We start from the raw sequence: 288,358 nt of genomic DNA, 5'->3' as shown, positions 1-288,358 counted from the left end.
AGTGTCACTCACTCGCTCACACAACGCTGCATTGTTCATTTTCTTATTAAACACAGCATTACTAAGTTCTAACATAGTGTCACTCACTCACCCATCCACCCACCCACTCACTCACTCACTCAACACTGCATTGTTCACTTGCTTGTTCAGTACTCACTCACTCAAGACAATGGTTTGCTCAATTACTTAAAACATAGTATTACTCATTCACTTAAGACACAGGTTTGCTCACTTACTTAAATCACAGTATTACTCACTGACTCGAGACAATGGTTTGCTCAATTACTTAAAACATAGTATTACTCATTCACTTAAGACATAGGTTTGCTTTGCTCACTTACTTTAATCACAGTATTACTCACACACTCAAGACAATGGTTTGCTCACTTACTTAAATCACAGTATTACTCACTCACTTAAGATACAGGTTTGCTCACTTACTTAAGTACCCCAAACATTTACACACTCACTTAACACAGTACCTGCAAACATAAAGTAATCACTGATTTAAAAATCTACGTTTTCTACAGGAAATTCAGGTAGCAACGGAAAACACCAGACTGGGTGCTTCTAAAGCTTGTACTGTATACTGAGTTTAGCAACAGAATGTACATGGTGTCAAGGTCTGACGAGATAAATACGTACTGCGTTTCAACAACAACATGTTATTGCACACTCACGCTGTTTTTAAAGTCTGCATAATAGATAACAGGGGACAAGCGATACGTGCTAATATAATTGTGTTGGCAAATTGCCCGTTTCTCTACTTGAGCTTTGGAAGCCCCGCCTTCATGTGCTATTTAGAGTTGCGTCGCCTAGCCGTACCATGCTTGTTGTGTTCGGGTGGTCCGACTCAAAATTTACACTTATACAGACCGGTAATTAAAAATCTACGTTTTCTACAGGAAATTCAGGTAGCAACGGAAAACACCAGACTGGGTGCTTCTAAAGCTTGTACTGTATACTGAGTTTAGCAACAGAATGTACATGGTGTCAAGGTCTGACGAGATAAATATGTACTGCGTTTCAACATGTTATTGCACACTCACGCTGTTTTTATAATCTGCATAACAGATCAAATGCGCCAAGCTGCACGTGCTAATATAACTGTGTTGACAAATCGCACGTTTCTCTACTTCAGCTTTGGAAGCCCCGCCTTCATGTGCTATTTAGAGTTGCGTCGCCTAGCCGTACTATGCTTGTTGTGTTCGGGAGGTCCGACTCGAAATTTACACTTATTCAGACCGGTGATTTCGGTATGAGTTATATGACAAGTGTTTAGCACTAACAGTAAACGGTTAAAATATAAACTGTTAAGCAATAAACTGAGGTCTGACGTGCCAGTCATGAGGTTGAGATTGTGTTGAGCACTAACTATAACTGATATATCAGTCTTGTGGCTGAACTGTAAATTTGCTAACAATCACTGTGTATTGCGTATGAAATGGAGAATGAATGAGTGCGTGAGTATGGTTTTACGCCGCTTTTAGAAACATTTCAGCAATATCAGGGCGGAGGATACCAGAAATGAGCTTCACATATTGTGCTAATTGGGGAATCGAACCCGGGTCTTGGGCGTGATGAGCGAACACTTTAACCACTAGGCTACCCCACCGCCCCCAAGTGGAGAATGAAGTCAGTTCTGATGCCGTGACTTCCTATGGTATGAGAAATACTGTTATAAAATACATGAACGTCCTATACAATAACAAATGTTCTATCGTGACATTAATGCATACAACACCTTACAACCGTCCACGGCGTTAGTTGACTCTTGTCTAATACATGAACGTCCTATACAATAACAAATGTTCTATCTTGACATCAATGCATACAACACCATACAACCGTCCACCGCGTTAGTTGACTCTTGTCTAATACATGAACGTCCTATATAATAACAAATGTTCTATCGTGACATTAATGCATACAACACCTTACAACCGTCCACGGCGTTAGTTGACTCTTGTCTAATACATGAACGTCCTATACAATAACAAATGTTCTATCGTGACATTAATGCATACAACACCTTACAACCGTCCACCGCGTTAGTTGACTCTTGTCTAATACATGAACGTCCTATACAATAACAAATGTTCTATCGTGACATTAATGCATACAACACCTTACAACCGTCCACCGTGTTAGTTGACTCTTGTCTAATACATGAACGTCCTATACAATAACAAATGTTCTATCGTGACATTAATGCATACAACACCTTACAACCGTCCACGGCGTTAGTTGACTCTTGTCTAATACATGAACGTCCTATACAATAACAAATGTTCTATCGTGACATTCATGCATACAACACCTTACAACCGTCCACGGCGTTAGTTGACTCTTGTCTAATACATGAACGTCCTATACAATAACAAATGTTCTATCTTGACATCAATGCATACAACACCATACAACCGTCCACCGCGTTAGTTGACTCTTGTCTAATACATGAACGTCCTATACAATAACAAATGTTCTATCGTGACATTAATGCATACAACACCTTACAACCGTCCACCGTTTACTCTGTTGACTCTACAATGTCTAATACATGAACGTCCTATACAATAACAAATGTTCTATCGTGACATTAATGCATACAACACCTTACAACCGTCCACGGCGTTAGTTGACTCTTGTCTAATACATGAACGTCCTATACAATAACAAATGTTCTATCGTGACATTAATGCATACAACACCTTACAACCGTCCACCGTGTTAGTTGACTCTTGTCTAATACATTAATGCATACAACACCTTACAACCGTCCACCGTGTTAGTTGACTGCTCAGCTAAGGTTGTGTCTTTTATCTTTATTATGAAATATGGAAAACTGATTCCCTATTATTTCTGTACCGACAAACCTTGTAATACCTTGTTATGTGTGTTTGACAACTCTCTCTGAACTCAAATCCAAACCTGAAGAAACAATAAAATGTTCTCTTATTTCCGTTCACAAACTTTATGTAACATTATATTGTTTAGCTTTAAATTAATCGCGATATTTGGTGTTCAATGTGCACAGCATCTAAAAAGGTTTGAAATGACCCTTTCAACATGATGTAAATACAAATGTGTCTAATTGTGGCGTAGATGTGATAGTGTGTGTTGAATCACGCCATGGTAAAACTGGAACACTGTTGAAAGCTTCCGTCATCGCAACTTGCAACCTTAAAATAATGCGTTCTGAAACTAAAGAAAATTGAGTAAAACAGGCGTTTACTGATTGAATTGATGTCTTTTGCCTGTATTAGTCATAATGACGTCTTCAGCGCTATATTACTCACTTGAAACACAGTATCATTCATATTAACATTACTCACTCGATTTCTAAACGCTTCAATGCTCACTTTTTGAAAACTGTTTCACTTCTCCAAAGCTGTATTGCTCACTTACTTAAAACATGCATGTAGCGGAACCAGTATTTCTCACCTGAAGCTGTGTTACTCACTTACTTAAAACACAGCACAACTTATGTAGCAGAACCAGTATTTCTCACCTGAAGCTGTGTTACTCACTTACTTAAAACACAGCACAACTCATGTAGCGGAACCAGTATTTCTCACCTGAAGCTGTGTTACTCACTTACTTAAAACACAGCACAACTTATTTAGCAGAACCAGTATTTCTCACCTGAAGCTGTGTTACTCACTTACTTAAAACACAGCACAACTTATGTTGCAGAACCAGTATTTCTCACCTGAAGCTGTGTTACTCACTTACTTAAAACACAGCACAACTCATGTAGCGGAACCAGTATTTCTCACCTGAAGCTGTGTTACTCACTTACTTAAAACACAGCACAACTCATGTAGCGGAACCAGTATTTCTCACCTGAAGCTGTGTTACTCACTTACTTAAAACACAGCACAACTCATGTAGCGGAACCAGTATTTCTTACAGTGTCACTTACCTGCAGGCGTCACACTTTCTTAAACACAACATTGCTCAATTCTTAAACACTGCAGTACTCACTGACTCAAGACAATGGTTTGTTCACTTACGTAAAACACAGTATTACTCATTCACTTAAGACATAGGTTTGCTCACTTACTTAAATCACAGTATTACTCACTGACTCAAGACAATGGTTTGCTCAATTTCTTGAAACATAGTATTACTCATTCACTTAAGACACAGGTTTGCTCACTTACTTAAATCACAGTATTACTCACTCACTCAAGACACAGGTTTGCTCACTTACTTAAATCACAGTATTACTCACTCACTCAAGATACAGGTTTGCTCACTTACTTAAATCATGCATTACTCACTCTCTCAAGACAATGGTCTGCTCACTTACTTAAAACACAGTATTAATCACTCACTCAAGACACAGGTTTGCTCACTTACTTAAGTACTCACAACATTTACACACTCACTTAACACAGTACCCGCAAAGCGTCTACAACCAGCGAGTGACGTCATTCTACATGCCATCAAACTTGACATCACTTCCGGATCATTTGAGTTCGGGATTGGTGATGACGATTCTGTATAGGAGAATGCGCAACTAATGGAGAGTTTGAGGACATTCTCCTACTTAAAACAAAGTACCGTCCAATATCAGCTCTGAGCAAAATCTTACTGGTCGCAATCGTGCACTAATATTGGAGGTTATGATAGTCCACGCAATTACATGAGCAATGAATACAGATGTATGGCGATTGATACCTGTCATTATGTGCATATACTAAAATGCCGACATTTGATATTTTTTTAAAAACAATACTGTCTTTGATTTGGTCTGTATAACAGTTGTACTGTACTGACATCTTAGCGATGTCGCCCTAGCATCCCTATCTCCCTACTGTTCCCGGTAGCTGTTACAATCCGCTGAAACAGCACTTGCAAAATGGACGTGCACTTACATTGGAGGGCTATCGGTATAAAATGCTTGTATCGAGTCTGAGAATTTCTGGCACATGTTTCCTTGTTTAGCGAAGGATGTCCGGATATGAAGACGAACTGTATTTAACGCGAAATACATTTTCTAGTAAGCCTGAACTTGCTGACGAGGTTGTAGTAAAATTTGAAGCTCTTCTGTTTTCTGACGGCGCTGGCGAAAGTGCGGTCCCAAATTTTGATATCAAACAATGCCATTTGTTTTCAAGTAGCGATTCAGATAATGAACTTCATGACACCCACTTCCTCTCCGATCACAATTCCGATGAAGAGTTAATTTCAGCCAGTCAATTATTGGAGGAAAAGTGGGGAATCGGGGTATTGGAATCAAAACCTACATCTAGTTGTGTGTCAACATCAAGATGTTGTATCTCTTGCGTCAAACGAAATGGGAAATGGACAGCTCTACTGTATCTCATAGGGTTGAACTTGATATAAACCGGGCTGGAGACTCTACTGTATCTCATAGGGTTGAACTTCGATCCGGGCTGGACACTCTACTGTATCTCATAGGGTTGAACTTCGCACTCCGGGCTGGACACTCTACTGTATCTCATAGGGTTGAACTTCGCGCTCCCCTGAGGCTGGACACTCTACTGTATCTCATAGGGTTGAACTTCGCGCTCCGGGCTGGACACTCTACTGTATCTCATAGGGTTGAACTTCGCGCTCCGGGCTGGACACTCTACTGTATCTCATAGGGTTGAACTTCGCTCTACTGTATCTCATAGGGTTGGACTTCATGCTCCGGGCTGGACACTCTACTGTATCTCATAGGGTTGAACTTCGCGCTGGACACTCTACTGTATCTCATAGGGTTGAACTTCGCGCTCCGGGCTGGACACTCTACTGTATCTCATAGGGTTGAACTTCGCACTCCGGGCTGGACACTCTGTATCTCATAGGGTTGAACTTCGCACTCCGGGCTGGACACTCTACTGTATCTCATAGGGTTGAACTTCACACTCCGGGCTGGACACTCTACTGTATCTCATAGGGTTGAACTTCGTACTCCGGGCTGGACACTCTACTGTATCTCATAGGGTTGGACTCTACTGTATCTCATAGGGTTGAACTTCGGGCTGGACACTCTACTGTATCTCATAGGGTTGAACTTCGCACTCCGGGCTGGACACTCTACTGTATCTCATAGGGTTGAACTTCGCGCTCCGGGCTGGACACTCTACTGTATCTCATAGGGTTGAACTTCGCGCTCCGGGCTGGACACTCTACTGTATCTCATAGGGTTGAACTTCGCACCCCGGGCTGGACACTCTACTGTATCTCATAGGGTTGAACTTCGCGCTCCGGGCTGGACGCTCTACTGTATCTCATAGGGTTGAACTTCGCGCTCCGGGCTGGACACTCTACTGTATCTCATAGGGTTGAACTTCGCGCTCCGGGCTGGACACTCTACTGTATCTCATAGGGTTGAACTTCACACTCCGGGCTGGACACTCTACTGTATCTCATCTCATAGGGTTGAACTTCGCGCTCCGGGCTGGACACTCTACTGTATCTCATAGGGTTGAACTTCGCGCTCGGGCTGGAGACTCTACTGTATCTCATAGGGTTGAACTTCACACTCTACTGCTCATAGGGTTGAACTCGGGCTGGACACTCTACTGTATCTCATAGGGTTGAACTTCGCGCTCCGGGCTGGACACTCTACTGTATCTCATAGGGTTGAACTTCGCGCTCCGGGCTGGACACTCTACTGTATCTCATAGGGTTGAACTTCGCACTCCGGGCTGGACACTCTACTGTATCTCATAGGGTTGAACTTCGCTCCGGGCTGGACACTCTACTGTATCTCATAGGGTTGAACTTCGCGCTCCGGGCTGGACTCTCTACTGTATCTCATAGGGTTGAACTTCGCCCGGGCTGGACGCTCTCACTGTATCTCATCTCAGGGTTGAACTTCGCCCTCCGGGCTGGACACTCTACTGTATCTCATAGGGTTGAACTGCGCTCCGGGCTGGACTGTCTACTGTCTCTCATAGGGTTGAACTTCGCGCTCCGGGCTGGACACTCTACTGTATCTCATAGGGTTGAACTTCGCCTCCGGGCTGGACACTCTACTGTATCTCATAGGGTTGAACTTCGCGCTCCGGGCTGGACACTCTACTGTATCTCATAGGGTTGAACTTCCCACTCCGGGCTGGACACTCTACTGTATCTCATAGGGTTGAACTTCACGCTCCGGGCTGGAGACCAGCTCTACTGTATCTCATAGGGTTGAACCCCAAAATTCAACTCAAAGATTGTCTCCGGGTATTTCACAGGTATTGATACGGTTTATTCATGTTCTGTTACAAAACCTCTTAAAATCTCAAATATATATAATGACCACCAATTTATGATTTGTTGTATTTTCAGAACACCAAATGGTACGTGCAGTGCCTTCTACCAGAGACCGCTACGCTACGTTGTCGACAACGTGTGGTACTCTGACGCCCCTGTTGGTATTCACCCATTACGATCCACCATAAGTCGTCTCTGTAAACCCGCTGGGTTCCCCGGATTCTACACAAACCACTCACTCAGAGCCACCACATGTACAGACAGCTATATGACAAGGGGGTTGACGAGCAACTGAATCGGTCGGTATCAGAAATTACAAAGTAATTATTGGTACATATTCAATACATCTACGAATTCAATTACGGTAATAAAAATGACGCAAGCAACATTACATTATATTACGATTAGAGAAACCTACGAATAATAAAGACTCCAATATGTTCATTAAAAGGAAGTTTGAATAAGTATGTGCGTACGTACTAATACTTCCAAAATGGTATCAGTCCTGTAAGTCCCCATGATCCCAGCATGGTGATCCACCTTCAGTTGTGAGCAATATATATATAGCCTGTTTTTATATTGTATTGTCATCTATAGTTAAAATGTTTTAGTGTTAATTACTAGTTTTAAATTGAAATCTGTGATAAACTATTTGCTTTACTTATATTTACTTATACCTTGCTTGTAGTCACGATATGGTTGGAATATTGCCGATGTGACTTTAAATTTTAACTCACTAACTCCGAAATGCCATCAATAGTCGTACAATAGTGCCTTAATTCGATTTATCATTCTTAACCTCAACAATTTTGTAACTAAAAATTCTTGTGTTGAAAACACTTTTTCTCTTTGTCATACCCTTGTCCTAATGAAAAAAAATTAATATCATTGTCACTTTGACATGCATGTTTTTTTTCATTCATTTTCTTTACTAGAGGACATCAACAGAATTGGACGCTACAGTGGCATCTATTGTTCAGCGGAAACGAAGCAACACAAGTCAATTGCCAGTGCCACTGCCGCCAACCCCCGTGACGCTGTCACCGACACACACGATGTGACACTACCGCCAACACCCGTGACGCTGCCCCCGACACACACGATGTGACGCTGCCCCCGACACACACGATGTGACACTGCCCCCGACACACACGATGTGACACTGCCCCCGACACCCACGATGTGACAATTACACCAAGAAATCACTTCCTGTCTCAAATTGAAAGAGGGAACCCAGACACAGAGTTGCGTCCCTTGCGCAAACCAGAATCCTACGTTTTTTGGTTTCTAATCCTGCTTCCTACCGCTTATGGTTCCAGATATGTTCGGGCTCTACCTGTGGGTTATAACACAGTGGTAGACGTCTAAGATTTGCATCGCGCATCAGACTCACACACGCCAAACTGGAACACTGTTGACAGTGCCCTTGATCCCAGCATGCAACATTAAAATATTTACGTTCGAAGAATGAAGATAACTGAGTACAACTGGCGTAAGGTGAAACTGAAGGAATTGATATGTTTTGCCTGTACTGGACATTGACATTTACTGATATTTGTTTGTCTTGTAAAGGGAAGTTGGTTTCGTTGCTGACATCTACCCCACAACTCCAATCATGTCGACATATCTGGTGGCCTGCGTGGTGTCCTACTTTCAGTATCACACAGCGAGGAGAGAGCTGGAGGTGAGCGTTGTCAGGGCGTCCTGACACACCAAGGGCATCTAGAGGATAGTGGGAGTTAACCACGTCGGAACGAAGAGGGTCTGGAAGAGTGTTTGTGTGTCAGAGGAGGGAGGATGAGGGGTGGGGTGGGGTAAGGTGAGAGAAAAGGGGTGTTTTGTGTGTGAGGGGAGAGGGGAGTGGGGTGGACGGTGTTTGTGTGTGTGTGTGTGGGGCAGATTTAAAACTGCAACTAAAACCTGTCAGCTGTATTCACTTGAATGCCCGTTACGTGCGTGCTGTTGAATAACCTGTACGCGAAGAGATTTGGAATAACCGCATGGACCTGTCACGTGCATAGCTGACCTACATTGACGAACGTTGACTCTATACAAGACAGACATCTTAGACAAGTCCATTGGTTGTAGCTGGCCGGTGCAGCCAGCCGGAACAAACTTGAGGAATGCGCAGCGAAAACATCAAAGATGACAAGTGATTTCTGGCGTAGTGGCAGTTTGAGTTCTTTCTTGATTCCCTTTGTGTAAGGGACAAGCACATGATCAACGTAACCCAACATGTTGTTTTCATTACTCCAGTGATTGGGAGTGTGGGTCACATGCCATCCTGATGGAAATTTCTAGTGGGCGTGGCATTTGTCAGTCTGTCCTTGGTCAATTATTTGGGGGGGGTGTGTTTTGTAACATGTCTCCGCTGGCTGTAATGCCAAGCACTAATGTTATCTCTCTTTTGTCCTCTAATAGCCCAGCGGATTAGTGCAGTTCTTAAACTGAATTGTTCACTTTGAGTTACAAGCATGAAATTTGGCAAGATTGTAGATTATACCCTTCTTATTAGATAATTTTTTTAGGATTTTTTATATTTTTCATAACTGTGGGGGGAAAAGTGAAAAAAAATAATCATTTTTCTCTTATTTTTATCATAACTTCTTTTAAAATTCTCATAAGTCATATATCAAATTGTAATAAATTCATAGCTGATCATTTCCCATATATACAAAATCTGCAAGGCCTCTAGATTTTATTTAAAATGAAGGGTGTAAGCTCCAATGATGTCAAATTTCATGCTTGTAACACAATGTGCACAATTTGATCACTTATCCGCTGGGCTATAAGCTTACAATGCCGACCTGTTTAGATCCCTGAGAAGCTAAGGTCCAGTTGGAAACCGGTACAACTTTCACTCCAGTCTGATCCAGTTTATAACCAATTCCGGTGGACTTTTGTCCTTAGCTACTGATTCCCCCACATCAGAAATGAACTCTTCCTTTTGTTCATCAAAGTTGACTTGCAGTTTTCTGGCAGCTTTCGTCCCTTTCGGTTCACGAAACCAGTACGTTTCCAGTATGATTCTGCCCAAGATTTTGTGATTGAGATAGGGCCACCGTTTTCAGCCAGAAGTGATCGGTTTTCGTAAGTTACGATGCCTTTTGCTGTAGCCACAACAATGTTATTGGTGATGAATCCCCCGTTATCACCAATGAAATGTACGTGTTCTCTCACAAGTTCTGCTAACAAGAAAGGCCGGCCTCGTCGTTTGTCAACAAGTTTTTTCTGCTGACATTTTGGCCAAATAGGATTTTTTCATGAATCTAACCGTGCTTTCTCCAATTTGCTTCTCCAATACTGAACTAAAGTGTTTAGCTGCTCTTGTATTTCTATGGTCGATGGCATATTTAGCAATGATTGCTCTAGTCGTAGGGGAAAAGTTATTACTCTCACGCTTGCGTTTTGTACCTCGTTTGGTTGTGATGGTGTCTGGGGTATTATCCACACTGGCTTGAACGGTACTGTTTGCAGCCATGATGCGGCCACGTTTCTCGGGTGTTTTTGCCAAGGATGGGTCTGGTAATCTCCCATCTCCACGCTTTCGAACTGTCACCAACTTCACTTCCTTTGTGTACAGTCGCGCTGATAGCTCGACATTTAACCATGTTCTATAACAACATTATGACACTGAGTTTACCAATCTAGCTGAGTTCATCTCATTGAGACTTAAGTGGCTTAATTAGATATCGTTTTAATCTAGTCTCTTTGATCTGCTTTAATCCCCTTGTACGGCATAGCTGAACTGAACTGAACAATGTTATTTGTGCGCAGCTGTGTGCCTCTCGTAAAAATAAAACGTCGCAGATCAGGATGAGGTATCAAGGTCGCAAAATTTTAAAGGCGGGAAAATTTCTCGAATTACAGTACATCTCATCCTGAAACTGTTACCTCAGTCCTCAGGTATTATTAAACAGTTTACATTTCAACCATTCGACATGTCTGTCTCAGGTAGAGCTAAACACCAATGATACAACTCAAACTACAGTTGCAGATCTGAATCAGTGTAAATTTCGAATCTGGTCCCACGGAAAGAGAATCATTGAAAGAGGCTAAGCGACGCAGCTCTGTAGACGCCTACAGAAGCCGACTACAGTTGGGTCAGCTCCAAGTGGGAGAAACATGCGATTTGCCAACACAAATATGTTAGCTCGAGTAACTTGAAGCATATTATCTATTATACAGAACATGTTGTTGATTCAAGGAGGACGTATTTATCTCGTCTGACATTGGCAAGATGTAGTTTTTGTTGCCAAGATCAGAATACAGTACAAGTTTTGAGGTACCCAGTCTAGTGTTTTCCGTGGCTACCTGAATTTCTCGTAGAAAACGTACATTTTGTCATAGGTATTGTATTGTGTGTAGGTAAAGATGTGTGCTAAGTGAGTGTGTAAACGTTGTGTTTCTGATGTGTGAGTACAGCAGACGTGAGTCAGTGAGTGAGTGTCTTAAATAAGTGAGTAGTGCAGCGTTAACGAATAGAGTAAAGATGTGTTCAAGAAAGTGAGACGGCTGCTAATAAATGCGAGTGAGTAATGCAGTAATCATGGCATTCGTGAGTTATGTTGTATTTGGAGTACTGTATTTTTTAGTGAGAGAGTAAGTGAGTAACGCATCTTTAAGTGAGGATTTCTGGTTCAGGTACGTGAGTTATGTTGTATTTGGAGTACTGTAGCTTTTAGTGAGAGAGTAAGTGAGTAACGCATCTTTAAGTGAGGATTTCTGGTTCAGGTACGTGAGTTATGTTGTATTTGGAGTACTGTAGCTTTTAGTGAGAGAGTAAGTGAGTAACGCATCTTTGAGTGAGGATTTCTGGTTCAGGTACGTGAGTTATGCTGTATTTGGAGTACTGTAGCTTTTAGTGAAAGAGTAAGTGAGTAACGCATCTGTAAGTGGGGATTTCTGGTTCAGGTACGTGAGTTATGCTGTATTTTGAGTAATGTAGTTTTTAGTGAGAGAGTAAGTGAGTAACGCATCTTTAAGTGAGGATTTCTGGTTCAGGTACGTGAGTTATGTTGTATTTGGAGTACTGTAGTTTTTAATGAGAGAGTAAGTGAGTAACGCATCTTTAAGTGAGGATTTCTGGTTCAGGTACGTGAGTTATGTTGTATTTGGAGTACTGTAGTTTTTAATGAGAGAGTAAGTCAGTAACGCATCTTTAAGTGAGGATTTCTGGTTCAGGTACGTGAGTTATGTTGTATTTGGAGTAATGTAGCTTTTAGTGAGAGAGTAAGTGAGTAACGCATCTTTAAGTGAGGATTTCTGGTTCAGGTACGTGAGTTATGTTGTATTTGGAGTAATGTAGCTTTCAGTGAGAGAGTAAGTGAGTAACGCATCTTTAAGTGAGGGTTTCTGGTTCAGGTACGTGAGTTATGCTGTATTTGGAGTACTGTAGCTTTTAGTGAGAGAGTAAGTGAGTAACGCATCTGTAAGTGGGGATTTCTGGTTCAGGTACGTGAGTTATGCTGTATTTTAGGTAAGTGAGCAATGAAGTGTTTAGGACGTGAAAGTTTGGTGTGTTTTTAAACTGAGTAGGAATCGAGTCAGTGATGTTATGTTGGAGCAGAAGTGCATAAGTGAGTAGTCAAGCACTGACACCGTGTGTGACACTGTGTTGGAACTTAGAAACGCTGTGTTTAATACGTCTTGGAACAATGCAGCGTTGAGTGAGTGAGTGAGTGACACTGTGTTGGAACTTAGTAACGCTGTGTTTAGTAAGTAATGGAACAATGTAGCGTTGGGTGAGTGAGTGAGTGACTCTGTGTTGGAACTTAGAAACGCTGTGTTTAGTAAGTAATGGAACAATGCAGCGTTGGGTGAGTGAGTGAGTGACTCTGTGTTGGAACTTAGTAACGCTGTGTTTAGTAAGTAATGGAACAATGTAGCGTTGGGTGAGTGAGTGAGTGACTCTGTGTTGGAACTTAGAAACGCTGTGTTTAGTAAGTAATGGAACAATGCAGCGTTGGGTGAGTGACTGCTGTGTTGGAACGAAGCCAGCGCTGTGTTTAATAAGTCTTGGAACAATGTGAGTGACTCTGTGTTGGAACTTAGAAACGCTGTGTTTAGTAAGTAATGGAACAATGCAGCGTTGGGTGAGTGAGTGAGTGACTTAGTAACTGTGTTGGAACTTAGTAACGCTGTGTTTAGTAAGTAATGGAACAATGTAGCGTTGGGTGAGTGAGTGAGTGACTCTGTGTTGGAACTTAGAAACGCTGTGTTTAGTAAGTAATGGAACAATGTAGCGTTGGGTGAGTGAGTGAGTGACTCTGTGTTGGAACTTAGTAACGCTGTGTTTAGTAAGTAATGGAACAATGTAGCGTTGGGTGAGTGAGTGAGTGACTCTGTGTTGGAACTTAGTAATGCTGTGTTTAATAAGTCTTGGAACAATGCAGCGTTGGGTGAGTGAATGACACTGTGTTGGAACTTAGTAACGCTGTGTTTAGTAAGTTTCAAGAGTCGTTCTATTGAGTCGATACTCAAAACTTCTCGGACAGTTTATCATGGGGCCAATTTTCTTTGAAATGGTTTCGATATGACTATGCCAAAGGCTATCATGTTTAAATATTACTCCTATGTGTTTGTGTCCAGCCACAAAGCCACAGTTATTCATTAGCAATTCTGGCTTAGCGCTTTGAGCTAGTTTTCGGGAAAATTGTATAGATACAGTTTTACTTGGATTGAAATCAACTTGTCATTCCTTTGCCCAGTTGGATATTCTTGATAAATCCTCATTTAGACAAGCCATAGCTGTCTTGGGGTCAAGGGCTATATCATAAAGCGAGGTGTCGTCCGCGAAAAGTCTTATGTTTCTATTAAAGCCATCAACAATATCATTTATGTAAAGTATGAATAAAAGCGGTACGAAAACGGATCCTTGGGGGACACCTGCTGGAACTGGTCTGAGGTCGTTACTTTTAAACCATAGTAACAAGTTGCCGTTGAAACCATATGATTCAAGTTTACGAAGTATGCCTTTGTGCCACACCTCGTCAAAAGCCTTACTAATTTAGAAGCCTTTAGAAGCCTTTCCTGAAATGAGATTTCACCAAAAGAGTAGCGTTCGAGATTTAATTTCAATTTCCAGCTGATATCTTCCCGGTTCCCCATAAACCATGAAGGAGGGGGGTGCTTTTACTTAATGAGAGGAGTTCCTTTAGTATCATCAATAGTAATTTCATGAAAATCTGATATCAGTGATCATTAAGATGCCATTTTGGAAATTCAATACTCCGAGTAATTATCCGATTTTACGTTTCAAAACATATACCAAATAACACTTTGAATCTGGATGTCGTATTGTGTCAAAAATGGCGACATTTACGATGAAGCCTATTTTGAAAGGTCATTTTCAGCACTTTAGCTTTGTCTGAGATAATGGTGGATGGTATCCAGAAACAGGACATTTCCCCACAAACTTCGAAACTGTGAAGGGTGTTGTGTGCCTGATATATTTAGAATTGTATTGGACATCAATGTGAGGGTTGATGGGGAATGACATATATATAGTTGTTAATAGGCCAACGGCCAACATGACAAATACATCATACATACTTTCAAAAGCGATTGCCAACATTTGCCTCCCCCCTCCCCTCCCCCCACCCAACCCAACCCACTTGCAAAGACCTTTCGTGACAGAAAAAAGCGCTTGGAAGGAAATAAACATTCATGGATAATTCAGATTATGGTTTTGCTTTACCTGAAATATATGATAAACACATTTGGCTAAGTTGAAGGTTAATATACTACCCATCAAAAGTTTAGACTCACTAGTGTAAATGTAGCCACTTACTTGTCCACTGTTCTAAACTAGCTTTTTGCAAAATATTCCATACTGTTTAAAGGTACTGTTTAGTTATGAACTGGTGTATTGTAAAACATATTCGTAACATTGAAAAGATTATTGTCATGAGTTCAGTAAATGATTAAAATCTGTGAAAATTGGCGAATTCTTAACAAAACTTTACACCAAAACGAATCTGTTCACATGCACGACATTTGCTCATGCCTTTCGCAATTTGAAGCATCATCCTTGTGCAATTCATCTGCATAAGGTTTTCAGTTGGTTCCCCCAAGTTGGTGGAGAAATTCATCTTCGATGTAACCACATACATATACATAACATATAGTGAGTGCTTTAAGTGAGTCTAAACTTTTGATGGGTAGTATACTTCAACTTTAGTTTGTAGAAGACTTATAAACTTCATCATGTTTGGAGACTTGTATACATTCAGAGGTAGGTAGCGACGTCTAAATGTCAAGTACTTAGGACAAACCATGATAACATGATATTCATCCTCTATGTCATTTTTGCAAAAAGGACAATCGGTTTTCTAAAGCTAGTTTTGGTCGAGCCCATCTTCCTTTCTCAATCATAAGTGAATGAGAAGATCATCGTAGTCGTGTCAAGGCTACCATATAGTTTATAATATCAATATGAGATAAATACTTTTCCATGGTAAGTGATGATTTGATAAGCAAATATATTCTTGTTTCACTAAGTGAGCTTAGATTATATTTCCACATTTGAGAATGAATATCAATAACCCTTTGTCTAAAAGCAACTGATAAATGCTGTACAATTTAGAGTATATATATATGTCCCTCTGGCATCCCAGACACCCTTACTATCTCGGAAGACTTGGTGCTTCAGCAGAGCTACAGATAACGTTTTGGGTCATTGAGTTATGTACTCGCTTCTGTTCATCTCAATTGAGTATTCTAATTTTCCTTTGAGTAACCAAATAAATTGTACTCCCCTCACTCACGCCCAATTGGGTATTTTGCCATTTTCCATTAATTTTATAAATATAATAAAGTTTAAATGTTAGTGTTTGTTATTTATATTTGATCTGTAAAATGAGAAACGCGAGGACAGACTGCAAGTTGTCAAGTTCATGTCCTGAAGTAGAACCTCTCAATATACCTCAGTTATTTTATCTATCCACACGTACGCAAGCTAACATTTGACATTTTTGTGTGTACGCATGTAAGATCGCATTTATTGAGTATTTACAAAGATTCAAGTGTACTTGTACGCAACGGACGTAATAGGAATTCAGTTTTCACATAAATATTTGCGTAAGTTACGCAGATACGCAGCTTATCTGTACCTCTCCTTCAGTGTAGACAGAGTTAGTCATCGGGCATTCTCTCAACATGCTGGAATGTCCATCCACAATTATATAGCCTTGCCATAACAATGACCCTACAGCTAGAGGCAAGAGACGGTATATCAACTTACACCATCCTGTCGTGAACAAGCCACTTAATCTTCAATACTTTTGTGTGCCGTCCGAAATACAAGTGTTTGTATCACAGGGACTTGCCTCCTGTCTTCATACTCAGAGTTATACAGTGCCAAGTCGTATCCATCTGACAGTTTGGGTTTGTTGGTAATTGCCAGGTCTTGAGAGATTCTGTGCCAAATTCATAACTTGAATGTTTGTTTGCGCCGCACTCAGCAATACCCCAGCTATATGTATGGCGGCGGTCTGTAATTAATCGAGTCTAGATTTGGTAATCCAGTATCAACATCATGAGTAAGAGCATCGGGATACGATGACATGTGTCAACCAAGTCAGCGAGCCTGACCACCCAAACCTGTTACGATAAGCATGATTGCTGAAGGCTAATTCTATCCAGGATCGTCACGGGTAGGTAACGTGAAAGATTTGGTGACGTCACTTCCTGTGGTGACGTATGGGTCCAGGGTGTTCTTGACATTAGACTTGTGACGCAATACAACAGATGATGAAGGATGCTCCTCTTGATGCTCAACAGACACGTACCTGTTGCAGTGGTTCGGCGACCTGGTCACCATGAAGTGGTGGGATGACCTCTGGCTCAATGAAGACTTCGCCACATTTTTTTAATATTTTGGCGCTGACCACATAGAGCGAGCCTGACTGGGATATGGCGAGATAGATTCAGTCACATTGGACAAGACCCATAATAACACGTCTGTATGACATCTATAAGCAATAGGGCCACAGAGGACTTGATGACTACAATCCTAGGTTTGTCCTCACGTTATACATTACACCGACAGGTAGCGTCATGAAATACACAATGCCATTTAGAAAGTGGTCAAATGTAACATATGTTATACTTGGGTTTACACTTTCTTAGAGTCAGGCACCTAATCGCCAGGACATAACGTCAGACGCCTAGTCCACGGTCTAGGAGTCTGACGTTGTGCCTGACTCCGAGGGTGTGGGTTCGAATCCCGGATGGAACTCAACCCAACAAAAGTACTAGAATCTGTACTTTACTAAGAAAGTGTAATCCTAAATACAACATAAGGTAGCATTACATTAGATTGTCCAATTTGTAACTTCTTGTCATATAGATTTATTTCCGACATGATCACAAGACATAAAAGGATCACATTCACAGACGTATGTTGCATATCAGCTGAAATGCACCGGACTTTAAATATCTTTGATAATAAAGAAATACAAATGTTGGATTAACTGACTGTGAACATTGCGTTCTTTTAGTATAACCAGTTTGTGCTGAAGAAAATATTTCCTATGCTTGAAACTGACGGAATAGTGACGTCACATCCTGTTAACGTGGACGTGAAGAAACCGGAGGAGGTAGACATTTCCTACAGCAGGATGTTCGGCCCACATTTGCCTCAATGTATTTTTGCTGGATTTCATGATACGGTTCATAATTAAACTTACACCAACTCTTCTAGGTGAGACGGCTACATTGAACCGGGTGTTCAGGTTTGGTACGGAGCGTGTACGATCATTCTTCATCCCCATTTCAGTATGTAGTGGGAATGTTGTTCATCACGGCGTACAAGAACCAACCAACAGACAAACTCACTGGTTGCCGTATTATTGGTCTTAAATACACATGAGCCACTAGTCCCATATTGGCGAAAGGATGCTAGCCCTAGGATATCCTAACTTTGATCCTAGGCTCTAGGATAGATGTCCTGCCTTATTCTCGAAAAGTATTCTAGCGCTAGGATATCCTAACTTAGGACAAATACTAGGATAGGTTCTGACTTGTCCTAAGTCTATCGACCTGTGAAGATCCGGGGTAGAATAGGTCTTCAGCAACCCAGGCTGGCCACAAAAGGCGACTATGCTTGTCGTAAGAGGCGACTAACGGGATTGGGTGGTCAGGTTTGCTGACTTGGTTGACACATGTCATCGTATCCCAATTGCGCAGATCGATGCTCATGCTGTTGATCACTGGATTGTCTGGTCCAGACTCGATTATTTACAGACCGCCGCCAGATAGCTGGAATATTGCTGAGTGCGGTGTAAAACTCAACTCACTCACTCACTCCTAAGTCTATCTTAGCGGAAATCAACATAGTGTGGTTCTTGTTTGTTCACAAATTTTGATGTTGTCAAACAAGATAACTCGACAAAATTACTTTTGAATTTACAACAGCACACAGATTTGATGATTTACGAAGATTTTTTTGAGGTTATATTATCAATTTATCGGTAATGAATAGACACACTTGTTACAATGCACATATTCTTTAGATCTACAAAAGAGATTTGTTCAATTCGTACCTATTCTCGGCCTTTTTAATCACAAGATTGCTCTTTTCCAGTCACATTGTCGTGAAATGTCAATGTCTAGGCCAACTTGATAGGGGAAGTAATTCTTGTTTTTTCCTAGGTGAATTTTTCAGTTTGTGAGATGACGCATAATGAGAGTTCAAGTCATGATTTTCATAAAAAAAACAAATACAATGAAAATATTTTTTGCACATATCTTTAATATCCTTATAACATTTTTGGCAGACTTTCAAATTCTGAAGTAAAATTGTTATCGCCTTGTCAAAAGATGAATTTTCAAAAACTTCAAAACTACAATAATGTGATGAAAATATCGAATAATTTCTTATAGATCTACTAAACCGCTATGTCACAGATTGTGACGTCACTAATTACTTCTTTATACGACGTCATTAATCACTTCTTATGGCATCATTAACTGCTGTATGCGAATGGTTTTGTGCTCTCTCTAACGACGTGTATCATTCATTCCAGAGCTGGCATCAGGTTGGGGCGACAGTGAGAATCTAAACTAAACAACGAACGAGGTGAGGTGAAATGGCGTTTAACGTCGTACTTAAGAATATTTCACTCATATGACCACGTGCATGCGTGTGCATGTGTGGCTGCTTGTACTAGCCCAGACGTATGCTGCTTTTATTGTGCTAGCTCGTACGGAGCGCACAGACTGCTGATACCTCTCTGACAAACCTGTCAATTGCCATAGCTCAAAATCTCTGCTATATATTAGGATAAACATGCAGTGATAAGCGACAAGACAAGCCGATAGTTGAGTGTATACAGGTGACGGTGACCCAAGGTATAAATAACATAGCGACTGGCAATGCTCACGTGGAACACTCCACGCCCGCCAGATCGACCTGGAAAATGTCCAAGAAAAACACCAAAGAGCCAAGATGTAAACAAAGATGTAAATCATCCGTTTTTGTCAGCATACTAGCAAAAGTACAAGGATTTTTACTTTACTAAGAATATAATCCCAGATTGTCATTTGCTATTATTGTATTTTCTAAGATGCCTACCGGTTAGAACAATCGAAAAAAAATGCATTATCAGACAATAAAGGTACAGTTTTTGATGACGTAACAATTGAATGACGTTAACCGTCACTGCGCCATTCTAGTGTGCCCCCTCGTAATCGAAATATAATAACCTTGACCTTATAGTAACTTTTTTTAGGGTTTATATTTGGTCTAGGATAATTATAATACTTAGAATTTGTTGTCGGGGAATTAGCTTGGGACCTCAACACCTTCAAATAACCAAGAGAAGCATCGATTGGTGGCCAGTCTTTATTCGGTACTTTTCATGAGTGAAATTAGATAACACATCAGCATTATTTCAAACTTGGACAATTAATGCATAATATGAAAATCATGTGAATTAATAATTACATAAACCTTACTGACAATATACCTTACAATAAACAATTGCCAAGATTACACGGAAGTGAGGACACTTCATATTATATTGGAAACATAATACACATGATGTAGCGCAGCTGAGAAATATGCGTAGAGAATGATGAGGTAACTGTTCAGTAAGACACGTAGTACATGTGCTATCAATTGCTAAAATAATCTTCTATGGAAGTCGTAAATGATAGGCGTCACTTTGCTGCATCGCAACAGAATACAACCTAAGCAGAATAATAAGAATACACAAATAATATAAATGTTCAGTCTGCTAGTTGAATCATATGACCAGATCTGAATATCTAGACTGTCGCGAATTACTAAAGATCATATGCCGAACGGCATGTTATTGAATAAGTACACATATATATACTTAAAGCTTTACAGTACTGAGAACGTAGCAATATGTAAGCAACAGAATGAAACAACAAGGTTTATGTGCGCTCAGTAGTTTTGCGTGTACCGTATTGTAACCTCACATAATATATACATTGTTTAAACATTGGTTGATGAAAGGTAGCATGGAACATTTGAGTTAAACACATATAATTTAGAAATACATTCACTGACATTCACTTTAATTGCAAACACGCAATAAAATATACAACACGTGCGCAAGAATTGCTTTGCTTCCACGAGCCCGATCATATGTAATTGTGATTTACTGAACCTATATAATGTCTTAACGTTACTACATTATACTGTAAACTATTTTGATGTAAGATTGTTAGATTGGTTCTACATGGTCTGACACAACTATGATACAGATATTCCTTGTTGTACTTAATCAATACTGCATAGTTTAAATGATGATATTGGCATAAACTAACAGTATGGAACGTAATAGAAAACAGAGAAAATATGAACATAATTTAAGAACATACAATGAATGAATTGAACATGGCTTACCTTCAAATAATCAAAAGAAGCATCGATTAGTGGCCAGTCTTTATTCTGTGCATTTCATGAGTGAAATACCCCGAATAAAGGCCGTTATATATACCACCGATGCTCTCAGAGTTCGTGATATGGTCGCGCGTTCAATGGTCACTTCTTTAAACAATACTTACACTGCTGACTATCTAAATCTTAAGATTACCTCGTAGCTTTGAAAGACTTGAGAGTGCAGAAATGACCAAAATTATCTAACAGTTTTCTCGGAGAGCGTGTTATCATAGAGTCATAAGCCTTAAAGCTTAATACCTAATGCTAATTATCTTACAACTTGGAAAATGAAGATCAACACTGAGACAGCGTTTAGTATTCTCGTTATTGAATAATATACTACCCATCAAAAGTTTAGACTCACTAGTGTAAATGTAGCCACTTACTTGTCCACTGTTCTAAACTAGCTTTTTGCAAAATATTCCATACTGTTTAAAGGTACTGTTTAGTTATGAACTGGTGTATTGTAAAACATATTCGTAACATTGAAAAGATTATTGTCATGAGTTCAGTAAATGATTAAAATCTGTGAAAATTGGCGAATTCTTAACAAAACTTTACACCAAAACGAATCTGTTCACATGCACGACATTTGCTCATGCCTTTCGCAATTTGAAGCATCATCCTTGTGCAATTCATCTGCATAAGGTTTTCAGTTGGTTCCCCCAAGTTGGTGGAGAAATTCATCTTCGATGTAACCACATACATATATATAACATATAGTGAGTGCTTTAAGTGAGTCTAAACTTTTGATGGGTAGTATATATACAAAATGTGCTATTTAGTCCTATTTTATAAAGTCACAATTATTTATGTAAGATTGAGGAAAATATGACGTATTTAAGAACTATAATAGAACCAATTTACGTTACGTCACAATGTAAGCGACGTCACGATGCATCTCGGTTGTCATCGCCTCGTACGGCCTCCTACAGTAAACTACTCCGTTGCATCCCGTTTCTTGGTTTGCAGTTGCTTCACGAAGCTAACATCACGTCCTCGTACTTTAACTATAATAGTTCAGGGCGAAAGTGTGTTATATTACACAATGCATGGTGGTAGAGCGACCAGTATGTCTTAAATAACTTCCCTGATACCATAAATCGACAGCACTTTTTGTCCAGCTACAACACTTGTCACATGTACTTGAACAGTTATGAATGAGTTCTGACACCCTCCATATCCATCTAATATTAAACATTTTAGTAAAATTAAATATAACTGTGAAACACTTGTAATGTACTTGATCAGTTTAGCATGCAGTGATGATGGTTTGTAGTGATGATGGTATGTAGTGATGATGGTATGTAGTGATGATGGTATGTAGTGATGATGGTATGCAGTGATGATGGTATGTAGTGATGCTGGTATGTAGTGATGATGATATGTAGTGATGATGGTATGTAGTGTTGATTGATAGTCAAATGAATGCGAGTGAGTGAGTGAATGAGTTTGATTTTGTCGTATAGCAATATTCCAGAAAAGTCACAGGCGGGGGGACACCATAAATCGACTTCACACATTGTACCCAGCTAGGAAATTGAACCCAGGTCTTCGGCGTTACGAGGAAACGCTTTGACCACAAGGCTACCATATTGAGATATGTAGTGATCATTGTATGTAGTGATGGTGGAATGTGGTTGTGATAATACGTAGTGATGGTGGAATGTGGTTGTGATAATACGTAGTGATGATATTATGCCGTGATAATAGTGTTTAGTGGTGATGGTGTGCGGTAGTAATTTTATGTAGATGGTATGTGATGATGATGATGATATGAAGTGATGATGGTTTTGGCGGATGATGGCATTTAGTGATGATGCTGTGTAGGGATGATATGTGACATATATTTATGATATTGTGTACTGATGATGATATATAGTGATGATAGTATCTAGTGATGATGGTATGTAGTGATGATGGTATGTTCTGTGATGATATGTAGTTGTGATGATATGTAGTGATGATTGCAAGTAGTGACGATGATATGTAGTGATGATGGTATGTAGTGTTGATGATTTTTTAGTGATGATGGTGTAAAGTGATGATGGTATTTGGTGATAATGGTATGTAGTGATGATGGTGTGTACTGATTATGGCAATTCATGTTGATGACATGCAGTGATGCCGGTATGTAGTGATGGTGGTTTTTAGTGATAATGGTGTGTAGTGATGATGGTATTTAGAGATGATGGTATGTGGTGATGATGTGTATTGATGGTGGTATGTAGTGATGATGATATGTAGTTATGATGGAGAGTAGTGATGATGGTGTGTAGTGGTGATGGTATTTAGAGATGATGGTATGTGGTGATGAAAAAAATGTAGTTATGATGCTAATTCATGTTGATGACATGCAGTGATGCTGGTATGTAGTGATGATAGTTTTTAGTGATGATGGTGTGTAGTGATGATGGTATTTAGTGATGATGGTGTCTAGTGATGATGGTATTTTGTGATGATGGTGTGTAGTGATGATGGTATGTAGTTATGATGGTAATTCATGTTGCTGACATGCAATGATGCCAGTATGTGGTGATGCCGGTATGTGGTGATGATGGTGTGTAGTGATGATGGTGTGTAGTGATGATGGTGTTTAGTGACGATGGCATGTAGTGATGATCATATGTAGTGATGATTGTATGTAGTGATGCCGGTATGTGGTGATGATGGCATGCAGTGATGCTGGTATATAGTGATGATGGTGCATAGTGATGATTGTGTGTAGTGATGATGATATGTAGTGATGATGGTATATAGTGATGATGGTCTGCAGTGATACTGGTATCCGGTGATGATCACATGTAGACGTTTTGATAGACAGCCATGTCGAAGCAAATATTTTGAACACCAGTGTTGGAAATATGTGAATAGCACGACAATATCTGCCTCATTTACTTCGTATTAAATGGCTACTTTCACTATTGTGGTTTGAATGTTCAAGTACTTCCATGTTTACACAGATACGTACGCTTCCTGGCTACCTTCAAGATGGCGGTTTGAATGTTCAAGTGATTCCACTGTTTTTACCCAGATATATACACCTCCTGGCCTGCTTTACGCCGCTTAACCCGTCGCCAGCTTACATCCACCACTAGGAGCACGGGCTGTAAGGGGAGTCGGTGGTATAACTCTGGCCATATAGTGAAAATGACGAGTGTATGACACTGGCTATATCATGAGCATAACGAGTGTATGACTCTGGCTATATCATGAGCATGACGAGTGTATGACTCTGGCCATATCATGAGCATGATGAGTGTATGACTCTGGCTATATCATGAGCATGACGAGTGTATGACTCTGGCTATATCATGAGCATGACGAGTGTATGACTCTGGCCATATCATGAGCATGACGAGTGTATGACTCTGGCTATATCATGAGCATGACGAGTGTATGACTCTGGCCATATCATGAGCATGATGAGTGTATGACTCTGGCTATATCATGAGCATGACGAGTGTTTGACTAGGGCTATATCATGAGAATGACGAGTGTATGACTCTGGCTATATCATGAGCATGACGAGTGTATGACTCTGGCTATATCATGAGCATGATGAGTGTATGACTCTGGCTATATCATGAGAATGACGAGTGTATGACTGGCTATATCATGAGCATGACGGTGGTATGACACTGTCCATATCATGATGAATACGAGGGTATGACTGGCTATATCATGAGCATGACGAGAATATGACACTGGCTATATCATGAGCACGACGAGTGTATGACTCTGGCTATATCATGGGCCTGACGGTTGTATGACTGGCCATATCATGAGAATGACGAGAATATGACACTGGCTGTATCATGAGCATGACGAGTGTATGACTCTGTGAATACTCAACTGTAAAACTTTGAATGCTCAACTGTAAAACTGTGAATGCTGAACCGTAAACCGTGAATGCAAAACTGTGAATGCTCAACTGTGAAACTGTGAATGCTCAACTGTAAAACTGGAGTGTGAACGTTCTTTCGTCTCGTTCGTTTTCAGAGGATAACGGGAACTTACTTATAGCTGTGAATAGCTGTGGAACTGGTGTTATGGCGTTCAACAATATGCGCTCACTAAGTATTGTGACCGAGGTGCCCAGCTTCCTGTTGTAACATGTTGTTTACTGGATGCATAGTGTGATGCGAGGGTGTATATATAATGTTAGTACATTTAACATGCCTCCACTGTATCCACTTCAGATACAAGTGGAACATCCCGTTCACGCTCACAACCAGCTCACACATGCAGGAACGTCAGTGTAAGTGATACAGACATCGTGTGGGTGATGCGAGGTGCTGGATCAGGTGCGCGCTGTCCGCATATCCATGTTAGGAGTACACCGTAGTCACATGCTTCCCAGCTAAACCAGGTGGACATGTAGCGTGTAACTGTGGAACACTCTACACCGTCTGGCTACGACAACAAGCACTTCACACACGGACGATTACCTGGCTTTAACACTGAGTGATACACGTTGACTTATTTGTTTTTAGAACTTGATTGCATAACCCACTGATATTCCATGCCAGCTTTATTTTGTCATTATTTATTTGTCAAGTTGTTAAGTAGAATCACATGTATATTGTCTAGATGATTTTTCTACCAATGTAAACATATCGGATACAAGTGATGGCTTGAGCTCAATGACGTCTTCAGACTCCATGGCATACTAAAATGTTAAACATTCATCGAGGATGAGATAGCTCGTACAGGGATCGCATGTCGGTCTTGGGGTTTTACTTGTCTTCAGTGGTTCTGTTTCCCTCAGGAATCTGCTGGGTTTGCATATCACTGCTGTAGGAACCTGATCTATTTGCGAACTCATGGAAAACTCGTCCGACAGAATCGATCCCAGGTAGTGAGTGTACGGACTCACGGTGTATTTCGTTCGGTTCATTAACACAGGAGTCCGGTGTATTTGATTACGAATGTCACACTGTCAGTGCTCCATGGCCAGTAACGTCCTGTGTGGCATGTATAATATATAATGTAAAGTGTATGCTGTATAATGTATGTTGTATAATGTATTTTGTAGGTTGTATAACGTGTGCTATATAATGTATATATAAGGCGTGGTATAAAGTGGTCAAATATAACGTATGTTATATTTGGTGATTACAAATTCGAACCCACACCCTCATAGTCAGGCACCTAATCGCTTGGCCACTTTCTAAAATGGCATTGTGTATTTCATAGCTTTCGGCCGTGGTAGCCGTGCCAATTAACACTCATCAGAGGGGTACACAAAGCCCGCAGTCTAGACTACCAGTTGTCCGACTTCCATTTTTGTGGAAGCCACGGTGGCTGAGCGGTCTAGGCAGCTGACTTTGTGTGCTGGCGATAAGGTGCCTGACTCAAAGGGTGTGGGTTCGAATCCCGCATGGGACTCAACCCCAAAAATGTACTAGAATCTGTACTTTACTAAGAAAGTGTAATTCCAAATATAACATGTTGTATAACGTATTATGTATAATGTATGTTGCATGCTGTATAAAGTATATGTATAATCTATATATAATGTGTGTTATATAATGTATAATGCATGTATAATGTACAACGTATAATGTATAATGAATAATGTATACTGTTTATTCGTTGAGGATTTACAGGTAAGAATGTAACCATCGTAATCAATATTCAATACTTTTTGAAAGTGGTCAAGTGCAAACATGTTATATTTGTGATTATACTTTTTAAGTAAGGTACAGATTCTAGTACTCTTTTGACTCCCATCCGGGATTTGAACCCACACACATTTGGAATTGGTAGATTCCATGACACAAGGTTGTCGGAAGGTTGTAGATTAGTAACGTCATGACACAAGGTTGTGGGAAGGTTGTAGATTAGTAACGCCATGACACAGCGTTGTGGGAAGGTTGTAGAGTGGTAACGTCATGACACAGCGTTGTGGGAAGGTTGTAGAGTGGTAACGTCATGACACAGCGTTGTGGGAAGGTTGTAGAGTGGTAACGTCATGACACAACGTTGTGGGAAGGTTGTAGAGTGGTAACGTCATGACACAGCGTTGTGGGAAGGTTGTAGAGTGGTAACGTCATGACACAGCGTTGTGGGAAGGTTGTAGATTGGTAATGTCATGACGCAACGTTGTGGGAAGGTTGTAGATTTGTAACACCATGACACAACGTTATCACAACGTAAGCATTACGCCATTATATAACGTAATGTCACAACGTTATAACAACGTTTCAAATTTATGTTGAGGAAACGTTATGCATTGGGCTCCTCACAACGTTATAACAACGTTTCTTATAGCTTGGTGTCACGATTTTTTTGTAAAACGTTTCACTTTAAGATTCTTTTTACTATTTAGCTACAGCTTCAGAAAAAACACGTCCAAAACAACATGCAAATTGATGAATAAACATTTGAATGACTTTCTGCTTTTACTGACAGAACTATTAAACTATAAACGTTAAATAAAGGCAACGTAAAATACGTTAACATCGAATAACTTTATCCTTGTGGCAACGGACAAGTAACGAATCTCGACGTCAGGCCACAACGTTGTGACAACGTAAATGGGAGCCCACAGAACAACGTAACAACGAAAGTATAACGTTCTGACAGCGTTGTCACAACTTGAAAATGTTAGCTGAAATTGAATTCCACGTGGCCTAAAATGTGTTCACTCTCTCGACCACTTACAGTTTCTTTGATAACACACATTAGATGAAATCTTATTCCCTGTAGAGGGAGCGTCTTTGACGGATGAGCTGTATGTACGACAATGTCCCAGGCCCGGGAGGTAAAGTGCCCACGTACACGTGTAGGTATCGGCACGGAGACATAACTCCTTGCAGTGTCTTGCTGAAGTGGAGCTCTGGTTCTCCCGGTCACTATGGAGATGAGACACGCCCGAGAATGTCGTGAAGGTGTCTAAGAAATTCTTACAATCTGTAATACAAGAAGTGAGTAAAAGGTTCATTGTACATTGGCAGTACACAATGATATGCAATAACAATAATACTGTGCAACACTCAAGTGATAACAGCCTACAGATTCTCACTGTTGACCCCGGTATGTCGTACCCACCAGATAGCAGCCTACAGATTCTCACTGACCCTGCTTTGTCATACCCACAAGATAGCAGCCTACATATTCTCACTGACCCCGCTTTGTCATACCCACAAGATATCAGCCTACAGATTCACACTGACCCCGGTATGTTGTACTCACCAGATAGCAGCCTACTGATTCCTACTGACCCCAGTGTGTCGTACCCAGCAGATAGCAGCCTACAGATTCTCACTGACCCCAGTATGTCGTACCCACCAGATAGCAGCCTACAGATTCTCACTGACCCTGGTCTAATGTATTCACCAGACAGTAGCATGCAGATTCTCACTAACCCCTGTATGTCGTACCCACCAGATAGCAGCCTACAGATTCTCACTGACCCCTGTATGTCGTACCCATCAGATGGCAGCCTACAGATTCTCACTGACCCCTGTATGTCGTACCCACCACATAGCAGCCTACAGATTCTCACTGACCCCTGTATGTCGTACCCATCAGATGGCAGCCTACAGATTCTCACTGACCCCTGTATGTCGTACCCACCAGATAGCAGCCTACAGATTCTCACTGACCCCTGTATGTCGTACCCATCAGATGGCAGCCTACAGATTCTCACTGACCCCGGTGTATGTCGTACCAAGCAGATGACAGCCTGCAGATTCTCACTGACCACGGTATGTTGTACTCACCAGACAGCAGCCTACTGATTCCTACTGACCCCTGTATGTCGTACCAAGCAGATGACAGCCTGCAGATTCTCACTGACCCCTGTATGTTATACCAACCAGATAGAAGCCTACAGATTCTCACTGACGAATGTATGTTATACCAACCAGATAGAAGCCTACAGATTCTCACTGACGAATGTATGTTATACCAACCAGATAGAAGCCTACAGATTCTCACTGACGAATGTATGTTATACCAACCAGATAGAAGCCTACAGATTCTCACTGACGAATGTATGTTATACCAACCAGATAGAAGCCTACAGATTCTCACTGACCACTGCATGTTGTACCCACCAGATAGCAGCCTACAGATTCTCACTGACGAATGTATGTTATACCAACCAGATAGAAGCCTACAGATTCTCACTGACCACTGCATGTTGTACCCACCAGATAGCAGCCTACAGATTCTCACTGACCACTGTATGTCGTACCCACCAGATAGAAGCCTACAGATTCTCACTGACGAATGTATGTTATACCAACCAGATAGAAGCCTACAGATTCTCACTGACCACTGCATGTTGTACCCACCAGATAGCAGCCTACAGATTCTCACTGACGAATGTATGTTATACCAACCAGATAGAAGCCTACAGATTCTCACTGACCACTGCATGTTGTACCCACCAGATAGCAGCCTACAGATTCTCACTGACGAATGTATGTTATACCAACCAGATAGAAGCCTACAGATTCTCACTGACCCCTGTATGTCGTACCCATCAGATGGCAGCCTACAGATTCTCACTGACCCCTGTATGTCGTACCCACCAGATAGCAGCCTACAGATTCTCACTGACCCCTGTATGTCGTACCCATCAGATGGCAGCCTACAGATTCTCACTGACCCCTGTATGTCGTACCAAGCAGATGACAGCCTGCAGATTCTCACTGACCACGGTATGTTGTACTCACCAGACAGCAGCCTACTGATTCCTACTGACCCCTGTATGTCGTACCAAGCAGATGACAGCCTGCAGATTCTCACTGACCCCTGTATGTTATACCAACCAGATAGAAGCCTACAGATTCTCACTGACGAATGTATGTTATACCAACCAGATAGAAGCCTACAGATTCTCACTGACGAATGTATGTTATACCAACCAGATAGAAGCCTACAGATTCTCACTGACGAATGTATGTTATACCAACCAGATAGAAGCCTACAGATTCTCACTGACGAATGTATGTTATACCCACCAGATAGAAGCCTACAGATTCTCACTGACCACTGCATGTTGTACCCACCAGATAGCAGCCTACAGATTCTCACTGACCCCTGTATGTCGTACCCACCAGATAGCAGCCTACAGATTCTCACTGACGAATGTATGTTATACCAACCAGATAGAAGCCTACAGATTCTCACTGACCACTGCATGTTGTACCCACCAGATAGCAGCCTACAGATTCTCACTGACGAATGTATGTTATACCAACCAGATAGAAGCCTACAGATTCTCACTGACGAATGTATGTTATACCAACCAGATAGAAGCCTACAGATTCTCACTGACCACTGCATGTTGTACCCACCAGATAGCAGCCTACAGATTCTCACTGACGAATGTATGTTATACCAACCAGATAGCAGCCTACAGATTCTCACTGACCCTGGTCTAATGTATTCACCAGACAGTAGCATGCAGATTCTCACTAACCCCTGTATGTCGTACCCACCAGATAGCAGCCTACAGATTCTCACTGACCCCTGTATGTCGTACCCATCAGATGGCAGCCTACAGATTCTCACTGACCCCTGTATGTCGTACCCACCACATAGCAGCCTACAGATTCTCACTGACCCCTGTATGTCGTACCCATCAGATGGCAGCCTACAGATTCTCACTGACCCCTGTATGTCGTACCCACCAGATAGCAGCCTACAGATTCTCACTGACGAATGTATGTCGTACCCACCAGATAGAAGCCTACAGATTCTCACTGACGAATGTATGTTATACCAACCAGATAGAAGCCTACAGATTCTCACTGACCACTGCATGTTGTACCCACCAGATAGCAGCCTACAGATTCTCACTGACGAATGTATGTTATACCCACCAGATAGAAGCCTACAGATTCTCACTGACGAATGTATGTTATACCAACCAGATAGAAGCCTACAGATTCTCACTGACGAATGTATGTCGTACCCACCAGATAGAAGCCTACAGATTCTCACTGACGAATGTATGTTATACCAACCAGATAGAAGCCTACAGATTCTCACTGACCACTGCATGTTGTACCCACCAGATAGCAGCCTACATATTCTCACTGACCCCGGTGTGATGTATTCACCAGATAGCAGCCTACAGATTCTTACTGACCCTGCTATGTTGTACCCACCAGACAGGAGCGTACAGATTCTCACTGACGAATGTATGTTATACTCACCAGATAGCAGCCTACAGATTCTCACTGACCCCTGTATGTCGACGTCGTACTCACCAGATAGCAGCCTACAGATTCTCACTGACCCCTGTATGTCGTACCCACCAGATAGCAGCCTACAGATTCTCACTGACCCCTGTATGTCGTACCCACCAGATAGCAGCCTACAGATTCTCACTGACCCCTGTATGTCGTACCCATCAGATGGCAGCCTGCAGATTCTCACTGACCCCTGTATGACGTACCCAACAGATGGCAGCCTACTGATTCCTACTGACCCCTGTATGTCGTACCAAGCAGATGACAGCCTGCAGATTCTCACTGACCACGGTATGTTGTACTCACCAGACAGCAGCCTACTGATTCCTACTGACCCCGGCATATTGTACTCACCAGATAGCAGCCTACAGATTCTCACTGATTCGTCATATGCATATCCCAGGTCACACTGGCAGCGGTTGTTGATGCACGTGATGTGTGGAAGCTCTCTACACGGATACGTTAAATAACAAATAGATCCAATTTTGTACCCTGCAACAAGTGAAGGATATGAGGAGAGATAATGTTAATAACAATTTCCTGTAACGATATACAGAAGGAGATATACATAAGGAGATATACATGACATATACAGGACATACACAGGGGATATACAGGACATATTCAGGACATACACAGGGGATATACAGGGGATATACAGGCGATATACAGCAGGAGATATACAGGACATATACAGGACATACACAGGGGATATACAGGACATATACAGGACATATACAGGGTATATACAGGGGATATACAGCAGGAGATATACAGGACATACACAGGGGATATACAGGACATATTCAGGACAAATACATGGGATATACAGGGGATATACAGCAGGAGATATACAGGAGATATACAGGACATACACAGGAGATATACAGGGGATATACAGGACATATTCAGGACAAATACTGGAGATATACAGGGGATATACAGGACATATTCAGGACAAATACTGGAGATATACAGGGGATATACAGGACATATTCAGGACAAATACTGGAGATATACAGGGGATATACAGGACATATTCAGGACAAATACTGGAGATATACAGGGGATATACAGGACATATTCAGGACAAATACTGGAGATATACAGGGGATATACAGGGGATATACAGCAGGAGATATACAGGAGATATACAGGACATACACAGGAGATATACAGGGGATATACAGGCGATATACAGGACAAATACTGGAGATATACAGGGGATATAGAGGAGATATACAGAAGGACATGTACAGAAGGAGATATACAGAAGGAGATATACAGAAGGACATGTACAGAAGGAGATATACAGAAGGAGATATACAGAAGGAGATATACAGAAGGAGATATAGAGGAGATATACAGGAGATATAGAGGAGATATACAGAAGGACATGTACAGAAGGAGATATACAGAAGGAGATATACAGAAGGACATGTACAGAAGGAGATATACAGAAGGAGATATACAGAAGGAGATATACAGAAGGAGATATACAGAAGGACATATACAGAAGGAGATATAGAGGAGATATACAGAAGGAGATATAGAAGAGATATACAGAAGGAGATATAGAAGAGATATACAGAAGAAGGTATAGAAGAGATATACAGAAAGACATATACAGAAGACGATATAGATGAGATATACAGAAGGAGATATAGAGGAGATATACAGAAAGACATATACAGAAGGAGATATACAAAGGAGATATACAGGAGATATAGAGGAGATACACAGAAGAAGATATAGAAGAGATATACAGAAGAAGATATAGAAGAGATATACAGAAGAAGATATAGAAGAGATATACAGAAGAAGATATAGAAGAGATATACAGAAGAAGATATAGAGGAGATATACAGAAGGACATATACAGAAGACGATATAGATGAGATATACAGAAGGAGATATACATAAGGAGATATACATGACATATACAGGACATACACAGGGGATATGCAGGACATATTCAGGACATATACAGGGGATATACAGGCGATATACAGCAGGAGATATACAGGGGATATACAGGACATTCACAGGGGATAAACAGCAGGACATATACAGGAGATATACAGATTGAGATATACAGAATGATACACAGAAGTAGATATACAGGAGATATACAGAAACTGGTGTGATCACTGAGTGAGCGAGTGGGTGAGTGAGTATGGTTTTACGCAATATTCCAGCCATACTTCGACGGGAGGACACCAGAAATGGGCTTCACACGTTGTCCCCATGTGCTGAATCAAACCTGGATCTTCAGCGTTACGAGCGGAAGAATTAACCAATGGGCTACCCCACCGCCCCACTGGTCTCAGAGATCCATTCATATGAATGTCATTGCTGGTTGGCCTGTTGAATCTGATTCCGTAGACAGGAACTGCTGATTATTCGCTGGTTATTCGAATGGCAAGTATATGTCTTTCTGTATATCTCCTCTATATCTCCTGTATATCTCCTTTGTATATCTCCTTCTGTATATGTCTTTCTGTATATCTCCTCTATATATCCTTCTGTATATCTCATCTATATCGTCTTCTGTATATGTCTTTCTGTATATCTCTTCTATATCTTCTTCTGTATATCTCTTCTATATCTCCTTCTGTATATCTCCTTTGTATATCACTTTCTGTATATGTCTTTCTTCATATCTCCTCTATATCTCCTTCTGTATATCTCCTTTATATCTTCTTCTGTATATCTCCTCTATATCTCCTTCTGTATATGTCCTTCTGTATAGCCCCTCTATATCTCCTTCTGTATATCTCATCTATATCGTCTTCTGTATATGTCTTTCTGTATATCTCCTCTATATCTCCTTCTGTATATCTCATCTATATCGTCTTCTGTATATGTCTTTCTGTATATCTCTTCTATATCTTCTTCTGTATATCTCTTCTATATCTCCTTCTGTATATCTCCTTTGTATATCTCCTTCTGTATATGTCTTTCTTCATATCTCCTCTATATCTCCTTCTGTATATCTCCTTTATATCTTCTTCTGTATATCTCCTCTATATCTCCTTCTGTATATGTCTTTCTGTATATCTCCTCTATACCTTCTTCTGTATATCTCCTCTATATCTCCTTCTGCATATGTCCTTCTGTATATCTCTTCTATATCTTCTTCTGTATATCTCCTCTATATTTCCTTCCGTATATCTCATCTATATCGTCTTCTGTATATCTCCTTCTGTATATGTCCTGTATATCTCCTCTATATCTCCTTCTGTATATCTCTTCTATATCTTCTTCTGTATATCTCTTCTATATCTCCTTCTGTATATCTCCTTTGTATATCTCCTTCTGTACATGTCCTTCGTATATCTCCTCTATACCTTCTTCTGTATATCTCCTCTATATCTCCTTCTGCATATGTCCTTCTGTATATCTCTTCTATATCTTCTTCTGTATATCTCCTCTATATTTCCTTTCGTATATCTCATCTATATCGTCTTCTGTATATCTCCTTCTGTACATGTCCTTCTGTATATCTCCTCTATATCTTCTTCTGTATATCTCTTCTATATCTCTTCTGTATATCTCTTCTATATCTCCTTCTGTATATCTCATCTATATCGTCTTCTGTATATCTCATCTATATCTCCTTCTGTATATCTCCTCTATATCTCCTTCTGTATATCTCATCTATATCGTCTTCTGTATATGTCCTTCTGTATATCTCCTCTCCTCGAGATCTCTGTCCCATCCCCATCCCATCCACCCTGTCCCCCAGGAGACCCCATCTTCCATCCTCTCTCTCCATCCTCTCCATCCTCTGAGATCCTCTTCCCAGATCCTTCTTCTGTGATCTTCTATCCTGAGCATCCCCGAGATCCTCCTTCCCATGTCTCTAGAGACCCCTCCCCTTTCCCATATCCTGACCCCACTGTCTCTGTCTCCCAGGAGACCACCTCTTTCCCATCTCTTCTATCTCCTTCTAGGAGATTCTATCTCCCAGAGATCTCCTCTCTATCCCCAGGGAGATCCTCCTTCTGTCCTTCTGGACATCCCATCCTGAGAAACCTCCCAGGAGATCTCCTCCCATCTCCTCTGTCCTTCATCCTCCTCTATCCTCCCAGAGATCCTCTATCCTCCTTAGGAGATCCTCCTTCTGAGATCCTCCTAGGGAGGTCCTTCCACATTGTCCCCCATCCTTCTCATCTCCTGTCCTTCTGAGATCTCCCCGAGATCCTCCCAGGAGATCTCCCTTCTGATCTCCTTCTTAGGAGATCTCCTGAGACTCCTTCTGAGCTTGTCCTTCTTAGAGATCTCCTGAGACTTCTGGGAGGATGAAACCCCTAGGAGATCTCCTCTCCCCAGAGATTCTTCTGAGATCTCTTAGGAGATCTCCTAGGAGAGAAAACCTCCTTCTGTCCTGAGACCCTGAGATCTCCCACGGGAAACCCCAGGTCTCCTGAGATCTCCTTCTGTCCCCAGGGAGACACCTCCTCCCGAGATCTCCCCATCCTTTCCCCCAGGAGATCCTCCTCTGTCCCCAGGAGACCTCCTCCTCCCAGGGATCTCCTCCCATCTCCTCTGACCCTTCGAGATCTCCCTTCATCCCCTCTGAGATCCTCCTTCCCAGGAGATCCCCATCCATCGTCTCTCAGTTCTGTCTCTTCTATCTCTCTTAGATCCTCTTCTCCTTCAGGAGCATCCCTCCCCATGTCTTTTCTTCCACTCCCTTCTATATGTCCTTCCTGTATATCTCCTTCTGTACCACCTCTTTCTGTATATCTCTCTGTACACTCATTCTGTATATCTCCTCTATATCTCCTTCTGTATGTCTTTCTGTATATCTCTTCTGTATATCTCTACTGTATCTCCCTTCTGTATATCTCATTCTCCGTCTCTTGTATGTCTCCCTTCTGTATATCTCTTCTGTACTCTCCTTCTGTGTATCTCCTTCTGTATATCTCCTTCTGTGCATCTCTTCTAATACATCTCTCCTATATCTCTGTATATCTCCTTCTATATCTCCTTCTGTGTGTATGTCCTTCTGTATGTCCTCCTTCTGTACATCCCCATTCTGTATCATGTCCTTCTGTATATCTCATCTATACGTGTCCTTCTGTATATCTCTATCTCTCCTTGTATGAGACACTCTATGTCTCCTTCTGTGGTCTCCTCTATCTCCTCTCCTGTGTGTCATTCCTGTATCCTCCTGTATATGTCCTTCTGTATATCTCCTCTATATCTCTGTATGTCTCCTTCTGTATATCTCCTGTCTGATCCCTCTATGTCTCCTGTATATCTCCTCTATATCTCCTTCTGTATGTCTCCTCTATGTCTCCTTCTGTGCATGTCATTCTGTATATCTCCTTCTGTATATCTCCTTCTGTATCCTCTCCTTCTTTACATAGTCCTTCTGTGATCTCCTCTATCCTCATAGCCATGTCTCCTCCTATATCCTCCTCTGTATCTCCTCTATATCTCCTTCTGTGGCCTTCTTCTGTATATCTCCTCTCCTTCTGTATATGTCCTTCTGTATATCTCCTGTATATCTCCTTTCTGTATCTCCTTCTGTATATCTCCTCTATATATCTCCTTCTGTGTATATCTCCTTCTGTATATCTCCTTCTGTATATCTCCTTCTGTATATCTTCTGTATATCTCCTTCTCTATATCTCCTTCTGTATATCTCCTTCTGTATATCTCCTTCTGTACATGTCCTTCTGTATATCCTCCCTTCTGTGTCTCCTGTATATCTCCTTCTGTATATGTCCTTCTGTATATCTCCTTCTGTACATGTCCTTCTGTATATCTCCTCTATATCTCCTGTATATCTCCTCTATATCTCCTTCTGTATATCTCCTTCTGTATATCTCCTTCTGTACATGTCCTTCTGTATATGTCCTTCTGTATATCTCCTTCTGTACATGTCCTTCTGTATATCTCCTCTATATCTCCTGTATATCTCCTCTATATCTCCTTCTGTATATCTCCTCTGTACATGTCCTTCTGTATATCTCCTCTATATCTCCTGTATATCTCCTCTATATCTGCTCTATATCTCTTCTATATCTCCTTCTGTATATCTCCTCTATATCTCCTTCTGTATATCTCCTTCTGTATATGTCCTCCTCTATATCTCCTGTATATCTCCTTCTGTACATGTCCTTCTGTATATCTCCTTCTGTATATCTCCTTCTGTACATGTCCTTCTGTATATCTCCTCTATATCTCCTGTATATCTCCTTCTGTATATCTCCTGTATATCTCCTCTATATCTCCTTCTGTATATCTCCTTCTGTATATCTCCTTCTGTATATCTCATCTATATCTCCTTCTGTATATCTCCTGTATATCTCCTCTATATCTCCTTCTGTATATCTCCTCTATATCTTCTTCTGTATATCTCAACAACAACAATTTGGGTTATCCTATTAATACTAACAACAATTTGGGTAATCCTATTAATACTAACAACAATTTGGGTTATCCTATTAATACTAACAACAATTTGGGTTATCCTATTAATACTAGCAACAATTTGGGTTATCCTGTTAATACTAACAACAATTTGGGTTATCCTGTTAATACTAACAACAATTTGGGTTATCCTATTAATACTAACAACAATTTGGGTTATCCTATTAATACTAACAACAATTTGGATTATCCTATTAATACTAACAACAATTTGGGTTATCCTGTTAATACTAACAACAATTTGGGTTATCCTATTAATACTAACAACAACTTGGGTTATCCTATTAATACTAACAACAGTACTAACAACAATTTGGGTTATCCTATTAATACTAACAACAATTTGGGTTATCCTATTAATACTAACAACAATTTGGGTTATCCTATTAATGCTAACAACAGTACTAACAACAATTTGGGTTATCCTGTTAATACTAACAACAATTTGGGTTATCCTATTGATACTAACAACAATTTGGAGTATCCTATTAATACTAACAACAATTTGGGTTATCCTATTAATACTAACAACAATTTGGTTTATCCTATTAATACTATCAACAATTTGGGTTATCCTGTTAATACTAACAACAATTTGGGTTATCCTATTGATACTAACAACAATTTGGATTATCCTGTTAATACTAACAACAATTTGGGTTATCCTATTAATACTAACAACAATTTGGGTTATCCTATTAATACTAACAACAATTTGGAGTATCCTATTAATGCTAACAACAATTTGGGTTATCCTATTAATACTAACAACAATTTGGATTATCCTATTAATACTAGCAACAATTTGGGTTATCCTGTTAATACTAACAACAATTTGGGTTATCCTGTTAATACTAACAACAATTTGGGTTATCCTATTAATACTAACAACAATTTGGGTTATCCTATTAATACTAACAACAATTTGGATTATCCTATTAATACTAACAACAATTTGGGTTATCCTGTTAATACTAACAACAATTTGGGTTATCCTATTAATACTAACAACAACTTGGGTTATCCTATTAATACTAACAACAGTACTAACAACAATTTGGGTTATCCTATTAATACTAACAACAATTTGGGTTATCCTATTAATACTAACAACAATTTGGGTTATCCTATTAATGCTAACAACAGTACTAACAACAATTTGGGTTATCCTGTTAATACTAACAACAATTTGGGTTATCCTATTGATACTAACAACAATTTGGAGTATCCTATTAATACTAACAACAATTTGGGTTATCCTATTAATACTAACAACAATTTGGTTTATCCTATTAATACTATCAACAATTTGGGTTATCCTGTTAATACTAACAACAATTTGGGTTATCCTATTGATACTAACAACAATTTGGATTATCCTGTTAATACTAACAACAATTTGGGTTATCCTATTAATACTAACAACAATTTGGGTTATCCTATTAATACTAACAACAATTTGGAGTATCCTATTAATGCTAACAACAATTTGGGTTATCCTATTAATACTAACAACAATTTGGATTATCCTATTAATACTAACAACAATTTGGGTAATCCTGTTAATACTAACAACAATTTGGGTTATCCTATTAATACTAACAACAATTTGGGTAATCCTATTAATACTAACAACAATTTGGGTTATCCTGTTAATACTAACAACAATTTGGGTTATCCTATTGATCCTATTAATACTAACAACAATTTGGGTTATCCTATTAATACTAACAACAATTTGGGTTATCCTATTAATACTAACAACAATTTGGGTTATCCTATTAATACTAACAACAATTTGGAGTATCCTATTAATACTAACAACAATTTGGGTTATCCTATTAATACTAACAACAATTTGGATTATCCTATTAATACTAACAACAATTTGGGTAATCCTGTTAATACTAACAACAATTTGGGTTATCCTATTAATACTAACAACAATTTGGGTAATCCTATTAATACTAACAACAATTTGGGTTATCCTATTAATACTAACAACAATTTGGGTTATCCTATTAATACTAACAACAATTTGGGTTATCCTATTAATGCTAACAACAGTACTAACAACAATTGGGTTATCCTGTTAATACTAACAACAATTTGGGTTATCCTATTGATACTAACAACAATTTGGAGTATCCTATTAATACTAACAACAATTTGGGTTATCCTATTAATACTAACAACAATTTGGGTTATCCTATTAATACTAACAACAATTTGGGTTATCCTATTAATACTAACAACAATTTGGAGTATCCTATTAATACTAACAACAATTTGGGTTATCCTATTAATACTAACAACAATTTGGATTATCCTATTAATACTAACAACAATTTGGGTTATCCTGTTAATACTAACAACAATTTGGGTTATCCTATTAATACTAACAACAATTTGGGTTATCCTATTAATGCTAACAACAGTACTAACAGTACTAACAACAAGTCGTATGTTCCTTGTCGGTATTTGTGACACAATCATGCAGATACGTCTTGCTAAGTTATAGGGAATGCTTCTCTTTATATGACTCGGGTGGCAAGATGAAAAATGAAGGTATTGTTTAGTATCTGTAGGTTTATAATATATATCTGTTTCTAGATTACGTCCACATAGTTTTACCATGATGTCCAAAAATGGAATTTCAGAATAATTTGAGTCCATGGTAAAATGTAAATGTTTGTTCAATTTATTTAGGATGTTCATTGGTTTGCTAAAATTGACCCGACATGAGGACAGACTAGATATTTTTTTAACCCGTCCTCCACAAAATTCACCCGTCTCGGACGTCGGGACGGGCTATCTTTCCTACACTGTTAAATCATACACACAGTCACACTCGGAGACACATTCACATACGTACACACAGACAGTTACAGTTAGACACATTCACACAGTCACAAAGACGCAGTCACAGGCAAGAGACACGGTCACATGCATACACACAGTTACACACAGAGAAATAATCACACACAGAGACACAGTTACACACGGAGACACGTCCACACTCATACACAGACACACTCAGAATACACGTGCATCGGCGCGATATGTCACTTCATCTCGCCTACCTCTCGGGGCTTGTTCCCCATGCTGTAGTCTGTGTCGGTTGTTGTCGTCCGTGCTACAGCTGGATCCGTGACACCGGGCACTCTGGACACCTGCCGTGACAATGTCCGACCATTTACTGCTGACATAGCTCACTGAGCGAAAAAAACAAAAACAAAAGCGCTTTAAGCATGCATGTAGATGGGATGGACTATAGCGCTCTATTGTTTTTTATCCCTCGATCAATGAATGCTAATCTCAACGGCACATCGTATTCCATCTCGACTCCTTGGGGATCATACAAGTCGTGCAGCCACTAGGCGCACCAAGGTTCTGTGGCTTCCCCATTCTTACCCAGAAGAGTGAGTGATCGAGTTGAGTTTTACGCCGTACTCAGCAATATTCCAGCTATATGGCGGCGGTCTGTAAATAATCGAGTCTGGACCAGACAATTCAAGAATCAACAGCATGAACATCGATCTACGCAACTGGGAAGCGATGACATGTGTCAACCCAGTCAGCGAGACTGACCACCCGATCCCGTTAGTCGCCTCTTACAACAAGCATGGGTTACTGAAGGTTCATTCTAACCTGGACTTTCACGGGTCCATTCCAGAAGAGTGACTACGAGTACACAATGAGGTAAGGACACGTAAAGTGTAACCTGTCATATGGTTAGCATTACACTTTGTTAGTACGTTACTGGAACATCTTTAAAATGACTGGGACACGAAACAGAAACAACGAATGTACAAGTTTAACGTCGACGTCTGGCTGTAGCCAATGTCGCCGACGAGGTAGGTGGGAGCTAATATAAAAAGGTGTGTGTGTGTGCGTCTACTATGCGTCATTTTACTTTGTAATGATAAAAACAGTTTGGATGGCCCTATTCATTGTAACAACAATTTGGGTTATCCTGTTAATACTAACAACAATTTGGGTTATCCTATTGATACTAACAACAATTTGGAGTATCCTATTAATACTAACAACAATTTGGGTTATCCTATTAATACTAACAACAATTTGGGTTATCCTATTAATACTATCAACAATTTGGGTTATCCTATTAATACTAACAACAATTTGGGTTATCCTATTGATACTAACAACAATTTGGATTATCCTGTTAATACTAACAACAATTTGGGTTATCCTATTAATACTAACAACAATTTGGGTTATCCTAATACTAACAACAATTTGGGTTATCCCATTAATACTAACAACAATTTGGGTTATCCTATTAATACTAACAACAATTTGGGTTATCCTATTAATACCAACAACTAACAACAATTTGGGTTAACCCTATTAATACTAACAACAATTTGGGTTATCCTATTAATACTAACAACAATTTGGGTTATCCTATAATACTAACAACAATTTGGGTTATCCTATTAATACTAACAACAATTTGGGTTATTAATACTAACAACATTAATTAATACTAACAACAATTTGGGTTATCCTATTAACTAGCAACAATTTGGGTTATCCTATTAATACTAACAACAATTTGGGTTATCCTATTAATAATACTAACAACAATTTGGGTTATCCTATTAATACTAACAACAATTTGGGTTATCCTATTAATACTAACAACAATTTGGGTTATCCTATTAATACTTAACAACAATTTGGGTTATCCTATTAATACTAACAACAACTTTGGGTTAATTTATTATCCTATTAATACTAACAACAATTTGGGTTATCCTATTAATACTAACAACAATTTGGGTTATCCTATTAATGCTAACAACAGTACTAACAACAATTTGGGTTATCCTGTTAATACTAACAACAATTTGGGTTATCCTATTAATACTAACAACAATTTGGAGTATCCTATTAATACTAACAACAATTTGGGTTATCCTATTAATACTAACAACAATTTGGGTTATCCTATTAATACTAACAACAATTTGGGTTATCCTATTAATACTAACAACAATTTGGATTATCCTATTAATACTAACAACAATTTGGGTTATCCTGTTAATACTAACAACAATTTGGGTTATCCTATTAATACTAACAACAATTTGGGTTATCCTATTAATGCTAACAACAGTACTAACAACAATTTGGGTTAACCTATTAATACTAACAACAATTTGGGTTATCCTATTAATACTAACAACAATTTGGGTTATCCTATTAATACTAACAACAATTTGGGTTATCCTATTGATACTAACAACAATTTGGAGTATCCTATTAATACTCACAACAATTTGAGTTATCCTGTTAATACTAACAACAATTTGAGTTATCCTATTAATACTAACAACAATTTGGGTTATCCTATTAATACTAACAACAATTTGGGTTATCCTATTAATACTAACAACAATTTGGGTTATCCTATTAATACTAACAACAATTTGGGTTATCCTATTGATACTAACAACAGTTCGAGTTATCCTGTTAAAACGTGGCATGTAATCGGGAAAGTATAACTGGATTCTTAGTGAATATTATATATTATATATTATTCACTGATACTTTTTGTAGCACGACTAGAACACGTGGAACGACACGTGCATTGTAGACATGTGAGCGTTGTTCGCCTGGTGAGGAGTAGTATGGCACCCGCTGGACACGTCATGCTGATCACCTGGGACCTCCTCGTGACCTTCTGTAACACAGCATGAAAATATCTGTACATCATTTTGGTAAACATTATACTTGGTTTACGTGCTATTACGAAAACGACAAAATGATGATGAGTATTTTTTGTTCGACTGACATGAAATAAGTACAATGTACAATACTCCAAACTCGCTCCTCCCACTGTTGATATAGGTGCATAAGTGAGTGAGTGATTGAGTGAGTGAGTGAGTTTAGTTTTACGCCGTACTCAGCAATATTCCAGCTATATGGCGGCGGTCTGTAAATAATCGAGTCTGGACCAGATAATCCAGTGATCAACAGAATTAGCATCGTTCTGCGCAATTGGGAATCAATGACATGTGTCAACCAAGTCAGCGAGCCTGACCACCCAATCTCGTTAGTCGCCTGTTACGACAAGCATGGGTCACTGAAGATCAATATTCTAACCCGGGCCTTCACGGGTCAGGTGCATAAGTGAATATAGCTTCAAACCTCTTGAAAGCTGACACTGTCTGTCGACAAATAAAAGTCAGACATCTGTCATCTGTCAGATTTCTGCAGCTGTCTCGCTCGTCACCTCGAATACCCGGGTTCGATTCATATTAATTAACACTGAGTTTGGTTTTACGCCGCTTTTAGCAATATTCCAGCAACATCACGGCGGGGGACACCAGAAATGGGCTTCACACATTGTACCCATGTGGGGATTGGAACCCGGGTCTTCGGCGTGACGAGCCAACGCTTTAACCACTAGGCTACCCCACCGCCTCCCATTAATTAACAAGGATTACGTGTTTGAAGCCCATTTGTGGAGTCCTTTGCAACGTAATTGCTGCAATATTGCTCACTCACTCACTCACTCACACACTCACTCACTCACTCACTCACTCACCCACTCACTCAGTTCGCCTCATGCACCAATGCTCTACAGAGTAGACGACTCAGTATACTTACGATCATGTCAGAGATTTTGCTGATTGTCTTTTCACTCAACAAAGGGTGTTTGTAAAGCTTGATATACAATTACTGCTTATCACATCCCATATATGATCCTGTGCATTTCCAAATACTACTGTCCGGGAAAGTTGGCTGACCATAAGCCAAGGCGGAGAAGGTCGCGTGATCAAGGTCAGTCGCTTCGTCGACCACCAGGTTTTCTGGTGCAGACTCGATATTGATGGATCGTTATTATAAAGATAGACACTGAATGCGGCATTAAACAACAAAAAAAAAATTTTCTTGCCCTTGAGCGAGATATTTTAAAGCGATCTAAATTAGTCGAATTAGGTTAAAATCGGTTGAATTGTGTGTCCTTATACGTACTATATAAACTTATTTTCATTCATTTACAACTTCAAAAACATGAATTGTGTGCCATGATACTTATGTGTTTACATTCATTTATATACAAAATCCAAAAATGAATTTTGAGCAAATATTCATCTCTTGGGCCTGTCCATTGGCGAGGTAGAGTAGAATGTGAGTTTTCGAAAGATGTATTTTCCGTTTATTATCTGTTTGATTGGCATTTAGAAGTTGGTGACTAGTAACAACGTAAGAAAGCTAATGGATAACAACTTCTTTATTATATATGATGCGACGTTTCGGTATGGATTCTTATACCGTTGTCAAGCAAGAGTGAAGTACTACAGCACACAACAGACTTATATACATGAACAGGGATTAAGTAATAACAACATGTAGGACTGAATCAGGGGGATTAACAATAACAACAAGGCACGGTGGCAATAATGTAGTGACAAAGGGAAGCCAATGGTGGTGGAGGTAAAAACAAAATATACATGCTGATGAGATTAATTAACAATGATGGCTGAGGTGCTCTAATCAGCCATCATTTTATAAAAACAACAGATAAGAGCACCTCAGCCATCATTGTTAATTAATCTCATCAGCATGTATATTTTGTTTTTACCTCCGACACCATTATCCATAAACTTTCTTACGTTCTTATTTTCCGTTTAGTTTATCCTGAGCAAATATATATACTGATGTACAAAAGAAAGTACACACCTGGTGCTTTGTGACTGTTAAAACACCGTAAATATTTTGCTAGCAATGTTCCAATTGGGTACGATATCTATGGTGTTATTGCAACACGTACACAATGTTTGTGACTTGTGAGTCACAATCAAAACACTTTTCTAAATATTACGCTGTTTTTAGTAAAACATTTTACCAAAGCATCAGGCGTGTACTTTCTTTAGTACGTCAGCTTATGATAATAGCACGTTTTGTCAAATCTGGTCCCAGTGCGGAGAGGTTCTGGACTTTGGGGGTTTCCACAATTAAATTGTGACGTGTTCATATTAATCCTTCCATAGATAAAATAGGAGCATATATTACCGTTGTGCCTGTGTAGGTCGTTTCGGTAGATGTGCTGATGGAGTTCACGTCAGTGACGTAGCAGGCGAGAGACTCCATCAGGAGGACGTATGAAGTACACCCTACAATATGAACACACAGGTCTTCACACATCTGGCGCCCAAACGGACGTCTGTCGTAGCCCAGTGCTGGTCCTAGTGAACACACCACAGAATAGATCAACCATAAACTTGTAGTTTGAAAGTACCGGGAACACATTGTTTGAAGAACGCCCTATACAGGGGACCCTATACAGATACCATGTACCACTGTACGGGTGATTGTGTGATCAATATACAGTACACTTGACTCATTCAAACTATTTGTAATTCAGTATAACTCAGTTTCAAAAGGATTTTATCTTTATATTGTGTCAGATCAATATTTCATATTTTGTTCTGGAACACTTAAATTCCTTTCCTGTTTGAAATTGCTGAGGTACTTTGATACATAGAAAATATGTCCATCCACTTGCTGGTGAGTGAGTGAGTGAGTCCGCCAGTTAGTGAGTGACTGAGTGAGTGAGTGAGACAGAGAGTGAGTGAGTGAGGTCGTAAGTGAGTGAGGGTGGGTTGGTGAGCGAGTCAATGAATGAGTCAGTCTGTCAGTGAGTGAGTGAGACAGAGAGTGAGTGAGGTCGTCAGTGAGGGAGGGAGGGAGATAGCAGGCTATACTGTACCTACAAACCACCTGATGCTGACCACACCAAGCTATGCGTGCCTGACGGTTCGTCTTGGGTATCGGTAACTGCGATGCTTCGGACACTAATTTATCTCAACCCTGTTTACTATGGCAGTCTGGTACAAGTTCAACTTCACTAATTCAATATCAGTTGCTCCCTGAGCGAGTATCGTAAATAAACTTCAGTTCTGATGGAGGTATGTGGCAGCTGTGATTGGATGATATTACGAAAGATAATCATGTTTTTTAAATGTACATCCATCCAGTAAAGAGGTGACTAACGGGATCGGTTGGTCAGACTTGACACATGCCATCGTATCCAAATTGCGTACATGGATGCTCATGCTGTTGATCACTGGATTGACACGATTATTTACAGCTGGAATATTGCTGAGTACGAGATAAAACTAAACTCACTCACTCACTCACTCACTCACTCCAGTAATTAGAACTGACCACATTTATAAATATCTACTGCTGGCTTTTAAAACACGATGACATATGCTGAATGTGTGCACAGATATTGTAAGTAAATGACATATGCTGAATGTGTGCACAGATATTGTAAGTAGATGACATATGCTGAATGTGTGCACAGATATTTTAACACGAGGACATATGCTGAATGTGTGCACAGATATTTTAACACGAGGACATATGCTGAATGTGTGCACAGATATTTTAACACGAGGACATATGCTGAATGTGTGCACAGATATTTTAACACGAGGACATATGCTGAATGTGTGCACAGATATTTTAACACGAGGACATATGCTGAATGTGTGCACAGATATTTTAACACGAGGACATATGCTGAATGTGTGCACAGATATTTTAACACGAGGACATATGCTGAATGTGTGCACAGATATTTTAACACGAGGACATATGCTGAATGTGTGCACAGATATTTTAACACGAGGACCTATGCTGAATGTGTGCACAGATATTTCAACACGAGGACATATGTTGAATGTGTGCACAGATATTTTAACACGAGGACATATGCTGAATGTGTGCACAGATATTTTAACACGAGGACATATGCTGAATGTGTGCACAGATATTTTAACACGAGGACATATGCTGAATGTGTGCACAGATATTTTAACACGAGGACATATGCTGAATGTGTGCACAGATATTTTAACACGAGGACATATGCTGAATGTGTGCACAGATATTTTAACACGAGGACATATGCTGCGGAGCTGGAGTTGGTGTCTTCAGCTTCCGGTATTCGGAAAGGAATTGGTTTAACCTGGTCCAAATGTGTCTTTATTGCAGCTCTAAGACAATACTGTGTATGTATGGACATGTAATGGCTTGATACGCCCTGGTTATTTTTTAAGAACATATAACGTTACTATGAAGTATATGGGAAACCATTTGGCTTTGTGTATCTTGTAGCCCCCTACACGCATCAACCAACTCTGATCGTCTAGTTGTCGATGGAGGTTACGTGTGAGTGAGTGAGTTTGTTTTTACGCCATTTTTAGCAATATTCCAGCAATATCACGGCGGGGGACACCGGAAATTGGCTTCACACATTGTACCCATGTGAGGAATCGAACTCGAGTGTTCGGCGGGACGAGCGGACGCTTTAACCACTAGGCTACCCCACCACCCTTGTTTGAGCAGAGTCCTCTAATGTATGAATGATAGATGGGTGTAACGTTCTCCAGGATCTGTCATCTGGTCTCTATAGCAACGTACAGGACACAAACTTGTTGGCTTAATTCTATTCTTCATTTGCTAAGGATAATATTTAACACAACGATTTGTTTTTTTGTTGATTAACAAAGGGTATCATTATAGAATGTTAATCGCGTCTTGACCAGACCACATCAACCGGACCGTTGCAATACACTGACAAATCAACCAATTACCCTGACCACCCGATTCAATCAGTCAATTACACCGACCACCCGATTCAGTCAGTCAATTACCCCGACCACACGATTCATGCATTCAATTACCAGCACCACCCGATTCATGAAGTCAATGACCCCGACCACCCGATTCAATCAGTTAATTACCCTGACCACCCGATTCAATCAGTCAATTACCCTGACCACCCCATTCAATCAGTCAATTACCCAGACCACCTGATTCAATCAATTACCCTGACCACCCTATTCAATTAGTCAATTACCCTGACCACCCGATTCAATTAGTCAATTACAATGACCACCCGATTCATGCATTTACCCTGACTACCCGATTCAATTAGTCAATTACCCCGACCACCCGATTCAATCAGTCAATTACCCTGACCACCAGATTCAATTAGTCAATTGCTCTGACAATTCGATTCAATCATTTACCCTGACCACCCTATTCATGCAGGCAATTAACCTGACTACCCGATTCAATCAGTCAATTATTCTGACCACCCGATTCATGCAGTCAATTGCCCTGACCACCCGATTCATACAGTGAATTACCCTGACCACCCGATTCATGCAGTCGATTACCCTGACCAACCCATTCATGCTGTCAATTACCCCGACCACTCGGTTCATGCAGTCAATTATCCTGACTACCCGATTCATTCAGTCAATTACCATGACCACCCGATTCAATCATTTATCCTGACCACCCGATTCAATCAGCCAATTACCCTGACCACCCGAATCAATCAGTCAATTACAATGACCACCCGATTCAATTATTTATCCTGACTACCCGATTCAATTAGTCAATTACCCCGACCACCCGATTCAATCAGTCATTTACCCTGACCACCCTATTCATGCAGGCAATTAACCTGACTACCCGATTCAATCAGTCAATTATTCTGACCACCTGATTCATGCAGTCAATTGCCCTGATCACCCGATTCATACAGTGAATTACCCTGACCACCCGATTCATGCAGTCGATTACACCTACCAACCGATTCATGCTGTCAATTACCCCGACCACTCGGTTCATGCAGTCAATTATCCTGACTACCCGATTCATTCAGTCAATTACCATGAGCACCCGATTCAATCATTTACCCTGACCATCAGATTCAATCATTCCATTACCTAGACCACCCGATTCAATCAATTAACCTGACCATCCGATTCATGCAGTGATTTGACCTGACCACCCGATTCAATCAGTCAATTGCCCTGACCACCCGATTCAATCATTTACCCTGACCACTGGATTCAATCAGTGAATTATCCTGACTACCCGATTCATGCAGTCAATTGCCCTGACCACTCGATTCATGCAGTCAATTGCCCTGACCACTCGATCCAGTTAAATTGATCCTGACCACCCGATTCAGTTAGTTAATTATTTACTTCACCACCCGATTAATGTGTTTAATTTCCCAGACACACCACCCGATTCAATCATTTACCCTGACCACCCGATTCAATCAGTCCATTACCCTGACCACCCGATTCAATCAGTCAATTACCCTGACCACTCGATTCATGCAGTCAATTACCCTGACCACCCTATTCAATCATTTACACTGACCACCCAATTCAATCAGTCAATTGCCCTGACCACTCGATTCAATCAGTCAATTGCCCTGACCACTCGATCCAGTTAAATTGATCCTGACCACCCGATTCAATTAGTAAATTATTTCGACCACCCGATTCATGCAGTCAATTATCCTGACCAGCCAATTCATTCAGTCCCAGTATCTTCACCACCCGATTAATGTGTTTAATTTCCCAGACACTCCACCCGATTAATGTGTTTAATTTCCCAGACACTCCAATACATTGATCAACAACACGGGGACCTACTTTTCCTGACAATTTACATTGGGCTTTTTGTTCGAATGTCAAGGCGAATGTGTCTTTTTTCTCTCTTTTTTTTTGCATGCAGCGGGGTTTAGATGCGTTGGGAAAGGATTTTACTGAAAAAACCCCGAAAGCATATAGGACACAGCGAAAAGCACGTACCTTGTCATCAAATATGCAATGCACACAAAGAAAAGTAGTATGAAAAACTATTGTAACATTCCCACTGTTACCTGTTAAGATCAAGATAAATTAAGATTTAGCTCAGTACGAATCTTGGGATCGAGTTCGAACCCAGCTTGAGACAGCGACGGGTTTCCATGCACCACTACCCCCTCCCACGTGTGGATACAGGTGACACTGAGGGATCTACCCTGAACATTGTTTGGCGGAACCATTGCTTGCCCCCTGGTACCGCGCCATGTAGCCAGTATTTGGCTTAAGATAGAGTACAGGTTGCATATTAGACTAAGGCTTAGTCTCTGAATATATATAATTTTGATAGTAACAAACAAGCCAATTTATATTGAAAAGGAGCCCCAGGGAGACCAGATATTCAGAACCTGAACCTGAGGAAATCTAGACTTGCTTTATTTGGGGCTTTAATATTGCAGAGGGGGCTAGGCAGTAGGGAAAATAATGTGGTTCAGGGACTGTGAGACAGACTAGCTGTATATAGTCCGTGTGTAATCATTTAAGTAGATGTACTAAAATTACATGCCCCTAACCTGTGAAGCACGATATGAAAGTATGCGCTTTGTTTTTTTGCTTAAAAGAATAACTGTCATTAAAATGAACGTAAGCTGAAATCCCAGTTAATCTGTGCTGGTTATCAACTGGTTTATGATAGGGTATGATTGACCAACGTATGTAGCTTCTCGTTTGCGAATTTAATAACTTCGTGATAATTTACATTTTACTTCCGCTTCGACAGTTTTCAAAGGGAGGCTACTCTATTATTCAGCAAAGGAAAGGGACATAACCGCTACCCGGAAGCCAGGTTACAGCGACTTGTTTACACGCGCGTGTTCGTGTCCAGACCGATCTTTACCAAACTGGTGACATTTTTAGCTGACCGAAGTAACGTTTATGCCTTAGACTAGCGTGAGTGTAACCAACAGGCCGATAACAGTTGTCGATCATGGTCAGGCGATGGAAACTACCGACCAGGCGTGGGGATCAAGTCGCGCTGGGTGTGTTTACTTTCGGCGGAGTGTTTGCGTTGTGGTACGAGGTCTTCCACGTCCTGCCGACGTTCTACCCGGAATGGACGACTGCAGCTTACGTGCACTGTGTACTTGCGGCTGTGTTTTCTTCCAGTATATATGGAAACATGCTCATGCTTGCTACAACGGACATCAGCGGGTCGGGCCTCATCATGCCAACCGGCCCCGCCCCCAAAGGGTGGCGCTACTGTGACGTGTGCGTCTGTAACTACCCCCCGAGATCTCATCACTGCAAGTTGTGCAACGTCTGTGTCTTAAAACGCGACCACCACTGCTTTTTCTCTGGATACTGTATCGGTTACCATAACTACCGATACTACGTTGTCATGGTAACGTATATGATGATAGCAGGGATCTATGGAAATATTTTCAACCTGTCCTTCGTGCTCGAAGTGAAAGGAGGAATTTCATTTTGGCGACTCATTTCATTTTGTGCTCCACATGTCGGATTCATGTTTGGGTTTGAAAGCTTGTACGTGTCATTCATTACCTCCGTGACATCTGTCGGCTTCCTCGTCACGTATTGTTTCGCCTGGCTCTTCATTAACCAGGTGATACAGATATTCAAAGGACAAACGATGCACGAACGGAAGAAAAATATTTCCACTTATAATCTAGGACTAAAACATAATCTTGTCGAAGCCTTAGGCAAGAACTGGTATTTGGTGTGGTTTGCGCCATGGATACCGTCCAAGTTGCCTGGCGACGGGCTTTCATTTAGATCACGTGACACAAAGGAACTTTAGTGTGTTATACTATCTGTGTAGATTCGTTGTTTTGTGAAGTTATAAGGTTTTGTAAGATAGGGACAGACCACAATACATATGACGCCGGAAATTCAAATGGTCTGATCCGTAAGTTTTGAATATTGAACACCTACAACAATGATTCGTCGTTAGGTGGTAAGTGAGTATATATGTCTTGTCAGGTTATTATCACGGGTTGACACAAAAACGTTTTTAGTAAAACATTACTGGACGGCCCGATAGGTCAGTGCTCAGTACATCACGAGATGCCTTGGTTTATGTTTATGTTTTCATTTGCAAGACATGTAAAGTGTACCCATGTAGCCATGATTGTTAACCCAGCTTTGTAATATTACATCCCATAACAGTATCCGAGCCATACGGCGACTGTCTGTACATAATGAGCTCTAGACAATCGGATTGTCAGGGTAGATTATTCACAATCACCCATAAATATTACTGAGCGCGGTGTTAAAAATATCCAGCTTTAGAAATTATGCACATTACCTCAGTGTTGTCGTGGAATGTGTGTCATGTGTTATCAGTCATTACTTAGATGTGTTAGAGTTAGTGAGTTTCTGGCGAGACAAGCGAACGCTGTAACCACAATGCTAAACCACTGCCGTAATTTGAATAAAACTTCAGGGATTTTTTGCGAATTGTTTTCAAATGCTTTGCTTGTTGCCTATCAATGTTGTCCTTCTGGTAATCAGGGGTTGTCTAGTCTATTTAGTCTATATAGTGTACTAGGACCCGGTTCTGTAAAAGCAGGTTCCGTGGACCAATTCACAACAGCCTGAGCCCCATCATTCGTCCTTCAAGACCCGTGAAGGTCCTGGATGGAACTGGTCTTCAGCAACCCATGCTTGTCGTAAGAGGAGACGAACGCGATCCGTTGGTCAGGCTCACTGACGTGGTTGGCACATGTCATCGTATCCCATTTGCGTAGACCGATGCTCATGCTGTTGATCACTGGATTATCTGGTCAAGACTCTGTTGTTGATAGACCGCCGCCATATAGCTGAGACATTGCTGAGTGCGGCGTTAAAGAATACAACCAACTAACTTCCTGCAAAATACACTGGGAATCAATAAATATTATTTTAACTCTGGGGAAACTCTGTGCTCAGCAAGAGCCTGCAGCGACGAGGGTGTTAATTCCCAAAACGAAGCCAGTTCGCTTAGTCTCTGAACATATACAATTTTGGTATTGTTTCCCCAAATTGGTCCTTTTCACTACTTAACGGTCTTTGTAGAAGGAAATATGACTAGTTTATAAACCTATGGTTCAGGTACCGTGAGACAGATTAGGTCAATAGAGCCAAGGTGTTTATCCTTATGATATGGTTCAGGTACCGTGAGAAAGACTAGGTCAATAGAGCCAAGGTGTTTATCCTTATGATATGGTTCAGGTGCCGTGAGACAGGCTAGGTCAATAGAGCCAAGGTGTGTATCCTTATGATATGGTTCAGGTACCGTGAGACAGGCTAGGTCAATAGAGCCAAGGTATTTATCCTTATGATATACTTCAGGTACCGTGAGACAGACTAGGTCAATAGAGCCAAGGCGTTTATCCTTATGATATGGTTCAGGTACCGGGAGACAGGCTAGGTCAATAGGGCCAAGCTGTTTATCCTTATAATATGGTTCAGGTACCGTGAGACGAACTAGGTCAATAGAGCCAAGGCGTGTATCCTTATGATATGGTTCAGGTGCCGTGAGACAGGCTAGGTCACTAGAGTCCAAGCTGTTTATCCTTATGATATGGTTCAGGTACCGTGAGACGAACTAGGTCAATAGAGCCAAGGCGTTTATCCTTATGATATCGTTCAGGTACGGTGAAACAGACCAGGTCACTAGATCCAAGGTGTGTATCCTTATGATATGGTTAAGGTACCGTGAGACAGGCTAGGTCACTGGAACCAAGGTGTTTATCCTTATGATATGGTTCAGGTACCGTGAGACAGGCTAGGTCACTAGAGCCAAGGTATTTATCCTTATGATATGGTTCAGGTACCGTGAGACAGGCTAGGTCAATAGAGCCAAGGCGTTCATCCTTATGATATGGTTCTGGTTACCGTGAGACAGGCTAGGTCACTAGAGCCAAGTTGTTTATCCTTATGATATGGTTCAGGTACCATGACACAGGCTAGGTCACTAGAGCCAAGGTGTTTATCCTTATGATATGGTTCAGGTACCGTGAGACAGGCTAGGTCAATAGAGCCAAGGTGTTTATCCTTATGATATGGTTCAGGTACCGTGAGACAGGCTAGGTCAATAGAGCCAAGGCGTTTATCCTTATGATATGGTTCTGGTTACCGTGAGACAGGCTAGGTCACTAGAGCCAAGGTGTTTATCCTTATGATATAGTTCAGGTACCGTGAGACAGGCTAGGTCACTAGAGCGAAGGTGTTTATCCTTATGATATGGTTCAGGTATCGTGAGACATTACAGTGTACATGTCATACAACAATGACTGTTTTACATTGCAGTGTACACGTCATACAACAATGTATGTTTTACATTACAGTGTACACGTCATACAACAATGAATGTTTACATTACAGTGTACATGTCATACAACAATGAATGTTTAACATTACTGTGTACACGTCATACAACAATGAATGTTTAACATTACAGTGTACACGTCATACAACAATGAATGTTTAACATTACAGTGTACACGTTATACAACAATGAATGTTTACATTACAGTGTACACGTCATACAACAATGAATGTTTACATTACAGTGTACACGTCATACAACAATGAATGTTTTACATTACAGTGTACACGTCATACAACAATGAATGCTTACATTACAGTGTACACGTCATACAACAATGAATGTTTAACATTACTGTGTACACGCCATACAACAATGAATGTTTAACATTACTGTGTACACGTCATACAAGAATGAATGTTTAACATTACTGTGTACACGTCATACAAGAATGAATGTTTACATTACAGTGTACACGTCATACAACAATGAATGTTTAACATTACTGTGTACACGTCATACAAGAATGAATGTTTAACATTACTGTGTACACGTCATACAAGAATGAATGTTTACATTACAGTGTACACGTCATACAACAATGAATGTTTAACATTACTGTGTACACGTCATACAAGAATGAATGTTTAACATTACTGTGTACACGTCATACAAGAATGAATGTTTACATTACAGTGTACACGTCATACAACAATGAATGTTTAACATTACTGTGTACACGTCATACAAGAATGAATGTTTAACATTACTGTGTACACGTCATACAAGAATGAATGTTTACATTACAGTGTACACGTCATACAACAATGAATGTTTAACATTACTGTGTACACGTCATACAAGAATGAATGTTTAACATTACTGTGTACACGTCATACAAGAATGAATGTTTTACATTACTGTGTACACGTCATACAACAATGTATGTTTTACATTACAGTGTACAAGTCATACAACAATGAATGTTTACATTACAGTGTACACGTCATACAACAATGTATGTTTTACATTACAGTGTACACGTCATACAACAATGTATGTTTTACATTACAGTGTACACGTCATACAACAATGTATGTTTTACATTACAGTGTACACGTCATACAACAATGTATGTTTTACATTACAGTGTACACGTCATACAACAATGTATGTTTTACATTACAGTGTACACGTCATACAACAATGACTGTTTACATTACAGTGTACACGTCATACAACAATGTATGTTTTACATTACAGTGTACACGTCATACAACAATGTATGTTTTACATTACAGTGTACACGTCATACAACAATGAATGTTTACATTACAGTGTACAAGTCATACAACAATGAATGTGTACATTACAGTGTACACGTCATACAACAATGTATGTTTTACATTACAGTGTACACGTCATACAACAATGTATGTTTTACATTACAGAGTACACGTCATACAACAATGTATGTTTTACATTACAGTGTACACGTCATACAACAATGTATGTTTTACATTACAGTGTACACGTCATACAACAATGACTGTTTACATTACAGTGTACACGTCATACAACAATGTATGTTTTACATTACAGTGTACACGTCATACAACAATTACTGTTTACATTACAGTGTACACGTCATACAACAATGTATGTTTTACATTACAGTGTACACGTCATACAACAATGTATGTTTTACATTACAGTGTACACGTCATACAACAATGAATGTTTACATTACAGTGTACAAGTCATACAACAATGAATGTGTACATTACAGTGTACACGTCATACAACAATGTATGTTTTACATTACAGTGTACACGTCATACAACAATGTATGTTTTACATTACAGTGTACACGTCATACAACAATGTATGTTTTACATTACAGTGTACACGTCATACAACAATGACTGTTTACATTACAGTGTACACGTCATACAACAATGACTGTTTACATTACAGTGTACACGTCATACAACAATGTATGTTTTACATTACAGTGTACACGTCATACAACAATGACTGTTTCAGGAGATTGCGACCAGAGTAGCCATTGTTCTCATTGCAGATGGTAGTGATTTGTAATTTGTAATAAATATACTGTTATGAGCAGTGGTGATTATTTTTTCTTAGATTATAACTACCTCAATCGCCACAGTTAAGATAGGCATAGTACACGTGTGATCATTTTTATTTAGATTACAGATCAGTGTAGGTGGGCGTTCGTGAAAATGATGTTTTTGTCGGTTTGAAAAATATTTAGAACTTTCTTTCAAAGAAATTATTCTGACAGTATTCTGTCGCCAACCGAAATACAGGTGAGGTAAGGTGAGGTGAAGTGAAATGGGGTTTAACGTCGTACTTAATATTTCGCTCATATGACGACGTGCATGCGTGTGTACGTATGGCTGTATGTACTAGCCCAGACTTAAGCTGGTTTTATAGTGCTAGCTCATTGAGATACCATGCCCCAGTTAAGCATGAATACTCCACTCAGAAAACATTATACTGACTCCAAGACGACTGACTGAGTATGGTTTTACGCCGCTTTTAGCAATATTCCAGTAACATCACGGCGGGCGACTCCAAGACCACCAGTCCTTGTTGTACCCATTAACGCAGAGCGTCAGTAGGGACCAACAAGTACCATATTTTAACGTCTTTTTGTATGACGCGGCCGTGGATCGAACCCACGACTTTCCGCTTTCAGGGCGGACGCTCTAACCACTACACCACGGAGGCGGTACGCAAATACAGGCAGCTCATGGATACTTACACCGGTCGTTGTTTAATGCTGTACTCACCAATATTCCAACTACATGATGGCGCTCTGTTAATGTCCGTACTGCACAAAACAAACCAGTCACTGACGTCACACTGCACCGATCTACCCATATGATGAAATGCATCAACCTAGAACCCGTGAAGGTGTGGCTTAGAATGAACCTTCAGCAACCCATGCTTGTCGTAAGAGGCGACTAACGGGATCAGGTGGTCAGGCTCGCTGGCTTGGTTGACACATGTCATCGGTTCCCAATTGCGCAGATCGATGATCATGATGTTGATCACAAGATTGTCTGGTCCGGACTCCATTATTTACAAACCGCCATCATATAACTGAAATATTGCTGAGTGAAAAGAAATGAGTAAAACTAAATTCACTCACTCACTGCGAGCCTGGCCACAATTCGTTGCCTCTGACGGCAACCATATGATGCTGAAAAACAGTTCTAATCCGACATCTTCACTGAATACAAATACCAGTTACCATGGAAATTGAGACGTAGACACCAACTGAGGCGTGAACACTAGAGCTGACGTAGACACCAACGGGCACATGGAGACAAGAGCTGTCGTAGACACCAGCGTTGACGTGGACCCCAAGGCAAGGACACCAGCGACGTCCTGGTAAATTCCTTTTGCGTGGACACCAACACAACGGGGACACCAGCGACGTCCTGGTAAATTCCTTTTGCGTGGACACCAACACAACGGGGACACCAGCGACGTCCTGGTAAATTCCTTTTGCGTGGACACCAACACAACGGGGACACCAGCGACGTCCTGGTAAATTCCTTGAGCGTGGACACCGGCGCTGACCAGGACACCTACAATGACGTGGACACATGTGATGACGCGGACACCAACAGTAGCATTAACACTAGTCAGTCCCCGACAGTAGTATATTTAGTGACTTCAAAAGTCACACTTGGAAGAATGTTCAGCGTTTCAAGACTGATTCGAGTAGTTTCAGATCAGCTGAGTTGGGTACAACCTCCTTGCTTGCAACGTCATAGCCTCCACCTACGGCGGATGTTGACTGTTAGCAGTGCCTGTTGTCCGATGACCAGGTCAGATCATAAAAGAATTATGTCCGACGTGTCCGGAATGGCCAGGAGTTCGTTAAAACCGGTTCAGTTGTATATCACTCGAGTAGTTAATAATGAAACTATAGAGTGAGTTAAAACCGGTTCAGTTGTATATCACTCGAGTAGTTAATAATGAAACTATAGAGTGAGTTAAAACCGGTTCAGTTGTATATCACTCGAGTAGTTAATAATGAAACTATAGAGTGAGTTAAAACCGGTTCAGTTGTATATCACTCGAGTAGTTAATAATGAAACTATAGAGTGAGTTAAAACCGGTTCAGTTGTATATCACTCGAGTAGTTAATAATGAAACTATAGAGTGAGTTAAAACCGGTTCAGTTGTATATCACTCGAGTAGTTAATAATGAAACTATAGAGTGAGTTAAAACCGGTTCAGTTGTATATCACTCGAGTAGTTAATAATGAAACTATAGAGTGAGTTAAAACCGGTTCAGTTGTATATCACTCGAGTAGTTAATAATGAAACTATAGAGTGAGTTAAAACCGGTTCAGTTGTATATCACTCGAGTAGTTAATAATGAAACTATAGAGTGAGTTAAAACCGGTTCAGTTGTATATCACTCGAGTAGTTAATAATGAAACTATAGAGTGAGTTAGTTTAGTTTTACGCCGCACTCAGCAATATCCCAGCTTTAAGGCTGCGGTCTGTAAATAATCGTGTCTGGAACAGGCAGACCAGTGATCAACAGCATGAGCATCGATCTACGCAATTGGGAACCGATGACATGTGTCAACCAAGTCAGCGAGCCTGACCAACGGATCCCGTTAGTCGCCTTTTACGACAAGCATGGGTTAATGAAGTTCAATTCTAACCCGGGTCTTCACGGGTCATGAAACTAATGAGACAGACATGGACGTGCCACGTAATATGAGGTATCGCCACTTGCTTGACAAAGACATTGCAATCAATGTCGAAACGTCGCCTATACAGATGAAGAAGTTTTATATAATAATAATAACAATAGTCCATTTATCATGCACATTTCTCCGTGCACAGTGCATGCTCGAAGCGCACAAACAGTATCATTAGCATTAGTATATCCATAAAAATAGTTCCCAGTCCTCAACTTCTAGAATGCCAATCAAGGAAGACGAACCACAACGTCAACGACAGGTGCGCCAGTCTGTCCGTTATAACTACCTCTAGTACCCGACCCCACGGAATACGGGACAGGCGTCAGCTGTAGAATTATACAATCCTATGTAACACACACTTAACCCTGTGATATAATTCCCTGTTCTACTAATGTACGTTCATCACGCTGCCCCCTGATACAACACGTTACAGAGATCTACCGCTTCATTTCGCCATTGTCGTCCACCTAAAAGCCGAGCAGTCCCGTCAAACCGGATTAACCGGGCGGATCCGTGTAGTTAAATTAATGCAGGACACGATCACAGAAGTAGCTTGTCTTGTTCGGGGATGTTCAAAGACAGTGCCGACAAGACTTAAGTCGTTAGTACAAGATTAATTAATGATTATCTGGTCGTGATGTCCTAAGGCTGGGGTGTGATGGACTGGTGAACGAAGTACATCGTACAGGAGCATTTCATTTCTTCGTGAATGCTGGAACCTTTCGCTGTGGATATTCACTGAAGATGAAGAGAGGTAAATATAATCTATTTGAAAATTATTATGAAAAGTTGGTGTGGTGCTTGTTGAATACAGCAGCTTTTCGTGTTTATTATGCAACATGATTCCGTCTTAAGGACTTTAGTTCGCTCATCACGCGTTTGTATGGACGTTCACCTTTAAAAGGGTAAGTGAAAGTTTACGCCGCCCTAGCACTATTTCAGGTGAGTGAGTTTAGTTTTACGCCGTTTTTAGCAATGATCCAATAATATCACGGCGGGGGACACCAGAAATGGGTTTTACACATTGTACCCATGTGGGGAATTGAACCCGGGTCTTCGGCGTGACGAGCGAACGCTTTAACCCAGCCCATTGCCCACTATTTCAGGAACACCACGGCCGATGCTTTATAGCATGGTTTTAGTCTGGTAGTGAGGTTGATTTGTGACGGGACTCACTTTCAGCACTTAATCTCTGCGATATGAGTGAGTATAGGTCTAAGCCACTTATCTGTAGCAATATTCAAGCAGAAGGGGAGAGAGAGAGAGATTGTCAACAGTTTGGAAGCCATAATCTTGCACCAGCCGTGCCTACTGTAACAGTTACCCCTTAGCAAGGAATATTAGTTGGTCGGGTGGTCGGTGGCTGAGTGCCCCTCGTCGAGTATAGATGACGCTGGACGGTGTTTTGACCAAACCATTTGAATAAAGTACAAATCATTGTCATACAGCTGGAATATTAATGACTGCGAGAGTAAACAACTAATAAACACAGCTCGAGATAAACCCTACCTCCTTAACAATTTGCTGCAGGCTGATTTTACAATAGATATTTAGTTACTGATGTTTTAAGGGGCTGTAGGTGAATTCGTAACCAAAACCGGTTCGTAGACGTGGAAATCTGGTGGATTCGTAGACGGATTGAGCGGTGAATTCGTAGACGTTATTAAAATGGGAATAGTTCAACCTCAATGATGAAGAAAATCGACGAAAAGTGTTTGCATTTTGTGAAATAAATAAAATATATCAGGTAAGTATGATCGGCGGTGAAAATATCCTTAAATAATAAAATAACAAAATATGCTTCAAAGTGGTCCATGTCACAAATTCCGACAAATCATAGGCCGCTAATATATTAAATTCAGTTGTGTAAAATTAAAAGATATGTATTGGGTAAGTATCGTCATTCAACGTTTAACTATGCAGACCAGCAGAGAAGTATCACTGAAAACAAAGCATAACAACTTCGTTATAAACATTCTAAGTAACATGTAAGTAAAAATCAAACTTAATATACACTATATATTCAATTATTTATACACGTCTACGAAATCACCGTCTACGAACCGGTCTGGGTTACGAATTCACCGCGTCTACGAACTGGTTTTGTCTACGAAATCACCGTCTCCCGTTTTAAGGTGTTGTTTACTGACTATGTTCATCCTGTCTTCCTGCAGGCGAGTACTGGGTCACCAAGCCATACTGCTACTGTCATGGCGCGGCGTTATGTAAGTACCACACCTTCCTACACTCACACCCCGTAGTGCGGACAGTAGCCCTCTGGCTATATCGTCCAGATTAATAAGTGTCATGATTAAAAATCGTGGCTATTGAGTGATTTCACGATCAGCAGTAATGTCTGGATAAACGTGGTCCATGTATAAAGAGTCCGGATGAACGAGGTTCCGGCACTTTTCGTGCGGGTAACCGAAAACCCGACAAGCTAGAAGTTATGTAGAACTGATCTGATACCTTGTGGCATGTCTGTAAAACCGCCATGAAGAATCATCCTTTTGTAAGAGTGAGTGAGTGAGTATGTCTTTACGCCGCTTATAGCAATATTTCAACAATATCACTATGATGGAAACCAGAAATGGGCTTCACACGTACCCAAGAAGGGAATCGAACCTGGGTCTTCGGCATGACGAGCGAACGTTTTAATCACTAGGCAACCGTGTCCTTTTACATGAAAATGGATGTGATCGTCAGATTCGGTATTTTGTTGACTGTGTTTTGTCGAACAGTAACACGCTGGACATTACAGGTGGTTAATGCTGACCTGTCACCTCTCAAGTCGGTTACTTACGGGAGAAGGTTCTGGGAAGTATATTAGAACCAGGATGTAACTCGCTCATTATCATCAAGTGATATCCCTTATGAAGTCGCTTGGCGTATTAGAATCACGTTATATATTAATTAATGTTTGAGTTTTGTAAATGCGTCACATAATACAGTAATATATTCTTAGCTTGCTCCCCCCTGCTCAATTCTGAGAAAAATATAACAATTTTTTCAACGTAACTTTTTTTTTGTCTCGAGTTATACATGCTGCGTATTTAACCGGTATGACTAGTTTAATGTGTTACTCATTATTCAGTACACAAATGTTGTTCGAGTGGAGAGATAGTAAGATGTACGATTGGTTAAAGCATTAGCTGTGACGTCCTACAGGTGCGTGTCATGGGAGGCTCGCTGACACACCTCCACGTGATTGGCGGTGGGGTCTGATTCAGATGCACGTAGCCATCAATCACCGTCCCGTCCCATCACAAGCCTCTATGAAGCTCCAGGTTACAACTGGTTTAACGGAAGTGCGTGGCCAGACCCGTCGACTTGCTTCATGCCTGTCGTCATATCACAAATTGCGTAGATCGATGCTTATGACGACTATCACCGTTCTAGCCCTCTACTAGCTAGGATCGACACAAACGCCAAAGCTGTACTAGGGGTGCTAGCCTCTACTAGCTATTCTTCAAACTCAGTAACATGAACAATACTGTAAAGTCTTTCTGAACAGAGGGTGGCATACTTAATTAAATGCCCCCTGGTGCTGGAACAGGTGCTGGACTGGGGGTATGTAGAACAGGTGCTGGACTGGGGCATGCAGAACAGGGGTATGGACTGAGAACAGGTGCTGGACTGGGGGTATGTGTAGAACAGGTGCTGGACTGGGGTATGTAACAGGTGCTGCAGGGGCATGCAGGTGCTGGACTGGGGTATGTAGAACAGGTGTTGGACATGGGGCAGACTGGGGGTATGTAGAACAGGTGCTGATCAGGGGTATATGTAGAACAGGTGCTGGACTGGGGGTATGTAGAACAGGTGCTGGACTGGGGTATGTAGAATAGGTGCTGGACTGGGGTATGTAGAACAGGTGCTGGACTGGGGTATAGTAGAACAGGTGCTGGACTGGGGGTATGTAGAACAGGTGCTGGACTGGGGGGCCCATGTAGAACAGGTGCTGGACTGGGGGTATGTGTAGAACAGGTGCTGGACTGGGGGTATGTAGAACAGGTGCTGGACTGGGGGTATGTAGAACAGGTGTTGGACTGGGGGCATGTAGAACAGGTGCTGGACTGGGGGTATGTAGAACAGGTGCTGGACTGGGGGTATGTAGAACAGGTGCTGGACTGGGGTATGTAGAACAGGTGCTGGACTGGGGTATGTAGAACAGGTGTTGGACTGGGGGTATGTAGAACAGGTGCTGGACTGGGGGTATGTAGAACAGGTGCTGGACTGGGGGTATGTAGAACAGGTGCTGGACTGGGGGTATGTAGAACAGGTGCTGGACTGGGGGTATGTAGAACAGGTGCTGGACTGGGGTATGTAGAACAGGTGCTGGACTGGGGTATGTAGAACAGGTGCTGGACTGGGGGTATGTAGAGACAGGTGTTGGACTGGGGGGCATGTAGAACAGGTGCTGGACTGGGGTATGTAGAACAGGTGCTGGACTGGGGGAGTATGTAGAACAGGTGCTGGACTGGGGTATATGTAGAACAGGTGTTGCTGGACTGGGGTATGTAGAACAGGTGTTGGACTGGGGGGCATGTAGAACAGGTGCTGGACTGGGGGTATGTAGAACAGGTGCTGGACTGGGGCTATGTATGAGAACAGGTGCTGGACTGGGGGTATGTAGAACAGGTGCTGGACTGAGGTATGTAGAACAGGTGCTGGACTGGGGATATGTAGAACAGGTGTTGGACTGGGGTATGTAGACCAGGTGCTGGACTGGGGCTATAATAGAACAGATGCTGGACTGGGGGTATGTAGGGCAGCCTTCAGAGACATGTAGAACAGGTGCTGGACTGGGGGTATGTAGAACAAGGGTGTTGGACTGAGGGGCATGTAGAACAGGTGCTGGACTGGGGTATGTGAGAACAGGTGCTGGACTGGGGTATGTAGAACAGGTGCTGGACTGGGGGTACATGTAGAACAGGTGCTGGACTGGGGGTATGTAGAACAGGTGCTGGACTGGGGGTATGTAGGAACAGGTGCTGGGACTGGGGGGTATGTAGAACAGGTGCTGGACTGGGGGCTATATGTAGAACAGGTGCTGGACTGGGGTATATATAGAACAGGTGCTGGTCTGGGGCTATGTAGAACAGGTGCTGGACTGGGGCATGTAGAACAGGTGCTGGACTGGGGGTATGTAGAACAGGTGCTGGACTGGGGGTATGTAGAACAGGTGCTGGACTGGGGGCATGTGTAGAACAGGTGCTGCACTGGGGGTATGTAGAACAGGTGCTGGACTGGGGAGTATGTAGAACAGGTGCTGGACTGGGGGTATGTAGAACAGGTGCTGGACTGGGGGTATGTAGAACAGGTGCTGGACTGGGGGTATGTAGAACAGGTGCTGGACTGGGGGTATGTGTAGAACAGGTGCTGCACTGGGGGGTATGTAAGGGGTGCTAGCCTCTACTAGCTAGCCACTGTACTAGGGGTGCTAGCCTCTACTAGCTAGCCACTGTACTAGGGGTGCTAGCCTCTACTAGCTAGCCACTGTACTAGGGGTGCTAGCCTCTACTAGCTAGCCACTGTACTAGGGGTGCTAGCCTCTACTAGCTAGCCACTGTACTAGGGGTGCTAGCCTCTACTAGCTAGCCACTGTACTAGGGTGCTAGCCTCTAGGGGTGCTGGCCTCCTAGCTAGCTAGCTAGCCACTGTACTAGGGGTGCTAGGGTGCTAGCCTCTACTAGCTAGCCACTGTACTAGGGGTGCTCTAGCTGGCCCCACTAGCTAGCCACTAGCTGTGTACTAGGGGTGCTAGCCTCTACTAGCCCCCACTGTACTAGCTAGCCACTGTACTAGGGGTGCTAGCCTCTACTAGCTAGCCACTGTACTAGGGGTGCTAGCCTCTACTAGCTAGCCACTGTACTAGGGGTGCTAGCCTCTACTAGCTAGCCACTGTACTAGGGGTGCTAGCCTCTACTAGCTAGCCACTGTACTAGGGGTGCTAGCCTCTACTAGCTAGCCACTCTATGTATATTACCAATCAAAAGTTTAGACTCACTAGTGTAAATGTAGCCACTTACTTCAGTCAACGGTTCTAAAGTAGATTTTGCACAATGTTTCATACCGTTTAAATGTGTTGTTACACATGAACTGATGTATTGAAGACCCCAGGAGAACATAACCATAACCCACACTACTGTTATTTCGAGAAAAACGCATTTGATTTATTTAATTCAGTTGATAAATCCCTAAGTTATTATTATCGCACAAATTTGTATTTATTTGGTAGTTGATCCATGTCCTTTCCAAATGACAAATATTTGGCCATATATAACCACAGTAAGTTGTTTTGAAGACATTTGAAATTACACCACCTCTGACGACTGTGTGGATTATTACGTTTTTTCTGAAATAGTGTTGTCATTGTCTTTCTAAAATTATCAGATTTACTTGATCACGTGCCTACTAGAAACAACAAAACACGGTTGACAGAATTAAAAATATATTTATATTTGTTCAAAATTCATATAACAAATAAATTAAAACAATTTTCCCTTCAACGAAATGATGTATAGAAATGCCAGACTATCCAAGCTCATACCTTGAAGTGTTTGTGACCAAACTGATTCAGTTTCATCTCACACATACCATATGCACAGTGGAATCAGTGTACTGCCCAAAACACTAATCCTTTACTGTCAAGTTTGCTAGAGAATCAAACCTTCAAGATTAAAAGTCAACAATTTTGAAGACTTCAACATTCAAAACCCAGTAAACTTGTACTTAACATTGTGAAAATCAATCTTTGATTTGTAGTTGAAACTCTTCAAACTCAGTAACATGAACAATACTGTGAAGTCTTTCACAGACAGGGGTGGCATACTTAATTAAATCCCCAATTTCAAAATATCCCAAGATTGTAAGAATAGCTGAACTCTTCATTCTATGCATAGAGAACGTCCTCAGTGTCTTGACCCTTTGAGGCTTCCTTCAGAGACATGTAGAACAGGTGCTGGACTGGGGGTATGTAGGGCAGCATGTTTTGCTTTGTCAATTTTCCTTGGAGCCAAATATTTGTTTTTGAATTGAAATGCACTGATGTCCTTTTGTGCTCCACGTTTTTTAACGGATATGGCAGTCCACAGATCAGAGTTGAAGGAGGTGCTGGTCTCAATCATACCGACGTTCTCACCAGACTCCATTTTGAACCGAACTACATCCTTGAACCTCAAATGGGACCCGTCTGCTGCTTTTGTTCTCACAGTGAACATTTCTCTGAGGTCACTCAGTCTGTAGAACTCTTTTGATGACATCTCATTCACTTGAAGCTTTGGGGATGACTGTCTGATGACTTCTCTCCAGTGTTCAGAAGTGTAAACAAACTGGACATGATGAGGGACATGGTTTTCACACAACATATCTAGATGTGTCTAAATTGCTAACGGCTGAGGGGATGGTGTAAATCCAGCTAGGGCCCATGCAGGAAGCAAATGTACTGTAAGTCCCCATGGTCCCTAGTATGGTGATCTACCTTTAGTCGTTAGCAATCTCTAGCCTGTTTTTATATTGTATTGCCATGTATAGTTAAAATATTTTAGATTAAGTTACTAGTTTTATATTTATATCTGTGATAATCTAGTTGTTTTACTGTCCTTCGGTGACAGAATTTTATAATTTACCTTTAATTCTTACTATATTTATATCTTGATTTAGTCACGATACGGCTGAAATATTGCCGATGTGACTCTAAATCTTAACTCACTCACACTCACACAACATATCACTTGCACAGGTGGATGAAAACAGATCGTCAGCATATGGTACCTCAAAGTATCTAAAACATGCTGAATGACTCATAATGTTTTGTAGGTGGTTCATTTTGAATTGGAAAAAATCAACGGAAAATTCTTCTATCTTGCTCCAGAGAATACTGTTTCCATGGACAATATTGTAAAGTGTTTTGCAGACAAGGGTGATAGATGTGATTAAGTCCTCCACTTCAACATATTCCAAGATTCTGACTATTATTTCTTCAGGCAGATCTATCAGGGTTATCTATAAAAGAAAACAAATGTCAACATTAAAAACCTCATTCAGTACCTTTAATTTAAAATTTCCATTGATATTCCGATGCATCGTACCCCACAGCATGCCTTACTTTCATTTCACAAAGAATGTGATAACCCTATTGAGATCTTTTTCTATGGCCTTCTCTTTTGGAAAACAAACCATACACTTAAAATATGGATTATTATTTAGACCACTTACATTTCTCATTAAAATAGTCTGTCAGTATTAGACTGTTTCCACGTTATACAACATGAGGGTTGTGAGGGCTTGTGAAATAGGTGTTTGGGAAACAACATGATAACCAACAAAAGACATAAAAAATGTCACAATCACAAAGAAATTAAAACTCACCAAATCAGAAGTGCTGACATCATGTTCCCTATCAGATTCTACAAATGTTGGATCTGCAGTGCTGTCGTCATCCTCTGTGTTTGCTCACAATTGATCTAAAACTTCCTGATCCGTGAACATGTGCTCCGCCATGTTTTTGTGGGTTATTACTTTCTTTCTGAAATTGGTCTCTGGGAATGTGGATTGTGATATTTATTTAGGGAGATGATGCAATGAACAAACTGGTAGAGATAGGGGAGGTAACTAGATTTCAGATGATTCCTCATGGTCTGGCAACCCACTAAAATAGATATCTCAGAAAATCACAAAATGTGGGTTAAGATTCTGTTCCCCCTACGTCTTGTATTGTAAAACAGAATCGTAACGTTGAAAATATTATTGTCAAGAGTTCAATAAGCGATGAAACTCAGTGAAAATTGGCGAATTCTTAACAAAACCTTACACCAAAACCCAGCTGTTCACATGCACGATATCTGCACATGCTTTCAGTAATTTGATGCATGATCATCGTGCAATCTATCTGCAGTTTGCAGTTGTTTCCCCCAAATTAGTGGAGATATTCATGTTCAATGTAACATATATATGTTATATATATATGTCCGAATTTTGAACTTGATAAAAAGGAAATATTGTAAATTTAACATCGTTAAAAGGAAAAGATGTTAAATGCGAAAGGAAGCGATGTTTAATTTACAATATTTGCTTTTTATCAAATTCAAAATTCGGACAAAGTAAAACGAACTTTAAAAGAACACTACTTCATAAACAAGTTCAAACCAATGTTAAACCATTGCAAGCTGTGACCTTGTCGCTCTAGAATGTTGTCCCTATTGTGTCGTCACAATATATATATGTAATGACGTCATACTGTAACCGTTACAATCTCCCTGAAGAGTAAAGAACGAAACATGTTGGAGAAAAAGGCATTCTGTTTTTATTTATCTATGCAATATTTTTGACTGAACACCTGTACTATTTTGGACATTTTGTGCGTATATATATACATAACATAGTGGGTGCTTGAATTGAGTCTAAACGTTTGATTGGTCTAAACATTATTTATCAAATAGCAAAGAATAACAAATGCCATATGCCAATTTTGTTTTACTCGAAAAAACTTCAATCCAAAGGGCTAGTGAAGTGTCGGATATGTCTGTCCAAAGGGCTAGTGAAGTGTCGGATATGTCTGTCCAAAGGGCTAGTGAAGTGTCGGATATGTCTGTCCAAAGGGCTAGTGAAGTGTCGGATATGTCTGATCCGGATAAGTAGTTTGATCACTGTCCTTGAACCGCATTATTGTCCCTTCTGTCTAGACCTTTCTCCCATTGTAAAGCCATACATGCGGCAAGTCTAGATTTCATCATGTACTGATTCTCCCTTCTCAATGGGGCTCCTTTTTAATGTAGAAGGATTGCTTTTTATATACTGTATATTCAGAAACATTAGTTAGCTCGAGTACTTACACACGGACGTCTAACAGCAGGTATATTCATAACAAACAACCAAACAAAACACGTGTCACCATCGGGTCAATATGTACAAATGACCTTACAATAAATTGAATTTTGAGGGAGATTTTTGGTACATTAGCTCTATCACATTTACCTGCTACTTGCTGTACTTACTTTTTAAGGCGAACATCGGTATCAAAGATAACTTCAATATTTTGCATAACAACGAATATGACTGTCTCTTCTTGCAGTTGCAGTCAATGGACTTCGCCACGTGCCTCACGTCCACGGGATGGGTCTGGTACCTCTGGCTGGCCTGTCGCGTGACGAGACTGCCATCTTGGCCGCCATTCTCCTGGCTCTAGCCTTCTTCCTCTTCCTCATGTTCTTCATCTTCTGTCTCCTCTGCCCTTGGTGGAGGAAGGGCGTGTGTTGCGGGTAACATACATTACATTTCTTCAGCCGTGACTCGCACAGCAGATTCTATAGATCAACGCCAACTATCAGTTCAGTTATTCGGAAGGTGCACTCTTTGTGTGTTCAGATTAGCTGGTATTACTGAATGTTTGATGCCCGGATTCAGAGGTTTCAAATATAGAATATTCAGCACACAGATAAAAGTATCAATCGAATCTGAAAACGCAAAATGTTTATGCACATAATGCAAAATACACGTTGTTTTCCTTAGCGCTCTCGTTTTAAATCGTGAACTCTCGTGGTAAACAATAAACGAGGGTTGTTTGTCGTTGGTATACATGTCGGTAGAATCGTCTTGGCACCTATCCAGGTTCCAAGTTTGTTATACTTCTGTAGCTTCTGGCTTATACTTCTATATGTGAGTGAGTGAGTGAGTGGATGGGTGGGACGGTAAGTGAGTGAGTGAGTTAATAAGTGAGTGGATGGGTGAGTGGGTGAGTTTTATCACTCTGTAAGAAGTGTTTCACTGATATTACGGCAGATGAGGAAAGCCCCACCTCACTACCATCTGGTAAACAACGTGGCAGAGAAACCTGTAAACTTCATTAATACAAGCATAAGGTACAGTTACTGATTGACGACACGAACAGGGGAGGTAACTCTTCACAGACGTCTCATCCCCGTGCCCATGTGTGTATACTTGTGTTCTTCAGGTCAAAGCATGGCGCCAGCGGCCTGAAGAAATCGGAACATTTAACACAGGTGTAAGTAAACAACGTTATGTAATCAACAAACACTTCCTACCAATAAAGACAGGGCTCCAGGTGTATAGAATAATGGCGACGCCTGTTATCACCCACTCTCTGTTGCTGTATTCAAAACGTACTCAGAGACATTCGTCAAGCCTCGTGAACACCGGGGTTATAATTGGTCGGTAGAACACTTGTCATACCTGGCGACTAAGGCGGGGGTGTTAGCTAAGGCATGTGTAGCGGTCATAAGAGCTCCGTGATCCGTCCTGGGATTTAATCTTCTGACCTCCACTGCACTGCGCCACACTAAGCTACACTAATTCACACTACACTGCGCTACATTACACGAGACTGCGCAACACTACACTACACTGCGAAACACTACACTACACTGCGCTACACAACGCTGCGCGACACTACACTACACTACACTACACTGCACTACACTGCGCGACACTACACTACACTGCGCAACACTACACTACACTGCGTTACACAACGCTGCGCGACACTACACTACACTGCACTACACTACACTGCACTACACTGCGCGACACTACACTACACTACACTGCACTGCACTACACTACACTACACTACACTACACTGCTACACTACACTACACTACACTGCGCACTACAACACAACACTACACTACAATACAATGCGCAACACTACACTGTGCTACACTACACTACATTACATTACACTACACTACACTACACTACACTGCGCTACACTACTACACTACACGGCACTACACTGCGCTACACTACACTAAACTACACTACACTACACTGCGCACTACAACACTACAATACAATACATTACACTACACTGCGCTACACTACACTACATTACACTACATTACACTACACCACACTACGCTTCACTACACAGCACTACACTACACTGCACTACACTACACTACACTACACAGCACTACACTGCGCTACACTACACTAAACTACACTACACTACACTGCGCACTACGACACTACACCACAATACATTACACTACACTGCGCTACACTACACTACATTCCATTACACTACACTACATACACTACACTACACTACACTACACTGCACTGCCCTACACTACTACTACACTACACTACACTACACTACACTACACTACACTACACTACACTGCACTGCACTGCACTGCACTACACTACACTACACTACACTACACTACACTAAACTAAACTACACTACACTAAACTACACTACACTGCGCTACACTACACTACACTGCGCTACACTACACTACACTACCCTAAACTACACTACACTACACTGCGCACCCCAACTCTACAATACAATACATTACACTACACTGCGCTACACTACACTACACTACATTACACTACACTACACTGCGCTACACTACACTACACTACACTGCGCTACACTACACTACACTACACTACACTACACTACACTACACTACACTACACTACACTACACTAAGGCATGTGTAGCGGTCATAAGAGCTCCGTGATCCGTCCTGGGATTTAATCTTCTGACCTCCACTGCACTGCGCCACACTAAGCTACACTAAATCACACTACACTGCGCTACATTACACGAGACTGTGCATCACTACACTACAATGCGCAACACTACACTACACTGCACTACACAGCACTGCGTGAGACTACAGTACACTGCGCTACACTTCACTACACTACACTGCACTACACTGCGCGACACTACACTACACTACACTACACTGCACTACACTGCGCTACACTACACTACACTGCGCTACACTACACTACACTACACTACACTACACTGGCACTACAACACTACACTACAATACGTTACACTACACTGTGTTACACTGCACTACATTACACTACATTACACTACATTACACTACATTACACTACACTACACTTCACTACACTGCGCTACACTACAATACACTACACTACACTACAGTGCACTGCACTACACTAAACTACACTACACTGCACTACAGTGCCCTATACTACACTACACAGCACTACACTGCGCTACACTACACTAAACTACACTACACTACTCTACACTAAACTACACTACACTACACTGCACTGCGCTACACTACACTACACTACACTACACTACACTAAACTAAACTAAACTAAACTACACTACACTACGTTAAACTACACTACACTACACTAAACTACACTAAACTACACTACACTACACTGCACTGCACTGCACTGCACTGCACTGCACTACACTACACTACACTACACTACAATACACTACACTACACTACACTACATAGCACTACGCTGCGCTACACTACACTAAACTAAACTACACTACACTACACTACACTGCGCTACACTACAATACAATACAATACACTACACTACAATACACTACACAGCACTACACTGCGCTGCGTCAGCTACACTACACTAAACTAAACTAAACTACACTACACTACACTGCGCTACACTACACTACACTACAATACAATACAATACATTACACTGCGCTACGCTACGCTATACTACACTACACTAAACTAAACTAAACTAAACTAAACTAAACTAAACTACACTACACTACACTACACTACACTACACTACACTACACTACACTACACTACACTGCACTACACTACACTACACTACACTGGCTACACTACACTACACTACACTACACTGCGCTACACTTCATTACACTACACTACACTACACTACACTACACTACACTACACTACACTACACTACACTACACTGCGCTACACTACACTACACTACACTACACTACACTGCGCTACACTGCGCTACACTTCATACACTACACTACACTACACTACACTAAACTAAACTAAACTACACTACACTACACTGCACTGCGCTACACTACACTACTCTACACTACACTACACTGCGCTACACTGCGCTACGCTACACTACACTACACTACATTACACTACACTGCACTACACTGCGCTACACCACACTGCACTACACTACACTACACTACACTGCACTACACTACACTACACACACTACACTACACTACACTGCGCTACACTACACTACACTACACTACACTACACTGCACTACACTGCGCTACACTACACTGCACTGCACTACACTACACTACACTACACTACACTACACTGCGCTACACTACACTACACTACACTACACTACACTACACTACACTACACTACACCACACTGCACTACACTACACTACACTACACTACACTACACTACACCACACTACACTACACTACACTGCGCTACACTACACTACACTACACTACACTACACTACACTGCGCTACACTACACTACACTACAATACACTACAATACACTACACTACACTACACCACACTACACTACACCGCACCGCACCGCACCGCTACACTACACCGCACTACACTGCACTACACTACACTACACTGCGCTACACTGCACTACACTGCACTGCACTGCACTGCACTGCACTGCACTATAGTGTTATCAAAATTAAATGTCAAAATGACAAAATGAAGTCATACATTTGAAACTGGTACACATCGTAGCAAACAATGGAATGACGTCACAAATGTAAATTAACCTCTGCGTAATGGAGCGAGCAGACAATGGAACGACGTCACAAATGAAATTTAATCTTAGGTAAATGCCTCTATTCACCCAGCAGAAAGTGGGTACCCGATGGTGATAGGTCCAAAACTATTGACCTTCTAGCTCTTCACAGTCAGCTCGGGTTATCCGAGGTAATAATGTCCATCATGTTATATACTTCAACATTTCAAAGTATCATTAATGTGTTTTCTGGCATGTTTCAGAGACTACAAGCTTCCCCGTGCATGGCTGGACACATTCAAAGGGTAGGCTACTAGGCTACAGAGGGAAGCTGTATTGTGATGGGCATATATACTAGTCAGGGAAGCGGCATGCGTTATTTTGTTGGCTTTTATTATCATCAAAACTTTTCTTTTCTCAAACTTTCATAATTCACAACGTGACTAGCTGCGTCATGTCAAGCCAGTTAATTATTTTACAATAGAAACACGGCCCAACGGCCTGACGCGCGAGCCCTTTAACCACTGGCCATGGGCTACAGCCCCGGCCCCGGGTGAAATCGGCACTTATGGAACTGGCTAGCTATTCTCCTCGAACGTCGTACAAACTTTAAGCCCATTCTTAACATGGTTAGATCAAAGTTATTCTTTGTTAGAATAGCTATAGGCACAACGTGCTGGTCCTAAGTAAAGGATGCAGTGATCAGGCCCGGGAACGTGAATTTGCTTTATCGTCCACGAGAGCGTCTATTTTAACCTGGTATTATCTATTATCTAGTCCAAAAACAATCCTTTACATGCCTCCGTCATATAGCTGTGATATTACTCAGTGTTGTGCCACACGACAAACGAACACTCCTTGACACTCGATGGTTTTATGTGTAGCATCCCCGAGGACCAGTTTGATGCCAAGATCAAGGAGCTGGAGACGGGAGGCTGGGCCGGGATGTCATCTGATGGACTTGGATACGGTGCTGGGTCACGCGGGCTCGGTTCAGGCGGGGGACGATCTGGCGGAGAAGGACTTGCCTCAGGGTCAGGTATAGGATATGGCGGGGGGTACTACAAGATGTCGTCGGCCGAGGAGCACACTGGGACCAGGATGCGGGGAGGTGGAGTCAGCAGTGGCGTGGAAGATGCAACAGGTGCGTGTTCTTGTAGAGGCCTCACTGTGTCATTGTGCAGATCCTGGAGTTAAACTTGTATGAGAATGTTGTATTCTGATTTGACGGGATGCAGCTCTCAGATATCAGAAGGCTGGTTAAACCATAATGTAGACGGGATGCAGCTCTCAGACATTAGCAGCCTGGTTAAACCATAATGTAGACAGGATGCAGCTCTCAGATATCAGCAGGCTGGTTAAACCATAATGTAGACAGGATGCAGCTCTCAGATATCAGCAGGCTGGTTAAACCATAATGTAGGCGGGATGCAGCTCTCAGACATTAGCAGACTGGTTAAACCATAATGTAAGCGGGATGCAGCTTTCAGACATTAGCAGGCTGGTTAAACCATAACATAGGCGGGGTGCAGCTCTCAGACATTAGCAGGCTGGTTAAACCATAATGTAGACATTAACAGGCTAGTTAAACCATCGTAAAATCAAAAGGGTTAACCGGGGTTCGAACCCACAATAAAAAGAAACACTGATATCGATGAAAGATGGAATTATATTGTAGAATACTATACTTTGATATTGGAATATCCAGTAACATGAGGGAACATTTCAGGGGACTTCTTCTTCCATGGAGACGCGATGTCCAGGAGCGCCAAGCACGATGCAACAGGTGATTCGGGATTCAACAGCCAGGAGTCAAGGGTGATGACCTCTGTGGCGGAAAATAACAGTTCCTATGACAGGTCTGGCGGATATAGTCACGGAGGGGATACAACCTCCACTACCCTGGTTCGGAGAAAACATGACGAATCGTCCGCTCTTGTTAGTGGTGGAACCCTGAGGAGAGTTGCCCTGGACACAGGAAGCATGGGAAAACTGAAGAAGATTCAGGTTGTGAAGGAAACAAATCAGAGAACCACAACGACGTTTGACAAAGCCGGCAACAAGAACACAACAAGGTCAACAACAACAAGCTATAACACTTCCGGTGGGCTTGGGTCAAGGTTGTTGGATATGATCCAAGGAATAACAGGTTTTGGAGCGGCCTCTGGTGGCAGACAACTGTCAATTAAAGGGAGACAAACAGCGTCAGGTGGCACACACCTTCGACAATTATCAAGTGGTACACTTGGGAGGCAGACAATCTCCGGCGGAACAGAGAGATTCATGTCCAATCTCGCGGAAGAAAGTCAAATCTCTTCGAACATGATGGAGGGCAGAAATCTCTCGATTCGAGGAACAAAGGGGAGACAATTCTTGGCAACTGGTGGACAAGGCTCTTCAGGATCTGGTTCCACTCGCAGAATCGTCATCAAGACTACTGGAGGGGGAAGTGGCATGAACATACTGTCAAATGCTGGCGGACTGGGCTCTGTGATGTCGAGTTCTGGAGGAGGTGCTAATACAACGTCGAGATCCGAAGTCCGCAGTTCAATGAGGTCGAGCTCTGGTGGAAAGATGTCAAATTCCGGTGGTTCCGGCTTGATAACTAGTGCCGTAGGAGGCGGCACCATGTCCCGAGGGGAGGAGCCATGATACCAAGCTCTGGAGGGGAAGGGGCCATGATGTCAAGCTCTGGAGGTGGAGGAGCCATGATGTCAAGCTCTGGAGGGGAAGGGGTCATGATGTCAAGCTCTGGAGGGGGAGGAGCCATGATGTCAAGCTCTGGAGGGGGAGGAGCCATGATGTCAAGCTCTGGAGGGGGAGGAGCCATGTCGATGATGTCGAGTTCTGGTGGAGGAGGGGGCGTGGCTACAGTGTCTACTGGGAAGCTCGGACGAGGCATGACTGGAGGTACTGGAGACTATCTGTTCCAGAGGGAGGTACAGAGGTGAGATATGTAGAAGGTTGAACGTGCTGGCAATAGGCCGTGTTAGTGTAAGGATTGAATATAGTGTGTACGTCCCAGCTGTCGGTCTGAATATAACTTATATGCAAGTTCCCGTCAGGTCAGTAGTGAATTAATAACACGCTATCGTGACTTGAGATTCACACAATTTGCCCTGTAAATGAAAACAATGAATAAGTATGCTGATTCCGTAAAAGCGATAGCACATACGAGCTCTCTCTCTCTCTCACACACACACACACCAGCGCGCATGCACACACACACACCAGCACGCACACTCTCACACACAAACACACAACAGCACACACTCTCTCACACACACGCTCCAACACACACACTCTCTCACACACACCAGCACACTCTCACAGACACCAGCACACACACACTCTCTCTCTCTCTTTTCTCTCTCTCTCTCTCTCTCTCTCTCTCTCTCTCTCTCTCTCTCTCTCTCTCTCTCTCTCACACACACACACACACACACACACACAAGCGCACACCCACATTCATACACGTATATGTCGCTTCATACACCTTGGGTTTCTTTCAGAGAATTCAACATCACCAACCCACAGAACTTCATGAAGCTGTACAACGCTTACAGGAGATACCTCACAGAAAGCAGCGGGCTGGCCAGGGTTTAAGCTCACGTGCACCCCTCCTGCCTAGATCATGTCATCACTCTCAGCGACTTTGTGTTCATTTCAACCAATAAAGAAATGCGTTGGTAACAATATGGGAAAGGCTGGGTCACTGTGTTGACCCATTATATCGAACTCCAATGGTTCATTCCCACACGTACGCATTTAGTTTCGCCATATTAATTTCGCTTCGTTATAACGGACCATTTTACGCTCCTTATAGCTGACATTCTATCATCGATGAGACTCACTATTCGTGTCACTGTCTATTTCGCCCGCTATAACTGACTATTCGCTTTGCTGTAACGGACCATTTTCGCTTTGCTGTAACGGACTATTTTCGCTTTGTTGTAACGGAGTACTTTCACGTTGTTATAACTACTTTCACTTCGTTATAACGGACTAGTTTCACTTTGTTATAACGGACTATTTTCACTTTGTTATAACCGATTACTTTCACTTTGTAATAAGCGACTGCTTTCACTTTCTTATAATGACTACTTTCCCTTTGTTATAACTGACTACTTTCACTTTGTTATAACCGATTAGTTTCCCTTTGTAATAACGGAATACGTTCACTTGTTATACCGACTACCTTCACTCTGTTATACGGAATACTTTCACTTTGTTATAACCGACTACTTTCGCTCTGTTATAACTGACAACTTTCACTTGTTATAACCAACTACTTTCATTTTGTTGTAACTGACTACTTTCACTTTGTTATAACCGACTACTTTCATTTTGTTATAACCGAATGTTTTCACTTGTTATAACAGGCTACTCTCATTTTGTTATAACGGAATGTTCTCGCATCGTTATAACAGGCTATTCTCGAATCAAGGAAACCCAAGTTATATGGATAGTCAGCTTATTTATAGCAATGAGTGCAACGTTTCAACGTAGGTACTAACACCGTTATCAAGCAAGTGATACAAAGTTTTCCGTTAAACGTCGAACTTTTTGCAATATAGAAGTTGACTATCTATAGAACTTGGTTTTCCTTCATCTATACAACTTCTAAAATACCTCTTGAAGAAGTTATTCTTGCATCGTTATAACTGACTATTCGCCTTGCTGTAACTGATTATATTCGCTTCGTTATACTGATTATTCACTCCATTACCCTGTTCTCCACGTTAAATCGGGTTTAAGCCTCTACACAGATAAAGACATGTCCCTTCCCACAATGCAACATTCACTTCCTAGAAGCAGGAAGCTACAATAAAGACAAACTTTGTGGATGCAAACTTGTTAGTTTCGTGAGGGCAATGTTTCGATGCAGATCCGATATAACTGTACAATAATGTAGTATACAAACGTTACATTCACGAAATAAAGAAACAAAGAAGTTGCTATCCATTATGTTTGTCTATGTCATGCAACATTCAGTTTTGCAGTTTTTAACGTTTGCTTAAAATCTTCATGAAAATATGCTATCTATGTTTTATAGTATATTCGAAAGGCTGTGGTACATGTAAAAGATATTGACCAGACATGTTTTCTGGGAGACACCTACTATCGTGGGATTCAGCCCTCTCAAGCCGTTCCACAGCAAGGGAGGTAGCTCTGCCATGCCCCGCAACAAGTTGTAACAGCGAATGACGAGTATCCACTCAAAGACATTAGTAACATTGTAACAAATACCGGCAAATAAATGATTATATATGTGACTGATCCTTCACCTGTTTTATTGAATTTAAGGCGCGTTCACTCTTCATCAGGGTTTCTGACAAATGCTTGGTGACAATTATGTGTATCTTGACATTTCCAGCTTACATTTAAACTGAACATGTTTCAAATGTGAAAGCACATAAATTGTCTCTTTGTCTCTTTCATACCAAAATGCATTAAAATATGGTACTTGATGTTACCCTGCCTGACGTTTGGTGGAAGAAAACAATCTCGAAACATTCACACAATCAAAAGTATACTGTTTTCCTCAACCATAGTGCGTTCCTAATGCATAACAACCTCCAGGAGAAGAGTTTGGGATACTAATTGTTCAGCATTCACCTGATGAACGGACAAGAGTTACCTCTGAAACGTCGTACAAAGAACAGCAAGAACTTTTTCTCTATAAAGCGTGTCATGTATTTTTCATGTTCGTCCAACTTCTAAATGCCTCTCAAGAACTTTCAAGAGCTGTGTTTTCGATTTATATGTTGTTGCATTTTTATTTGTTTCTTTCTTTGTTGGTATGAAGTTATTTTAGACAATACTTATACATTTTACACAAACAGAGATTTCTCAAGTCACACAACGATGCTCAGGGGCACACTGATTGTTACCGTTGTGCGCATGTCCAGCCGCCATGAATCGAGTTAATACCCACATGCTGGAGAATGTAAGATGGCGATAATGTCCCCGGCACCGTTCTATTGGTATGTGACACCTGACGTCACTGTGACGCACGTTCCACGGGAGCTGGCTGATCGTTGACAAGCAGAATAGTATGGCGGCTTTAACTTCGAGATGATGTCATACGTTGCATATCTCTATGCATAATTCAGGGACGGTGGGGTAGCCTAGTGTTTAAAGCGTTCGCTTCCCACGCCGATGACCCGGGTTCGAATCCCCACATGGTACATTGTGTAAAGCCAATTTCTGGTGTCACCCGCCGTGATGTTGCTAGAAATATTGCTAAAAGCGGCGTAAAACCATACTCACTCACTCACTCACTCTTTGCATGATTCACTCCTCAAAACAACAACATGACCCAGTTTCCAGAGGAGCTAAATATATATCTTAAATTATATTTCAGAAGAGAAATAATATTACAGTTTGACCCTTTTATCGAAAATGACTTTGCTGGTGTGGTTATTGTCTTACTCAACACTCTTCTATCTCTGATAGTCTGAATCCGACAATCCAGTGATGGACATCATGAGCATTGGTCTTCGCATTACAAAATGATTAAATGCATCAACCAAGTATCTAAGTGAGTGAGTGAGTTTTGTTTTACACCGCAATATTCCAGCAATATCACCTCGGGGCACACCAGAAAGAGGCTTCACCCATTGTACCCATGTGGGCATCGAACCCGGGTCGTCTGCGTCACGAGCGAACACTTTAACCACTAGGTTACCCTAGTATCTGAGTCTCATCACCCAACCCCGTTAGTCGCCTCGAACCAGCGTAGATTGATTAGGGGCGCTGTGGTAGTCTAGTGACATGAGGATTGTTTTAAAGAAATTGCCCTGTCAGTCCTTTTGTCCCTGGGGCGGTGGGGTAGCCTAATGGTTAAAGCGTTGGCTCGTCACGCCGAAGACCAGGGTTCGATTTCCCACATTGATACACTGTGTGAAGCCCCTTTCTGGTGGCCCCCGCCGTGATATTGCTGGAATATTGCTCAGAGCGGCACAAAACCATACTCATTCACTCACTCACTAATTGATTGATCAGTGCCTAGCGCCGCACTCAGCAGTTTTGCAGCTATGTGGCGGCGGTCTGTAGATAATTGAGTCTGGACCAGGCAAAACAGTGTTCAACATCATGAACATCGATCTACGCAATTGGGATACGATGACATGTGTCAACCAAGTTAGTGAGTCTGGGTATATTCCGACAAGCATGGGTTGCTGAAGATCAGTTCTATCCCGAATGTTCACGGGTCGACCAATCATCAAAATGAAGTGTGGCTGCCGTATTGCTACAAGAACACCCAATGAAAGCGAGTTGCCGGCCGCTAACGGCACGGCCCCCCCCTGACCCCTGACCCCCTGACCCCTGTCTGTCTGTACATGTGTGCTATCTGTGTGTAAACACTTCACATATCGATTTGGGTGAATTTATTGGTTTTAATAATATGGCGTATCAACGTATCGCCCCGTGGCGTATCAACCTGTCCGAGGATCCGGGCTGCCCACGTGGATTCACAGGTACTCAGGATTCCAATGCTTTCATCCAACAATACCTTCAACAACCAGCCAGTCAGGCTTGCAGTGTTTTACCGTGATTTACTTGCCAATTTGACAACATAAACTCATACTCTAGCGAACCGAACAACGGGAAAGTAAGAAAGAAGTAGGCGACGACGTCTCAAGAGACATGCTACAGTAAGAGGGAAGAGCGCCCACGTGGTACACTGAGTGAGTGACTTTAGTTTTACGCCCCACGCAATATTCAGGATATATAGCGGGGGTCTGTAAATAATCGGGTCTGGATCAGACAGTCCAGGGATCAACAGCATGAACATCGATCTACGCAATTGGGATATGACACCGTGGTACAGTGGATAATGAACATCAACGATATAATGGTCCAGGGCGATTGGACCATCTTTCATCGAACGATTGCACCAGTTTCATCGAAGCATCCAAACAAAAATATGCCTTCACCCATGCCAATACACAGGGCTTGTATTGTAGAAAATAATACATTTTTTTATTTTCGATATTTCAGGTACAGGCAAACATGTATAGAAAAGAGTCAGGATAATACAATGGTACATGTATACAATGTACAATTGGCTGATACATTCCACTTAGGTTGTAGTCAGGAGTGTTTTCCAAGCAATACATGTCAAATTGACCAATATTGAAAAAAAATAAATTGCTCAGTTCCCGTTGATAGGAGAAAAAAACCAACATATCTTGATATGTCATAGTGACGGACAAAATATATTTGTAAATTCCAGTTGTAACTATACTGAGTTCAGCCATGATTCTATTTCTTTCCATAATTTAAAGACCGATATATATTCAATATTTTATTGAAGATGTATATCCCATTTTATAAAGTAATCGTCTTGTTGGGAGGACATTGTGAATAATTCTATATCGGAACCATTCCAAGTCTATGTTTCGCGAACATGTATATTTGCAATAATCATGATAATGTAAAAACATTTCCAGTCATTTTCAGTAAAATCACTCTGTATAACTCTTTCCCATTTGGAAAAGCCTGGAAAGGGAATAAATTTTGCGTTCAAGAGGGAGGCATATAGAGTTTTACTCCCATTTATAGTATTAATTCTTAAGAAATTAAAGGGATAAATTGGGAACGCATAATTTCTTTTTAAACTGCTTTATGTCCAGTATTCGAGCATATGTCATAATGACTCATTTCACCGATTCAAAAAATACGTTAAAAAAAGTTTTATTGAACGTATTGGACAATTCTTCATATGTAAACAGTCTGCCTTCTTCATTGAAGCAAATCATTCACAAAACAACACCTTGTTTATACCATTCAAGATGCAGATAGAGATGATTATCAATTCTAATATTGTCGTTGTTCCATAAGGATTAGCATTGTATCTCTTCTTCATTTGCAATTTATCTTTTACGCATGGATATATAGTTTGACCATTCTTAAAGTATGTCTTTCCAAAAGCAGTTAGTTGAGGAAAATTGTTGCATTTTGTATGCATCAACTATCCGTAAGCAAAAGTGGAGTCCTGATTATAGAATTGACTGGTACAGAGAAACGTCCACTCGAGTTACGTTATGGCCACTTATTCTTTTTCTATTGTTTGAAGTTTCCACACACACACGCACGCACGCACCCGCACACACACACGCAAACATGCTCCGGATTTAGCATAATTACATCTCTCAATCTTATCAGGTCTGTTTTTATCATATGAAGTTAAACACTTTTTGTAGAGCTGAGAATAGGTGGTCAAGCTTAGGTAGTAGAAGTGATTTAAGAACAGTATTTCTTCCATACAGGGTTATGGTACAAGCTGACCACATGTTCATTTGCCTTTCAATCTGAGATAGTTGTTCATTGTAGTTTATTTCAACCACTATATGTATGCAGATGACAGTCAGTGAACGAGTGTCAGACCTAGGACGTATATTCTTCAGCAATACAAGCCCTGTGCGCCAATAGAGAACCTTCATGGTTACATGTTGGGTGAGGGGAGCATTAGATTTGGGCTCCGAAGTCTCTGACAGTCACTTTTCAAAGCTGTTTTTCTTGCGCATAGCGTCATAAGAGACACATTATAACACGTCCTCAGGTGACAACTGAGATGGTGTCACGGTTGCCGTTCCCTGTCCTGTGCTGGCACAGACACCGCCACATATACCAAGCACCTGCTGTTGTCGTACACACGCACCATCGGGGCTCACTGGGTAATTGATGGTCACGTGTGATAGCTGGTGCCCCGAGGAGGACAGTCTTGACCAGGAGATGACCCCTTATCGCGTGTGTCCTGCCCGTTTATAATATTTACAGATCATCCAGATGACGGTTATTGTTTAAACCAGGTGAGTCATGTGATAACGAGGCAGCACGTGTGTCCCCTCAAGCATGGATACTGAGGAACAGATAACGGAAGACGATGTTATCAGAAGTAAAACAAAGAGTTATGCAATGTCAAAAATGATTAAGATGAATGTTTTTCGAGTAGCTCACATGACCTTCAGTAATATGAACCTTTGGAAACATAACAAACCTAAAGCTATAGTGTCACCCACCTTTACCGTTCGTAAAACCATCGAGATCTAACACGCGCCGCAGGGCTCCAGATAACGTCTGGAGTACGTACTCCAACACAGGAGTACTGGAAAACCTAAGTGTACATTTAGGGTACTGAATGGAATTTAATGGAGTATCAGTAATCTTGTATTTCGTTTCATATATGCACCACAACATTGGAACTCTTGTGTAAACAGGTCAATGAACAATAAAACAATACTTTTTCAGATAAATACGTCTGTAAATGATTCTAAGACCGTACACCATTGCTGTGGTGCGTATCTGCTACGTTTTCTAAATTATTTCTTACCGTTTCATGCATATTTTTTGTATCCGTACATACGCCGATACGGCCCTTATCTGAAGCCTGCGGGCCGACAAACCAACCATCATGATCGATTAAAATCGTCATGGCAGGTTGCGCTGTTTAATTCACTCCACTCTCTCCGTTGTTTGTTGAAGGCTGAGCACTTCCACAGATACGATGCTAGTCTGTCTCACAGTCCCTGAACCACACTATTTTCCCTACTGCCAAGCCTCTCTGCAGTGCCAAAGCTCTCAATAAAGCAAGTCTAGATTCCTCAGGTTCAGGATACGATGACATGTGTCAAGAAATATCCAGAACATCTTCAAGCATACGACAGAGGCTCGTCTTTTTACTTCCATTGAACAGTTTGTTTCAAAAAAGGGGTTTGTCTATATCCTCTTCTCATATTATACAAATGAAAACTTTTGAATTTTGAGTTAAGTTCAAATTCATAAATAATTTTGTTGGTGTTCCAGATAGATCTTGCACTTTGGTCATCTAGTCTTTAAGTGACATTGTGGGCTGCAAGTTTCCAAACTGTAAACTGTTAGGCAGTAGGGGGGCTTGACTGACTCACATGAGGTGATGACAGCATAGAGATGGACAGGGCTTAACCAGAGGGTCAATAAATATGCCTGTCACTTATACCGTTATCTGATGGTTGTATGATGTGACTTCTAATTGGTAATGACCCCAGCACGTGTAGCCCCAATGCAGATGTTCTTAGTCTCTGAATCTCTGGTCTCCCTGGGGCTCCTTTTCAATTTAAATGGACTTGTTTGTTACTATCAAAATTATATATATTCAGAGACTAAGCATTAGTCTAATACGATGGTGGCATATTTACTAATGCTGAGTGATTATACAGGCCTGTATGTAGAAACCAACAATCTGCAGACCACGGAACATCTCATGTCCTTGACATTTCACGTCCTCTTGGTTTTGACTCATTCTTAATGAAAGGGCAGATTTAAAAAAACGCAATTGTTGACACGGAAACACCAGAATGATTGCCATGGAAACATTTAGTGGTTGACAAAGAAATATAACACTGTTTGACTCAGAAATATCACTGGTTGCCACAGAAATATCACAATGGTTGACAGAGAAACATCACAACGGTTGACACAAAAAACGTCACAATCGTTGACAAAGAAATATTACAATGGTTGACACAAAACGTCACAATGGATGACACAGAAATATTGAAATGGTTGACATTGAAAAATCACAATGGTTGACACAAACATCACAATGGGTAGATCTTCTTTTGTGTATTCGGTGTACGGTGGTGTCATGCAGCATCACTCAAGCGTGGGAATGGATAACATAGGTATCTCGCTGATAATATGGGTATCTCGCTGATGATGTAGGTATCTCGCTGATGATATAGGTATCTCGCTGATGATATAGGTATCTCGATGATATAGGTATCTCGCTGATGATATAGGTATCTCGCTGATAATGTAGGTATATCGATGATGATATAGGTATCTCGATGATGATAAAGGTATCTCGATGATATAGGTATCTCGCTGATGATATAAGTATCTCGCTGATGATATATGTATCTTGATGATGATATAGGTGTCTCGCTGATGACATAGGTATCTCGGTGATGATATAGGTATCTCGGTGATGATATAGGTATCTCGCTGATAATATAGGTATTTCGCTGATGATATAGGTATCTCACTGATGATATAGGTATCTCGCTGATGACATAGGTATCTCGCTGATGATATATGTATGTCGATGATATAGGTATCTCGATGATGATGATACAGATACCTCGATGATATAAGTATCTGGCTGATGATATAAGTATCTCGCTGATAATATAGGTATCTCGCTGATGATATGGGTATCTCGCTGATGATGTAGGTATCTCGCTGATGATATAGGTATCTCACTGATGATATAGGTATCTCGATGATATAGGTATCTCGCTGATGATATAGGTATCTCGCTGATGATATGGGTATCTCGCTGATGATATAGGTATCTCGCTGATGATATAGGTATCTCGATGATATAGATATCTCGATGATATAGGTATCTCGCTGATGATATAGGTATCTCGCTGATGATATATGTATCTCGATGATATAGATATCTCGATGATGATGATATAGGTATCTCGATGATATAGGTTTCTCGATGATAATACAGGTTTCTCGATGATATAAGTATCTTGCTGATAATGCAGGTATTTCGCTGATGATATAGGTATCTCGCTGATGATATATGTATCTCGAGCTCGCTGATGATAGGTATCTCGGTGATGATATAGGTATCTCGGTGATGATATAGGTATCTCGCTGATGATATAGGTATCTCGCTGATGATATAGGTATCGCGATGATTTAGGTATCTCGCTGATGATATAGGTATTTCGCTGATGATATTGGTATCTCGCTGATGATATAGGTATCTCGATGATATAGGTATCTCGATGATGATGATATAGGTATCTCGATGATATGAGTATCTCGCTGATGATATAGGTATCTCGCTGATGACATAGGTATCTCGCTGATGATAACGGTATCGCGCTGATGATATAGGTCTCTCGCTGATGATATAGGTATCTCGCTGATGATATAGGTATCTCGCTGATGATATAGGTATCTCGCTGATGATGTAGGTATCTCGCTGATGACATAGGTATCTCGCTGATGATATAGGTATCTCGCTAATAATATAGGTATCTCGCTGGCCCGAAGATTAGCCTATACACAATATGATTGCTCTATTAATAATAATTTACTACAAGATTTATGTCAAGCCTAATGTACACAAGAACATTAAGTCACACATTGTGGTGCTTCAAGTCATGTTGAATCAGGTGTTGAAACTTAGAGGAAAGAGACATAATCGGGCTGCTTGTTTGTTTGTTTTCTTGGTCAAATCTCCAACAGGTGAGGGTAGTGAGTAAATGTTGCTTAAGGCCGCATCAGCAGATTTGCAGCTATTCGAGGTTAGAAAGCATATATTTCCCTGTATATACTAATAAGAATAAAAGTGATGACAAAGATCACTAAAACGCCGGTCCTTTTCACAGTAAACAGTAAAACCTGACTTTCAGAAAAATTTACTTCTATCATATAGTTTAATTTCCTTCAAATACGCTAAGATTAAATGGGAATTTGACACGTGCCTATGTGCATCTTTCCGGCATATAAATCCAAGCAGGTCTCAACACTGCTTTCACCTGACACCACCACCCCGATGGCTTCCCACCACCACCGTCCCGATGGCTTCCCACCACCACCGTCCCGATGGCTTCCCACCACCACCCCTCCCACCACCATCCCGATGGCTTCCCATCACCACCGTCCCGATGGCTTCCCACACCATCCCGATGGCTTTCCCACCACCATCCCGATGGCTTCCCACCACCACCCCTCCCACCACCATCCCGATGGCTTCCCCCACCACCCTGATGGCTTCCCATCCCGATGGCTTCCCACCACCACCCTGATGGCTTCCCACCACCACCGTCCCGATGGCTTCCCACCACCACCATCCCGATGGCTTCCCACCACCACCGTCCCGATGGCTTCCCTTCCCACCACCATCCCGATGGCTTCCCATCACCACCCGATGGCTTCCCACCATGGGCTTCCCACCACCACCGTCCCCACCACCACCGTGATGGCTTCCCACCACCACCACCGTCCCGATGGCTTCCCACCACCACCCCTCCCACCACCATCCCGATGGCTTCCCACCACCGTCCATGGCTTCCCACCACCACCATCCCGATGGCTTCCCACCGTCCCGATGGCTTCCCACCACCATCCCGATGGCTTCCCACCAAGTTCCGACCACCACCCCGATGGCTTCCCACCACCATCCCGATGGCTTCCCACCACCACCGTCCCGATGGCTTCCCACCACCACCCTGATGGCTTCCCACCACCACCGTCCCGATGGCTTCCCACCACCACCGTCCCGATGGCTTCCCACCACCACCCGATCCCTCCACCACCACCACCTCTCCCACCACCATCCCGATGGCTTCCCACCACCACCGTCCCGATGGCTTCCCACCACCATCCCGATGGCTTCCCATCACCATCCCGATGGCTTCCCACCAAGTTCCGACCACCACCCCGATGGCTTCCCACACCATCCCGATGGCTTTCCCACCACCATCCCGATGGCTTCCCACCACCACCCCCGATGGCTTCCCACCCACCCCGATGGCTTCCCACCCCAATCGACACTGGACCATGATTGTGTTGAACCAAAGTTTCCAACACTCCGCCACTCCCTATACATTAGTGATCTGCGGTGGAGTTAACCTCAGATAGAGGTAACCTAAATACCTGTACGAAAACATATCTGCGGAGAGACATGTCTGCATTGTCCAGTCCAAAGGTATTCCAACCATTAAGTTCCTACGACAGGCTTTTGTTCACATACACCGGGTGTCGTCACCAATTCTCACATATCCACCTAAATATCTATTTTATTGGAATACGCAGACAATGGGCGCTGGAAGTGCGCGGTATTTTCGTTTTGTATTTCAAGCCACGATGTTCTCTTTCCTAGTTTGAAAAGAACATATGAAGACGTAGGCTTATATGTACTGGCATTGTGTGTAAATGCAGCATGACAATATGGCATCTTTGATCTTGAATAAGCAAAGGGATGGTTTATGGCAAATCGCTGTAGGCGGCATGGCACCTACGGTACAATTAACATTCCCGGTATCACGTGACTAGTCAATTCAATTTCAATTCTTTATTTACCTTTAGCTGTACAGCTAATCGGTTGTGAGACATGAAAATATACATTCTTAGTACAGACACGGTGGTTGGTTTGGTACAATATATAAACAAACAAAAGGAGAATATACAAACACATTTTACAGTAAAGTTAGTCTTAACTGTGAAGCCTTGAATAGGAAATTACCCAGATTACAGAGTTGCTGAACATTTTGGATACTCAAGAGCTGGACAAGTTTGAAAACTAATGGATTTTTCCAATAGTAAGGCTTAATATACAATTTCCTTAAATCTTGATAAACTGGACATTTTAATACAAAATGGAATTCATCCTCTATATCATTGAGACAGGACAGACATGTTCTATTGTTCATGTGAATATTATTATACCTTCCTGTTTCAATATATAAGTTATGTGAAGAGAGTCGAAATTAAGTCAAATATTTATTTGTATAAATTGCAGGAATTGATTTTTGAAGATAATATTGCAAAGTGAAAGTATCAATAATATGTTTATACAATCTGCACTTAGTGAAACTAGACAGTTGACTTCCAGTAAACTGAAAAGCGTGATGAATGAGTCTTTGTTTAATTACAGGCAGATAGGAGACATTCAGTTTGTTTGTCAATGCAGCATGACGAAATGGAATCTTTGATCTTGAATATGCAAAGGGATGGTTTATGGCAAATCGCTGTAGGCGGCATGGCTGCTATAGTACAATTGACATTCCAGGTATCACGTGACTGGTCAGACTCTTAGTCTCTGATGAGTGAGTGAGTGAGTGAGTGAGTGAGTGAGTGAGTGAGTGAGTGAGTGAGTGAGTGAGTGAGCGAGCGAGTATTGCTGGCTTTCACCACTCGATCCCACTGATCAGTTATCGGAAGATCGTTCAAAGGGAAGCATAGTCCAGAGAGTTACGTACCTTTGATATGATAGGCAGTTCGAATCCCAGATTTACTCATATTATGAATCTAGGTTTGTTAGTACCCCGCCCATGATCGTAGGTTTGACCCAAAACAAGGAAGACGTTTAAAACCTGCATCACTTCGGCCGTTCCACCAATTATCAGATGTATGGGTTTAGTCCAACTGACATATATTCCGCTCAAAGTCCTCACAAATTTTACAAGCCCTGATTCAGCCGACAACATTGAAGGGCGTGTATAAACGTGACTGCGTTTCTTGACACACCAAACTAAAGAAACATACAATATTGAATGTGTAATATACAGGCGAGGCGTTGTCCATTCGGAACCGGGTGACAGGACAAAGGCTCCGCCGGCTCAAGCAGCACCGTAATGTAAGAGTCTGTCTACAGGTGGGGCTGGGCAGATGTTGCAAGAAATCCATACATTGAAATTCAGAGATCAATCGTGAACACAAGCAGACTAACTGCGGTGTATAGTCTGTTTCAGGAAGCTGACCATGATACACTCGTCGATCTCCCTGTCCAAACCCTCCACTTGGTAAACAAACCTGCCACCGTAACCGTGGTGATATTGAAGATACTCCTGTGTAACAAGACTGTGATCTCGCTATCTCAGACTCTCTTTCTCCTTCTCACTCCATCCCTGTCAGTCTCTCTCGTATCCTCTCTGTCCCTGTCAGTCTTCTCGTATCTATGTCTTTTCTTTTCCTCCCTTCCCCACTCTCTCCGCGTTCTCTCTCTCTCTCTCTCTCTCTCTCTCTCTTTCTCTCTCTCTCTCTCTCTCTCTCTCTCTCTCTCTCTCTCTCTCTCTCTCTCTCTCTCTCTCTCTCTCTCTCTCTCTCTCTCTCTCTCTCTCTCTCTCTCTCTCTCTCTCTCTCTCTCTCTCTCTCTCTCTCTCTCTCTCTCTCTCTCTCTCTCTCTCTCCTCTCTCTCTCCTCTCTCTCTCTCTCTCTCTCTCTCTCTCTCTCTCTCTCTCTCTCTCTCTCTCTCTCTCTCTCTCTCTCTCCTTTTCCCTTTCCCTATCTATCTCGTACCCGTGAAGGTCCGGGTTAGAATATTGATCTTCAGTAACCCATGCTTGTCGTAAGAGGTGACTAAAGAGATCGGGTGGTCAGGCTCGCTGACTTGGTTGACACATGTCATCTGTTCCCAATTGCGTAGACCGTTGCTCATGTTGTTAATAACTGGATTGCCTGGTCAAGACTCGATTATTTACAGACCGCCGCCATATAGCTGGAATATTGCTGAGTGCGGCGTAAAACTAAACTCACTCACTCACTCCTCCCTCTCTCTCTATCTCTCATTATCTGCCCCTCTCTGTGTCTCTCGTCTCTCCTTTTCACTCTCTCTCCCTCAATCTCCCCCTGTCTCTCTTTCTCCCTCTCTCTTCTCTCCTTTATTCACTCGACACTCTCCCTCGAGTTGGATGACAAATTTGCTGGTACCTGCATCGTCTTTGGTCGTCCTAAGCGTATTAAATGATTATTGAAACTCTCGTGAAAACGGGTGACGATGAACTGTGCGCCAATCTTTCTGAACTGTGCACCATTTTTCTAAAAATGCTATATCCGCCCCTGCTAAGTAACATTCGGTTCATGTGGACAGCGCCTGAAGATGCCCCGCCCCCCAATAAACAGTCACAAACACAAACAAGGCATTATTTATAGCATCTCACCCCAGGGTCCGGCTGATCGCTGAAGCATATCTATCTGTATCAGTGATCAATAAATGACATATACCCAACGGGTTACGACATAACCACCGGTGGGAGGGGACGCACCTTGTTGTACTACGCGTTTACTGTTGTTGGCATGCGTCACGAGTCACATTGTTCCGCTCTGCGTGATTTCAAACAACAAGTTAAAAACAACTTGATAAACGGACAGGCCCGTGAAGGTCCGGATTAGATAGAACCTTCAGTAATCCATGCTTGTCGTCAGAGGCGACTGACGGGATCAGGTGGTCAGGCTCGCTGGCTTGCTTGACACATGTCATCGGTTCCCAATTGCGTAGATCGATGTTCATGCTGTTGATCACCGGATTGTCTGGTCCAGACTCGATTATTTACAGACCTCCGCCATTTAGCTGGAATATTGCAGAGTACGGCGTAAAACTAAACTCACTCACTCTCTGATAAACGGACATCAACACTTCACAATCACACGCACAGTTTGTGCAGGTAATAATTAGTCAGGCTGCATGATGCTGGATGCCAGCCTGTTTATTGTTGGACTAGACAAACACGAGGAGGATGTGAAGCATACTGACATGAATCACGGTGTCGGAGAACGAGGACTGGTTATCACCATGGTTACAGTACAGTGGGGTTCATGCCACCTAGGTCTGTTTAGCTGACGAAACTGTTGACGTGGATGTCCTACGACTCCGACAACACGGTGACGGTCCATAGCAGTTCTGTTTAAGGGACACATTATGGACGAGATGACATTTACTGCCCACAAAGTGTTGAGGAAAATATTCACACGACTTTTGACATGTAATATGGCAACGATTCGACAAGAAAGCTTAAACCTCCATGGCTTGCCTTCCATCGAGAGCCTGGTCTACAATTTAAGACAATTTCAGCTACATTACACTCGATCACTTCATACAATTATAACTTTATCAGCTAATGTTGGTATTTTCTATATCACATAGACGACCGGGATATAAATGTATCACTTAAAACCAAAACCATTCAGTTACATTCACTTGATCACTTCAATCACAGTTATGACCTTATCACCCAGTGTTGGTGTTTTTTATATAAAATATACGACGTGGAGATCAAATCTATCACTAAAGCCATTATTGCAACACCCTAAACACACACAAAATAACAGTGCCTGCTGTGTCCGAGAGATTATTGACGTCATTCAATTGTGACGTAACAGATGGTTGTCACAATGGTTTGCAACGTTTGTGATGAAGTTTTACGGCGATATCACCCCGTGTAGGATGACAAACAGATATCAAATTTAGGTTTTTCAAGTCAAATCTGCCTTTTCCGAACTCTCACCAATTAGATGCTTGATTGGCATTTTAGAAGATGATATTTGATGAACATAGAGATTTTTTCTGGGTTACATCTTCTTTTTATTCTCGAGTACAACGTTTCAGGGCTTCTTCTGGCCCCATCATCAGGTAAAACTGAACAGTGATATTATTGACGTCATTTAATAGTGACGTACGGATTATCCCACTGTACTGTAACCATGGTGATAACCCGTCCTCGTTCTCCAACTCCGTGACCCATGTCAGTGTTCATCCCCTCCTCCACAGGTTTGTCTAGTCCAACAATAAACTTGCTGGCATCCACCAATCCGGATGTTCAGTTTTACCTGATGATGGGGCCAGAACAAGCCCTGAAACGTTGTACTCGAGAATAAAAAGAAGATGTAACCCAGAAAAAATCTCTATGTTCTCACCAATCAGTATACATGCCAACTTTGGATCCAATCATCAGTCTTGAGTTTACTGTAGGTTCCTCTGTATCTGTGACGAACGGGGGTGCGTTTAATGATTTTTGAATTCATCGCAGACCAATCTCCATTAATAACATAAGCATATCTAATATCAATTGTTGGATGATTACAACTGTACACAGTGATGTTAACCTACCAATGATGAACGTATCAAATATCATCATTGTTTGGACGTTACCTAGCAACAGAAAGGTTGAACAACGTTGTTAATGTATTTTGTAAACACTCCAGCTCGTGCAGACAACGCACACTGTATCCCCTGGTTAATAGATTGTAGCTATCTATTGTGCATTGGATGTCCGCTAGTGACGACCAGATGGTGACACACACCCGGATGTTGTATGAGGAGGGTGACAGTTAATGTGTTTATCACACGTGTTATATACATCGCATTACGTTCTTCAAACAAACAGTCTGCTTTCCTAGGTACTGCAGACATCCAACCATCTACCAGTATATGCCATGGGAATTAGTTTTAGAAATTACCAGGTGTTACCAAGAGCAACGGTATTAACCTCGGCGGGTCTCCATGGCATGAATCAACATTCCCACCGCACATCTCACTGGGTAGTTGGTGTCGCTCTTGTACATGTTCAAGTTCTGCTTCAATGATCAGTAATTGAAGTTCTGCTTCAATGATTCTGAACACACTGAATGCATAGTTAAATAAAACTCGCGCTATGAGTCCAGTGTCTCACGAAGTTCCGAAACATGAACATGTGAGGTAGTAAATAGTTCACTTGCTTCAATGTACTGAAAAGTTATGTCCCAACTGAACCTGAAGCTGAATTAGTTCACTTGTAGTGTTACGATACCACATTGCTTCCTTTACCCGTTACGCCAAAGATCTGTGTTCGCCTCCTGTCATTGCTCGGGCCGCTTCATCAACCAATGTCCCTGAGTACTGTCACTAAAGACGTTAAATTGTGGTACATGTTGTTGCCATGTCTAGCGCGATGATAAAGAGACAGATTAGCTACTGATCGGTTCAGAGCCATACTACGTCACAGTGTGGTGTTCATGTTAGAAAACGATATGGTTTCTTAGTTGGCTGAGGTGTCAATCAAAACGGTATACTAAGTGTACATACTCGCACACATGCATACACGCACACATCCATCCATGCATGCATACATGTACGCACGCGCATGCATGCATGCATGCATGCATACATACATACAATATCGCAACACTATTATTCCAATATAACTTATTCAGTACACACACACATATTGAACGTGACTTGACTAAATTCGACCCGCGACAAGAAATACTGAAACACTCCATAGCACATCCTTTGTGTTATGCCGCATGCGGGGAATATTAACTTTAAACTAAAGGTAACACGGGGGTTTCGTACATTTTTACCCTCACTGAAATACCTACCACTTTTCCTAACCACACCATAAACCAGTAGTGTGCATAATCAATGATTCGGAATGTTGGATATTCCCAGCGACAACAGCGAGAGCGACACATTCTGAAACAGACTGTAGGTCATTCATTCACCCGTGTCCACGTCTCCGCTGAATCAACCGTTTGCTTCATCCAAACACGGCTGTGAATACAGGGCTGAACCCGGGCGATTGCTTATGCTTGCCTATATCACCACCTCCCGGGGGCGAATTTGTGTCATGGACCCGCCCGTTTAAACTGATTTGGGCGCACATACGGCATACATATCGGAGGTTGTACACAGCTCTCGTGACGTGGTGGTTCGGACACGGATTTGTTTTCGTATTTTGTATTCCTGGACTCTGGAATCGTGGGTGTCGTTGACTGACGAAGGTCGTTAGCAGACGACTTTTGAAGCAGACGATATTTTCGAGAGGGACTTCATCAGACGATAACCCAAGCATGGCATGTAAGTTTAATCCGCCATTAATCTGAATAATAAATGAAGACTGACGATTGTAACATTGCACACACATTTCCCGCATGTGACATGACTGTTTCTCAAAACCTTTTACGACTGTGTAATTTGAAAATATTAGATTAGCAAAATCTCGAGAACATACAGAAGTGTATTCATACTGTTGGTTGTCCGTTTCTGCCTGTTGAGTATCGTACAATAAAACTGATCAATACAAACTTCAGTGTTGAACTGTGCCCCATAGGCCCACAGTGGCTGCAGGTGTGAACTCGGCTCCCATAGCTGGACCACTGGGTGTGATATGGGTTATATTACATTAATGTCTTCTATATGTGTACATGTACGCACATCTACTGAATGTGATACATGTTATTTATAACATGAAGGTGTTGTATGTGTGTACGTACATCTACTGAATGTGATACGTGTTATTTATTACATGAAAGTGTTGTATGTGTGCACGTACATCTACCGAATGTGATACGTGTCATTATTACATAAAGGTGTTGTATGTGTGTACGTACATCTACAGAATGTGATACGTGTTATTTATTACATCAAGGTGTTGTATGTGTGTACGTACATCTACTGAACGTCACACGTGTTATTTCTTACATGAAGGTGTTGTATGTGTGTACGTACAACTACTGAATGTGATACGTGTTATTTATTACATGAAAGTGTTGTATGTGTGTACGTACATCTACTGAACGTCACACGTGTTATTGATTACATGAAGGTGTTGTATGTGTACATCTACCGAATGTGATACGTGTTATTTATTACATGAAGGTGTTGTATGTGTACGTACATCTACTGAACGTCACACGTGTTATTTATTACATGAAGGTGTTGTATGTGTGTACGTACATCTACTGAACGTCACACGTGTTATTTATTACATGAAGGTGTTGTATGTGTGTACGTACAACTACTGAATGTGATACGTGTTATTTATTACATGAAAGTGTTGTATGTGTGTACGTACATCTACTGAACGTCACACGTGTTATTGATTACATGAAGGTGTTGTATGTGTGTACGTACATCTACTGAATGTGATACGTGTTATTTATTACATGAAGGTGTTGTATGTGTGTACGTACATCTACTGAACGTCACACGTGTTATTGATTACATGAAGGTGTTGTATGTGTGTACGTACATCTACCGAATGTGATACGTGTTATTTATTACATGAAGGTGTTGTATGTGTGTACGTACATCTACCGAATGTGATACGTGTTATTGATTACATGAAGGTGTTGTATGTGTGTACGTACATCTACCGAATGTGATACGTGTTATTTATTACATAAAGGTGTTGTATGTGTGTACGTACATCTACCGAATGTGATACGTACATCTATTGATTACGTGTTAAGGTGTTGTATGTGTGTACGTACATCTACCGAATGTGATACGTGTCATATTACATAAAGGTGTTGATGTGTGTACGTACATCTAAGGTGGTAGGTATGTGTGTACGTGTACGTACATCTACTGAACGTCACACGTGTTATTGATTACATGAAGGTGTTGTATGTGTGTACGTACATCTACTGAATGTGATACGTGTTATTTATTACATGAAGGTGTTGTATGTGTGTACGTACATCTACTGAACGTCACACGTGTTATTGATTACATGAAGGTGTTGTATGTGTGTACGTACATCTACTGAATGTGATACGTGTTATTTATTACATGAAGGTGTTGTATGTGTGTACGTACATCTACCGAATGTGATTTTGTTATTTATTACATGAAGGTGTTGTATGTGTGTACGTACATCTACCGAATGTGATACGTGTTATTTATTACATGAAGGTGTTGTATGTGTGTACGTACATCTACCGAATGTGATACGTGTTATTGATTACATGAAGGTGTTGTATGTGTGTACGTACATCTACTGAATGTGATACGTGTTATTGATTACATGAAGGTGTTGTATGTGTGTACGTACATCTACTGAATGTGATACGTGTTATTTATTACATGAAAGTGTTGTATGTGTGTACGTACATCTACTGAACGTCACACGTGTTATTGATTACATGAAGGTGTTGTATGTGTGTACGTACATCTACTGAATGTGATACGTGTTATTTATTACATGAAGGTGTTGTATGTGTGTACGTACATCTACTGAACGTCACACGTGTTATTGATTACATGAAGGTGTTGTATGTGTGTACGTACATCTACTGAATGTGATACGTGTTATTTATTACATGAAGGTGTTGTGTGTACGTACATCTACTGAACGTCACACGTGTTATTGATTACATGAAGGTGTTGTATGTGTGTACGTACATCTACTGAACGTCACACGTGTTATTTATTACATGAAGGTGTTGTATGTGTGTACGTACATCTACAGAATGTGATACGTGTTATTGTTTACATGAAGGTGTTGTATGTGTGTACGTACATCTTCTGAACGTCAGACGTGTTATTTATTACATGAAGGTGTTGTATGTGTGTACGTACATCTACAGAATGTGATACGTGTTATTTATTACATGAAAGTGTTGTATGTGTGTACGTACATCTACAGAATGTGATGCGTGTTATTGATTACATGAAGGTGTTGTATGTGTGTACGTACATCTTCTGAACGTCACACGTGTTATTGATTACATGAAGGTGTTGTATGTGTGTACGTACATCTACTGAATGTGATACGTGTTATTTATTACATGAAGGTGTTGTATGTGTGTACGTACATCTACTGAACGTCACACGTGTTATTTATTACATCAAGGTGTTGTATGTGTGTACGTACATCTACTGAACGTCACACGTGTTATTTATTACATGAAGGTGCTGTATGTGTGTACGTACATCTACTGAATGTGATAGGTGTTATTTATTACATCAAGGTGTTGTATGTGTGTACGTACATCTACTGAATGGGATACGTGTTATTTATTACATCAAGGTGTTGTATGTGTGTACGTACATCTACTGAATGTGATAGGTGTTATTTATTACATAAAGGTGTTGTATGTGTGTACGTACATCTACCGAATGTGATACGTGTTATTTATTACATCAAGGTGTTGTATGTGTGTACGTACCTCCACTTAGAGATATTTCCTGAGGTATATGTGTCAGCGTTGGCTGATATCTCGCCAGGTATTGATCAGTGAAGCGTATATCAGTTGCCAGTTGGAGTATTGGGTACAGGATGTTCAATCATCTGGTGGGATATATGCCACATGTTTGGTTACTGCCCTCAGTTAACTGAGTTCAAGTAATCCTGGAGGGAAGGTCTCTTTATTCCAGACAGACTGAACGACTGAACTGGTTTGACACCTCTGTTGACATTATGCCAACACTGCCATGACATGTCAACACTGTCGTGACATTATGTCGACACTGCCGTGACATTATGTCGACACTGTTGTCACACTATGTCAGCACTATCGTGACTTAAAACCAACATTTTCTTTACATGAAACCAACACTGTCGCGACTTTTTGTCAACATTATGTCAGCACTGTCGTGACTTTAAACCAACGCTATCGTAACATCAAACCAACACTGTCGTGACTTTTTGTCAACACTGCCGTGACATTATGCCAACACTGTCGTGACTTTCTGTCAACACTGCCGTGACATTATGTCACCACTGTCGTGACTTTTTGTCAACACTGTCGTGACATTATGTCAGCACTGTCGTAACATTAAACCAAGACTGTAGTGACTTTTTGTCAACACTGTCGTGACATTTTGTCGACACTGTTGTGACACTATGTCAGCACTATCGTGACTTAAAACCAACATTGTCTTTACATGAAACCAACACTGTCGCGACTTTTTGTCAACATTATGTCACCACATTCGTGACATTATGTCAGCACTGACGTGACATTATGTCAGCACTATCATGACTTTAAACCAACGCTATCGTAACATCAAACCAACACTGTCGTGACTTTTTGTCAACACTGCCGTGACATTATGCCAATACTGTCGTGATAGGGATATCTGAAACGGGTTTCCAACATTGTACCTATCTTGGGAATGAAACCGGGTCCTCTGGCGTCTCGAGTGATCACTTTGACCTCTTGGACATCCCGCTATCTCAGTTACCATTAAATATCATGCCCCTGAACACTTTATGATCGTAGGAATCAACCGATAGTTCCCTTTAACCGTGTAGACACATGTCGTTTAATTACGTCAGTACTTCTACAAACACAGCTAATCAATGGCTCTGTTTGATTGGCTGTAGAAGTTGATGAGTAATACGAAGGTAACATAATAAATATATGGTCTATAAACCCCAGTCAAGCAAGAGTGACACTGGTATACGAACCTGTACCGAAACGTTGAATCATAATATAATAAATATATGGTCTATAAACCCCAGTCAAGCAAGAGTGACAATGGTATACGAACCTGTACCGAAAGGTTGAATCATAACATAATAAATATATGATCTATAAACCCCAGTCAAGCAACTGTGACAATGGTATACGAACCTGTACCGAAACGTTGAATCATAATATAATAAAGAGGCTGTCTGTCAACCGTAAAGTGTCTTATTGTAATTATTGATATCGGTATTGATGATGGAAGTTATAAATCATACACAGACATGTAAACAAGTGTAATGAACAACGAGCTGCCGATATATACTTCTCTTCAAAAGTTTAGACTCACTTAAAACACACTGTACTATGGTTACATCGAAGATGAATTTCTCCACAAACTTGGGGGAACCAACTGCAAACATTATGCAGATGAATTGCACGAGGATCATGCATCAAATTGCTGAAAAGCATGTGCAAATATCGTGCATGTGAACAGCTGCGTTTTGGTGAAAAGTTTTGTTAAGAATTCGCCAATTTCACTGATTTTTATCATTTACTGAACTCATGACAGTAATCTTTACATTTTTCTGATTTGTTTTATAATACAACAGTTCATGTGTAAACAGTACTTTTAAACAGTATGGGATATTTTGCAAAATGAAGTTAAGAACAGTTGCTTGAATTAGGTGGCTATATTTACAATAGTGAGTCTAAACGTTTGCTAGGAAAGCTACATATATACAGGAACGCAAATTAACCAGTACATACCCGTACAGAGGGGTTAAGAACTGCAAGAGGTACAATTTGAAGTTTGGAAGAATAGCCTGCTTAATGCAGTGATTATGGCAGGGCCGGGTTCTCATTTTCTACCCGGGTACCCCGCCCCTATTACACTACCTTCCCGGATACCCGATATGTTAATTCCTGATATCAAATTTTTTTAAAATGGCAAAATATTCTTCAACTCGGAGGCTACATTTTAAAGTTTTTCAATATCTTAATCATGTATTATATTCGAAACAGGTGACTGTAAAAATGTTTAAATGTTCAAAGACAATGTAACCTTTTAATCATGAAGGAATAACCAAACTCACTCACTCACTCGTGAGTAAGGAGGTTTGTCTATGCACTTTCCCAAAACACATCTACTATACAGGTAGCGTAGTGAGGGTGCAGCCGTTATATCTGTTTCATCTGTATCTCAGGATAGCAATACAGCTGTACACGCTCGGTCCATACAAGACTTACAGCTGTACACGCTCGGTCCATACAAGACTTACAGCTGTACACGCTCGGTCCATACAAGACTTACAGCTGTACACGCTCGGTCCATACAAGACTTACAGCTGTACACGCTCGGTCCATACAAGACTTACAGATGTACACGCTCGGTCCATACAAGACTTACAGCTGTACACGCTCGGTCCATACAAGACTTACAGCTGTACACGCTCGGTCCATACAAGACTTACAGATATTTGCGAAACGTGACGCTACCAACCTCTCGTACTTTCTCTTTGTCGGAATAAAGTAAGTATGATACGGAATGATCCCGCTTTGTGCTGAGCAGGATCTGCAGACTACAACAAAGATGGCGCCTTTTTCTGATCTTTACTATCAGATACGTCAACAAGTATAAGCATCAAAGTTTGTTCATGTCAGTTTTTGCTTTGATTGTACAGTTGTGTCGCGAATAAGGCAAGAGTGCTATCGAAGAGGTTTTCAGGAAGCGCTAAAGCCTGCAAGTTTTCGATCTAACTGTATGTAGGTAAAGACGGTATAACTGCCATCTTCAGATACTGACGTAGTGTGAGATCTTCTTTTAAAGTCCGTAATATAGTACTAGATCATGACTTAATAATTTAAAAATGACTTCGACATTGTTTGCGTTTATTGCGGTCCAAACATCTAAACTGATGATGAATAATGACAATTATTATGGATATACAACTTCCTTTATTCTGTGGAGGCGACGTTTCGACATAGATTCTAATGTCGTTGCCAAGCAGGAAATCCAGGCTGATACGGCAGCTGTATACATCCGCCAGACTTATTAATGCAAAGAGTGCACTCGGTCTGTAACTTTCATAAATCTATAAAAGCTCCGTTTTTTTCTTATGAAATAATACGTCTACAGCAAATACTTCCTGGTTTATTTAATGATAAACAAACAGGAAATACCCACAATACGAAACCTGCGCAATAATGCAGCAGAAAGCTCACCTATTCCACGATCAGCCAATCAAGAAAGATAATTATATATTGCACGTAACTGAAATATGTTACAGTTGGCGGGACCACAGACATAGAAACTTGTTTTGACAAACTTTTTGCAGAGGAATCTCTTGCAATGTATTCACTTATATTGTAACTACAAACCCCTTTCCATAACCAGAATGAATTTCAGCTTTATTACTTGTCTACATCTTAGCACATGTCCACTTTTGACAAAATTAGAGTTAGTATGCTCAGAGTAGGTTTTAGAGCATAATCTATTACTCTAGCAACTTTTTACAGTGCTATCCAGCTTTGAAAGTGATTTTTCAAACAGAAACTTTGTTCTATCTCCATGAAAATCACATGTTGTTAATTTTCGAGTGTTCTAAGTTGTCAATTGACCAATGGGCAAGCACAATTTGATCACGTGACATTGAGATTTACCAATTTTGAAGTGATTGTCATCATGGAAATGGAACATTTTAACTCTGTTCTTATTTCTGCTGTATCTAATTAAATATAGTCCTTATGAAAGAAAAACAGGTTTAAACGACAAAAATACAACCTGGTAAAAAGGCAATAACAATCAAATATCGATATAATAATAATAAAGCTGAGTTTTAGCTGTGTTTTTTGACACTTAGAACACTTTGGTTTTGAGAAAAATCACGATTTTCTTTGGTCAAGTGTTCTATCTCCAATCATTTGTCGTGAATTTCTTATTTATTTCAATAGATTGAGCATATAATTTGATATTTTCTGATCCTGTTTAACATGTCACATGCATGTGCAAAATTTGAAAGAATTCGATTGAAAAGTGAAGAAGATATTGTTGTCCTAAACTTCAAGATCGAATTTCTCGAAAATAGGTTTCTGTGACTAAGTACACTCTGGTTTTCAGGCGACGATGTGTCATGTGTTCATGTCATGAGACAAATACAAGCAAAGGCAAGTCAATTGTTGTCACGGGGAGGACGGGACTTTTGTACGTCATTGTTGACACCGGTGTTACGAGGTAGGAAATATTTTCCACATGTCTACCTTAATATTCTTGAAAGCCTCGAGTATAGCAGCCTTAATTTTGACCTTTACTAACATTTGTGGACGAGCCCTTTGTCATTTGGAGAAATCATCACAGGAAGGGAATTCTCGATTGTACATCATGTTTAAGAAATGCAAATGCAAGGTGGATGAACACACTGCTGTAAACGAGTAGGGTTATGTTCATATTAATGTTTTCTACAACCTAAAGACTTGACCTTATTGTAACTCATCCATTTTCTGGGTGAACACGTCACACGTTAGGTATGTTGCCATGGATACTCCATCATGTAACTGATGTAGGCTATTATTTAATTTCTATCTGAGTTACGCCGTGACATGAGCAACGTGTGTTGGGAAGGAGACTCGTTAATCTGGGAAGTACTTAGGAATTGCAGATGACAGCCACACCCCAACAATCGTCATGATGTCCACAAGACGTAAATACCATATTTCTCAGCGAATGGACTTTATCCCCGAAGGTTTTATATCTTGTTTCACATTACCCAGGAATACATGTCTCGAAATGTACCGGAAGGTTTCACATTACCCAGGAATACATGTCTCGAAATGTACCTGAAGGTTTCACATTACCCAGGAATACATGTCTCGAAATGTACCGGAAGGTTTCACATTACCCAGGAATACATGTCTCGAAATGTACCGGAAGGTTTCACATTACCCAGGAATACATGTCTCGAAATGTACCGGAAGGTTTCACATTACCCAGGAATACATGTCTCGAAATGTACCTGAAGGTTTCACATTACCCAGGAATACATGTCTCCAAATGTACCGGGAGGTTTCACATTACCCAGGAATACATGTCTCCAAATGTACCGGGAGGTTTCACATTACCCAGGAATACATGTCTCGAAATGTACCTGAAGGTTTCACATTACCCAGGAATACATGTCTCGAAATGTACCGGGAGGTTTCACATTACCCAGGAATACATGTCTCGAAATGTACCGGAAGGTTTTACATTACCCAGGAATACATGTCTCGAAATGTACCTGAAGGTTTCACATTACCCAGGAATACATGTCTCGAAATGTACCTGAAGGTTTCACATTACCCAGGAATACATGTCTCGAAATGTACCTGAAGGTTTCACATTACCCAGGAATACATGTCTCGAAATGTACCGGGAGGTTTCACATTACCCAGGAATACATGTCTCGAAATGTACCTGAAGGTTTCACATTACCCAGGAATACATGTCTCGAAATGTACCTGAAGGTTTCACATTACCCAGGAATACATGTCTCGAAATGTACCTGAAGGTTTCACATTACCCAGGAATACATGTCTCGAAATGTACCGGGAGGTTTCACATTACCCAGGAATACATGTCTCCAAATGTACCTGAAGGTTTCACATTACCCAGGAATACATGTCTCGAAATGTACCTGAAGGTTTCACATTACCCAGGAATACATGTCTCGAAATGTACCTGAAGGTTTCACCCGAACCAGAAACAGTAATGACGAGTCATATAAGCAGTTGATGTTAGCAGCTACAGGACCTTAATATTTTATGTATAATAATAGTAGCAAACATAATGCAACCAGATTACGTAAATACCCTTGTGACAGCTGTAAAACAGGTTGTTCCCTACGTGTGGGAAACGTGATATTACTGAATGCATCATGTGTCGATTTTCTAGCTGGCAGAAGTATGTTTATTGTATAGGGTCACGCTAACCTTCCAGTTGTTCGATATACCGTGTACATGTGTACACATCGATGGAAACACACCGGGTTCACACGGTGTTGAGTAGCGTGGATGAGACATGTCGGCTGCCGATGTTCATGTTTACTGTGGATATTCAGACAGTCTCATCATGACCCGCATGTAAACAGCTGAAGTCAAAAGAACATATCGATGTAACCTACATAGAGACGGGACAATGACATCTGACCCATGAGCTTCAAGCACCGTAACGGTAAACCTAACAGTTCTGGGGATAGTGACGACAATGACATCGGAACCATGGGTACAGGCACCTTAACAGTAAACCTAACAGTTCTGGGGATAGTGACGACAATGACATCGGAACCATGGGTACAGGCACCTTAACAGTAAACCTAACAGTTCTGGGGATAGTGACGACAATGACATCGGAACCATGGGTACAGGCACCTTAACAGTAAACCTAACAGTTCTGGGGATAGTGACGACAATGACATCGGAACCATGGGTTACAGGCACCTTAACAGTAAACCTAACAGTTCTGGGGATAGTGACGACAATGACATCGGAACCATGGGTACAGGCACCTTAACAGTAAACCTAACAGTTCTGGGGATAGTGACGACAATGACATCGGAACCATGGGTACAGGCACCGTAACAGTAAAACTAACAGTTCTGGGGATAGTGACGACAATGACATCGGAACCATGGGTACAGGCACCTTAACAGTAAACCTAACAGTTCTGGGGATAGTGACGACAATGACATCGGAACCATGGGTTACAGGCACCTTAACAGTAAACCTAACAGTTCTGGGGATAGTGACGACAATGACATCGGAACCATGGGTACAGGCACCTTAACAGTAAACCTAACAGTTCTGGGGATAGTGACGACAATGACATCGGAACCATGGGTACAGGCACCTTAACAGTAAACCTAACAGTTCTGGGGATAGTGACGACAATGACATCGGAACCATGGGTACAGGCACCTTAACAGTAAACCTAACAGTTCTGGGGATAGTGACGACAATGACATCGGAACCATGGGTACAGGCACCTTAACAGTAAACCTAACAGTTCTGGGGATAGTGACGACAATGACATCGGAACCATGGGTACAGGCACCTTAACAGTAAACCTAACAGTTCTGGGGATAGTGACGACAATGACATCGGAACCATGGGTACAGGCACCTTAACAGTAAACCTAACAGTTCTGGGGATAGTGACGACAATGACATCGGAACCATGGGTACAGGCACCTTAACAGTAAACCTAACAGTTCTGGGGATAGTGACGACAATGACATCGGAACCATGGGTACAGGCACCTTAACAGTAAAACCTAACAGTTCTGGGGATAGTGACGACAATGACATCGGAACCATGGGTACAGGCACCTTAACAGTAAACCTAACAGTTCTGGGGATAGTGACGACAATGACATCGGAACCATGGGTACAGGCACCTTAACAGTAAACCTAACAGTTCTGGGGATAGTGACGACAATGACATCGGAACCATGGGTACAGGCACCTTAACAGTAAACCTAAACAGTTCTGGGGATAGTGACGACAATGACATCGGAACCATGGGTACAGTAAACCTACATTCTGGGGATACGACAATGACATCGGAACCATGTACAGGCACCTTAACAGTAAACCTAACAGTTCTGGGGATAGTGACGACAATGACATCGGAACCATGGGTACAGGCACCTTAACAGTAAACCTAACAGTTCTGGGGATAGTGACGACAATGACATCGGAACCATGGGTACAGGCACCTTAACAGTAAACCTAACAGTTCTGGGGATAGTGACGACAATGACATCGGAACCATGGGTACAGGCACCTTAACAGTAAACCTAACAGTTCTGGGGATAGTGACGACAATGACATCGGAACCATGGGTACAGGCACCTTAACAGTAAACCTAACAGTTCTGGGGATAGTGACGACAATGACATCGGAACCATGGGTACAGGCACCTTAACAGTAAACCTAACAGTTCTGGGGATAGTGACGACAATGACATCGGAACCATGGGTACAGGCACCTTAACAGTAAACCTAACAGTTCTGGGGATAGTGACGACAATGACATCGGAACCATGGGTACAGGCACCTTAACAGTAAACCTAACAGTTCTGGGGATAGTGACGACAATGACATCGGAACCATGGGTACAGGCACCTTAACAGTAAACCTAACAGTTCTGGGGATAGTGACGACAATGACATCGGAACCATGGGTACAGGCACCTTAACAGTAAACCTAACAGTTCTGGGGATACAGTAAATGACATCGGAACCATGTAACAGTAAACCTAACAGTTCTGGGATAGTGACGACAATGACATCGGAACCATGGGTACAGGCACCTTAACAGTAAACCTAACAGTTCTGGGGATAGTGACGACAATGACATCGGAACCATGGGTACAGGCACCTTAACAGTAAACCTAACAGTTCTGGGGATAGTGACGACAATGACATCGGAACCATGGGTACAGGCACCTTAACAGTAAACCTAACAGTTCTGGGGATAGTGACGACAATGACATCGGAACCATGGGTACAGGCACCTTAACAGTAAACCTAACAGTTCTGGGGATAGTGACGACAATGACATCGGAACCATGGGTACAGGCACCTTAACAGTAAACCTAACAGTTCTGGGGATAGTGACGACAATGACATCGGAACCATGGGTACAGGCACCTTAACAGTAAACCTAACAGTTCTGGGGATAGTGACGACAATGACATCGGAACCATGGGTACAGGCACCTTAACAGTAAACCTAACAGTTCTGGGGATAGTGACGACAATGACATCGGAACCATGGGTACAGGCACCTTAACAGTAAACCTAACAGTTCTGGGGATAGTGACGACAATGACATCGGAACCATGGGTACAGGCACCTTAACAGTAAACCCTAACAGTTCTGGGGATAGTGACGACAATGACATCGGAACCATGGGTACAGGCACCTTAACAGTAAACCCTAACAGTTCTGGGGATAGTGACGACAATGACATCGGAACCATGGGTACAGGCACCTTAACAGTAAACCTAACAGTTCTGGGGATAGTGACGACAATGACATCGGAACCATGGGTACAGGCACCTTAACAGTAAACCTAACAGTTCTGGGGATAGTGACGACAATGACATCGGAACCATGGGTACAGGCACCTTAACAGTAAACCTAACAGTTCTGGGGATAGTGACGACAATGACATCGGAACCATGGGTACAGGCACCGTAACAGTAAACCTAACAGTTCTGGGGATAGTGACGACAATGACATCGGAACCATGGGTACAGGCACCGTAACAGTAAAACCTAACAGTTCTGGGGATAGTGACGACAATGACATCGGAACCATGGGTACAGGCACCTTAACAGTAAACCTAACAGTTCTGGGGATAGTGACGACAATGACATCGGAACCATGGGTACAGGCACCTTAACAGTAAACCTAACAGTTCTGGGGATAGTGACGACAATGACATCGGAACCATGGGTACAGGCACCTTAACAGTAAACCTAACAGTTCTGGGGATAGTGACGACAATGACATCGGAACCATGGGTACAGGCACCTTAACAGTAAACCTAACAGTTCTGGGGATAGTGACGACAATGACATCGGAACCATGGGTACAGGCACCTTAACAGTAAACCTAACAGTTCTGGGGATAGTGACGACAATGACATCGGAACCATGGGTACAGGCACCTTAACAGTAAACCTAACAGTTCTGGGGATAGTGACGACAATGACATCGGAACCATGGGTACAGGCACCTTAACAGTAAACCTAACAGTTCTGGGGATAGTGACGACAATGACATCGGAACCATGGGTTACAGGCACCTTAACAGTAAACCTAACAGTTCTGGGGATAGTGACGACAATGACATCGGAACCATGGGTACAGGCACCTTAACAGTAAACCTAACAGTTCTGGGGATAGTGACGACAATGACATCGGAACCATGGGTACAGGCACCTTAACAGTAAACCTAACAGTTCTGGGGATAGTGACGACAATGACATCGGAACCATGGGTACAGGCACCTTAACAGTAAACCCTAACAGTTCTGGGGATAGTGACGACAATGACATCGGAACCATGGGTACAGGCACCTTAACAGTAAACCTAACAGTTCTGGGGATAGTGACGACAATGACATCGGAACCATGGGTACAGGCACCTTAACAGTAAACCTAACAGTTCTGGGGATAGTGACGACAATGACATCGGAACCATGGGTACAGGCACCTTAACAGTAAACCTAACAGTTCTGGGGATAGTGACGACAATGACATCGGAACCATGGGTACAGGCACCTTAACAGTAAACCTAACAGTTCTGGGGATAGTGACGACAATGACATCGGAACCATGGGTTACAGGCACCTTAACAGTAAACCTAACAGTTCTGGGGATAGTGACGACAATGACATCGGAACCATGGGTACAGGCACCTTAACAGTAAACCCTAACAGTTCTGGGGATAGTGACGACAATGACATCGGAACCATGGGTACAGGCACCTTAACAGTAAACCTAACAGTTCTGGGGATAGTGACGACAATGACATCGGAACCATGGGTACAGGCACCTTAACAGTAAACCTAACAGTTCTGGGGATAGTGACGACAATGACATCGGAACCATGGGTACAGGCACCTTAACAGTAAACCTAACAGTTCTGGGGATAGTGACGACAATGACATCGGAACCATGGGTTACAGGCACCTTAACAGTAAACCTAACAGTTCTGGGGATAGTGACGACAATGACATCGGAACCATGGGTACAGGCACCTTAACAGTAAACCTAACAGTTCTGGGGATAGTGACGACAATGACATCGGAACCATGGGTACAGGCACCTTAACAGTAAACCTAACAGTTCTGGGGATAGTGACGACAATGACATCGGAACCATGAGTTACAGGCACCTTAACAGTAAACCTAACAGTTCTGGGGATAGTGACGACAATGACATCGGAACCATGGGTTACAGGCACCTTAACAGTAAACCTAACAGTTCTGGGGATAGTGACGACAATGACATCGGAACCATGGGTACAGGCACCTTAACAGTAAACCTAACAGTTCTGGGGATAGTGACGACAATGACATCGGAACCATGGGTACAGGCACCTTAACAGTAAACCTAACAGTTCTGGGGATAGTGACGACAATGACATCGGAACCATGGGTACAGGCACCTTAACAGTAAACCTAACAGTTCTGGGGATAGTGACGACAATGACATCGGAACCATGGGTACAGGCACCTTAACAGTAAACCTAACAGTTCTGGGGATAGTGACGACAATGACATCGGAACCATGGGTACAGGCACCATAACAGTAAACCTAACAGTTCTGGGGATAGTGACGACAATGACATCGGAACCATGGGTACAGGCACCTTAACAGTAAACCCTAACAGTTCTGGGGATAGTGACGACAATGACATCGGAACCATGGGTACAGGCACCTTAACAGTAAAACCTAACAGTTCTGGGGATAGTGACGACAATGACATCGGAACCATGGGTACAGGCACCTTAACAGTAAACCTAACAGTTCTGGGGATAGTGACGACAATGACATCGGAACCATGGGTACAGGCACCTTAACAGTAAACCTAACGTTCTGGGGATAGTGACGACAATGACATCGGAACCATGGGTACAGGCACCATAATAGTAAACCTAACAGTTCTGGGGATAGTGACGACAATGACATCGGAACCATGGGTTACAGGCACCTTAACAGTAAAACCTAACAGTTCTGGGGATAGTGACGACAATGACATCGGAACCATGGGTACAGGCACCTTAACAGTAAACCTAACAGTTCTGGGGATAGTGACGACAATGACATCGGAACCATGGGTACAGGCACCTTTAACAGTAAACCTAACAGTTCTGGGGATAGTGACGACAATGACATCGGAACCATGGGTACAGGCACCTTAACAGTAAACCTAAACAGTTCTGGGGATAGTGACGACAATGACATCGGAACCATGGGTACAGGCACCTTAACAGTAAACCTAACAGTTCTGGGGATAGTGACGACAATGACATCGGAACCATGGGTTACAGGCACCTTAACAGTAAACCTAACAGTTCTGGGGATAGTGACGACAATGACATCGGAACCATGGGTACAGGCACCTTAACAGTAAACCTAACAGTTCTGGGGATAGTGACGACAATGACATCGGAACCATGGGCACAGGCACCTTAACAGTAAACCTAACAGTTCTGGGGATAGTGACGACAATGACATCGGAACCATGGGTTACAGGCACCTTAACAGTAAACCTAACAGTTCTGGGGATAGTGACGACAATGACATCGGAACCATGGGTACAGGCACCTTTAACAGTAAACCTAACAGTTCTGGGGATAGTGACGACAATGACATCGGAACCATGGGTACAGGCACCTTTAACAGTAAACCTAACAGTTCTGGGGATAGTGACGACAATGACATCGGAACCATGGGTACAGGCACCTTAACAGTAAACCCTAACAGTTCTGGGGATAGTGACGACAATGACATCGGAACCATGGGTACAGGCACCTTAACAGTAAACCTAACAGTTCTGGGGATAGTGACGACAATGACATCGGAACCATGGGTTACAGGCACCTTAACAGTAAACCTAACAGTTCTGGGGATAGTGACGACAATGACATCGGAACCATGGGTACAGGCACCTTAACAGTAAACCTAACAGTTCTGGGGATAGTGACGACAATGACATCGGAACCATGGTTAACGATGTTACAGGCACCTTAACAGTAAACCTAACAGTTCTGGGGATAGTGACGACAATGACATCGGAACCATGGGTACAGGCACCTTAACAGTAAACCTAACAGTTCTGGGGATAGTGACGACAATGACATCGGAACCATGGGTACAGGCACCGTAACAGTAAACCTAACAGTTCTGGGGATAGTGACGACAATGACATCGGAACCATGGGTTACAGGCACCTTAACAGTAAACCTAACAGTTCTGGGGATAGTGACGACAATGACATCGGAACCATGGGTAGTGACGACAAATGACAGGCACCTTTAACAGTAAAACCTAACAGTTCTGGGGATAGTGACGACAATGACATCGGAACCATGGGTACAGGCACCTTAAACAGTAAACCTAACAGTTCTGGGGATAGTGACGACAATGACATCGGAACCATGGGTACAGGCACCTTAACAGTAAACCTAACAGTTCTGGGGATAGTGACGACAATGACATCGGAACCATGGGTACAGGCAACTTAACAGTAAATCTAACAGTTCTGGGGATAGTGACGACAATGACATCGGAACCATGGGTTACAGGCACCTTAACAGTAAACCCTAACAGTTCTGGGGATAGTGACGACAATGACATCGGAACCATGGGTACAGGCACCTTAACAGTAAACCTAACAGTTCTGGGGATAGTGACGACAATGACATCGGAACCATGGGTACAGGCACCTTAACAGTAAACCTAACAGTTCTGGGGATAGTGACGACAATGACATCGGAACCATGGGTTACAGGCACCTTAACAGTAAACCTAACAGTTCTGGGGATAGTGACGACAATGACATCGGAACCATGGGTACAGGCACCGTAACAGTAAACCCTAACAGTTCTGGGGATAGTGACGACAATGACATCGGAACCATGGGTACAGAGCACCGTAACAGTAAACCCTAACAGTTCTGGGGATAGTGACGACAATGACATCGGAACCATGGGTACAGGCACCATAACAGTAAACCTAACAGTTCTGGGGATAGTGACGACAATGACATCGGAACCATGGGTACAGGCACCTTAACAGTAAACCTAACAGTTCTGGGGATAGTGACGACAATGACATCGGAACCATGGGTACAGGCACCTTAACAGTAAACCTAACAGTTCTGGGGATAGTGACGACAATGACATCGGAACCATGGGTACAGGCACCTTAACAGTAAACCTAACAGTTCTGGGGATAGTGACGACAATGACATCGGAACCATGGGTACAGGCACCTTAACAGTAAACCCTAACAGTTCTGGGGATAGTGACGACAATGACATCGGAACCATGGGTACAGGCACCTTAACAGTAAACCCTAACAGTTCTGGGGATAGTGACGACAATGACATCGGAACCATGGGTACAGGCACCTTAACAGTAAAACCTAACAGTTCTGGGGATAGTGACGACAATGACATCGGAACCATGGGTACAGGCACCTTAACAGTAAACCCTAACAGTTCTGGGGATAGTGACGACAATGACATCGGAACCATGGGTACAGGCACCTTAACAGTAAACCCTAACAGTTCTGGGGATAGTGACGACAATGACATCGGAACCATGGGTACAGGCACCTTAACAGTAAACCCTAACAGTTCTGGGGATAGTGACGACAATGACATCGGAACCATGGGTACAGGCACCTTAACAGTAAACCTAACAGTTCTGGGGATAGTGACGACAATGACATCGGAACCATGGGTACAGGCACCTTAACAGTAAACCTAACAGTTCTGGGGATAGTGACGACAATGACATCGGAACCATGGGTACACAGGCACCTTAACAGTAAACCTAACAGTTCTGGGGATAGTGACGACAATGACATCGGAACCATGGGTACAGAGCACCGTAACAGTAAACCCTAACAGTTCTGGGGATAGTGACGACAATGACATCGGAACCATGGGTACAGGCACCGTAACAGTAAACCTAACAGTTCTGGGGATAGTGACGACAATGACATCGGAACCATGGGTACAGGCACCTTAACAGTAAACCTAACAGTTCTGGGGATAGTGACGACAATGACATCGGAACCATGGGTACAGGCACCGTAACAGTAAACCTAACAGTTCTGGGGATAGTGACGACAATGACATCGGAACCATGGGTTCAGGCACCTTAACAGTAAACCTAACAGTTCTGGGGATAGTGACGACAATGACATCGGAACCATGTACAGGCACCTAAACAGTAAACCTAACAGTTCTGGGGATAGTGACGACAATGACATCGGAACCATGGGTACAGGCACCTTAACAGTAAACCTAACAGTTCTGGGGATAGTGACGACAATGACATCGGAACCATGGGTACAGGCACCTTAACAGTAAACCTAACAGTTCTGGGGATAAAGTGACGACAATGACATCGGAACCATGGGTTACAGGCACCTTAACAGTAAACCTAACAGTTCTGGGGATAGTGACGACAATGACATCGGAACCATGGGTTGCAGGCACCTTAACAGTAAACCTAACAGTTCTGGGGATAGTGACGACAATGACATCGGAACCATGGGTTACAGGCACCTTAACAGTAAACCTAACAGTTCTGGGGATAGTGACGACAATGACATCGGAACCATGGGTTACAGGCACCTTAACAGTAAACCTAACAGTTCTGGGGATAGTGACGACAATGACATCGGAACCATGAGTTACAGGCACCTTAACAGTAAACCTAACAGTTCTGGGGATAGTGACGACAATGACATCGGAACCATGGGTACAGGCACCATAACAGTAAAAGCCTAACAGGTTCTGGGGATAGTGACGACAAACGGCGCATCGGAACCATGGGTACAGGCACCATGTACGAAGTAAAACCATGGGGGATAGGCGATGACATCGGAACCATGGCGGTACCTGGGCTTAACAGTATAACCTACAGTTCCGGGATGGTGGCTACGGCAATTATTCGATTACGGATGGTATCAACCATGGAACCGCATAACAATTAAATCTAACAGTTCTGATTGCTGAATGGGATAGTGACGACAATGACATCGGAACCATGACGGCAATGACATCGGACAGGCACCTAACGAGGTAAACGATGGCTAACAGTTCTGGGATTCAGTGACGGCAATGACATCGGAACCATGACGGCGCAGAGCACGCTTAACAGTAAACCCCTAACAGTTCTGGGGATAGTGACGACAATGACATCGCGGACCATGGAATTTTGAGCAACTGTAACAGTAAACTAACAACGGTTCTGGCGGCAACAGCAAATATCGGAACAATGGACATCGGAACCATGGGTACAGGCACTTTAACAGTAAATCTAACAGTTCTGGGGATGGTGACACGACGGCGAATGACATCGGAACCATGGGTACAGGCACCTTAACAGTAAACCTAACAGTTCTGGGGATGGAGTGACGACAATGACATCGGAACCATGGGTACAGGCACCTTAACAGTAAACGACCTAACAGTTCTGGGGATAGTGACGACAATGACATCGGAATAACGACTGATCGTTGAATTTTGGCATGGTACCCGTAGAGTAAACCCTAACAGTTCTGAAGAGTTCGAGGCAACAATGGCACATCCAGAACCATTTGGTACTGCAGCTGGCTTAATTCAGTAAACCTGACGATGTTCGGCGGCATCGGGACGACAAACATCAACGAGCGACATGGGAACCATGGGTTCAGGCACCTTAACAGTAAACCTAACAGTTCTGGGGATAGTGACGACAATGACATCGGAACCATGGGTACAGAGCACCGTAACAGTAAACCTAACAGTTCTGGGGATAGTGACGACAATGACATCGGAACCATGGGTACAGGCACCTTAACAGTAAACCTAACAGTTCTGGGGATAGTGACGACAATGACATCGGAACCATGGGTACAGGCACCTTAACAGTAAACCTAACAGTTCTGGGGATAGTGACGACAATGACATCGGAACCATGGGTACAGGCACCGTAACAGTAAACCTAACAGTTCTGGGGATAGTGACGACAATGACATCGGAACCATGGGTACAGGCACCTTAACAGTAAACCTAACAGTTCTGGGGATAGTGACGACAATGACATCGGAACCATGGGTACAGGCACCGTAACAGTAAACCTAACAGTTCTGGGGATAGTGACGACAATGACATCGGAACCATGGGTACAGGCACCGTAACAGTAAACCTAACAGTTCTGGGGATAGTGACGACAATGACATCGGAACCATGGGTACAGGCACCTTAACAGTAAACCTAACAGTTCTGGGGATAGTGACGACAATGACATCGGAACCATGGGTACAGAGCACCGTAACAGTAAACCTAACAGTTCTGGGGATAGTGACGACAATGACATCGGAACCATGGGTACAGAGCACCTTAACAGTAAAACCTAACAGTTCTGGGGATAGTGACGACAATGACATCGGAACCATGGGTACAGGCACCTTAACAGTAAACCTAACAGTTCTGGGGATAGTGACGACAATGACATCGGAACCATAGGTACAGGCACCGTAACAGTAAACCTAACAGTTCTGGGGATAGTGACGACAATGACATCGGAACCATGGGTACAGGCACCTTAACAGTAAACCTAACAGTTCTGGGGATAGTGACGACAATGACATCGGAACCATGGGTACAGGCACCTTAACAGTAAACCTAACAGTTCTGGGGATAGTGACGACAATGACATCGGAACCATGGGTACAGGCACCTTAACAGTAAACCCTAACAGTTCTGGGGATAGTGACGACAATGACATCGGAACCATGGGTACAGGCACCTTAACAGTAAACCTAACAGTTCTGGGGATAGTGACGACAATGACATCGGAACCATGGGTACAGGCACCTTAACAGTAAACCTAACAGTTCTGGGGATAGTGACGACAATGACATCGGAACCATGGGTACAGGCACCTTAACAGTAAACCCTAACAGTTCTGGGGATAGTGACGACAATGACATCGGAACCATGGGTACAGGCACCGTAACAGTAAACCTAACAGTTCTGGGGATAGTGACGACAATGACATCGGAACCATGGGTTACAGGCACCTTAACAGTAAATCCTAACAGTTCTGGGGATAGTGACGACAATGACATCGGAACCATGGGTACAGGCACCTTAACAGTAAACCCTAACAGTTCTGGGGATAGTGACGACAATGACATCGGAACCATGAGCTACAGGCACCTTAACAGTAAACCTAACAGTTCTGGGGATAGTGACGACAATGACATCGGAACCATGGGTACAGGCACCTTAACAGTAAACCCTAACAGTTCTGGGGATAGTGACGACAATGACATCGGAACCATGGGTACAGGCACCTTAACAGTAAACCTAACAGTTCTGGGGATAGTGACGACAATGACATCGGAACCATGGGTACAGGCACCGTAACAGTAAACCTAACAGTTCTGGGGATAGTGACGACAATGACATCGGAACCATGGGTACAGGCACCTTAACAGTAAACCTAACAGTTCCGGGGATAGTGACGACAATGACATCGGAACCATGGGTTACAGGCACCTTAACAGTAAATCTAACAGTTCTGGGGATAGTGACGACAATGACATCGGAACCATGAGTTACAGGCACCTTAACAGTAAATCTAACAGTTCTGGGGATAGTGACGACAATGACATCGGAACCATGGGTACAGGCACCATAACAGTAAACCTAACAGTTCTGGGGATAGTGACGACAACGACATCGGAACCATGGGTACAGGCACCGTAACAGTAATCCTAACAGTTCTGGGGATAGTGACGACAATGACATCGGAACCATGGGTACAGGCACCATAACAGTAAACCTAACAGTTCTGGGGATACTGACGACAATGACATCGGAACCATGAGCTTCAAGCACCTTAACAGTAAACCTAACAGTTCTGGGGATAGTGACGACAATGACATCGGAACCATGGGTACAGGCACCTTAACAGTAAACCTAACAGTTCTGGGGATAGTGACGACAATGACATCGGAACCATGGGTACAGGCACCTTAACAGTAAACCTAACAGTTCTGGGGATAGTGACGACAATGACATCGGAACCATGGGTACAGGCACCTTAACAGTAAACCTAACAGTTCTGGGGATAGTGACGACAATGACATCGGAACCATGAGCTTCAAGCACCTTAACAGTAAACCTAACAGTTCTGGGGATAGTGACGACAATGACATCGGAACCATGGGTACAGGCACCGTAACAGTAAACCTAACAGTTCTGGGGATAGTGACGACAATGACATCGGAACCATGGGTACAGGCACCTTAACAGTAAACCCTAACAGTTCTGGGGATAGTGACGACAATGACATCGGAACCATGGGTTACAGGCACCGTAACAGTAAACCTAACAGTTCTGGGGATAGTGACGACAATGACATCGGAACCATGGGTACAGGCACCTTAACAGTAAACCTAACAGTTCCGGGGATAGTGACGACAATGACATCGGAACCATGGGTTACAGGCACCTTAACAGTAAATCTAACAGTTCTGGGGATAGTGACGACAATGACATCGGAACCATGAGTTACAGGCACCTTAACAGTAAATCTAACAGTTCTGGGGATAGTGACGACAATGACATCGGAACCATGAGCTACAGGCACCTTAACAGTAAACCTAACAGTTCTGGGGATAGTGACGACAACGACATCGGAACCATGGGTACAGTCACCGTAACAGTAATCCTAACAGTTCTGGGGATAGTGACGACAATGACATCGGAACCATGGGTACAGGCACCTTAACAGTAAACCTAACAGTTCTGGGGATAGTGACGACAATGACATCGGAACCATGGGTACAGGCACCTTAACAGTAAACCTAACAGTTCTGGGGATAGTGACGACAATGACATCGGAACCATGGGTACAGGCACCTTAACAGTAAACCTAACAGTTCTGGGGATAGTGACGACAATGACATCGGAACCATGGGTACAGGCACCTTAACAGTAAACCTAACAGTTCTGGGGATAGTGACGACAATGACATCGGAACCATGGGTTACAGGCACCTTAACAGTAAACCTAACAGTTCTGGGGATAGTGACGACAATGACATCGGAACCATGGGTACAGGCACCTTAACAGTAAATCTAACAGTTCTGGGGATAGTGACGACAATGACATCGGAACCATGGGTACAGGCACCTTAACAGTAAATCTAACAGTTCTGGGGATAGTGACGACAATGACATCGGAACCATGGGTACAGGCACCTTAACAGTAAACCTAACAGTTCTGGGGATAGTGACGACAATGACATCGGAACCATGGGTTACAGTCACCTTAACAGTAAACCTAACAGTTCTGGGGATAGTGACGACAATGACATCGGAACCATGGGCTACAGGCACCGTAACAGTAAACCTAACAGTTCTGGGGATAGTGACGACAATGACATCGGAACCATGGGTACAGGCACCTTAACAGTAAACCTAACAGTTCTGGGGATAGTGACGACAATGACATCGGAACCATGGGTACAGTCACCGTAACAGTAAACCTAACAGTTCTGGGGATAGTGACGACAATGACATCGGAACCATGGGTACAGGCACCTTAACAGTAAACCTGAACAGTTCTGGGGATAGTGACGACAATGACATCGGAACCATGGGTACAGGCACCTTAACAGTAAATCTAACAGTTCTGGGGATAGTGACGACAATGACATCGGAACCATAGGTACAGGCACCTTAACAGTAAACCTAACAGTTCTGGGGATAGTGACGACAATGACATCGGAACCATGGGTACAGGCACCTTAACAGTAAACCTAACAGTTCTGGGGATAGTGACGACAATGACATCGGAACCATGGGTACAGGCACCTTAACAGTAAACCTAACAGTTCTGGGGATAGTGACGACAATGACATCGGAACCATGGGTACAGGCACCTTAACAGTAAACCTAACAGTTCTGGGGATAGTGACGACAATGACATCGGAACCATGGGTACAGGCACCTTAACAGTAAATCTAACAGTTCTGGGGATACTGACGACAATGACATCGGAACCATGAGCTACAGGCACCGTAACAGTAAACCTAACAGTTCTGGGGATGAATGCAACTTATTTTTTAGCATTGTACACGACGTTACAGAACTAGGAGTATACAATTATATAAAGAGCAACAAACGAACGAATCGCAGCTCAGCATATTGAGAAGTCAGTCCATTACAGGACAACTGGGTGTTATATTCGGATATAACACGAATGTGTTCCCTTGTGTTTTATGGCTTATGTTACAACTAATTCCTGTATTTTCCGAATTATGTGTTTCATCATTTCCTGAGTGCGTCATAAGATATATGATAACTGTACATGATATGCGTAATAGTTTCTTATGATGTATAGCTGTACAGTGTATATCACTACAGTGAATATTCTGATGTATCATCGCTCGGCATATCACTCCAGTGTAGCTGTGATATATGATATATAAGCACTTGATGTTGTCATTATGATATACTATGTATGTAACATCAGGTTGTCGATGGTATATGCTATTTAACTTCATCGTTATAGGTATCTGTGATGCATGATACATAACTGTATATCATTCCAGTGTAGCTGTGATATAGGATATTAAACTACTAGTATATCGTTTTAGGTATATGTGTAGCTGTGGTATATGAGAATATATTAACCACTTTAAGTAATACTCTATTGTACACATATAATATTGGGCAAGGTAATGATAAGCCCAAGTACACACACAGAGAGACTGTACACTGACAACAGCGGGAACCTGAATGGAGGTTACTATATATGCTTTACCATAATGTTGACATGCGCCCCACAGAGCTCTACCTGGCTAGTAAGTGTCAATGTAGGGTGTGGTTGAACATTCACCCAAGTCAAATACCCTCCTAGCATGCAAATAACCCATGTAACACCATGTAGCTCCACAAGCCTGCTTCTGTAGACTTGTATTGGACCTTCAAATTTACAACCTAGGCCCCCAAAAATATGTGTGTTTAGGGAAACATGAAACTATAAAACAGGGTTGGTAGATAAGGTTTTTCTTTTATTTTCTTACACTCTTTTAAAATGCACTCGCATATTTTTCATAAAATCACATATTTATGTAATATCAGGCATCAGTTTTGAAAGAAAAAAGGGAAAACCATTTTAAAATTTTCATAACTGAAGCATCAACACTTCCTAAATTCAACATTTATGACAAACAAGAGTAAGTAAGGTCACATATGGTCGCCCCCAACATTGGGGAGTACACGCTGTTGGAAGAGCAAAATGTTTCTCCGTCTTTGGAAAAAAAAGACAAAAAAAGTTTAGGGCGGTAAGTTTGTGATATGATCGGTCGGGAAACCGTAAACACACATATTTTCTTTTGGCCCTATGTCAATTTCTTTGAGTGACAGTTTTAGAAGTTGGAGAGTCATATACAGACAGACTTTATGGATGAACAACTTCTTTATTCAGGTGATATACGACGTTTTGATACAGTTTCTCGTAGTTATATTGATAAAAATAGTGAATGGCAAAAGTGAAAGAGTTCATGTACCAGAGAGTTGTATTGTTCCACTGTGTTTGTCTTTGGGAATAATCAGGCCCACCGTTGAAACATTTCAAGCTATGACCTTGGACCCCATTTCACAAATCTATCGTAGCGCTAAGACGATCGTAACTCACATACTTTAACACAGACTTACGACAATCGTAGCGCCACGATCGCTTTGAGGAACGGGGCCCAGGCCTAGAAGCGTGACCACCAGGTCGACGAAGTTGTCTCTTACGAGAAGATGAGTTTTGAGGACGTTACCCGTAATCCCCACAAATATAAGTAAACAGAAAGTTTCTGTACAATGTTTCTTTTCACGCACTCGTCAGTTTTTCTTAAATACGCCCATGGGAACTATGTTGAACTAAGAAAGACATGGTTAAACTATTGTGGGCAAGCACTTATGGGTGTTTTGTGAATACGTGATTCATCGCCATCTAGACTTAGTGGAGAGCATATTGACCAGCTTGGGGCTCCAGAGATGCGAATGATCCCACATACACACAGACTATTTGGAAGGGTATTGGTGCATATCCGATAGCTCTCACATGTGAATGTAGCCTTACCCGGCTCGACGTTGTTAAATCTGAACAAATATACACTGAGGATCTTTTCTATAGTTGGTGTCTGTATCGCGATACTATTGTTGGTCTCTCTATTGCGATACTATTGTTGGTCTCACTATTGCGATACTATTGTTGGTGTCACTATTGCGATGTTATTGTTGGTCTCACTATTGCGATGTTATTGTTGGTGTCACTATTGAGATGTTATTGTTGGTGTCACTATTGCGATACTATTGTTGGTGTCACTATTGCGATGTTATTGTTGGTGTCACTATTGCGATGTTATTGTTGGTCTCCCTATTGCGATGTTATTGTTGGTGTCACTATTGCGATACTATTGTTGGTGTCACTATTGAGATGTTATTGTTGGTGTCACTATTGCGATGTTATTGTTGGTTTCACTATTGCGATGTTATTGTTGGTCCCACTCATTGCGATTTGCGATACTCTCATTGTTGATGGGTCTCACTATTGCGATATTATTGTTGGTCTTTTTGATTGGACTATTCCAAATACTATTGCGATATTATTGTTGGTCTCACAATTGCGATATTATTGTTGGTGTCACTATTCCAATACTATTGATGGTGTCACTATTGCGATATTATTGTTGGTCTCACTATTGCGATACTATTGTTGGTCTCACTTTTGCGATATTATTGTTCGTCTCACAATTGCGATATAATTGTTGGTGTCACTATTGCGATACTATTGATGGTGTCACTATTGCGATATTATTGTTGGTGTCACTATTGCAATATAATTGTTGGTGTCACTATTGTGATACTATTGTTGGTGTCACTATTGCGATATTATTGTTGGTCTCACTATTGCGATATTATTGTTGGTTTCACCATTGCTATTGGTCTCACTATTGCGATACTTGTTTGTCTCACTATTGCGATATTATTGATGGTGTCACTATTGCGATATTATTGTTGGTGTCACTATTGCGATATTATTGTTGGTCTCACTATTGCGATATTATTGTTGGTGTCACTATTGCGATATTATTGATGGTGTCACTATTGCGATATTATTGTTGGTGTCACTATTGCGATATTATTGTTGGTGTCACTATTGCGATGGTGTCACTATTATTGTTGGTGTCACTATTGCGATATTATTGTTGGTGTCACTATTGCGATATTATTGTTGGTCTCACTATTGCGATATTATTGTTGTTCTCACTATTGCGATATTATTGTTGGTGTCACTATTGCGATACTATTGTTGGTGTCACTGTTGCCATATTATTGATGGTGTCACTATTGCGATACTATTGATGGTGTCACTATTACGATACTATTGATGGTGTCACTGTTGCGATATTATTGATGGTGTCACTATTGCGATACTATTGATGGTGTCACTATTACGATACTATTGATGGTGTCACTATTGCGATATTATTGTTGGTGTCACTATTGCGATATTATTGTTGGTGTCACTATTGAGATACTGTTGAAGGTGTCACTATTGCGATATTATTGTTGGTGTCACTATTGCGGTAATGTTGTTGGTCACTATTGCGGTAATGTTGTTGGTCTCTATTGCGGTAATGTTGTTGACATGTCGGTGTTATGACGAGGCCAATCCAGAGTGGGACAGTCCCCCTTTTATAGGTGCTGGTCGTATGTGGCGAATGGATGGTTACTGACTTTGAATGTGATCATCCAACTCCAACAGTCTGAGATGGCGCTCCTGATATCACGCACTCTCCTATCTGGTTCAGTCTACATTGATGACAAGCCGACATCATAAAGATGTAATACTGCCAATTGTGACGTCCACTGTTAACACCCCACTCCCTTCCCATTTATGTGTCTTGCCCGTCCAGAATACCAAATTTATTTTCAAGTAGGCACATTCATAATCTAACAACATATTTCATAGTTAGCTTCTAGCATGATCTTACAAAGGAACTAATTACTGAGTGCAACAGGCTGTCGGTTCCCCGTACACTGACTTGGCCAATACCTGCCTCCCTTCCTGGTGATATTTACACAACTGTTCTGAAGGATGAACCCAATATATAGAATATCAGAATCAATATTAGTTGTTTGGAGCCTACTGTCGATGTTTTGTTATCCTTCAAATAACATATGTCCACGACAATGATTGACGGTAAATAACGAATACATAGTGGGGCCAATCAAGGCATGATGTGTGTGTGTGTGTGACTGTACTTCACGAGTCGTGACAACGATGGTGAACCAAGCCCCGAAACCGCCTGGCCCTATCTGACCTCCTTTACATGCCCCAGTAAACACTACGTATGATTGAATAAACCCTTCTCTCCCCAGATGAGAGTCGAGTAAACCTCCCTCGTTATCAATTATTTATCTGAAAAAACTTCCTTTATGACGTGGCTTAAACTAACCCTTAACTTGAACAGATACATAAAGATTGTGAGTTAGGTTCCGGCGGTTTATGTGTATATATCGTGATGTGCGTTTTGTCCACAAGTACACAGTCGGGTGTAATCTGGAAATAACATGACGGTTGAACACAGATATTCGAGGCCAGCTTGTAGGTCACACGGCATCAAAGTGTTCTATTCGGTTGAAAACATTTGTTTTTTTTTCAGTTTTTTACATTACAAAAAAGGGAAACCAGCAACTAACGTGTCTGACATCATGGACAATTCTATTGCTTGTTTAAAAGAATTACTGTTCTATGCAAGTCAAGACTAACAGATTATTTGGTCAACAAATGAACAAAATTCGTGGAAAATCTTTCAAAAGTATGAAACCTCTCCCCCCCTTCTACGGAGGATAGAGGGAGATCATAAATGGAAGGTTGGCACATACATAAGTCCCAAATGAACACCCAAACGTCAAGTTTCTTTATGCACAGGGATATAAATTGTGATGATTACATACAAAATGTACTTTATAGATTTTATAGATATGGCTGGATAATCTCTCTCACACGCTCTCTACAACCCCCTCCCTCCCCCCATATATATATGTGTGTGTGTGTGTGTGTGTGAGTGTGTGAGTGTGAGAGAGAGAGAGAGAGAGAGAGAGAGAGAGAGAGAGAGAGAGAGAGAGAGAGAGAGAGAGAGAGAGAGAGAGAGAGAGAGAGAGAGATGGCGAGGTCTAGAACCACAAACATGATATATCACATGGATGCCCAATACGATGACACGATTCGTACACGTTAGTCAAGCTTTCAAAAACCAAACTGCATATTATCACACGGTCGAGTATATGATTGTCCCGCGCTGGCGCCCCAGTCTTAGTATTTTCACCAACAGACTGACCTCACTCAGCGCCTACTGTTTAGGTGAGACGCGAGGGACCCAGCGTCACCTGTACGTATCGATTCGGTGTTAAGCAAGGTTCTCCTCTACAACCTGTTGTATTCGTGTGAATTGCAGCAAACAGGATAATAGCCAATATTGAGCCGACACTTTCTTCAATGGCGGTTCGTCACGCACATTATCGGTGGAGAATGTACAGGCTACAGAAAATCGGTTTTGAACCTGATGGCCGTGGTGATACAGGCAACTTGTGTACGTGCTGCCTTCCTTCGTCGACAATTGTGGTGCTATCCCACTGTATTTCATAAGGACTTATGATCGTGCTGCCTTCCTTCGTCGACAATTGTGGTGATATTTTAATGGTTAAACAGAGAACAATATCCCACTGTATTTCATAAGGACGTGTATGATCTGAACAAAAGCATTTTATTTACTTTTTACTGACATTGCCTGCTCAGACAACGACGATTATCCACAAATGTTTCTACATCACCTTTATGTTTGTATATATACAGAGGCATTTCTGTTGTTATTGTTTATATCGCTTCTATTTTGGATGACTGCTTTTATATCATCACGCGTTTCTTCTGATTGTTCAGTCCTTTGTTTCTTGTAGTTTTCAATACTACACGTCTTCTACCCCAACCATGGCCCAATGTCAAACGATCGACACCTTATCACAATGCAAGTTTCAAGACACACTATGCAATTTATGTTATAAGGCAAAACCTACTCGACCCAAGGTGGATTCCATATGAGCCTTCTTTTGAAAATGTGTAGTCAGTTTCGTGTTTGCCTACCATCTACGTAATGTGGTACGGAATATTTTGGTTGTTTTGTGGGAGTTTTGTATTTCCTATATCATCAGACACGTAGCCTGTCAATAGTTCTCTGTGATATTTATGGTAGCCGTGATTCGTGAATACATTGTGGTAAACAACAAGAAACGTGTAACATTTGATATTCTCTCAGAATCATCTCCGACATGTTGACGTGTACACTGCCAAACACTGACTGAGTTTAGTTTTACGCCGCTTTTAGCAATATTCCAGCAATATCACCTCGGGGAACTCCAGAAATGGGCTTAACACATTGTGCCCATGTGGGGAATCGAACCCGGGCCTTCGGCGTGACGAGCGAACGCTTTAACAACTAGGCTACCCCACCGCCCCACACTGCCAAACAGAACAAGCTTACACACATGTCTGATCGGGACTGAACATAAAACTAACATAATATCATTCGGTCGTTATGTATTTGATAAGGGCACTGCAGGCGAATCTACGTGACCCTTATCAATATCAAGCCATATCACATCAATATCCAACAGAAGGCCAGGTACTTTTTGCTATTTTTGGTCAAATTAAAGTTTGAAGTGTATATTTTCTTTTGCGCTATAGTTTAGTTGTGTTTCATTGTCCGGTAATTGACGTGATATATCGATCCCGTGATCAATCATTGTAAAGTGACAGCACTATATATCTGGATTGTCCTGGAACGAGGCGTTAGCTCATATGTATCGGCGCTGCTGTAACACAGCTGGCTGTAAGTGATCTGGTATGTCGATAGATGTAATAATAGACTGAATGTTATTTGTCTGAACAGGTGATCCTGGTTCGAATCCCAAGCTCGTCTTTGTTATGGCTTCTGGTTACAGCAGCGCAATGTTTTTACCTTCGGCTTCACCAAACCGGCGATACACCTCGACCAACGTGGCATCTCTCACTTTCCCTGCATAATAGACGTCAAACCACACCTGTTAAGCGGTGGCATGCATGCACATTCTCATACATAGACACATACATGCAGACACACATGGAAAAATATACACACACTGTTACACAAACACACACTCACACGTACAAACGTTAACACACGCAAACACACATACACACACATGCACACATTCCATACACATATACACTTGTGCTCGATAGGCATGTAGACACATATACACTCTCATGCATAGAGAATCGTCATGGACCAGTTTCCGCCTCAGTACCACGCGCACGCACGCATACACACACACACACACACGAACAAGTACTTACTTACACACCCTACACATACGTGTATAGCCTGTAAACAGCGCGTTCAACCCGTTTTCACGTCATTTCATATTAATGATTCATGCAGTGTACGGGGCGGTGGGGTGGCCTAGTGGTTAAAGCGTTGGCTCGTAACGCCGAAGACCCGGGTTCGAATCCCCACATGGGTACAATTTGTGAAGCCCATTTCTGGTGTCCCCCGCCGTGATATTGCTGGAATATTGCTAAAAGCGACGGCAAACCAAACTCACTCACTCCCTCACTCACTCTGATATGAAGCAAGGATAGATGTCCTCAGGTTCTGGATCTCCCGTTTCTACTGAGGCTCCCGTTTATACTACTCATGCAGTGTACAGGAGTCTGCGTTCAGCCCGATGGACAAGGGTTAATGAAGTTTATTGTTTTCTTGTATTCATTCAGCGATTATTTCATTATTTAAATATTTTATGCCCTAAAGAGACAGGTCAGGGTCTTGTCTACAGATTCTACTGCTTGTAAGTGGCACTTACAGACCCAGTGTGTGATAGGAAGAATCTTTAGAGGTGTCTTATCACTTCGTGTAATCACTGTGTGATAGTGAATCCTAAAATGAAAGCGTCGCAGTTTCATTGACAGGTATTCGGACCTTTGTGTGATAGGAAGAATCTTTAGAGGTGTCCTAAAGCAGAGTAAATTGACACGACGTGTTCTTAAATCACGATCGTATCCTGTCACCGAACGCAAGTCAACTGTTCATCGAGCTTGGTGCGAGGGAGTATGGTTTTACGCCGCTTTTAGCAATATTTTAGCAACATCACGGCGGGGAACACGGACCAGTACAAGTCAAAATAAGGTATTGCATCTGCCATACTTGGTGCGAGTGAGAGACTTGATTGTGTTAGTTGTGGTCTGTTAGGTACTCAGACATGGAGAGCACATAGCTTATAGCGTCAATTATTGACACTTGTGTCAACCTTTAAATGTATCCTGTGACGCAGACAGGTATTATGTCTGCACACTAAGCTTAATAAAAGCAAGATGTTCAAAGGGTTTTCAGTAATAACATATTTTTAAATTATATTATTACGTGGTATATATACCCCGTTGTGCTCAGGCTCTAGAACTCCATCACACGGCGCTGGAGGAAACAACTACACTATAATAATAATAATAATAATAATAATAATAATAATACACTATAAAAATGTATATTGCGCATTTATCCATGCACGCCGCATGCTCAAAGCGCTGACATATTACCCCTGGTCAACGAGTACAGAACACTCCATGTGGAGAATACAACCGGTCGCCTGTCAGGCGCCCAAGGTTCAAATTCAGACTACCATCGTATCATACCAGGTACCCAGTTTTACTGCTGGGTGGACAGAGGCAAGTTTGAACAAACTCACTTGCCTAAGGTGAGACCACATGCGTCACATGTGCTTCGTTGTGGGGCAGGACTGAAGTCCTAGAAACTGAAGCTGCCAAACACGGTCACCCAGCCGATGACTGTCCGCGACCAACGTTGCTTAACTTAAACTGATTGTGACCTGAGCTCTACACACAGTACCACACACCGCCACCATTCTGTATCAGACAGACAGACAGACAGACATTTATTCAGTAATAGGCCACTGGCCCAAAATACATTCAAAAATATGATAAGAAGTTACATGCGTTTTACCAGGGAGACTATATAAGGTTGTAGATTATCCCTGGTTTTACATAAAGACATCAGAATCTCTTATTTTCACAACATTATATAAAAATAGGCACAAATTATTTATAACATTTATGTTTTTTGAAGTCATTATGTTTATAAAACTGTGTTGTGAAATAGGATGTTTCAAATATTTACCCAGAAACTTATTCCTTATATCTAAGTAGAGTTTACAATAAAGTAAAACATGTATTTCATCTTCAATTAAATTAAGATTATTTTTGTAGCAAAAAGGACAGAATCTTGAATAATAAGGGATATTATTATATCTACCGGTCTCAGAACTAAGTTTAAATTTACCGCATCTAAATTTTGTTAAACAATTTCTTAAATATGTAGCAATACCTAAACTGAGATAAGTTTCAACATTCAGGAGGGACTTGAAAAGAATATAATTAGAACACTTGGTTATACTATGTAGGGATGAGTACCAATCTTGTGAAAGATTATCAGACAATCTTTGCTTAAAAACAGAAATGAAAACATCAATATCTCCAATATCCTGTGAAATCCAAACAAAGCCAAACCCAAATCTAAATAAAATATTCTTGATATGAGATGCCAATGTCGTCCGTCCAGATTCATCCAAAGACTTAAGCATTAAATAAAACTGATGAGGTAATCTGCAACTTGGAAGAGTTAAAAGTGTACACCAATATTTAACTGCCCTTGACATATAAGTAAGTTGACGAGGGAATCTGCCACATTCACTAAGAACCATATTGTTGCATGTATTTTTACCAACTTTTAAGAAATATTTACATGTCTTTATCTGGATTTGTTCAATGATTTTACAATGGGTAACACCCCAAATTTCTGAACCGTAACAAAGAATAGGTTTAACCATAGGATCAAATACTTTAAAAAGATCCGCACATGACAGATAACCTACTCTTTGTTTATATTTCTATAGATAGCCATAAGGGCTTTATTGGCTTCCAGCCTTTGCCCATTAAGAAACCACTTTTCATACAGTCAAAGGAGCCCGCTATTCCTGAAAACAATAACTTTAGTCTTATTGATATTGACCTTCATACCGGTGAGTTGACAAAAATTTTCAAGCCCATGAATCTTCTTCTGAATCCGGAGAGCAGTATCTGAGACTGAGGAAACATTAGGGCATATAGATTATAAACATCAGGTGTAATAAATATACCACGGCCACCAAATTGCTCCATACTTTCCATAAGCTGATTAATAAAGATAATAAACAATTGGGGACTGAGGATGCAACCCTGCCTAGTACCTATACTACAATCAAAATAACTTGAAAGACCTTGAGATGTTCTGACACAAGCTGACAACCTACCATACATTGATACAAGGATGTTATAGAATTTATCACCAACACCAACTTTTTTTTAGACTTGACAGAAGAATTTTATGATTGACTGTATCAAAGGCCTTTGAGAAATCTATAAACAGACAATAGAACCTTCCTTTCTTCTTACATGAATATTTCTGTACTATAGCTTGAAGTGAGAAAATGTGGTCAGTAGTAGAATAATTACTCCTGAATCCTGCCTGAGCTTCATGAATAATATTCTTCTCCTCACACCAAACCTGTAACCTACTGTTGAGAATGGAATTGAATTCTGTATCATCTGCAGATAAACCCGCTCCATATACATAGAACATGTCGTACGTCAGTCAGATGCAGTAAAGCTGTTACATGTCCGGGTACACGCCCACCCCAAACATACCACCCGATGACGTGTTCTGATGACAATATTGAATGTAAATATAGGGAATGAAAACATCCTGCTGAACGTATCATGTGCATGATGCCACGCCTTAATAGTGTTTGTGAAATTGTTGAACTCCTTTTCAAAAGATAAAATGCTCATTGCTCTATCTGTGAGGCCATTCCGAGAATGTTGATTTCGTATTCCAAATCTCAATGATAAACAAAGTTATGCCAGTTGATATAAACATACATACACGTGTTTTAGTATTTTAGTTAGTGTGACGGCATGTGCGTGTGTGTTAGGGTGGTCTTGTGGGGCATTTTAGTCCCCCCCCTCGTCTCTCTCTCTCCCTCTATCCATGCGTGTGCGTGCGTGTGTGCGTTTGCGAGAGTCGTAATCATACTTGACTGTGATACAGAAACTTGTTTCACTGGCAAACGCCTGTCTTTGACCATGATACTTCACGATGACAACTCATTTAAGCTTACTAACCCTGACGAAGGCCGATTACGATTATAAATATTATCACGTTCATATTCAGTCGCTTGTTGGGAAGTCCAGTCTGGGTGTTTTGCAGGCAACAGCGAAGGACTCTATTATGTGGATTCCCTGGAATGTGCTTCACTCACGCATCCTTACCCTCTTCGTGTCATACATTTGTCTATTCTAATGTTAGGTTGTACGCCAGAACATACGCGAAGTACAGTCACTACTGATCTTCAGATATCGAATCATGTAATTTTCACTGCTTGGCTGAAGGTTAATTGTGACCATTTAAAACTGGATAAATAATGACATGGTAACCCACTTTAGGCAAATATTCACTTTAATCAAACCTTATGCACTTGATACGTGGGTAACCATAAAAATGGTTTTCATATATAATTGCTTGGCACCTGTATGGTATGAAGAACACAGGCTATAACTATGAGCAGTGGGTTATCTCCCCGTTATTCAGCCCGTGAAAGAAGGAAAGTGAGTGAGTGAGTTTAGTTATACGTCGCTTTTAGCAATATTCCAGCAATGTCACAGCGGATAAACCACTGCAGTTCCACGATGGATATCTCTTGCAGTGAGGAACATTCGTTATTGCTGTGTTGTATATGAATGTCTTAATGCTGCAGTCTACATGCACGTCATTCTCAGTTATCTGAAACGTTAAACGGAGAACTTAGACTGACAAATGCATTATACACTGAGGAACTTACAGTGAAGATTTTATTGAACAAATTGACTGTATAGAGTTTATAGATTGTGAAAGAAGAACACGCTGACGTTGAACCAGCAATCTTACGGCATAATTACCAACAACATAATTTTTAAACAGGATATAGGCCTGTCTGTATAGACGTGACAGATATAACCTTTACTGTCTTCGTTTACTCTTTTATGACCACTTAAAATGGGTACCACATGGAGATGGAGTATTGTCGTAACAACTGAGAATTGTGGAAACGCCTCATTCATTCTTCACCTGTAAATCATGGCGTGTCGAAGCAACAACTGAGACATTATATCCGTCGAAAAACATAAACGGGCGTGATTCATCTCAGAATGGGGTACATGTAGGAAGATGTACGAGAGGCGATGACAACTGACATGCATCGTGATTTACCAAGGCAGTACTGTGTGACGTCATGCAAATATTGTACTACAGTATAAAACTCTTCCGCAACCTCTTTATGAAACCGGTTTCGGTTTGAAACCAAAAAATAACAAAAATACGCTATGGCTTGTAAGACGTGGGTAATAAATAAAATACCACAAATGTTATCTAACGTCGCTTTCGCTCGGTCAGATACCATAGGAAGGACACTCGTTTCGTATAATTCGTATGTAATGAGACCTCGTGTAGTATTCTCTATTTATTACTCGCCCGTGGAAGATACTGCAGTGTAATATTTTGACGACAATATTACACTAGCGTAATACTGTTTTACAGTTAGGACGTCATAATGAGACTTCGTGTAGTATTCTCTATATACATCACTTGAAAAGGAAAGTGTGTAATTAACTGGAACCATTAACTATCTCAGTACAAAGAGATGTGTCCCAAGGGATTCCATTCAGAACGGAACCAAGATCCACAAAAACGACACCACAGTGTAGAGTTATACCTCGGGCCCCTGTTATCTACAGAAATCGCCCCACTATAGGTTCAGTGTCTGATCTAAACGGCCCAGACGTGTTCATGTACAAGTACTGGCGTCATACCTGCAACATTCGGTTAGCCTGTCTGAGAGCTGCTTCTATATAATGCAATTGTATTGTTACCCCAACGCTGAAACTCTATTGTGCAATATATTTACTGCTGGCCAATTATTAATAGATATTGTTCAAAAGCACCGTTATTGATCAGGTAATTGGAACATGCGTTCAATGGCAATTAGGTAGCTCTGTCAGAAGGCTTTAATACTTCATGAGTGCGTTTTGTGGCAGTTCAAGTGGAACAGATTATGTACATTGCGTCCACGATTTAAAACATTCTTAGTCTGTAAGCGGCGTAACTTGTCTCTCGTGGGATTCGCTAATGTAAGCATGTAGAAAACACCTTCCATATCACCTTGCCTCATAGAGATGCTTACGCTTATAGTCAGTATTGAATACTCTTCCAAAGCTGTGCCTAATGGTGTTCCAGTGCCGCAATGATGTCTCTTTGTCGCTGGTATAGTCATGTACTGATAGCCTATGCCAAACACAACAGAAACGTCTTAATCTGAAGACAAGCACTTCGGGGGTCATTATTGATATTGGTACAATATATGTATGGTCTCTGTACAATATCTACATCGTGTCAGTACTATATCTATATATGGTGTCATTGCAATATCTATATGGTGCAAGTACAAGATCTACATTATATAGACGAGTTACATTATTGGTATTGTCCAGAAACAGTATCGGTAAGGTTTCAGTACAATATCGATACACTCGTAATAGAGAATCGTCATGGACCACTTTCCGCCTCAGTACCACGTGCACGACGCACGATGTCTGGAAACAAGATGGTTATTGTGTATTGTATATCCAGGCTCTTGACACAAAACCAAGCAAACAATCTCGCTACTAAATAGGAACATTAGAAAGCCTATGACTGATGCAATAGATGTTTTCTTCTTTGAACATATAGCAGAATGGTTACATTATAGTGTGTCCATTCTTTACCGCCGGATGGACACTACGTTCTGACCTCGACAACGGGAAGATTAACACAGTGTAAACTGCCATCACCTCTCTGTAATGGCTTCCTGACACATACACACCTGCTCTGAATTAGGTCGCTCCCAGAAACTGGGGACATATCTGTACATTATTACGTTGGAGACAAACTGCCCTTTACTGTAACGGCCTCTCTGGTGTGAGCATTAAGGCATTAATATCTTTTCCCGAGCACCGTAAATATTTATGTTCAGTAGTCTGCATGTTTTGCCCGCTGCTTTGTCAATCGTACGGTCAATGGACAGGTTTCAACTGACAGTCTGGACTGTTTATTCTTTTGCATTTTCTTTAATTATTTATCGGGAGCTGTCTTGGCACTGACACTATAACACATGTGAAAATAGTCTTTTTGACAGTTTCTCTGCTAGAATTTAATGACAATGTCTGTGAATAGGTATGATACATTAAAACGCCATGATTTCTATCCAATAACTTTTATCATCCCTAACACACAATGAAGGGTCTGTCTGAATAGCTGACATTAATATTCACCACTGTAGCGCACTGTGTCTATCCTTATAGCCCTGCTTTGTCCTTCCAAAAAGACGATAAAAATATCAAAATAACCCCTTGACAAAGCCTGGAGCGTTCTTCGCACTTTTCAGTGTTCGCGAGTGTGCAAGGAACACCTTCCCCTGATGGTATCAGTTAATAGTATCACGGAAAGATCGTTAAGTTGTAATAATTAATGGCCGTGGTCAGTTATCGACCACCTTTAGTGCAAGCTAGTTTCTGTCTGTACTCTCAGACTGTAATTATTTTTTCATTACCTTGGTGACGTTGTACAAAACAACCTTAACGCTAAGATTACCTTACGCTTATGTTAAGGTATGAGAGTTACGATCACCTTAACACTAACATCGCTTTGTACAAAGCCACCCAGGCTCGTGATGCACAGTGCGTTACGAGATATTGTAAAGGTATACTATAACAGGCTGTGTACTACGAACGCTTAGCGGATCGGGCCTCAGACCACTATCAGTATTGCCTCCCACCACAGTGTCCACTGGTTTCATCAAATATAAGCATAAACTAGACACAGGCAAACGTTTAGGGACTCGTTAGGGATTCTTTATCGATTTTATATCGATATCTGAAAGTTATCATATTTCTTTTCATATCGGTAATGTCTGCAGAAAGTATCTAAGTCAGTGTGAGAGTAGACGAACGTGATGGCAATTTCAGCCACGCAGACCTTCAGTGAGTGCATGGTATGTGGAGGCAAACTCATCAATTTGGTGCCACTGTCGTTGACGTAATACGGTAGGGGGCTGTTTCCCCTCACTTCCCATATATGCAAGATTCTGCTGGACACGTCAATATTAGTAAAAAATAATATTCATCGAATTTACAGACAGCAGGTAGTTACCAGCGTATTGCCTGTCGAAGCAGACAGTGTTTCAAAGACGGTGGTATTGTTATGGTTACCAGGTTTACAGACAGGGTGGTATGGTTTACAGACAGGGTGGTATGGTTTACAGACAGGGTGGTATGGTTAACAGACAGGGTGGTATGGTTTACAGACAGGGTGGTATGGTTTACAGACAGGGTGGTATGGTTTACAGACAGAATTGGTATGGTTTACAGACAGGGTGGTATGGTTTACAGACAGGGTGGTATGGTTTACAGACAGGGTGGTATGGTTTACAGACAGGGTGGTATGGTTAACAGACAGGGTGGTATGGTTTACAGACAGGGTGGTATGGTTTACAGACAGGGTGGTATGGTTTACAGACAAAGTGGTATGGTATACAGACAGGGTAGTATACAGACAGGGTGGTATGGTTTACAGACAGGGTGGTATGGTTTACAGACAAAGTGGTATGGTTTACAGACAGGGTGGTATGGTTTACAGACAAAGTGGTATGGTTAACAGACAGGGTGGTATGGTTTACAGACAGAGTGGTATGGTTTACAGACAGGGTGGTATGGTTTACAGACAGGGTGGTATGGTTTACAGACAGGGTGGTATGGTTTACAGACAGGGTGGTATGGTTTACAGACAGGGTGGTATGGTTTACAGACAGGGGTATGGTTTACAGACAGGGTGGTATGGTTTACAGACAGGGTGGTATGGTTAACAGACAGGGTGGTATGGTATACAGACAACAGACAGTATGGTTTACAGAAGTGGTATGGTTTACAGAGACAGGGTGGTATGGTTTACAGACAGGGTGGTATGGTTTACAGACAGGGTGGTATGGTTTACAGACAGGGTGGTATGGTTAACAGACAGGGTGGTATGGTTTACAGACAGGGTTTGGTATGGTATAACAGACAGGGTGTGGTATGGTTTACAGACAGAAGTGGTATGGTTACACAGACAGGGTGGTATGGTTTACAGACAGGTATGGTATGGTTTACAGACAGGGTGGTATGGTTAACAGACAGGGTGGTATGGTTTACAGACAGGGTGGTATGGTTTACAGACAGAATGGTATGGTTTACAGACAGGGTGGTATGGTTTACAGACAGGGTGGTATGGTTTACAGACAGGGTGGTATGGTTTACAGACAGAAGGTGGTATGGTTTACAGACAGGGTGGTATGGTTTACAGACAGGGTGGTATGGTTTACAGACAGGGTGGTATGGTTTACAGACAAAGTGGTATGGTTTACAGACAGGGTGGTATGGTTTACAGACAAAGTGGTATGGTTTACAGACAGGGTGGTATGGTTTACAGACAGGGTGGTATGGTTAACAGACAGGGTGGTATGGTTAACAGACAGGGTGGTATGGTTTACAGACAGGGTGGTATGGTTTACAGACAGGGTGGTATGGTTTACAGACAGGGTGGTATGGTTTACAGACAGGGTGGTATGGTTTACAGACAAAGTGGTATGGTTTACAGACAGACAGGTATGGTTAACAGTATGGTTATGGTTTACAGACAGGGTGGTATGGTTTACAGACAGGGTGGTATGGTTTACAGACAGGGTGGTATGGTTTACAGACAGGGTGGTATGGTTTACAGACAGGGTGGTATGGTTTACAGACAGGGTGGTATGGTTTACAGACAGGGTGGTATGGTTTACAGACAGGGTGGTATGGTTTACAGACAGTGTGGTATGGTTTACAGACAGGGTGGTATGGTTAACAGACAGGGTGGTATGGTTTACAGACAGGGTGGTATGGTTTACAGACAGGGTGGTATGGTTTTACAGACAGGGTGGTATGGTTTACAGACAGGGTGGTATGGTTTACAGACAAAGGTGGTATGGTTTACAGACAGTGGTATGGTATGGTATGGTTTACAGACAAAGTGGTATGGTTTACAGACAAAGGTGGTATGGTTTACAGACAGGGTGGTATGGTTTACAGACAGGGTGGTATGGTTTATGGTTTACAGACAGGGTGGTATGGTTAACAGACAGGGTGGTATGGTTTACAGACAGGGTGGTATGGTTTACAGACAGGGTGGTATGGTTAACAGACAGGGTGGTATGGTTAACAGACAAAGTGGTATGGTTTACAGACAGGGTGGTATGGTTTACAGACAGGGTGGTATGGTTTACAGACAGGGTGGTATGGTTTACAGACAGAGTGGTATGGTTTACAGACAGGGTGGTATGGTTTACAGACAGGGTGGTATGGTTTACAGACAGGGTGGTATGGTTTACAGACAGGGTGGTATGGTTTACAGACAGGGTGGTATGGTATGGTTTACAGACAGGGTGGTATGGTTTACAGACAGGGTGGTATGGTTTACAGACAGGGTGGTATGGTTTACAGACAGGGTGGTATGGTTTACAGACAGGGTGGTATGGTTTACAGACAACAGACAGACAGTGGTATGGTTTACAGACAGGGGTGGTATGGTTTACAGACAGACAGTGGGTATGGTTAACAGACAGGGTGGTATGGTTTACAGACAAAGTGGTATGGTTTACAGACAGAGTGGTATGGTTTACAGACAGGGTGGTATGGTTTACAGACAGGGTATAGTTTACAGACAGGGTGGTATGGTTATGGTTTTAGAGACAGGGTGGTATGGTTTACAGACAGACAGTGGTATGGTTTACAGACAGGGTGGTATGGTTTACAGACAAAGGTGGTATGGTTTACAGACAGAAGTATGGTTTACAGAACAAAGTGGTATGGTTTACAGACAGGGTGGTATGGTTTACAGACAGGGTGGTATGGTTTACAGACAGGGTGGTATGGTTTACAGACAGGGTGGTATGGTTTACAGACAGGGTGGTATGGTTTACAGACAGGGTGGTATGGTTTACAGACAGTGTGGTATGGTTTACAGACAGAGTGATTTGGTATACAGACAGGATGGTATGGTTTACAGACAGGGTGGTATGGTTTACAGACAGGGTGGTATGGTTTACAGACAGTATGGTTTACAGACAGGGTGGTATGGTTTACAGACAGGGTGGTATGGTTTACAGACAGGGTGGTATGGTTTACAGACAGGGTGGTATGGTTTACAGACAGGGTGGTATGGTTTACAGACAGGGTGGTATGGTTTACAGACAGGGTGGTATGGTTTACAGACAGGGTGGTATGGTTTACAGACAGGGTGGTATGGTATGGTTTAGAGACAGGGTGGTATGGTGGTAGACAGAGGTGGTATGGTTTACAGACAGGGTGGTATGGTTTTACAGACAAAGTGGTACAGACAGTGTGGTATGGTTTACAGACAGGGTGGTATGGTATACAGACAGTTATGGTTAACAGACAGAAAGTGGTATGGTTTACGACAGACAGGGTGGTATGGTTTACAGACAGGGGTGGTATAGGTTTACAGACAGGGTGGTATGGTTTACAGACAGGGGTGGTATGGTTTACAGACAAAGTGGTGGTTGGTATGGTTTACAGACAGGGTGGTATGGTTTACAGACAAAGGTGGTATGGTTTACAGACAGTTTGGTGGTATGGTTTACAGACAGAGTGGTATGGTTTACAGACAAGGTGGTATGGTTTACAGACAGGTGGTGGTATGGTTAACAGAGACAGGGTGGTATGGTTTACAGACAGGGTGGTATGGTTTACAGACAGGGTGGTATGGTTTACAGACAGGGTGGTATGGTTTACAGACAAGGGGTGGTATGGTTTACAGACAGGGTGGTATGGTTTACAGACAGGGGTGGTATGGTTAATGGTTTACAGACAGGGTGGTAGTTGGTATGGTTTACAGACAGGGGTGGTATAGTTTACAGGGGTGGTATGGTTTACAGACAAAGTGGTATGGTTTAACAGACAGGGTGGTATGGTTTACAGACAGGGTGGTATGTTTACAGACAGGGTGGTGGTATGGTTTACAGACAGGGTGGTATGGTTTAACAAAGGGTACACAGGGTATGTATGGTTTACAGACAGGGGAGGTATGGTTTAACAGACAGGGTGGTATGGTTAACAGAGAAAAGTGGTATGGTATACAGACAGGGTGGTATGGTTTACAGAAAAAGTGTGGTATGGTTTACAGACAGGGTGGTATGGTTTACAGACAGGGTGGTATGGTTTTTGAGACAGACAGGGTGGTATGGTTTACAGACAGGGTGGTATGGTTTAACAGACAGGGTGGTATGGTTTTTACAGACAGACAGGGTGGTATGGTTTACAGACAGACAGGGTGGTATGGTTTACAGACAGGGTGGTATGGTTTACAGACAGGGTGGTATGGTTTACAGACAGGATGGTATGGTTTACAGACAAAGTGGTATGGTTTACAGACAGGATGTGTATGGTTTTACAGACAGAAGTGGTATGGTTTACAGACAGAATTGGTATGGTTTACAGACAGGGTGGTATGGTTTACAGACAGGGTGGTATGGTTTACAGACAGGGTTTACAGGTATGGTATTACAGACAGGGTGGTATGGTTTACAGACAGAGTGGTATGGTTTACAGACAGGATGGTATGGTTTACAGACAGAGATGGTATATGGTTTTTACAGACAGGATGGTATGGTTTACAGACAGGATGGTATGGTTTACAGACAAAGATGGTATGGTTTACAGACAGGGTGGTATGGTTTACAGACAGGGTGGTATGGTTTACAGACAGGGTGGTATGGTTTACAGACAGGGTGGTATGGTTTAACAGACAGGGTGGTATGGTTTACAGACAAAGTGGTATGGTTTACAGACAGAGTGGTATGGTTTACAGACAGGGTGGTATGGTTTACAGACAGGATGGTATGGTTTACAGTCAGAGTGGTATGGTTTACAGACATAGTGGTATGGTTTACAGACAGATGGTTTACAGACAGTATTATTTACAAGACGGGATGGTATGGTTTACAGACAGAGTGGTATGGTTTACAGGCAGAGTGGTATGGTTTACGGGCAGGGTGGTATGGTTTACAGACAGAGTGGTATGGTTTACAGGCAGTGTGGTATGGTTTACAGACAGTTTGGTATCGTTGACAGGCAGGGTGGTATCGTTTACAGACAAAGTGGTATGGTTTACAGGCAGGGTGGTATGGTTTACAGACAAAGTGGTATGGTTAACAGACAGGGTGGTATGCTTTACACACAGGATGGTATGGTTTACAGACAGGATGGTATGGTTTACAGACAGGATGGTATGGTTTACAGACAGGGTAGTATGGTCAACAGACAGGGTGGTATGGTTAACAGACAGGGTGGTATGGTTAACAGACAAAGTGGTATGGTTTACAGACAGTGTGGTATGGTTTACAGACAGGGTGGTATGGTTAACAGACAGGGTGGAATGGTCAACAGACAGGGTGGTATGGTTACCAGACAGGGTGGTATGGGTAACAGACAAAGTGGTATGGTATACAGACAGGGTGGTATATTTAACAGACAGGGTGGTATGGTATACAGATAGGGTGGTATGGTTTACAGACAGGGCTGTAAGGTTTCCAGGCAGGGTGGTATGGTTTACAGACAGAGTAGTATGGTATACAGACAGGGTAGTCTGATTTACAGTCAGGGTGGTATGGTTTCAGGCAGGGTGGTATGGTTTACAGACAGAGTGGTATGGTTAACAGACAGAGTGGTATGGTTTACAGACAGAGTGGTATGGTTTACAGACGGGATGGTATGGTTTACAGAAAGGTATGGCGGTATGAAACAGGCTCCCTACTAGCAGACAAAACAGTGAACATGAATCCGCACTGACTTTTACCTTTCTCCCTGTATGTTGTCAACCAACATCTCCTCCTGTTTTTCTGTGGATGCACTGAAAGCTCAATCGATCGTGTTTCTCCTGGCTCAGCAATATTTAATGACCAGCCAGTCGACGTGCAGACGGTAAACAGAAGATAGAAGCTTATATATCTGCATATATATGTAGTGAATAATGATATGCATGTAATTTAGGTGTGGTCAAAGTAGTGGCAGTAGCAGTTTTGTGGTGGTAGTAGCAGTAGCAGTAGCAGTAGTAGTTATTGTTGTAGTAGTAGTAGTAGGAGTAGTAGTTGTCGTTGTAGTAGGAGTAGTTGTAGCAGTAGTAGGAGTAGTAGTTGTCGTTGTAGTAGTAGTAGTAGTTGTCGTTGTAGTAGGAGTAGTTGTAGTAGTAGTATTAGTAGTAGTAGCAGATGTTGTAGCAGTAACATCATAGTGGTAGTTGTGGCGTTGTAGTTGTTGAAGTCGTGGATGTAGCAGCAGCAGTAGCTTGCCTATGAATGTGTCACACTTCTAATCACGTGGGTGTTTCGGGTTCTGTTTAGCTCTGGCACATATGCCATTGTGTTCTGTCAATAGGGCTGTGAGAAGCACGGTGTTGTTAGACATCGGTGCATCTAGTACAGCGTGTATTGTTTAGAGAGTACAATTGGTGCAGCTAGTACAGATACCGCCCGGAGATTAGAGGCAGTGCACTGTTGAATGTGCCCAATGGGTGTGGAGATACATACCTTGTTGTTGTTACTGTTGAATATGATCAGTGGGTGTGGATATACATACCTTGTTCTTGTTACTATTGAATATGATCAGTGAGTGTGGATATACATGCCTTGTTTTTGTTACTGTTGAATGTTATCAGTGTGTGTGGATTATAAACATTGTTCTTGTTACTATTGAATGTGCCCAGTGAATGTGGAGATACATGCCTTGTTTTTGTTACTGTTGAATGTGTTCAGTGAGTGTGGAGATACATACCTTGTTGTTGTTACTGTTGAATGTGATCAGTGAGTGTGGATATACATACCTTGTTCTTGTTACTATTGAATGTGATCAGTGAGTGTGGAGATACATACCTTGTTGTTGTTACTGTTGAATGTGATCAGTGAGTGTGGAGATTCATACCTTGTTCTTGTTACTGTTGAATATGATCAGTGAGTGTGGAGATACATACCTTGTTGTTGTTACTGTTGAATATGATCAGTGAGTGTGGAGATACATACCTTGTTGTTGTTACTGTTGAATATGATCAGTGAGTGTGGAGATACATACATTGTTCTTGTTACTATTGAATGTGATCAGTGAGTGTGGAGATACATACCTTGTTGTTGTTACTGTTGAATGTGATCAGTGAGTGTGGAGATACATACCTTGTTGTTGTTACTATTGAATATGATCAGTGAGTGTGGAGATACATACCTTGTTGTTGTTACTGTTCAATGAGTTCAGTGAGTGTGGAGATGCATACCTTGTTGTTGTTACTGTTGAATGTGATCAGTGAGTGTGGAGATACATACCTTGTTGTTGTTACTGTTGAATGTGATCAGTGTGTGTGGAGATACATACCTTGTTGTTGTTACTGTTTAATGAGTTCAGTGAGTGTGGAGATACATACCTTGTTGTTGTTACTGTTGAATATGATCAGTGGGTGATGAGATACATACCTTGTTGTTGTTACTGTTGAATATGATCAGTGAGTGTGGAGATACATACCTTGTTCTTGTTACTGTTGAATGTGATCAGTGAGTGTGGAGATACATACCTTGTTGTTGTTACTGTTGAATATGATCAGTGGGTGTGGAGATACATACCTTGTTGTTGTTACTAGTGGGTGTGGATATACATACCTTGTTCTTATTACTATTGAATATGATCAGTGAGTGTGGATATACATGCCTTGTTGTTGTTACTGTTGAATGTGTCCAGTGAGTGTGGAGATACATACCTTGTTCTTGTTACTATTGAATGTGATCAGTGTGTGTGGATATACATGCCTTGTTTTTGTTACTGTTGAATGTGTTCAGTGAGTGTGGAGATACATACCTTGTTGTTGTTACTGTTGAATGTGATCAGTGAGTGTGGAGATACATACCTTGTTCTTGTTACTATTGAATGTGATCAGTGAGTGTGGAGATACATACCTTGTTGTTGTTACTGTTGAATGTGATCAGTGTGTGTGGAGATACATACCTTGTTCTTGTTACTATTGAATGTGATCAGTGAGTGTGTGGAGATACATACCTTGTTCTTGTTACTGTTGAATGTGATCAGTATGTGTGGGAGATACATACCTTGTTCTTCGTTACTATTGAATGTGATCAGTGAGTGTGGAGATACATACCTTGTTCTTGTTACTGTTGAATATGATCAATGTGTGTGGAGATACATACCTTGTTGTTGTTACTGTTGAATATGATCAGTGTGTGTGGAGATACATACCTTGTTCTTGTTACTATTGAATATGATCAGTGGGTGTGAGATACATACCTTGTTTTGTTACTATTGAATGTGATCAGTGAGTGTGGATATACATACCTAGTTTTTTTGTTACTGTTGAATATGATCAATGTGTGTGGAGATACATACCTTGTTGTTGTTACTGTTGAATATGATCAGTGAGTGTGGAGATACATACCTTGTTCTTGTTACTGTTGAATATGATCAATGTGTGTGGAGATACATACCTTGTTGTTGTTACTGTTGAATATGATCAGTGAGTGTGGATATACATGCCTTGTTGTTGTTACTGTTGAATGTGTTCAGTGAGTGTGGAGATACATACCTTGTTGTTATTACTGTTGAATATGATCAGTGAGTGTGGAGATACATACCTTGTTGTTGTTACTGTTGAATATGATGGAGTGGGTGTGGAGATACATACCTTGTTGTTGTTACTGTTGAATATGATCAGTGGGTGTGGATATACATACCTTGTTCCTGTTACTATTGAATATGATCAGTGGAGTGTGGATATACATGCCTTATTTTTTGTTACTGTTGAATGTGTTCAGTGAGTGTGGAGATACATGCCTTGTTCTTGTTACTATTGAATATGATCAGTGAGTGTGGATATACATGCCTTGTTTTGTTACTGTTGAATGTGTTCAGTGAGTGTGGAGATACATACCTTGTTCTTGTTACTATTGGATATGATCAGTGAGTGTGGAGATACATACCTTGTTCTTGTTACTATTGAATGTGATCAGTGAGTGTGGATATACATACCTTGTTTTGTTACTGTTGAATGTGTTCAGTGAGTGTGGAGATACATACCTTGTTCTTGTTACTGTTGAATATGATCAGTGGTGTGGAGATACATACCTTGTTATTGTTACTATTGAATGTGATCAGTGAGTGTGGATATACATGCCTTGTTTTGTTACTGTTGAATGTGTTCAGTGAGTGTGGAGATACATACCTTGTTGTTGTTACTGTTGAATATGATCAGTGAGTGTGGAGATACATACCTTGTTCTTGTTACTATTGAATGTGATCAGTGAGTGTGGAGATACATACCTTGTTGTTGTTACTGTTGAATATGATCAGTGAGTGTGGAGATACATACCTTGTTCTTGTTACTGTTGAATGTGATCAGTGAGTGTGGATATACATACCTTGTTCTTGTTACTGTTGAATGTGATCAGTGAGTGTGGATATACATACCTTGTTCTTGTTACTGTTGAATGTGATCAGTGAGTGTGGATATACATACATTGTTCTTGTTACTATTGAATATGATCAGTGAGTGTGGAGATACATACATTGTTCTTGTTACTATTGAATGTGATCAGTGGGTGTGGATATACATACATTGTTCTTGTTACTATTGAATGTGATCAGTGAGTGTGGAGATACATACCTTGTTGTTATTACTGTTGAATGTGATCAGTGTGTGTGGAGATACATACCTTGTTCTTGTTACTATTGAATATGATCAGTGAGTGTGGATATACATACATTGTTCTTGTTACTATTGAATGTGATCAGTGTGTGTGGATATACATACATTGTTCTTGTTACTATCGAATATGATCAGTGTGTGTGAAGATACATACCTTGTTGTTGTTACTGTTGAATGTGATCAGTGTGTGTGGAGATACATACCTTGTTCTTGTTACTGTTGAATATGATCAGTGAGTGTGGATATACATACATTGTTCTTGTTACTGTTGAATGTGATCAGTGGGTGTGGAGATACATACCTTTGTTGTTGTTACTGTTGAATATGATCAGTGAGTGTGGAGATACATACCTTGTTCTCGTTACTATTGAATGTGATCAGTAGGTGTGGATATACATACATTGTTCTTGTTACTGTTGAATGTGATCAGTGAGTGTGGATATACATACATTGTTCTTGTTACTGTTGAATATGATCAGTGAATGTGGATATACATACATTGTTCTTGTTACTGTTGAATGTGATCAGTGAATGTGGATATACATACATTGTTCTTGTTACTGTTGAATATGATCAGTGAATGTGGATACACATACTCTGTTATTGTTACTGTTGAATGTGATCAGTGTGTGTGGAGATACATGCCTAGTTTTTGTTACTGTTGAATATGCCCAGTGAGTGTGGAGATACATGCCTTGTTTTTGTTACTGTTGAATATGCCCAGTGAGTGTGGAGATACATACCTTGTTCTTGTTACTGTTGAATGTGATCAGTGTGTGTGGAGATACATACCTTGTTCTTGTTACTGTTGAATATGATCAGTGAGTGTGGATATACATACTCTGTTATTGTTACTGTTGAATGTGATCAGTGTGTGTGGAGATACATACCTTGTTCTTGTTACTGTTGAATGTGATCAGTGAGTGTGGAGATACATACCTTGTTGTTGTTACTGTTGAATGTGATCAGTGGGTGTGGAGATACATACCTTGTTCTTGTTACTGTTGAATGTGATCAGTGAGTGTGGATATATAAACCTTGTTCTTGTTACTGTTGAATATGCCCAGTGGGTGTGGAGATACATACCTTGTTCTTGTTACTATTGAATATGCCCAGTGGGTGTGGAGATACATACCTTGTTCTTGTTACTATTGAATATGCCCAGTGGGTGTGGAGATACATACCTTGTTCTTGTCACTGTTGAATGTGCCCAGTGGGTGTAGAGATACATACCTTGTTGTTACTGTTGAACGCTTTATAGGAGCTGTGGTGGTATTGTTATATCGACTCTACATCGATGGTCTGTCGGTGATCTGTCGATTGTCTGTCTGTCTTCTTTATAGCTTTGATCTTACCTGTGCATTCTCTATTCTCCATTCTCAAATACTTCCAAGATATATTAAGTCCGCAGGGTCCCCGGGAAGAATGTAAGTCCCAGCAGTTTATGTTCGTTGTACAAGACGCCTAAATCGCTGTGGTCACTGAGGGTCACAGTGGAAGCAGCAGGGTTCAGTCAACTGTTTGTCATTATAGTTTTCTTTGATTTCAGCGTGTCCAAAGATTTCCAACTCGAGTGTCCCTCAGTCCATCGTGACTATTGACAACATCAACGACGTGCGGCTGTCGACCACGGAGAGGGCGGTGGGGACGAAAGTGACCATCAGCTGTCACGATGGCAGGAGACTCGTCGGTGCGTCAGAACTGACATGCCAGGCCAGTGGCCAGTGGAACAATGCCATCCCAAAGTGTGAATGTAAGTCACCAAACATCTATCTGTCTGTATCTTTACCATTTTAAAACTGTATGTCGGAACGCTAGAGGCACAGTAGAGGCTAACCTGGGAGAGCTGCGATAATTGTAATGGGCCAGATGAGGGAATCGCCTGGCGGGCATCACACTCATTTTCCTGTCGTTATCGGATTCCTTAGTACTTCCTGATACCCCTAAGTACATACACCGACAGGAACATTACTATGGTAAGACGTCTTCATATACGGAAAGTGGTGTTGCTTGGATCCCGGGACTCGGACCCACACTCTCAGAGAGAGGCACCATATCACCAGCACACCAGCTATCTAACCCACTCAGCCATTGCAGACTGACAAGTTGATGTTTGATCACGCATTGTGTGTACCCATCTGACAAATGTCACGGCTACCGTGGTCGAAGTATATAGAGGATATTATATGAGCGCCCATGTCATACTATGTTTACGACACGAGTGCCTAAGTGTTGGTATTACCCGAGCGTGAGTGAGGGATATACTGACATGTAGGCACGAGTGTCGTAAAAATAGTATGATATGGACACGAATACAATATTCTGTTTATTACCAAAGTCGTCAAATTGAGGAAAATAAACCAAAATCCACTTTTAAACATAGGCGGGCTGCCCGCCTTTGCCGCATGTAGAACGCAACGTCATATAAAAAATGTGACGTCATAGCATTGTTCATTAATGTATTACCTACGAGGGCGAAAATATCGGGGTTCACCTACGAGGGCGAAAATTTTGGGGTTCACCTACGAGGGCGAAAATATTGGGGTTCACCTACGAGGGCGAAAATATCGGGGTTCACCTACGAGGGCGAAAATATCGGGGTTCACCTACGAGGGCGAAAATATCGGGTTCACCTACGAGGGCGAAAATATTCACCTACGAGGGCGTCAAAAATATCGGGGACGTTCACCTACGAGGGGGTGAATGTTAAAATTTGGATCGGACGATTTCGATAATAAACAGTATAGTATATTCACCCACGATCCTATGTTTACGACACTCGTGCCTAAATATCAGTATGTCCAACGCTCTAGTTCAAAAACCTATCTAAACGTATGACATGGGCATCTATTATCTCGTTACTTAACTCAGAAGGTGTAATATGTTACATTGTTACCTATGTTTCATTTGTTCACTTTCTAAAACAATACATGGTGTATACATTGATACTTACATACAATAACTACAGTTACAACGGAATCAAAGGACAACTGATTTTCTTTCGACATAACCGTAGTAAGTTATATGCAAAACCCAAACCGCTCGTTACATCTGTGAGTTCGTTATAACATTTGTCAGTTGTATGCAAAACCCAAACCGCTTCTTACATCCGTGAGTTCGTTATAACCGTAGTAAGTTATATGGAAAACACAAACCGCTCGTTACATCCGTGAGAAAGTTATATGCAAACCCCAAAGCGCTCGTTACATGCGTGAATTCATTATAACCGTATCAAATTATATACTGAATATATGCAAACCCCAAACTGCTCGTTACATCCGTGATTTCGATATAACCGTAGTAAGTTATATTTGCAAAACCCAAACCGCTCGTTACATCCGAGATTTCAATGTTACCGTAGTAAGTCATATGTAAACCCAAACCGCTCGTTACATCTGTGATTTCGATATAACCGTAGTAAGTACTATGCAGAACCCAAACCGCTCGTTACATCCGTGAGAAAGTTATATGCAAAACCTAAACCGCTCGTTACTTCCGTGAGAAAGTTATATGCAAAACCAACACCGCTCGTTACATCCTTGAGAAAGTTATATGTAAAACCCAAACCGCTCGTTACATCCGTGAGAAAGTTATAAACGTATTCGTTATAAACATATTTTAATGTATAAATGTGTGTTTACTTGATTTTCATCTCATAATCTATATATATTAACATAAACTGAACGCTATACTAATATTAATCGACAAGAGAGACTGTGCCAACTATGTGATTTAAATACTGTCGAGGACGAGTACCATTTCCTTCTTGGTTGTCCGCTGTAAAATATTTATCATTATAAGAAAATATTTATTATATCATCGTTTATATATCCGAAAGTTACTAAATAAGCAACACTCATGGCTCTGGATTAATTCACATGGCTCTTAATTTATCAATGGTAATATCCCGTGCAACATTACAAAGAAAAAATAAACGTTGACAAAAATGTAAAAGGTACTACTCGGGTAAATGTAAATGTATGTATGTTTTACGTACTCTAGGACCCTGGCCGCTTCAGTACGGAACAATGATTCATTGATTGAATACACAGTGCCATTTAGAAAGCGGTCAAATAAAACACCTGTTGTTTTTGGAATGACACTGTTTCAGTAAAGAACAGATCTAGTACTTTTGGGGTTGAGTCCCATCCGGGATTCGAACCCACTCCCAGCGTGAGGCACCTAATCGCCAGCACACAACGTCAGCCTTCTGACCTTAATTCGTTTATTGCTTCAGTGACCTCGACCACGTCCACTGACTCCTCGGTCCTGACGCAACAGGAGCTGATCGTCATCGGCGTGGTGGCCGCCATCTGCATCCTCCTGATCATCATGGTGGTCGTCATGATGTGTGCCTGCTTATACAAGAGACGCCGGGACAAGACGCACAAGAGGTATATAGACGGAGCGGCCGTCCCCTACCGTGACCATAGCAAATAATCTTAACATATACCTCTCCACTGACTGGTTCCGACTGGCGGATTGTGAGAGTGAGTGAATGGATGAGTTCAGCTTTATCAATATTCCAGCAACATCACGGCGGGGTACACCAGAAATGGGCTTCACACATTGTACCCAATGTGTCTTTAGCGTGACGAGCGGACGATCTAACCACTAGGTTACCCCGCTGAACATTTCGCAGAAATGGGCAAAGGGCAAAAAAGTCGAAAACGAGTGACAGATAAAGGAGTGCCCAATACGATATGAGCGCATACTTTACACAAGATCACATTATTCGTAATACAAACATTATTCCTTGATACACGCATAAGTGAGAAAAGACGTAACAAGAATGTAGAAACATGAGGTTTTAGTGAACACGTATACTGGCTGGTGTTATGGGCGTTGTCAGATGGACAGTTTGACCATTTACATGATGGATCATTGTTGAAACATATCACGAATTTACAAATGAATGGACGTGGATGGATGGATTAACTTTTTTTGGATGGATGGTTAGACTGATAGATAGAGGGATGGATGGATTTTTTGGCTGGTGGATGGAAGGATGGGTGGTTTGGCTGAATGGATTAACGTTTGGATGGACGGAAGGATAGATGGATGGATGATTTGGCAGATGGATTGATGATGGATGGCAGATTAGCCAAGGAGTAAGTCGAAATTCGTCTACTTCTTTTTGTTGTACAGGCCTGCCTCCGAGTTCAGTTTGAACACAGGCGAGGGGGAACACTACAGACCCTACAGGTAGGTAGATACACGTACAGATCTCGACAGGTAGGTAGATACACGTACAGATCTCGACAGGTAGGTAGATACACGTACAGATCTCGACAGGTAGGTAGATACACGTACAGATCTCGACAGGTAGGTAGATACACGTACAGATCTCGACAGGTAGGTAGATACACGTACAGATCTCGACAGATTCTTGAATACAGTTAAACTCTGTGATCCAAAACCATGCATTTTGGTTCGTTGCCTCTGACGACAAGTATAGGTTGTTGAAGACTAACCCGAACATCCAAGGATGACAAGTATAGGTTGTTGAAGACTAACACTTATATTCACGGGGGACAAATATAGGTTACTGAAGGCTAACCCTGATATTCACGGGGACAAGTATAGGTTGTTGAAGACTAACCTGGATATTCACGGGGGACAAGTATAGGTTGCTGAAGACTAACCCGAATATTCACGGGGGACAAGTATAGGTTGTTGAAGATTAACCCTGATATTCACGGGGGACAAGTATAGGGTGTTAAGTAATAAATCTCCTACACTAACACGCGTCTACACCACCGAGTCACCATGTACAACTGTTTCATCACTATTCTTGCAGCATGTACACTCCGTTCCCATCGGGTTCCCGCGGTATCCGAGAAGGTTCTATAGACCGTGGCCACAGGTCCTCGCACAGACATTACAACTCTTCGCTCCCTCGCTCCAACATTCCCGAATCCTTCCCCAGAACCAACTACCCCAACGCCTATGAGCTGCAGACTCGGACAGCCGACTTCCGGCCCAAGCCCTACACCAGCTACGCCGGGCCCCGCATCGCTCGAGCGAGCTCCGACACCTACGAGGACTATATGGCGGAGCGGAATCAGTCGGGCTTTCGGCCTCCAGTGCGATCCGGCATCGATAATGAAGGGTGAGTTTGAGTGCGATCCGGCATCGACAATGAAGGGTGAGTTTCAGTCCGATCCGGCATCGATAATGAAGGGTGAGTTTGAGTGCGATCCATCGTCGATGATGAAGGGTGAGTCTCAGTCAACCTGGCATCGATAATATAGGGTGAGTCTCAGTGGGATCGGGCATCGATAATGAAGGGTGAGTCTCAGTCAATCTAGCATTGATAATGAAGGGTGAGTCACAGTCAATCTAGCATCGATAATGAAGGGTGAGTCTCAATCAATCTAGCATTGATAACGAAGGGTGAGTCTCAGTCAATCTAGCATCGATAATTAAAGGTGAGTCTCAGTCAATCTAGCATCGATAAAGAAAAGTGAATCCTAGTCAATCTAGCATCGATAATGAAGGGTGAGTCTCAGTCAATCTAGCATCGATAATGAAAAGTGAATCCTAGTCAATCTAGCATCGATAATGAAGGGTGAGTCTCAGTCAATCTAGCATCGATAATGAAGGGTGAGTCTCAGTCAATCTAGCATTGATAATGAAGGGTGAGTCTCAGTCAATCTAGCATCGATAATGAAGGGTGAGTCTCAGTCAATCTAGCATCGATAATGAAGGGTGAGTCTCAGTCAATCTAGCATCGATAATGAAGGGTGAGTCTCAATCAATCTAGCATCGATAACGAAGGGTGAGTCTCAGTCAATCTAGCATCGATAATGAAGGTTGAGTCTCAGTCAATCTAGCATCGATAATGAAGGGTGAGTCTCAGTCAATCTAGCATTGATAACGAAGGGTGAGTCTCAGTCAATCTAGCATCGATGATGAAGGGTGAGTGTCAGTCAATCTAGCATTGATATTGAAGGGGGAGTCTCAATCAATCTAGCATTGATAACGAAGGGTGAGTCTCAGTCAATCTAGCATCGATGATGAAGGGTGAGTCTCAGTCAATCTAGCAACGATGATGAAGGGTGAGTCTCAGTCAATCTAGCATTGATATTGAAGGGGGAGTCTCAATCAATCTAACATTGATAACGAAGGGTGAGTCTCAGTCAATCTAGCATCGATAATGAAGGGTGAGTGTCAGTCAATCTAGCATCGATAACGAAGGGAGAGGCTCAGTCAATCTAGCATTGATAATGAAGGGTGAGTCTCAGTCAATCTAGCATCGATGATGAAGGGTGAGTCTAAGTCAATCTAGCATCGATAATGAAGGGTGAGTCTCAGTCAATCTAGCATCGATGATGAAGGGTGAGTGTCAGTCAATCTAGCATCGATAACGAAGGGTGAGTCTCAGTCAATCTAGCATTGATAACGAAGGGTGAGTCTCAGTCAATCTAGCATCGCTAATGAAGACTGTACGTTCAAGAAAACAGTCGTTGTTGCTATATTCAGTATGATATAAAGCCAATCACTTCCTCAATCTCCGGAATCCAGCAGAACCCTCTCAGAAAGGAAAGTGTCTATTATAAATGTGAATGGGTGCATAAAAAGACAAAGATTATTTTAAGTCGAACATGTAAGGTCGTTTTACCTCTATGGGTTTTGTGACTGGGTTGTGGGCTGGGAGATACTCACTATTAAGGGTGTCACCTATTTAATCTCATGCCATCGGGCATACATAAAGTATTGCTACAGTGACAGGTTGAGCCTCAGACAACAGGTACTGTATATCCGCGAGAGGAGCCGATTAGACTGATGGTATATTATATGTACAGCGTATATAGGAAACATAATTTGTTCCCCATGGGTCTTGTGGCTGCGGATATCATTGTCGAAAGTGCCGCCGTTCCTTGTGTAAAGTCCTCAAGAAGTTCCTCAAACTCACGAGAGGGGTTCTAAATTCCAAATTTGGGCTGATTACGATCGCACGTCCAACACCAATGTTAGGGTGTGTCTTCCGTGTAGCTAACATTTATCACCAGTCTTAGTTTCCAACAACACCCGGAAAGGGCGGACATAGTATCGGCAAAAGCCCAAATCACAGAAACACTCTAGTATAGACATGTGTACAGGGTCGTAATTCTGTACATGTTGTTGTCGTGATAGCGCATCATCACAGAAACACTCTAGTATAGACATGTGTACAAGGTCGTAATTCTGTACATGTTGTTGTGATGGCGCATCATCACAGAAACACTCTAGTATAGACATGTGTACAGGGTCGTCATTCTGTACATGTTGTTGTCGTGATAGCGCATCATCACAGAAACACTCTAGTAAAGACATGTGTACAGGGTCGTCATTCTGTACATGTTGTTGTCGTGATAGCGCATCATCACAGAAACACTCTAGTATAGACACGTGTACAGGGTCGTCATTATCTACATGTTGTTGTCGTGATAGCGCATTATATCTAACACTTTTTGCATGTAAAGTTTAAAGAATATTGACATTTCACTGTCTCGGGTGTTTTGCTTATACAACTATAATTGCCGATCAAGGATTACCACAAAAGTGATTATATACTACAAGCAAAAAGTATGGGAACACTCTAAAATTTGATGACCATATATAAACCTAAACGAGGTGGGGTTATCTATACTCTATGATAAATGCAACTTTTTGTGTGCTTAATGGGCACTATAAACGACATGTTGGAACATGCAGTGAAGCAACTGATTCAATATTCGTTGAGTTTGAGTGAAATCAAACATTGTCAAAAACAGTGAAAAACAAGGGTGCTGAAACACACCAGCATCATGTTTGATTCAAACGCCCAAACACAACAACCTTGTGCATGTGAAATACAGACTTTTTGTTTGTTGTACATATATCGACGGAAATCGTTGTTTGGTATATTTTTCGAGATATTATTTTCCGAAGGCTGATCCGTTATAGATATGATCCGTAAGTTTGTGCTCTGTATGTTTGTGCTCTGTATGTATTCACGCTGTAGGGAAACACACACAAAGGCGGATTTTGGGCGATTGGTGTAGTGTATGTTGGAAGGTATACCCTGTGTTCACTCGTGACTACTTCACTACTACTTTTATTGTATTTATACCATCGTGATTGTGTACGTCTATATCTACAGGTTCCGAGGCGAGTGGACAGATCGATATGACAGAAAGACGTTCTCCGATTTCAACAGGTGAGTAGAGGGAACGGCTGTGATATTGCTGAACAATGGACGCAATCATTTATATTCGTTCACACTCACAAATTACCCAAATGAGAAATTTATTGTAAGTCCCGAACCCCGACTGAACTCGGCGACACACACCTTGGTGTAGCGTCCTCTCACCTGGGTCTAGCGTCCTCTCATCTAGGTCCGTCTCACCTGGGTCTAGCGTCGTCTCACCTGGGTTTAGCGTCGTCTCACCTGGGTCTTGCGTCCTCTCACCTGGGTCTAGCGTCCTCTTACCTGGGACTTCACCTGGGTCTAGCGTCCTCTCACCTGGATCTAACGTCGTCTCACTGGAGATTTCACCTGGGTCTAGCGTTGTCTCACCTGGGACTTCACCTGGGTCTAGCCTCGTCTCACCTGGGACTTCACCTGGATCTAGCATCCTCTCACCTAAGTCTAGCGTCCTCCAGCTGGATCTAGCGTCATCTCACCTGGGTCTAGCGTCGTCTCACCTGGGTCTAGCGTCCTGTCACCTGGGTGTAGCGTCCTCTCATCTGGGACTTCACCTAGGTCTAACGTCCTCTCACCTTGGTCTAGCGTCCTCTCACCTGGGTCTAGCGTCCTCTCACCTGGGTCTAGAGTCCTCTCACCTGGGTGTAGCGTCATCTCACCTGGGTCTAGCGTCCTCTCCCCTGGGTCTAGCGTTGTGGTGTGTGGTCCTGTGCATGGAGTGGTCTTGTGTGGTCCTGTGGTCCTGTCGCTGACGGGTGACCATGTTTGGCAGCTTGACTCCTGAGAGTTTCCAGGACGGCAATCCTGACTCACAACGAAGCACACGTAACACATATAGTCTCACCTTGGATAAGTGGCTTTGTTCACAATTGTCTGTTCACCCAAAAGTAAATGTGATGACTGTTACCGCCCTAGCGCCTCACAGACAGCTTGGTAGAAGGTCCCACGGACCAATTGCCGCATTGTAAATGGATGTCGGGCCTACGCAACAAGTACGCACATTCATATTTTATTTATATGTTACATGAAGCATATCTTGATTTCCTTCAAGTTTAGACAATCACCCGGCTGAGACGAGTTATTTGTTTCCATAAAAATATGTCTTTTCATAGACAAAGCATTGATCTGAAACTGTGTATCCGCGAGTTTGTTTGGGTCGATATCTGTCTACTCTGTGGGGAGACGTTACACCATAGCCAACAGCCATTGGGCCTTGAGGTTAAGGAAATGGCCGAGATTGGCTAACTGGAGTTTTCCACTTACAGATTGACGAGTGTTTCTCGTTCCTGGGTTTATACGGTTGATACACGGTAAACTGTTGATACTGTCCCCTGCTGATACGGTCCCCTGCTGATACGGTCCAATGTTGATGTGGTCCAATGTTGATATGGTCCCCTGTTGATATGGTCCCCTGTTGATACGGTCCCCTGTTGAAACGGTCCCCTGTTGAAACGGTCCACTGTTGATACGGTCCACTGTTGATACGGTCCCCTGTAGATACGGTCACCTGCTGATACGGTCCCCTGTTGATACGGTCCAATGTTGATATGGTCCCCTGTTGATACGGCCCACTGTTGATACGGTCCCGTGTTGATACGGTCCACTGTTGATGCGGTCCCCGGCTGATACGATCCAAACTCGTCCTTGTTGTTTCAGTATATTCGCAGACAGATATTTCATTATTTTTACTATCAATCATTTTACTCTATTTCCAGGGACGCCTACTCCCAAGGGAGAGATCCATTCCTGTGGGACAAAAGTAATGTAATTTTTCATGTCATTTCAAATTCCGTCAATAGTTGTCTAACGAGTTTCAAGTGTTAGTGTTTGTAAGATGCAGAGTACGCGCATATGAAGCAAGATGTATACCGAGAATAGAAAGTCAAGCGCCAGCCTATATCAAAACTAGGGTGTGAAGCTGTGGAAATGTTAGGCTAAAATAATTGGGAAGACCAATCCATATTTAGAGAAGGTTCATCTGGTAACTGATTTATGGATATCATAATCAATTGAATTTAAAATTAGAGGAAATACTGTTAAAGATATGATGGCACTGCTTTTTAAAGCAGACTAACTATTCCTACGTTTTATTTAAATCCTCACGCTACGCGTTCGGTTTTAAATCAAATTTAGAGTTATATACCTCTGATTTTCAAACACAGTACGTTTATCTCCATTCTACCATAACCGCGTTATTAAGATTTACAAAATTACATGATGTGTTGGAAAATCAGAGGTATATAACGTGATTATACGTTTCACTTTTCAAAAGAAGGTAACCTTTTTGAGGAAAACAAAATGCATGTTTTTTCCAAAAGCGCATACATCCTGTCTAAAGTTAAAGATAATTTCCATAAAGGTTTTGTTTTTAAACTGAAAATACTAAACCAAATTACAAGTATAATAGTTGTTTTTTTCTGTAAGATTTCCTATGAGACAACCTATATTGGCAAAATATACAGGGAGGCGCTTAACTTTTTATTCACAGTATATGATAGGGATAATTTAAATACCACGCAGTCAACACCCCTCTGCCGAGCTTGGGTGTGTCGATCTTCGTCTGTCACGAAGTAAAAGCTTGGTCCCTGTATCTTCCTTGTCTATTAATCATCGCACTGTTCTGGCATACGTCGCATAGCTGGAAGTATTTACGTACGTCATTTCAACAAAACAACACAGTTTTACCCTATTTCAACATCTCTGTTCCCATTTCCACATCTCTGACCCATTTTCACATCCCTGGCCCCATTTCCACATCCCTGACGCCATTTTCACATCCCTGGCCCCATTTCCACATCCCTGACGCCATTTCCACATCTCTGACGCCATTTCCACATCCCTGGCCCCATTTCCACATCCATGGCCCAATTTCCACATCCCAGGCCCCATTTCCACATCTCTGGCCCCATTTCCACATCCTTGACCCCATTTCCACATCTCTGACGCCATTTCCAGATCCCGACCCCATTTCCACATCCCTGACCCCATTTCCCCATTTCCACATCCCTGACGCCATTTCCACATCCCGACCCCATTTCCTCATCCCGACCTCATTTCCACCCCCATTTCCACATCTCTGGCCCCATTTCCACATCCCTGGCCCGATTTCCACATCCCTGACCCCATTTCCACCCCCATTTCCACATCTCTGGCCCCATTTCCACATCCCTGACCCGATTTCCACATCCCTGACCCCATTTCCACATTCCTGGCCCCATTTCCACGTCCCTGACCCCAGTTCCACGTCCCTGACCCTAGTTCAACATCCCTGACCTCATTTCCACATCCCTGACCCCATTTCCACATTCCTGGCCCCATTTCCACGTCCCTGACCCCAGTTCCACGTCCCTGACCCTAGTTCAACATCCTTGACCTCATTTCCACATCCCTGACCCCATTTCCATATCCCTGATCCGATTTCCACATCCCACGTGTCTGTCTTATAGACACATAACACATTCCCTTAAAGGTGAACTTTTCGTTTCATTTGTGGTCTCTCTTCCAGGTCACCTTCGTCAGGGTTCTAGATTTTACTGCCGCTTCACCAAACACTCGCTTTGATATGGCGCCGCCTCCAAAGGCATATTGTCTACAGAATTCCAATCTGCTTCCTGAAGACAGCAAAGCACCAAATTCATATGGGTGTATCCGTGAGAAGCCAGTAATGCAAGTGCCATATCAACAACTGTGTTGTACGTCCATTGTTGACCAGGGCCTAGATTCCAGTGGACTATTTAGAAAGTCTAACAAATGATAGCTATCACTACCCCATGTAAGCCACTTCCCATATCAACAACTGTGTTGTACGTCCATTGTTGACCAGGGCCTAGATTCCAGTGGACTATTTAGAAAGTCTAACAAATGATAGCTATCACTACCCCATGTAAGCCACTTCCCATCTATCTGGCACTGTAATCTACGGTTGTAATTAACTCACAAGGGGGCATTCATCTTAATTCGTAATAACCGGCGTACATCATATGCATTTCGATTATACAGCGAGTGGTTGGAACAAAGATACACCTCGTTATAACCATCAGTTGGCCTTACCTGTATTCGCAATAAGTATAATTCACTGTATATTCCAATCACCTTGTCAATCCATACGTGTCTTCTTCCCCCTGTGCTATACCAGACAGTGCCCGTCACTGACGACTTCAGGTTACGCCAATCAAACTATTTTAATACCATTGTTTTGTACGGGATATACATGTGTTATACAATCGTGTGTGTATAAGGTATTTATGTGGCATTTACGCCGATGCAATGTTGATAACTCGCTTTATGTCGCTTTCCATTTTATCTTGTGATTTTCTTCAGCAGCCACCATGGTTCATAATTAGGAGATAAAGCTACTGTGTGGGAAAATGCGAGGTATATAACGAAAGTATAATAGCTCTAAATTTAATTTAAAACCGAACGCGTAGCATCCCGACACTGTAGTATTGTCGAACCCATATCACAACAATATCGTAGTGTGTTCGGGTACTACGCGCCCTCATTCCACGGAAGCTAGTTTGCCATGTTTCATACTTTCATAGAACTAACCACATTATTTCGTGAAAGAGATGTATGTGTGTTCAAGCTGAACGAGGCATTGGTGTATCGGAGATTACATGGTAACTTGTTGAGCAATCAGGATAAATATTATACTGACTAGTGACATCAGCAACAACCATGGAACTACAGCTTACTTCCGGTAAGTAAGTGTCCAAGGGGAACGTAATATCAAATTCGAGATAAAGGTCATGATACTCATTCTGAATACGACTGATTTCGGAATAGATGTTTCGAATCGTTTATTGTTTGCTAAAAATCGTTCACCGAAATATCCATAGTTTACTCTTTTACTCAATTCTTTTGAACTCATTGAGCATTCATAAGTGTGTGGACATTTGCGCTTTATAGTGACATTATTATTATTATTATTTATAGTTTCCTCACTTAGTTTTAAACAATATTTTTGTAAACTTTTGTTTTGAAAACTACCATGGATTCCATTTACGAATGAAGAACGATAATAGTTCTTTTTGTAGCTTCTGCCCATATGGCATATCACTGATACCATATTTAAGAAACTAACCGCCATCACAGACGCATGTTTATTTCATCATTGTATATACTCTAACTGTTTACTTGTATTGTCAGATCACGCAAAATCAAGTATGTTCCAACACAATGTTAAATCATATCGCCTTTTTTTAACAGTTCAGAGCTACTGTATCTCAAACAACATGCGAACCACACTGTTTCATGATCACATCCCGTTGTCTGCCTGAGATACTGGCACGTTGTGGACTCAGGAATTTCATGGATCTAGTTTGTCGTAAACAACTGGGCAAATGAAAGTATCCATTCCCGTTCGATGGTGTCTCAAGGTGAAACAAACAATCAGCGGTAAATGCATAGTGAAATATTTAACACGCGTGACACGGTTGTGCTTTGAACCTTACGTTATATGCATCATGTTCAGTCTTTATCGAGAAGGTTATAATGATTGGGTCAAACCAAATGTATACGTTCTTCTGTCCAGCAATACACACGCACGCACGCACGCACACACACAATTTGAATGAAACATTTGGCCTTATCCTGTGTCCACTATGTGTACTTCGTGAGACCCGTATATAATATGTATAACCTGTGATATTTCACTGTACATCTACATTTCAATAGTCAATAGATCCTAGATTTTGTATATATGATTTGAACCCAGGATATATTTTAAAATATATAGAACAATAAATTTTTTGTATCACTCCGATTCAGCTTCCTTTGACTTGTGGTTGTCGTCAGCGTATGTGCGCATGTGGGTATCTGAACTGTGGAGTTTTAGTGGGACCGCCCAAGTGGTGTAATGGGTAGACTGTCACCCCTGATAAGACTTAGTGGAACCGCCTCAGTGGTGTAATGGGTACACTGTTCCCATGGAGAGTCCTAGTGGAACCGCCTCAGTGGTGTAATGGGTAGACTGTCACCCCCTGGTAAGTCTTAGTGGAACCGCCTCAGTGGTGTAATGGGTACACTGTCCGTCTGGAGAGCGGAAGGTCAATTGTTCGATATACTTTCACTTGATTCTAAAATACGTTAAGATAGGGTAATTGTTGATACCCGCCCTGAAACCTCCCGACCACCTGATACTAAAAAATGTTAAGATAGAGCACTTGTTGGTATTCATCCAAACAACAGCCGTTAATGGGATAAACCAAGAACTAGTATGCTCGGAGTTTCCACATGACAACCCACCCATACACAATATCTGCCCTTTCCCAAACACAACCCCATTCCTTTTCCATACAAGCATGTCCTGACCCCTTCCCTGCACTGCCTTACACACACTCTGCGGTCTGCACCCTCTTACACGAGCCCTGCCCCTCGCCACATATACCTTGCCCAGCCTTATCCCACCCTTACACGAGCCCTGTCCCCATTCCCTCCCCAAACAAGGAGTACCCCCTTTCTGCACATGCTCGCATCTACCAGACACGCACTGTACATACGCGTATATCCACCATTTCACCTCGTACAACACAAACACTATATACACATATCGTACATTTTGTTTATTGAAACCCTGTCAAGAGCTACACTTACAGCTGTGGTCGTATAGACATGGTAGTAGCTGTGACGGTGTTGTACCACCCCGTGATTGCATACCACACCATCCCTCTGTCTCCCTGATTGCCGTACAAGCCGTTGATGTTGACGTCGTAGCATTTGTGATACCACCATCCTCCCTTGTACATTTGGGCACAGTTCCGTAAGGACTTGTCGTTGTCGGAGTCGTACGTAGAGAATTGCAAACCGTTATGGTTACCGAAACTGTCCCCTTAAAAAAGGATATATACCTACAGTATATATGTGAGACAAAAGGATATTCCTACAGTATATATGTGAGACAAAAGGATATATACCTACAGTATATATGTGATTGAAGTCTGTCCATCTGAAATGTCAAATGTTAAAGTTTCATAGATTGGAATGCAAATTATCAGACAGATCAAATCGTTCACAACATCCGTTGTCTATCACCTGCAACTGTCCACTATGCCCTCTGAAGTCAACGTACATACCTGCATTTTCACTGTAGTGCGTAAAGCACATTGACCTACCTGTATTTTGACTGTAGTACGTGAAGTAAACAGATCTACCTGTATTTTCACTGTAGTACGTGAAGTAAACAGAACTACCTGTATTTTGACTGCAGTACGTGAAGTAAACAGATCTACCTGTATTTTCACTGTAGTACGTGAAGTAAACAGAACTACCTGTATTTTGACTGTAGTACGTGAAGTAAACAGATCTACCTGTATTTTGACTGTAGAACGTGAAGTAAACAGAACTACCTGTATTTTCACTGTAGAACGTGAAGTAAACAGAACTACCAGTATTTTCACTGTAGAACGTGAAGTAAACAGAACTACCTGTATTTTCACTGTAGTACGTGAAGTAAACAGAACTACCTGTAGTTTCACTGTAGTACGTGAAGTCAACAGAACTACCTGTATTTTATCTGTAGGGTTTCAGGTACTTTGAGCTACCTGTATTTTCACTCTAGCCGCTGAAGTACCATGACTTGATTTTACCTGCATTTCCACTGTAGCCCATGAAGCTGACTCTGTACTTGTCCGCCTCCCCAGCAACGCTGAAGCTATTGTAGAATGCGTGATAAGCACTACCGTTAGTGACCGTCAGCTCAAACCTCAGGGTGTAGTTTCGTCCTGCCTGCACAGTGAAGCGATGGAGGAGATCGGTACCTGGACAGAGGGAACCACGTCATGTTCTTCACCACTCCAGCTACAAATACAACACCGTGTAAATACAAGTGACAAACTCTTATCAGGGCCATAAACAATGTCTGCCATAAAAAGTGACTCCACGACGCAGTGTGCCTCATCAACATGCTTCTATCGTGAAGATCCATGCTGCCCGTGAAACGGTGGGCGCATCCTCGCATCATCTCAAGGTGGGGAAACGGTGGGCGCATCCTCGCATCATCTCAAGGTGGGGAAACTGGGATGGGTGCCACATTTCCACATCACCACCCCCATTCAATCCCGCACTATAATTAATAACCAGTTTCTTATAACCAACGACCTTGGTATGATGTTAGGGCCGTAAGAATATTACAAACTCCACAACTGTTGACAGAGGGGTGACCTCACTTCCAATACCACACACACAATGTTACCTACCCAGCAATACCACACACACAATGTTACCTACCCAGCAATACCACACACACAATGTTACCTACCATCCAATACCACACACACAATGTTACCTACCATCCAATACCACACACACAATGTTACCTACCATCCAATACCACACACACAATGTTACCTACCCAGCAATACCACACACACAATGTTACCTACCCAGCAATACCACACACACAATGTTACCTACCATCCAATACCACACACACAATGTTACCTACCATCCAATACCACACACACAATGTTACCTACCCAGCAATACCACACACACAATGTTACCTACCATCCAATACCACACACACAATGTTACCTACCATCCAATACCACACACACAATGTTACCTACCCAGCAATACCACACACACAATGTTACCTACCCAGCCAAAAGTTCCCATCCAGTGAACCAAAGCCATTCTTATACTCAGCCCAGTTCTTGTCAAATCCGACTGTCTCGTTCACTCGTCTTTGAACCAGCTGAAACATTATGTAACAGCTGACTATGTCGTGAAAATATACTGAACGCTGAGAGAAATGTCAGCGATGTAGCTAATAAATATTTTTTATTTCCTGTGTAGTAAAAACAACAATGTAAACTCAGAAACAGTTTAAGGGCAGACGTGTGGGGACATCTCCAGACAAACTCACCGGTGACAAGATTGATGTTCGGAACAGTTACCTACTCTGACTTGAAAAATATGGTCCAGAATTTCATCAGGAAAAATAAATTACCTTGGCTTTGCGTGGGTTTGTGACAGCTGCCTTTGCGGCGCAGAATAAGCTCAACGTTTAGTATTTGATTCACAGACAGATTATCATAATTATGGTAATAAATGTATAGCGCCAATATCCAGCTCAGTTGCTCAAAAGCGATTTGTTTTTCGCTCAATCATTGGATGTCACTTTCAAACGGCAAATCGTATTATCAGTTTCAATATACTGGGGATCATACAACACGTGCAGCCACTAGGTGCACTGAGTTAATGAGGCTTTCCCATCCTTACAAGGTACCAATTCACAGCTGGTTGGACTGGGACACTTAGTCACAGTACTTTGTCCAAGTTGACTGCATGTTGTTGTACCCGCAACTAGGTATTTGCACGTGGTCATGCTGCCACCATCTAGTGATCTACCAACGGATCGTGGGATCTTTTGTGGGTTGTGTACTGTACACTAGGAGTTGTGTACTGTACACTAGGGGTTGTGACAACACTGAAAGAGTCTGCACACAAAGTTGACTCCAAGGTTTATACACCCGGTCACAGGGGCTCGATCCCATTACCTCAAGCTCGCTGGATCAGTGGCCTGTTGCCTTAGACAGCTCGCCCACCGCGCCCCATCGTGATATAGTCTCCTATTACAGAATCGTATTCTGTTTTCAAGAGAGGTACCACGATTTGGCAAAAAACATGTCTTTTATGTTCGGGTTTTCATTTCGAGGTTTGTGATTCAGACGAAAGAGGTGACACCGTCATGGTCACCCAAAGATGTGGTCGGATTGCATGACTGCCACACCATCAACGACAACGCGGACGTATGGAAGCTTAGGTAAACACATAAGTACGGAAATAGTGTGATAAGTCTCGGAGTTCTCTCTTGATTAAGGAAGTGATATTTCTAGGCTTCAAGACTGAAATTTCCCAAAGATTTCATTTTTTTATTTTTTTTTTTAATTTTTTTTTTCATGAAACCAAAGTCTTTCCAAAGTTGCCACACCACTTACTGTCCAACCTCCTCCATCACCGGTCATGTCACAGTAGACGTTGAAGGGAGTTCCGCCGTCTGGGCTCACAGAGTACACTCCTGATGACGTGATGCCTTGTTCCAGTAAAGACAGACAGTCTCTGGCGGAAGTTGATGAAGTGACTGCTGGAAAATAACCATGCTTGTCAAGCTGATGTGTGGAACTGTACACAGAAGATGCTGACGAGGATCCATGGCGAAAGGCCCAAGGCCCACACTTTAACGTCATATTGGTATTATCTCAGCTATAAATCGTTTGAAGATCCGAGTTAGAAGTGATCTTCAGTAACCCATGCTTGTCGTAAGAGGCGACTAACGGGATCCGGTGGTCAGGCTGGCTGACTTGGTTGACGCATGTCATCGTATCCCAATTACGTACATCGATGCTCATAATGTTAATCACTGGATTGTCTGGTCCAGACTGGATTATTTACAGATATAGCTGGAATATTGCTGAGTGTGGCGTTAATCAACAAACAGAACAAACAAGCTGAACAACACGCTTAACGTACCTGTGATGAGTGACGTCGTCGGCGCTGGTGTTGTAACAGTTACAGTTTCTGCCGTCGATGACGACGTAGTCATGGGAGGCATTGTGGAAGGAGTATGGGTCGTTGGGGTTGATGATACGCAAAGCTTTTCATTGCAGTTGTCATGGGAACAACACTGCCGACATGTTTGGTCTCGTCCCGGAGAACGTTTTCCAATCACAATGACCGCGCGCGCGAACAAATCACACACCTGCAACAGGCAAGTGTCTGTATGTATAAAAGTCAGACATAAGCCAGTCATTAACAAGTCACACACCTGCAACAGGCAAGTGTCTGTATGTATAACGGACAGACATAAGCCAGTCATTAACAAATCACATACCTGCAACAGGCAAGTGTCTGTATGTATAACAGTCAGACATAAGCCAGTCATTAACAAATCACACACCTGCAACAGGCAATTGTCTGTATGTATAACAGTCAGACATAAGCCAGTCATTAACACATCACGAACCTGCAACAGGCAAGTGTCTGTATGTATAACAGTCAGACATAAGCCAGTCATTAACAAGTCACACACCTGCAACAGGCAAGTGTCTGTATGTATAACAGTCAGACATAAGCCAGTCATTAACACATCACACACCTGCAACAGGCAAGTGTCTGTATGTATGAAAGTCAGACATAAGCCAGTCATTAACACATCACGAACCTGCAACAGGCAAGTGTCTGTATGTATAACGGTCAGACATAAGCCAGTCATTAACACATTACACACCTGCAACAGGCAAGAGTCTGTATGTATAACAGTCAGACATAAGCCAGTCATTAACACATCACACACCTGCAACAGGCAAGTGTCTGTATGTATAACAGTCAGACATAAGCCAGTCATTAACACATCACGACCTGCAACAGGCAGGTGTCATTAACAAAGTCAGACATAAGCCAGTCATTAACACATCACACACCTGCAACAGGCAAGTGTCTGTATGTTTAAAAGTCAGACATAAGCCAGTCATTAACACATCACACACCTGCAACAGGCAAGTGTCTGTATGTATAAAAGTCAGACATAAGCCAGTCATTAACAAATCACACACCTGCTACAGGCAAGTGTCTGTATGTATAACAGTCAGATATTAGCCAGTCATTAACACATCACACACCTGCAACAGGCAAGTGTCTGTATGTATAAAAGACAGACATTAGCCAGTCATTAACATAAAACACTAACCCCGTACGCCGATGCCTGTGATGTCTGGTCCAAATTTGATCATATAGCCTGTAAGTTGCAGGGTTAAACTACAAACAAACTTCTATCATGACTTCAGTAAATAATCATGTTATATGCCTCTGTTTTCTAACACGGCAAGTATGTTTAAAAATCTTAATAACTCGGTTATGATAGAATGGAGATAAGCGTATCGTGTTGGACAATCAGAGGTATTTAACGAAATTGCAATGGGTCTGATTATTTTATTTATAACCCCCACGAAATTTGAACCTATTATAATTTCGATATTTACCTCTGATTTCCGAACACAGTATGTTTATCTCCTAATAAACAAACAAGTCGCACACTTACGTGACGTAATATTATACATATCTGGAACATCAGAGTGAGTGAGTGAGTTTAGTTTTACCCTACACTCAGCAATATTCCAGCTATATGGCGGTGGTCTGTAAATAATCGAGTCTGGACCAGACAATCCATTTATCAACATCATGAGAATCGATCTGCGCAATTGAGAACCGATGACATGTGTCAACCAAGCCAGCGAGCCTGACCACCCGATCCCGATAGTCGCCTCTTACGAGAAGCAAGGGTTACTGAAGATCACTTCTAACCCGGAACTTCACGATATCCAACTCACATCAGTGCTCTCACAGCCAAGTCTATAGGCCTGCCTTCCTTTGTTGTTGATGAAAGACCGAGTGAAGCAAAGCTGTAATATAGACAGAAAAAGGAAGACTGAAAATATCTACCAACTGAACAAGACTGTTATCGAGTGTTTAGAAACGAAATCTATATCGTTGGTTGCAGGTACTTCAGAACCCGTGTTTTCCAACAGCTACTTATGTTATATAATTTTGATATGGTGTAAACAGTACTAGCAGTAGTCTTAACACACTTCCTCTTATTGCCACGATTCCAGCTGAATACAATATTTTGAGCAAATACTGCGGTTCAGACAAAGCCTACAACCTGCTGTATCTTCGACTTCGGAGGAAATAAAGATTACCTATCTATCATGGTTGGCAAAACTATTGCAACATGAGTAATTAACTAAATGAGGACAATTATTTTGTTAGAGAGCAGGACATCCTAAACTCCATTAGTCGTCAGAGAGCAGGACATCCTAAACACCATTAGTCGCCAGAGTGAAGGACATCCTAAACTGCACTCGTCGTCAGAGAGCAGGACATCCTAAACTCCATTAGTCGTCAGAGAGCAGGACATCCTAAACTCCATTAGTCGTCAGAGAGCAGAACCATCCTAAACACGTAGTCGAGAGCAGGACATCCTAAACTCCATTAGTCGCCAGAGAGCAGGACATCCTAAACTCCATTAGTCGTCAGAGAGCAGGACATCCTAAACTCCATTAGTCGTCAGAGAGCAGGACATCCTAAACTCCATTACTCGCCAGAGAGCAGGACATCCTAAACTCCATTAGTCGTCAGAGAGCAGGACATCCTAAACTCCATTAGTCGTCAGAGAGCAGGACATCCTAAACAATTAGTCTCCATTAGTCGTCGTCGAGAGCAGGACATCCTAAACTCCATTAGTCGTCAGAGAGCAGGACATCCTAAACTCCATTAGTCGTCAGAGTGCAGGACATCCTAAACTCCATTAGTCGTCAGAGATGCAGGACATCCTAAACTCCATTAGTCGTCAGAGAGCAGGACATCCTAAACTCCATTAGTCGTCAGAGAGCAGGACATCCTAAATCTCATTAGTCGTCAGAGAGCAGGACATCCTAAACTCCATTAGTCGTCAGAGAGCAGGACATCCTAAACTCCATTAGTCGTCAGAGAGCAGGACATCCTAAACTCCATTAGTCGTCAGAGAGCAGGACATCCTAAACTCCATTACTCCATTAAACTCAATAGTCGTCAGAGAGCAGGACATCCTAAACTCCATTAGTCGTCAGAGAGAGCAGGACATCCTAAACTCCATTAGTCGTCAGAGAGCAGGACATCCTAAACTCCATTAGTCGTCAGAGAGCAGGACATCCTAAACTCCATTAGTCAAGACATCCTAAACTCCATTAGTCGTCAGATAGCAGGACATCCTCCAAACGTCCATTGAGTCCATTCTTCACGAGAGTGAGCAAAATTTATCGACATCCTAAATGCTCCATTAGGTCGCCAGAGAGCAGGACATCCTAAACTCCAGAACGGGACATCTCCCAAACTCCATCAGTCGTCAGAGAAAGGACATCCTAAGGCTGCAGAGGAGATCGTGCGTTACGAATGGGCGTATAAATAATCCAGGGTCTTCACGGGCAAATGAGTGAGTGCACGCCGTTAACCGTATCCAGGCTGCTGCAACGTTACCGACAGGGAGGAAGGACTGTAGACAGACCCAGAACGGGAAGACCACGTGTCACAACACCCCAGGAAGATCGCCGAATTCGAACAATTCACTTACGCAACAGGTTCGACACGGCGACGGCGACGGCTGCAACAGCGCTGGGACATCGCATCAGCCAACGCACAGTACTCCGACGACTTCGTGCTGCAGGAATCAGAGCCTACCGTCCCTTCCGAGGAATGTTCCTGACAGCACAACATCGACGGCGAAGGGTACAATGAGCGAGGCAAGTTCGAATCTGGCAAGTGCGAGAATGGCGCCAAGTACTGTTTTCTGACGAGAGTCGTTCCCAGTTGTTCCAGAACGACTGCAGACAACGAGTTTATCGCCGAAAAGGTGAACGTTTAGCTCCACCATGCATCCGAGAGGTCCATCCGTTCGGAGGGGGAGGTGTTATGGTCTGGGGAGGCATCTGTGGGGAACAGAAGACTGACCTGGTCATTGTGCAAGGGAACCTGAATGCTGTTCAGTTGTGCTTCCATTCTTGCGGAACCAGCCACAGGGGATAGTGTTTCAACATGACAATGCCAGACCCCACACAACAAGATTGACACAGGACTTCCTCAACCGCCACAATGTTCATGTTCTCCCTTGGCCTGCCTGTTCACCCGACATGAACCCCATAGAGCATCTGTGTTACCATCTGGGCAGACGGTTAAGGAATCGTCAACTACCCCCAGTGACGACAGATGAGATGGAAGCCCTGAGAGAAGAGTGGCAGAGAATCCCACCACCCGTCATCAGACGCCTGGCGTCATCGATGAGACGACGCGTCATGGCATGTATTGATGCACGTGGGGGTCATACACGGTATTGAGACATGTTCTGTTTGTTGTGTAAACTTGGACAATGATTGACAATTATGTGTGGCTTTTAAGACATCGCTGAAAAATGAGTTGTTGGACCCCACCATTGTTCAAATAGCGCCCACATGTTATGTGTTACCTGTATTCCAATCATTTTGTGGCCTAATAATGATCATTAACCCTTCTTTCACGATATACACACGCTTCGCAAATTTGATTTGTTGTGTTTTGTTTACCACTCATCAAACTCCACCTATACTTTCTTTTGCCGTTTAGTTTAGTAAATAATGGTAAATTGTAAAAAAACTGTCAACGAAGGACAGTAAAATAACTAGATTATCACAGATTCGAGTTTAAAACTAGTAATTAAATTTAAAACAGTTTAAATATAGATGACAATACACGGTAATAACAGGCCATGTATTGCCACCAACTGAAGGTAGATCACCATACTAGGGACCATGGGGACTTACATTACATTTGCTTCCTGCATGGACGCTACCTGGATTTACACCATCCCTTCAGCTATTAGTAGTTTTAGATAATCTAGCCACATATTAAACGAACATATATTCTACGATTAAAATGGTAGTAGGTTTAAATTTACTTTGAATGTTTTGGTACTTACGTACCCCCTCAGGGGGGCAATCATTTGACAGTACTTTAACCCCCTTTGAGGGTACAGCCACTGAACATCTAAGTTACTAATCTAAACTACATATCATTAAAATAAATCTATCTACAGAACATATTTATAAAAAATCATTAATCAAATCAATTTATTTTAAAAAATCAGGAATGAAATGAAAATGAACAGTATTAAAAAGATCCTTAACAGTTTTAACATTGAAATATTTATCTCTTATGATGGAGAATTCAACACAGTCTAGCAGGAGATGTTTGACTGATTCTCTCATCAAAAGGGATATAAAACGAAGGATCTTCACCTTTCAACAGATATCTGTGTGTTTAACGCGTATGGCCAATGTGACATCGTCGTCAAATCTGGACAGACAACCCAAGTAGGTGTAACCAATATAAGGTTTTATTTCATCTAATTTATTGATACCTACCTGGGTGTCCCACTTCTTCTGCATCAGATCACGGATGTAAGTTCTAATGCTAGCTTTGTAATCAGAGAATGGAATAAGAAGTGGTGTCACAGATTTATTGACTGCTGCCTGGGCAGCAAGATCAGCCATTGTGTTCCCAGAAATGCCAATGTGGCTGGGTAACCAACAAAAAGACGATGTCGCATTGGCCAGTAGCAAGATCATTATATAACTCAACAATTTGAATTAAAAGTGGATGTTTATAAGAAAGATTTCTAATAGCCTGAAGGCAAGAAAGAGAGTCTGAATAGATTATACATTGTTTGTATTGAGGGTATTTTTGAATAAATTTTAAGCCTGTTAATATGGCGTTTGCTTCTGCAGTAAAACTAGAGCTGTTATCTGGTAATCGAGCAGATATTGTTCTGGATCCACCATCCTTGGAGTCATCTGTAAGTAAGGATTTATATGTAACTTGTTTGAGTGGCATTTTAGAAGTTGAGACGTACAATATATAACAAGTTTTATGGATAACAACTTCTTTATTTTCGTGAGTGCGACGTTTCGATACAGATTCTTGTACCGTTGTCAAGCAAGAGTGATACATGAAGTGTAGGAGCTGCATATATATACTGTATATAACAATGAAACAACATAATAGACAAAGGAAACAACATAATTGCCATGATTGGCTAAGCAGTAAGCTGATGAAGCCAGTGAGTACATAAGGGATAGTGAGTGGAAGCCAGAGATGTAGTTACAATGAGATGTTTATACAATGGATGCGATGTTTATACAATAGACTGGGCTTGGTGGAGGAGTGGATCATAAGCAGATGGAATGAAGTATCCTTGGTCACGGTTGATGGTAGGCTTGTGGCGTTTGATGTGTATGGCTTCTGTGAGCTTGCGTTTAGTGAAGTCCGTTTGGTTGTTGGCGAGAATGGTAATGTCGGACCACTCTATTTGATGATTGGGGTTGGCTTTGATGTGGTCAGAGATAGCTGATTTGGTGTCGGAATTAGCAACAGAGGTGCGATGTTCTTTTGACTCGGGTGTTGATGGGTCGGGATGTTTCACCTATGTAGCATTGTCACAATCACAGTCTATTTTGTAAATAACACATTTCCGGGTTGTTGTTGTTGACGGTGGGTTGTTTTCTTCCGTTGGCATGGAGGAGGTTGTTGACAACCCACCGTCAGCAACAACAGCGAAATGTATTATTTACAAAATGACTGCATTGTGAACAATGCTATGAATGGCCGACCATATCACCAATCAATCAACCTGTTGCAATTCCGACATAAACATTATCTCTGACCAGCATCAAACCCCAATCATCAAATGCTGACCTATTCGCCAACAACAAACGAAACACAAACTCTGAAAGCTCACATCCAAGCTTATAAACCACTCATCAAACCGATCCAGAATACCATCTGTATTGCGTCCACTCTCCACCGAGCCCATCTCATTAAAACTATCATCTCTGGCTTCATTACTCACTATCCTCCTGTACTCACTGGCTTCATCGCTTTACTGCTGTAATCATGGCAATTATGTTGTTTCACTTGTCTATTATGTTGTTTCATTGATATATACAGTATATATATGCAGCTCCTACACTTCATGTATCACTCTTGCTTGACAACGGTACAAGAATCTGTATCGAAACGTCGCACTCACGAAAATAAAGAAGTTGTTATCCATAAAACTTGTTATATATTGATTTATATGTAATATATCACGGGCAAATGAGCGCTTAGACGTTTACGGGAACATACTAGAGACAACGAAGCCAAATGGGAGTCTCAGCAATACACGCTACCCGTACTGTATGTCTGGCAGAGAAACTTTTATAGCAGTTAACTCCTTAAATATACTTAACCCTGCTAGGTGGTTAAAGGGAGTGTGTTGTTGGTAGGTACACAATGTTATGGAGGGGTTTCGGTAATTGGGGCTGGTTGCGCCCCTTATCTCTATGACCATGCTATGCAGATGGAAGACCACACTGAAAGCCCCGACATCCTGCCAGTTTCCAGTACAATTCATGATTCAGGAGTGTCAGGTTGTGTGTGAGTGAGTGAGTAAAGTTTTACGCCGCTGGGGAACCCCAGAAATGGACTACCCAACCGTTCCCCGGATTCAAGAACAGAGCACGGACCTCTTTTGAGACATTGTAAACCAAAAGTCACCGTGTTCCTTAATCTGATTGGTTGAGAAACACGATCGAATGGTAATCGATTCCCGGCAATTGCAAGACTATTCACTGCGTATTGATACATACAAACATCGCACACAATTGTATTGTTGGGTCGTTAGCAGTGGCGACGTCATTCAAATCATATTGTGACTTAAAAGCGGATTGAAGTCACAAATGAGCAGTTCCAGATGCTACCAGCTGAGTATTACCGCTAAAGCGGGCTTTCGGGTTGCTTGACTTGTTTGCCCAAGAATATCTGCCAGTCCAAAGCCAAAGTAGAATGAACCGTAAGCCCACGCACCCACTGTGACGTCAAATGAGCTGATAGTGGTCCGTCGTTAAGGTTGAGTGGTCCGCAAATTTCTGATAATAGGAGGGCCGTTTCATGATAATTCCGTGTATTTTAGCAATAATACTCAATAACACCCCAAAACTGGCCAACACATGATGTTCATGTCCTAATTCCACAATGACAATGTGCTGAACACTAGGAGGAGCTACTTCATTTATTGCTGGCACTAAATCTTGTTTTTTATATTGTATACAAATATTGGTATGTTTCGCTATTATTTGATAAAAAGCTAATGATGTTGTGTTATGTACTGATATAAAAAAATAGTTCCACAAAAACCGATGTCTAGGTTATTTGTATTTCAATTCAGAAATCACCAAAGTGATAGGAGAGCTGGCTGATTGCATATTGTTTTTCCTTCCATTTCTCGCCTGCATCTGACATAGCCTATGGCCTCCCTCCTTCCCTCCGTCACCCACTCACTTACTCAATCACTCACTCACTCAATCACACTCACTCACAACCTCACTACCTCACTCAGTACCTCATCTTGACCACAGGCACCAGACAAGGCGCAGTCATCTGGCTTGTAAACTTCTTGGCACTCCAAGCACCTCAGACCTGTAAGATCAGAGGTTCGAGTTGAAAGCAAAGTGTATTTACCACTCCTTTTCGGTCCGGAATCGAGAATGGGGATTTTTTATAAAAAAGACTTTTACAGTTACACATGTGCTCTGAAGACGTGTAACGTACGACAGCGTTTTATTGTTGGTAACCTACACGACAGAGGTACAATATAGTTGACCCTACCGACCTCCTGATGATGTTTAATCTTATCTATACACAGGAGATACTGGATACATTTGCCTACCGTAGGACCCATGCAGTAGTGTTCCAAGGTGAAAGACGACCGACAAGGTTACCTGAGGGAGTCAAACAACCAAGTGAAACAACAGATTAACAACAAAACAACCTAGTTAAACAACAGATTAACAACAAAACCACCAAGTGAAACAACGGATTAACAACACAACAACCTAGTTAAACAACAGATTAACAATAAAACAACTTCGTCATAAGTGAAACAACGGATTAACAACAAAACAACCTAGTTAAACAACAGATTAACAATAAAACAACTTCGTCATTAGTGAAACAACAGATTAGCAGCAAAACAATAATGAAATAAATATACAAACAACAAACAAAGTGTTCTAAAATTATCATATGTCAATGAAAATTGAAAAAACATGCCTTTAGTAAAGTCGCCAGATCTTTGTTGTGATATATACCTGTGATATACCGGAAAGTTAGGATATATACTTGTGATATACCGGAAAGTTGGGATATACCTTGTTCAAGTATACTTCCAATTAAATCTTAACTTCACACGCATGTCCTTGTAGAGGTTGCTTAAACGTATGGTCATAATACTGTATAGAAGATAAAAGAAACCGATATACCTGTAAAAGTGTCACCTTGCTTCCAGACATCCTTGTGCTGCTCTACAACGCTTGACCTTAGATAAGGTTGTGGAAAGGAACATCTGTCACGTGTCACGTTAAAGCACCTCACCTGTGTGTTTAATGCCCATGCCACCGTTTTGTATGTGTGGATAGGCGTTAAGGCAACGGAAGGCAATTGCAGAGGTCCTTTGAGAAACTTACGGCTTGAGTTCTTTTATTATGCTTCTAGGATTGTCTCGACTATACCTTTTGATATACAAGTTGACATGCCCTGACGTAACTAAAGCATTGTTGATGTACAAGTTGACATGCCTTGACGTAACAAAAGCATTGTTGATTTACAAGTTGACATGCCTTGACATAACTAAAGCATTGTTGATGTACAAGTTGACATGCCTTGACATAACTAAAGCATTGTTGGCCTACCTTTAGAATACAGCACCACAAACTTTAAAAATACGTCATAATACCCTTTTACGTAATGGAATGTGATTTTGTTCGAAAGCACGTTCTCGAAACAATGCCCTATGACGCCGGCATGGCAACACGGTTGTCTGGCTCAGCGAGTGCGCATAAGCTCCGCTCACTGGTGTTTCATCTCTACGAGCTATGTCATTGCATAAGCCCAACGATGTTGAGAGTTTCCAGTAGTTGCATACGGGCCAAGTTGCAAGCACCAGTTTGAAGTATTTTTCTTTTTTTCACTAATACGTCCATATTTATTTGTATTACGGGCTGCTGAGGTGTTATGTTTTGTGTATTTTGTATTTTGTATTTTTTTAAATTTACATATATATTTTTGTCATTCAGTAATTTGCACCATTACACAGAAAAGTGTTTTATTAGTATTTTATTTTTCGAAGCGGTAATAATGCATTACACTAGATACGTCAGTCGTGTTTGTGCCGGTTCGGTCAATGCATTCTATTTATTAGGATTAATTCAAGGGATTAGGGCTAGGGCTAGGGCTAGGGCTAGGGTTTAGGGTTTAGAGTTGGGGTCCTAATGCATTATAGTAGGTACATGTCCGGTGGTTCGGTCAGTGCATTCTATTTATTAGGATTAATTCAAGGGATTAGGGCTAGGGCTAGGGCTAGGGCTAGGGCTAGGGTTTAGAGTTTAGGGTTGGGGTCCTAATGCAATATAGTAGGTACACGTCCGGTGGTTCGGTCAATGCATTCTATTTATTAGGATTATTTCAAGAGGTTAGGGTAATGAAATGAGGTAACGTAGAAATTTTGGGCTAATGGAAATTGGCCTGGAATATGCACTCAAGCCGTTTTCACACGCAACATAAATTTTGTAAAATAATGATTCGAAGGCTAACTCACCCTCGTGCCGTCACTACACATGCTCACGTCTCCCTCGTTCCTTAGTGCGATCCACATTATCCTTACAGTGTTCCCTACATCACTTTTCTGTCACAAAATCAACGATTTATATAAAAGCGCGTCATTCATGCATGCACCGTGAAATCTACGTCTGACGCCTGACGTCAACAACCCTTTTCAGTTTGAGGCATATCGGCTCATTCCACGCCACACGTTAATTTGTGGATTACGGAATGGGACGTGTGTGCCAAATGGCATCGGATCCATTCGGCAATTGTCCGTAGAATAAAATCACGAGACACCAAGTCTACCAGTAGCATTCGTAATTGTCCGTGACCTATTCGACTCTTTCCGTTCATTTCCGTGACGTCACAGGAATGACTCGATAAATTTGCACATTGTGCAACAGTGTGGACGTAGCTCAATCGGTTAGCTGTCGAGCTAACAATCCGAAGGTCGCGTCCGACGGGTTCTCACAAACTGGTTGCTTGTCTTAAAGACACGTCACCTACGGCAGAGATCGTCCTCACGAGAAGTTGTGGTGCTGTATTCTAAAGGTGCTCCACTTTGTTGAAGTACAAGTTGACATGCCTTGACATAAGTAAAACATTGTTGATATACGAGATGACATGCCTTGACGTAACTAAAGCATTGATAATATAAAAGTTGACGCCTTGACGTAACTAAAGCATTGTTGATATACAAGTTGACATACCTTGACGTAACTGAATCATTGTTGATGTACAAGTTAACAAGCCTTGACGTAACTAAAATTGGCTGATATACAAGATGACATGTCTTGACGTAACTAAAGCATTGTTGATGTACAAGATGACATGCCTTGACTTAACTAAAGCATTGTTGATATACAAGTTCACATGCCTTGACTTAACTAAAGCATTGTTGACACACAAGTTGACATGCCTTGACTTAACTAAAGCATTGTTGATATACGAGATGACATGCCTTGACGTAACTAAAGCATTGATAATATAAAAGTTGACGCCTTGACGTAACTAAATCATTGTTGATATACAAGTTAACAAGCCTTGACGTAACTAAAATTGGCTGATATACAAGATGACATGTCTTGACGTAACTAAAGCATTGTTGATGTACAAGATGACATGCCTTGACTTAACTAAAGCATTGTTCATATACAAGTCGACAGGCCTTGACTTAACTAAAGCATTGTTGACACACAAATTGACATCTCTTGATGTAACCAGAGCATTTTTGATATAGAAGATGACATGTCTTGACGTCACTAAAACATTGTTGATATACAAGTTGACAGGCCTTGACTTAACTAAAGCATTGTTGATATACAAGATGACATGTCTTGACGTAACTAAAGCATTGTTGATATACAAGTTGACAGGCCTTGACTTAACTAAAGCATTGTTGATATACAAGATGACATGTCTTGACGTAACTAAAGCATTGTTGATATACAAGTTGACAGGCCTTGACTTAACTAAAGCATTGTTGATATACAAGATGACATGTCTTGACGTAACTAAAACATTGTTGATGGACAAGTTAACATGCCTTGACTTAATTAAAGAATTGTTGATATACAATTTGACATGCCTTGGCGTAACTAAAGCACTGTTGATATACAATTTGACATGCCTTGGCGTAACTAAAGCATTGTTGATATACAAGTTGACAGGCCTTGATGTAACTAAAGCATTGTTGATATACAAGTTGACAGGCCTTGACGTAACTAAAGCATTGTTGATACACAAGTTAACAAGCCTTGACGTAACTAAAGCATTGTTGATATACAAGATGACATGTCTTGACGTAACTAAAGCATTGTTGATATACAAGTTGACAGGCCTTGACGTAACTAAAGCATCGTTGATATACAAGATGAGATGTCTTGACGTAACTAAAGCATTGTTGATATACAAGATGACATGTCTTGACGTAACTAAAGCATTGTTGATATACAAGTTGACAGGCCTTGGCGTAACTAAAGCATTGTTCATATACAAGATGAGATGCCTTGACGTAACTAAAGCATTGTTGATATACAAGATGACATGTCTTGACGTAACTAAAACATTGTTGATATACACGTTTACATGCCTTGACTTAACTAAAGCATTGTTGATATACAATTTGACATGCCTTGACGAAACGAAAGCATTGTTGATATAAAATTTGACATGCCTGTGCGTAACTAAAGTATTGTTGATATACAAGTTGACAGGCCTTGATGTAACTAAAGCATTGTTGATATACAAGTTGAAAAGCCTTGACTTAACTAAAGCATTGTTGATGTACAAGTTGACATGCCTTGACGTAACTAAAGCATTGTTCATATACAAGTTGACATGTCTTGACGTAACTAAATCATTGTTGATATACAAGTTAACAAGCCTCGACGTAACTAAAATTGGCTGATATACAAGATGACATGTCTTGACGTAACTAAAGCATTGTTGATGTACAAGATGACATGCCTTGACTTAACTAAAGCATTGTTGATATGCAAGTCGACAGGCCTTGACTTAACTAAAGCATTGTTGATATACAAGTTAACAAGCCTTTACGTAACTAAAATTGGCTGATATACAAGATGACATGCCTTGACTTAACTAAAGCATTGTTGATATACAAGTTCACATGCCTTGACTTAACTAAAGCATTGTTGACACAAGTTGACATGCCTTGACTTAACTAAAGCATTGTTGATATACGAGATGACATGCCTTGACGTAACTAAAGCATTGATAATATAAAAGTTGACGCCTTGACGTAACTAAAGCATTGTTGATATACAAGTTGACATACCTTGACGTAACTAAATCATTGTTGATATACAAGTTAACAAGCCTTGACGTAACTAAAATTGGCTGATATACAAGATGACATGTCTTGACGTAACTAAAGCATTGTTGATGTACAAGATGACATGCCTTGACTTAACTAAAGCATTGTTCATATACAAGTCGACAGGCCTTGACTTAACTAAAGCATTGTTGACACACAAGTTGACATGTCTTGACGTAACTAAAGCATTTTTGATATAGAAGTTGTTATGCCTTGACTTAACTAAAGCATTGTTCATATACAAGTTGTCATGCCTTGACTTAACTAAAGCATTGTTGACACACAGATTGACATGTCTTGATGTAACCAGAGCATTTTTGATATAGAAGATGACATGTCTTGACGTAACTAAAGCGTTGTTGATATACAAGTTGACAGGCCTTGACGTAACTAAAGCATTGTTCATATACAAGATGAGATGCCTTGACGTAACTAAAGCATTGTTGATGTACAAGATGACATGTCTTGACGTAACTAAAACATTGTTGATATACACGTTTACATGCCTTGACGTAAATAAAGCATTGTTGATGGACAATTTAACATGCCTTGACTTAACTAAAGCATTGTTGATATACAATTTGACATGCCTTGACGAAACGAAAGCATTGTTGATATACAATTTGACATGTCTGTGCGTAACTAAAGTGTTGTTGATATACAAGTTGACAGGCCTTGATGTAAAGCATTGTTGATATACAAGTTGAAAAGCCTTGACTTAACTAAAGCATTGTTGATGTACAAGTTGACATGCCTTGACGTAACAAAAGCATTGTTGATTTACAAGTTGACATGTCTTGACGTAACTAAAGCATTGTTCATATACAAGTCGACAGGCCTTGACTTAACTAAAGCATTGTTGATATACAAGTCGACATACCTTGACGTAACTAAATCATTGTTGATATACAAGTTAACAAGCCTTGACGTAACTAAAATTGGCTGATATACAAGATGACATGTCTTGACGTAACTAAAGCATTGTTGATGTACAAGATGACATGCCTTGACTTAACTAAAGCATTGTTCATATACAAGTCGACAGGCCTTGACTTAACTAAAGCATTGTTGACACACAAGTTGACATGTCTTGACGTAACTAAAGCATTTTTGATATAGAAGTTGTTATGCCTTGACTTAACTAAAGCATTGTTCATATACAAGTTGTCATGCCTTGACTTAATTAAGCATTGTTGACACACAGATTGACATGTCTTGATGTAACCAGAGCATTTTTGATATAGAAGATGACATGTCTTGACGTAACTAAACCATTGTTGATATACAAGTTGACAGGCCTTGACGTAACTAAAGCATTGTTGATATACAAGATGAGATGCCTTGACGTAACTAAAGCATTGTTGATATACAAGTTGACAGGCCTTGACTTAACTAAAGCATTGTTGATGTACAAGATGACATGTCTTGACGTAACTAAAGCATTGTTGATATACAAGTTGACAGGCCTTGACTTAACTAAAGCATTGTTGATATACAAGATGACATGTCTTGACGTAACTAAAACATTGTTGATGGACAAGTTAACATGCCTTGACTTAATTAAAGCATTGTTGATATACAATTTGACATGCCTTGGCGTAACTAAAGCACTGTTGATATACAATTTGACATGTCTTGATGTAACCAGAGCATTGTTGATTTACAAGTTGACATGTCTTGACGTAACTAAACCATTGTTGATATACAAGTTGACAGGCCTTGACGTAACTAAAGCATTGTTGATATACAAGATGAGATGCCTTGACGTAACTAAAGCATTGTTGATATACAAGATGACATGTCTTGACGTAACTAAAACATTGTTGATATACACGTTTACATCCCTTGACGTAACTAAAGCATTGTTGATGGACAATTTAACATGCCTTGACTTAACTAAAGCATTGTTGATATGCAATTTGACATGCCTTGACGAAACGAAAGCATTGTTGATATACAATTTGACATGCCTGTGCGTAACTAAAGTATTGTTGATATACAATTTGACAGGCCTTGATGTAACTAAAGCATTGTTGATATACAAGTTGAAAAGCCTTGACTTAACTAAAGCATTGTTGATGTACAAGTTGACATGCCTTGACGTAACAAAAGCATTGTTGATTTACAAGTTGACATGTCTTGACGTAACTAAAGCATTGTTCATATACAAGTTGACATGTCTTGACGTAACTAAATCATTGTTCATATACAAGTTGACATGCCTTGGCGTAACTAAAGCATTGTTACTACAAGTTGATAAGCCTTTACGGAACTAAAACATTGTTGGTATACAAGTTGACATGTATTGACAAGTTGAGAAAACAAGATGATTTGTCAAAGATGTTTGATTAAGCTTCTTGTATACCTCTTCCGCTGATTTACGGCCATATTGACGTAAAAGAGACCAGTGAGGCTGCATATTTTTTCAAATATATACCAATGGATAAAGCTTTAGAGTGGCACAACATCTTCACAAGACAAAAGGACTAACTTCAACCTGTTTTGAGAGGTCGGCTGGAACCTGTTTGGCGTTAAGTTCTAACATATTTTAGGTACCGTATTAATCATTCCCAGTGTAAATTACTGTTGTAAATGTGAAAACATGCCTCTTTTTGATTCGGAATATAGATGTTTTCCCATGCGGACGTTTTCTCAAATTTCAGTTACCCGACGGAATATACTGTATACCTATTTTCATTTTATCTCTTGCGTAGATTATGGAAAATAGACTGCAATTAGTTCATAAACTTAGGTAACTAAGCAGTTTCGATAATGAATGAAAGCTTACTACCTGACAGCATTTATGTTTCTCATGCATTTCCATTTTTTATTTTGTTTTTTTTACTGTTATGAGAGTGTGTTTTTTTTAAATTTATAGTAAGTGATAGTTGTTGTTGGTAGCAATGTTTAAGATTTTAAGTGAGGGTTTGGGTTATCTCGCATCATATATGTACAATAGCAAGTAGCATAGTATTTTTAGCGGTACGCCTTTTGAGACAGCGCTTCAGAGTTGCCTCCCTTGGCTGGTTGTTTATCGTGTTGACTTCGTCATGTCGAGTTTTCCACGGATTTCCATAAAGTTCTTAGTGGATAGTGATGTTACCTATTTCTGCTAGAATGCTCGAGAACTGTGTAAGAGCTAAATAAAGGCTGGTTGTTGTGTTGTGACTCGAGAACTGTGTAAGGGCAAAATATAGGCTGGTTGTTTTGTTGTGACTCGAGAACTGTGTAAGAGCTATATAAAGGCTTGTTGTTGTATTGTGACTCGAGAACTGTGTAAGAGCTAAATAAAGGCTGGTTGTTGTGTTGTGACTCGAGAACTGTGTAAGGGCAAAATATAGGCTGGTTGTTTTGTTGTGACTCGAGAACTGTGTAAGAGCTATATAAAGGCTGGTTGTTGCGTTGTGCGAGACGGTACTAACACATGCACTTTTTATATCACTGGATTTATACAAATCCGTCTTCGTCAAGCTGACCTACATTCAAGACTGACCGTGCGTGCCTGACTGCTTTCATTATAAACAACATTTATTCAGTATACCTGCTCTCACTGTAAATGTCAAAACACTGTTGACTTGATATCTTATATCTGTGACCCTATATTTTAGATTTGTGACTCAACTGCATTGTACTACAGTGTATTGTCATAAACTGTAGTTTGCTTATTGCTTGTTCAATATATTATTGAATATTTTAGACTTGTCTTTGTTTTATTTTGCTGGTTCAAAGGGGACTCTTAAACCTTTTGTCACGGCAATTGATTAACCGTAACAAAATTGGGGGCTCGTCCGGTATAAAATTCATTTGACCTTTTGTGAAATATATTTCAAATTTCTGCAAATTTGCAACAAGGTAATTGTGAAACCAGCAAAAGGGTGTTTGAACTTGAGAAGTTACTGAAAACCCCTACCTCTGAAATAGTCGGTGACTTGTGCAAATCAGATTTATTGCAAATTTCTTCACATTTTTAGTTTGAGGCCAAATCTGCTATGAGGAAATTTCAGATTTTGAAAATTGTGTTGAATCACTTTAGTGATGAAGTTTTTGGGCATGTGGTTTTGGAAATGGTGAAAGAAGAAAATTCAAAAAGAATTTGAGATATCAAGCTTGAAATCCAATTGCATATATTCAAAAGGAAGAATTGGAATTTAAAAAGTTTGAAATAGAGAAAGAAGGAGAACTAGCTAGAAAGGAAATAAAGTTGAGAAAATTGGAAATGACAGAGAAATTGAACTGAAAAGGCTAGAAAAGTCTTCCCCTTTAAATGAGAAAGAAGTAGACAAATACTTTCTACATTTTAAAAAGTGGCTAAAAACCTCAAGTGGCCTAGGAAGTCATGAACTATGCTACTGCAAACAATATTGAAGGCCTTGTTGATACAGCAAAGCTCAGACTACGATCCTGTCAAAAAGACACTTAAGTTAATGAGTTAGTGCCTGAAGCTTATCGAATTCAGAAATGCTCATAAAAAGGACAATGAGACTTTTGTGGAGTTTACTAGAGAAAAGGAAACTTTGTTTGACAGGTACGTGTGGGTCTAAGGAAGTCACAGATGTTGATGGTTTGAGACTGTTAGTTTTGATGGAGGATTTCACGCAGAGTGTTTATTCTGATCCCAAGGGTAGAGGGCGGATTCAGGCTTTGTCAGTTTGGGTTTGTTGTGGGTGGTGGTAGGGATGATCTTGACTAAGTTGGTGGGATACTAGTTGGAGCTCGTGAAGGCATGTTGTAGGTGGTTCAGCTCATGTTCTAGTTCACGATTGTTGGAGCAAATGTTCTTGGCCCGCGTGGTTAGGGTTGACTTTTTTCTTTTCTTTTTGTGTGTGTGTGTGAGTGGAAATGAATATACTGATCGGAGTGGGTGGGTTTTCCTGTAGAGCGTGGTTTGGATCTTCTTGCAGGGGCCTCTGGGTACATTGACGTCTAGGAAGGTGTGCCGCCACCCGTCTCCATAGTGAACTTAATTCGAGGATGTTTGGTATTGAGCAGCTGTAGTAGTGCGGTGGGATCCTGTTCTTTCCTGATGATGACAAAGGTGTCATCCACCTTCCTATACCAGCAGACAGGTTGGATGGGGGAGGGGGCCAGGGCTTGCTCTTCAAAATGGGTCATGTAGATTTATGTGATAATGGGAGTGTAGATTTATGTGATAATGGGAGAGACAGGGGATCCCATGGGGAAGCCGTGGATCTGTTCGAAAATGTTGTCTCCCTGGTGAAGTAGGTACACGTTATACAAGATTTAGTGAGGCTGATGATGAAATATATGGATACATTGGTGCAACACAACCATCAGTTATTTGTTGAACACATGTAATCATGAACTTACTCGTAAGTGGATGTGTAGGTGCCAGGATCCGCTGCTGACGGGGCCAAGAGGCGTAAAACAACCATCAGTTACTTGTTGAACACATGTAGTCGTGAACTTACTCGTACGGGGATGTGTAGGTGCCAGGATCCGCTGCTGACGGGGCCAAGAGGCGTAAAACAACCATCAGTTATTTGTTGAACACATGTAGTCGTGAACTTACTCGTAAGTGGATGTGTAGGTGCCGGGATCCGCTGCTGATTGGTCCTAGAGGAACCTCCTCTGCTTGTGCTGGTTGCTCCCCGCCCTGGAGACGGTGACAACTGGATAGTTCATCTGCAGCGTCCACGTCTTCATTGTCTTTCTCCACGACAACACGTCTTTATTTCCCTCTTTAGCCTGCTGATAAAGAAACTATCAGCTCCCAAACGATTTGCTCAACGATTTAGGAACTGCAACTAAAACCTGTCAGCTGTATTCATTTGAACGCCCGTGACGTGCGTGCTGGTGACTAACCTGTCCGCTAAGAGATTTGGAATAACCGCATGGACCTGTTCTTGAAACGAAATCTCAGTTCTTGATTAACCAAGGAAGGGGTGAAGTCCTTCTAAATTTAGAAAATTACTGATTGAGCAGTGTTCTCACCAGTAAATTTGGGTGTGCCTAATCTAAAGATGCTTGCCACAAACGAAGGTATGTGCTTACTGAAGACAATTGTCTCACCGCTTCAAAGGCCGCCCATAGGGACTCGTGATTAGCGTTACTGTAGTTCTACGGAAGTCAATATATATCATGACTACCCGAAAATGGGAAAAATGGCCGCCATATAGACTACATCAGTAAAATAAGTATGAGATCTGGCAGCTAATATATTTCCCTTTCTTTGCAATTCAATCACAAGAAACCAGTACGTTTCATTTAGTATGATTCTGCCCAAGATTTTTTTTTGAACTCTTCCTTTTGTGATTTTCGAGATGGGAAACCACCGTTTTCAGCCAGAAGTTAGAAGTTACGATGCCTTTGCTGTAGCCACAACAATGTTATTGGTGATGAATACCCCGTTATCACGAATGAAATGTACATGCTCTCTCACAAGTTCATCAAGTTCTCCTAACAACAAAGGCCGGCTTCGTCGTTTGTGAACAAATACCTCAATGTTTTCAGTTTTTCTGACATTTTGGCCAAATAGGATTTTTTCATGAATCTAACCGTGCTTTCTCCAATTTGCTTCTCCAATACTGAACTAAAGTGTTTAGCTGCTCTTGTATTTCCATGGTCGATGGCATATTTAGCAATGTTTGCTCTAGTCGTAGGGGAAAAGTTATTACTCTCACGCTTGCGTTTCGTACCTCGTTTGGTTGTGATGGTGTCTGGGGTATTATCCACACTGGCTTGAACGGTACTGTTTGCAGCCATGATGCGGCCACGTTTCTCGGGTGTTTTTTGCCAAGGATGGGTCTGGTAATGTCCCATCTCCACGCTTTCGAAATGTCACCAACTTCACTTCCTTTTTGTACAGTCGCGCTGATAGCTCGACATTTAACCATGTACTATAACAACATTATGACACTGAGTTTACCAATCTAGCTGAGTTCATCTCATTGAGACTTAACTGGCTTAATTAGATATCGTTTTAATCTAGTCTCTTTGATCTGCTTTAATCCCCTTGGACGGCATAGCTGAGCTGAACTGAACAATGTTATTTGTGTCTGCTCAGATGTGTGCCTCAAACTCAGTTGCAAAAATAAAACGTCTGGTCAACGATCAGGATGAAGTATCAAGGTCGCAAATTTTAAAGGCGGGAAAATTTATTTATCTCGTTTGACATTGGCAAGATGTAGTTTTTGTTGCCAAGATCAGAATACAGTACAAGTTTTGAGGTACCCAGTCTAGTGTTTTCCGTGGCTACCTGAATTTCTCGTAGAAAACGTACATTTCGTCATAGGTATTGTATTGTGTGTAGGTAAAGATGTGTGCTAAGTGAGTGTGTAAACGTTGTGTTTCTGATGTGTGAGTACTGCAGACGTGAAGCAATGAGTGAGTGTCTTAAATAAGTGAGTAGTGCAGCGTTAACGAATAGAGTAAAGATGTGTTCAAGAAAGTGAGACGGCTGTTAATAAATGCAAGTGAGTAATGCAGTAATCATGGCATTCGTGAGTTATGTGTTCTGTATTTGGAGTGAGTCTGTAGTTTTAGTGAGAGAGTAAGTGAGTAACGCATCTTTAAAAGTGAGGATTTCTGGTTCAGGTACGTGAGTTATGCTGTATTTGGAGTACTGTAGCTTTTAGTGAGAGAGTAAGTGAGTAACGCATCTTTAAGTGAGGATTTCTGGTTCAGGTACGTGAGTTATGTGATTTTGAGTACTTATGCTATATTTTAGGTAGTAATGTAGTTTTTAGTGAGAGAGAGTAAGTGAGTAACGCATCTGTAAGTGAGGATTTCTGGTTCAGGTACGTGAGTTATGCTATATTTTGAGTAATGTAGTTTTTAGTGAGAGAGTAAGCGAGTAACGCATCTTTAAGTGAGGATTTCTGGTTCAGGTACGTGAGTTATGCTGTATGTGGAGTACTGTAGCTTTTAGTGAGAGAGTAAGTGAGTAACGCATCTGTAAGTGAGGATTTCTGGTTCAGGTACGTGAGTTATGCTATATTTTGAGTAACTGTAGTTTTTAGTGAGAGAGTAAGCGAGTAACGCATCTTTAAGTGAGGATTTCTGGTTCAGGTACGTGAGTTATGCTGTATTTTAGGTAAGTGAGCAATGAAGTGTTTAGGACGTGAAAGTTTGGTGTTTTTTTTAAACTGAGTAGGAATCGAGTCAGTGATGTTATGTTGGAGCAGAAGTGCATAAGTGAGTAATCAAGCACTGACACCGTGTGTGACACTGTGTTGGAACTTAGAAACGCTGTGTTTAATAAGTCTTGGAACAATGCAGCGTTGAGTGAGTGAGTGAGTGAGTGACTCTGTGTTGGAACTTAGTAACGCTGTGTTTAATAAGTCTTGGAACAATACAGCGTTGGGTGAGTGAATGACACTGTGTTGGAACTTAGTAACGCTGTGTTTAATAAGTCTTGGAACAATGCAGCGTTGGGTGAGTGAATGACACTGTGTTGGAACTTAGTAACGCTGTGTTTAGTAAGTAATGGAACAATGCAGCGTTGTAGTGTGAGTGATACACACTGTGTTGGAACTTAGTAACGCTGAGAATAAGTCTTGGAACAATGCAGCGTTGAATACAACGAGAGAGAAATTACGTGTGTTTGAGAACGCGAATGCAGCATTCAAGATGTGAGTTAGCAATACTGTGTGGTAAGTAAATCAATACAGTTTTAAGGAACTGAGTAATGCAGCGGTAGAGATATGAGTGAATGATGCTACAGTGTATGTGACTGGGTCTTCATGTGTGTTAAGTACGTCAGCATACCTGTCAACATGAAAGCCGTATAAACCCCTGAATCCCTAAATACAACATAGTCCACTGCTTCTCAGACATTTTTATTGTGACCATTGGCATTATGCACATGTTGCCAAAACACAACAGATGTCGTACCAAATGTATCGTTGCCTCACTTTCGTATTCCAATGTAGATGACTCAGTCGATGCTGTCGTGTTCATGACGTGCACACAGTACGTAGTTACCTCATCTCTCAAACAAGTACGCCATACATGCATTCTGATGCCAGTCTTATAAAACCTACCTGTATTACTGCCAAGTGAACAGCTGGAGAGCTATTAGCGTTACCCAGCACCCACCACGAGGAGGTTGCTCTTCACATGTGCCGTATTGCGTACACGGGAATAGTACTATGTACTATGAAGTGAAAAATATGTAGATCATATACACATAAACTATTCAGGTACAATCGAATATGTCTTTTTACCAAGATTTCAAATGGTGCCATATCACACCTGCTTAGAAGTTGTTTGATCAAGGCTACAACATCAAAGCCCCCAGTAAAGGATTCAGCAATTTGTATGGTAGACCAATGGAAGACATGACGAAATCTGACGCCAGGTTTTGTTGCTTTTATTGAGCTGATGGTTGCCCAAGGAAATTAATATGAGTCTGAAATACAACCGCCCCAGTCTAATCTTCTGGTCCTGATGTACTGGTTCACGAAGCTAGAGGGGCGGTGGGGTAAATGGTTAAAGCGTTGGCTCGGCACGCCGAAGACCCGGGTTCGAATTCCCACATGGGTACAATGTGTGAAGCCCATTTCTGGTGTCCCCCGCCGTGATGTTGCTGGAATATTGCTAAAAGCGGCGTAAAACCAAACTCAGTCAGTCAGTCAGTCACGAAGCTAGACTGGCGGCAGCATGTGTTCCGTCAACCGCTGCTGTACAGTGCTCCCTGTGTGGCTGTCTTGATATATTCCAACGTCGACAATCGCTCCGGTGCGAACATTTCCATGCTGTAGATAACGTCTCCAGAGACGATGCTGTATTGTGATGGCCATAATAGGTCGGACAACATACTACGATAGTGTCCTATGATCGGGGATAGTAATGTACGTAGCGCCGTGAGCAGGCAGCTTGCCTGGATATAAGCGCCATATAAGCACACTATTACTATAACTACCATTACTAACACCTCCATCATTCCAGGAGGCAACATACCCATGGTGTTTAGAACGTCCTTGTAAGGAAGCCGTTGCTTTGCTTAAGCATTATTTACTGTTTCCCCGAGCTGGCATTCTGCCAAACACTTGAGTCGGGCGATATTAAAGCCGTTGACCCGGCGGCGAGGCAGTCGTCTGCCTAGCTGCGTGCGGCACAGTACACTTACATAATGGAGCTATCAACTGTTATATTCTTCGGTCTCTTATTGTGCGGTATCCAAGACGTATGTTATGCTTGGGCCAGTTTTGCAAAGCTGCCTCTACGAGTAAGTCTGGTGGAATCAGAGATCAATACATTTAAACGTACAGCTCTTAATGCTGATGTTAAACTGATCAACAAGTTTAAGGTGTTGGAGTCATCACTGAAAGAAGAAATGACTACAACATTCCTCCCTCCCTTGATAAAACCTCTCGTCAAACAAGCTATAATCGACATCATGAACGAAGACTATATTGGCAACATTATTACCGGACATGTTCTCAAGGTAGTTGACAGATTGAAAGCCAAAGTGCAAAACACAGAGACACAAGTGAAAGTACTGGCACAACAGCTGAGACGTGTTGAACGGGATAGAGACACTTACAGAAAGAGTCTTCGTAAACTACGTCGCAGACTGACCAAAGACATCCGGGCATTACATCTGCGTGGCGCAGGGATGCTGCAGTCTGAATTAAATCAGACCAATGATGATCTTTTTGCTACAAAACATCAAATCGTTGGTCTTAAGGAGGACTTGATGGCACTAAATGTGAGTTGCTGGAAGAGGAAAGACGCTAAAGAGAGTGATGTTACAGAACGTACACTGACAACACCATCGTTGTCGCATGTGTCATCTACGACTCCGACTACAATGTATCCTGGAACTACAACAGGTAAGACTTTTGGTAGAGATTAGTCGCTTAATTAACGTTCTATCTTGAAATTCAAACAGGAACATATGAGACTAAAATTATTATCTCGTATGAATTTAGCTAATGTTTTTTACAGTCATACTGCGTGCATACTAAATATGTGTCTTCTGCTTTTGAAACAGTATGTCGGAGGTAAACTTTCTGTGCTTCTATTGTGGAAACCTTACAATTTCGAATATGACAGTGTTGAACTACCCTTATTTGAAATGCTTATTTACAAATAAAATAATTTGTGAAAAGGGGTCTCTGTCATTACAGGACATGTCAATATAGGGTTCACATAACATGTCAGCAAAGGTGTTATTCGTAATGTGAACATAATATTGATTGGACATATATTCCATTGGGTATGTGTACATATAGGGTATTAACAGGGCAGGCCAATATCCTGCATACAGTTTATTAGGAATGTGAAAATGCGGACAGCATATGGAGTCAAAGGCACGTATACGTTGGGTTAGCATTAGAGGTGTGACGATACAGAAATTTCACGATACGCTATGTATTGCGATATCTTGGAACGATACGCTTCGATTCGATGCATATCACGATATGCCATGTTCTTTTCAAAAATCTTATTTTAATAGCAAATAACAGTGTAAATTTATTTTGACAAAATAATAATAATAATAATAGGCCATTTATATAGCGCCTTTCCACGTATCCGTCAATATCTCATGAAAATTAACAATTTGAAGATCAACGATACATATCACGATACGAAAAAAACGTATCGATATATTTATCGTTATATAAAGTATCACGATTATCGATACTACGATATATCGTCACAGCTCTAGTTAGGTATGTAAGTCACTATAGGGCTTGCAAGGCATGTAAACGTAGGGTTAGCAGAAGTGGTGTGACGATTCATCGATACGCATCGTTCCATGGGCCGCCGATACAGTGAATCGATATACATTGTTGTATATCCCGATATGATACTTCAAATGGGCCACAATACATCGATGTTTAAATTCTGAATATTGCCGGATCGCAATATCTGTCAAGAAAAAAGACTTACTTTTGTTTGATGATTAAAATATATCCTTACTTTTTTTCCCTTCATAAGTAAAAGTTTTCTCGGAAATTCTTGCTTCAAGAACTGTGTCAGTTATAGCGCTCACGTGTTATCAACATTCACAAAGTCCATGATCAAATGTTCATATCTCCTTTCCGAATGAACAATGAACAACGCTGGTGGAATTTGACGAAATACTTGAAAATTGTTTTTGTTTTGATCTTAAGGTATTTTATAGTATAGGCTTTAGAATTAAAGGTTTTAGTATCGTGATACGTATCGTATCGCCACCCCCGTATCGGAATTCATATCGTATCGCAGCTTAAGTGCCCAATATTTTGGCAATATATGTTCGTGACTAAAATGTTAGCATCGTGATGTATCGTATAGCAGGTTGTGTGCCAATACCAGCACTAGTTAGCAGGTAACCACCGTTGGGTTTATAAGGCATGTGAACGTTGGGTTAGCAGGCTACCACCATTTGGCTTACAAGGCATGTAACCTTTGTGTTATTAAGTAAAGCCACTATTGGGTTTACAAGGCATGTAAACAGGTGGTGCCAACACAGGGCTTACAATAAATATCGACGTGTGATTTATAGGTTTCCACATGTCCTTTGTGCGTATTTTGTACGTGTTGCCAACCTGATACAGGGATACAGGCAGACCGGTCAGACACCAGCAGTCTACGAACTAGCACAGACAGACCCTGCACAAACAAGACATGTGAAGAACTGTACTTGAGTTCTCTGAGTCGACAGATAGGCGAATCTCTGGCTGTACCTTGTTATATGATACCCTAAATTAACTATCACGCAATACTAAAAGACTGGATTTTACGTGTCTTCAATATTATTTCACAATATGTCCGATGTCTGTTTGAGAGGCCAAGTAACACATGTCTGTCATGTGTGGTACACGGAGTGGTCCCCATGTGGGATATCTGTGACTTCTTGTGACCTGGTCCTCATGCGGTACAGTTGTCACTTTTTTGTGCCCCTGATCACCATGCGGCACAGTTGTCACTTCTTGTGCTCCTTATCACCATGTTGAACATTCGTCACTTCTTGTGCCCCTGGTCCCCATGTGGGACATTAGTCACTTCCTGTACCCCTGGTCCCCATGTTGGACATTTGTCACTCGTTGTGCCCCTGGGGCCGTATTTATCAAACAACTTAAGTCATTAAAAAAACTTAAGTCAGTTAAAAAACTTAGTTTTCACGTTTTTTCGACTTAAGTTTTGAGGTAAAACTTAAGTCATATTTATCAAGAGACTTAGACTTAAGTTTTGTCATTTTTTGACTTAACTATTAAGACTCATCTTGGTAGGCTTAAATCAACTCTTTTTTGACTTAAGTCATGTGAAACAAAATGGCTGCCACACGTATTCCAAGAGTATTTAATGAAAGAAGAGAAGTTCTGCATACATTAGATGATAATGAGCTGTTACAAAGGTACAGATTTGACAGAAACAGTATTGTTTACATCTGTGATTTACTAGAACACGATCTAAGTCCCGTAACGCATCGGAGTTGTGCAGTGTCCTGCGTTACCAAAGTGCTCGTCACTTTGCGTTATCTTGCCACTGGCAAATTTCAGATGTGCAATGGCGATGACCATGGACTGAGCCAACCCACCATCTCAAGAGTCATCGAACAAACGCTTCAATCACTCACAAGTCAGCGTATGGTCCGTAGATTTGTCACCTTTCCCACGCAAGCCCAAGATATAAGACGACACCAGCGTCGATTTTATCAGACTGCAAACTTCCCCGGTGTAACAGGTGTCATTGATGGCACTCACGTTCAAATTCAGGCCCCATCCGTGAATGAGAATGAATTCATTAACAGGCATCACTACCACAGTATTAATACACAGATAGTGATTGACAGCGACGACCGGATCATCGACATTGTAGCACGTTGGCCTGGCTCAACACATGACTCCCGCATCTTGACAACAAGCGGGTTATGTCGGATGTTTGAGGGGAACCAGTTACCCGTAAGTTGTCATCTGCTTGGCGACAGCGGCTACCCATGTCGGAGGTGGATTTTAACACCATTTTTGCGTCCCCTTCCTGGATCACAGACAAACTACAACAGGTATAATTGCTATTTCTTCGAGTCAGCTTCGAGTACTAACCAATAGAGTTATTTCCCTTGGTTATGTGAAATACAATCTTCAACATAAAAACGAAATGGAAGACTTACATATCTTTGCTAAATGCATTATTCGGGCAACATGTCGTACAATCATAATGTCTACTTCTTTTGTTGTAAATGCATCTTGGGTGACTTATCAATGAAACAATACGTGTGGGCAAGTAAAGTGTATCATGATATCTCCATTGTGAATTAATACCACCCATAAATATTATATGATCATCTAGTGATTCCAGTTGTATTTATTGCAAATTTTCAGATCACATAAAAAAACCAGAAACTGTGTGGAAAGAGGTATTGGACAACTGAAGCGGCGGTTTCATGTACTACATGGAGAAGTCAGACTTTCCCCACAGAAGGCTTGCAAGGTATAGCATTATAAGAATGTTTTTCTGTGGACTCCATTGAAGTTGAAGTTAAATCATAATTTTAACACATATATGTCCCCCCAATAATACCCTAAGGACCTAATATGCATCAGGTAGATAAAGAAACCAACACATTTAATAAGATAAACAATAACTTTTATTTAATGAATACATTAACAAATCTCAAACAAGAATGTAAAAATGTCTACACTTTTTTACACTTTTTTTCCTGTCAATAGCACCTCACTCAATAATGACAGATAATTATTGTAATCTAAAGTTCAGCTGTAATAAAAATTAGTTATCTCAAGAATCATATTTAAAAAGAATCATATTTAAGATGTTTAGACAATCAAATATGAGTATACTTATACAGTGATCCTAGGTTTATGAACCCTTGGAGAGGAACATTATTAAGTGAAATGTTTTGTGAAATGAAAAAGATATATATTCAAATATCTCAATCGTGGCATTTTCTGTATAGCTACTAAATTAAAGCATAAAGATTGCCAGGATCAAATACTCTTAGTGTCAGAAGAGTAAGGGTAGGGATTTTACCAAGAAATTATTAGATGTGAAATGCATTCATGGAAAGATAATGATGCTAGAAACATTGGTTATGACAAAATAACATTTTTTAGATGAAGGCCACATTAATTGCTGAATATTAGTGGTTAGGTATTCAACTAAAATCAGTTCCATGGGAGATTTTTTCACTAACATTACATTATGCTATTATTTGATAAGAAATGAACATCAATTAAAATAGAGTATCAAAACTAAATATTTCTTGGTCAAATACAATAAGTCCTCTACATCCTACTTTTTAATTAAATTGACAGAAATTTCTTGACCATTTGTTGTGTCTTGACTATGTTTTTTTAATATGTCCCTAGGTAATAATTGCTTGTGCAGTGCTGCACAATATCAGCAAGGACAGGAATGTCCCAATGCCAGGTCCAAGTGGGAGCAGCGGTCAACCTGGACAGGGGAGGGCACAGATGCAAGGTTTGCCAGCCATTGCTCCTACAGCATCAGGAGCCAGATACAGGGAACAATTTGCGATCAGCTTCTTTTAATGTACGTATTTCCAAAGTCTATCATGAAAGTCATAGAAATGCATTGATTATTAATTTCATATTTCTAAATGCAAGACCTCTAAGGCACTGTTCATAATTTATGTCTCTAGGGGGGAAGAAATGATGATTGTCATGGAGAAGCATGTACAATGTGAATGACTCCCCTAAAATTTAAGTACAAAGTACTTGCCACCCCCCACCATGTCATGCACAAGGTCATTTACCCACTCACGTCTTTTAACATAAATTAATTAATATTCACTATTTACAAAATTTCTGACCCCCTTAGTACATGTGAGCAGTTACTGACACACACCCCCCCCACCACCTCCCAAGAACAAAATGGGTGACCACTCCTTAAAACTTAAAATCATCACACACACACACACACACACACACACACACACACACACACACACACACACACACACACACACACACACACACACACACACACACACACACACACACACACACACACACACATTAAATTTTGAAAGGTCCCTAATAATTACAATGTATATACCCTATACTGTCATTAGTGCCTGTACAATCTATTCTTCTAGTTTATTAATTCTTCTCTGAAGATACTCTCTTTTTAATTTCAAACATTCAATCTCTAATTCCAGTTTTTCTTTCTGTAGTGCCTCCACAGAAGGCTGATGCTGGCACTGACAGGCTGTCTTCTCTGGCAGGTGGTAAATGTTCACCACGTCCTGGACCTCGTCCCCGACCATGATAGGGCTACAACAAAATCATGATTTGTAAAATGTATAAGAGAATGAAATACATGTTCATAATATTTCCATATCCCGAGCCTTGTGTTTTATGTTCAAACAGTGTCATGTCAGTCATTTCAAACCAAGTGATCCTGACAGGCAGATTGGGAAAGAATGTAAATTATAATTTCCCCCAAACTGTAGGACTTCATGTAATTCATGCAGGGCAAGATGAACTGATGAAGTACTAAGAGACAAATGTCGAGTGTTGTCTGCTTAACAACAGTGCAGGCCTGAGTAAGTTCAGTATTTTCAGATAGCTGAACCTTCTGTCATGGAATAATAATTCATATGAAAATTCATTACTAATTATAACCACTACAAGGGATATATTAGGAAAATATAAATATAGAATATTAGATTCATCATGTATCAGTTAGAGAAAGACTCCAGTCAAAAGTAGTAAAACTCATCTCACAGACATACTATTGAAAAAAGTATATGTTACGGCTGCATCATTTCACAGATGTTCAAGATGAATCCTAGCCTAAGGTATCAATGACTCAGCTGTTAGAGAAACCTGACAAAAAATATTGCAGTGGTTTTAGTGTTGTATAAAACGGATTAATATCAAAATGGATATGGCATGTACCTTTCTCTTGAAGTGATGGCATCAAGCAGTTGCAGGGCAGTAGAATCACACGAGTCTGAGAGACCCGTAAGACTTAAGTTGTCCCTCCCAATGGCCTCAACAACTGCATCTGTGACCGGACTGACCGGCGTTGGGGGTGGTCCGCCTCCTGTAAATGCAAAAAAAAAGAGTAGATTAATTGCTTAAATATGATTATCTTAGGTCAGACCAAACTTACTTCTTGTTTCACAGATTTTTGTCCTCAGAAAACCCAAAGGCAGGAGGTAAAAAAATAAATAAATCACCAGTCAAAGTAAATACTCATTGGCAATTTTTAAGTGTGTATGGGGCAAAAGTCAACCTAAACAAATTTTCTTGTAAGTTTATATATTTGGCCAATAAAAACATTAGGATTTTAGTTTTTGAGTGGGGAAAATTAATTTTTATGGCTTTTCTTATTCTTGAAAAAATACGACAGGCAGATCTGTAAAACCAGAAATAAAATTGGTCTGGCCTGATGTAGAAATATATCACAAACCCAGTAGGTAAGTACTCACTTTACGATGAAACACTGGAATAGAGTAGGTTTATGTTGTAACATGTTATATTTGGCATTACACTTTCTTAGTAAAGTACAGATTCTAGTACTTTTGTTGGCTGGAGTTCCATCCGGGAATCGAACCCATGCCCTCAGTGTCAGGCACCTAATCGCCAGCACACAAAGTCAGCCGCCTAACCCGCTCAGCTGGTGATAGGTGCCTGACTCTGTGGGCATGGGTTCAAGTCCCGGATGGGATTCCAGCCAACAGAAGTACTAGAATCTGTACTTCACTTTAATACTATGAAAGTGTAACATATGTTACATTTGACCACTTTCTTAATGGCATTTTGTAATTATAGGTTTATGATGGTAGAAAATATTGAGTATATACAAGAACTTACAATGTAGGTCTGGAAATATTGTGAGTGAAACTCTTTTCTCAACTTTCTGACATTTATCACATCATTTATGTAACCTTTTATGACACTTATGTTTTGATAACTAATAATAGCTGTAACCATAAACATGCTTACCAGTGGCAATGGTTTGCTGCCTGAACTTGGAATAGGTCTTCTTGGATGAACTCTTCAAGTTCTTCCATTTTTTTTCCACCTCATCCCTGGTCCTCTTGTGGGTGATGCTTGAATTGAGGGTGTCTGTAATCATCTACAATGTAAACAGAATACATCAAATGGGGAAAAATCCCATCAAATTACATTTAGATATTTAATCAGTGCATAAAAACTTGAATTTTTACACGTGAACTAGTTATAAAGTGCATTTGGGCTCTTATTTAGACAATAATATAAAGAAAAACGAGATGTGTACTGCAGTATTCATTTTCAAAATATTTAATTCTTTCCTAATATTGCCGTAATTTCAGTATGTCAGTAAAATGACGTATGTGGTTTTGCAATTTGCTCCGAAGGTCCTAGGGGAATTAATACCCAACAAAACAACAACTGACCACTACATGGGTATGTATATGTGTGATTATATCAGTCAGGTAATGTGAAACGAATCCATCGTCAGAACACCCACTAGATCTATCGCGGAGCTTCGAATACGTACCTGCCACGCCTCCTGTCGTTTCACGGAGGTGATGCCAGGCCCAAACTTGCCCTCAAGCACCACTCTGTTTGCCGCAACTAGCTCCGCTAGCAGCAGACACTCCTCTTTTGTGAAATTAGGCCGCCTCTTCTTCATTTCATCCGCCATAGTATCCATTTGATGCCGTTCGTGTATCGTCTGCGCTGTCCGGGAATTTCCCCCGAGGATGTTTTTATGTCTCTCAGTAAAAAGAGTTCCACTGGTAGGCTAAAAATAACCGGGATAGTCCCTAGTGATCACGTGATCGCGTTCGGCGAAATCGACTTAGTTTTTGTCGGCGGACTTAGCTAAGTTTCAGACTTAGCCCGTTTGTGAATACCAACTTAAGTTTTTGACTTGGCTAAGTCAGTTTTAAGAAACTTAAGTTTTTTCTTAAGTCAAAACTTAGTTGTTTGATAAATACGGCCCCTGGTCCCCATGTTGGACATTTGTCACTCGCTGTGCCCCTGGTCCCCATGTGGGACATTAGTCACTTCTTGTGCCCCTGGTCCTCATGTGGGACATTTGTCACTCGTTGAGCCTCTGGTCCCCATGTTGGACATTAGTCACTTCTTGTGACCCTGGTCCCCATGTGGGACATTAGTCACTTCTTGTACCCCTGGTCCCCATGTGGGACATTAGTCACTTCTTGTGACCCTGGTCTCCATGTGGGACATTTGTCACTCGTTGAGCCTCTGGTCCCCATGCTGGACATTAGTCACTTCTTGTGACCCTGGTCTCCATGTGGGACATTTGTCACTCGTTGAGCCTCTGGTCCCCATGTTGGACATTTGTCACTCGTTGAGCCTCTGGTCCCCATGCTGAACATTTGTCACTCGTTGAGCCTCTGGTCCCCATGCTGGACATTTGTCACTCGTTGAGCCCCTGGTCCCCATGTTGGACATTTGTCACTCGTTGAGCCTCTGGTCCCCATGTTGGACATTTGTCACTCGTTGAGCCTCTGGTCCCCATGTTGGACATTTGTCACTCGTTGAGCCCCTGGTCCCCATGTTGGACATTTGTCACTTCTTGTGCACCTGGTCTCCATGTGGGACATTTGTCACTCGCCGTGCCTCTGGTCCTCATGGGGGACATTTGTCACTCGTTGTGCCTCTGGTCCTCATGGGGGACATTTGTCATTGCTTGTTCAAGGTTGATAGTTTTATAGTAGACACTATTCCGATTACTAATTTTCTGATCTTTTACGCTGATGTTGTAATTGTGCTGGCTTTGAATCTTGTATTTCAACTCTGCTGTGATCCACTAAATTATTCCTGTATATCTAGATTTTTGGGTGAACTTGCTGCTTCAGTTAGGAAATGGACATCAGATTAGACTCGAATTGGTTTCGTTAGGCCAAAGCATTACTTCCACGACCAAAGTATTACCCCTATGCCGAGTATTTCAACTTGCTTTCAGTAAAATCGCCTAGACCCACTCGTCAAGACTAGACGTGGTGTTGTCAGGCTTCATTCCGACCTGTCCAGTACAGCACCAGTCAGCTAAACACTGCACGTTTTATGTTTGCGTCACTGTAACTTTACACAGTAAAACAATCTCTGCACTTCAGGGTGAATGAAACCCTACACCAGATTATTTCTTTGCTTGTCCATGAATACCAATATTTGTGGAATGCCCCGATAGAGCCTCGTTTGGGATTGCCCTTTCGTGATTGACACCACAGCAAGTAGTTCTCCAAAAAGAGGTGGCAGGAGGTTACCCCGGGAGTCAGGCAGTGCAAACTGCAAGTTGGGTGTTTAGACCAGTAGAAATCGACATGAAATTAAGTTGACCCGGACATTTAGTATAACAAGCAAATTTGTGTCTTAAAATGATTTATAGGTTCCTGTGATGCTGAGAAAAAACCCCAACCAAAATCAACCTTGGGCAGAAAAAGTTATGACCACTTGAAAATGTACCTCAATGTTGTGCTGAGGTTTCTTACATATAACATCAGTTGTATGACTAATATTATCTCCCTTCATAGTAACAGCAAAAAAATGGCCGACATTGTTGTGACAACAGAAGTTTTGAAGCGGTGAAATTTGACATACAAGGTGAGTACTGTGAGTTTTAAATAACTGTTAAAAGGCATAAGGCATTGAGGAATAACTTCAAAATGATCTTGTTTGATCAATGCAAATTTGAACAAGATAGATAGACTTGATGTCTAGGCTTCAAGGTCATGTAATATTATGGTTTTCCTACTAGTTTTTCTTGTCATATGGTGATGGAGTAGATGTTTAGGGTGTTCTAGGAGACAGATGCAATCAAATCTAGAATGACATATTACCCTAAAAAAAAATATATAGAAATATATATGGAACCACTGCATAAACTACCAATGCACTCCTACTGATGCTACTTTCCCTCCGACTCATTACATAATATGAAAGCGCCTGTTGATAATTAAATCTTTGAGTAATTTGTAGTCAATGATAGTCAAAATCATATTTCAAATATAGATTAGAAATGAAAATATTATTGTTCACTACACAATACATGGTTACCATGGTATATTGATGAAAACAGATTTGGATAGTCTATTTTATTTTGGTGTATTTGTCTCTTTGATCTGTTAAAAAATTAGAATTAGTTCACAAAGTACCAATGAAAAGCAGATATGTTACACCTGCAAAACATTGTCCAAACAGTAGGATTCCAAGTTTTAATAATTCCCAAAATTAATAGAAATTATGAATTAATTAAGAAATGAAATTAGAAAAACATTACCTAATGCACTAAGTGAGTGAAAATTGTGATGCCATTGGAATTTTTTTTCAATAAAACTTAAAATATGTACATAAATTAATGAAAATATTTACAAGTTTACCATTTCTAAAATACAAAGATGAATCATAAAAACAGAGAAATTAAGCTCATACCATTTTGTTATGCCCACATTTCTAAAATTCCCCTGAGCTTTGCCTGAAGCACATGTCTTAAATTCTCACAAACATTATAAGAGTTACCTCCCATATCAAACAAATAAAGTCAACTGTGCCTTGTTGACTAGTAAAATGATCATTCATATAAGCAAAATTTGGATGATTTTGAAAACATTTGAAATATTAATGAATTAATTTTTAATGTTTCAGGCATGTCTTTCTGCATCATTTGTAAGAAACCTGATGCTACAGTGAAGCTTACAAGCGAGGGAATTCTTTCACTGCTGAGTGTTTCTGAACAAAGAAAGGATGACCTGCATGAATATCTTTCACAGTCAGACAATCATCACGTTCATGAAAATTGTAGAAAATCATACACTGCAAAGAAAAACGTTAAGGCAGCTCAGTCCATCACTCCTATTCCTATCCTAAGAAATTCAGAAAATAATTTTGATTATGACACTTGCTGCTTGATCTGTGGAAAGAAGATTGACTCCATCGATCTACAAAAACATCCTCACCTTCATGATGCTAGCAAAGTTGAAATCATAAATAATGACACAAAATCTGTTCTTCAAGAAACTCTCTTAGATGTTTGTAGTAAAAGACAAGATGATGATGCATCAGCTGTCAAAGCCCGTATTTTGTATGCAGGAGATATAAGAGCAGTTGAGGCCAGATACCATAGACAGTGTCTTCAGGTATTTACATCCCCCAGGTACATCAAACACAGTCAAAGCAAGACCAATTCACGTAACTCTGACCAGGGAAACAACGGAGCCTTTGTCAAGTTGTGCAGATGGCTTGAGGAAGATAATCATAACTATCAGCAGTTCACAATCCAAGATGTGCACAAGGAACTTTCATCCTATCTATCTCCTGAAACTGAACCATATTCCATAAAACACCCCAAGAGGAGACTGATTGATACATTTGGAGATCAAATAACATTTTCTGAGATAGATGGAAAACCAAATGTTATCACTTTCAACAGTACAGCATCTTCCATTCTTCATGGATCTTACACTCAAACTGACGTTCAAAAGGAAACTGAAGATATGAAGATTATAAAGAAAGCTGGATCCATTCTCAGAGATGACATAAGCAAGTGGAGTCAAGTTCAGGATGAATCTTCAACCCAAGAAAATCCTTCACCTATTGACATCAATGTGGACAAACTTGAAGAGCAGGTACTGCCGCTTCTCCTGTCTCATTGAAAGAATTCTACCGAAGTCAAGGAGTCCATCATCTCTTGCCAAACAGAGACTTCTTATCATTTCTCTATGTCATGTTCTACTTCAGACGGCTTCAGGACAGTCATACATCTCAACTCTGATGCTCTGTGTAGGTCTGTTTATCCATCACCTTACACGGTCAAGAGTTCTTCTCAGTGTTCTTTCCTCCCTTGGGTTTAGCGCCTCTTATGATAAAGTCATTGACTTCGAGAAATCGGCTGCTGTCAATCAAGATAACGTCAACCAATCAACTGAGCCTGCTTCAGGATTTTGCCAATTGATCGCAGACAACTTTGATCACAATGAAGATTCATTAAATGGACAAGATATTTCACATGTAATGGGAATAATAACTTGTCAAACACCCAAAGAAAGTAAAACAATTTCCATCCCCAGACAGAAAGTAACATCTGCTGAGATTATGAAATCAGGAACCTTTGGTACACTCATAAAACCCTACCATCAGCCAGTCAGAAGTCAACTGCCCAATGTTGTGTTTGAGGAGCTGCAGCCGATCAATCTTCCTATGACACACTTCCAAAGTATGGACATGCTGTGGAAAGTGTCCCGCTTGTTGAGCAACTCCAATTTGGCAGGGTTTTATGTCTCAGGTCACAGATGGTACAGTTGTTTGCTCTTCAGTCATGTACAATCCTATCATCCCATTAAATCCACAGACAGTGGAGGCGGTTTATAGTACAATGACTTTTGTAGATCTCCAAAGAAGAAAATCTGGCCTGTGTTGTGGTCAAATTACATTTGACCAAGCTCTCTTTGCAAAGGCGTATAAAATAAAGGTTGACAATCCTAAAGAATTCAAACATCTGTCTTTACGCCTGATTGGAGCTGGGGATAAGTGTATGCAGGACAGTGGTCTTGAAGATGTGTCGGCAACTGTATATGCCAACAAGTCTATTAAACTGACATTAATCAATTCAATAATTGATTCAAAATCCTTAGTTTTAATTACCCAAGTGACACAAAGATTGTGCTAAAACCAAGATGTGATTGAATACAATTTTAGGACATTATTTATGTATTTTCTCATCTTTTATTAAATGCCCCTAAATGACAATTTCCCCAAGGTTGATTTTGGTTAGGTTTTCCATGGTGAACAAGTACCCTATTTGGGTTAATTTAGTCATAAAATGTGCTTGTTATACTAAATGTAATTCTTTTCAAAAATATTTAACGATTTTTTCATCTTTTTTTAGGATTTTGACCCCAAATGACAATTTCCCCAAGGTTGATTTTGGTTGTGGTTTTCCATGGTGAACAAGTACCCTATTTTGGTTAATTTAGTCATAAAATGTGCTTGTTATACTAAATGTAATTCTTTTCAAAAATATTTAACAATTTTCTCATCCTTTTTTTAAGATTTTGCCCCAAAATGACAATTTCCCCAAGGTTGATTTTGGTTGGGTTTTCCATGGTGAACAAGTACCCTATTTGGGTTAATTTAGTCATAAAATGTGCTTGTTATACTAAATGTAATTCTTTTCAAAAATATTTAACAGTTTTCTCATCCTTTTTTTAGGTTTTTGCCCCAAAACGACAATTTCCCCAAGGTTGATTTTGATTGTGGTTTCCATGGTGAACAAGTACCCTATTTGGGTTAATTTAGTCATAAAATTTGCTTGTTATACTAAATGTCCGGGTTTCATACAATTTCTACTGGACTAGTTTCGTTTTAGAATGACTTCACTAATTACCGAACTGCCTGGTTGTAGAGGTATATGTGTCGGTAATCTTCTGGAACATATCACCAGCGTTAAAAGCACTATTGGGTGATGTCATGATTAACGCTGCAGCTAACACTAACAGATTACAGCCACAAACCGATGTTTTACTTTCATTACCCAATAACCATGGCGTGCAATAACAGGCAGCTGACTAAGACCATGTTATTTTGAATGGGCGGACGACTTATGGATACTGCATCTGAACATAAATATCTCGGTATGTATTTCACACCTAGATTGGGTTGAGGAATATCTTTTTGATTGGCATTCTAGAAGTTGAGGCGATGAAGAATCAGGACACATTTTATGGAAATACAACATCTTTATTCTGTACAGGCGACATTTCGACATAGGTTCTATTTTTAAAAATTGTCAAGCTTGACAACCACATTAGATCCCTTGTCGGAACGTCTTATAATAAGCATATACAGAATCAGACCCGGCGTTATATGTCCACAAAAATTGTCCTCATTCTGGGGTTAATACCTGTCTACACGTAGCACAACAGTCTCGATTTTTTTAACCACAGTTTGTCTTTCAAAAATGCAAAGGTATATTTAGTGCTATAAGCTCTTTATCCCATGCAAGAACGGCAATGCGCTTGTTTGACAGAATGATCTCCATGTAAGAACACAATCTCTTGTTTGACAGAATGATAGCCTCTAACGTCTAATGATATCCACATATAACGTGCATTGAAAGAGGACATTTATGCTTTTGTAAACAACTATTGGGAGTTTTGTGAACAATCGGTGAATTCCTAATTTAGGGAAGAAGCCGATATGCTTATACAACTATTGTCCATGCCATGCCATAGGTAGCACAACATATGTTGTAATATGTTGTTTTCATCTGATAAAACCGGAGGGCAAACTTGGGTCGGATAGAAATATTTCCATACAAAGTTGTTAATCAGTCCAAGCAGTCGAGCGCCAAACGTTGCCATGCTCCTAACCTGTCACGTCACAATGACGTCATAGCTGGCAGCTTTGCGGCCGTGGTGTCGCCAGTCAAGGCATTTCGTAACTAGCAGTGAGATGAGTCGCTCGTGTTAGGACGTTATTGGTAGGTAAGTTCTCAGTTTCTACTTTTGAACTGATTTAGGAAATTAGATGAAATAGTTTATAGTACGACTGCTGTAAAGCAATATGAATGTTGTGGTAACTAAGTGCTTGCTTCACACAATGTTTACACTCAGACGTTTGTTTAGCCTGTCACCGGTGGGAATGAAGGAAGGTCTGGGTAAACATCACGCGGCGTTTCACCTGATAGACTTGTTATATTTGATCACAGTATGTGCTTGTAAGGGTTATCCTTTGGCCTGATAGCATTTACAACTCTCAGGGATCGGAAGACGTTATGAGACTATTTTAAATCTGTCCAGTCAAGTATTTCATTTCAAATGTGTTTCATTTTTATATTCTGCGTCAATGAAGAGCTGCATTGAATTGAAATACATCCCCGCTATAGCACACGGTCAGATGTATCAGTTTAATCGACATTTTGACACAGTACGAAATCGCAATTCACAGCGCTATTTGCTGTATGTTTTGAAATGTGAGAATCTGATAATTACTGGGAGTACTGAATTTCAAAAATAACATATTAATGAACACCGATATCACTTTTACATGATATCGCTAATAATAATTCTGAAACGTTGCCGATGAATCTAGAATTGGTTGGGATGTTTTCGAAAATACTCTTACACGAACGCTTTCCGCCATATTGGATAGTCTTTACAAAATCACGTTTCGCGAAGGCCGGTATTGAGACGCCTATTACATCACGTATATTTCATATTCAGCTTCGAAAAATGTATCACTGAATTCCCCATACATTTTAGAATCAAATTGCAACTGGTCTTTGTCACCAATACCAACTGTCCAGATAAAATGACACGAAATATATTAGGTGTGAAAACGAACGCTGTGTTCGAAAGACAGCGCTGGTTCGAAATGTAAACAAAGACAAATTCCGATTTTACACTGCGTAGCATTTTCTGAAATTTTCCAACATTTATCCGTCTATTCATTGCTTGCAATGGCTCAATACCTTTGGAATATGCATGGGAAGAGTATCGTAGTAAGAAATAGGAAATAATAAATAGATACGATGCAATGATTTGATAATTCATAAGAAATTGTCAAAGTTTCCGTGCAGCGTGACGCCATGACTGACGCAAAATCACGCAGAACGACAAGTGTAATTATCAGCATTTCTGGCTTCTTCTCTTACTTACAGTGAAAACGATAAAAACATATAACAATACACCGATAGTCCGAATCATTCTGATTACTTACATGTCATATTTATGTACAAACGATCACTGAATCTATGGAAGGGTCCTCGCAAAATCCTGTGTATCCTTGTCAGCAAAGCCGCCATTTTGTAAGAAATAGGTTATCGGTAGTGATGTCATACGTCAACATTGTTGTACATATTAGGCAATTTCTTTGAGGTGAAGGTTGGTTGAACAAGCGTAAACACAATCGCCCAATCCTTCCGATTACACTGTCAGTATTATGATGTATATTTTGCGGATAGTTCAGATACTTTTTCATGAAACTGACCTCAGTATCTCCATTTAGCCTTGTCCAATATCATATCGTACGTGCATATAGGGTTTACGGTGTTTTATTCTTTGAAAGTTTTTGATTGTTTGAATAATATTTACATAAGAAATTGATACATTTAGTGCAGTACATTATGTTCTAAACCTTTACACAAGTGTTAGAAGATCAAACGTAGCCATAACTGCAATTACTTTAGTTCCTATGATGTACAATATTCAATGCATTTGAACTAATATTGCAGTTTCACATGAACAGGTTAATGAACGGCGATTTGATAAACCTTATAAGTAAAACTGATAATATTTAATGAAAATGATCTATGTATGTTATGAAATGTATATGCACACATATTTAAAGGAATTATCTTGTTTTTTGCACGTTTTTGTGTCGTTTTATAGAGAAAACAATAGTGTATATTGATTGGCCAGGTGCGCGTTTGTCGGAAACGTTTTATATTTCACTATCATTGTTTTCGATAATATAATCAATTCATATTCGATTTAAAAATATTGTGATGACATGATATCAAACTCTAACTATATTTATACGAAAATTGTTTAAAAATATATGAACCATGTCATGTCTTAATTTAGACAAATCTTACATCCATATTCTAATATATAGTACGTACTAGATCCATATATAAAAAGCTATCTTTTTTGCATCTTCCATTGCATACTTATGAAGAGAAATAGCTACATAATCATAAATAAAGACAATTCGTATCCTAAATTAAATATTCGGGTGTTGTGAAATGTTATTTTCCATTTACGTTAAATAGATGCCAAACAGGTGCGCGTGTTGCTCATGATAAGATACACAGTCAAACTGTCTAATTGTTGATATATTCAGGACACTATTTACATGGAAAAACCAGTCATTTTATGTTTTGTCTAAAGAGTTTTAATTATTACAAAAAAGCCGAGACCTTTCACACAATTAATGGAAATTAGGTGAGATATATACTAATCAGCATACCAATGCCGTCTTTTTCCGACGTCGCAAAATGCACAAAACAAGCAATGACGTCAACTAAAATGTTGTATTATTTTCAGCAATTTCATTACATTTGAAGATATGGCTAGTACTCTGGTAATAACGATGCAAAATTAGTCAAAATACATCTACACAAACAGGAGAATATGGGAATCTAAGAACTAACTTATATATCAGATAGGGCCATCCAAATCGCTATTACGTGCTTTCACATGTAGTACGTTGTCATCTTTTCTTATAAATTGTGAAACTACCAAAGCGCATCCGCTCACATTGGGGAACTTTGAATTGGAATAGTTTGGTTCACCGTGAACAAAAAATAACGAAAATATAGCGTCCATATCCACAATACATACTCTCCATGTGATCTGAGTTACATTGACCTAGTATTAAGCATAACGGAGTTATGCCCACTTATCATTATACGTGTATGACCTCTCTGTCGTCGTTTGACGTCGTAGAAGAAAATCCATTTTTGACATTTATTGCTAGTCATTTTTAATGTTGAGCGCATAATGTTATGCATAAGCACATACATCCAATTCATATACACTTATGTCGTTCAGATATCAGGCTGTATTTTCTTCTCTCACACTTTCCGTAAATATGCCAAAATAAAAAAAATCGTAGCACTGTGCTTTTATCGGTGCGCGATAAAAAGGGGAGAAATTTACTGTTTTTTAACGCATAACAAAAATTTGGACAACATTTAGCAAGGTCTATTTCTCAAACCGCCGAGGTAGTTGCACTTATATTTTAATATTCTACATTTCTGTGTACTTTTATAACCTTACGTAGATCCAGGACCACGCGAGCGCAATTCTCGCATAACGTTCACTTTTCAAAGCGTATGAAAATGTGCGCCTGGCATCAAGGGGGTTAAAGATGTTTACAATGAAGACCTGTAGATTTTCTGTGTTAACAATGAAACCTTCATGTGGGAGACATGCATTTCTGCAATATTTTTAAAAAGATACAACTGAATTATGGAAATGCAAATATGCTTTATTCTCGTTATTTCTAATGTTGAAACAAACGGAATGTTAATCACTCGGACAGCCGACATGTCGATCTTTACCACCGCACACTGCCACGTGTTTGTACCCATGTTGTTTATCAAAGCACATTGCTTCCATCGACAAGTACGGTTGTGTCAGCTGAAGTTTCCGCATCAGACAGTACTAAGTAGTTCTGAGACAATTGCACTGCCGCCACTCGGTATTCTGACATTTTGTGAGTGCTTCACATGTACAGAGTTTACCTGACACAAAATTTAAACTTTGTTGCACAAACATCAAGTCAAGTGGCGAAACCGCATTATCAGTGGTTTGTTGTCGTTTGACTGACTGACTGACTGAGTTTAGTTTTACGCCGCTTTTAGCAATATTCCAGCAACATCACGGCGGGGGACACCAGAAATGGGCTTAACACATTGTGCCCATGTGGGGAATCGAACCCGGGCCTTCGGCGTGACGAGCCAACGCTTTAACCACTAGGCTACCCCACCGCCCCTGTTGTCGTTTGATGTTGTTTACTATGTAGTAACTATTTCATGCATTTTGTATCAATATGTGAAGGAAGGGCATCTTTGAATTCCAGCCACGGTTAATGAATTCAAACTAAGCAGGTAGTCATTCCATAAAGAGGAACTGAGTAGGTATAAGTGCAGATGGTTTTTTTTGTTTATCTATTTTTGTCATTTAGAGTAATAATGTGAATAATCATGTACTAGATCTATATGTTTATATGTGAAGTCCCCGTACAATATAGTCGTTAGTAACATAAACTTAACGCTGAGGGCGAAAAGATTCCTTAGTTTATATGTCTATATTTCAAACAAAATAACAATCTTCATTTGTATTCATTCACTATGTATTCATTTACTACATTTGAACAAAGAGGAGCATCTCAGCTGTTAACACACAGCCAGTGCACGGCTTATTACATTTTCAGATTCAAACTGTAAAAATGAATTTGGAAAGGCTCTTTGTTTCGGGCATAGACACGCGGTCTCAATGAACAGTTATCTCAATCAAATCGAAACATACATTTTTAATACTTCTGCTTTAACAGATGTATTTGGAGTGTATAATGCATAATATTGAAGGCAAACCTTAGTGTGCTTTATGTAGTTTTCTGGACAACATATTCCCTGTTTCAGCCTCGACTGACCCGAGCCCGAGCAAGACGGTCCCACTAACGCCAGTGACGCCATTGGCGACACAAGACTCAGATCTACAGGGTAGGTGTGAAAACCCAGCAGGCAGGAAGCTCAGTATCTAATTCTCCCAGAATTTAACACGCTGATGTATATACCCGTGGAGATTCTGACTTGAGGGATGAGTCTCACCTGTAGTAATGATCGACGTTCATGTTGTCAATCACAGGATTTCAAACTGTAAAAACTAAATTTAAGAAGTTTTACCTTTTTCCTGCATAGACACGCGGTTTCTATGAATAGTTATCTCAATCAAATTGAACAGTATATTTGTAATACTTCTTCCATAACATATGCATTTAGAATTTAATCATACATAATATTGAAAGGCACAACATATGTGGAAAGGCGAAAACAGAGGCCAGTAGTTATAATTCTTATTTGCTTTATATAGTTTTCTAAAAAGAAATATTCCGTTTCAGCCTCGACTGATCCGAGCTCGAGCACCAAGGTTCCACCACCGCCAGTGACGACACAAGACTCTGATCTACACGGTAGGTGGGAAAACCCAGCAGGCAGCTATAGGAAGCTCAGTCAGCGGGAATGCTGCTGAGTGTGGCGTTAAATAAAAAACAGAACACTGTGACATAAACAAACGTTATAACTTATTACCTAAATATAGTATCATCTTGTAAAGTTTAACAAACATTAACACTGTCCAGTCGTACACAAGATATTGCTACAACTTCTGGCTCTAACAGAAAGTTCTGTATTAAACACACAATCCATAATTCCAGAAACCATATGTTGATATTCCCGCCATGTTGTATTGTTGTCAGCCGTGATGGAATTGTTTAAATGATGTAGGAATGTCCGAGTCACGTATATACATGATGGAAACATTGTAGATGTGTGACGAAGATGTCTGATGTACACAGTTTACTTTGTGTTGCAGCGACTCCATCACCAGCCACAGACCGCGACCTCTACTCCGCCAGCGAGGACGGTGACCTGGAGAGAGTGAAGCGGATCCTGGGAGCGGGTCACGTGGACATCAACAGTAGATGGGGACGGTGGAGCAGGACACCGGTGATGGAGGCAGCACTGAAAGGACACAGAGATGTGGTGGAGTTCCTGGTGGATAGAGGGGCTGATGTGGCACTGGTGGGCAGTGGCGGTGACAACATCCTTCAATACGCCTGCATGGGTGGAGACCTGGAGGTCGTGAAGCTGATCCTGTCACTGAACGTGGTGGACATCAACACTAGAGGAGACTACAGCAGGACACCGGTGATGGTGGCGGCACTGGAGGGACACAGAGATGTGGTGGAGCTCCTGGTGGATAGAGGTGCTGATGTGTCACTGGTGGACGTCAACGGTACCAATGTCCTTCACTGGGCCTGTTTCGGTGGAGACCTGGAGATCGTGAAGCTGATCCTGTCACTGAACGCGGTTGACATCAACGCCAGGGACAACCGTGGGCGGACAGCGGCCGACTGGGCGAAACTCTGGGGACATCAGCCATTGTTGGCTCTCCTGGTGTAGTGTGGGACGTTCTCGTTGTCGTGTTTACAATTAAGGTGATTCCCTCTTTTCTTTGTGAATATAAATAAAACTTGTTGATTGTATTTTCAGACATTTGTCATTTGTTGTGTTTGGAACCTCGCAAGATCAGGTAAGAAAATTGTGAAGTGAGTGTAAACATAAACGGTGAGTGATTGTACGTAAACGTCACCCGTCTTAACATAATTCTGTGTTAATTTTGTTCTGAGAATATCGCGAGTATCACAAATTACAAGAAATGTTGAAATCACACAACAAGAGAAATCATGTAACAGCGAAATAGACGGCCCGATCCCAGATGTACATTAGTTCTTAGATTGCCATATTCCCCTGTTTGTGTAAATGTTTTGAGTAATTGTTCACAATTATTGAGGGTACAAGTCACATCTTCAAATGTAAAAACATTACTAAAAACATTACACCATGGTTTGTTTTATGGGTTTTGCGACGTCGGAGAAAGACGACATTAGTATGATCAGTCAGTATATGTACCTCACATAATTTGTGTTAATTGTATGAAAGGCTTCGTTTTAGCTGTCATTCTTTCCAGAGAACATGAAATGAATGATCTACAATTTAAATAATGTCTCGAATAGATAAACAATTTGACAGTTTGATATGTATCTTAATTAACCTAAATGGAATAGTTCAAAGCACATGAGTATATTTTCAGGACAGGAGTTTTCTTTGCTCATGATGATGTGGCTATTTCTCTTCAGGAGTATAGAATGAAAGATGAAAAAAGCCTCTTTTGTATGGAACTATCGGAATAATTATGTAAGGTTTGGTCAAAGGAATATTGAATATTGTATATTGCACACCATACTGAAACAGTCTTGGTCAGGGACCGTTCAAACCTAGAATTATTTCGGGGAATTAGCTCCGGGATCATCACGCCTCCAAACACGGACAGAGAGGATCTGAGGGAAAACAGGAATTCTTCATTACGTGTGGGTGAACGAACATACATTCAATTAACATTCAACTAATTGGTAATTCAGAATTATTTATCAAGACCTAAAAATATAATATTGATGCAGAAACGTAACGAGGTATGGTATGGATTTACAACTTCTTTAATATTTAATATCTATACCATACCTTGTTATGTTACCTTCCAACTTCTAAATGCCCACCAAGCATCTGATGCAGAAACTGTTCAGTTGAAATTACAAACAATATGACAAGAACAACATTTAGATTTAGATAATAAAACATATTGAATTGAGAATGGCAACGCCATTCACGTTGTACAAGTACTGGTTGTAAGCAGCCACGACTTCCTTTACTAAAAGGACTTATATATTCTAATTGTACAAACTTCGAACAACATTTTAGATTAAAGTAAGATAATTTCCTTGTTCAAGTAGAGTAGCACGGTTATAAGGACTTTATGCAAACTTAACCAAATGACAAAGTAACAAGTAAACTTGACTTACTTTCAAAATCAAACAGAGAGGATCTCGGGCGAAACAGGAATAACTCAGTTGGGCGCTACCTCTGTATTCATACCCGAGATGTCCTCTCCGAATTTGAAAGCAAGCATAACTCGCTGGTCACATGTGTAAATTTGACAAAGCTGGGTAGCCAAAGGAAGGGAAAGTTAACCTACTGGAGAACATCAATGCTGCAGGAATGTTACAGTTCGGGTTGGTTTCATTTATTAATTAATTTGGTTTTGATCATCCGTGTCTAGATCGTCAATGCACCTAAACCGATAATCACTGTGTTTGGGACACAAAGAGGCCTAACACTTACTAATCCCCCGGTGTCCCTGGCAACGTTTTGAGAGCGTGAACGTTCTAGTGCTGAGAATAATTATGCAGGTACGGAAAACTATGTGTCTTAACTGGATTGAGAATGTGAAAATATAAGATTGTAGAATTGATAAAATCTTGACGAAAAGTATAATAATCTTGGCACTGTTATAATAAGAACAAAAGGCCTAGTAGTACGTTTCGTCTGACACTTGTGTATAGGTTAAACATATGATGCAGTACGCTATATGTGTTACTATCGCATGTAAATATTGTTCAAACAAGCAAACACTTTCCCAAACTACAACATGTGAATGAACAGTTTATACCTTTTCAGCACTCAGTAAACAGTATTAACTTGCAGTACTGGTTTGAAGTAAGGTAGCCATAAACACCCAAGTAATTTACCTTCATGGGTAACTAGTAGTATCAACATAAAACGCGAGAAAATGAACTGTTTTGTTCCTGTTTTGCTTCTTAACATCGAATAAGGAAACAATTACTTCATCTGAAAATCAAAAAGAATGTGTACTCAGTGAGCATATTTCACACTGCTGACGCCTCATAATACCTATTTAAAATCCAGAACTGACTGAACCACGCATCCCACATTTATAGTGTATCAAAGAATAAAGTCAGAATCTTGAAAATAAAACATTCCCTTTCACGAAAACGCTATGGAATCATACAAAATGGGAATGAGTATATTTTGGCTTTAACTGTCAAACACTTTTACCATCTTACAGTTTACAGTGTGACTTATATTACCTTGTAACTTACGTTCTTTGTAAATCTAAAGAGTTAAATTTTATTAAACGATAAAAATGACAAAAGCAGTAAAAATCATTGCACCAGATATGTAATCAAAAGAGAAGTGAAACTTATTCTGGAAACATGGCCTAGACAGTCGTGCAACATTGATATATCTACAAGTAACAATCACATTGGGATAAAACAATGAGAACATTGGAGATTAATTTATTCAGAAGAATATGTAATTATGATAACTCATTTTATTAATTATTATGAAGTTTGAAAGTCATTTTGGTTTAAACATATTTTTTTATTATTTATGAATTGGGATTGGTGAAGTATTACTGCTTATGTTAACACCGCTCCCATGCAACAGAAAATATAAAATGAAATGGAGAATGTGACGTCATCGATATTGACTATTGCATAAATATATCGGCGTTTGGGTCGTTAGATCCGAGCCTGAGGCAACAATGAACGATTTGACAAAAACAAGAGCCATAATTAAGATCAATATAAATCTTGTTTTCGTTTTTTGTAATTAGGTTTTAAAATTCTTTGGGACTGCATGACTTTTTGGTATTTGGTAGGGCATTCCATAAATTTATTGTGTCGGGTAGAAAGGGTTTGGCATAAGAGGCATTTCGACTCGAGTTATTTCAGAGTTATTTTTCAACTATAGCTTGTAGTTTCGGAGACGGAGTAAATCTGAGTAGATAAATTAATTTCTCTTTGATCACGAAGTTACCTACTCAAAGTGTTTAATTATTAAAGACATTTACCTGAGTATGTTAATCAATTTATCTTATAAAGTTTCATTAAGTTACCTCCACAAGATTCAGTTACATAGCAAATCAGTATTTAGCTAGGGTGAATCCATTCTATCAGACAGGGGAGTATGGTGTGTTTTCGTTGTTTATTACCTACTCCACTGTTTCACAACTGGAAGTTCTCACAAATGGGAGTAGACCGATAAAACATTTGTTTACCTTTGGACCCATACTTATTTAGAGTAAGTTAAAGAACAATCTGTGTAGTTGACAAAATGTAGAACTTCAATTTCATCAACATATTTAATGGTTTTATCATCTTAAGTAACGATTCCGTAAGAAATATGCGTATGAAATTTACCTTACACCTTTAGCAATTTACATTAGGGTGCAAAAGTGGCATGATCTACAATGGAGTCCATAGAACGAACATAGCTCTGCTCGCATGCAGACATTCAAACGGGTACTAACAAGTGATTTTTGGTGTCTTTGGGGTTTCTCATGTAACGTCACGGACCATTGTAACTGTCAATTAAACGTAAAATGCAAAAGTAATCATCCGTTCTGCGTTGATGCAGTGTTAAACTATAGAACGAAATATTGTTTCAAAGTAACCAATGGTCCCTAACGCTTCGCAGCAACGTTACAATATGACCACCGTCACGTATGATTACGTTCATAAAACATCGGTCTCTAAAACGAACATTACTGGTCGGTGTTCAACTAACCTGTGTCATTCGTAGACATAACATGCTTGCTATCTAAACTATATCATGTCATGTCCTACATAACACATTGTTTGGTATTGTAACATTTTCTAGTTTTTAGTTATGGGTAATACAGTCTGACATAACGTAAATTACACACGTGCTGTCGACAATTGTTTATTGCTTACAATGCAATTTGGTACGTTTTCACATGCGTATTTGATGGGGTTTTTCATAAACAGTTCTTGATTGCTTTCAAAACGTGACTACATTCGACTCGTGGTAGCGGTGGTCATCTTAGAGGCAGCTTTTATTGACGGGTACATCACTCACCGACACCAGGAAAAGCGCGTACCCCCTACCCATGTATGTCAATCCCTGCTAAGCATTTGTTTAAATGACTGGTTAGTTTTCTTGCTTTTCGTGTTTCCTATACTTTACTTGTTATAATTAATGTGCTTTTTGTTTCATGAATCGCATCATGCAAACGCGACGACTGCAGTTGTCGACTTTAATTGAGAATGACTAAATAAAGAAATTGACACCAAGCTCTCTTCCTCATGTGTATCACGTCTAGGTTTCTCTCAAAGACATGAAGGCTAAATACAGAAAATGAAATTGGCTTCGCGAAACAATGTCTGAACGATACACAAAATATACATTATCATACTTAAAATGTAAGTAGCTTGATAGTGTGACTATGTCTATTCTTATTTAACCGACTTTTATCTCAAACATATTGCCAAATATGTACATCAATGCTGAGTTCACTGACATCGGTACGCCGCATTTTGCGAAGGACCTTCCGTTGATTCAGGAATCGTTTGGACATAAATATGTAAGTAATCAAAAACTTCCTGACTATCTACGTATTGGTGTTTCTTTCTGTGTGTTAGAAAGGTCGCTGTTGTCGCTGCATCGTTGATTTTGCGTCAGTCACGGTGGACGGAAACATTGACAATTTCGTTATAATTGATGAAATCATTTTTATTTTTATTTTTTTTCCACACCATTTTTACAGTTACACATGTAAAATATATTTCATTCTTAAAAGTCTACTATTCGTTGGCAAAATATGATGAAGCAGTTTGTATTGAACCCACTGGGGATCTGTATCTTTTGTACAACGAAAGGAATATGGTTATAGTTGTGCCAAGTATCTATATCAATTGCAGTTTCATTTCCTTATACATGTATAGCATTCCATTTCATAGAGTGTTGATTACGATTTGTTTTTGTTTCCAATAAGCCCTGTAATAAACTTGACAACCAGTTTGTTGTCTTGTCAGAAGATTGAAGATATATGGTTGTATTGGGTTTACTTTTTCGTTGATGTTTTCTACATTGATTTGTCTGCTTTTAAAGAAGGCTTTAACTGCGCTAATGACTCCACAATATTCTAGAAAATTAGTTTTGAGGTTATATGTGGTTCTAAATTTTTCATGGGATAGATATTTGCCAGCGTCATTAAGAAGGTCGTTTATAAATACATGTAGTATACCCTTTTCCTTCAAGTTTGTGCAAAAAATGTTCTTCTATGATTAAAATGTTTTGATTTTACCAAATTACTTGGGAGGTAATGTTTATTTCCGAGTTTATTTCCTCATGTCTCGACAAAAGGTTCCACCAAGCATTCAGTAAGTCTCGGTAGAATTTATTGCGAACCAATGGAGTGAAAACGTTTCTTAGATTTAGACAATTATATTCAAAAATATTTGCAGATCCAAGTTTAGGTATATTTTCTGCAAATAGGTTGCTGCCTTTAGAGTACTTCATATAGAAACGTCTTATAACTGACACTTTTTGAGCCTGCATCACCTATTTTATATTCGGTGCGTTCAGGCCGCCATCTTTAATATTACATATAAGTTGATCACGTTTAACTTTATCAGGTTTGTTTCTCCATATGAACTTGAAACATTTTCCTTGAAAGTCATCTATTACTTTGTCCGGAGGATTTGGGATGGAAGCGAAGAGATGATTTAATTTTGGAATGATAAACGATTTAAGTACAGTATTTCTACCCAAATGAGTGAGATTTCTTATAGTCCAAATTGACATGATGGTTTCGCAGCGTCTCAATTTATCTTTATAGTTAAGATCAACCATTTCATCAAGATCTAAATCAAATTTTATTCCGAGTGATTCAAAATAACTTTGTTCCCAATTTGAAATTTCGACAGAGCTTTATTCTTGAGCGCTTTTTAGAGCAAATCCATAAAATTCTAGTTTTGTCTATATTTACTTTCAATCCTGAAAAAGGGGCAAAACACGTTAAAACTTGAAGCACTCCTTGCAGACAGCGTTCATATCCATCTAAAGAGCAGGTAGTATTATCGGCAAACTGATTGAGTAAGTATTCAACATTGTTTACATGTATTCCTTTTATTTCTGCATTATTTCGTATCATTATTGCTAAAATTTCCACACAAAGTATGAAGAGGTATGGCAAAAGTGGATCTCCATGCCGACAGCCTCTATAGATGTTAAAAACCAAAACCATTAACTAATACACTTGAAGTCATATTTTTATAAAATATACGTACCCAGCTTTTGATGGAATCTCCAAAATTGAAATAGGTGAGTGTCTTTTTCGATGAATGACCAGTCTACTGTATCAACTGCTTTTTTTTTTAATCTACAAGAAGTAAAAAGTCCAGGAATCTGGTATGTATCGGTGTAATCAATCAAGTCATAAATTTGCCAAATCATATCACCTATGTATCTTCCAGACATGAAGACCTTTTGATCTTTACTTATCAAAGTGTCAAGAACAGACTTGATTCGTTTTGAGATAGCCATAGAGGCAACTTTATAAAATACTGACAGTAGTGATATCGGGCGCCAGCTTTTAATCTATTGTTTAGTCTTATCTCCTTGGGAATACAGGTAATAAGTCCATGATTTTGAGTAACTGATAGTTCTCCATTTCTGTATCCATAGTTTAAAGAACGTAGAAGGTATTCTCCTAAATCGTGGCAGAAGAACTTAAGTAAACCTGCAGTAAAGCCATCTGCGCCTGGACTTTTATCGTTCTTAGGACATTTAAGAGCAGTTAGGATTTCGTCTTTGCTAAGTTCACCTTCGAGGCTGGATGATACGTTGTAACTCAGTTTCGTAATTTTACAATTAGTCAGTAGGTCGTCAAGATGTATATTAGAAGCGTCATGATTACTATATAACAGTTTTCCTTCATTATGGATATCATCCTGTTTGGTTAGAATTTTCCCATTCGCATCTTCAATTCTTTGAAATGGTTTATTAGGAAAGTTTCTAGATTCTAAATTTAAAAAGAAAGAAGTTGGGTTTTCTCATTGTTCGATCCATGTAGCTTTGGACCTTAGAATTGACCCTTGAGTTTTGGTTTCGTATATTTCTTCGAGTTCCAGCTGTAGTTGTTTAATTTCAGAAATCAGATCTGCCTTTACTGTGGCATCGTTTTATTCATCTAGCTTAACTTTTGTTTTATTGAGTTTATCTGTAAGTTGTGTTTCTTTCTTAATTCTTTCCTTTTTCAGAAATGAACAGTACTTTATGGTTTCTCCTCTTATCATCAGTAAAATAGTTTCAAAAGGAAGCTGGTCGTTTATACTATACCCGTTTGTCCCAACTATGTACTGCTGAACTGTTTGGGAAATAATGTCCTTAATTTTCATTACATATGATTGGTCCTTTAATAAAGAATTGTTAACTTTCCAAAACCCTTTTCCACGTGATAGGTCTGATAGTTTGAATGTCATTGACATCGCCGAGTGGTTTGATTTGAAACCGGGTTCAATTACTGATTCTGTGATTGATTGTAACAATTTATGGGATACAAGAAAATAGCCCAGGCGCGCTTGTTTCAAGGGGGGAGGCTGTCGCCATGTGTATCGCCGATCAAAAGGATTTCCTTGTCGCCAATGGTCAAGAAAGTCTAGTTCATCTTTAAGTTTCAAAATCTGTTCTCTAGCGTTAGGGTTGTTCAAGTGTTTATAATTATGCGTATCAACAGCAAAATGCTGTACCACATTCCAGTCACCACATATGATTAAGAGGTCGCTATGCAAAGTTTTGATATTTTGTGTAAGGGTTTTATAGAATTGGGCCGTAGAGATTAACAATATCAATTTTAAGTTTATAATTATCTAACATCATTTCAACAGTTATCATATTACCTTCTTCATCTACAGTCACACTCTGAAGCTCAAAGTCTAACCATTTAGAACACAACATTGCTACACCCCCAGCATTACTCTTAAAAGAACTGAAAACACAGTTGTTATTTCCCCATTCTTCCTTAATAATGTTCTCCATATATTTTCAGTGAAATGCACATCTTGTAGACAATAGATAATGACCTTTTACGTTTTAAGAAAGCGAATACATCTTTACGTTTCAACTTATCATTTATACCTCTACAGGTCAGAGATATAATTCATGAAATCATCGTAATTTGTATTCTTAAGATTCCAATTCTTGCTATAAAATCTAACCCATGCATCTACCGAAAATGATGATCCAAAGTATGCAGTGTATAGGAGAATGGATGTCTGACAATTTGAGAAAATGTTACACGATGTAAAAACTTGATTGCTCTGTGTTTACATGTCAAACAGGCGCAGTCTTGCGAGCATGTTGGTTTTCACACCAAAAATATTTCGTTTGATATCATCTGAACACTTGGTATTGGTGACAAAGACCATTTCTTATTTTATTCTAAAATGTATGAGGAATTCAGTGATGTATTTATCGAAGCTGAATATGAAATATACGTGACGTAATAGCAGTACATGAAATATATGGCCCGTCCCACAGCCCAAGACGAGTTAGACTTCTGATGGCCGGTCTAAATTTACAGGTAGCCAGCCCGATGGTCTGGTAAACATCTTTGGTAACATGTTTCATACATCTGAGTAAATTCACCATATCTTAAAATCTATTTTTCCAGTTGAACGTTACATTTAGACTTGACAATTACTGTTTGAACATTGAACTATCGTATCGCAAGTTCAAAGCAGTGCGCTGACATATATAATTGTCCGACTCTCCTAGAAACTATGTAACAACAACATGATAACAAAGTAGAGAACTGGATTAACAAAGGCCAGGTGTTGAAGGGGAAGGCGGACGCAGGGCCAAGCGAAAGCGATTTAATGAAGTGCTCTCCGCTGGACCCTGAACAGACGAGACAAGTAGCGGCGATGTTTTAAATGCTATTTTGACCACCCGAAGGTTGGAAGTAGCCGTATAAATCGAGCGAGAGATCGGTCCCGCGTCCGCCTCTAACCTCGCCACCGAGCACTGAAAGTGCTGCGCCATCCACACCGAAATAAACTAGAAAGTGTTACAGTACAACCAGAAATTATTGAGAATTTAAGATTGTATTATTTCTTTTTAAATTTTCACTCATTACTCACGTATTAAATGTGAATATTAGCAGAACATGACTCCAGATTCAAAGACAGGTGAACAGTTAGTATTTTGTCAAGTCACCATGGGCAGCAATGTAGGCTTCAATGCGGCGGGGCATACTACTGATCAAAGAAGTTAGAAAGTCGTGGTCCATGCTGTCCCAATATCGGACTACCTCTTCTTTCATTTCATCAATATTTGTCAGATTCTACTTATTGACACTTTCCTTCATAAGTCCCAAACATTTTCTATTGGATTTAGGTCAAGGTTATAGCTTGGCCAATCTAATAATGTCATATTTTGGGTCCGAAACCAGGCCTGTGAATGATTTGAACGATGTTTTGGGTCGTTGTCCTGCTGGAAAATCCAAACATTTCCATAGAACACGTGAGCAGATTGAAGTAAATGTCCCTCGAGAATATCTGTGTACCGCTCACTGTTCATATTCCCTTCAACTATACAGAGGGGCGTTGCCCCTGACACACATATACCACCCCACACGTTAAATTTCGGACTGTACTTTGGGCGCTGATACAAATGTTTTTCAGTTTGTTTGGTCCAGAATTTCAGTGTATTAGGAAACAGCTACACCGAACTTTCATCTGAGAAAATCTCATTGTCCCAGTTCAAATGTCTATGCTGTAACCACCAGTTCAACCGTCGCTCCTTTTGTTCAGGTTTCATGATCGGTGATGGAATTCCTCGACTTTTCTGCCAACCCATTGCATGCAGCTCTGTTCTAATTGTCTCCTTAGAAGACAGCCACAGTTCCTCTATCAATCGTATCCATATCATATCTAAACTCCTTCGTTTGTTTTTAGAAACAAGAATACCAAGCCAACTCCAGTCACCTACAGTCAATTCTCTGGGCCTACCTGCGCCTCCCTGGTGCTCAATGCCATATCCATTTTGCAATATTGTTCAAAACACGATAAACAGTGGACAAAGGGATGCCTGTTCTACTTGAAATCACTTTAGCTGATCTGATGTCCTTGTTATAATACTCTAAAATCAACTTCCTCTTCTCTTAATCATCCATACTGAGGATCATTGAAAATGGCGTCTGCTAGCAAGTAAACACAGGGGGATAACTCTTCACAAATTAATGAAAAAGGATTAACGGAGTTGTCTCTCTTGAATGAAACCAACCACTTATTAAACATATTCCTAAAATTCTCAATAATTTCTGGTCATACTTCGTCACGATATGGCTGAAATATTGCCGATGTGACGTTAAATAATAACTCACTCACTCACTCACTCTGGTCATACTATATGTCATGTTATGTTTTGGTAGAACTGATAATGTAAATGAAGGGGGCACTCATAGGAGGGATTCCAACAAGTTTGCCAATGAAAGTACCAGATAAATGAATTTTAGATAAACTTATGCTGCGGCGAATGTCATCACAGAAAATCTGCCACCCCACGAGATTCGGGTGTACCCCAGCACTGATGCAGTGTTCTACACCTGGTGACATTTAGCCAAATAATGCTAAATGGAATTATTACTAAAACAGCGACACATATCGATGCACGGAGTTTATCTGAAAACGACTGTTGTGAATGGACTGTTGGACAGTAAATACATGTCTCAGGTTCATGACGTTATTCATTGGAACTAAAAACTGAGTTATTTTCTTTGGATTGTCTGGTCTGGTGAAACCCATTTTGGGCAGGTAACATTTTGAAGTTACCAGCCCTGAGGTCTGGCTGGGCTTTGGGCTTATTTCATACACTGGTAATAGTCGTCTCATGACCGGGATTACCTAAACACTATCCAATATGTCGGAAAGCCAACGTTGGCGTTTGTGTTTCTCTATTTCCCACACCATCCCAGCCAATTCTAAGTTTATTTCAGAATTACCATTGGTGATTTGATAAAACACATATATCAGTGATCACTAATATGCCATTTTTTAAATTCTTCCGATTTATGATAACACCGACAATCGCCATTTCGCGTAACATGTCAAATATGGCGAATTTACGATTTACATCATTTTGAAAAGTTATTTTCAGCACTTTCGCTTTTCCAACACTTCATGGTGTCAAGACACAGGAACACAGGACACAGGAAGTTTCGGTTAAAATGAAAAACATTAAGACAAATAATAAAACACAGATTGGCAAAATTGTTTATTTACACAATTCACGTAATATATTCAAATCAACGGAAAACTGAGTATACAGTTCATTAACAAAATGTAAAATATCTTTTATTCCATGTAGAAGAATTACACCCATGTTTAGAGTGAAGAATTGTTCGCCTTAAGTTGTATACCGGATTTTATACTGATCCTATGCTGTCCTAGCATTCACCCACTTCCAAAAACGACAGTGATGATTCAAGGATCCAGTTTATCGTTTATTGGTAATCTTCATTTGTAGATATGGAAGATATAGGGTAAGACTGAAATGTACAATAATAAGTAATAATAACACAATAATAAGTACAAAGTTCTAAAGTTCACACACACTCAAAATTTTCCCTAATAGAATAAATTTCCCCAAAAGTCACAATAATTGCTGAATAAATGCATAAACAGCCAAAACCTGAATTTGTTACATATGTTATATTTGGGATTACAAATATAACATATGTTACATTCACCACTTTCTAAATGGCATTGTGTAATCACTGAATGTGTTACACTGTTACATGTAATTGAGAATAATATAACTTCAGTAGATGCACAAGAGGTAACTCTGCAATGACCATATTAATACGTTAACCAGTCCACAGGTAAGGATATTTTACGCAGAGCTCCAGATAAGATTTAGCTCATGTGGGTACTGTACCCACTGTCATTTTTTTGGAGTGGGTATTATGCATGTTGAGTGGGTATTTCATTTTCCGTTACCCACTGCTTTCAAATATGTGCGTATTTCAGTCATTTTACTCACCTAAGTATTATGTGACAGTAAGTTTACTAAGCAGGTATGTTCTACCTTATATCATACCTAATCAAAACCAAGTTAAATATGATGGACATGATTTCATAAAAAATCACTCATCCTATACTGACAGTACAACACTTGTCCTATACTAATAGTACAACTTAATAGCAATCGATGTCTTTTTCATTACGCAAGCGATTTTTATAAATATATTCCGTACGCATTTGATTTAAACTTTTTGCGTATCCAACATTTTAAATGCGTAATTGGTATGCAACAATTATTTTTCAATGCGTAATTGGAAAATTTCTATGCGTATTTTACCTGGATACGCAGCTTATCTGGGCCTCTGTTTACGAATGCTTCAAATACTGCATTTTGACAGCATAGCATTTCTAGCCCAAAGAAACTTACATCCTAAACTAACAAAAGCTGCAAAATATGTTTTCTAAACTCAATATACAATAAAACATTCAAAAATACTACGCAAATAGCAATAAATAGCATTTGAAAACAGTTCAGTGTTTTCCATGCCTGAATTTAACACCACATCCAAAATATTAAATACAGCAAATTATTTACACACAAATTGCCTAAATAATGAAATTGAACACCTATTACAATATGCAAAGAGCAGCAAATATGAAAATACATACACTTTGTGGATTTGTAGCCCCAAAAAGGGAGAGAGGCCTGGCCAAGCGGCTTTCCATATCGAAAGTTCAAAAACAAGAGGCACGAGAAAGGTCCTTCCACAAAAAAGTTCCCGTGACAAACGATGCAAGTGAAAAGGTTCCTTGTTAAATACAGCACAGATCCCAATAAATCTCCTGGTGCACGTTAGTATTAAACGTTTTACGATTTTCAGGTTCCATGTTGCATTACCTAATCCGTATTACTCTGCTAAAAATAGAAACCCAAAAGTAAAAGAGTTGGAAATATCTGGCAATGTTCTGCTGATTTCATCCAAAATGACGAGCAAATAATATTGAGGAGATTAACCTACGGTTTGGCATACGAGGTAGTATAACGGAATTATTACATAAGACAAAATATTATGGATGTCAACTTCTTTATTTCTGGGCTTTCCTTGCCCCTTCGTCAGGTGATAGCTCTAAACCTAGTGGCCTTGCTTTAAAATCTCAAGTGGCATCGTTCCAAATCGGGTGATATATGTGGTTAAACCGTCAAAAACTAACAAACACCGAGTTTCGAGATAACAAATAACGTTTTATTATTGTTTATTCATCTTATCCCATGAATAATTGATACATTTTACAACATATGTCAAACGTTTTCTAAAGGTCTGGATCTCCTTGGTCAACAGTTTTTACAAAACGGCTTGATGGGTTGGACGTTTCAGTATATCACCATAGAATACAGGTATAGTGTTTGTGTCAGTGTTCAGTATAACACCACAGAATACAAGTATTGTCATTATCAGCCATCATCAAACACCTTCTGGTGTCCACCAGCTGTGTGACACCTGAGTATGTATCACCTGACTGCTTCCTCTTCCTGAAACTGAGGGGCGGTGGGGTAGCCTAGTGGTTAAAGCGTTGGCTCGTCACGCTGAAGACCCGGGTTCGATTCCCCACATGGGTACAATGTGTGAAGCCCATTTCTGGTGTCCCCCGCCGTGATGTTGCTGGAATATTGCTAAAAGCGGCGTAAAACCAAACTCAGTCCTGAAACTGAAGCCAGCTTTATGACCCGTGATGTCCACTTCCTCGTGTCACAAGATACATCAGCACACACGTGTTTGTACGTCGGGTTTTTCTGAATGAGTGAGTGAGTCCAATTTTACGAGTGCGTTAGTAATTTTCCAGTAAAATTGAGGCGGGAACACCGGCCATTGGTTTCACACATTGTACTCACCTTGGGAATCGAGCTTCCCTGGCCGTAGGCGTGACAACAGAAAATTTTAACCACTAAGGCTCCCCCCGCCCCAATATCTCAATGATGGTTATTTGTCGTACAGTGTCCTTTAGTGCGCCTTAGTGTCCTTTATAGGAATGTACGGAGTAGAGAGAAGCATACGGTTTCACACCGAGTCTGTGTCCTGTTCATTATAATATTGGTTGTTTCTTCTTACACGTCTCACTCATAGTTAAATCAGCATGAAAGTCTGGACCACACAATCCTGTGATTAACGTCATCAGCACCGATCTACGTAAATCGGGGTACAATGCCATTCATCAACTAAGTCCGCGGGTCTGTCAACCAGTTTCGTCAGTTATAACCAACTGTGCGATAATACTCCTTCCTTGTTTACATGTTGTGGCGAACACAGGCTGTGTTATGTCCTTCTAACGGTACAGGAAGTTCAGGACAGTCAGTCCCTCTGATTAAAACACAGTATAGGTAATGTCAGTCTAACGGTATAGGAGGTTCAGCATAGTCAATCCCTCTGATTAAAACACAGGCTGGGTTATGTCCGTCTAACGGTATAGGAGGTTCAGGATCGTCAATCCCTCTGATTAAAACACAGGCTGGGTTATGTCCGTCTAACGGTATAGGAGGTTCAGCATAGTTAATCCCTCTGATTAAAACACAGGCTGGGTTATGTCCGTCTAACGGTATAGGAGGTTCAGGATAGTCAATCCCTCTGATTAAAACACAGTATAGGTTATGTCCGTCTAACGGTATAGGAGGTTCAGGATAGTCAGTCCCTCTGATTAAAACACAGGCTGGGTTATGTCCGTCTAACGGTATAGGAGGTTCAGGATAGTCAATCCCTCTGATTAAAACACAGTATAGGTTATGTCCGTTTAACGGTATAGGAGGTTCAGGATAGTCAATCCCTCTGATTAAAACACAGTATAGGTTATGTCTGTCTAACGGTATAGGAGGTTCAGGATAGTCAGCCCCTCTGATTAAAACACAAGATAGGTTATGTCCGTCTAACGGTATAGGAGGTTCAGGACAGTCAGCCCCTCTGATTAAAACACAGTATAGGTTATGTCCGTCTAGCGGTATAGGAGGTTCAGGACAGTCAGCCCTTCTGATTAAAACACAAGATAGGTTATGTCCGTCAAGCGGTATAGGAGATTCAGGACAGTCAGTCCCTCTGATTTAAACACAAGATAGGTTATGTCCGTCTAGCGGTATAGGAGGTTCAGGACAGTCAGTCCCTCTGATTAAAACACAAGATAGGTTATGTCCGTCTAACGGTATAGGAGGTTCAGGACAGTCAGCCCCTCTGATTAAAACACAGGCTGGTTTATGTCCGTCTAACGGTATAGGAGGTTCAGGATAGTCAGTCCTTCTGATTCAAACACAGTATAGGTTATGTCTGTCTAACGGTACAGAAAGTTAGAGTTTAGTTTTACGCCGTACTCAGCAATACTCCAGCTATATGGCGGCGGTCTGTAAATAATCGGGTCTGGACCAGACAATCCAGTGATCAACAGCATGAGCATCGATCTGCGCAATTGGGAACCGATGACATGTGTCAACCAAGTCAGCGAGCCTGACCACCCGATGCCGTTAGTCGCCTCTTACGACAAGCATAGTCGCCTTTTACAGCAGGCATGGGTTGCTGAAGACCTATTCTACCCCGGATCTTCACGGGTCCTTTCACATAAGAATTTCCCAGGAAAAACAGACAATTTCATGAATTTAGTGTGCATTCCTAAGAAGATGTTATTAATTCAATGTCAATGTTTTCAGTAAGTCACAATTATTATTTAGTGAAAGAGAAAAAAAAAAATTCAGTCATCAAATGTCCAACCCAAGCTAAGGAAATATGTCCTTCTCTCGCTTGTCTCTATCAAACTGCATTAAGTTGTTCTCCGATGGAAACTTTTGTCACTTTTCAGGTCAAGTGATCAGTTTTGATTTATTGAGCTTCGTGCTTATTGGACAGTGGTTTCAGTTTATTTTTTTACCTCAAGCAACAGGTTTCTTTTCTCTAGGTATCGATATTGTTGACGAATTCTTGTTTGTAATGATTGTTTATTGTTTTCTAACTTTCAAAAGCTAGAAAGCAGGAAGAAGGTCCTGACAACGATTGACTGGCCGGAGAAGTAGAAGCAGAAAGTTCTTCCTCTCTTGGGGAAAGAGTTTACATTTCTCAAATTGGAAAGCTAAGTAATATGGATTGATCTGCATTGATGAGTTTAAGAAAAACATTCCATACTCACTGCTGTTTATTCCCTTATTGCTTTTAATTATTTATGCATTTTAAACATTCATATTTTTTATTAATGTGAACATTCCAAATATCATGTGTTTATCAGCAAATTGTTGAATGTAAATAAACTTTTCATGAATTTATGTTCTATTCTGTTATTTGTCATCCTGACGATTTTACCATTATGCAATTGTATAAAATACCTGATTTGGCATGTGTGATGCATGAAACACAACCTCTTTCCTGGAGGGGGTTCCTGGGGTAAGCGGCCGGCACAATTCAGCTTTGATAGAAACCAGGTTATAAGCTGGGAACTAGGTTGGAAACAACAATAAACTAAGCACCAGCAGGAGCCTCCATGGACGAGTGGGTAAAGTCCCGACATGGATACCATCCGGATACTGGTGCAAACAACAAACTAAAACATGGAAAACAGGTTGAAACCTACAACAAATTAAACATGGAAACCAGGTTGAAACCTACAACAAACTAAAACATGGAAACCAGGTTGAAACCCACAATAAACTTACACATGGAAACTAGGTTGAAACCAACAATAAACTAAAACATGGAAACCAGGTTGAAACCTACAGTAAACGAAAACATGGAAACCAGCTGGATCCTGCTTGGATGTGTGGGTAATGAATCGCACTGGAAACCAACCGCAAATGGTGCAAAATTCAGTTTCAGTTTTCATGGAAGCCACAATGAAACTATAGGAAGCTACCTGGAAACCCACTGAAAATGGTGGTTCCAAAGCGTTTCTTCTCTGTTTCAGTGTTCCTGAAACCAACTTATTTTTGTAGTGACTGGTCAACCCTTTACAACCATGTGACCATGAAGACTGGCAGATGTGGAATCCACTGGTCAAGTCAACCTGTACAATCATTTCACGATGAAGACTGGCAGACACGAATCCACTGGTCAAGTCAACCTGTGCATACATGGCCATTAAGACTGGCAGATGTGGAATCCATTGCTCAAGTCAACCTGTACAACCATGTGACCATGAAGACTGGCAGATGTGGAATCCACTGGTCAAGTCAACCTGTACAACCATGTGACCATGAAGACTGGCAGATGTGGAATCCACTGGTCAAGTCAACCTGTACAACCATGTGACCATGAAGACAGGCAGATGTGGAATCCACTGGTCAAGTCAACCTGTACAACCATGTGACCATGAAGACTGGCAGATGTGGAATCCACTGGTCAAGTCAACTCAGTACAACCATGTGACCATGAAGACTGGCAGATGGGAATCCACTGGTCAAGTCCAACCTGTACAACCATGTGACCAGGAAGACAGGCAGATGTGGAATCCACTGGTCAAGTCAACCTGTACAACCATGTGACCATGAAGACTGGCAGATGTGGAATCCACTGGTCAAGTCAACTCTGTACAACCATGTGACCATGAAGACTGGTGATGTGGAATCTACTGGTCAAGTCAACCTGTACAACCATGTGACCATGAAGACTGGCAGATACGGAATCCATTGCTCAAGTCAATCTGTACAACCATGTGACCATGAAGACTGGCAGATGTGGAATCCACTGGTCAAGTCAACCTGTACAACCATGTGACCATGAAGACAGGCAGATGTGGAATCCATTGCTCAAGTCAACCTGTACAACCATGTCAAGATGAGGACAGGCAGATGTGGAATCCAGCTATCAAGTCAACCTGTACATATATGTTACCATGAGGACAGGCAGATGTGGAATCCACTGGTAAAGTCAACCTGTACATATATGGCCATTAAAACTGGCAGATGTGGAATCCATTGCTCAAGTCAACCTGTACAACCATGTGACCATGAAGACTGGCAGATGTGGAATCCACTGGTCAAGTCAACCTGTACAACCATGTTACCATGAGGACAGGCAGATGTGAAATCCACTGGTCAAGTCAACCTGTACAATCATGTGACCATGAAGACTGGCAAGTCAACCTGTACAACAATGTGACCATGAAGACATGCAGATGTGGAATCCACTGGTCAAGTCAACCTGTACAACCATGTGACCATGAAGACGGGCAGATGTGGAATCCACTGGTCAGGTCAATCTGTACAACCATGTGACCATGAAGACAGGCAGATGTGGAATCCACTGGTCAAGTCAACCTGTACAACCATGTGACCATGAAGACAGGCAGATGTGGAATCCACTGGTCAAGTCAACCTGTACAACCATGTGACCATGAAGACTGGCAGATGTGGAATCCACTGGTCAAGTCAACTCCGTACAATCATGTGACCATGAAGACTGGCAGATATTGAATCCACTGGTCAAGTCAACCTGTACAACCATGTGACCATGAAGACTGGCAGATGTGGAATCCACTGGTCAAGTCAACCTGTACAACCATGTGACCATGAAGACTGGCAGATGTGAATCCACTGTCAAGTCAACTTGTACAATCATGTGACCATGAAGACTGGCAGATATGGAATCCACTGGTCAAGTCAACCTGTACAACCATGTGACCATGAAGACTGGCAGATGCGAATCCACTGGTCAAGTCAACCTGTACAACCATGTGACCATGAAGACGGACAGATGTGGAATCCACTGGTCAAGTCAACCTGTACAACCATGTGACCATCATGAAGACTGGCAGATGTGGAATCCACTGGTCAAGTCAACCTGTACAAACCATGTGACCATGAAGACTGGCAGATGTGGAATCCACTGGTCAAGTCAACCTGTACAACCATGTGACCATGAAGACTGGCAGATGTGAATCCACTGGTCAAGTCAACCTGTACAACCATGTGACCATATGAAGACTGGCAGATGTGGAATCACTGGTCAAGTCAACCTGTACAACCATGTGACCATGAAAGACAGGCAGATGTGGAATCCACTGGTCAAGTCAACCTGTACAACCATGTGACCCTGAAGACTGGCAGATGTGGAATCCACTGGTCAAGTCAACCTGTACAACCATGTGACCATGAAGACTGACAGATGTGGAATCCACTGGTCAAGTCAACCTGTACAACCATGTGACCATGAAGACTGACAGATGTGGAATCCACTGGTCAAGTCAACCTGTACAACCATGTGACCATGAAGACAGGCAGATGTGGAATCCACTGGTCAAGTCAACTCTGTACAACCATGTGACCATGAAGACAGGCAGATGTGGAATCCACTGGTCAAGTCAACCTGTACAACCATGTGACCATGAGGACAGGCAGATGTGGAATCCACTGGTCAAGTCAACCTGTACAACCATGTGACCATGAAGACAGGCAGATGTGGAATCCACTGGTCAAGTCAACCTTGTACAACCATGTGACCATGAAGACAGGCAGATGTGGAATCCACTGGTCAAGTCAACCTGTACAAACCATGTGACCAGGAAGACAGGCAGATGTGGAATCCACTGGTCAAGTCAACCTGTACAACCATGTGACCATGAAGACTGGCAGATGTGGAATCCACTGGTCAAGTCAACCTGTACAACGATGTGACCATGAAGACAGGCAGATGTGGAATCCACTGGTCAAGTCAACCTGTACAACCATGTGACCAGAAAGACAGGCAGATGTGGAATCCACTGGTCAAGTCAACCGGTACAACCATGTGACCATGAAGACTGGCAGATGTGGAATCCACTGGTCAAGTCAACCTGTACAACCATGTGACCAGGAAGACAGGCAGATGTGGAATCCACTGGTCAAGTCAACCTGTACAACCATGTGACCATGAAGACTGGCAGATGTGGAATCCACTGGTCAAGTCAACCTGTACAACCATGTGACCATGAAGACTGGCAGATGTGGAATCCACTGGTCAAGTCAACCTGTACAACCATGTGACCATGAAGACTGGCAGATACGGAATCCATTGCTCAAGTCAATCTGTACAACCATGTGACCATGAAGACTGGCAGATGTGGAATCCACTGGTCAAGTCAACCTGTACAACCATGTGACCATGAAGACAGGCAGATGTGGAATCCATTGCTCAAGTCAACCTGTACAACCATGTCAAGATGAGGACAGGCAGATGTGGAATCCGCTGGTCAAGTCAACCTGTACATATATGTTACCATGAGGACAGGCAGATGTGGAATCCACTGGTCAAGTCAACCTGTACATATATGGCCATTAAAACTGGCAGATGTGGAATCCATTGCTCAAGTCAACCTGTACAACCATGTGACCATGAAGACTGGCAGATGTGGAATCCACTGGTCAAGTCAACCTGTACAACCATGTTACCATGAGGACAGGCAGATGTGAAATCCACTGGTCAAGTCAACCTGTACAATCATGTGACCATGAAGACTGGCAAGTCAACCTGTACAACAATGTGACCATGAAGACATGCAGATGTGGAATCCACTGGTCAAGTCAACCTGTACAACCATGTGACCATGAAGACGGGCAGATGTGGAATCCACTGGTCAGGTCAATCTGTACAACCATGTGACCATGAAGACAGGCAGATGTGGAATCCACTGGTCAAGTCAACCTGTACAACCATGTGACCATGAAGACAGGCAGATGTGGAATCCACTGGTCAAGTCAACCTGTACAACCATGCACTGACCATGAAGACTGGCAGATGTGGAATCCACTGGTCAAGTCAACCTGTACAACCATGTGACCATGAAGACTGGCAGATGTGGAATCCACTGGTCAAGTCAACCTGTACAATCATGTGACCATGAAGACTGGCAGATATTGAATCCACTGGTCAAGTCAACCTGTACAACCATGTGACCATGAAGACTGGCAGATGTGGAATCCACTGGTCAAGTCAACCTGTACAACCATGTGACCATGAAGACTGGCAGATGTGGAATCCACTGGTCAAGTCAACCTGTACAATCATGTGACCATGAAGACTGGCAGATATGGAATCCACTGGTCAAGTCAACCTGTACAACCATGTGACCATGAAGACTGGCAGATGTGGAATCCACTGGTCAAGTCAACCTGTACAACCATGTGACCATGAAGACGGAGAGATGTGGAATCCACTGGTCAAGTCAACCTGTACAACCATGTGACCATGAAGACTGGCAGATGTGGAATCCACTGGTCAAGTCAACCTGTACAACCATGTGACCATGAAGACTGGCAGATGTGGAATCCACTGGTCAAGTCAACCTGTACAACCATGTGACCATGAAGACTGGCAGATGTGGAATCCACTGGTCAAGTCAACTCTGTACAACCATGTGACCATGAAGACTGGCAGATGTGGAATCCACTGGTCAAGTCAACCTGTACAACCATGTGACCATGAAGACTGGCAGATGTGGAATCCACTGGTCAAGTCAACCTGTACAACCATGTGACCCTGAAGACTGGCAGATGTGGAATCCACTGGTCAAGTCAACCTGTACAACCATGTGACCATGAAGACTGACAGATGTGGAATCCACTGGTCAAGTCAACCTGTACAACCATGTGACCATGAAGACTGACAGATGTGGAATCCACTGGTCAAGTCAACCTGTACAACCATGTGACCATGAAGACAGGCAGATGTGGAATCCACTGGTCAAGTCAACCTGTACAACCATGTGACCATGAAGACTGGCAGATGTGGAATCCACTGGTCAAGTCAACCTGTACAACCATGTGACCATGAAGACGGAGAGATGTGGAATCCACTGGTCAAGTCAACCTGTACAACCATGTGACCATGAAGACTGGCAGATGTGGAATCCACTGGTCAAGTCAACCTGTACAACCATGTGACCATGAAGACTGGCAGATGTGGAATCCACTGGTCAAGTCAACCTGTACAACCATGTGACCATGAAGACTGGCAGATGTGGAATCCACTGGTCAAGTCAACCTGTACAACCATGTGACCATGAAGACTGGCAGATGTGGAATCCACTGGTCAAGTCAACCTGTACAACCATGTGACCATGAAGACTGGCAGATGTGGAATCCACTGGTCAAGTCAACCTGTACAACCATGTGACCCTGAAGACTGGCAGATGTGGAATCCACTGGTCAAGTCAACCTGTACAACCATGTGACCATGAAGACTGACAGATGTGAATCCACTGGTCAAGTCAACCTGTACAACCATGTGACCATGAAGACTGACAGATGTGGAATCCACTGGTCAAGTCAACCTGTACAACCATGTGACCATGAAGACAGGCAGATGTGGAATCCACTGGTCAAGTCAACCTGTACAACCATGTGACCATGAAGACTGGCAGATGTGGAATCCACTGGTCAAGTCAACCTGTACAACCATGTGACCATGAAGACAGGCAGATGTGAATCCACTGGTCAAGTCAACCTGTACAACCATGTGACCATGAGGACAGGCAGATGTGGAATCCACTGGTCAAGTCAACCTGTACAACCATGTGACCATGAAGACAGGCAGCTGTGGAATCCACTGGTCAAGTCAACCTGTACAACCATGTGACCATGAAGACTTGCAGATGTGGAATCCACTGGTCAAGTCAACCTGTACAACGATGTGACCATGAAGACTGGCAGATGTGGAATCCACTGGTCAAGTCAACCTGTACAACCATGTGACCATGAAGACTGGCAGATGTGGAATCCACTGGTCAAGTCAACCTGTACAACCATGTGACCATGAAGACTGGCAGATGTGGAATCCACTGGTCAAGTCAACCTGTACAACCATGTGACCATGAAGACAGGCAGATGTGGAATCCACTGGTCAAGTCAACCTGTACAACCATGTGACCAGAAAGACAGGCAGATGTGGAATCCACTGGTCAAGTCAACCGGTACAACCATGTGACCATGAAGACGGACAGATGTGGAATCCACTGGTCAAGTCAACCTGTACAACCATGTGACCATGAAGACGGACAGATGTGGAATCCACTGGTCAAGTCAACCTGTACAATCATGTGACCATGAAGACTGGCAAGTCAACCTGTACAACAATTCGACCATGAAGACATGCAGATGTGGAATCCACTGGTCAAGTCAACCTGTACAACCATGTGACCATGAAGACTGGCAGATGTGGAATCCACTGGTCAGGTCAATCTGTACAACCATGTGACCATGAAGATAGGATGATGAATCCACTGGTCAAGTCAACTCCGTACAACCATGTGACCATGAAGACAGGCAGATGTGAATCCACTGGTCAAGTCAACCTGTACAACCATGTGACCATGAAGACAGGCAGATGTGGAATCCACTGGTCAAGTCAACCTGTACAACCATGTGACCATGAGGACAGGCAGATGTGGAATCCACTGGTCAAGTCAACCTGTACAACCATGTGACCATGAAGACAGGCAGATGTGGAATCCACTGGTCAAGTCAACCTGTACAACCATGTGACCAGGAAGACAGGCAGATGTGGAATCCACTGGTCAAGTCAACCTGTACAACCATGTGACCAGGAAGACAGGCAGATGTGGAATCCACTGGTCAAGTCAACCTGTACAACCATGTGACCATGAAGACTGGCAGATGTGGAATCCACTGGTCAAGTCAACCTGTACAACGATGTGACCATGAAGACTGGCAGATGTGGAATCCACTGGTCAAGTCAACCTGTACAACCATGTGACCAGAAAGACAGGCAGATGTGGAATCCACTGGTCAAGTCAACCGGTACAACCATGTGACCATGAAGACTGGCAGATGTGGAATCCACTGGTCAAGTCAACCTGTACAACCATGTGACCAGGAAGACAGGCAGATGTGGAATCCACTGGTCAAGTCAACCTGTACAACCATGTGACCATGAAGACTGGCAGATGTGGAATCCACTGGTCAAGTCAACCTGTACAACCATGTGACCATGAAGACTGGCAGATGTGGAATCCACTGGTCAAGTCAACCTGTACAACCATGTGACCATGAAGACTGGCAGATACGGAATCCATTGCTCAAGTCAATCTGTACAACCATGTGACCATGAAGACTGGCAGATGTGGAATCCACTGGTCAAGTCAACCTGTACAACCATGTGACCATGTAGACAGGCAGATGTGGAATCCATTGCTCAAGTCAACCTGTACAACCATGTCAAGATGAGGACAGGCAGATGTGGAATCCGCTGGTCAAGTCAACCTGTACATATATGTTACCATGAGGACAGGCAGATGTGGAATCCACTGGTCAAGTCAACCTGTACATATATGGCCATTAAAACTTGCAGATGTGGAATCCATTGCTCAAGTCAACCTGTACAACCATGCCATGAAGATCAGGCAGATGGGAATCCACTGGTCAAGTCAACCTGTACAACCATGTGACCATGAAGACAGGCAGATGTGGAATCCACTGGTCAAGTCAACCTGTACAACCATGTGACCAGAAAGACAGGCAGATGTGGAATCCACTGGTCAAGTCAACCGGTACAACCATGTGACCATGAAGACGGACAGATGTGGAATCCACTGGTCAAGTCAACCTGTACAACCATGTGACCATGAAGACGGACAGATGTGGAATCCACTGGTCAAGTCAACCTGTACAATCATGTGACCATGAAGACTGGCAAGTCAACCTGTACAACAATTCGACCATGAAGACATGCAGATGTGGAATCCACTGGTCAAGTCAACCTGTACAACCATGTGACCATGAAGACTGGCAGATGTGGAATCCACTGGTCAGGTCAATCTGTACAACCATGTGACCATGAAGACAGGCAGATGTGGAATCCACTGGTCAAGTCAACCTGTACAACCATGTGACCATGAAGACAGGCAGATGTGGAATCCACTGGTCAAGTCAACCTGTACAACCATGTGACCATGAAGACAGGCAGATGTGGAATCCACTGGTCAAGTCAACCTGTACAACCATGTGACCATGAGGACAGGCAGATGTGGAATCCACTGGTCAAGTCAACCTGTACAACCATGTGACCATGAAGACAGGCAGATGTGGAATCCACTGGTCAAGTCAACCTGTACAACCATGTGACCAGGAAGACAGGCAGATGTGGAATCCACTGGTCAGAGTCAACCTGTACAACCATGTGACCAGGAAGACAGGCAGATGTGGAATCCACTGGTCAAGTCAACCCTGTACAACCATGTGACCATGAAGACTGGCAGATGTGGAATCCACTGGTCAAGTCAACCTGTACAACGATGTGACCATGAAGACTGGCAGATGTGGAATCCACTGGTCAAGTCAACCTGTACAACCATGTGACCAGAAAGACAGGCAGATGTGGAATCCACTGGTCAAGTCAACCGGTACAACCATGTGACCATGAAGACTGGCAGATGTGGAATCCACTGGTCAAGTCAACCTGTACAACCATGTGACCAGGAAGACAGGCAGATGTGGAATCCACTGGTCAAGTCAACCTGTACAACCATGTGACCAGAAAGACAGGCAGATGTGGAATCCACTGGTCAAGTCAACCTGTACAACCATGTGACCATGAGAGACGGACAGATGTGGAATCCACTGGTCAAGTCAACCTGTACAAACCATGTGACCATGAAGACGGACAGATGTGGAATCCACTGGTCAAGTCAACCTGTACAATCATGTGACCATGAAGACTGGCAAGTCAACCTGTACAACAATTCGACCATGAAGATTGATGCAGATGTGGAATCCACTGGTCAAGTCAACCTGTACAACCATGTGACCATGAAGACTGGCAGATGTGGAATCCACTGGTCAGGTCAATCCTGTACAACCATGTGACCATGAAGACAGGCAGATGTGGAATCCACTGGTCAAGTCAACCTGTACAACCATGTGACCATGAAGACAGGCAGATGTGGAATCCACTGGTCAAGTCAACCTGTACAACCATGTGACCATGAAGACAGGCAGATGTGGAATCCACTGGTCAAGTCAACCTGTACAACCATGTGACCATGAGGACAGGCAGATGTGGAATCCACTGGTCAAGTCAACCTGTACAACCATGTGACCATGAAGACAGGCAGATGTGGAATCCACTGGTCAAGTCAACCTGTACAACCATGTGACCAGGAAGACAGGCAGATGTGGAATCCACTGGTCAAGTCAACCTGTACAACCATGTGACCAGGAAGACAGGCAGATGTGGAATCCACTGGTCAAGTCAACCTGTACAACCATGTGACCATGAAGACTGGCAGATGTGGAATCCACTGGTCAAGTCAACCTGTACAACGATGTGACCATGAAGACTGGCAGATGTGGAATCCACTGGTCAAGTCAACCTGTACAACCATGTGACCAGAAAGACAGGCAGATGTGGAATCCACTGGTCAAGTCAACCTGTACAACCATGTGACCATGAAGACTGGCAGATGTGGAATCCACTGGTCAAGTCAACCTGTACAACCATGTGACCAGGAAGACAGGCAGATGTGGAATCCACTGGTCAAGTCAACCTGTACAACCATGTGACCATGAAGACTGGCAGATGTGAATCCACTGGTCAAGTCAACCTGTACAACCATGTGACCATGAAGACTGGCAGATGTGGGAATCCACTGGTCAAGTCAACCTGTACAACCATGTGACCATGAAGACTGGCAGATGTGGAATCCATTGCTCAAGTCAATCTGTACAACCATGTGACCATGAAGACTGGCAGATGTGGAATCCACTGGTCAAGTCAACCTGTACAACCATGTGACCATGAAAAGACAGGCAGATGTGGAATCCATTGGTCAAGTCAACCTGTACAACCATGTCAAGATGAGGACAGGCAGATGTGGAATCCGCTGGTCAAGTCAACCTGTACATATATGTTACCATGAGACAGGCAGATGTGGAATCCACTGGTCAAGTCAACCTGTACATATATGGCCATTAAAACGAGGCAGATGTGGAATCCACTGCTCAAGTCAACCTGTACAACCATGTGACCATGAAGACAGGCAGATGTGGAATCCACTGGTCAAGTCAACCTGTACAACCATGTGACCATGAGGACAGGCAGATGTGAAATCCACTGGTCAAGTCAACTCCTGTACAATCATGTGACCATGAAGACTGGCAAGTCAACCTGTACAACAATGTGACCATGAAGACATGCAGATGTGGAATCCACTGGTCAAGTCAACCTGTACAACCATGTGACCATGAAGACGGGCAGATGTGGAATCCACTGGTCAGGTCAATCTGTACAACCATGTGACCATGAAGACAGGCAGATGTGGAATCCACTGGTCAAGTCAACCTGTACAACCATGTGACCATGAAGACAGGCAGATGTGGAATCCACTGGTCAAGTCAACCTGTACAACCATGTGACCATGAAGACTGGCAGATGTGGAATCCACTGGTCAAGTCAACCTGTACAACCATGTGACCATGAAGACAGGCAGATGTGGAATCCACTGGTCAAGTCAACCTGTACAACCATGTGACCATGAAGACTGGCAGATGTGGAATCCACTGGTCAAGTCAACCTGTACAACCATGTGACCATGAAGACTGGCAGATGTGAATCCACTGGTCAAGTCAACCTGTACAACCATGTGACCATGAAGACTGGCAGATGTGGAATCCACTGGTCAAGTCAACCTGTACAATCATGTGACCATGAAGACTGGCAGATATGGAATCCACTGGTCAAGTCAACCTGTACAACCATGTGACCATGAAGACAGGCAGATGTGGAATCCACTGGTCAAGTCAACCTGTACAACCATGTGACCATGAAGACGAGCAGATGTGGGAATCCACTGGTCAAGTCAACCTGTACAACCATGTGACCATGAAGACTGGCAGATGTGGAATCCACTGGTCAAGTCAACCTGTACAACCATGTGACCATGAAGACAGGCAGATGTGGAATCCACTGGTCAAGTCAACCTGTACAACCATGTGACCATGAAGACTGGCAGATGTGAATCCACTGGTCAAGTCAACCTGTACAACCATGTGACCATGAAGACTGGCAGATGTGGAATCCACTGGTCAAGTCAACCTGTACAACCATGTGACCATGAAGACTGGCAGATGTGGAATCCACTGGTCAAGTCAACCTGTACAACCATGTGACCATGAAGACTGGCAGATGTGGAATCCACTGGTCAAGTCAACCTGTACAACCATGTGACCATGAAGACTGACAGATGTGGAATCCACTGGTCAAGTCAACCTGTACAACCATGTGACCATGAAGACTGACAGATGTGGAATCCACTGGTCAAGTCAACCTGTACAACCATGTGACCATGAAGACAGGCAGATGTGGAATCCACTGGTCAAGTCAACCTGTACAACCATGTGACCATGAAGACTGGCAGATGTGGAATCCACTGGTCAAGTCAACCTGTACAACCATGTGACCATGAAGACAGGCAGATGTGGAATCCACTGGTCAAGTCAACCTGTACAACCATGTGACCATGAGGACAGGCAGATGTGGAATCCACTGGTCAAGTCAACCTGTACAACCATGTGACCATGAAGACAGGCAGATGTGGAATCCACTGGTCAAGTCAACCTGTACAACCATGTGACCATGAAGACTGGCAGATGTGGAATCCACTGGTCAAGTCAACCTGTACAACGATGTGACCATGAAGACTGGCAGATGTGGAATCCACTGGTCAAGTCAACCTGTACAACCATGTGACCATGAAGACTGGCAGATGTGGAATCCACTGGTCAAGTCAACCTGTACAACCATGTGACCATGAAGACTGGCAGATGTGGAATCCACTGGTCAAGTCAACCTGTACAACCATGTGACCATGAAGACAGGCAGATGTGGAATCCACTGGTCAAGTCAACCTGTACAACCATGTGACCAGAAAGACAGGCAGATGTGGAATCCACTGGTCAAGTCAACCGGTACAACCATGTGACCATGAAGACGGACAGATGTGGAATCCACTGGTCAAGTCAACCTGTACAACCATGTGACCATGAAGACTGGCAGATGTGGAATCCATTGCTCAAGTCAACCTGTACAACCATGTCAAGATGAGGACAGGCAGATGTGGAATCCGCTGGTCAAGTCAACCTGTACATATATGTTACCATGAGGACAGGCAGATGTGGAATCCACTGGTCAAGTCAACCTGTACAACCATGTGACCATGAAGACTGGCAGATGTGGAATCCACTGGTCAGGTCAATCTGTACAACCATGTGACCATGAAGACTGGCAAGTCAACCTGTACAACAATTCGACCATGAAGACATGCAGATGTGGAATCCACTGGTCAAGTCAACCTGTACAACCATGTGACCATGAAGACTGGCAGATGTGGAATCCACTGGTCAGGTCAATCTGTACAACCATGTGACCATGAAGACAGGCAGATGTGGAATCCACTGGTCAAGTCAACCTGTACAACCATGTGACCATGAAGACTGGCAGATGTGGAATCCACTGGTCAAGTCAACCTGTACAACGATGTGACCATGAAGACAGGCAGATGTGGGAATCCACTGGTCAAGTCAACCTGTACAACCATGTGACCAGAAAGACAGGCAGATGTGGAATCCACTGGTCAAGTCAACCTGTACAACCATGTGACCATGAAGACTGGCAGATGTGGAATCCACTGGTCAAGTCAACCTGTACAACCATGTGACCATGAAGACTGGCAGATGTGGAATCCACTGGTCAAGTCAACCTGTACAACCATGTGACCATGAAGACAGGCAGATGTGGAATCCACTGGTCAAGTCAACCTGTACAACCATGTGACCATGAAGACTGGCAGATGTGGAATCCACTGGTCAAGTCAACCTGTACAACCATGTCAAGATGAGGACAGGCAGATGTGGAATCCACTGGTCAAGTCAACCTGTACAACCATGTGACCATGAAGACTGGCAGATGTGGAATCCATTGCTCAAGTCAACCTGTACAACCATGTCAAGATGAGGACAGGCAGATGTGGAATCCGCTGGTCAAGTCAACCTGTACAATCATGTGACCATGAAGACTGGCAAGTCAACCTGTACAACAATGTGACCATGAAGACATGCAGATGTGGAATCCACTGGTCAAGTCAACCTGTACAACCATGTGACCATGAAGACCAGATGAAGACTGGTCAAGTCAACCTGTACAACCATGTGACCATGAAGACCAGGCAGATGGAATCCACTGGTCAAGTCAACCTGTACAACCATGTGACCATGAGGACATGCAGATGTGGAATCCACTGGTCAAGTCAACCTGTACAACCATGTGACCATGAACACTGGCAGATGTGGAATCCACTGGTCAAGTCAACCTGTACAACGATGTGACCATGAAGACAGGCAGATGTGGAATCCACTGGTCAAGTCAACCTGTACAACCATGTGACCATGAAGACAGGCAGATGTGGAATCCACTGGTCAAGTCAACCTGTACAACCATGTGACCATGAAGACTGGCAGATGTGGAATCCACTGGTCAAGTCAACCTGTACAACGATGTGACCATGAAGACAGGCAGATGTGGACTCCACTGGTCAAGTCAACCTGTACAATCATGTGACCATGAAGACTGGCAAGTCAACCTGTACAACAATGTGACCATGAAGACATGCAGATGTGGAATCCACTGGTCAAGTCAACCTGTACAACCATGTGACCATGAAGACAGGCAGATGTGGAATCCACTGGTCAAGTCAACCTGTACAACCATGTGACCATGAAGACAGGCAGATGTGGAATCCACTGGTCAAGTCAACCTGTACAACCATGTGACCATGAGGACATGCAGATGTGGAATCCACTGGTCAAGTCAACCTGTACAACCATGTGACCATGAACACTGGCAGATGTGGAATCCACTGGTCAAGTCAACCTGTACAACGATGTGACCATGAAGACAGGCAGATGTGGAATCCACTGGTCAAGTCAACCTGTACAACCATGTGACCATGAAGACAGGCAGATGTGGAATCCACTGGTCAAGTCAACCTGTACAACCATGTGACCATGAAGACGGACAGATGTGGAATCCACTGGTCAAGTCAACCTGTACAACGATGTGACCATGAAGACAGGCAGATGTGGAATCCACTGGTCAAGTCAACCTGTACAACCATGTGACCAGAAAGACAGGCAGATGTGGAATCCACTGGTCAAGTCAACCTGTACAACCATGTGACCATGAAGACAGGCAGATGTGGAATCCACTGGTCAAGTCAACCTGTACAACCATGTGACCATGAAGACTGGCAGATGTGGAATCCACTGGTCAAGTCAACCTGTACAACCATGTGACCATGAAGACTGGCAGATGTGGAATCCACTGGTCAAGTCAACCTGTACAACCATGTGACCATGAAGACAGGCAGATGTGGAATCCACTGGTCAAGTCAACCTGTACAACCATGTGACCAGAAAGACTGGCAGATGTGAATCCACTGGTCAAGTCAACCCCTGTACAACCATGTGACCATGAAGACGACAGATGTGGAATCAACTGGTCAAGTCAACCTGTACAACCATGTGACCATGAAGACTGGCAGATGTGGAATCCACTGGTCAAGTCAACCGGTACAACCATGTGACCATGAAGACAGGCAGATGTGGAATCCGCTGGTCAAGTCAACCTGTACATATATGTTACCATGAGGACAGGCAGATGTGGAATCCACTGGTCAAGTCAACCTGTACAATCATGTGACCATGAAGACTGGCAAGTCAACCTGTACAACAATGTGACCATGAATGGCAGATGTGGAATCCACTGGTCAAGTCAACCTGTACAACCATGTGACCATGAAGACGGGCAGATGTGGAATCCACTGGTCAGGTCAATCTGTACAACCATGTGACCATGAAGACAGGCAGATGTGGAATCCACTGGTCAAGTCAACCTGTACAACCATGTGACCATGAGGACAGGCAGATGTGGAATCCACTGGTCAAGTCAACCTGTACAACCATGTGACCATGAAGACTGGCAGATGTGGAATCCACTGGTCAAGTCAACCTGTACAACCATGTGACCATGAAGACAGGCAGATGTGGAATCCACTGGTCAAGTCAACCTGTACAACCATGTGACCATGAAGACTGGCAGATGTGGAATCCACTGGTCAAGTCAACCTGTACAACCATGTGACCATGAAGACTCGGCAGATGTGGAATCCACTGGTCAAGTCAACCTGTACAACCATGTGACCATGAAGACAGGCAGATGTGGAATCCACTGGTCAAGTCAACCTGTACAACCATGTGACCATGAAGACAGGCAGATGTGGAATCCACTGGTCAAGTCAACCTGTACAACCATGTGACCATGAGGACATGCAGATGTGGAATCCACTGGTCAAGTCAACCTGTACAACCATGTGACCATGAACACTGGCAGATGTGGAATCCACTGGTCAAGTCAACCTGTACAACCATGTGACCAGAAAGACAGGCAGATGTGGAATCCACTGGTCAAGTCAACCTGTACAACCATGTGACCATGAAGACAGGCAGATGTGGAATCCACTGGTCAAGTCAACCTGTACAACCATGTGACCATGAAGACTGGCAGATGTGGAATCCACTGGTCAAGTCAACCTGTACAACCATGTGACCATGAAGACTGGCAGATGTGGAATCCACTGGTCAAGTCAACCTGTACAACGATGTGATCATGAAGACAGGCAGATGTGGAATCCACTGGTCAAGTCAACCTGTACAACCATGTGACCAGAAAGACTGGCAGATGTGGAATCCACTGGTCAAGTCAACCTGTACAACCATGTGACCATGAAGACGGACAGATGTGGAATCAACTGGTCAAGTCCAATCCTGTACAACCATGTGACCATGAAGACATGCAGATGTGGAATCCACTGGTCAAGTCAACCCAGCCAACCATGCTGACCATGAACACTGACAGTGGGAATCCACCATGGCAAGCTCACCGTGGCCAATGATGTGACCATGAAGACAGGCAGATGGAATCACTACCAGAATCAACCCCATATATGTTACCATTGACAGTGCGGATGGAACGGTAATCCACCATGGTCAAGTCAACCCAGAACACAAAATCTCATGAAGATGTGGAACGACCGCGCCGACCCAGCAACCACACATGTGACCATGAAGACGGCAGATGGAACTGACCGAACAATCGACCCACAAATCCATGGACCATCAACATCAAGCCAACCCAGGCCACATGGACCATGGAGGACAAAAAGATGGAACAACCGGCCAACCCAAATAACCATGTGATGGAACTCGCCAACCCAGCCAACCATAAAGACGATGGAGACAGTGATGGAACCAACCCGGTACACAACGACAGGATCAGTACGGAGCCAATCCCGACCAATGAAGGACCAGGCAGATGTGGGAATCCACAACAACGGTCAATGAAGACAACCTGGCCAACCATGTGACCATGATGGACCAGGCAGACAGATGGAATCCACTGGTCAAGTCAATCCTGTACCAACCATGTGACCATGAAGACAGTGGCACGACCAGCCAACCCACAACCATGGAATCCATTGCGACCAAGCCGAAGCCTGTAGCCAACCATGTGACCATGAACACAGGAAAGATGTGAATCCGCTGACCAGCTCAACCTGAAGAACGATAGTGGACGATGGAAGACAGGCAGATGTGAATCCGGAAGAACACCACGGACAGATGGAACGACCGTACAGCCAATAACCCCATGACCACTGAAGGATCCCAACCTGTACAACAATGTGGACCAGGAAGATTGATGCAGATGTGGAACTGACTATCGCCCAACCTGACAAATCGGTGACCATGAAGACAGGCAGATGTGGAATCCACTGGTCAGGTCAACCTGTGTACAACCATGTGACCACATGAAGACAGGCAGATGTGGAACTTAATTCGGTCAAGCCAACCAGTACAACCATGCGGAATGGAGGACATACGCAGATGCGGAACGACTGAATCGCCGACAACTCCAAAATAACCATGTGGACCATGAAGACCGGTGATGTGGAATCCACTGGTCAACGTTAACCATAAACGCAACGATGGTGGACAGCGATGGTGATCCACACAACGAAAATACGTATGGACAGGATGGAACGACATGACCCGAATGGAATCCACTGGTCAACCGGCCAACCTAGTACAATCATGTGACCATGAAGACTGGCAAGTCAACCTGTGCAACAATGACCATGAAGACATGCAGATGGACCACAGAATCCACTGGTCCAAGTCAACCTGTACAACCACAGCCGACCATGAAGACGGGCAGATGAGGAAAAGATGGAACTGGTCAGGTCAATCTGGTACAACCATGTGACCATGAAGACAGGCAGATGTGGAATCCACTGGTCAAGTCAACCTGTACAACCATGTGACCATGAGGACAGGCAGATGTGGAATCCACTGGTCAAGTCAACCTGTACAACCCGCACCATGAAGACTGGCAGATGTGGAATCCATTTGCCGGCTTCGAAACCGACAACCATGTGGACCATGAAGATCGGAAAAGATGGAAACTGACCGGTCAAGTCAACCTGTACATACAATGTGACCATGAAGACAGGCAGATGTGGAATCCACTGGTCAAGTCAGCCTGTGTACAACCATGTGACCATGAAGACATGGCAGATGTGGAATCCACTGGTCAAGTCAACCTGTACAACCATGTGACCATGAAGACTGGCAGATGTGGAATCCGACCACTGGTCAAGAAGTCAGCCTGTACAACCATGTGACCATGAAGACTGGCAGATGTGGAATCCAACGAATGATGGAAGGAAGATGGAATCCACCAGTCAACCATGTGACAAAGACAGGATGTGGAATCCCATGAACCATGGACCGTGAAGACAGGCAGATGTGGAACGACCGGAACACAACCATATGTGAACGCATGGAATCCAACAACGGAAACCAACCTGTACAACCATGACCCATGAAGACCAGAGAAGGAATCCAGCAACAACGATGTGGACCATGAAGACAGGAAAGATGGAACGACCAGCCTGTACAACCATGTGACCAGGAAAGACCGGCAGATGTGGAATCCCCAACTGGTCAAGTCAACCTGTACAACCATGTGACCATGAAGACGGACAGATGTGGACCGACCAACCAGGCCAACCATGGACCACATGAAGACAGGCAGGAACTGGAAACGAACCCAGAACACATGGACAGGCAGATGGAACGACCAACAATCATGGACCATGGAAGACCGGCGGTCAACCTGTAACAACGAATGTGACCATGAAGACATGCAGGATGTGGAACGACCACACAACGCCATGTGGACCATGAAGACGGGCAGATGGAACGGACCGAACATGGAATCCACCAAGCCAACCTGTACAACAATGGACTATGAAGACTGGCAGATGGAATCACTGGAATGGAAGCCACAACGAAGGACCATGAAGGCAGATGGAATTCACTGGCCACAACATGGACGAAGGAAGACTGGTGGAACGGAATGGAATGGAAAAATAACGAAGGAATTATGTGGACCATGGAAGGATGGGACCAGTGGAAACAATAATTATGGACCATGAAGACAGTGGATGTGGAACGAATGAACAGCCACCCAGGATAAACTTATGTGGACTGAAAGATGAAGGATGGAATGAATGGAATAAACACCTTGTATGGAACTATGGACTATGAATAGACAACAACAATCCACTGGTCAAGTCAACCTGTACAACCATGTGACCATGAAGACAGGCAGATGTGGAATCCATTGCTCAAGTCAACCTGTACAACCATGTCAAGATGAGGACAGGCAGATGTGGAATCCGATGGTCAAGTCAACCTGTACATATATGTTACCATGAGGACAGGCAGATGTGGAATCCACTGGTCAAGTCAACCTGTACAATCATGTGACCATGAAGACTGGCAAGTCAACCTGTGCAACAATGTGACCATGAAGACATGCAGATGTGGAATCCACTGGTCAAGTCAACCTGTACAACCATGTGACCATGAAGACGGGCAGATGTGGAATCCACTGGTCAGGTCAATCTGTACAACCATGTGACCATGAAGACAGGCAGATGTGGAATCCACTGGTCAAGTCAACCTGTACAACGATTTGACCATGAGGACAGGCAGATGTGGAATCCACTGGTCAAGTCAACCTGTACAACCATGTGACCATGAAGACTGGCAGATGTGGAATCCATTGCTCAAGTCAACCTGTACAACCATGTCAAGATGAGGACAGGCAGATGTGGAATCCGCTGGTCAAGTCAACCTGTACATATAAGTTACCATGAGGACAGGCAGATGTGGAATCCACTGGTCAAGTCAACCTGTACAATCATGTGACCATGAAGACTGGCAAGTCAACCTGTACAACAATGTGACCATGAAGACATGCAGATGTGGAATCCACTGGTCAAGTCAACCTGTACAACCATGTGACCATGAAGACAGGCAGATGTGGAATCCACTGGTCAAGTCAACCTGTACAACCATGTGACCATGAAGACAGGCAGATGTGGAATCCACTGGTCAAGTCAACCTGTACAACCATGTGACCATGAGGACATGCAGATGTGGAATCCACTGGTCAAGTCAACCTGTACAACCATGTGACCATGAACACTGGCAGATGTGGAATCCACTGGTCAAGTCAACCTGTACAACGATGTGACCATGAAGACAGGCAGATGTGGAATCCACTGGTCAAGTCAACCTGTACAACCATGTGACCATGAAGACAGGCAGATGTGGAATCCACTGGTCAAGTCAACCTGTACAACCATGTGACCATGAAGACTGGCAGATGTGGAATCCACTGGTCAAGTCAACCTGTACAACCATGTGACCATGAAGACAGGCAGATGTGGAATCCACTGGTCAAGTCAACCTGTACAACCATGTGACCAGAAAGACAGGCAGATGTGGAATCCACTGGTCAAGTCAACCTGTACAACCATGTGACCATGAAGACAGGCAGATGTGGAATCCACTGGTCAAGTCAACCTGTACAACCATGTGACCATGAAGACTGGCAGATGTGGAATCCACTGGTCAAGTCAACCTGTACAACCATGTGACCATGAAGACTGGCAGATGTGGAATCCACTGGTCAAGTCAACCTGTACAACGATGTGACCATGAAGACAGGCAGATGTGGAATCCACTGGTCAAGTCAACCTGTACAACCATGTGACCAGAAAGACTGGCAGATGTGGAATCCACTGGTCAAGTCAACCTGTACAACCATGTGACCATGAAGACGGACAGATGTGGAATCGACTGGTCAAGTCAACCTGTACAACCATGTGACCATGAAGACTGGCAGATGTGGAATCCACTGGTCAAGTCAACCTGTACAACCATGTGACCATGAAGACAGGCAGATGTGGAATCCATTGCTCAAGTCAACCTGTACAACCATGTCAAGATGAGGACAGGCAGATGTGGAATCCGATGGTCAAGTCAACCTGTACATATATGTTACCATGAGGACAGGCAGATTTGGAATCCACTGGTCAAGTCAACCTGTACAATCATGTGACCATGAAGACTGGCAAGTCAACCTGTACAACAATGTGACCATGAAGACATGCAGATGTGGAATCCACTGGTCAAGTCAACCTGTACAACCATGTGACCATGAAGACTGGCAGATGTGGAATCCACTGGTCAGGTCAATCTGTACAACCATGTGACCATGAAGACAGGCAGATGTGGAATCCACTGGTCAAGTCAACCTGTACAACCATGTGACCATGAGGACAGGCAGATGTGGAATCCACTGGTCAAGTCAACCTGTACAACCATGTGACCATGAAGACTGGCAGATGTGGAATCCACTGGTCAAGTCAACCTGTACAACCATGTGACCATGAAGACAGGCAGATGTGGAATCCACTGGTCAAGTCAACCTGTACAACCATGTGACCATGAAGACTGGCAGATGTGGAATCCACTGGTCAAGTCAACCTGTACAACCATGTGACCATGAAGACTGGCAGATGTGGAATCCACTGGTCAAGTCAACCTGTACAACCATGTGACCATGAAGACAGGCAGATGTGGAATCCACTGGTCAAGTCAACCTGTACAACCATGTGACCAGAAAGACAGCCAGATGTGGAATCCACTGGTCAAGTCAACCTGTACAACCATGTGACCATGAAGACGGACAGATGTGGAATCCACTGGTCAAGTCAACCTGTACAACCATGTGACCATGAAGACAGGCAGATGTGGAATCCATTGCTCAAGTCAACCTGTACAACCATGTCAAGATGAGGACAGGCAGATGTGGAATCCGCTGGTCAAGTCAACCTGTACATATATGTTACCATGAGGACAGGCAGATGTGGAATCCACTGGTCAAGTCAACCTGTACAATCATGTGACCATGAAGACTGGCAAGTCAACCTGTGCAACAATGTGACCATGAAGACATGCAGATGTGGAATCCACTGGTCAAGTCAACCTGTACAACCATGTGACCATGAAGACGGGCAGATGTGGAATCCACTGGTCAGGTAAATCTGTACAACCATGTGACCATGAAGACAGGCAGATGTGGAATCCACTGGTCAAGTCAACCTGTACAACCATGTGACCATGAGGACAGGCAGATGTGGAATCCACTGGTCAAGTCAACCTGTACAACCATGTGACCATGAAGACTGGCAGATGTGGAATCCATTGCTCAAGTCAACCTGTACAACCATGTCAAGATGAGGACAGGCAGATGTGGAATCCGCTGGTCAAGTCAACCTGTACATATAAGTTACCATGAGGACAGGCAGATGTGGAATCCACTGGTCAAGTCAACCTGTACAATCATGTGACCATGAAGACTGGCAGATGTGGAATCCACTGGTCAAGTCAACCTGTACAACCATGTGACCATGAAGACGGACAGATGTGGAATCAACTGGTCAAGTCAACCTGTACAACCATGTGACCATGAAGACTGGCAGATGTGGAATCCACTGGTCAAGTCAACCTGTACAACCATGTGACCATGAAGACAGGCAGATGTGGAATCCATTGCTCAAGTCAACCTGTACAACCATGTCAAGATGAGGACAGGCAGATGTGGAATCCGCTGGTCAAGTCAACCTGTACATATATGTTACCATGAGGACAGGCAGATTTGGAATCCACTGGTCAAGTCAACCTGTACAATCATGTGACCATGAAGACTGGCAAGTCAACCTGTACAACAATGTGACCATGAAGACATGCAGATGTGGAATCCACTGGTCAAGTCAACCTGTACAACCATGTGACCATGAAGACGGGCAGATGTGGAATCCACTGGTCAGGTCAATCTGTACAACCATGTGACCATGAAGACAGGCAGATGTGGAATCCACTGGTCAAGTCAACCTGTACAACCATGTGACCATGAGGACAGGCAGATGTGGAATCCACTGGTCAAGTCAACCTGTACAACCATGTGACCATGAAGACTGGCAGATGTGGAATCCACTGGTCAAGTCAACCTGTACAACCATGTGACCATGAAGACAGGCAGATGTGGAATCCACTGGTCAAGTCAACCTGTACAACCATGTGACCATGAAGACTGGCAGATGTGGAATCCACTGGTCAAGTCAACCTGTACAACCATGTGACCATGAAGACTGGCAGATGTGGAATCCACTGGTCAAGTCAACCTGTACAACCATGTGACCATGAAGACAGGCAGATGTGGAATCCACTGGTCAAGTCAACCTGTACAACCATGTGACCAGAAAGACAGCCAGATGTGGAATCCACTGGTCAAGTCAACCTGTACAACCATGTGACCATGAAGACGGACAGATGTGGAATCCACTGGTCAAGTCAACCTGTACAACCATGTGACCATGAAGACAGGCAGATGTGGAATCCATTGCTCAAGTCAACCTGTACAACCATGTCAAGATGAGGACAGGCAGATGTGGAATCCGCTGGTCAAGTCAACCTGTACATATATGTTACCATGAGGACAGGCAGATGTGGAATCCACTGGTCAAGTCAACCTGTACAATCATGTGACCATGAAGACTGGCAAGTCAACCTGTGCAACAATGTGACCATGAAGACATGCAGATGTGGAATCCACTGGTCAAGTCAACCTGTACAACCATGTGACCATGAAGACGGGCAGATGTGGAATCCACTGGTCAGGTAAATCTGTACAACCATGTGACCATGAAGACAGGCAGATGTGGAATCCACTGGTCAAGTCAACCTGTACAACCATGTGACCATGAGGACAGGCAGATGTGGAATCCACTGGTCAAGTCAACCTGTACAACCATGTGACCATGAAGACTGGCAGATGTGGAATCCATTGCTCAAGTCAACCTGTACAACCATGTCAAGATGAGGACAGGCAGATGTGGAATCCGCTGGTCAAGTCAACCTGTACATATAAGTTACCATGAGGACAGGCAGATGTGGAATCCACTGGTCAAGTCAACCTGTACAATCATGTGACCATGAAGACTGGCAAGTCAACCTGTACAACAATGTGACCATGAAGACATGCAGATGTGGAATCCACTGGTCAAGTCAACCTGTACAACCATGTGACCATGAAGACAGGCAGATGTGGAATCCACTGGTCAAGTCAGCCTGTACAACCATGTGACCATGAAGACAGGCAGATGTGGAATCCACTGGTCAAGTCAACCTGTACAACCATGTGACCATGAGGACATGCAGATGTGGAATCCACTGGTCAAGTCAACCTGTACAACCATGTGACCATGAACACTGGCAGATGTGGAATCCACTGGTCAAGTCAACCTGTACAACGATGTGACCATGAAGACAGGCAGATGTGGAATCCACTGGTCAAGTCAACCTGTACAACCATGTGACCATGAAGACAGGCAGATGTGGAATCCACTGGTCAAGTCAACCTGTACAACCATGTGACCATGAAGACTGGCAGATGTGGAATCCACTGGTCAAGTCAACCTGTACAACGATGTGACCATGAAGACAGGCAGATGTGGAATCCACTGGTCAAGTCAACCTGTACAACCATGTGACCAGAAAGACAGGCACATGTGGAATCCACTGGTCAAGTCAACCTGTACAACCATGTGACCATGAAGACAGGCAGATGTGGAATCCACTGGTCAAGTCAACCTGTACAACCATGTGACCATGAAGACTGGCAGATGTGGAATCCACTGGTCAAGTCAACCTGTACAACCATGTGACCATGAAGACTGGCAGATGTGGAATCCACTGGTCAAGTCAACCTGTACAACGATGTGACCATGAAGACAGGCAGATGTGGAATCCACTGGTCAAGTCAACCTGTACAACCATGTGACCAGAAAGACTGGCAGATGTGGAATCCACTGGTCAAGTCAACCTGTACAACCATGTGACCATGAAGACGGACAGATGTGGAATCAACTGGTCAAGTCAACCTGTACAACCATGTGACCATGAAGACTGGCAGATGTGGAATCCACTGGTCAAGTCAACCTGTACAACCATGTGACCATGAAGACAGGCAGATGTGGAATCCATTGCTCAAGTCAACCTGTACAACCATGTCAAGATGAGGACAGGCAGATGTGGAATCCGCTGGTCAAGTCAACCTGTACATATATGTTACCATGAGGACAGGCAGATGTGGAATCCACTGGTCAAGTCAACCTGTACAATCATGTGACCATGAAGACTGGCAAGTCAACCTGTACAACAATGTGACCATGAAGACATGCAGATGTGGAATCCACTGGTCAAGTCAACCTGTACAACCATGTGACCATGAAGACGGGCAGATGTGGAATCCACTGGTCAGGTCAATCTGTACAACCATGTGACCATGAAGACAGGCAGATGTGGAATCCACTGGTCAAGTCAACCTGTACAACCATGTGACCATGATGACAGGCAGATGTGGAATCCACTGGTCAAGTCAACCTGTACAACCATGTGACCATGAAGACTGGCAGATGTGGAATCCACTGGTCAAGTCAACCTGTACAACCATGTGACCATGAAGACAGGCAGATGTGGAATCCACTGGTCAAGTCAACCTGTACAACCATGTGACCATGAAGACTGGCAGATGTGAAATCCACTGGTCAAGTCAACCTGTACAACCATGTGACCATGAAGACTGGCAGATGTGGAATCCGCTGGTCAAGTCAACCCTGTACAACCATGTGACCATGAAGACAGGCAGATGTGGAATCCACTGGTCAAGTCAACCTGTACAACCATGTGACCAGAAAGACAGCCAGATGTGGAATCCACTGGTCAAGTCAACCTGTACAACCATGTGACCATGAAGACGGACAGATGTGGAATCCACTGGTCAAGTCAACCTGTACAACCATGTGACCATGAAGACAGGCAGATGTGGAATCCATTGCTCAAGTCAACCTGTACAACCATGTCAAGATGAGGACAGGCAGATGTGGAATCCGCTGGTCAAGTCAACCTGTACATATATGTTACCATGAGGACAGGCAGATGTGGAATCCACTGGTCAAGTCAACCTGTACAATCATGTGACCATGAAGACTGGCAAGTCAACCTGTACAACAATGTGACCATGAAGACATGCAGATGTGGAATCCACTGGTCAAGTCAACCTGTACAACCATGTGACCATGAAGACGGGCAGATGTGGAATCCACTGGTCAGGTCAATCTGTACAACCATGTGACCATGAAGACAGGCAGATGTGGAATCCACTGGTCAAGTCAACCTGTACAACCATGTGACCATGAAGACAGGCAGATGTGGAATCCACTGGTCAAGTCAACCTGTACAGCCATGTGACCATGAAGACTGGCAGATGTGGAATCCACTGGTCAAGTCAACCTGTACAACCATGTGACCATGAAGACTGGCAGATGTGGAATCCACTGGTCAAGTCAACCTGTACAATCATGTGACCATGAAGACTGGCAGATATGGAATCCACTGGTCAAGTCAACCTGTACAACCATGTGACCATGAAGACTGGCAGATGTGGAATCCACTGGTCAAGTCAACCTGTACAACCATGTGACCATGAAGACGGACAGATGTGGAATCCACTGGTCAAGTCAACCTGTACAACCATGTGACCATGAAGACAGGCAGATGTGGAATCCATTGCTCAAGTCAACCTGTACAACCATGTCAAGATGAGGACAGGCAGATGTGGAATCCGCTGGTCAAGTCAACCTGTACATATATGTTACCATGAGGACAGGCAGATGTGGAATCCACTGGTCAAGTCAACCTGTACAATCATGTGACCATGAAGACTGGCAAGTCAACCTGTACAACAATGTGACCATGAAGACATGCAGATGTGGAATCCACTGGTCAAGTCAACCTGTAAAACCATGTGACCATGAAGACAGGCAGATGTGGAATCCACTGGTCAAGTCAACCTGTACAACCATGTGACCATGAAGACTGGCAGATGTGGAATCCACTGGTCAAGTCAACCTGTACAACCATGTGACCATGAAGACTGGCAGATGTGGAATCCACTGGTCAAGTCAACCTGTACAACCATGTGACCATGAAGACAGGCAGATGTGGAATCCACTGGTCAAGTCAACCTGTACAACCATGTGACCAGAAAGACAGCCAGATGTGGAATCCACTGGTCAAGTCAACCTGTACAACCATGTGACCATGAAGACGGACAGATGTGGAATCCACTGGTCAAGTCAACCTGTACAACCATGTGACCATGAAGACAGGCAGATGTGGAATCCATTGCTCAAGTCAACCTGTACAACCATGTCAAGATGAGGACAGGCAGATGTGGAATCCGCTGGTCAAGTCAACCTGTACATATATGTTACCATGAGGACAGGCAGATGTGGAATCCACTGGTCAAGTCAACCTGTACAATCATGTGACCATGAAGACTGGCAAGTCGACCTGTACAACAATGTGACCATGAAGACATGCAGATGTGGAATCCACTGGTCAAGTCAACCTGTACAACCATGTGACGATGAAGACGGGCAGATGTGGAATCCACTGGTCAGGTCAATCTGTACAACCATGTGACCATGAAGACAGGCAGATGTGGAATCCACTGGTCAAGTCAACCTGTACAACCATGTGACCATGAAGACAGGCAGATGTGGAATCCACTGGTCAAGTCAACCTGTACAACCATGTGACCATGAAGACTGGCAGATGTGGAATCCACTGGTCAAGTCAACCTGTACAACCATGTGACCATGAAGACTGGCAGATGTGGAATCCACTGGTCAAGTCAACCTGTACAATCATGTGACCATGAAGACTGGCAGATATGGAATCCACTGGTCAAGTCAACCTGTACAACCATGTGACCATGAAGACTGGCAGATGTGGAATCCACTGGTCAAGTCAACCTGTACAACCATGTGACCATGAAGACGGACAGATGTGGAATCCACTGGTCAAGTCAACCTGTACAACCATGTGACCATGAAGACAGGCAGATGTGGAATCCATTGCTCAAGTCAACCTGTACAACCATGTCAAGATGAGGACAGGCAGATGTGGAATCCGCTGGTCAAGTCAACCTGTACATATATGTTACCATGAGGACAGGCAGATGTGGAATCCGATGGTCAAGTCAACCTGTACAATCATGTGACCATGAAGACTGGCAAGTCAACCTGTACAACAATGTGACCATGAAGACATGCAGATGTGGAATCCACTGGTCAAGTCAACCTGTACAACCATGTGACCATGAAGACGGGCAGATGTGGAATCCACTGGTCAGGTCAATCTGTACAACCATGTGACCATGAAGACAGGCAGATGTGGAATCCACTGGTCAAGTCAACCTGTACAACCATGTGACCATGAAGACAGGCAGATGTGGAATCCACTGGTCAAGTCAACCTGTACAACCATGTGACCATGAAGACTGGCAGATGTGGAATCCACTGGTCAAGTCAACCTGTACAACCATGTGACCATGAAGACTGGCAGATGTGGAATCCACTGGTCAAGTCAACCTGTACAACCATGTGACCATGAAGACTGGCAGATATGGAATCCACTGGTCAAGTCAACCTGTACAACCATGTGACCATGAAGACTGGCAGATGTGGAATCCACTGGTCAAGTCAACCTGTACAACCATGTGACCATGAAGACTGACAGATGTGGAATCCACTGGTCAAGTCAACCTGTACAACCATGTGACCATGAAGACTGGCAGATGTGGAACCCACTGGTCAAGTCAACCTGTACAACCATGTGACCATGAAGACTGGCAGATGTGGAATCCACTGGTCAAGTCAACCTGTACAACCATGTGACCCTGAAGACTGGCAGATGTGGAATCCACTGGTCAAGTCAACCTGTACAACCATGTGACCAGAAAGACAGGCAGATGTGGAATCCACTGGTCAAGTCAACCTGTACAACCATGTGACCATGAAGACTGGCAGATGTGGAATCCACTGGTCAGGTCAATCTGTACAACCATGTGACCATGAAGACAGGCAGATGTGGAATCCATTACTCAAGTCAACCTGTACAACCATGTCAAGATGAGGACAGGCAGATGTGGAATCCGCTGGTCAAGTCAACCTGTACATATATGTTACCATGAGGACAGGCAGATGTGGAATCCACTGGTCAAGTCAACCTGTACAGTCATGTGACCATGAAGACTGGCAAGTCAACCTGTACAACAATGTGACCATGAAGACATGCAGATGTGGAATCCACTGGTCAAGTCAACCTGTACAACCATGTGACCATGAAGACGGGCAGATGTGGAATCCACTGGTCAGGTCAATCTGTACAACCATGTGACCATGAAGACAGGCAGATGTGGAATCCACTGGTCAAGTCAACCTGTACAACCATGTGACCATGAAGACAGGCAGATGTGGAATCCACTGGTCAAGTCAACCTGTACAACCATGTGACCATGAAGACTGGCAGATGTGGAATCCACTGGTCAAGTCAACCTGTACAACCATGTGACCATGAAGACAGGCAGATGTGGAATCCACTGGTCAAGTCAACCTGTACAATCATGTGACCATGAAGACTGGCAGATATGGAATCCACTGGTCAAGTCAACCTGTACAACCATGTGACCATGAAGACTGGCAGATGTGGAATCCACTGGTCAAGTCAACCTGTACAACCATGTGACCATGAAGACGGACAGATGTGGAATCCACTGGTCAAGTCAACCTGTACAACCATGTGACCATGAAGACTGGCAGATGTGGAATCCACTGGTCAAGTCAACCTGTACAACCATGTGACCATGAAGACTGGCAGATGTGGAATCCACTGGTCAAGTCAACCTGTACAACCATGTGACCATGAAGACTGGCAGATGTGGAATTTACTGGTCAAGTCAACCTGTACAACCATGTGACCATGAAGACTGGCAGATGTGGAATCCACTGGTCAAGTCAACCTGTACAACCATGTGACCATGAAGACTGGCAGATGTGGAATCCACTGGTCAAGTCAACCTGTACAACCATGTGACCATGAAGACTGGCAGATGTGGAATCCACTGGTCAAGTCAACCTGTACAAGCATGTGACCATGAAGACTGACAGATGTGGAATCCACTGGTCAAGTCAACCTGTACAACCATGTGACCATGAAGACTGACAGATGTGGAATCCACTGGTCAAGTCAACCTGTACAACCATGTGACCATGAAGACAGGCAGATGTGGGAATCCACTGGTCAAGTCAACCTGTACAACCATGTGACCATGAAGACAGGCAGATGTGGAATCCACTGGTCAAGTCAACCTGTACAACCATGTGACCATGAAGACAGGCAGATGTGGAATCCACTGGTCAAGTCAACCTGTACAACCATGTGACCATGAGGACAGGCAGATGTGGAATCCACTGGTCAAGTCAACCTGTACAACCATGTGACCATGAAGACTGGCAGATGTGGAATCCACTGGTCAAGTCAACCTGTACAACCATGTGACCATGAAGACTGGCAGATGTGGAATCCACTGGTCAAGTCAACCTGTACAACCATGTGACCATGAAGACTGGCAGATGTGGAATCCACTGGTCAAGTCAACCTGTACAACCATGTGACCATGAAGACTGGCAGATGTGGAATTTACTGGTCAAGTCAACCTGTACAACCATGTGACCATGAAGACTGGCAGATGTGGAATCCACTGGTCAAGTCAACCTGTACAACCATGTGACCATGAAGACTGGCAGATGTGGAATCCACTGGTCAAGTCAACCTGTACAACCATGTGACCATGAAGACTGGCAGATGTGGAATCCACTGGTCAAGTCAACCTGTACAAGCATGTGACCATGAAGACTGACAGATGTGGAATCCACTGGTCAAGTCAACCTGTACAACCATGTGACCATGAAGACTGACAGATGTGGAATCCACTGGTCAAGTCAACCTGTACAACCATGTGACCATGAAGACAGGCAGATGTGGAATCCACTGGTCAAGTCAACCTGTACAACCATGTGACCATGAAGACAGGCAGATGTGGAATCCACTGGTCAAGTCAACCTGTACAACCATGTGACCATGAAGACAGGCAGATGTGGAATCCACTGGTCAAGTCAACCTGTACAACCATGTGACCATGAGGACAGGCAGATGTGGAATCCACTGGTCAAGTCAACCTGTACAACCATGTGACCATGAAGACTGGCAGATGTGGAATCCACTGGTCAAGTCAACCTGTACAACCATGTGACCATGAAGACAGGCAGATGTGGAATCCACTGGTCAAGTCAACCTGTACAACCATGTGACCATGAAGACTGGCAGATGTGGAATCCACTGGTCAAGTCAACCTGTACAACCATGTGACCATGAAGACTGGCAGATATGGAATCCACTGGTCAAGTCAACCTGTACAACCATGTGACCATGAAGACTGGCAGATGTGGAATCCACTGGTCAAGTCAACCTGTACAACCATGTGACCATGAAGACGGACAGATGTGGAATCCACTGGTCAAGTCAACCTGTACAACCATGTGACCATGAAGACAGGCAGATGTGGAATCCACTGGTCAAGTCAACCTGTACAACCATGTGACCAGAAAGACAGGCAGATGTGGAATCCACTGGTCAAGTCAACCTGTACAACCATGTGACCATGAAGACAGACAGATGTGGAATCCACTGGTCAAGTCAACCTGTACAACCATGTGACCATGAAGACTGGCAGATGTGGAATCCACTGGTCAAGTCAACCTGTACAACCATGTGACCATGAAGACTGGCAGATGTGGAATCCACTGGTCAAGTCAACCTGTACAACCATGTGACCATGAAGACTGGCAGATGTGGAATCCACTGGTCAAGTCAACCTGTACAACCATGTGACCCTGAAGACTGGCAGATGTGGAATCCACTGGTCAAGTCAACCTGTACAACCATGTGACCATGAAGACTGGCAGATGTGGAATCCACTGGTCAAGTCAACCTGTACAACCATGTGACCATGAAGACTGGCAGATGTGGAATCCACTGGTCAAGTCAACCTGTACAACCATGTGACCATGAAGACTGGCAGATATGGAATCCACTGGTCAAGTCAACCTGTACAACCATGTGACCATGAAGACTGGCAGATGTGGAATCCACTGGTCAAGTCAACCTGTACAACCATGTGACCATGAAGACGGACAGATGTGGAATCCACTGGTCAAGTCAACCTGTACAACCATGTGACCAGGAAGACTGGCAGATGTGGAATCCACTGGTCAAGTCAACCTGTACAACCATGTGAACAGGAAGACTGGCAGATGTAGTGTGCATGCTCCTTACAAGTATCAAGGGACAATAGGGCCTCGTCCTAATACCCCACCCCACGTCTAAGACACTCGTACAAACAGCCTTGCACTCGCTCACTCTCCTTTATTTACTCACTCACTCAGTGACAGAGCCCACACCTCATTTTCCAACTGACTGTCAAAACAAACACATGAAAATCCGGCTGTAACTTTAATGAAACAAATATATTATCTTTTGAATGTAGGCATTTTTATTTATTACTCATACATATTTATATTTTGATATATCAGTCATATCAGTATATAGTATATATCCATAGTGTGTGTGAGTGCACCTGCGTGCTTAAGGGTATCAATCAGTATACTGGTATATGTTTCTCACCAGTACAGAGTGTACCGTTAAGTGGAAGTGGAACTTGAATTTTATGTAATGGTCGTGAATAAGATAAAAATGATTGGGACTACACATTATGCTCTAGCGTGGAGTTTAATAGTTCAAAATCTTCTTTCGTTATGAATGTCATATTGTGTTTGTATTAAACATGGTTGTAGGTGATCTGTCCCTTTACATTTTATCTTGTGTGTTGAAATTCTCACTGAATTCCTTGAATGTAAAAGGACTCCAAAAAACAAACAAAAAGTATTTTTGTATGCAGACGATAGACTATGCAGACGATACCATATGCGGACGATACATTATGCGGACAATACAGTATGCGGACGATACAGTATGCAGATGTTGCAGTATGCAGACGAAAGAGTGTGCAGACGATACAGACGATTCTCGAGAAACTGCAGCTGTCATAGTGAACGTGTTTGCTGTTATGTCAGGCTTAAAAATCATTTATGACAGATCTCAAGCAATACGGATAGGTGCAAGGAGGAATAGTGCAGGGAGGTATTTGCCAAGTGTATAAACATTGTGTGGATTCCAGAATATGTTACGTTACAATGAATTTTTGCTTAAACAGATTTAAGAAACATGGCTCTCAGAGTTTTGAAAGTCAGCTTTTTTTAAATTGATTAATCAATAAGCACATACTCCCCTTGTTAGAATTGTTATTTGAAAGGTTTACTCATTTCCAATTCGAAATATCTTTTTCTCGCACTCATTAACCCCCTTTGTAATTTCCTGAAGGAGTTGAATAAAAAGTTATTTAATTTTTTTTTTAAGAGTTTGGAACTGGATAAAATTAAAAGATTATTAATTTGTAATCCTGTGACGGAGGGTGGTCTTGGAATGGTTGAAGTTTTATGCATCTGTAAATTCAAAGACGCTATCCCGGATAAGGAAACGGTTTTACATGACAAATGACTAACTTGAAACAATGCCTTCTTACTGCTTTCCTCACTGTCCAGATCTAGACATATGTGGCAAGGGTTTAGAAACTCAATAATGTCTTTTCCTTGGATGCTGTCTCTGCGTTTGTTTATTTTCGTTATGAAATCAGCCTGAATCTTTAATGTCTTTATAACTGGACCTGCCTTTTACGCCCACGACATCACCTTTAGTAAGTTCCTTTATTATCAATGATAACATGAAAACAAGTACACCCACATGCCTTGCTCAACTAGGTGATAATCCTGTTGACAGGAAATTGTTGAATCAGTTGAACGCATGTGATGTTCGCTATAAATGTAAATGTAAGTTAGAAGAATGTGTTCTCTCTGAATTAAACTGGGAAAATATATTTCTGAAACCACTTACAACTCCTGTACATGGCACGCGGAAATGGTTTCACTTATGAATTATACACAGGATTTTATCAACCGTTTCTGTATGACTTCTTTGAGTGCCATTTTAGAAGTTGGGAAGTACAATATTGAACACACTTTATGGATAACAACTTCTTTTTATTCGTGAGAGCGACGTTTCGAAACAGATTCTTGTACCGCTGTCAAGCATAATGTAACATGAAGAGGGGGGGAAGTATATATATGCTGGATGTAACAATGTAACAAAGAAAACAACATAATTAACATAATTGGCTAGGCAGAAAGCTGATGAAGCCAGAGAGTAGACAAAGGACAGGCGTGGAAGCCAATGATGTACAAATAATAATGAGATGTTTATACAGTAGATTGGGCTTGGTGGATGAGTGCATCATAAGCGGATGGAATGAAGTATCCTTGTTCTCGGTTGATGGTGGGCTTTTGGCGTTTGATGTGGATGGCTTCGGTGAGCTTGCGTTTAGTGAAGTCTGTTTGTTTTTTAGAGAGAATGGTGATGTCAGACCACTCTATTTGATGATTGGGGCTTGCTTTGATGTGGTCGGAATTGGTAAAAGAGGTCTGATGTTCTTTCACTCGGGTGTTGATGGGTCGGGAAGTTTCGCCTATGTAGCTCTGCCCACAATCACAGTTTATTCTGTAGATGACACATTTTGGGTTGTTGTTCTTTACGGTGGCGGGTTTTCTTCCATTGGCATGGAGAATGTTGTTAAGGCTGGAGGACGCGGAGAAGGTGGTATCTATGTCAGCTTGTTGTTTTAGGAGACGGCTGATTTGATACTCCCCAACCCCCCACCCCTTCATGTTCCATTATGCTTGACAACGGTACGAGAATCTGTATCGAAACGTCGCACTCACGAATAAAAAGAAGTTGTTATCCATAAAGTGTGTTCTATATTGTTTCTGTATGAAATCAACTGAGAGTAATTTATGTTCTTTTTGTCAGTGTGAAGCTACAACAAATAATCTTATTTTAGAGCTGAAAACAAGTTAAATGCTTCTGGCAATAACTATTAGGTCTTTTTATCAACATATCCATAATTTGAAACTGGACTTACAATATGTTCTGTTTTGTCCGAAGATATATTTACAGATGTGTTTCACCTACTTATGCTCTTTGCTACATTCTTTTTCTCTGAAAGTTTTGAAAACAACCCTAAATTCTTATCACTTAAAAATTATATCCACAACAGGTATATCATGTAAAGAAATATTGCCTACAGCAAACTCCAACAAAGTTAGTTCTATACTATGTGGATGTTCTACCGTGAACTAACTGATGTAGATATGTCGATTTCTGAAGCTCAGTGATCTTGACGTAATCCGTAGGACAATTCTTGATTTCTTAGATTTACCTTTTGAAATGTCGATGTTCAACTCATTTTATGTTTCGAAGTGTCTATAGTCAACCCATTTCATGTTTTCAAGTGTCTATATTCAACCCATTTTATGCTTTGAAGTGTCTATATTCAACCCATTTTATGCTTTGAAGTGTCTGTAGTCAACCCATTTTGTTTTGAAGTGTCTATATTCAACTCAATTTATGTGTTGAAGTGTCTATATTCAACCCATTTTACGCTTTGAAGTGTCTATATTCAACCCATTTTATGCTTTGAAGTGTCTATATTCAACCCATTTTATGCTTTGAAGTGTCTATATTCAACCCAATTTATGTTTTGAAGTGTCTGTAGTCAACCCATTTTGTTTTGAAGTGTCTATATTCAACCAATATTTTTGTTTTGAAGTGTGTATAGTCAACCCATTTTATGTTAAGTACAGAATGTGAGCAATTCTATGTGCGAATGAATGTATAAGTCAGTGTTTGAGTTTAAAAACAGCCGAGTTCATAATGCCATACCTCTGTTATGAACGTCATTAATATAAGCACATGGACTATACATGACAATAGCTTGTATAGTCATAGTCTTACTCGTGTCTTCTGTCTTTTCCCAACTGATCTGGTCCCAGCACAGTCGTACAACAATCTATTAGGTGCCTCACTCTCACGGTAGGGTTCGAATCCCGGATGGGACTCAGCCAAGAAAGTACAAGAATCTATACTTTCCTAACAAAGTGTAATCCCAAATATAATATATGGTACAGTTGTACAACAGCAAAGCTATACAACAGTATTTCACCAGAAAACTCATTGCAACAGTAAAGTTGTACAACAGCATGTCACAATAAAACTGTCCACAACAGTAAAGTTGTACAACAGCATGTCACAATAAAACTGTCCGCAACAGTAAAGTTGTACAACAGCATGTCACAATGAAACTGTCCGAAACAGTAAAGTTGTACAACAGCATGTCACAATGAAACTGTCCGAAACAGTAAGGTTGTACAACAGCATGTCACAATGAAACTGTCCGAAACAGTTAAGTTGTACAGCAGTATTTCACAATGAAACTGATTGCAATCCGTAAAGTTGTACAACACTATTTCACTATAACACTGATTACAACAGTAAAGTTGTACAACAGTATTTCACTATAAAACTGATTACAACAGTTTTAAAACTGAACGCGATGAGGGTGTAATACACGCAAAGTTAGCATGTGCTGTGTGAGAAAGGTGCGAGATATTTGTTACGTGGTGTTAGGCCTGCTAAGATCTGTTATCCATGAACTGTTATCTGCTTTCTTCTCTAATGATCGACTGGTATGCCCTTGCACTATTTGGTCACAATATTGATCCCCTTCCCCTGCAGGTTCTTCAGCATGGGTTTGTAGAGTTCGGGCACGATAGGAGCGATGACGCCCCTCAGAGTTATCTCCCCTGAAAGAGCGACAGGTTTATCATTCAGATGTTTTATCAAACTTAGATATTACGGTACATTTATGCTTGGATATATACGACAATTTGACACTACTGTAAGTCTTTTCTCGTATTGTTTGTGGCTCAACCGCCTGCCAGGGTCGATATAGCCTCATGGGTAAAGCGTTTGTCGATCTACACAGGACCCGATTTCGATTCTCACATGGTCACAATGAGTAAATTCAGATGCCGCGATATTGCTAGAATATTGCTAACGCTGGCTTAAAACATCACTCACTCACGCACCCAAACACCCGCAACCCAAAACCTGCCGGGCCGCACGCTCGCCTCGCTCACCTCGATCAAAGCTCACTCACTCACTCACTCACCCACTCACCCACCAGCCTCACTGCCTACCATTCAGTATCATCATGGCGGCTGTGGCTGCACAGTGACCCACAGTTTTGGACGTGGCTGAGTTGTTTCCAGCTTCTCCAAACACTGTCATCTCCATCTTCCGGGACTCGCTGTGTCCGTCAGGGAAGCTTCCGGTCACCTTGATGTCCATCAGAACCATGTCTCGGTCGGCGGAGTCTGAATGTGTATTAATCACACTTGCTGAATTGACGCTACACAACCCAAACCTCTTATTAACACTGCACATCCAACCAGCTGCAGACCAAACTATGTCACAGATCAAGTAGACAGACGACGTTTCTGTGCCTCAGACCAACTGCAGACCAACCTATATCACAGATCAAGTAGACAGACGAAATGACTGTACCTCAGACCAGCTGAAGACCAACCTATGTCACAGATCAAGTAGACAGACTACGTGACTGTACATCAGACCAACTGCAGATAAGCTAAAGTCACAGATCAAGTAGACAGGCGACGTGACTGTACATCAGATCAACAGCAGACCAATCTATGTCACAGATTAATAGACAGGCGACGTGACTGTACATCAGATCAACAGCAGACCAATCTATGTCACAGATCAAGTAGACAGGCGACGTGACTGTACATCAGATCAACAGCAGACCAATCTATGTCACAGATCAAGTAGACAGGCGACGTGACTGTACATCAGATCAACAGCAGACCAATCTATGTCACAGATTAATAGACAGGCGACGTGACTGTACATCAGATCAACAGCAGACCAATCTATATCACAGATTAATAGACAGGCGACGTGACTGTACATCAGATCAACAGCAGACCAATCTATGTCAGAGATTAATAGACAGGCGACGTGACTGTACATCAGATCAACAGCAGACCAATCTATGTCACAGATTAATAGACAGGCGACGTGACTGTACATCAGATCAACAGCAGACCAATCTATGTCACAGATTAATAGACAGACGATGCGGTAGTACATCAGACCAACTGCAAACCAACTGTAAAAATATCACTACAGTATAACTGTAAAACGTCAGAGTGAAATTTAAAACATCACAGTGAAACCATCCCCTCTAAATAAATGTAAAACCTTATAGTGAAATTATACTGTAGATGTTGTAAAACCTCATAGTGAAAGAATAATCGCAGTATAATGGCAAAACCTTATAGTGAAAGAATAATCGCAGTATAATGGCAAAACCTTATAGTGAAAGAATTAATCGCAGTATAATGGCAAAACCTTATAGTGAAAGAATTAATCGCAGTATAATGGCAAAACCTCATAGTGAAAGAATAATCGCAGTATAATGGGTGAAACCTTATAGTGAAAGTATCAGTCTGTGTAGATGCTGATAGCGGGTGGTCAGCATCGCTGACTTGATTGACATCGGTTCCCACCTGCGTAGATCCATGCTGTTGATCACTGGATTGTCAGGGCCCAGGTTCACAAAGCTCTCATAAGCCTAAGATCTCGTAACTTTTCTCGTAGCATTCGTACCTCCTATGTTACAGTATAGGGGGTACGAATGCTACGAGAAAGGTTACGAGATCTTAGGCTTAACTCACCATGCCTATCATGAACATTGTCAAAGCCATAACTCACCATACCGTACCATGAACATTTTAAAGTCGAAGCCATACCCCACCATACCATACCTACCATATTTAAAGTCAGGGCGTGATGCAAGGTGATGGACAAGCGTTTTAAATGGTGTTGAAATCTTCTTGATTTCTTCAGATCCTAGCAAGCCAAGACTGCAAAGTAGACAATGTGAAGGGTACACTTGATGTTTCAAAACATGTAACCTTTATACAGCAGCTATGCAGTCTACATACTCCCCATCAAAAGTTTAGACTCGTTTAAAGCATTCATTATATGTTATGAACATATATGTGGTTACATCGAAAATGAATTTCTCTACTAACATAGGGGAACCAACTGCAAACCTTGTGCAGGTGAACTGCGTGAGGATCATGCATCAAATTGCTGAAAAGCATGTGTAAATATTGTGCGGATGAACAGCTGCGTTTTGGTGTAAAGATTTGATTAGAATTCACCAATTTTCACTTAGTTTCATGATTTTTTGTACTCATGACAATAATCTTTTCAACGCTACGAATTTGTTTTACAATACATCAGTTCATGTGTAAACAGTACCTTTGAACAGTATGGAATATTTTGGAAAATCTAGTTTAGAACAGTTGACTGAAGTAAGTGGTTACATTTACACTAGTGAGTCAAAGTTTTAATAGGGAGTATAATATTCCTGATTGAAATACAGGGTAGACGGATTAATCAGTCAGTTGTCACAATACTCTGATCACTGTTTCCCATCCATGATTGGCCATGTTTATGATTATTTGTAAGCAAGTTCGTTTTAAGAAAAAAATTTAAATCTCAAACCATGAGGCCATGATAGGAATGGACAATTTCCGAAATTAATAATACAACCAACGATAGTAGGAATTCTTCAGACTAAAGAACCGACCGGTATGCTGGGATCTATGTCTGAGGTCACTAGTCATCAAGTATGAATCATATCGACCAACAAATTCTTGTGATCAATAACCACCTCCAAAAATATCTACTTCATAACGACCTTCAAATTACTTTTTTTCATGACGACCTTCAAATCAAATGAGTAGTAATGACCACCAAAACAATTCCATTTGTTGAGAGCATCACATCCAGCATGGACCTTCCCCGTATAGACACACCTTCTGATAACCTCTATTTGACCTGGCGATAGTCGCTCGTTGACCTTTGACTCCAGGACTTCATCTGTGACGTTTTCGTTCAGCCCAAACTCGTAACACATGTAGTTTCTCTGTTATACAAACATTACACAAATCCTGAATAATGATCAAGGTAGGTATCTGGCAGTGTGCCAGCCATATCTTGTCACATGCTAGTAATCATTGCACTAGTATGTCCAGCTTCAAGAACAACTTGATCAAATAGCATCCCTATTCAATAGCAAGTCGTGAATACAAACACATGTTCTGATTTCTGTAAAGAGACCATAGATTTGACTGCATGCACCAAACTGAAGAATTTTGCCGTGGATATAAAAACACCTATCCTAAAACTGTGTAAACTTTTAGGCTTAATTCCATTATCATCAAACTCTCTTTTGTACAATTTCAAACAATATCATGAGAATGTGTTTTGTTATCATAGTCAAGTTGTGTTCATACCAGGTGCTCGCATGAAGAAGAGCGTATCCTGCCACAAATACACCCACAGTGAAATGTTCTTCGGCAAATATTGCATGTGCCACTTTTATGGTACTGTAGAAAAGCACATTAATACCCATTGCTCTGATCATTAATATCGTACTTTTTAAAAGGTACTTGTGTATATGAGTGCCTGCCTACATGGCATGTTCAAGTGTATATTTCATGGCTACATACCCACGTGAAGGCGTCAGAGTCCTCATGCAGCAGCTTGTGGGGGGTGGTACTGTAAAGACCAAGTTTCATCAGGCTCAGGTTCGCAGCGCAGAAGCCCTGAGGATGACACATACCCAGATTCAGAACTCAAGCATTTCTGGAAATATGCCAGTGGATTGGGAGTTGGGAAATGTATACTAGTTATTTTCGTGTGAAGGTGGGGTGTATCTCATGGAGCCCACTCTGAGTGTTGGTAGGTACCTTGTATCTCATTCATCTCACTCTGGGTATAGATACATACCTTGTATCTCATTCATCTCACCCTGGGTATAGATACATACCTTGTATCTCATTCATCTCACCCTGGCTATAGATACATACCTTGTATCTCATTCATCTCATCCTGGGTATAGATACATACCTTGTATCTCATTCATCTCACCCTGGGTATAGATACATACCTTGTATCTCATTCATCTCACCCTGGCTATAGATACATACCTTGTATCTCATTCATCTCATCCTGGGTATAGATACATACCTTGTATCTCATTCATCTCACCCTGGGTATAGATACATACCTTGTATCTCATTCATCTCACCCTGGGTATAGATACATACCTTGTATCTCATTCATCTCACCTGGGTATAGATACATACCTTGTATCTCATTCATCTCACCCTGGGTATAGATACATACCTTGTATCTCATTCATCTCACCCTGGGTATAGATACATACCTTGTATCTCATTCATCTCATCCTGGGTATAGATACATACCTTGTATCTCATTCATCTCACCCTTGGTATAGATACATACCTTTGTATCTCATTCATCTCATCCTGGGTATAGATACATACCTTGTATCTCATTCATCTCACCCTGGGTATAGATACATACCTTGTATCTCATTCATCTCATCCTGGGTATAGATACATACCTTGTATCTCATTCATCTCACCCTGGGTATAGATACATACCTTGTATCTCATTCATCTCACCCTGGGTATAGATACATACCTTTTATCATCCAAAACTGTGTTCCACAGGAGATATCGCTTGTGTGAGATCAAACGATATCTCCTAGGATATCTCACCCCCCTCCTAGGAGATATCGTTTTGACAGTAGATTTTGTACAATGCCCTGACAATGCTATGACGTCATGTACTTGATGACGTCACAATGCTATGACATCACTGCACTGCAAGTGTAATGGCAGTACCGTGTTGAGAGATGTGCATATTTCATTGAAAATTAATGAAAAGTGATTTTGGATGATAAATAGAATCTCACCCTCGTGTCTTCTGATATCAAATATATCAACACTCGTTGATAAAAGTTAAAATATCCTCGGCAAGCCTCGGATATTTGTAACTTTATCAACTCGTGTTGATATAATTGATATCAGAAGACACTTGGGTGAGATTCTATATGTATCTCATTCATCTCACCCTGGGTATAGATACATACCTTGTATCTCATTCATCTCACCCTGGGTATAGATACATACCTTGTATCTCATTCATCTCACCCTGGGTATAGATACATACCTTGTATCTCATTCATCTCACCCTGGCTATAGATACATACCTTGTATCTCATTCATCTCACCCTGGGTATAGATACATACCTTGTATCTCATTCATCTCACCCTGGGTATAGATACATACCTTGTATCTCATTCATCTCACCCTGGGTATAGATACATACCTTGTATCTCATTCATCTCACCCTGGGTATAGATACATACCTTGTATCTCATTCATCTCACCCTGGGTATAGATACATACCTTGTATCTCATTCATCTCACCCTGGGTATAGATACATACCTTTTATCATCCAAAACTGTGTTCCACAGGAGATATCGCTTGTGTGAGATCAAACGATATCTCCTAGGAGATATCGTTTTGACAGTAGATTTTGTACAATGCCCTGACAATGCTATGACGTCATGTACTTGATGACGTCACAATGCTATGACATCACTGCACTGCAAGTGTAATGGCAGTACCGTGTTGAGAGATGTGCATATTTCATTGGAAATTAATGAAAAGTGATTTTGGATGATAAATAGAATCTCACCCTCGTGTCTTCTGATATCAAATATATCAACACTCGTTGATAAAAGTTAAAATATCCTCGGCAAGCCTCGGATATTTGTAACTTTATCAACTCGTGTTGATATAATTGATATCAGAAGACACTTGGGTGAGATTCTATATCTATCTCATTCATCTCACCCTGGGTATAGATACATACCTTGTATCTCATTCATCTCACCCTGGGTATAGATACATACCTTGTATCTCATTCATCTCACCCTGGGTATAGATACATACCTTGTATCTCATTCATCTCACCCTGGGTATAGATACATACCTTGTATCTCATTCATCTCACCCTGGGTATAGATACATACCTTGTATCTCATTCATCTCACCCTGGGTATAGATACATACCTTGTATCTCATTCATCTCATCCTGGGTATAGATACATACCTTGTATCTCATTCATCTCACCCTGGGTATAGATACATACCTTGTATCTCATTCATCTCATCCTGGGTATAGATACATGCCTTGTATCTCATTCATCTCACCCTGGGCATAGATACATACCTTGTATCTCATTCATCTCATCCTGGGTATAGATACATACCTTGTATCTCATTCATCTCACCCTGGGTATAGATACATACCTTGTATCTCATTCATCTCACCCTGGGTATAGATACATACCTTTTATCATCCAAAACTGTGGCTCACAGGAGATATCGCTTGTGTGAGATCAAACGATATCTCCTAGGATATTCACCCCTCCTAGGAGATATCGTTTTGACAGTAGATTTTGTATGCAATGCCCTGACAATGCTATGACGTCATGTGACGTCACAATGCTATGACATCACTGCAAGTGTAATGGCAGTATGTGCATATTTCATTGAAAATTAATGAAAGTGATTTTGGATGATAAATAGAATCTTCGTGTCTTCTTGATATCAAACGTTGATAAAAGTCTCGGCAAGCCTCGGATATTTGTAACTTTATCAACTCGTGTTGATATCATTGATATCAGAAAGACACTGGAGTGAGATTCTATATCTCTCATTCATCTCACCCTGGGTATAGATACATACCTTGTATCTCCATTCATCTCACCCTGGGTATAGATACCTCGTATCTCATTCATCTCACCCTGGGTATAGATACATACCTTGTACTCATTCATCTCACCCTGGCTATAGATACATACCTTGTATCTCATTCATCTCACCCTGGGTATAGATACATACCTTGTATCATTCATCTCACCCTGGGTATGATGATACCTTGTCTCATTCATCTCACCCTGGGTATAGATACATACCTTGTATCTCATTCATCTCTACCCTGGGTATAGATACATACCTTGTATCTCACATCTCACCCTGGGTATAGATACATACCTTGTATCTCATTCATCTCACCCTGGGTATAGATACATACCTTTTATCATCCAAACTGTGTGAGAGATGTGAGATCAAACGATTTCAGGATATCGTTTGACAGTAGATTTTGTACAATGCCTGACAATGTATGACGTTTTGATCACTGCACTGCAAGTGTAATGGCAGAGAGATGTGCATATTTCATTTAGGAAATTAATGAAAAGTGATTTTGATGATAAATAGAATCACCCTCGTGTCTTCTGATATCAAATGTTGATATCAACACTCGTTGATAAAAGTTAAATATCCTCGGCAAGCCTCGATATGTTGTAACTTTATCAACTCGTGTTGATATAATTGATATCAGAAGACACTTCTGGATGAATTCTATATGTATCTCATTCATCTCACCCTGGGTATAGATACATACCTTGTATCTCATTCATCTCACCCTGGGTATAGATACATACCTTGTATCTCATACATCTCACCCTGGGTATAGATACATACTCTTGTATCTCATTCATCTCACCCTGGGTATAGATACATGTACCTTGTATCTCATTCATCTCACCCTGGGTATAGATACATACCTTGTATCTCATTCATCTCACCCTATAGGCATAGATGCATACCTTGTATCTCATTCATCTCACCCTGGGTATAGATACATACCTTGTATCTCATCATTCATCTCACCCTGGGTATAGATACATACCTTGTATCTCATTCATCTCACCCTCGGGTATAGATCTCATTCATCTCACCCTGGGTATAGATACATACCTTGTATCTCATTCATCTCACCCTGGGTATAGATACATGCCTTGTATCTCATTCATCTCACCCTGGGTATAGATACATACCTTGTATCTCATTCATCTCACCCTGGCTATAGATACATACCTTGTATATCTCATTCATCTCACCCTGGCTATAGTATTCATACCTTGTATACCTCTCATTCATCTCACCCTGGGTATAGATACATACCTTGTATCTCATTCATCTCACCCTGGGTATAGATACATCTCACCTTGTATCTCATTCATCTCACCTTCTGGGTATAGATACATACCTTGTATCTCATTCATCTCACCCTGGTATAGATACATACCTTGTATCTCATTCATCTCATCCTGGGTATAGATACATACCTTGTATCTCATTCATCTCACCCTGGGTATAGATACATACCTTTTATCATCCAAAACTGTGTTCCACAGGAGATATCGCTTGTGTGAGATCAAACGATATCTCCTAGGAGATATCGTTTTGACAGTAGATTTTGTACAATGCCCTGACAATGCTATGACGTCATGTACTTGATGACGTCACAATGCTATGACATCACTGCACTGCAAGTGTAATGGCAGTACCGTGTTGAGAGATGTGCATATTTCATTGAAAATTAATGAAAAGTGATTTTGGATGATAAATAGAATCTCACCCTCGTGTCTTCTGATATCAAATATCAACACTCGTTGATAAAGTTAAAATATCCTCGGCAAGCCTCGGATATTTGTAACTTTATCAACTCGTGTTGATATAATTGATATCAGAAGACACTTGGGTGAGATTCTATATGTATCTCATTCATCTCACCCTGGGTATAGATACATACCTTGTATCTCATTCATCTCACCCTGGGTATAGATACATACCTTGTATCTCATTCATCTCACCCTGGGTATAGATACATACCTTGTATCTCATACATCTCATCCTGGGTATAGATACATACCTTGTATCTCATTCATCTCACCCTGGGTATAGATACATACCTTGTATCTCATTCATCTCACCCTAGGTATAGATACATACCTTGTATCTCATTCATCTCACCCTGGGTATAGATACATACCTTGTATCTCATTCATCTCACCCTGGGTATAGATACATACCTTGTATCTCATTCATCTCACCCTGGGTATAGATACATACCTTGTATCTCATAAATCCCACACAGGGTATGGACACATACCTTGTATCTCATGGAGCCCATCTTAAGGGTGTGCACTTCCTCGATTCCATACAAGGATAGATACGAAGTGTCAAAGTTATAATAGAATCCTTCAAACTCTTCCTGGAAGTCCCGGACTTGCCCAACGTCATGTACAGCCTCCATAGGAGATGGCACGATCGTCTTCTAGAATGCAGAATGGCAGAATATTATTACGTATTGCAAATTTTGGAACCTTAACGAATGTAATGGGATACAGGATTTAACTCAATACAGAACTACACGCTAAAAGTCCTAGTTCATCATTAAGCCACAACCAGGTGGGATTTCCCCAATAAGCCAAATACCTCTGTACAGAGAATTGCACTCGTTTACTCCAACAGGCTGTGGCGAGTTGTGTCCTTACAACCTTATATTTAGGAGATAAACCTAGTGTGTTTGAAAATCAGAGACATGCTTTACTGAATTGAGGCGACTAAATATTTCAATTAATAACTTAAATTAAATTTCAATTGGAACCGAACGCGTAGCGTGAGGTTTCAATTGAAATATTTAGTCGCCTCAATTCAGTAAAGCATGTCTCTGATTTTCAAACGCACTAGGTTTAGCTCCATTCTACCATGGCCCATTTATAATCGAACTTCCTCGCTCTGCGGAAGACACTGCGTAATCCGGCATGGGACGAGAGGCGAATTGAACTCGTCTGTGAAGGGAGCGGTAGGTGCCGTTCGTATTTTTTTAGCATTACAACATAACAATATTCTGTCCAAAGAAATCAAACTACTGTTTATTCAATGCAATTATGTAATACCCGAGAGCTTGGGTTTTTTTTCATCCCAACTCCACACGACTAAAACCAGACTATTGTTTTGTGTGCCGTGAAACTGTACCCCCCTGGCCACACTATAATGGAATCGTCTGACCTACTTATTTTCTTCAAAGTAGACAGTTACGCAACAGTTTGAAATGGCGGACGAGCCAGTGTTTACATTTTGCGAAAGGTTGAAATTTGAAGTGACAGTGGACAATACTTGACTGACTGTTGAATCTGAACCCTGCAGAATCGAAGAATAGATCCTTTCCTGATCAACCTACGACCTGTAACTCATCAAAGACTGTTGATTTTTATGACCGGCCGATCATGATTTCACGTACTGCCATTCTTAGCCAATATGCATGACCTCGAGGTCAAATCGAAAGCGAGGCTTAAATAGGTTGACCCAACCTTGAAAATGTCGACCTCGAAAAGGAAAGATTACTGCTGTGTGCCTTTGCGTTGGAGTGATGCCCGTAAGGAGTTTACGGTATCTTTTCACCATATTTCCAAGAATAAGATCAGAAGAAGGCAGTGGTTGACGAAAATACGGAGAGATCCTGGAAAATGATTCATAGTAAGTACAAAATAATTACGGCACATGGCATAGTCTAGATCTGCCGTGTAATGTACAGACTGTTCACTATGCAAGATTTTAATATCAGGGGCACATGTACAATGTGAATGTCACACACACACAGACACATTCAAAACCCCACCCCACCCCACACACACATTGTCATGTTCAAAATCAGTGATCCCCCTAGTTCATATGTACACAATTGACCCTCCCCTGCCTCCCCAAAACAAACTGGGAGACACCCCTACCCCCCACAAACACCGAACCTAAAATCATCATCACCCCCCCTAGTCATAAATTATGTACGGTCCAATATATTAAAAAAAATAAGCATATGGACATGTGCAGACACTCTTGTCATGATGGCAAGGGAATTTTATTTGCAAATATTCTGTATCCGTGAAATTAGATTGGCTGCAAATCAAAGTAACATTTCAAGTACATATACATTTGTATATGCAGGACATACACATGCTGTTAAAAAAATCTTAAATATGTATCTACTTTCAAAATTACTGCATACTGACCAGTACTTCAGGGATACAGGACATATTACTGGACTATCTAGTTACACCAACTGAAATATATTTAGTGTTTAAATATCCATTTCAGATGGTGCTAATTAAGAGTCAGAGAGCATGTCACCAGCTCAGGAACCTCCCATAAGGAATCTACCACAGTCACCATCTCAGATACAGTAAGAATGTCAGATCGTATTAAGTTAATATTGCCAACTGACATGGTTTTAAAGAATTTAATACAACTGAACTTTGACCTATATGCTATGATATTTACATATAAAAATATTGATTGCCCATACTTTCTAAAATATGAAATGATGTTAGCCTCTATTCCTTGATGTATATTTGTAATTCCAGATATATATTTATTGTTTGTGTGGTCGAAGAGATAAGTGATGCTTTACAATGCTTATATTACAGTGAAGCAGATAGTGATACAGCAGCCACTGACCCCAGTCCTACATAGAACAACTCCAGCAAAACTTACATGAACAGGGGAGGCAACTCAAGGAAAAGGTTGACAAAATAGACAAATTGAACAGAAAACTTGAACTTGAAAAGTTTGGAGTTTGTAAATTCATGTATGATGATAAAAATTGATTGAACATTTTACAGTATTCCATCATTTCACGTTTGGCTCTGATTAGCTGGAACTTTTTCATTTGTTAAATATCTTCCCAGGTCTTGTGAAGTACCTTGCCCAAACAGCACAAAAATTGACAGACATGAATGTAAATGAAATTGTTTGGTGCTTTTGTGTTGTGTAAATGATTGATGAAAAAAGAGACAGCTGTACACAGATACATACACATTGATGGATTTAACTGAATAATAGAAAGGTCTTTCATAATGGCATAGTTGTAGATGTAACTTGCTGCTGTTTAATTACTAATGATGAAAAAGAATGTATTTCATCCTGTTTGAAAAGAGTTAGTTGGGAATCAGAAAAAAACATCATTCATAGGTAAGAGATTATGATAATGTGTAAGGGGAGAAAACTATGATAAATTATGCATTGATCCAGCTGTAATTGTTGCCATTTATGTCAGACTAATCTAAAAGGATACTTCTATCAACATAAATATTGCACCCAATATATTTTCAATTTGCATCCTCTGAAATTTTTATTGTTATTCATCAGTATTACAGTTGGAAGCTATTGTGAATGTGTCTATTGTTATTGGACTTTTAAGACACCATTTCAAAATATTTTTTTATTAACTGCACTCCAGGTGTTCGTTATTTATTTGGGTTAATTGTTTGCTGTAGTCTGAATCCTGTTATGTTAATCTGATAATATGTTCTCCTTAAAAATGTCTTCAGTTACAGTGGTACAGACTAAATACACCTGATCTACAATAAATCAATTTTATGGTATAGTAACACAGTATTGAAAATTGGTTCAAATATTCCCCATGGAGGTACCACTTGTCCATTTAGGTAAATTAATTATTCACCTCCAAATCAGTCAAGAAAAAACTTGAAAAAAATCATCCAGTTTTGTCTTGCACATTGTGTCCCACTCATGTTGATTGAAATAAATAGTTTCTACATGATGATGTGGCGATTCGTTTTTCCTCTGCGATTGTAACATGCAGCTACGCGCACATCGCCATCACCACTAGTCCAGTACAACTGAAAATAAATGCGTAAATAAATACCCTATATCTATAAAACAGAGTCGATAGGACAAAACATTTTAAACAGAAAAATACCAAACAAATAATTTCATCACATGAATAATACAAACAAATTTGTTTGGTCCAGATCCACTCGAGGAGAGCTATCTTGATCTACATATTACTTATAATCTCGATTATCCAGCTCAAGAATTAGCAACACTACTCCCATGTGGAAGTGGATGATTTGAATCCAGGTCAGGAAATACGTCTTTTGCTTTGTTCATATGTTGATAAAGTAAACGTAATTGACTTCCCTTGGTAATATTTCCACTATTGTGACTTTAGAGTAGCTTCCCTTCATAAATGCTGCGCAACATGGTAAACGTTAACCTAGATATCTAGGTCACATGACTTATCGTGATGTGTCGTGATGTACAGTAATTATTCACCCTTCAATCCGTGGATATGCTACAGAAACATGTTTGTAGCCCTTTCCCATTTCTCTGCGATTTCCCTGAAGTACTGGACAGTTTCGTAATGTACCGTTCAAGGGAAATTTGAAACCAGGAAGTATACATTGAGATTTGTCGCCATTATGCGATTGTGTCTTTGCCCCATTTAGCCTCGTTTTGGTACAGATATGAATATTCATGAGGCCTCATTAAGAATTGTCTATATGCGACTAACTTGTTATTCCTTGGAACTTTGTTTTCATCGTTTGGGACTGGACTGTGTCCAAGCGTTTTTCAAAGTGGATGAACATAACAGTGACAACCTTGCAGGGAAGCTGACAGAGATCAAAATTATTTTGTGAACGATGCAACGGGATATGATGGAGTATGACTATGAGTGGCATAAATGTGGTGTTTCGCCAGACCGTCAGATCCATCTTGCAAATTTCCCATTCTAAACGGAATTAAATATACCATTTACCAGGTAGGTAAATGTTTACTAATGTTTTGCTGCATATTTTGTATAGATAGAGATGTATTTTTACAAGGCTTTCTGATTTATATGTTAGATATTGTTTTGTTTATGTTTGGGGCTGTGTATTGTAATTGAGTTTGAATATTGTTATAATAGAAGGTAATATGATAGTGTGGTTCCCTCCTAATTGTGTGTGTTTGTGTGTGTGTGGGGGGGGGGGGGAATCATATAATTGTATTTTTCAAGTTTAAATAAATGTTTTATTAGCATTTCCATTACGTCTGTTGTGTTGATATTAGTCATGTTGGTGGTCAAGCTGAAGTAGTGCGGCAGTGTTCTATACGTGCGCAGTGAAGCGCAATGAAATCAAACGCATTTATAATCCAAAAAATTCCAATTGCCTATGTGGAATGTTCGAAAATCAGCATCAAAATCCATGGAGTTGTTGTTATGATCCGCCATCATTGTGGTCAAACGGATGTAGTTCTCACAATAAGATTTTGTCAATGCGCGGTGAAGCGGCCTTACAATCAGATGAGCGTCAATCCACAATTGATGCCGTCTGATTTTTCTGAACAACCAATCAGAATCTAGTATTTTCTTGATTCATGGCAGAATATCATTTACAACTTCGGTGCACTTCATACTGAGTGTAGTTCTTTTTTTGTCGGCTTTCTTCCCTTCCGGCAGATAATGTACAACTTACTATATTCTTCATACGTTAGAGTTAAGACTGCGATTGACAATGTAGAGTTACGTCCTTATGTCTGTTCAGGTTAGCATCTTCACTCTACCTTGGAGCGGAGTAATATGTGAAGAGTTACCTCCCTTCTGACAGGAGACATGTTTGCTCCCTCACAACACCTGGACACAGAGAGTGGAGTTATCAGTATAGAGTCAGCTCCCTTTTGGCAGGAGACATGTTTGCTCTCTCACAACACCTGGACACAGAGAGTGGAGATATCAGTATAGAGTCAGCTCCCTTCTGGCAGGAGACATGTTTGCTCTCTCACAACACCTGGACACAGAGAGTGGAGTTATCAGTATAGAGTCAGCTCCCTTTTGGCAGGAGACATGTTTGCTCTCTCACAACACCTGGACACAGAGAGTGGAGATATCAGTATAGAGTCAGCTCCCTTCTGGCAGGAGACATGTTTGCTCTCTCACAACACCTGGACACAGAGAGTGGAGTTATCAGTATAGAGTCAGCTCCCTTCTGACAGGAGACATGTTTGCTCTCTCACAACACCTGGACACAGAGAGTGGAGATATCAGTATAGAGTTACCTCCCTTCTGACAGGAGACATGTTATCTCTCTCACAACACCTGGACACAGAGAGTGGAGTTATATGTATAGAGTTACCTCCCTGGTGACAGGCGACGTGCCTATTTGCACTTCCAATTTATCCAGAAGTCATTGATTGCAATTATTTGTGCAAGTTACGTCCTTTCATGCAGTAAATTACACGTTTGTACCTAGGCGTTGAGTATTGTCAGAATGGGCATGTCTTCATCCGCACAGGTCAACTGGACATGCTCTCTGACTCAGTTGCTTGTATCACCTTACCCTGATTTCTGTTTCGGATTTGACAATAACACCTGGAATATTCTTGCCTCAAACAATAAAATGATAATAGTAAGGTCACCTATGTTGCGATGAACTCCACGCCGCAGAGGTATGTTCTAAGCGCATAAAACATGATGGACATTATTAACCTAAACTGATTATGAGACACTGGGGTTAACAGTCATATAACTTATCCCACCGGGTACCCACTTTCTGGTGGATGAACAGAGGCAATTTTGAACAAACTCACTAGACAAAGGTGAGACCACGTTTGTCAAAACTGACTTGTGACCGGGCTGTATGTACAAAGGGATCTTAGGGCTAAGGTGATCGTAACTCCCATACCTTAACATAACTAATGACTGTCGTTGTCTTGTACAACGGCACCCATGGGCTCTGTGTACAAGAACACATCAATGCTTACCTCGCCATCCTTCATGTAGCCGCTCGCCTTCAAGTTCTTCGCCAGGGCTTTCTCGGGGTTCCAGCTGAAAAACAGAGATATCATTCCGTTTATCCAACTGTGTTAAGGATTGTTTTACAGTGAAACAAAAAATACTTTCAGATTGTGAATGTTTCTGAAAATACAGACGTCGACGCCGGATGATAGACTCTGAGTAGACAGAATGGAAGACAGAGGCGAACACCACATTAACTCACTCACTCACTCACTCACGGGCATCAGTGATGACACCTGGTGTCACCCGAAAATTATCACGAAAAGTTCGTGACAGACAGAAGAAATCAGATACTACACAGTGCTTAAGTGCTGGTGGTGGTAGAGTTGAGTGTGTGAGTGAGCATGCTTTTACGCCGCTTTTAGCAATATTCCAGCAATATCACGGCGGGGGACACCAGAAATGGGTCTTCAGTGTGACGAGCGTACGCTTTGACCATTAGGCTACCCCCACCGCTCCGTGGTGAGGGGATTGTTTATCTTTTCTCACGAAGGCTGCAGAAACCATCCTAGTCTCAAACAGGAAGCTACACCATGCCAATTTATAATAACCACATAAAGAAACTGTGCATTCTCAAAATATTATCCCAGTTGATAAGTACGATAACAATGTCAAAGGTACATATAAACTTTAATGGAGGGATCATGAGACCATAACAAGTCGGGAGAATTTCAATTGAAAAGTCAATCAAAATGACGTCACGAGTCCACAAGCGGGACAGGGGTCAAACGACCATGTCACAAGCTCAATAACGAGTATGTTCACCATCGGCATTGAGAACAGCAGTGCATCGACGACGCATAAAGCCTATCAAACGTGCTAGGAAGGCTTGTGGGATGTCACGCCAGATTCTCTCAAGTTCTGTTGCAAGGTCAAGGACTTATCTGGCGGATGAGGAAGACAGCGTAGACGTCGATCCATCTCGTCCAAAACATACTCTATCGGGGAGAGATCCGGTGAATTTGCAGGCCAAGGCAGTAAGTCATCGTTGTGGTGTTGCAAGAAATCCATAGCAACCCTTGCCGTATGAGGGCGGGCATTGTCCTGTTGGAATGTTAACCCAGGGTCATGACGTTGCAGAAAAGGAATTTCCACAGGTCGAAGAATCTGATCCCTGAAGCCCACACCAGTTACGTTGCCCTGAAAAATCACCAAAGGAGTTCTTTGGCGTGCTGTTATTCCACCCCAAATCATCACGGAACCACCACCAAAGCGATTCCTCTCCAAGACACAGGCCTGTGCATAACGTTCTCCCACGTGTCTATAGGCACGTTGACGTCCATCACTATGGGAAATGTTAAACCTTGACTCATCTGTAAAAACAACATTTCTCCACCAAAACAAGGGCCTGCGGACATGATTTCGGCACCACATTCGGCGAGCTTGTCGATGACGTCGTGTCAGGATAGGCCGTATGGCGGGACGTCGTGGTCTGATCCCGTGATGACGTAAACGTTGTCGAACTGTGTTGGGGTGGATACGGCGAAGTCCTGGGATGGTTCGGGCAGTCATCCCTGCAGTCTGAAACCTGTGGCGAAGATGGGTCACCCTTATCCATCTGTCCTGTCTTGGCGTTGTTACACGTGGACGTCCAGAACGTGACCGATCGATGACGTCATTTGTGTTCTGGTAGCGTCTCACCAGTGCAGAAATGGTCTTCCGATGGCAGTGGAAATGTGCAGCCACTTGTCGTTGAGACATTCCCCCCACAGACCATCCTAATGGCCTCATGACGTTGTGTAGACGTGAGCCTTGGCATGCTATGTGTTTCAATAGCCGTTTAATTATTTGAACGATCGCAAGGGCAGGGGATGAGCTTTCCAAAGTGACAGTATTGTGTGGCATTCATTTACTCTGTTTCTCTTTCCCCGTAATGCACGTGCAACAACGTATTGCACGTCTCAAGGACGAACCCAGTGACGTCACGGAACGTGGCACGTGCATGCATGTTGGATACATGTCACTAATCTCTGAGTTTAAATCCTTATGTGTCTACACAGGTTTGATAAATTTAGATTTTAAATTTTTGTATGCACAGTTTCTTTATGTGCCTAGTATATAACATTTATACCCCACTTTCATACACACGGTATTACCCCAGAGCCGGCCAGTCCTTGTTTCATACCCGTTATATATAGTCGTAATAGTAGTAGTAGTAGTAGTAGTAGTAGTAGTAGTAGTAGTAGTAGTAGCAGTAGTGGTAGAGTGAGTGTGTGAGTTAGTTGTTACGCCACTTTTAGCAATATCCCAGCAATGTCACGCGCAGGACACCAGAAATGGGCTTCAAACGTTGGTGATAGTAGAAGTAGTAGTGGTGTAGTAGTGGTTGTAGTAGTAGTTGTAGTAGTAGTAGTAGTAGTAATAGTAGTAGTGGTGGTAGTTGTGGTAGTAGTAGTAGTAATAGTAGTAGTGGTAGTTGTGGTAGTAGTAGTAGTAGTAGTAGTGGAAGTAGTAGTAGTCAGATTTGGTGTCACAGGTTCAGTTCTTACATGGTTAAAGTCCTATTTGCATCTTCGATCTCAGTGTGTAACAATCGGGAACTCCACATCTAAACCATGGCCCTTGTCAAGGATCGGTTTTGGGCCCACTGCTCTTCACAATGTAAATCATTCCTCTTGGTGATGTCTTCACGAGTTACAGAATACCTTTCCATGGCTACGCTGATGACACACACAACCTTATTGCTGCCAGACCAAACCGCATTACCACTGAACTTGTCAGACTAGAAGATGCATTGATAAAGTTTGCAACTGGATGAAAATTAACTTCCTTAAATTGAACGAGGAGAAAACTGAAGTTCTTCTTGTCGGCTCCCATCAACAACTACAGAAGATACCTGATTCTAAAATCACATGCAGAATTGGAGATACACCAGTAACATCATGCAAACAAGTGCTGAATATGGGCGTTGTTTTTGACTCCAACATGACAATGAAAAATCAAATAACAGCAGTTTGCAAAACAGGTAATTTCCATCTCCATCAGATTGGAAAACTCCGCAGATACCTTTCTCAAGATTCAACTAAAATGCTAGCTCAATCACATATCATCTCAAGGTTAGATTACTCTAATTCCCTGTTATATGGCATATCCTCAACACTCCTTCATAAACTTCAACTCCTCCAAAATACAGCTGCCAGAATCATTACCAGGACATCTAAGCACCAACATTTCTCTCCTGTTCTCAAACAACTCCATTGGCTACCAGTTGCCAGCAGAATCAAGTTCCAAATCCTATTCCACACCTTCCAATGCCTCAAGACAGACTCTGCTCCTTCTTGTTCAGCCTCACTCACCAAGCCGGACACTGCGTTCCCAAGACAAGGACCCTCTCCAAAAGCCTCACTGTAAAACAGCTATGGGCGAAAGCAGCTTCAGACGCGCAGCAGCATCTATGCGGAATGCTCTTCCAGACAACATCAAGCTATCAGAAACACCATCATCATTCGGGACAAGCTTAAAAACCCATCTCTTAAAAATTGCCTATGACTGTTAAACCAAGAGGCACTGTGTATATACTGTGTGCATACTGTGTATATACTGTGTGCATACTGTGTATATACTGTGTGCATACTGTGTATATACTGTGTGCATACTGTGTATATACTGTGTGCTTACTGTGTATATACTGTGTGCATACTGTGTGCATACTGTGAACATGTGAAGCGCCAGTGAACAGTATACCTGGAACCTTTCAGCGCTATACAAAATGATTAGATTAGATTACTAGTAGTAGTAGTAGCAGTAGTAGTAGTAGCAGTAGTAGTAGTAGTAGCAGCAGTAGTAGTAGTAGTAGCAGTAGTAGTAGTAGTGGCAGCAGTAGTAGTAGTAGTAGCAGCAGCAGTAGTAGTAGTAGTAGTAGTAGCAGCAGCAGCAGTAGTAGTAGTAGTGGTAGTAGTAGTAGTAGCAGTAGCGGCGGTGGTGGTATTGGTGGTAGTGTGGTAGTCGACGAACCTGAACTTGTACTTGAGAGGATTGGTCGCGGATTCTGGAGTCGGAAGAGCACCTGTGTACAGCTGATACGATGTTATCTGAAGGAAACAAAATATTTCTTATTTCCAGTTTCCTCTGACGAGACTACTGAGGCACACTAAAATACAGCACCTGCAGTCTCCTTGCCCAGGTTAATATCACCAGACTGAGAAGGAATATGATTGTTCTTTAGCAATATTCCAACTAAACCAGGACGGGTGAGACCAGAAACGGTCCCAACATCTTGCACCCATGAAAGGAATCGAACTCGCTCTTCAAATGACGAGTGAGTGAGTAAGTATGTTTTACACCGCTTTAAGCAATATTCCTGTGACATCAGGAAAGGGTTTCACACATTGTACAAATGAAAGGAATCGAACCCGCTCTTCGGCTTGACGAGCAAACGCTTTCACCACTAGGCTAGCCAGCCACTCTGGTGTGACGAGTGAAACCTTTAACCATTAGACTATATAACCACCAGACCCAGTGAATATCGTCCCACCTCGCCTCCTCTGCTTTTTATGTCGTCTATCGCTTGTTTGGCCGCCATGTGGTCCAGCCCAGGACGCAGACCAATGTCCAGAAAGAAGATCAGGTCAGCGTCGACAACTCTGAAACAAGCGACGTCATCACATAGGTACTACAGCTTTCAACACACACCTAGCCATGACCATGACCCATCACCGAGTGAGTGAGTGAGCGAGGTTAGTTTAACGCCGCTTTTAGCAATATTCTATATATTCTCTCGGGACATCGGAAATGGGCTTCACACATTGTACCCATGTGTCTTTGGCGTGACGAGCGAACGCACTAACCACTGGGCTACCCCACCACTCATATCATGGAATTAAAGACATGAGGACTATGAGTGCAGGTGTACCTACAGTCTAGGAAGGGTGGGGCTGGGGCTGGGGATGCGGTCTGGTAGAGCTCATCTTAGCCTGGCCAGTCTTTCCGTAGACCAGCTACAGTTCGCGCAGCTGCTAATTGTAACTGTTGTAATTGTTCGTGTTGTGCTCCTGTGTAACTAACCTACCTTACGAACATCACATATACTTTGTTAAAAGTAGAAATGCATTTTTCAGTTCATCGAAGATTGAATCTAAATATTCTTTAGCGCAAAATTCCAAAATCTTCACTTCGTTTCTTTGGGTTCTGTACGCCTATTTATTCAAAAAATAAATATCAAGCGTTGTTTTAATCTATCATTTCCCTGTAATGTTTCTTATCCTGAAATCATTCCAAATTTGTCCTATGGGCATTTAATCACTATTTCGGCGGGAATAGTACCTAAGGTTATTCGGGTGTTAATAAAACAGACAACGTGATCTATTAACGTAAATAGCCTAATCATAAAACTAGTTACTGTTCAGTAGTATCAAGAGAACACCTGGCATTATCATAAAACTATTCAGTGTTAACTGGAATTAAAAAAAATGGAATTATCATAAAACTATTTAGTGTTAACTGGTATAAAAAAAAAAAGGAATTATCATAAAACTATTCAGTGCTTACTGGTATCAAGATAAGAACTGGAATTATCATAAAACTATTGAGTGTTAATTGGCATCAAGATAACAACTGGAATTATCATAACACTATTTAGTGTTAGTATAAAGATAGCAACTGGAATATTCATAAAGCTATTTAGTGTTAGTATAATGAAAAAAACTGGAATTATCATAACACTATTTAGTGTTAGTATAGAGATAACAACTGGAATTATCATAACACTATTTAGTGTTAGTATAAAGATAACAACTGGAATTATCATAACACTATTTAGTGTTAGTATAATGAAAAAAACTGGAATTATCATAACACTATTTAGTGTTAGTATAGAGATAACAACTGGAATTATCATAACACTATTTAGTGTTAGTATAAAGATAACATCTGGAATTGGAATTATCATAACACTATTTAGAGTTAGTATAAAGAAAACAACTGGAATTATCAGAACACTATTTAGTGTTAGTATAAAGATAACAACTGGAATTACCATAACACTATTTAGTGTTAGTCTGTATCAGGAGAAGACGTGATCTTGTCATAAAACTATTTGGTGTTAATTGGCATCAAGATAACAACTGGAATTATTATAAAAGTATTTACTGTTGATGCAGTTGCTTCTGTTCTGGGAGACAGTAGTTGACGGCCACGAGGTTTGTCTTCTTGGCTAGACATGCCAGGACCACACCATGAACTAGGTTCTGCGGTAGACAGCTGAAACATACAGACACTGGTCACAAACAGACAGGTGCGTTGTGCGGAAATAGCGTCACGTCGCCTGCATCTTTTGTTAACATGTGTCACGAGTTGCCTGTACTTGACTGCTGAGAAGAATGCAAGGAATCTTTTTGTACTTCTTTGGAATTCTTTTGTTCTTCTGACGAATCATTGGTATTCGTTTGTCTGTGTGGTAGAATGCAGTATATTCCTACACACGTGAACGTGCCATATTGTCGATATGAATAAGGTATTAGTGATTATCGATATGAGGTTGTGGTATCGATAATATCGTAGATTTAATTTTGTGATCGATAAAACTTTTAGTTTACTCATACAATATACAGGTTTGGGACTTTATTTATGGTCTACTTCTAAATTGTGTTTTGTAAATAACCCATGTAACCCATGTAAATAACCCATGTCACCACTCCCCGTACATTAATTAAGCACCACCCAATTTTGAAAATAAAATGTGATGCTACAGAAAAGTTAGGGTATAGCCATCAATTTAATCAACCTAGAGCTAAAGAAGCTTTATCCTTTGGCAGTTTTAACAATACCATAACTTTTTCTATTCATTATCAAAGAATATGCTAATGAAAATGTGATGGGTCTGAAGTTTTACTCAAAATAACTATCCCTCTTCTGCTGAAACTACACAATTAAATTAAGTTTTGACCAAAAATAACAATTCTGTTATATACCAAGATGACATTTACACATGAAGTAAGTTTTAATTATAGATAATCAGGAAAAAACCGAATGTCAAAGATTCAGACCTTTTTCCAACAATTCAGATTGCTCATTGACAAAAACTGAAAAAGGCCACATTAATAAGATTTTGGAATAAATCTGTTATGATTTTGAGCTTATTTTATTGAAAAAACACTTCTCCTTGCCGGATACTGATAATTACAGCTAAAATCATTTTGTTTTGTTTGTGAAGCAACTTTTACTGCCTTTTACAATTTAACTTTTTTATAGCTTGACTGTTACTTTTCTTAAATCTTAGTTTACCAACTTTCATCCATTCAAAATAGATAACCAATTTATAGGCCACATAACAATCAATTGAAATTTCACTTTTCAAAATATGGTAACTTGTTTTAGGACAGAAAAACACCTGTTGTAAACATAGGCAATTATCCTAATGAAAGTACATTGTAATTTCAATGATGTTTCCGTTTTTGAAATGTTAAATGCTTGCTCTATCAAATTATAAAGGTTATTTTTCGGAAAAAGTTTAGAATTTCATTTCAGACAAAATTAATTGGTAAAAATTTAGGGTGGTGCTTAATTTATGCACGGATGTATATATTCATTTCTTTCAGACATTTTTGACATTTTTGCTGAAAGTTACGTGTCCGGTATTTATCGATAATCGATTGATATATTGTTAACAATTATAGATCTCTATGATCTATATCGATCGCCAGCCCGATGGTCGATTCGTGGCCGCTCCACACCAAATCAAAATATGCTTCTTGATGTTACCCAGTCTGGCTCGCGTTGTCAATATACTTGTTTTTCTAAATGGGTATTTGTGTTAATCTGCGGTACGGTATCTCAGTGCATTTTAAAACCGGTATTAGTCCGAACTAGAAAACCTAAAACCTAAAACTACTTTAATCACACACACTTTAAAGCATGTGGTCTTATCGTACGATATACGCCATATATATGAGCCTCCTGCTGTCTTTTAAGGGTTGTTTGACAACTATAGCTTGTTCGAGTCACTCTATTTGGTGGTTTGTATTTAGATGGACAACCTGACCTACCTCACAACAAGGTCATGTTCAGCGATAAGGCTGTCCCTTCGGCCAGTGTCTTTCTCCACATCCACACACTCCAGCCTTGCTCCCGGACAGTGCTGACCAGCTCGCTTTAAGCCAGACATTCCCCTGCTCACTGAAAAGGAAAACTGACGATATATACGGAACCAAACACGTCGTTAGTGTTGAGGAAAGTTTAGTGATTAAAGCGTTCGTTCGTCACGGCAAAGGCCCAGGTTCGATTCCCAAAACGTTGGTACAACTTTGTTCTCCGCCGTTATGTTACTCACTCACTCACTCACAGCCATTTAGACTGACTGACTGACTGAGTTTGGTTTTACGCCGCTTTTAGCAATATTCCAGCAACATCACGGCGGGGGACACCAGAAATGGGCTTCCAACATTGTTCCCCTTTGGGGATTCGAACCCGGGTCTTCGGCGTGACGAGCCAACGCTTTAACCACTAGGCTACCCCACCGCCCCCTGCCATTTAGAATCAAGATAACCAGTCTTGAGTGTAGTTTGTTTTGTTTTTGTTTTTGTGTTGTTGTTTTTTTAAACGTAACACATAGCAATTGTTCAGCTATATGGCGTCTCTAAGCATAAAGACTGGACCAGGACAATCCAGTGATTAACAGCATGAGCATATCATTTGGGCTACGATGATATGTGTCAAACAAGTCAGCTTGTCTGCCCACTTGGTCCCGAATGATCAATTCTAACCAGCACGATTACATTTTATTTTAGCAATTGTTCGGAGAATGGATGGAGTCCGGGTCCAAGATATTGTAATCACCCGGAAATAGTATTATAGTATTGAAGATCACCTGGATATCCAAACACTAGAAACGTCATCAGATATCCGCTCATGAAAACTGTCGGCAGTGTCATATTTACTGTACAACTACCCACACAGGAATAACTATCGAACTTTGTAGCAAAAATGATGTCTCATCTTAAAAGTGGGTGAGTGAGCTATAATTTAAAGTCATATCGGCAGCATTTCTATGAGAAATGTCTATTAATAAAAACAACCTGAGGCGACATAAATTCATGTCGTCAAAGGACAGCATACCTAGTCCATCACAGATTTACATTTACAACTAGCATGTAGCCATACACCATATTTCAAAGGTCGAGTTTGGTCAGAGTTTGGATTTGAGGGTCAACAATGTGAAGACGGAAACATATTTACCTAGCGAAAGTACGTTGTATCCAAGATCTGTAAGTCTCACCTGAAATACAGCGGAAATACAACAAATCTTCACTCTCATCTCTTTAGACACCATCCGGACGCTGTAAAAAGTTTAGACATTCCAAATGTTCGCGCTAACGCATCGTGTAAATCAAAAGCAGGTACAATTCAATCAGCGTCAAAACCGCCTTTCTCGTGTGTGAATACGAAACTTGATGAACCAAAAACCACCGACATTACGGACACAACTGCCAAACTCATAACCATATTCCGTTGTCCAAAGTGAAGATTTTGTTCATTTGATCAGAACTTTACAAAATATAAACTCCCGTCACAGCAACATTTCTCGTAACATTTGACGTAAAATCATCCCTTATCACATTGATGGATGGTGCCATGTGTGTTGGGCTAACAACTGATGGGTGGACGTCGAGCTCAAATGAATCATTTGTTACTTTCACAGCACATTTCCTTAATAAGGAATGGCACTTACGCAAGTCTGTCCTCCAAACACGAACAACGACCGACAGTCACACCGGGGTAAGCTGCTGTGAC

The 288,358-nt window shown here is 41.6% G+C and overlaps 13 protein-coding genes across 17 annotated transcripts; 7 read left to right on the top strand and 6 right to left on the bottom strand.

Moving 5' to 3' along the window:
- Positions 1-28,179: 28,179 nt before the first annotated feature.
- Positions 28,180-31,776, top strand: LOC124285119. Its single transcript, XM_046721272.1, has 6 exons — positions 28,180-28,810; positions 29,590-29,811; positions 30,118-30,243; positions 30,598-30,819; positions 31,318-31,641; positions 31,754-31,776. Exons 1-6 carry the CDS (start codon positions 28,180-28,182, stop codon positions 31,774-31,776), a joined length of 1,548 nt encoding a protein of 515 aa, XP_046577228.1.
- Positions 31,777-51,294: 19,518 nt separating this feature from the next.
- Positions 51,295-52,931, top strand: LOC124285147 (probable palmitoyltransferase ZDHHC24). Its single transcript, XM_046721315.1, has one exon. The coding sequence runs from the start codon at positions 51,448-51,450 to the stop codon at positions 52,276-52,278; it is 831 nt and encodes a 276-aa protein (XP_046577271.1). The 5' UTR covers positions 51,295-51,447; the 3' UTR covers positions 52,279-52,931.
- Positions 52,932-63,075: 10,144 nt separating this feature from the next.
- Positions 63,076-64,473, bottom strand: LOC124285118 (extensin-3-like). The gene has a single exon (XM_046721271.1). It carries the CDS (start codon positions 64,471-64,473, stop codon positions 63,076-63,078), a length of 1,398 nt encoding a protein of 465 aa, XP_046577227.1.
- A 12,272-nt stretch (positions 64,474-76,745) lies between these two features.
- LOC124285117 (serine, glycine and glutamine-rich protein-like) lies at positions 76,746-77,703 on the top strand. Its single transcript, XM_046721270.1, has 2 exons — positions 76,746-77,044; positions 77,610-77,703. The coding sequence occupies exons 1-2, from the start codon at positions 76,746-76,748 to the stop codon at positions 77,701-77,703; spliced, it is 393 nt and encodes a 130-aa protein (XP_046577226.1).
- A 9,964-nt stretch (positions 77,704-87,667) lies between these two features.
- LOC124285116 (protein TRACHEARY ELEMENT DIFFERENTIATION-RELATED 7A-like) lies at positions 87,668-88,678 on the top strand. Its single transcript, XM_046721269.1, has one exon. It carries the CDS (start codon positions 87,668-87,670, stop codon positions 88,676-88,678), a length of 1,011 nt encoding a protein of 336 aa, XP_046577225.1.
- Positions 88,679-95,099: 6,421 nt separating this feature from the next.
- LOC124285142 lies at positions 95,100-157,575 on the top strand. Of its 2 annotated transcripts, XM_046721306.1 has the most exons (9): positions 95,100-95,449; positions 102,905-103,018; positions 146,177-146,380; positions 148,865-149,021; positions 149,776-149,832; positions 150,428-150,739; positions 153,755-153,811; positions 155,515-155,558; positions 157,305-157,575. In XM_046721306.1, the coding sequence occupies exons 1-9, from the start codon at positions 95,443-95,445 to the stop codon at positions 157,358-157,360; spliced, it is 1,008 nt and encodes a 335-aa protein (XP_046577262.1). In that variant the 5' UTR covers positions 95,100-95,442; the 3' UTR covers positions 157,361-157,575. The 2 variants fall into 2 exon arrangements, with proteins under 2 accessions (XP_046577262.1, XP_046577263.1); XM_046721307.1 differs by lacking the exon at positions 102,905-103,018 and having other exon boundaries at positions 95,102-95,449; positions 157,305-157,571.
- LOC124285143 (protein PBMUCL2-like) lies at positions 153,818-155,507 on the bottom strand. The gene is made up of 2 exons (XM_046721308.1): positions 154,279-155,507; positions 153,818-154,204 (listed from the first exon to the last, which is right to left on the bottom strand). Exons 1-2 carry the CDS (start codon positions 154,631-154,633, stop codon positions 153,861-153,863), a joined length of 699 nt encoding a protein of 232 aa, XP_046577264.1. The 5' UTR covers positions 154,634-155,507; the 3' UTR covers positions 153,818-153,860.
- A 2,772-nt stretch (positions 157,576-160,347) lies between the features above and the next one.
- Positions 160,348-173,751, bottom strand: LOC124285141 (techylectin-5A-like). Of its 2 annotated transcripts, none has more exons than XM_046721305.1 (9): positions 173,665-173,751; positions 173,073-173,124; positions 172,746-172,822; positions 166,129-166,200; positions 164,273-164,501; positions 163,741-163,883; positions 162,398-162,494; positions 161,386-161,556; positions 160,348-160,628 (listed from the first exon to the last, which is right to left on the bottom strand). In XM_046721305.1, the coding sequence occupies exons 1-9, from the start codon at positions 173,692-173,694 to the stop codon at positions 160,390-160,392; spliced, it is 1,110 nt and encodes a 369-aa protein (XP_046577261.1). In that variant the 5' UTR covers positions 173,695-173,751; the 3' UTR covers positions 160,348-160,389. The 2 variants fall into 2 exon arrangements, with proteins under 2 accessions (XP_046577261.1, XP_046577260.1); XM_046721304.1 differs by having other exon boundaries at positions 163,741-163,886; positions 173,665-173,750.
- Positions 173,752-187,913: 14,162 nt separating this feature from the next.
- LOC124285152 (protein HOS4-like) lies at positions 187,914-209,509 on the top strand. Of its 3 annotated transcripts, XM_046721319.1 has the most exons (5): positions 187,914-188,638; positions 207,885-207,965; positions 208,364-208,435; positions 208,837-208,934; positions 209,139-209,509. In XM_046721319.1, exons 1-5 carry the CDS (start codon positions 187,936-187,938, stop codon positions 209,424-209,426), a joined length of 1,242 nt encoding a protein of 413 aa, XP_046577275.1. In that variant the 5' UTR covers positions 187,914-187,935; the 3' UTR covers positions 209,427-209,509. The 3 variants fall into 3 exon arrangements, with proteins under 3 accessions (XP_046577275.1, XP_046577277.1, XP_046577276.1); XM_046721321.1 differs by lacking the exon at positions 207,885-207,965; XM_046721320.1 differs by lacking the exon at positions 208,364-208,435.
- On the top strand, positions 191,055-194,116 carry LOC124285153 (putative nuclease HARBI1). Its single transcript, XM_046721323.1, has 4 exons — positions 191,055-191,799; positions 192,119-192,227; positions 193,124-193,307; positions 193,951-194,116. The coding sequence occupies exons 1-3, from the start codon at positions 191,069-191,071 to the stop codon at positions 193,304-193,306; spliced, it is 1,023 nt and encodes a 340-aa protein (XP_046577279.1). The 5' UTR covers positions 191,055-191,068; the 3' UTR covers position 193,307; positions 193,951-194,116.
- LOC124285154 lies at positions 193,789-196,601 on the bottom strand. The gene is made up of 4 exons (XM_046721324.1): positions 196,269-196,601; positions 195,731-195,863; positions 194,678-194,825; positions 193,789-194,050 (listed from the first exon to the last, which is right to left on the bottom strand). Exons 1-4 carry the CDS (start codon positions 196,422-196,424, stop codon positions 193,861-193,863), a joined length of 627 nt encoding a protein of 208 aa, XP_046577280.1. The 5' UTR covers positions 196,425-196,601; the 3' UTR covers positions 193,789-193,860.
- A 53,223-nt stretch (positions 209,510-262,732) lies between the features above and the next one.
- Positions 262,733-263,533, bottom strand: LOC124285122 (probable saccharopine dehydrogenase [NADP(+), L-glutamate-forming]). The gene is made up of 2 exons (XM_046721275.1): positions 263,363-263,533; positions 262,733-262,966 (listed from the first exon to the last, which is right to left on the bottom strand). Exons 1-2 carry the CDS (start codon positions 263,520-263,522, stop codon positions 262,863-262,865), a joined length of 264 nt encoding a protein of 87 aa, XP_046577231.1. The 5' UTR covers positions 263,523-263,533; the 3' UTR covers positions 262,733-262,862.
- Positions 263,534-265,941: 2,408 nt separating this feature from the next.
- LOC124285115 (alpha-aminoadipic semialdehyde synthase, mitochondrial-like) lies at positions 265,942-286,733 on the bottom strand. The gene is made up of 8 exons (XM_046721267.1): positions 286,615-286,733; positions 284,720-284,830; positions 283,107-283,215; positions 282,587-282,663; positions 278,599-278,662; positions 272,165-272,329; positions 266,771-266,866; positions 265,942-266,184 (listed from the first exon to the last, which is right to left on the bottom strand). The coding sequence occupies exons 1-8, from the start codon at positions 286,731-286,733 to the stop codon at positions 265,942-265,944; spliced, it is 984 nt and encodes a 327-aa protein (XP_046577223.1).
- Positions 286,734-288,358: the final 1,625 nt, after the last annotated feature.

The sequence above is a fragment of the Haliotis rubra genome, unplaced genomic scaffold, assembly GCF_003918875.1.
Source record: "Haliotis rubra isolate DU_JTF1 unplaced genomic scaffold, ASM391887v1 Scf353, whole genome shotgun sequence".
Classification (NCBI taxonomy): Eukaryota; Metazoa; Mollusca; class Gastropoda; order Lepetellida; family Haliotidae; genus Haliotis; species Haliotis rubra.
This window is presented reverse-complemented; position numbering and strand designations above follow the sequence as displayed.

Excerpts from the sequence above, each read along its gene's own strand:
- LOC124285141 (XM_046721304.1), bottom strand. The coding sequence starts at position 173,694 with ATGTCTGGAAGCAAGGTGACACTTTTACAG. Across the intron at positions 166,201-172,745 it reads GTGCCTGTGGTCAAGATGAG|CTTTGCTTCACTCGGTCTTT; the intron begins GTACTGAGTGAG and ends TCTATATTACAG. Across the intron at positions 162,495-163,740 it reads GTGATGGAGGAGGTTGGACA|CTGGTTCAAAGACGAGTGAA; the intron begins GTAAGTGGTGTG and ends ATAATGTTTCAG.
- LOC124285143 (XM_046721308.1), bottom strand. The coding sequence starts at position 154,633 with ATGTGTTACGTGTGCTTCGTTGTGAGTCAGGATTGCCGTCCTGGAAAC. Across the intron at positions 154,205-154,278 it reads TGAGACGACGCTAGACCCAG|GTGAGACGAGGCTAGACCCA; the intron begins GTGAGATGACGC and ends GTGAAGTCCCAG.
- LOC124285118 (XM_046721271.1), bottom strand. The coding sequence starts at position 64,473 with ATGTACCCCCAGTCCAGCACCTGTTCTACATACCCCAGTCCAGCACCT.
- LOC124285122 (XM_046721275.1), bottom strand. The coding sequence starts at position 263,522 with ATGGTTCTGATGGACATCAAGGTGACCGGAAGCTTCCCTGACGGACAC. Across the intron at positions 262,967-263,362 it reads CGCCATGATGATACTGAATG|GGGAGATAACTCTGAGGGGC; the intron begins GTAGGCAGTGAG and ends TCGCTCTTTCAG.
- LOC124285117 (XM_046721270.1), top strand. The coding sequence starts at position 76,746 with ATGATACCAAGCTCTGGAGGGGAAGGGGCCATGATGTCAAGCTCTGGA. Across the intron at positions 77,045-77,609 it reads TTCCAGAGGGAGGTACAGAG|AGAATTCAACATCACCAACC; the intron begins GTGAGATATGTA and ends GGTTTCTTTCAG.
- LOC124285154 (XM_046721324.1), bottom strand. The coding sequence starts at position 196,424 with ATGGATACTATGGCGGATGAAATGAAGAAGAGGCGGCCTAATTTCACA. Across the intron at positions 195,864-196,268 it reads AACGACAGGAGGCGTGGCAG|ATGATTACAGACACCCTCAA; the intron begins GTACGTATTCGA and ends TTTACATTGTAG. Across the intron at positions 194,051-194,677 it reads GCCATCACTTCAAGAGAAAG|CCCTATCATGGTCGGGGACG; the intron begins GTACATGCCATA and ends ATTTTGTTGTAG.
- LOC124285115 (XM_046721267.1), bottom strand. The coding sequence starts at position 286,733 with ATGTCTGGCTTAAAGCGAGCTGGTCAGCACTGTCCGGGAGCAAGGCTG. Across the intron at positions 282,664-283,106 it reads TAAAAAGCAGAGGAGGCGAG|ATAACATCGTATCAGCTGTA; the intron begins GTGGGACGATAT and ends TGTTTCCTTCAG. Across the intron at positions 266,867-272,164 it reads TGGGCTCCATGAGATACAAG|GGCTTCTGCGCTGCGAACCT; the intron begins GTATGTGTCCAT and ends TGTCATCCTCAG.
- LOC124285153 (XM_046721323.1), top strand. The coding sequence starts at position 191,069 with ATGGCTGCCACACGTATTCCAAGAGTATTTAATGAAAGAAGAGAAGTT. Across the intron at positions 191,800-192,118 it reads TCACAGACAAACTACAACAG|ATCACATAAAAAAACCAGAA; the intron begins GTATAATTGCTA and ends GCAAATTTTCAG. Across the intron at positions 192,228-193,123 it reads CCCCACAGAAGGCTTGCAAG|GTAATAATTGCTTGTGCAGT; the intron begins GTATAGCATTAT and ends ATATGTCCCTAG.
- LOC124285116 (XM_046721269.1), top strand. The coding sequence starts at position 87,668 with ATGGCTTCCCACCACCACCGTCCCGATGGCTTCCCACCACCACCGTCC.
- LOC124285142 (XM_046721306.1), top strand. Across the intron at positions 149,022-149,775 it reads CGGGACAAGACGCACAAGAG|GCCTGCCTCCGAGTTCAGTT; the intron begins GTATATAGACGG and ends TTTGTTGTACAG. Across the intron at positions 155,559-157,304 it reads TCCATTCCTGTGGGACAAAA|GTCACCTTCGTCAGGGTTCT; the intron begins GTAATGTAATTT and ends TCTCTCTTCCAG.
- LOC124285147 (XM_046721315.1), top strand. The coding sequence starts at position 51,448 with ATGGTCAGGCGATGGAAACTACCGACCAGGCGTGGGGATCAAGTCGCG.
- LOC124285152 (XM_046721319.1), top strand. The coding sequence starts at position 187,936 with ATGGAGCTATCAACTGTTATATTCTTCGGTCTCTTATTGTGCGGTATC. Across the intron at positions 188,639-207,884 it reads GTATCCTGGAACTACAACAG|CCTCGACTGACCCGAGCCCG; the intron begins GTAAGACTTTTG and ends TCCCTGTTTCAG. Across the intron at positions 207,966-208,363 it reads ACAAGACTCAGATCTACAGG|CCTCGACTGATCCGAGCTCG; the intron begins GTAGGTGTGAAA and ends ATTCCGTTTCAG.
- LOC124285119 (XM_046721272.1), top strand. The coding sequence starts at position 28,180 with ATGTCGTACCCACCAGATAGCAGCCTACAGATTCTCACTGACCCTGCT. Across the intron at positions 30,820-31,317 it reads ACAGATTCTCACTGACGAAT|ATAGCAGCCTACAGATTCTC; the intron begins GTATGTCGTACC and ends TATACTCACCAG. Across the intron at positions 31,642-31,753 it reads GCAGATTCTCACTGACCACG|GTCACACTGGCAGCGGTTGT; the intron begins GTATGTTGTACT and ends TGCATATCCCAG.